Source organism: Apteryx rowi, unplaced genomic scaffold, assembly GCF_003343035.1.
Source record: "Apteryx rowi isolate R43461 unplaced genomic scaffold, aptRow1 scaffold_375, whole genome shotgun sequence".
NCBI classification, from domain to species: Eukaryota; Metazoa; Chordata; class Aves; order Apterygiformes; family Apterygidae; genus Apteryx; species Apteryx rowi.
In genome coordinates, this window is record NW_020450252.1 from 558,384 (window position 1) to 846,741 (window position 288,358).

The window sequence follows — 288,358 nt, forward strand, 5'->3', positions numbered from 1 at the left end:
GAAGGTGAAATAGGGGCAGATCATTTCAGGGGAGCAAGAACCTGGAGACTACGATATCTGCAACATCTTAATCACAGTGCACTGCAAAGGGCTTCCTCTTTGGTGTAGCACCGTGCTAGGACAAACAAAACTGAAACAAATAGAAATCATGGTGGTTTTCTGTTCCCTTGGAAGAATAATCAAAGGGAAACTGAGATCCTGTTCTTTTCTGGTGCTTTAGACATTATTGCAACCTACTTGAAGTGAGGCATTTTAGGAATATTTTCTTGTGTCCCAAAYATGATGGGTTTTGTGTGTTCATTGAACACTATAAACACTAGAGTGCTATAAACACACCCTGTCACATAACCAGCATCAAGGGAAGAGAAGGTCCCAGACCAGGGGRCATCACCTTTAGGACTTACAGGCTGTTTGAGGAAGATCATGGGCAGTCTCTCTTTCTTTAGGGCTTGCTTGAGGAGCTGTTGGGCATTTTTACATCTGTAACACAAAGTGGTAAAGAAGCATCTGTAGCTATTGTACCTCTGCTCTTCAGAACGCTAGTCCCAGACCCAGTTTTCATGGGCTTGGTCAGAATAAGTCCTAGAGAGCACAGAAATAGCTGCTTGTCTCCRTGACAGTGGCATAGCCATAATGTTTCTGTTGTGGTGAGCAAGTCAACCCTGGGGGAGAGCTGTGGGACCTGCCGGAGCAGGAGCTTGCTTGCAAAGCTGAGAACAGCCACCACACCTGATCTCACTTTCAAGAGCTCACCGTGTTGTTCAGGCTTTTGTACGCTACTTTGGTTGYGCTTATGGGCTTTGTAAGCCTTCCTCCTCCGCTTGACGCTGGGTGGCAGGGAACTGGGTGGGAGAGTGGGGTGACCGCTTTACTGTGAGCTGGGATCCCCAGCCGTGAGGGCTGCACGCTTCTCCAGCTACACTTCGTGCAACAGAAAAAGGCTGATGGAAATCTGTTGCAAAACTGATTCTGCACACCAGGGATGCTTTCCTTAAGGTACTCGGGGCGAAAGATATTCATGTTAAATGTAATAAGTTAATACAAATGATGCAGATTAGATATTCTGCCTCAGGATCAGTCAAAGAGTTTGTCGCTTTTGTCACTGAGCCATGCTGCATTAGGTCTTCACCTTAAGGCAAGAGATTTACCTGAGGGAACGTGTTGCTAGTGTGCAGGAATTAGTTTCCATTAAGGATTTGGGGGGGGGGTGTTGAAAACAGGACTGCATTTTGCCGTGTGATTGCTGGCACCAAAGCCCCCAAACATTTTCACATTTCTGTGAGAAACTCGGAATGTTTGGAAGAAAAATTAGCCCAAGATGAAAATATTTCATAAAAAATGTGCTGGGAAAACATGATTTCACCACAATTTCTGCATCACTATGTYGGAATAGGTAAGGAAGGAGATTTTTAATGCCTAACACTACTGTTATATGTCACTTTTTAAAGTTGAAACAGGGTTTACCTAAAGCTATAGAGGCATATGCTCTGCATACACCGCAATCACTTTGCACGCAGGAATATATGTTTGCAAATTGGAGACTAATCATGCCAGGTTTACCAGCATCTCTCTTTGGAATACRTAATGTAATAACCCAGACAAAAGTTACTTTGAATACAATAACTTTATCAGCACTGCTCCTAGGGTGCTCATCACAGGCTCATCATAGGATGACGTGACAGTAATGCCACACGGAAATGCTCTGCCGTCCTTTCCAACAAAAGTGAGGAGTTGTGATACGGAGGCCTGTCAGATCTTGACAGAACATGTATAACATCTGGTGACAGTGTGGTAATTAACTTGCATCACCAGCGAGCACTAACAATTTTGCTTGCACATGGTATGTAAGAACAGGGATTAATTTTGGATATCAGTTATTTATTTATTTATTATGAATCAGAGCACCCTTCTGGAAGCGCTGTACCACTGTCAGGGAGAAATTGAGCTTTGTAGACTTGTCCTTTAATACTGTCTGCTTCCCTGGTTCCCATGTGTATTGGCATCCAGCTGGTAGGACAGAAACAGATAGCTGTCTTAGAAAGAGGGAGATCACTGTAAGGAATCCAACAGCGTGTATGATTTGGATCCCCTTGGCTCTGGCTGGTTAAGTGGTTGTCCCTCAGTTGTCGCTGTCCCCATTCCCCATGCAGTGTTGACACAACTTCACTGAAGCTCACAGTCTAACCTCTCCCCTTGCTGGATCCCAAAGCCTTAAATTAAGTGAGTTTCTGGCAATTTGCTCTTCCTCCTTCAGCTTCCCCGTAGTTTAACATTGCCTAGTCTTTCTGCATAGAAACATCCCTCTACCACGGCATTGCATCAGTGGGGGTAGATCACCACAGTGCAGAGAGCAAGAGGCAAACCTGAATTTGAAGTAGGTTCAGGGCCATAGTTGTTGCTTCCAGAGGTGACTTTCAGGGAGACTTTAAAATTAAAGATMATGAAACATCCCAGTTTATCCCAGCTGAGATTCTGACCTTGAAGGGCAGTAGGGACTCTACTAATGGCACTATGGGTTTTTAAACGTAAAAAGTTAAACCTGTGATGCCCTTCAGATTCCACTCTCTTCCCCTTGATTTACATTGATGTTCCTCCACTGGAGTTATTCCAGCACAGAATAGCTCAGGCTGCTGTCTCTGGAGGGGAGAAGGCGCATCCTTCCCCGTGATCTCTCCTGGCCTCTGCATTTTGGAGAATGATTTTCTACTGCTTTGCTTCATCTCAGGTTCCTTGCCACCCCAGCATATCTTGGAGGAGGAGAGATGCTGCTACTAGGAATGTCCTGCTCCATCTCCTCTCTCCCAAGCCAAAGGTTTGCCAGGGAGATTGGTGTATATCTTCTCCTCCCTCCTGGATGGCCGAGGCACGCAGAAAGCTTCTCATTGAACAATTCAGCAGCTGCTCATATGCGTGGCCTCATTCCTGGTCCGTAATGGATTCTGCCTAATATATATTCTCCTTCTCTCTAATTAAGTGGTAACACCTTGGTGGCAGAGCAAGCCTGTAAAATAATAAAGGGTTTTGCACTTGGAGGCACGGGAAGGCAGGCCCTGGGGAGTGATCCTCCCCAAGATACAGAAATTACTGCAATTACAGAGCAATTGTATGGAAAGGAGAATGGAACAGCAGACTTTTCAGACACACTTTTCCAGCATTAATATTTTTAATTAAGGTTATTGGCAGTGAGTTATGACTTTGGCATAACAGACGGYGCAACCTCCACTGGCAATGCACGTGTGTTATATTATCTTTCCCTGCAGTGGGTGAGAAAGTGCAAACGTGTTTCTGCAAATATTACCTTGTTGCTGTGCAGATTGTTCCCATCCACTGGTACGGGGGCACTGCGGGAGCAGCACAGTTCCCTCGCAATTCATGGAGCAATTTTATTGATGTCAGATAATCCTGAGAGCATCATCTTAGTACCTGATCACCTCACTGACTTCTGCTCAAGGAAATAAGGATACTGCTGGTTTGCAGAAGGGGCAGCTGGGAGCCACAGAGACATGGCAGGTCAGATGATCAAAAGCATTTATATCTCTGAAGATGTCACTCAGCACCTACAAGAATTTTAAAATCAATGTGTGTTAGGCACTTCTGAAAACTCTTCTCCCCACCCATCCCCTCGGGCACCTAGTCACATTTTTAAGAGCTTAAGTATCTTTGAGTATCGTGCAGTAAGCTATTTGCCCAATGTCACATGGAAAGCCAATGTAAGATCAAGGAGCTAAAGCTGGGTCTTGGGGATCACTACACCCATTTGTCATCCCAAACCCTGAGGGCAAAGGGTTCTGCTTTGAGGKTTTTTTTGTTGTGGGTGTTATGGAAGTATTCAACGCCCGCAGAGGGCTAACCTCCCACCTGCTGCCCTTTTCACTCCCCCGAGTTCTTCAACTTAGAAATGTCATGGTTCAATTATCCTGCCAAAAATGTTGAAGTCTTCAGCCAAGTCCCTGAAAGCAGACGAATGTTGCAAGGATGCTGTTGACCTGTACCTGGGGTTACTTCAGCTCCTGCATGAAGGACATGAGGCTATTATGGTAGTTTGACTTTGAAGACACAAAGGCAGCAGTACCCAAGAAAACAAGTATTCATGTTGTATTAATCAGAATTGTTCAGTTTTTGGAGAGTCTACCACTGCATATACACGAAATCAGGAAGTGTGACATGCTGGATACTTAGGCAATAGTTTCTTCAGATCACACTGAACTGCAGGGTTTGCAACTGAGTTCTGTGGTCACTGAATTTAAGGTTAACCACTTCCCCCTCATGACTGTGACTGAGTGACCTCAGTTTTCTCAGCTGTAAAAAGGGGCTAATAATGTGTCACCTTATACAATGTCTTTTTTTTTTTTTTTTTTTTGTCTGGCACTGTAATCTAAAGCTGGCCAGGTATCCTTTGCCCCAGGTTACAGAATCTAAAGCTGGCCAGGTATCCTTTGCCCCAGGTTACAGTGCAGCAGCTATGTTGTGTTTTCCCCAGAAAATGAAGCGAGCTTCTTTGCCACACTGTGAGCAGGCTGGAGGCCAACCAGGAGCAGTGCATTTGTTAACACACCCTTTCAGTTTTTTGATAGTTGGATACAGCTCTTGGCCTAGCTGGAAAAACATGAACCTATTTGCCTGGGCCGTTTTATTTTGTGGGCTGCAAGGCCAATAAGCTGAATCTGTCACCAGCAGTCACTGTGACCCTGAGCAAGACATTCAACCTTTTTGTGTCTCTGTGTGTTTATCATTAAAGTTGAGGAACAAGACACGACCTCAGGAGGGAACGTATGGATGCAGAAATCGAAGAAGAGGTGATAAGTCACAGAGATGTGGAGAGGGACAAAGAGATCTTGAGTTTCTCTGAAGTCTATGATAGACCTTGCCGTTCACTCTAAGATGGGGGAGAGAGCAGGTTTCCTCAAAGTTTCCCAAAATGATATCCACACAATGACAGTGTTGATGTGTTTTAGCTATTTTAGAGCATTTCAGGGCATTTTCAGTAGTCGGGTAAGGTGCTGTCAGTACAAATGTGTGCAGTGTTACTAGAGTGATTGGGGGTTTCAACTTCACTGCGTTTAAGACTGCATTTTCTGGGGCTTAAGTAAAGGTCAGCTCTGCACAATGATGCCATATTTCAAAGTTAATACCTTTTTTTTCACTTTGGGAAAACTTCACTTCCATCTTTGTCAAAGCTGACTGAAAAAGTTTTGTTCAGACTTTCCAAGAATGTTCACCTTGGAGCAGAATGAAATGTGGGAAAGATGAGTTGAAAAAGTCAACTTTCTGAGCACTAGGAATTATAATGGAAACTGTTCTGAATCATACTGACAGTAATGACAGCTGAAACCCAGCATTTTGCAAGAGTCATCCACAACTCATATTTCTGAGCCGTTAGATTTTGATATCATAAAGTAATATTCATTTTAATTATATAGACGCCAGGCAACTCTACACGTCTATATGATTTTGCTTTCCCTTTGGACATAGACGCAGTCTATCAATGAGCAGTAGTTGTTTATTGCATTAATTCACAAACTGTTTCTCAGGAACACACTCAGAGGATTTTACTGGCAGTATAAATTCCCTAAGATTTCTTATTTTCCTCTGCCTATTAGTCTACATGCTAATGTAATCATTTAGATTTCCCATATGACCTATCTTCAAACTTCTAAAGTAAAGTTCAAACCAGGGCTCCACGCACTACAGAATACTTTAAGCACTGGAACAGTTTTGCTATATTTCCACATGAGGGTTTTGTGCATGGGATATTTCTGTATGTTGCCCTTTTGAAAGGCCAGAGGACATGGGTCACTTCTGACCTTTCTCTGACCATCAAGCATCTTGACTCTAGACAGCCAAGCAAGGTCCTCCCATCTTTCTGTGTGGCCATGGAAGGTGTCAGGTCAGTCCCTTCTTGCCTCTGCTCCAAAATAATCCAGTCAGCCGCCAGGAAGATGATCCCTCTCCCAGGCAGGCGAGAGGTCATCACAGTCACCACACTGCTCTCTTCCTTGGGCTTTGCTTGGTGCCTCCTGACAAGCTGTGAGTTGGAGGTAGAGGAGACAAGAACTACTGGACACAGCTGGGTTTTGTCCTTGGGGCAAAGGCCCAAGAGACGATGAAGCCAGCCTGCACCCTTCTCAAATCTGTCGGCAACTGGGGTGAGCAACAGAAGAAAAGCATGAATCTTGTCTCTGAGTTTTTGCCAGGGCTCTTGTGCTCTGGAGCCGTGTACCACCCTAAGCCCAACACTGAGTTGCAGAATGCATCGCGCCCAAAGTAATTTCCAGGCGAAATTGCTGTAAAGAAAAAATTGACTTTTGACATAGGCTGATAAGCACTGATGTTTGTTTCCAAGAGTTTGTATTTTATGCAATTTAATGCTTAACAATGACTGACAACAGTAGTGTTGGGAAAAACATTAAAAATGAGGAAACTGCAGTCATTTCAGTCTGCTGCAAGCTTCTCTCCTGGTGGGTTTTCCACTGCCTGAATCCTGTGGTTTTCAGCATGAAGCCTGGTCTTTCATATGGCATTGGTTTTGCGAGCGCAAGGTTGTATCTCCAAATATCAAAGTGAATATCAATGTTCCAGCTGAATGCAAAGCCATAACTAAACCAGGAATGCATTGAATGTTGTCCAGTCTTTAAAGGGGAAAAGTCTTTTTTCTCTATAATTAGATTATCTTTATGAATGGGAAAAATGAAATGAGCGTTAATGTAGGTTTTCTGCTTCTAAGAAGTGCCCCTTAATTGGTGTTCTTGCTGAAAGCCCGGTTTTGAAGGAAAGGAAGAGTCAGTTAAGCTTGAATTTTAGGTCATCAATCATTTCTGTTTCGATCGATACCTCTGTTAGGACAAATATAACAAGGATTCGGAGGCAGAGGACCAGAGGCAGGGTAGAAGGAATAGACAGTATCATCTCTGATTCTCCTTTACTGGTGGATAACATGATATAATCTAAAATAAATCACCCTGGGACTCTCAGGACCTCATTTCACTGTCTTCTGGTTGGGGTACCTTCTGCCCATTCTCTGTTCCATGTTTTTAGCACTCTCTTTACTTTGTTTCAGTATGTTTCTGGGTCATCATCATGGCTGGTATTGACCCAGTGGCCAAGTTTGTCCGGACTATTGACTCAAGGATCCTCAATCAGTTTTTTTCCCATGCCTTAGCTTAGAAATTTTAGTCCTGATTCTGTCCGACACACCTATATAGTCTTATGGCTACCAGTAGCTTCCAGGGTGGCTACTCAGAAAGCGAGGAAGTCCTGTGAAGTGACGGGGGAGTCAGCACAAGTAGTCTTTTGAGACCCGGAAGCATCGATGCTTCTTGCCAGCTATAGATCCCCTTTGTTTATTTCCATCTTTATTCATCATCATCATCATTATTTATTAATTAGCTTTGTTTGCCGAGCCAACAGTGTGAGCTCATGTCTGGACTCCAGTGCATCTATAATTAATTGGTAACTGTTGCTTTATGCTGTTGTGAACAAAGAAGTGGTGAGTCATAACACAAAGCTGCTGGAAATTCAGAGATGATGAGCCACAATCTGACTCCTCTTTGAGCAGGAGGAAAATCTGGAGTGAAATGGGTTGGCTGTGTTCCTTTAAGAGCTATACATTTGGACTACACCTTAAGAAATGAATGATCCTATGTCACGCTGTCAGAAATCTTCCTTAACAGCCTGGAGTCTACTCTAAATCAAATAAAGCCTTTCCTTTTAATAGCAGCTTTACTTCCTCCGCTCTGCTGACCTTAAAATGAGAATCAAAGGGAAAAAGATATCATACATAAAACAAAAAGAAAGAAAAACACAAAGAAGTGAATTGAATTCCACCTAAATGTCACCTTGCAAGTTGGGCTTTATTATTTTGATAGCAAGGCAATTTCGCTGACAAATCTGTTATCGGCTGCATGTTGTACAAAAGCAAAGGAAGGCATGTTATAGGTCATTGAAAAGTCATTTTTAAATAACACTGGTCTAAGTAGTGCGTTGCAGCACTTGTTAGGGACTATGTATATAAATGCATTCAGAGCATACAGGCGCACCGGAGAACACCGTAGAGGGGGCATAAATCAATCCTGTTTAAGCTGTACCGTTCCCTGAGAAGTGTAGGCATTTGGATGCATTACAGCAAAGAAAGCGCCAGTTCCTCTGGGCAAGGGACAGAGAGGCAGCAGCCTCCTATTCCCGATAAGCGGATTTTATGCTAAACTGCAGCAGGGTGCCCTTCCCTCCCTCTGAGATAGAGCAGCATGGTGAGAAATTTCCATCATTAATGTGAGATCAGGGGAAGGAAGGGGAAGGAAAAAAACTCAATCCTCCCCCCCCTTCTAATTTTATTGACCTCCTGTGCCTTAAGCCCTGTTACTGATTTATATGTAAAGGTGCTTTTCTCCCCTTGGGATGCAGAAGTTGCATGACCACCTGCTGGTAATGGTAATACGGGCGCTTGTAGGGCTCTGCTTCTTGCATCAAGGGAAGTACAAGCAATGGGTCATGTTCTCGCTTTGTACTGCCACCCCTCCTCACTTGGGCACCATCTCACACCCATTTGTCTAGAAGATTTTCAGTGCAGAGGCAGGAAGGTTTTTTAACAGCTGGAAGCGTAGGCAGACCCAGGTCACAAGAGCTTGCATCTGAGCAAACCGACATGCACTAATTCAGCTTGATTTTTGGCAATTCACACTTTGCCTTTTGTTGACTGCTGTGGTATTGATATATATGCTGATCCTCTCCTTCTCCCATTCTTTGTAAGCTTTCTTCCATGCTCCTACTTTCTAATAGTAGTACAGATAGCTTTTGACTCTTTGGATGAAAGAATTTAAAGGTATGCAGAGCAAAAATTTATGCTCAAAGACAAGAGTAAACCTTCAATTTCAACAGTTTTATGTGTTTGTCTCTTTCTTTTATTAAGAGAGGCATTACAAAAAAGCCACAATGTCAAATCTAAATACATGGTGATAATTACACGTGGTAAGTACAACGTTGGGTTTGTCTGTATGCAGTAATGGGATTGCATAGGCCATGGCTTGTCTGCCCGTGCAGAGTTCCCAAGGCACCAAATCGATTTCTTCAGGTAACTTCATAGCTGCTTTGCTGCAATTTTTGGTAATGAAACATTTGTGAAACTGATGAGCAAAGCTGAAGCAAAATGAGCTGTTTAGGACTTGAGCCCATTACCACATGCTCCCAGGCACACATTAATTTAGCACACATATAATCCCGTAACTCCATGCTGTTATGTTACGTTTGATGTTTTCTTGCAAGGGTGAAGTTAGAACATATCATGCTCTGCATTCAGGAAGAAGAAGCAATTGCCCAAGTGTTTTGCATGCCCTCCTCAAATGGCTCCAGGCCTTTGCAGTTTTGGGGGCTGTACATTGAACAGGAGCAGATGAGAAATGCACCTCACTGGAGGCACCAGCAGAACCGCAGGGCTGAGGATTTGCAGTGAGTATCTAGGGCAGTCTGGTTTCCCTTGCATACATAGCTGTGAATTTATTCATTTTTTAGCTTCAACAAGGTCATTCACACTGCTAAGCATAATACCGACACGTTAGCAGGAGTGCTGTCCGATTCATTCTCACTCCATTAAGCAACACGCTAGTCAGGTTTTCCTCCTCTCTCCTAGTTCTTTTTCCCCCTATTGTATACACTGAATCATCTATCAGAAGCCCTGTTACCCTTGAGTAGAACAGATCATATTTTGCAGTGTTTGCAGCCCTGTTTCTGAAATGGTTAGAAAGTTCGAGGTTTCCGGAGTAACCCATTCCAGTGGAATAACTGGGAATGCCAAAGTGGTAACTTCAGCTTAAGCAATGTCATTGACGTGACAAACGTCCACGTTGTCAACATTTCCATCTTTGCCAGAAAAAGGTGGCAAGCTAATTTTGCTTTTGCCTCAACCTGATTTGCAGCAATCTTGCTACAGACTCGTGCTTACATTTCTGATCTCCTTCCTGGTAACAATGCAGGTGTGGGTTTTTGACAAAAACTCTTTCACTGCATTTGAAAGATGCTCTTTGGGTTCGTTTCACTGACCTGATTTTGTGACAAAGCTCAAGGAGAATCGCACACTCTCTTCCTGCTAGGACAGATGTCAGTTCTGCATGATTTAGGCCAGCTCAAGAGGTTTTCAGGAGGAAATATGCCCTGTCGAGTAGACTGTAGAAAGTGTCGGAGGGGGAGGGAGCGAACCAGTCTTCTTTGAGAGATTTCCTTTTGGAAGATCAGGCCCTTCTCCTTTATAAGCCAGCAGTCCATATGCTGCTCATCCGTTCAGATGTGTTCACAGCTGGAGCACAGCTGGATTTGCCAGGAGGCGAATTCCCTCTCTCTTAAAGTTTCCTTCAGTTTTCTTCTGTCTCCTCAGCAATGGCTCTCCCCAATCTCTTCTTAGAGATGCTCCTTATTTTCTTTTAGACCAGGGATTGCTGTTTCAGCCCACAGGCAGCCCCTGCTCAGTGCTCACAGCGACACGCTCCTGGTTCAGATCCCCAGGTTTAACTGAAGTCTCAGTAGAATAATGCGAGTCCATGGAAATCAATGGAGAAGAGTTGAAAACAATTGATTTGAATCAAAACACACCGCAATCAAATTTGGAGGGCTTGAACTAATGGATCATAAGGTGGCTTGTGAATGGGTCTGACTGAATTGAACTGAAAGGTCCTGCATCTTCATTACAGCTAACTGAAACTAGTATAAATGATGAATTTTCTAACAATGTTTAGTGTCTTTTTCTGTACTTATAACTGAATTGCAAATCTAGCACTTGGGAATTAACCCATATATACAGTGTTGGGGGAAGCAAAGGACAGAATTTGCTGGTCACAGGTAGCTCCATGGATTCGGACAGGCCATCGACTAGATTTTATACTTATCCTTCTGGCTTATTCCTTTGTTTTGTCCCACCTGGCACTCCCGGAATTAGCAGTCTATTTCTCCTACCTTTGGGTTTCCTACCACAGGATCTGCATTCAGGCAATATTCTGATCAAGGTGACTTTATTAATGTTACATTTTTTAATTTTGGCAGCAGTGATTTGGAATATCACCTCTTACTCCACCAAAACTTTGAAATTCTTTGGAATTTGCATTATCCTAATGTAACTCCCTCCTATATCACAGAAAGAGTCAGAAAGCATGAATGATCCACTGTTTTTTACAAAATTTGATTTTTTGGTCAGCTTGAACTTAGACACTGCCTGTACTTTAAGGTGAGAATTATTACTACGGTGATTAAGGGACATTGTTGATATATCTGAAAATCCTCTTTCAGAGTCGAAGGCTTGCCTAAAAGTCAAGAGGCGGTAGAAATATATGAATAGCTGGGCATGTAATGAAGCATTTGAAATTTCCTGTTAAGAAGCAGCTCAAATTTGTTTTATGCTCCCATGGATAGGTGTAGTGAATCAGGAACCAAGTTGTTGAAGTGCACTTGTTCTGTGGGAAGCTGTGATACACATGTGAAAGGAAAATGTTTTCTCATGCACTCAGCACCTTGATTTATCTCCTGACAGCCTTAAATCAGTAGTCTCTGCTCCTGTTATTGCGCTTGCCTACTAAGTTTCCTTCTGGTTGGGCTCAGCCTAGCATTGGGGCACGCTCCCTGGACCTTAAATCCCTTCTCACTCCCTTGGGGGTGAGGATGGAGTTGGATGTATTGCCCTACTTGGCTGGCCAAGTGTTTTAACCAGTTGATGGTCACATAACAACCCCAGATGTTTCTTAAAATAGCGGGACCCTTCGCTGTTAGGCACCCACTCCCAGGAGCAGACCTTGGGCTCTGAATGGAGTCACCTAATTTTCAGCCCACAGTCACCTCTCTTTGCTATGGGCAGGGTGAGGGTGCAGATGTCCTTCTGAACATCTAATGTTGACAGCTGATGAGTACTGGGAAATTCTAATCCCTGCAGGGCTTTGGGGGGTTTTGGCTCACCACTTGAAGGCACCTATCCTTCATGTAATCTTTGGCAGAGTTCAGCCCGGAATGCCTTTTCCAAACCCTTCAGCAACAGATCAACCTCCCACACGTTTTTTCCACAACAGAGAAAATGAAAAACCCTTTGGGAAGGCTGTCAGCACTCCAGCATCCCCATCATTTCTTAGCAAGGCAATACCCTATGCTCCTCAATGCAAGCAATAGTACTGCACATAGGTATCTCTAGATGCGGTGACAGAAGAGGAATAGATGCACAGCTGCACCCAAGCAATGCCTCTCCTTAGTACAAGCAATGTATGTATAAGCACTTCTGAACCTACCACTGCATATCATATGCAGATGGAGCTCCTTGGTTATGCCTGTCAGGTATAAGTGGGTAGTTGGTTTTTTTTTTTTTTTAGCTTGTTTATCAGACCTAATAGAAAATGAAGTTTCTTCAGGTTGGTGAGCAATGTGAATCTCTGTCTCTTTCCTTGTCTACCCACCTGAAAGATGCACTTAATAGCCATTGATTGTCTGGGAGGAGAAAGAGTGTGGCAGTAAATGTACCTTTCCACCCTTACAAGGTGTCTGATTAAAGAGCAGAGGTAGCAGCAGATCGATGGGAATGGTAGGCAAAGGACTGATACAAGGGGTCCTGGTGGTACTCATTAACAGCCTGTATTCTGCTCATGCACCTCAACTATAAAGGCCTGCCATAGGATTTGCAGACAGCTCAAGACACGGATGAGTTTGTACAGTGTGGCAGGGATCGCTGGGAGGCTGAAGGGAAGAGCAATTAAAAATTGGCAGGCCCAGTGGCAGAGATCTGGCTGATGTGTCRATGAATGTGCAAGCCCCGGGGAGCGGCAGATTGACACTCTGGGATTTCAGCTCAAGTAGAGAGTGTTAAGGGGAGTTAGTTGCTTCGATGCATCATGGTCCACGGTCCACCTTGCCATTTTGAAGAGTCATTCTCTTGGTGACAAAGCACGATTCTCTCTAGGCCACACTTCTAAAATCCCACTGATGTGTCTCCTAATCTGTTAGCCATCAGCCTAAGCCAAAGACCGCAAGGAGACCTGGTAGCTGATTTCAAGAGGGGGCCTCTGAGCACAGCAGCACAAACCATGAGATTTGCTGTTGACACAATTGTTTTGGTTAGTCAAGACCAGAGAATATTACCCAAAACAACTGAGAGAGTTTGTGAATGAGGGGAATGGAGAGCTACGATCAGATCATGTTTTGGAAGACCCAGGTACAGAGTATTGGGTCACCACAAAATAATGAGGTTTAAGAAAAGATTTATTCTCTGAGCAGGATGTTCCACGATCATCATAAAGCACTCTGGGGTCCTTTGGAGAGTCTTTTGTGTGTCTCTGGCTGTAGTTGCTCTCAAGAACAGGATTTTACTTTCTAGAGACTGTAGCTCCCAGGAGGCAGACTGCTCCTTTTGACTGAGTTTCTCCTTGGCACTATCTGGAGTGAAGTAAAGTAGCTGAAGGAAGAAAAATAAGAAAAGTAGCTCAGTTTTTGCTCATGTTCAGCAAAACTTCGAAGTTACAGCTCAGGATCAATTTTGCTTTAATAAAATTAGCAGGTCAAGCTAGTGCTAGGTTTGGGGCTTCTCTGGTTTCTTATGCAGATCTCTGAGGTTCTTCTATACTGTACCTGCTTATCACACGCATCTCTTGCAGGGCACCAGGAAGCTTGGTAGCTTGAGAATGAGTGTTTGGATGAAGTGTTCAAAGTGAGAAAACAGAAAAAAATGCAGAGAGCCAAGTTCAGGAAGTAAGTCCAAACTGAGCCTAGTCTTCTAACTAAACTCTAGAGGCTTTGTTTTCCCTTCTAATTCAAAAGTTAGGTTTGAATTTAAAAGTTCTTTCTGAATACAAACAAAACTGTTCATTCCAGATCAAAGTGGTTTTGTCCACTCCAAAGCAGTCTTGGACAGGAGAAAATGAGTGTTGTGGGTGTGTCTCCCAATTTTTTTAATACAATTTTTTGTTTCCTTATGTGGTCAGATGGCTGACAAGGAGACCAGAACATCATATTTTGGTACAGTTCAAGGATTCTCTCATGAGTTATGAGGACAAACAGAGCCAAGACAGCCTGCTCTCTAGTATCCAGCCTCGAGTTGTTCCCAGTTTCTCTCTTCCTTCAAATTGTCTTTCTCCAAACTCTGCTCCAGGATGGGTTTTTAGGGATTGAGGTCTGGCTTTGATCACTGTTTTTTTTTTTTTTTTCTGTTGTGCCATTTTGCAACAAACCTATATTTGTAAGAAACCAGATTTTCATTTGAAGGTGGGACTTAGGTCCTTGTAAGTACCTTTGAAATCTGATCTATCAACAGAGGGTCACACATACTGACAAAGGACTGTACAAGGCAAAAAAAAGGGACTGTAACGGAGACATTTCTGTTCTTTGGCACTGACAAACATCCATCCTCAGGGTTTGTCACATTATTTGCTCTATTTGAGGACATCATGTTTGAGGCCACAGAGTCCAGCTCACCTGTTCCTTATTTAAAAACAAAAAGAGGAGGAGAAGAAGAAGAGAAAGAACAATCGAGCTTTTGAAGCATGGCAAATGACCACTATCACAAGCTGAGAGAATTTGTAGCAAAGAGCCTAGCAGAGGTATATTTGCATAACAATTCAAATCAGTATCAATCACCTCCCAGAGCGGGCTGTCAGCTGCTCGTAAACATGTCCATACTGTGACAGATTAGCTCATCTGTGAATGAGTGCTCTGTCTGCAATCATGGACTGTCAGGACTAGCTCCAAGACAGCACACCCTTCAGAGGGCATCTCAAAGAAAGAGAGGCATGGTTTGATGTGACCCATTACCAAATTCCCTTGGGTCACTTTTCAGGGTTCTGTGGTCAGTGGGGTTGGCTGGAGCTCCTTCTGAGCTCTCAAGCATCAGGGTCCAAACAGCTGACCCTAGATTGCTCTTTCTCTTTCTTCTTTGAGTTCATACTTTTGATGTTAAGTTTTTTCCTTTCACTCATGCAGTTATTGTTTTTGAGAGGCCTTCCTAGTGCCTAGGGAAGGGGCTAGGGAAGATTGTCTACATCAGCTGTAAATCCAACACCAAACCAGGCCCAGTTTACTTTACAGCTTGCAAATCCAAAATGAAAACCAAAACTGATCCAGCTCAAGCCTTCCCTAGTAAGTGGTATTACTTGAGCACATACTAGCTGCCTGATCACCCTGCTATTGGGAGAGCTCCCCTCCACCAAGCCACATGCTTACAGATTCTGCCAGTCAGTATCACAGTGATGTCTCTGCTGGAGACAGTGTGACTCCTAGAAGTCCTGTTGTGAGCAGACTCAGAGGTATTTCCCAGCAGTTGCAAGTTCGGCTGACAAGACCCTAAGTAGAGTGGAGGGTCACAGCTGTCACAAACATGTTTGAAAAATAAGCAAAACATGTACTACAGACAGAAGTTTGGCATTTCTAGTGTCCAAGGGTTGCAGCAATCATGTGGTCGTAAGCCAGAAGGGCTTTTGAATTGAGTGGAACTTGCAACAACCATGAAGAACATCATGTTGCATTCGTGTTCAGGACTGGCAGTCAGGTTCAGTGTTCAGTGGGCAGGTTCCTGGATAGCAGCTAGTTGGTTGATAGTCTGACTCCATGTTCTGCCATGTCCTGGAAGGGACACGTGGTTTGAACAAGTACAGAAGCTCTATGCGTGGGCTGCCAATGATCCTATGCAAACACTGCTAGGAAGCCACCAAAGCTTCTGCTTGGTTCACCTCATGGCTAAGCAGCCAGCACCAAGCTTTGTCAGGTAGTTTAACTCACCCAGAGGTTAGATCCAACAGCCAGTAGCTCTGGAGTTGTCTCAGGTAACTACAGGTTTCTGCCAAGGTGGTGATGATTCATTTCTTAGGTGATAGCTTTCCCACTCTCTGTGGATCCCTTTGTCCATCCTGAGAAACGCAGCTGATGTATCAGCAAGGTCTATGCCATTCACCAGGTACATGACAAAATACATCACATCCATGGCTGCTTAAATGATTTGGAGGAGGAAAGCAGTTATCTGAGTGACTGACTGAAGAGGTTTCCATTGCCTGCAGTTATTTCCCAGCAGTAGCAAGTGTCAGGACCATAAAGGACACCTCACCTACCAGGTCATACACCATATTATTCAGGTTCTTCCATTTATCTGCAGGCTTATATAATGAAGGGGAACAGACAGCTAAAGAAATCATGTCTCATTTTCTAGGGGTGCAAAATGGCACATTTCCATGCAGTAGCATTATGTGGATGTAATCTCGCACAAAACTGAGTTTCTTCAGCTAAACTCTCCTGTGCAGCTTGTTATTTCTGTGGAGCATGAATACTGGTCTGGGTTTGCTGCAGCCACCTGCTGAAGGAGGCAAAGAATATGTCAGATGTTAGCCCAGTGCTTCTGCAAGCTGTTGGTGGATGTCGCTCTTGAGAGAGAAGCTCAGCATCTTTTCCTTCCTGTTAGTGGGGCCTGGAGAGGAGTCTCTCCTGATGCTTTGGCAGAAAGCATAGAAATAGGTCAGACAGCTACTCCTCTTCCATCAGCAGATCAGCAGAGTAGGGCTTCCAAAAGCAAAGGATCAGGGTAAGGGGACAGGGGAATCACAGTGCTTGAAGAGGAAGCCCCCTCTGTTGCCCTCTTTCCCTCAGAGGAGGTGTCATAACATGGGCCTGCAGGGCATTCTTGGACCAGTGGCTCATTGTCATCACGGCCACAGGACAAGACATCACAGCCGTAGGGCAGGGTAGTACAGCATGTCTGGGAGACGCACGGCAAGACCTTTCCACATAAATCCGCTTATTTGAGGATAATTTAATCAGAAATACATAAACACCCAAGTCTCCCGAACATGAATTACCAATTGTTATTCAGCCACCTGTAAAGCTTGTGAAATAAGTCATAAAATGTATTCAAATCACCAGAAATTTGTTAGACAGTAAGGGCAGAACTCATTTCGGTAAACACAGCTCATCTCACAAAAAGTTAGGTGTCTGTCTCAAGCCAATTATGTGAGCTACTTGTACAATCAATGGTGGGAGACCTACACTTCCAGAGGCATCTGATCCCATCCTGAGTTAGATGTGATAGAATTGGCCCTACAGCCAAATCCTCCATTTTGGGAGCTGTATAGGCAGGTCATGTATCTTTACTCATGGAAGTAGGTCCTTAACTACTCATGGTAGCTCTGTCTCTACTCACACTACTGAGTGTTGTCCAACTTCGTATATTGTACTGCCTTTTCCTGTGCATTTCAGCAAGACTGCAGCATGCAAAAAAATAAAGACAAAAACAAAAAACACTTATTTCAAGACCAGATTTACTGCAGAATGAATCTCTGTTATTTGCACAGTGCCAATCTCAGTCACCTGGAGGTATGACCATGGGTCTGGGTTACTCTTTCCCTTTTTACATGTTCTGTAGTCCTCCACTCTGCTCATGAACTGTGTGCAGCACTCAGAGGCAGAGGGGCAGTCCGCAATCACRGTTTCCCTTTGTTAAAAGGACTCCTAAATTAAGTGCTACGCTTTGATGCTTTTTTTCAGAGATCCTTTTGGCAGCGACTTTCAGGCATGTCACTCTGTTGACCTCAGTGGGGCTGTGTCAGTTTGTGCCAGCTAGAGGACAATGCTTGAACCTAAGCTCCTCTCATTTACCACTAACAGCATTACTGCATGGGAGGGGAAGGGGAGCCCTGCATTTGTCAGTGGTAACTGTTAAAGCTGAACCTGAAGATCCTTTTCTGTGCACATCCATCCTCCTTCCACTAATTGCTTGGCTTTGGAGTACTGCTGTGGGTTATTGGGCTCTACGCTTTAAACCTCACCCTGGGAAATTTAGCATAGAATAAAGCACAGCATTCAGGTGAACGCTTCAATTGTTCAGAAAGCCCAGAGGGTTTTCAACCCTACCTTAGAATGTTTTTTTTAGGGGTGATTTTTTTTTTTTTTCTAATAAATCAGCAAGGAGTATAACATTGAAGAATAGGTTTCTCTAAATATCCCATTATTTTTTTCATTTAGTTTGTGCCAAGTGAATATCCTCTGCTTTTGTGACAAGTAAAATGGAAGCTGCAACACGAAGTATTCAGGGCAACAGTACCGCCTATAGGGTCCTTGAAATCCATCTGCTTATTCATCCCTTTTGAAACTAGGAGGCAGCTTTTTCTCCTTTGTAAAATATGCTCAGTTTTATTGTTGATCTAGAGAAAATGGGAAAAGAAGGTCTTAATGCACAAATAGTTGATACTCTTCCTTGTGTATTGAAGAACAGCCCATGGAGTGCGCTCACCTTCATAGCTCAGAACTACCACTTGACTCATGTCATTTGAAGACCAAGAAACTCCTGTTGCTTTGACCAAATGCCAGCATATTACATTTTTAAATTTTGCTGGGGTTTCTGTTTTGCAAAAGGTGTTAATATTACAACAGTTTGTTTCATTTTGGTACGGAACACAGCTTCAGAGTATCAACATTTTCTACACCTTCAGACAGCTCTAAGATGGGTATTCTATTAAAATTCTATAAACATTGACCAAAATAGCCATTATGTTTAAATCAGTAATCTCAAAATACTGCACACCACAAATTTTTATTATATAGCACTCTTTACCTGACTTAATATATTATATAGCCCACATTAGTAGAATATATTAACTTCAAATGTTGGCCTTTGCACATTAATAATGCAACCATGAATTTATGCCAGTCATTTTTTGTTCTAAATTGCACAAGCAACAGTGGCCTGAAAAAAGACAAAAAGCTTCTGTGCATCCGTGGAATAAGAAATATATAATTTTGTAATATTTTGTGTTAAGCAAAGAGCTTAAAAACAAAACATTTGAGTTTTGGAACGACTGAAATCAAAACAAGAAGCAAAGCAACTGAGCAGCAATCCATTGGTCAAGGTTAAGACACTTTTATCGTAATGAAAGATGCGTTCCTTGGAGCTTTCCATGGGCAATATGTTTGTTCATTATATGGGAAGTGGAAGCCTGGTGTCCTTTCATTTGCTGGCTTTTAACTGCTTGTGCTTTTGAAAATGAGATGATAGGTAATTGTAATATAATTGCCACTTAGTGGTCTTTATTAGCCTTTGGCATGATGGCCTTTGTGTGTGATATGGGAGGCTTTTAATATGGTGGCCTGAGGACATTCGTTATACTTAAGACAGGGACTCTTTGGCATATATATTCAGATGCTTGTCTGGACTGCAACTTCTAGATAGATGTGTTTTTCTTTGCGAGGAGAGAAAAGAAGACAATGTGAACAAGTCACAATCACCCAGTTGCAAATACTCAGTCTTGGCATCAGATGTCTGCTCAAAATCAGCTCACACAGAGAAAAAGAAATACTCAAAATCACCAGCCAGTGTGTTGAATGATTTTCAACAAAAAGAAGCCACAATTAGTTCATGCACATTCCAGGAGCAGAAGGAGAGACTAAATTTATCAAGTAAATGGTTTCTTGTAAATTATTCACTCCGTCTTACTCCAGATACTGGCAAGGCAGGAAGTTTTCCCTGGGAATCAATAACCAAACATGAGAATAAGGAAAAAAATACAGTTACCCAATACCTCAGAAATTCAGCTGGTTTTTTTGAATGTGGGTAGGGTAAAGTGAAGTTTCCAGCATCATGTGAGGACAGGAAAATAATTCGATTGGTTTCAAATTGATTCCCCCCAGATGCACCCTAGTTGCATGTATTCTCTTATGCCAGAATTACTGTGTCCAGTTACCTGCTTATGTGTGTCTGTCTAAAAGTGGTGCCTTGGCAGGGTGGCTGTGCGGCATAGTGGGTATGGTTAAGGGATGACACTGGCCTGCTCAGTGCAATCTCTGTCCCGTTCCGTGATCCCACTCCCTGTGACTGTGGGAAGAAGGGTATCACCACGGGTAGTACATCACATACTTGTAGGGATATAGCATAAATGCTGCGATACCTTCAAATGTTAAAGCTACACTCTCTCTTTCAATATCACTCCCTAATGGGCAAAGCTCATCCCAGCCAAATCTGAGACAAGTCCCAGAGGGCTTTGCCATCGGGACAGAGGCTGATGGCTGTGATGGCTGATGGACTCTCTCCTTCCCCACTGCCGCTTGCAACACAGGACCCCTCTGTTGACTACACCATCCCTGCCCGAGAGAGAACTGGGCTGCAGGGGATGATGCGGAGCTGGGCCACATGTTTGTCCCATGGATGCCTCAGTCGCACTGTGCCCTCGACATATCGGTCATCCCTAAGCTGCAGCTGCATCTTGCCTGTCTCCAAAGGAAGCTCTCTGCATGGAAAGTTTGCACGGGACCACCCAGTGGGACTTTGGTCTTGTTTTGGTTCTCCAAGCACTGCCATGAAATAAATAAATCATAATCAAGGAGTAATGGGGGTGCTGAATGAAGATACAGCTAATGTACCAACAGTAATTAGAGGTATACAGCTGGCACTAATACATCATCTCTGCCGGTGCTGGAGGAGTTTGCATCTGCTGATTAGCAAGCTCCAGAAGCAATAGCCACTAGATAAAGTCTGGGCTGGTGCTGAGAGCCCATCTTAGTGGATGGTGACTGCCCACAGTGGCCCAGGACTGCCTGCCTCTCCAAGGGGTCACTGCCAGTGGCTATGGAGTGAAGTTGGTGGGTCTTCCAGGTGGAAGAAGATGAAGAAAGTGCTAGAGTGGGATCCTTTCCTTGCTACTGGACACCAAACTCTTCTCCTTGAGGGAGAAGACTCTGAAGAGCCTGTCCATGTCTGCACAATTAAATTGGGTTTCTCTTAATACCCACCTGCCACAGGAAGGGAAAATGGAAACAGAGCAGAATTTTCTTTACAAAGTGTGGGTCCTTCCCTTCCCTTCGTGAGTGACCTTCCTTCTCATGGCCCGCAGCCCCAGCTGCTTAGTCGCTCAGCCCTAGACCTGGCCTGGACCTCAAGCTTTCCACTCCCCTGCCTCTGCCCAACTCTGGGAACGGTTAACAGCAAGCAGAGGAGGAGGAGGACAATCCCTGTGCCATGCTATGAGAGCGATCGTCAAAGCAGGAACCCGTAGGAGCACAAGACGACCTTCTGCTGCCCAGGGCTGCTCCCAGCCAGAGCAAACCGTCTGAGGCTGGAGCTGAGGGAATTGCTGTCCGTCCGTTGTGCGGCGAGCCGTGGAGAGCCGTCTGTCTGAGCTGTGGCTTTGGAGAGAGTGCTGCTGTCCTTTCCCCTCCCGTCCTCTCCTCAGCGGGCAGCGCATGGGCCAGAAGGAGGGAGGCAGCAAGGCAGCAAGTCCCCCTTCTTCTTGCGTTGACGAATTAGCGTGGTCCAGTGTGCTCCATATGTGCATTAAAAGGACAGCTGGAATTAATAACTGCTCCCAACTCTCTCTCTGACACCTTCTATGCCCCTACTGCAGCTCTCGATTTTTATTTATAGGGCTCATCAGCTATAACCTCTCCAACAGCATATAAGAAGCTGGAAAAATAATTGGACCAAGTGGGAAATGCAGCCAAGCCGTTCCTAAATCTGCCCAAGTCTCCTGGGAGCAAGGAGCAGACGTTAGCCCCRGCCGGGAGAGCTGTGAGCCGCTAACGGCAGTGGCAGCGGCGCAGGGACGCTGGGCCTGCAGCCGCCGCAATTGCACCCGGGGCACTCGGAGAGCGGCTGCCACCGTGCAACATCGGCTCCCTGACCTCAATTTTCTCAGCGGAGAAAAGAGCAGGTCAAGTGGAAAGCGCTTAAGGAGGAAATTTGTTTCCTCGCCGACAGGGAGTCAGGGAAGATAGGCAGCTATCGCCTGGGCTGGAATAAAGCAAATTAATTTTATGCCGCGCGGCCAGTCGAGGATCTGGGGGGCAAGAGGGAGAAGAAAAGAGAACGCGGGAAGATAATGGACTTGGATGTTTTACTCAAACTCAACAAAACACCTGGCGAGAAGCAGGGATGCGACACAGCCCCAGCTCAAAGCGCTCCGAACCCAGGCGGCTGCTCCCCTTTTGTTTTCTTTCTTTACAATCTCATCCCGACTGTTAGCTGGAGTGGCTTATATTTCTAGCGTAATGAAAAGTGCATTGTGAAGGGCAGATGGAGACAAGAGGCTTTAATAACTTCCCTTGCTCCCCCCTGAAGGGCTCATGCCATCCAGCTCTTGCAACACACAGCTCCCCAGGCAACATCCATGTGTGGAGGGGAGGGATTGGAGGGATGTAGGAATAGGCAGGGGGTGTTGTGAGGACGTGTCCTTCTGAAAGCAGAGCAAATGCCGCGTGTTCCTGGCAGAGTTTTTCCAAACAGCCACGTCTTCCTACTGCTCTAAAAGTGGTGGGAAGGTCTCTGATCCCTGAAGGTTGATACCCAGTTAAAAACATTGCTGTCAACGTCACCTTTCTCTGCTATGCCGTTTTGTTCCCTTCCTTCCTCTGCGCAAGCCTCTCCATGTCAGGTTCAAATCCCTTGTACCCACTTTCCAGGCTCAGCCTGGATAGTTTTTTTCCTATTTTGGCCATAGGTACCTATCAGACCTCCACTTGCTGTTGTTCCCCAGTTTGGGGACTGCAACAGATGCAGACTTTTCCAGATCTTCCTGTGAAATCAGCTTTAAAGTCAGATTGGAACAAAATTGACAGGCGCCCTCCTCGTGCAAGCTTCTAAAAATACCTTATGTGATTGATAATAGAGCGCAAGATTAAAAGGAAGTTTCAAACCCAAGTAGGAACTGCCTATTTCTGACAAAATCCCATCCCACCCAACTGCCGCCTCCCTTGTGAAATGTCATTGCAAGTCAACATTGTCTGGCTGGAAAATTTACATTTTGGGAAACTGRCAGTCTCTGGTGAAAAGCGATCTAATGGAGGAATACTCCATCAGCTTTAACTAGAAGCGTCTCTCCTCCACTGGCCCTTTCCCCAGCTACGGCCAGCACGTTCGGGCTTCCTAACCTCGTGGTCCTCTGACGTCGTGGACACAGATCTGTCCCTGGTGCCATGTCAAAGCCCCAACAAGGAACTGCTGGGGCAAGATGCTAACTACATACATTTTCCACCGTTTCAGCCAAAAAGATCTCTTGCTCATCAGAGACTCAGTGCAGACCTGATTGTGGGTAACATTTAACAACTGCCTTTCTAAGCAAAGGACATGCCATGTTTTTTTGATTGCTGAACTTAAGTGTTCTGGGACAGTTGTATAAATTGGTGGCCATGTAACAAGGGCTTTCAGGATACCTCTTCATCATTATTTATGGATCTGTAAATCAGTAAAGCATATTATTCTAATAAAATTGATTTATTAACCTCAAACATTTTTTTGTCCAAGTTATCACCTCATTCCGATGCATATATGTATATATGCTTGGTTGAAAATGGGAAGGGTGAGCTCGTTAGCTTTAGCTTTTCTCACACAGTGGTATTTCGCAGCCTACCAATAAAATGCTCTTACACAAAATRATGGGGATTAGGTAATGTTGTGACTTTGCATTTTCTCATGAAAAATCAACTTTTTATCCTCTCCTTTCTTCCAAGTTTGAAAGCACTGATCAAGACTCTAGACTTTTGAGTGGGTTCCTGGGCTAACTTATTTAGGAAGTGTTTCTTCCAGTGAGAATATCCTCTCACCCTCTACCATGGTAAATATAACATGGGAAGTCTGGTTTTACTTGTGTCTACTTAATTTTTTGCTAATGCCAAAAATACTGCAAGAGAAGCTGGTCCTGAGACATGTCCTCCCAGCAGCGAGTAAGGTCCAATTTTGCAGGGAGCCCTAAAGGAATTAGTGGGAGGAAGGATGACACCTTTTTGCCCACAGACAGCACGCAAACAGTTTCTTTTGTAACTTTTTTTATACCTGTAAGGCCGACCAATCTTTTTTGTTTGTTGTGTTTCTTTTTTTCTTTCTTTCTTTTTTTTTTAAGAAAAGGACCTCACCTGCTCTCTTTCTGGCCAAAGAAAGCCCTTTTCTCCCTGTCTTGTATTCAGTAGTTTTCAGGGCTCTGAAGGCCAGGAGCAGGATTTCTCTAAAACATAGAAATAACAAAGAAGCAAATTCTCACTGCAAGTCAATGGGATTTATTCTCCGAAGTGTCTTTTGAATATGGATGGGTCCAGATCAAGCAGGCCAGAGCAAGCTGCAAAAGGCAAACCTGTTTTGAATCTTACACTGCCATCACGCAAGCTGGGAGTCCAATCCCGTTTTCTRTGTGACTTTAATAATGATTTCGAAGGCGATTGTAGCTCTGCATCCCACCACATAAATCCTCGGCAAGAGTTCATCCCGCTGAACCTTAAAGCTGACTGCTTCACTTTATGGAGTTCTCTCACATTTTTCATTGCCTTTGCATCAGACCTCGTCGGTCCAGCTCGTCTGCCAGAATATCAAGTGCCATGAAAAATCAGATCTCTTGGAAAGTGACATTAAATTATGGCAAATAAATGAGTCGTTTCAGCGCTGGGTTAGCTGTCTGTGGTGTTCCAGTGCGCTGTACGAAAATATCATCCAAATACATAACTATTCATCTGACCTCCATCATCATTATCCATAAGCTTTTTAAAAAAGAATATTGGCCTTTCCCTGGGGAATTCTTTGTCTTTCATAATAAGATTTGCTATATCTTATCATACCTCTGCGCATATGTCTGCTTAAGTCCATGTGTTAACCCCCCCCCCAAACACATTCCTAGAGTCCTAGCTGATAAGGCCAGGAGGTTATTATAATAATCTGGTCTGACTTAAAGGAAAAGTGAGGAAAGCCTCCTGGCTCCCAGGCCCAAGCAGCTGGACCACATGTTCTTAGATGGCAGCATTCCCACTGACTGCAACAGGAGCAGGCGTTCACCCATCTTTTTCGTCTACACATTTGCTGGACCAGTTTCCATCCTGCCCTTTTTTCTCCTGTTCAGTCCTTCAAGGACTCTCAACGGGTTCTCCTGTTGTGGGTGGGTAGTATCATACTTGCAAGCACCTGCTCGAAGCTTTTTCCAAACAGGAGCRCTTGAGCACGCTGGTATTAGTGCTAGAAACAGGAATGGGTAGTGCTTGCAGAGCTGAACATCTTTACGCAAGGTCAATTAATGGAAAAGTGAACAGAGCCCTCACTCTAGAAAGGGATGGCTTGCAAAATCCTTTCTGCAGCTTCCTTTAATAGGTATGTACATTCGTCATTCTTAAAATTTCTGTCTTTCGTGGAACCAACACAACAGCCTCCTGCTAATCACATGGGACTGGTGGGTGATCTGCTGGGAGAGCCTAGAGGATTTTTAATTATTTAATTAAAAAAGAAAAAGAGCGAGAGACTTGGAGTTGTCAGCTCACACTCAGAGCTGGGAATCCTGAGCAGAAAGAGAAAATCTCTGAGCCTGACAGGAAGCAGCTTTGAACCTTTCAGAGCCATTGAAATTGAAACCTTGGCATCAATATGCCGAAGTCTGATTTTGTGCTCTCTGCATGTCTGAGCAAAAATGGAATCGGGGGATTACAACGGCGTGATTTTTGTCATTTTGTTGATGCTGGATAGATAGATCAGCAATAAGCCAGGCAAGTTCTACAGAGAGATGCGAGTACTAGTCCCATTGCAACAGCAGCAGATAAAGAAAGTATATTGTAATGCTCTGAAAGAGCCGAGTCTGGCTTTGATGTTTTATACTTGGTTAACGGTGCATTTCCCTGTATCTGGGCATCTGACACAAGTACATTGTAACCGGACCTCTCATGTTGCTAATGGTGCATCTATAAAACCGCTGTTTTAGGCTGGTTAGCCTTTGCCAAGAAGCCAGGCTGGCGAAAGGACTGAGACCTGCATTTGCAATGCTGTGGCTCACCGCACCCCGAGCTCGGTACCTGGCTCTGGGTGGGAAACTCACGGTGCTGGTGCTGGGACCAGCGTTCCCTGCCGTCTCCATGGGTGGAAATTATGTGCCCGGCACTTAGGGAGTAGCAGCTGGGAGGCTCAGCACTAAGTCTGCAAAGCCGTGCGGCAACAAACCTCTGCAAGGAACAGGACTGCCTGAAATGCTGCCTCCCGCTGGGGTTTAGGCACCTCTGTGACCTGGGATTCAGCCACGGAGCAGCCTTTGCCTCCCTTGGCTTAGGGCCCATCAGCTGTCACCGGTCCTGATTGATTGCTTTCTCTTCCTGACCGATCCTGTCTTGGGACTTGCCTTCCTAACCCACAATTCCCAACAGCTTTCCTCCTGACCGAGCCTGTTCTGGCTGTGTCCCCTGAAGAGTCTATCCTGTCAGCAAAGAGAAAGAGCTCCTTTCTTAGCAGTGTCAGTTGTCCAAGAGACCACGTTGCATCCCTTTTCCACCGAACTGCAGACACAGGGCTGTCCACTTAGGAAGGTGTTGAGGAAGACCTGACCTCAGAAAGAAATGAAGGGACTGGCTATACACACACTGAAGACCACATGAGCACATGCATGGTGGAGAGTTTCTGTGAGTGCTCTGCATCATAAAATTTAATGGCAAGCGTGTATGACTACATTTCCAAGCAAAGAAGAGCAGAGGGTTTGTGTGGGTACACGTGCGCTAAAACTGCTTGAAGACCCTGCATGGATGTGCTTTCACTCCCCAAAAGGGAGCTTTCACTCCCAAAACCAGACACAGTGTGTCTGGAAAATGCACCTGGGGCAGGAGTTGTGAGTGTTACTGGCATGCATAGGTCCTAGTTTTGTCTTTGAGCTTACTCCAGAAAGCACTCAAGGTGGGGTCACACAGTGGTCTTTGAGGCCTTTTTCACAAAGGAAGGACCCATGTCTTGCAATGGTTTTCTTGCAAGCCTCCTTTTTTTTGGTTCAGGGCASAGATCGCTACTTTTCATCATTACCCATGAAATTGGTGTAGCTCCAGTACTCCCATGCAGATCAGATCCCTTTATAAAAGGACTGAGCTCCCTCTTTTCATGGATGGTGGAGTTCTCCGTTAAGGTGCAGTGTATTTCCTCTCTCCTCTTACCCATCAGGGCACATCTTACCGTGCTGAGGTGGCCTTCTCTAGCATTCCTAAGCACTAGCACGTGAATCGATGCATAGAAATGTGGTGCTATTGATTTCTCAGGGCTTTCCTTTCTCTTGCAACCCCTAAACATCGCCTTTTTGTCAGGCTCCCGGGAGCCATTCTCAGGAGAGAAGAGCCAGCAGAATGGCCATTGTTATGAGAAATTTTGCTGCATTTCCTTCTGTGAAAGAAATTCTCCCATTTTATCATCCGTACGTGGTGTCTGAGCCATGCTGTTTTCTTGGTACCTTGTTTATAATCAAAACCCCAGAATACTCCTCGAAAAAAAGTGTTTACCTCCTTTGCCACAATCCACGTAATCATGAAAAAGGTGAGGATACTTGCTGGGAATGCATCTGGGGTCATATGGAAATTTGCAGGGCAAACACAATAGGAGGAACAAAAATTATGCTTGTAGTAATGATTAGCATAATCTTCCTTAAATCTTCTGAGCAATGATGAATATTAAGAAATGTGTCTTCTTGGGCCTTTTTTGTTCTTTTCTAAAAAGGAAGCAGAGCATTCTAATATGTACAGATCATGCTGAGCTCCTTACTGTTTTGGTTAGGATAAGGACTATTTTCCTAACCTTGTGTAGTGTGCAAGTGAACTGCAGGGATTTGGGTTCTGTGCCAGTTCTCTGAAATGACCTGGGGGAGGGGGAGGAGATTTCCAGAAGCAGCAAGCATCAGCGTAAGTGGGATGCCAGCAGTGGCAGAGGGGTGAAATGCAGGTGTGGGAAGGGGCTGTGGAGGAGGCAGATGGACGAGGGAATGGGGACCGGTCCTAAGAGAACTGTGCTGGGGTTTTGCCAGCACTGCCGAAACCCGTATTTCCTCAAGATACTTTGGTCTTGAGGAAGCTCTTGATATCAGCATGTGAGAAAGAGTAGGAGGAGATGGAGGGGCAGGATTACAGAGTGAGTCAAGGTTCACATACTTCTTTGCCACTTGCTTTTATCAGCAGTTCCTTGCAGGCTCCTTTACAGCACTCGGTCTCGTGCTGTATTTATTATGAACTTGGTTGTTATTCCAGGGAAACCAAGCTGGGACCGCTGCCTTTGTTCTCGGCGGTTGGCGAATGACGTGCAACAGTCATTTCTGATGTGTGTCAGGTGTATTACGGAAACACAGGAAGAAAGGAGTCTGTTACACCRCGACAGATTCTGTCGTCTAACTAGCCACCTTGCTTGTGCCTGGCAAAAAGACAGGAGTTTTCTTCCCCGCAGACAGGTAGTACATTAATGTGAAGATAAGGTGGCCAGGCAAGCAGGCAGGCGTATGATTTGCAGCTTCAGTTTGAAACCCCTACAGAGTGTAGTTCAGGCTTTATAAAATAAAAGCTAATAAGAATCATAACAATTTTGCTTTCTCTCTATAGCCTGCAGCAAGCCAGACGCAACATGGGAATTGAAGAATAAAGGCCATCAGCTTCCCATGGCTCCCCTCCTACTACCTTCCTCCTCTTGCTCCAAATTGTTTTGAAAACATTGCTTCTCCTGTGCCTATTTCATTTTGGCAATGAAGTCATCAAACAAGATGACAGGGACTTTCCAAGAGTGAAATCAATCAGCAAGTTTCTCTTTTGCTTTTTCTGCTCAGGCAGGAAATAGGGGAATAAATTTTAAGAGAGTGGGAGGGAAGGGAGAGGGGCAGCGGATGGGCTGGAATCAGCGTGGGGAGGTGCAGGGGCTTCTGGACTACATCCAGCCCATCAAAAATAAGTAAACCCATAGTATGTGTCTGTTCTGATGTGAGAAGTTTGAGCAAGTCACAATGGGCTTCAATTGTCCTCCTGAAAATAAAAGAGACATTCTCCATATATCCTGTCCCCTGCCAGAGCCGTTTTGCTTAAAAGGGAGTTGTGGTTTCTCCAGAGGACTCCTGCCAACAGCCCAGATGAATGTCCTACTTTTGCTACTGAAAAAGGCATTCGTATCATGCCAGGCTCAAACTTTCCTATTCRTATCTCTAAGCGAAGTCCTCGTGTGCGCCGTGCTGTGATGCTGCAGGGATGGCATCCATGTACTGGCGGGCTGGGGAGACCAGGTCCGATCTGCGTGCCTGCGGCAGATGGGTGAATCGTCATCTGGGGATGTTTATCTCTGATTGCTTCTGCAGGGAGTCTTGAATCCGGCAGGTAATTTATGGAGCTGCCTGGAGGTACTGGAAAGAGCTCATCCAACAGGATCACCACACTCTGATTTCTTTCGTCATTAGGTAGAATAATACTAAGCTTAGGAGTTGTCTCAGCTCAGGTCATGACTACGTTAGGAGTAGTTTACCACAGCCAGSAAGGGAGTGGAGGGCGGGGTAGTCACATTTTTGACATACAGAGGTAGGAAAAGCCATCACCATTTCTTAATAGTGATTTTTCTGCTGCCTTGTTACTCCTATCCTCTGTTCATTGTGGACAGGCTGTGCACGGGAGGAGAGGTCTCTGTGACTGCAGCCTTTTCCTCCAAGGACAATCTGAATGCAATCAGAAAGAATAATTGGCTTGTACGTTATGCAGGGAGAATGCTAACCTAGTAGCACAAACACAACAAAATCACAATCCCAAACCAACAGGTTTTACCCAAAGAGCATTCGGTTTCAGCAAAAAGGTGTGAGGTTTTGCATTAAAAGTTGACAGTTTGCACAAAAATGACTTCTTCCTTTTACAACACTTGCTTCATTGAGAACATCTGTGTTCTTGTTTTCTTCCAAAAGCAAACAAGCAAATGAAAGGCAAAAACTGCAACACTGACCAAACCTCTTCAGTAATACCATTKCTCATTGGGAACTTATTTCAGGACAGGCTTAGCTCAACTTCACTTTACTAACAAACATTGGTCAAGCTGGTAACGAAAACAGCTTTTCTTGCGAGCCCTCTAAAATAAGCGTGTTTGTTAGGGAAAGAGTCTTCTCCTGCAAGGTTTTATTTCTTGCCTATAAAAATACACACTCATGGCCAAACCATTATCTCAAGTATTACCAAATGTTTGCTCTGTTTATTGTTATTTGTAACATATGCCCAGCTAGTCCGACCAAGCCAGAACGTTCTCAGTAGATGAGCCCTGTGTTTAGTCTGGGGTAGGGGAGAGGTTTCAGAGCTGGGAGCCGTGGGCTGCCCTGCCTAYGTCGGAGCTTGGCTTGTCCTCCAGGCCTCACGGAGCAAGTGCTTCAGGACAGGGCATGCCAAGCAACAGGATTTTCGCTAACAGTTAGGATCCTCTGGAAGGTCCCATGGAGAAAACATGAAGTGATAGGTCTTACTGGAGGGAAGTTACCACTTCAGATGAGATGAAGGAGACTGGAAGGATTCAGAAGCACCGTTCCAGGGGYGGGTAGGGATCTAAGGATCTCAAGCTCGCACCTTCACTTCTTGCTTCTCATGTCCAGCGATCACACAGTCTTGAGGGTTGGRCTAGATGATCTCCAGAGGTCCCTTCCAACCTCAAGCATTCTGTGATTACCTTGTATTTCATAAATGTGCCTAGTCTTTGAGGATGCTTGGTGACTTGAGCACAGAGCAAAAGTACTGATTCCGCTAGGAATCTCAGAGAGCAGTGCCACAGTCACAAATTGCTCCATGCATTGCAAAGATGGTTCATTCCACGTCTTCGAGTTGGAGGTGCTTCCAGGACACTTTCCGTAAGTGTCTCCCTGCACGAGGAGAGCCAAGCTYAGTGTGTTCAGCCCCCAGCACCTCGCAGCACCCCAGTCATGGGAGTAATTCCTGATAGCAGTGATCGTGGGGTGAGGAACATGGCACCATCTCAGCTTGATACCTCATGGCAGAAGCCAGCTAAAAGAGACAACATTAGGACGTGGGGATACCTTTTATGTGTAGCAGCACCAGTACAGAGTACAAGTTCGGTCTTAATATGGAAATATGGATAAGGGTTTATGCTGTGACAATGATTTACTGCTTTGGTAACTACAGCTGATAACACAAATTTATCTTGGCCTCTCCACTTCAATTATATTTTTTCAAATATGTGTTTTGAAATACAGATTCTACGTGGACACATGAATTTATGGGACCCACAGCGTGACTCAGAGAATTCAAATCAATACGGAAACATTTTTTGCATTATGCTCCACTGTCTTTCCATGTATATTATACCTTGCAGTCTAATAGCTATTTTTGCACGCTCTATTTAAAAAATACAAATACCAGGCAGGCTCAGGCGGCGTCTAGGGAATATGGAGGGCGTCATTTCTGCACGTCCTGCTGGAATTTGGCGTTTGCTGGCAGCAGCTAGATGGCTCTGCTCAGCGCTTGCCGTCTGGGTAGGTGAAATTTGCTCGCATCCCAACGCGGCTGAGACTGAGAGGGGGCAGCCCGCAAGCCCCGAACTGCTTGCAGCACATCTCCGGTGGAGATACAGCGGCCACAGGGCTCTGCTTTCCCCTGCGCTTGTGGGCTGACAGTTGGCTGACCCCAATACCTCCTCCCCTTGATATGGCCTGGGAGAAGATTCAGCAAGGGAGTGGAGTGTGCATCTATATAAAAAATGTATTTTGCAAGTGTTTCTCTCCCTGTGACTTAATCTCTGCTCCTGGAAGAAAGCACTTAATAAGTTGCTGCCTTATGTCGGAGGTAGCAGCAGACAGCTGAACATCAACACTTTGCCATCCCCAAAAAGAGGCAAACCCCTGGTGGCTTTTTCATGCCTTTCTAATGATGTAGCAGAGRAGTCAGTCTGGTGCCAAGCACTGTTATAAGTAGCCATTAATCTCTAATGAATATGTTAGGCAAGGAACCATACCAGGCAGCTGCGGCAACCAGAAATATGTTCCTGCCACACAGCAGTAACCGAGGTCACTTTTCAGTTTACTTTAAAATACGGTTTGTGCCGGTGGTTTGAATGCTGGACATGAGAAAGCAGATCTGACCCCAGTGGCTTGAGTGGGAGTGAAAGCCAGTGCTGCATTTGGTCCATAAATAATAAGTGTTGATTTTTTGCTATGACAAGTAGTTAGTCCGCCTGCTTGCATTTACCARCTGATAGCCAGCTATTATTCTTAGTCATTCCCCAAATCTCCACAAAGAGAAGCAGTCCGTTATTTTCTGCAAGGCTGCCGTTGCTATCGCAGTCCTGCTACTGCTACTTTTTTCTGAAATGAGTTCCTTCCCCATCCGCTTCTGTGATGAGCAGAGCAGCTCTCCATAATGGTACCATATGGGGAAAGGATATGTGGGAGAAGATACCAGGAACTGGCAAGACTGTTTATCTGGTACAAGATGTCCCACTGCAGTTTCAGCTAAGGGACAGACAGATATCTTCTGGATCATCTTTTGGAGATCCTCTTTTCTCTTCCAAATCCTAGTGCATCTCTCTCAGTCATGTGCGGAGCCTCTGATGCCATGTACTTGATTTTGATGCGATCGTTCAATGCTGTTAAATAGAGATATTGCTAGTCTTGTATCAATCTCATGTTTTCTTTCTTCTGGAAGCTGTGCTGTCCTCTCCCGGATATGGCTGCCAGAAATCCTGCTATGATGCCCAGGGACTCAGCATGCATTTGCACATTTCGTTTGTGCTAGCAGCAAATATACATGGTCCTGTAGGCACAGGGAATCTGCTGGAAAACTTTCATCAGTGGCATGGTGTAGGCTGTCCTAAGATGAGAACTTTYTTTTAAAGTCTTGGGCCTTCAAGGAATGACAAAACAGAAAGTGTGGAACCAGATACACCCTATCTTCCTTGGGCATGTCCTTTTGGGGTCTGGGCAGTTTCCTCTCCCTGGAGAGAATGCCACTGACCCTACCACACTAGCACATGCCTGCTTTAAAGTTGGTCTTTTCCCCAGCATGTGAAAATCCAGAATTGTTTGAGCAGGTCRTTGTAACTGCCCCCTAGAGTCAGAAGGTGGACACCAGAAAGCTAGGGGTCTTGGACAGTCACAGAGCTCCACATCGTTTGTGTCTCTTCCCAGGGTCTGCCTTTGAAGAACTTCTTAGATTAGTCAACCTTTAGAGAAATGTTGATTTTCAGAAAGGTTTGACTTTTTATTTTTTTATTTCCTCTTTCGTTTCATTTTTCTGTTTTGTCATTTTTAATTTCTCAGYGAAGAAAGCTAAGGAAGGCTCTCCTGTTTCTACAAAGGCCTAACACCTCACTGGAATGATACACATTCACAAGGATATTGGAGACTAAACAGGCAATGCTCCCCAGTCAAAATGATATTCAAAATTATGGTCAGAAGAGCTTCTAACAGACATTAGTAAAGCAACATAGCATAGTGATTTCTGTTTCTGTAAAATCAACAGTAAATGGGTTGTCCGCCTAGAGTAGATGAAAGCGGAGATCTGTGAAAAGCTTTTTCAGTCTTCCCCCTTTCCTCCCCCCACCTCAGGATAAATGGCCTAACCGGGTGTCATTATTGACAAATACTATGTTTATGCCTGAAAATTATGCCTTTCCTTTATCTATACACTTATCTTTCATATCGCTAATGGTTATCAATGTAGCAGTAGAAGTGATTCCTGTATAGAAAAAGATCTGTAGAGTGCATGGGAATATTTGGATGGATAGAACTATATAAAATGAAGACATCATCATCGTCATTATTATTATTATTACTGCTRTTAGATCCATCAGCGATATATAAGTCATGCTGTAAAAATAACACTCCTAAGTGTAAGTCAAGAGTCAAAGAAGATGTAAATTCTTAATGTTTGCTGGTGTTGCTAAGACGTGTTGCAGTGCTCAGTGAGTCATGGTTACACTCAACTGAACAGTGTAAATAAAGTATTCACAAATGGTTGCCAATTCCAACTCAGGATACAATTCAACCATGTCCGTGCAAATATTTTTTTGTTTGCACAAATGTACAGAGAGGAACTTTTGTTCTTGCAAGCATATGGAGCCTGGAAAAGCTTTCTATGTTGGTGAATGCCTTAGCATGCAAACAGATAGACCCAACTACAGGGTACTCTCCTTCCTCTTTGGATGGAAACACGACTGCCTGGAGGGTAGTGAGATGAAGAATTTGGGTCCTGGGAGAGGAGAGGTCCTGGACTGTAATCCCTGCTCTAGGGATTGCTGCTGTATTATGGCATGACTGTTTTGTAACATATGCGTAATGCAGCTTCAAAACAGAGACCAGACCTTCTCTTGGGAGCTCTCCAACCACTGGGCTAAGGAGCCACATTTTCCTGATGTAGAGACCTTTCCTTCTTCCCTCTCTTCTAGGTGTCTTGACTTTTTCACTGTATGGTAGCCCAGCTTGAACAGAAGACAGAGCTACAATCCTTCTCTTTCCCAGGCACTGCTCCAAAAAGCATAGCTCTTAGGGCATTTGCGTGGAGGCAGAAGATGTATTTTCACTCAGGCTGAGGAAGGAGATAAATCTGCATCTTCTTCTTCCACATGAAGATGGAAGAGATGGCAATTGTAGGTGCTTGCCCTCCTCGCTACGATTTGTGTGGAGAACAGGTTGGCTCAAAGCACTCAGACAGCAGAGGTGGAGGGACACAGGCAGGTTTGGGCAGGACGTGGCCACTGAATTGGCCAGCACTGGTGGACTTTTGGACATGCGAGGAAGTTCTCTCCATTCCTCAACTCCATTCAAGTTCCTCTGAGGGTGCTTGCATCCTTGTGGGGCAGGGAGAGAAAGAAGAAACAGGCCCTTTGTGCATTCAGTAAATTAATTAAAGTTAGTTTAATTGAAATGTGGGCCTCAGAGCCGTGGGTGAAAACGGACCTTTGTCTCCAAAAGTTGCTGGGGTGGCTYGGAAGAAAATTGCACCATATGCTTTAGGTCTCTGGTTGTAGGAAAAGGGTTTGTAGCTCTTGCCCATCACACGTGGGTGTTGTACCAGAAATGTGCTAAAGACCCCGCCGTATCCAGACATGCCTGCAATGGGAATTGCATGGGTACATTAGATAAAAAGAGCAATATGAATGTAAATCTCACCCGACAGCCAATAAATCTAGCTTATGTTCTTTCTTTTTCCCCTCAGTCAGGAAAAAGCCCTGGGATCGCTATAACCAAATACAACAGTCCTTACTGTGGAAAAAAAAACAAAATAAAAAGAAAGACCGGAGAAGCTTTTAGGGTGAGATTTGGAGCAGATTTGGGGAAAAAAATGCAACTTTATATTGTGCAGAAATCCATTAGACCACTTTAAACAGAGGTCAAAGTTTCCTAGATTTAGCCATACTTTTTTAAGGTCATGGATTTGCTTAGTGTTCACACAGCTCCGGCCTCCACTGCTGATCAGCTCTTCAAGGGAAATTACAGAAAATCGGACAAAGGACTTCATTAGCAACAGGTGCAGTGTTGGTACGGATCCATTTTTAAGTGTTCATTTGTCCTTTACTTCGTCTTTACTTCTACCCCCTAATAACATTACAGAGGGTAAGGAAGAGAGGTGTTTATTTGAGTCTGTCTAAATTCTCTCCTCCAGGAATGGGAACAAGGCTGCATTTATCCTTCAGTGCAGTGATGGTAAAATAGAATTACTGGCTAATATATCAAGTTAAATTATTTTCTTTTAACAATTTAGGGAAAGAAGCCTGCCCGCTCTCAGCCTGGCTTAAACTTGACGTGAAAACCTGTATGCAGACAGTCTGTGCGCAGCCATGAGAGTCCGTATTAACTTCAGAAATTTCACAAAACTTCTTCCTTAACTTGCTCATGCTTTTCTCTTGGGTGTCAGTGCCCACTGCTTGACTCTCCGCTCTGATGAATGAGACTTTCTCTCTATGTATTGAAAAAGTTTTAAAACACAGAGAGTGGTGTAGGATTATATGATGTGGTTACGCGCACCAGGAAGTTCCTGCAACAGCGACGTGGTGCCCAGAGCTATTTTGCGGCTTCGCCAGGAAAGCTTCATTTACTGGCTCGCATGCCTTGTTGCCTTGTTTATGCCCTGCGTGGGTTTGTGTCTCCTCCCTAACACGAGGCTTTGTGCTTTTCAACCAAACAGAAATACGAYGGCGTAAATGTTTTCATTGCAGCACTAGTTTTCCTGTTAAACAAACAATTTGAAAGCTAAAACTTCCTGGCATACTGCTCCACCTGTTTGTTTTTTGAAAACCAGGCTTTTTTTTTTTGCTTTTTTTTTTCAAGCAAACTGGCAAAGTGCAACTACAAATAACCCCTAAAGAGTTTCGTTCCATCGCAGCCAGCTCACGTCAAACCGGAGAGGAAGTTTTGTCTGCGCCGATATTTCCTTTCCCCCTCCGAGGTAAAACCCTTCCCGTATCCCAGCCCTCCGGAGCTGTCCCCGGCTGCCACCCGGTGCTCCCACCCCCTCCAGAGAGCGGCGACGCGAGGCGGCGCCGTGTCTTGCACCTCGAGCGCAAAGGGCTTGAAGGTCTGCGCGGACACCCCCTTGCTGAAAGAGCAGCTGCTCCCCGCTGATTGCAGCTTTGCACGCCGGGCCGAGGAGCCCGCTAACCTCCCGGCCCACCGCCGCGCCRGCTTCGACCTTGGAAAGCGAAGGCGTTAATCCCCTGCACCGCGCGGCCCGGCGCGCTCCTAATCCTCTTGCCGATGGAGGACAATATTATCACGTTGGCAAAGTCAGCGGTAACGGCTTACGACGGCCTCCCTCCCCGCGGCTGCTCCCGCTTTGCATTAACTTTATCTCCCGACCGCCGGACTGCCGGCGGAGGAAGGAGAGGGGGGAGGAAGGACTTTCCACCTGCCGCATTAGACAGCCACCCGCTTTCGAGGCAGCTCCCCGGGGGAATATTGAAGAGCTCCGCTTCCGAGAGGCGGCACCCCTGGCGCCCGCGGTTTTGAGCCCTTGGCCGGGAAAGGCGCTGCTTGCCCCTGCGCCGGGGTCCCCCCGCCAGCGTTGCAGCCGAGCGTCGCCATGCCAACGCGCGCGGCCCTCCAGCCGCTGCCTCGATTCCTCCTTCTCCCCGGCACGTCTCTCGGGAGCGTCGCCTCCCCCGGCGTTAGGAACGGCGGACCCCACGCCGGCCCCGGGGTAGCGACTTTCCTTCCCGAGCCGCCCCTCTTCCCCAGGGCTGCTCAGTTCAGAAGAAAGGAAAATGTGCAAACCGGGCGCGGGAAGATCGTGGCGGGCGGAAAGCCGGGGGCACGGCACGCCGCGTTTCGCCGCCCGCCGCCGCGGCCTGCCGACCCGGCTGCGCCTGACGCCAGGGGCCCGGCCGAGACGGGGCGGTTTCATCTAACCCCGCTCTCCTGACGAATTCAGCTTGGGTCGGAGCGGGGGGAGGCTTTGCAGGTGCTGSGGGGCGCAGCGCAGGGCCGCGGAGGAGGGCAGCTCCGTGGCACGGCTTAGCCAGCCCTGAGCCGCCTGGGGAGCACTGGCTGAGAAACAGGATTTGGGGGTCGCAAATTGTCCCTTGGCTCTGTCATTCGCTCTGCTTTGGAGCTGATTCTCGGGCCTTGCAAAAGCTGTCACGTAAAACACGAGATGGAAAAGCACCTCAGGGAAACCCCCTGCCTGGAGAAGTCCTGGGGAGGCTCCAGGTGATGTGTAAGTCGGAACAAGGGCTGTATTTTGAAGGGAGCCACGTGAGTGCCTTACGTCCCAGCTCTCGGGTCAGCTTTCTGCATCCCCCGCAGACGTTTAATTGTGTGGAGAAGGCCGAAGAGCCCCAGYAGATGAGGCTGAGAGACGTGTCTCCACCTTCCCATGATTCAGACAGTGACTCAGAATGGGTTGGAGTCTGGCTTTCACATTACCCCTCTGGCTGTTCCTGGATCTGCCTCTCCCTCAGCTCTGTCATCGGGGCCTTGAGAAACCATCACATCAAAGTCAAGAGTTGCTGTTTCAAAGCTACATTTTCTGGCCAAAACCAGAAGTTAAAAAAATACATCCCTGCCTATGGGCCCCACCTGACCTGGGGTATCTGCAATACTCACTGTCCCCCAGAAGTGCCCTGAGAAACTGCCTACTGTCCGGGGAAGGGTTCCTTAGTGACCCCATCCACAGCTGTCCTGCCCACTGGCACAAAACCGCTTCCTGCTGCGTCCAGGCTCTCAGGGTCCAAGTGGAGGGTCTCACATGGTCCTCACAGCTCCTATTCCCCAGCACAGGGGATCGGGGCGGATTTTCCTTCAGCTTGATGCTTAGCCACATGTTTAATTTGCAGCATGTGCTGCCGTCTCGCTGAAGTCAGCTGGGCTTTAGGCGTATGCTTAAAGTTAACTACAACTTTATGAGGCTGCAGACTCTTGAGGCTATCTCTGTTCATGGATAGCCTCGTGTTTGCCAAGAACATTGCTTGCGTAGACATTTAGAGAAACACCCGAGTACAGATAAGCCTGAGCAACTGCTTTCCTTCCAACAAATGCTTGCGTGTAGTTACTCCTGCAGTGCTCTTCCTCCAGGCCTCTTCTCCCTGGGTACCATGCGACCAGCCAGCCCTGGAGGCCTGTGTGCACAGTACCGCCTTGTTGGTCTTCTTCCAGCACCAGTATTTCCTTTCCTTAGGCATAATTTTGACAGGAATCAGCACGAAATGGAATAGGCTGGAGCACTTCAACTGGGAAAAGGCCAGATGCAACAGGGGTCTGTTGAAACACGAGAGGTGAGAGAGGAACGATTTTCTGCTGCTTCRCTCAGTGCCAGGACTCAAAGGCACCCGGTGAAATGATGTGGCAGCAAGTTTAAAACAGTCAAAAAGGACAGACTTTCCCCCATTTGACCAAAAACAGAGGGAGAGGGACCATGTTCCCACAAGATGAAGGCTCAGCTGAGATGGGGCCCGTGCCTCAGCGGGCGCCTGTTTCTCTTTGTTACCACTAGACCTTTGACAGGGGCCTTCATTTTCAGTCTCTCCGTAGAGACTTCTCCTGGGGAAAGGAATGACGTAGTGGCTGTTGTGCAGCACTCACCCCTTTCTCCAGGGTCCAGTGAGTTCCCTAGTGCAGGAAAGCTCAAGCACTGCAGTGCCCAAGGTGAGGTGGTCCAGGAAGATGGGTAGAGTGGTGGCTTCATGACTGCTGCTGAAGAGATCACAAGCCAGCATGAAGAAACACGCTTGACAGCTGTAAATGAAGGCAGCTCTGTTGGTGACGGTGATACCGTGTCATTTCACGCCAGCACCAGCTCAGCCTGCATGTGGGATCTACATTTGCTCATGGCAGAACTTCTAGGCTCCCGGGCACTCTCGGGGAGGGTGGTTCATCCGTTGTTTTCCCGATCCAAAGGCTGTTTAAAGGCCATCGCTGACAGCAGCGTTTCTGTGTTTCCTTTGCCCTGAAAGAGCAGTAAATGAAGGGGAAGAGCTGAAGTTTTCTTGCCTGATTGGGCAGCATGTAATATTTATTAGAGAATGTCTAAGAGAGAAAGCCAACTGCTATGGGTTGATACCCTCAGCATTTCTGGAGCCTGGATTTGTCAGCCAGTCACAGAGCCTAGAGAAAGGAATGCAAAGATCCCTCGTCTCTCCCTCTGTTTCTCCCCTCTTTAAATCAATCCCTTGCCCTTCCCACATATACTGGCGAAATGACCCTGCTGTTCACCATTCCCATGAGCAGCGATCATTCTCCCTTGGATTTTACCTCCAGCCTCTGGGCTACTTCACACTGTTGCATGACCTTCTGCAGGCCGAGCAAGGAGAAAGCGTCTGTGCCTGTGTGTCTCCAGGGCTGGCAGCAGAAGCTGTCACAGAGAGATGTGGAGCTGAGGGAGATTGAAAAAGCTGTTCAGATCCCCTAGGGATGAGAGTGGCCATTACATGGCCGGATTGTTTCTAATTGCAATCCCAACAAAAGGATGAGAAATAATGCTATAAACCACTGTGAAAGGGCCAGAAATAATCACAGCAGCCAGGAACGTTGCTGCAGGAGCAGTTCATTCCTGCATGGGGGGGAGCTCATGGGAAAACAAGGCACGGAGTGAGAAACTGAGCTAGACACCGAGCTTCGTAAGCTTTGTGGATAATGCTTTCTTGCTTTTACATAGCCTCTCTTCTTCAGCACTTTCTTCAAGTCTCCTCACTTGCATTTGGCTCCAAGATATGCCTTTAGTTCCTAGAGCAAAGCAAGGCTAAAACGTAACCTCAGGGTCTTCATCGAGGTAGTACAGGACCACACGAGAAAGTGCAAAACCTTGTGGAGGAGGGAGACCTTTTAATGGAGCTGAGCGTGGGAGAGGAAAGAGGAGGTAGGAACAAAAGATGGATTTTGGAAGACAGCGCTGTAGAGTTTGTCATGCTCCTCCCTGGAGGAGCTGACACTGTTTTGGTGGGAGTGATGAGATGAGGTGGGATGCAGATTAGAAGTTGTCCAAGACCTGGAGTTCAGAGTGGTTGGGCAGCTGTGGTTGCGCTGGTCAGAGAACGTGACAGAAGTGGTGGCATGTGAACAGTGGTGTTCAGGGAGCCAGGGAAGGGCAATACACTGCCCGGTAGCTCAGTAACAAATGTTTAAAACTGGTCAAATGTGCCAAGTCCAGTTTCAGGGAAAATTGCTGATACTGTGAATCCAGCTGTATTCTGATTCCCTGCTTTCTCTGAAGTGGCATCTCAAACTCCAGCTCTGTTGGTAGAAGAGTTTGTGGAGTTTTGCAGGGCTTTCACATTATGCTACAGAATTTCAAAGCCATGGTGCACACTGTATTTTATTTTATATTTTCATTTTCTATATTATTTTTACTTTCTTTCCTGCCCTAGTACAGTAGGTGAGCTGTTCCCTGGCTTGGGTTTTATTTCTAAGTGTGCTGCTGCACAGCACTGATTCAGAAGCCCAGTCTTTTTTGAGGAGACTCTCTCCACTGACTTGCACAAGGTTTGGACTTTGCTGTCTGTGCTTCTGCTGCACTATATCCAATGTCTTCACTCCAGCAGACCTCTTGGACTCTGTGGGAGGTGGGTGTCATGGGTATGGGACAAGAAACCCTTGGTGTTGTGGAGAACTCTTCCCTTGGCACTGCAAGACAAGCAGATCCACATCTCAGAGATGCAAGCAAGCAGAAGAAATGATGCATGCTGGCAATACTGACTCTTGGTGCTGGGTTTTACGAACCTTGGTTTCACTCCTACGAGGGCAGGCTTTTTAAAAGGTTATATTAAGTGTTAGGAGAGGAGGCAAAGAAGGGAAATGGTTTGGTCTCAGCAGGTGTCCACCCAGCGAGACCAAAACCTAATGAAGCTGAGGACTTTAGAAAGCCCTGGCTTTAATGCCGTTCTCCTCTCCTCTTGCTGCAAGTCGTAACTCTTTGGTGGGCCATGAATCTTCTGCTGATCCCTCTAGTTCCTCTTAAACAAACACCAGCCCCGGGACTGAAGAGCTCTTGCTCTCCCCCCACAGACGCAAGGCTGTAACAAATATAAAGTTTGGTGAACTTTTCTCCTGTGCGTTTGGCCTGGATTCTCGTCGCCATCCAGACCCCCATATAGGAACAACAACAAAGAGAAACATAGGTAAATCATCTCGGATTTGTTGGAATGTAAATACTGCTCCTTCCATTGCCCATGACGGCCTGAGACACAGCTGAATTCCCCCCAGGAACACCACGCCGTTAATCACCTTCCACACTGCTCGTTCCACCTCGCAGTTTTTACTGAGGCATAAGGTCAGGCTGGAAAAGGGCTTCCAATCCCACACGCTCCTCATTTGGGGAAAATACGGTGCTGGAGGGGTGCCAGCACTCACTTATCTGCTTTGCTTCTAGCTGCTGAGAAGAACGATGTGGTTTTCATTTGTTTGCCGGGCAGTAATTTTTTTTCCTCTCCTTTTCACCTCCTTTTTTTTCCTTCTTTGAAGGCATCTAAGACGAGGGGGAATCCACTTATCGCCGGCTGCACAGTGCATTGGTGCCCAGCCATGGCGAGGGGTGCACGTGCTGGACCGTGCTGGGCCCTGCTAGCACCGTGATGGCTTTGGGATTATAAAGTGGCAGCCTGCACACTGTTAATAAGAAAAGGAGGAGAGAGGATTATAATTTTTTTCTGAAAGGAGTGCGGATTATCTGTGCCAGTGAACACTGCTGCTGCATGCCTAGGTTTTCTTACAATGGATTTGTTGTTAACATTTAAGTTGCCAGATGCGGGACATGAAGACCGGCTCTGAAAGCCTGCTAAAATCAGTGGGAGGTTTTACGCTGCCTTCATTGGGCTCCAGAACAGGCCTTCACTGCCTTGTGGTCCCCTCTCATTTTCTTATTCATGTTGAAAAGCTTCGTTGTTGATTTGCCTTCACCAAAGGCTGAATTTTGCCTCCTGCCTCGTTCCCTCCCCACATGTCCTATCAGCCCAGCTCACCAATACTATGGCTAGTGTTACCTAGCCCTGATGAGATGTTGGCTTTTCTAACCAGGCATCTGCTTTGCCACTGCTTTGCCCTCCAATCCGCAGAGCTCCCCAGAGAAATGAGCCTTCAGGTTTGAGGGGAAGCTGGTCTTGAAAATCATGGAGACCCCTAACACCATTTGTGTTGCATGTCTTTAGTTACAAACAGGTGATTTGGACTGCTTCTCTTTTGAGAGCACTTGCAGCTAGAGGCAATAATCAGTCCTGAGAGTCAAGGGAGAAATTCATGTGAAATTCCCAGTGCCGTGTTGCAAACTTAGCCAGGGCTACATTGTGCCACTCACTCAGGTCAGGGCAGGACTGGTAGCATGGGGAGAGGATGAAGCCACGTGCCCGGACAGCCTGTGTTTCCTTGGCAAGCTGATTGCCCCAGCCTGGCATCGCCCTTCACAAGCAGCCCCTGGAGCACCAACCTATTGGCACACGTGTGCAGCTAGAGAGATGTGCTCTGGAGGTTGCATCTAAAGGTGTTACCCTGTGGACCAGGCTAACGCAGTCCATCGTGAGCAGTAGGTATGGTGGGCGCACGAGTTCCATTCCATCTTGCTTTTGCCTTTTACAAGCATTGAACATGACTTTATGACTGTAACTGTTTATTTTAGGATGCTCAGGTGCAGTCTTTTCAGTGCGCCAAGCAAAGGCGTTGTGTCTGGGAGGACAGGCGGTGGTGCCTTCTGTCTTGCAAGGGGTCTCGAGATTCAGAAGTCTCTAGCATCACCTGGCTGGAAACCAAGCCTTGCTCAGGTCTCATGTAAGGCCTATGAAGCAGTGCCTAACATTGGACTGGACTCTTTGGGCTGGATTTCTAGTGGGCTTCAGATACCTAACTCCTGTGACCTCCCCAATAGTCTTTTGAAAAGAGGGTCTCTCGGGGCCAAAACCCCTTAGAAATGGCAGCATTGCTAGCCAGGGGGAAGCAAGGCGAAGCAGAGCAGGAGAGCAGCCATTCCAGTAGCGGAGAGTTTGCTTATGGAAGCAGTTAATCAGAACAATTACAACTAGCACTTAACAGCCTCTGGATACTGTGCGCCAGGCTTTCCCTGTCCTACGATGATGTCATGCCGGCTCATTACCTGCAACACTTTAATTTTCAGTGCTGCTAAAAACTGCTACCTCAGGAGGATCGCAGTGCTCAGGAGAGAGGAGACTGCCCTCTCCAGGAAGGTGCATCCCTCTTTAGCCTTACTTTCCTGAGGTTTGTTTGTTAAACTAGCAGATAGAAGCAGTCAGCTGCTAATGAACAGCTTCCTTTCCCCATTTTTTTACCATGGACCTTCTTGTTCCACCCTCGCAAGCTCCCCGCCGACTCCCCGCAGCTGTTTAAAACCCTGTTCATCTTCTCAAAGTGCTTTTAATTGCAGCACCTCATCCAGCAGGCTCACAAAAGCAGATGGAAGGCGCAAAGGTCTCCTTTGCCGGAAAGTTACACTTTTTTTGAATTTGAAAGACCTCAATTAATAAAATATTCCTCGTTGTTTGAAGGTCAGGTTTAGCAGGCAGGCCACGTGATCGGGTGAGCAGCTCTTCCTTGGGATGTCTGCTTGCTGGAATCTCATTAATGTGTGCTCATGCAACATAAGTGAAAGCAAAATAGGACAGAAAGTGGCTGTTTCACATGTTTTATCTCCTCTATACATCTGGTATGAAGCAAATGGACCCTGCTGTGCCACTGCATTTTACCCTCCCCACCCCGCTAATCAAATTTATTCTTTCGCTCTGTGCTTACACATCCTTCATATCCTTGCAAATCTCAGCTGATTTGAGCAGAATTCAGGGCAAAATGGTGTCTGGCAACTAGGTGAGGAGGCCTTTGGGCTTCTGGCAATATGGGATTTTGTCGCTCTGGCTGTTTGAATCGCAGTAGCCTCATGTGAATGAGGCCAGTGGAGTGACCCCAGATTTTCAGCCTGTTTAGCTGGAAGCAGAGTGCAGCCCTTGGTTTCTAAAATTATAAATCACCACCAGAACATCCATTTTAATAGAGTTCAGGCTACAGACCCTTGAAGGAAATTGTTCTCCAATAACCAACTCATGTGTAATAGTTATGCCCAAAGTGAAAGCTTCTCAGAGCAGCACATGATTTGACTCCTCCCTGAGGTGCACTTCTCTGATGACTTACTATTATTATTTATTATTTCTATGGTGCCATAAATGTGCGTGGCACTTTACAGCAAGTGCAGAACAATATCCCTGCCTTGAAGAGGTTATGATGTCCCTGCCCTTGCTTCAGCTAAACTTGTGACATGATCTGTATAAATAACTGGCATGCAGGGAAGGAAGAAAGAGTTAGCAGCAGGAATAATGTGGCCTCAGTCCCTGCTGTCTGTTCACGGATGAAATATCTGTCATTAACTCAAATGCAAAGAATGTCTAAGGGGAGTAACGGGGGGAGACAACTAAGAAAATACAGCTACATAGCACTGGGGAATTCACAACTGCACAATATCCCAATGACCAGGAAAGGCTTTTAGAGTAAGGTTTGGTGAGATAGCGACTGAACCAATGATACAAGCTCCTCTCCCTTTTACCAAGCTGCTGGGCTCTGCATGCCAAGGGGCTGATCTTTGCATAGTCCCACATGGAGGTGCTGGCCAAGTGTCTAGTGCCTTCTCTGTCCTCTCTGTTGTGGTCTGGGCCCTGGAGGAATTATGTCTAGATCTGTTTTGCATGTAAACATGGTTTTCTTCATTCACTGGAACATTTGTGAGCACTTTCCACCTCTGCTCCCCAACTCTAGCTAGGTAAGATCTCTGTTGGCCATCTATGCATCTCCCAATGGCACATATTTCTATCTTTCCAGTAATGTAATCATGTGAAAAGAGCATATTCCTGAATTGAAAACTGGGGACCAAACTCCCAGCTCAATTACATGATAAAGGTGGTGCTGTCACATGAGGTACACTGCAGTAGCCCATGGCAGAACCTGGGAGCTTTTCTCTATCATTACACTGGGCACAGATGACCACCARCACAGGTCTCTGTTTTATGGATTGGGGTTAAGAGCTGGAAGTCATGTGTTTCTCCCAACAACAGTCTTTCTCATGGCACTTCTGCCAGTCCACCAGCCTGCTAGAGAACAGACTTCCTAAGCCTATCCCCAAAATGTCTAGACGGACTGTGGTTGTGCCCAGGGAAGGGGTCCAGCAGCCATGAGCAAACCTGGGAATATGTGATGGAAACAGAGCCACGGTGAGACAGTTTGCCATGCCCCTGGAGGCAGGTTCTCAAGCTCTGTGCTGTACTTTCCAACTGCACTGCTTTCCTGTAAGCACACTCCTCTTGTATTTTCTGCAGCAGCTGGGCTGAGCAGAGCAACATTGCTTTGACACAATCAGTTTTGCCAGGGATTTCGTATTTGGCTGCCCTCCCTCACCTCCGAACCGGGACTTCTTGCCAAGTATGTGTTTCCCAGCAATGCACTTCCAACCCTGTCACCTGCAAACACAATTACTCCTTGCTTTCCATCAGCTTCATTAGTGACGGGGATGGAAAGGGGCTGAAATGGAGCGTGCTGCATTCACGGGGTGGTGGTGGGGGGGACAACATTGTTAGCAGTCAAAGGGAAAGCGCATTTGCCAAACCAGCTCTGTCAAATGCAGTGCAGCTGTTCTTGGTGAAGCTCTTGCTCTGTGATGTAAGTCATCTAGGCATGAAGAAGGCTTTGGGGAGCTTGAGAAGGGAGCTTATTAATATCAGTATATTAAGCACACAGAGAATGTAACTGTAATAGAGCCACCAATGCTGTTGGCTCTGACTAGGACTCAACACCTTCCTTTCCCTGGGGTGGCATGGCAGGCATAGTTCAGTAGTGGCTGTTCAGTGACTTGTGAGGTTATGGTGATTTTTCTTCATGGTGTTTGACACTAGAGTTTGTTTTAGTGGGGAGAAGCAGGCTGGAAGTATAAGCATGGTAATTTAATGCATTGCACAGCAGTCTCTGATAAGCATAGGAGAGCTGTCTCAAGCTTTCTTGCCCATCACCACTTTGAGATTTCAGTTTCTGGCCTTACCCAGTCCCATATCATATTGATTTCTTCTTTGTGTTATATTCCTAGACTGAAAGGACCTCAAGGTATTTGCAGTGTCTGTGACCTCCCTGCTCCCTCCCTGCATGGACAGGATTGTGGCTTTTTGTCCTTTGTCATTCTGGGGCTCGAGTTTGCTGTAGGGTCTGGACAAGTGTTTCTTTGTGGCAGATGGCATAGGGGTGGAGTAGATGGTCTGTGGTCTCCTGGAACTTAAAATTTGCAACCTTTGCTTGCCATTTTGTGGGTAGGGAGGACCTTTCTTGAGAACCAAGCTGATCTCCTCCACCCACTGTTCCTAAGAAAGAAAGTTAGGCGAGAGGAGGAGAAGGGAGGAGGGGAAAAGAAATCATATTCTATTCTGTGCGCCCGTTTTAATGTCAGTAAGTCTGATGCCACTGCTGAGAGCACAGCAGCAGAACTCTTCCCTGCTAAAACCCAGAGGCTAACTCCCACCACCAAGAGTCCGGTACCCTCTGTAAACCAGCAGCTTCACRTGCTGAAGCAGTACAGTAGATATGGTCGAGTAGTCTTTTTCCAATACCCACTGTATGGATTTGGCAGACTCAATTTAAGGGGCTGTGTGACCACGGGGCTACCTTTGGTCTGTCACAGGAGGCAATTGTATCCTGTTCCTACTTGTTCCTATGAGTGAAGTTGGGTCTTTCAGTTACTTTTCTTATACCTTTTGGGGACTGTGACTTACTAGACTGTGGCAGGGATTTGAGCTTTCCTGGCTGTGAGGTGCACCATGAGAATTAAGACCAGGATCTGCTGGCTGGCTGCCCAGTGCTCTTTCCCTGTAACAGGAGTTAACTAGGCAGCTTCCTCTGTGTTTGTGTCTCATGGAGGTATCATGGCCTCTAAGGTTCCAGAGGTCTACTGCAGTTCATGCATACATTTATGACTAATGGAAAGACCAAAAAGGGAGGCACCTCTCACAAGCACCACTGTGTGAAAGTAGCAATAAAAAATACATGTATTTTAATCCAGTCTGGATTGGATTTTGTGGTAACAACCAATTTTATCACAGAGAACTAAACTTCTGTTCATTTTCAAGGCCATAGCACAAAAGCCTAATGTTCCTCCAAAACAGGCAACATTTTCCTGGTTTCCTTTGAAAGTGCAGCGCCACTGCCTTTGTTAATGTTTTGGACAACACATTTGAGCCCAAAGCAGGCAGTAGGTATGGACAATTTTTTCATGAGTCATTACAGTTTGGCAGGTTGTGGACAAACGGAGGAGTTATGTGACCTTAATAGTAGAGTCTCATGTTGTGTGAGTCTCACAGCTTGCTTTCAGCAAAGAACATCGTGCCTTGGGGTTGAATCACTGCTCTGGCAGTAGAGATGGTGGAAGGGGGCTGAGAAGGAAGCAATGTGCACAGGGATTCCTCCCTCAGTGCTCACTTCTTTGGGCAAYGTAAGAGCACATTTCCAATGAGGCTGTGCTCCAAGGAATTTATCTGGAGGTGGCTGGCAGAAGGCCACCTTCATGGATAGAACCATGTAGGTATGGTGAGCTCCCTGGAGTGAAATGAAGAGATCACATTTGTCAGACTGGCTTTTTGTTTCATTAGTTGTAGTGACAGCCCCTTCATGTCCTCCTACTCTTCCCTCCTAAGCCTTTACTCTTACTCAAAACTTCCCCCAGAGCTCAAGGATGTAGASACCATGCAGCTGAGGTGTTGATCTTCTTGCCAGAGCTGGGCACATAACAACCAACTGTGAATTCAAACCTCATTTCCCTAAGAGCTTTGGGCAAAGCACGCTGTTTCCAGTGAGTGATTTACCCAGTGGATTTTGAAATGCTGGCAGAATTAATTATTTTGCTAGCATATTTCATTATCCAATTGTCTGTCTGTGTTCCCAACACCTTGCTATCTAACACCTTCTGGTAGTGCCTTTAGCAATTCAGCTAGTGTGTGCTTTGTGTGGTTTGTTTTCTCATCCTATTTCCCAGGAGAAGGGAATGCAGGAGAGTGTGTGRGGGGGAAGATCGTTGGTTTGTTTTCAGAAGGGAGTTATTCCGTTGATTTATTCATAGTTAGTGTCCACACAAGTTTGTGTTTATGTTAGAAAAAAAACAAACTGAGGAAACATTCCTCACACTTGGAGCTGGTCCTTCATTTCTGGAGCAGCTCCTTACTGGTCTCTGTTTTACAGCATAGGCAAGCTTTCATCTATGTGTACAGCACCCCATGGTGCCATGGAGCAAGGCTGTCAATGCAACCCTCACCCTGGAGTGTTTGTGCCCTAAAATGCCCAAGTCAGCACCATGTAGTACCATGGAAATAAGGGGCAAGACCTTGTCCTAATTCACTTCTCTGGAGGGAGTCAGTGTAAGAAGCAAGAGGCTGGTCATGGTGCTTTATGTTTCTGAGGAGGCTGTGGGTGAAGATCTCAAATGAGACTACACAGTGACTGTGGGCTCTTTCAAGCACTTCTGTCTGCTGACCAGCATCAGCAAACTTTTGCTTGAGTCAACCTCATCCAGCTGTTGATCTTGGCCAAGCACTGAGCCTTGATGACAGCAGTAGTGTGCTGAAGGAATAAGCATCTTGCAAACAGCTGGCACTTGAATTCATCTTATCTAACGAGTTTGTGTTCAAGCTGCTTCTGGTTATGGGGCAGGTCTGGAGAGAGAACTGGTCTTTGTGTGAACGTTGTGGGGGAAGTGCAGGTTCCAATTGCAGTTTGGGCATATCCCACCAAGGAGGCCTCCAAGCCTTTCTCACATCCCCTGGATCCCTGCCACCTTGCAGGCAAGAGAGCAGTACTGCACACTCTTTCATTAGCAGCCAGCAGTATGGATGTGACATACTGCTTTCATTATTTTTAGCCTTTGTCTCCTCTAGCACATCTGTTCCTGTACAGGCTGTGTACCATTAGCAAGGAGCAAGTGGCCAGAGATGCAGGAGAGAGAACTTTTCTGAGCACAAAGAGGCCTGCTAGAGACCAGACCTCTGGAGTTTCTGAAGTAACTGCTCCCAGGTTTATTCCTGAGCCTTTGGCATTAGTGGAAGTGGGACCTCCCTGAAACCTGGCCATCCTTCACTTGTTCCCATCCTCCTACTATCTACCAAGAGGTCATTATCAGCTGAAAGCAGTCAGATGGGATAGCTCCCCGGAAAAAAAGAACTCCTTGGTCCTGAGCCATCCAGGCCTTCATGCAAACTGCAACACCAGCATGGCCCCTTCACAGTATACATCCAAGATAGTGGAGCTCTTCCCACCAAGTCTTCCAGGGCCTGCACTTCCCCACTGGCTGTCCTGGTGCACTTCAGTTGCACCTTCTGCTGAAGTAGTACAGAATTCATCTAGCAAGTAGGTGTCTCATTACAGTCCGAATTACTGTCAGTCCTTTCTGTCTTTCTCCATTATATTCCTAAACTCACCACATGCATCACACAGACCACCGGCCCCTTTCATTCACATTCAACTTAGCCTCTGCCACAAGCCCCACTCTCCTTTCCACTGCTCAGAGCTGGTTCTGTGCAGAAAGGACATTTCAGAGGTTATACTGAAAGAACAGCAACTCATGGGATTTATATTCATCCCATGCCTCAAAGATCAGGCCGTAGAAGGCTTCTCCACAGGTCCTTTGAGGAGCCACTTGAGAAGCTGAACTGTCAGCACCTCACCTCACTTTAATCCTCCTTCTTAATTCCCAGAGGGTCTGATTAGTCTGACAAAGAAACGAAAGCTGCCAAAGCACTTACACGCAAAGACTGGACAAAATGAAGCTGAAGAGGATAGAGTGAACAGTGTTTCTTTGTACAGGCTTCCAGAATGCCCTTATTTGATAAGCAGAAGTGCCTTGTTAGTGAGAAATGGGAAGAAGCACTAGCAGTTACCTACAGACATCTCATTCATTTTAATTCCAGAATGTCAGCAAAACTGATGCAGTCTGAATAGTTTCCTCGAGACCAGACTGAATGAGCACTAGGTGGTACAGTGAGGGCAAAGATTCAAGAAAAGGTGTATGGTCCACTGAGAGATGAACTTTGAAAAGAGTCTTTGGGCCACAAGAAAATGTATGGTCATTGCATTTCAAAACCAAAAAGAAAAAATGTTGTGTGGCCAAATTGGTGCTGTCATTGAACCTAATCTCCTCTGATCCAGGTTCTCTTGTGCTTGCAGTAGTCTTTGTACATGTCTTAGTGTGGTCCCCATATGCTGTACGAGTTGCAGAGTTTTAATGAGACTTGCAGGTCGTGGTGGCCCATAGCAGAGGAATGACATTGGTTGGGCATGTAGCAGCTTTGTGGTGCATCAGCAAGTCTGGGATGTGTTTCCAGGATTTCATCCAAAGCAGCAGGTTTCATTTTTGCTCTCAGTTGTAGACACTACTCTAAAGAAATGAAACATAACCAGGGTCTGTAGACTCAGAGTTCAGACCCAGAGGAGGTAGATGAAATACCGTGTAAATGAAGAATAGCACAACTGAATGGATGCAGTAAGCCTTCTGTCTCATCTTGTCTTCTCTGTCTTGCTAGTATTTTGTTGGAAAGGTGAACTKTTAGATCTCACTGTGGAAATTCTCAGTCTCAATATCCCCTGACTCACACCCCAAATGCTGCAAAGGGAGTCAGTGTAGTATCAGTATAAAGCACATCCCATGCCAGATCCTGAGTGAGATCACTACAGGGAATCCACTTGACCTTTACATCCCTCTCACCTACCTCTGGGCACCTCAAAGTTAGATCAGTCTAAACTGGTTCTCTGGGTTCCTGCTATAATCAGAGATAGGCAGCTTCAAAAGGTGGTTGTGCCCCTCCACAGATGGTCCTGAGCCCAGTTCCTCTCCAGTAACTGCTGGAGGAGACTACAGCTACCTCTGCTAGACCCTTCACTGTTAGACAGCTGGGCTAGGTGAGATTATTTCCATAAGGACTGTACAACATTGACTGCTTTCACATTCCCTCTCTCTTGTCACTTCTTGGTTACCAGGACACATTATTTGTCTTGAGGAGCTGTGCAGTGAATTAGACCTGCAGTAAATAAATATTGTAACTGAAATAAATACACACAGCTCAGTGCGGAACATAAGTCAGAAGAGATTTTTTGCCCTATTATTGCTACCGCCAAAAGGAAATTAAATTAATCCAGTGTGTGAAAAGTCAGGAAAAATGTCCTCCATGACATGACAAGCTTCCTGCGTGATTCTTCTGGCTGAGCCAGCAGCAAGACAAAACACAAGGAAGGTCTCTGTTTCTTGACTGAAAGGGCCTTGAAGCCATGGTTCCCAGCCTGCCCTGGTCACTCAAGGCTGATGCCTTCCCTGCAGTCAAGCCGGGTTGTGCTGAGCCAGTCCAATTAGCTCTAATCATGTAGCAGAAAACACCACACAAACACCTRATGTTTATAAGTCATCTGGCTTTTACATCTTCCAAGCATGTTACAGATTCTAAGAAAGTCCTCCTCCCCACCACAGGTGAGTCGCTGCTTCACCAAAGGCCTTGTCTTGCTACCTCTGCTCTGATTTTGCCAGTAAAATGGAAGCATCTCCATGCCATTGCTTAGTTTGTACCACAGAGATGAGGAGAGCAACAAATTGGGCATGCAAGCTTTGAATTGTTCCTGGAACTTAGATTTCACAACAGAGAGCTCAGCATTGAGTGCYGGGAAATTAGAAGAATCCCTCCTTTTTCCACAGCATTGAAACACGAAGTGCAGCATATGTGCTCACTTCAACTGTTCCTGCTGGCGCTCAGATCCATGCAGCATCCCACATCCCTGGGGGCAGACATGAACCAGCCTTCAGGCAGCATTGCTTTCCTTCTCGTTCCACATCAAGGGAGGCAGCATGTCTTGCACCCTCCTCCAGCCAGCTGCATCCTACACAGAGCCCCTCTGCCTCTCCCCAGCACATTGCAAGCTCTGGGACTCCAGAGGAGGAGGTTGACAGTGTTTCAACACAACCTGTTTTTTAAAGCTGCTGTGGCTGCTGTATACTAAGATCTGATAAATGCAGGGCTATTATCAGTCCTGAATGGCACACTTCATTTTCCATCCTCCAGTGCAGCTTTTATTCATGTGTGCACTGCCTGTGCTTCCTTGCTTGTTTGAAAAGCCTTGTTTCTCCTTGCATCCCTACCACTCATGTCTCTTGCCTGGTGAGTCTCCAAAATTCCTCATCATCATTCATCAGGGACCTGCTGCACTAGGACATGGCTTAGGCACAGATAACACTAGTACTTGGGGTAGTTTCCTGTGAATATACATAAAACTCCTGCTTTACCTCCCTTCTCCTGTCTCCTTTAAATTCTCCTTGTTTGTGTTACCTCCAAACAGCCTGGGAGTGTTGTCCATTGGACCAACTGTCTTCCCTCTGCATCTCTGCATGTTGCTTTATATTTGGATGTCTGGTCTCAGACTCGGCCACAAATTCTCTGCTTGTTCCCCATACGCATAGGGCTGAGCACAGTGGTGGTGTGGCCAGCACTCCTGGGCAGGAAATTCAATATCAGAGAGGGACTATCTTAACTCCAAGTTAAGAGTGGCAACAGTTGCATGTGGGATTGATAGTTAGAGTGCCCAAGGGTTCAGTATCTAAGTAGGCAAGCCAGATTAAAAGATACCATCCCCCTGTTACTGAGAGGGATTTGAAACATAATAAGATTAGGAGATTGAAACATGAGCATTTCACAGAATCACAGAATACTTGGAGTGGGGAGGGACCACTGAAGAGCATCTGGTCAAACTCCCTGCTCAAGCAGGGTCAGCTAGAGCAGATTGCCCAGGACTCTGTCTCATCGGGTTTTGAATATTCATCTCCAAGGATGGAGATGCCTCACCCTCTCTGGGCAACCTGTTTCAGTTTGTGCCCAGTGCCTCTTGTCCTGTCACTGGGCATCACTGAGAAGAGTCTGGTTCCTTCTTCTTTGTACCCTCCCATCAGATAGTTACAAACACTGATAAGATCTCCTGAGCCTTCTCCTTTCCAGGATGAACAGTTCCAGCTCTCTCAGCCTCTCCTCATATGACAGATGCTCCAGTCCCTTAATCATCTTTGTGGCCCTTCACTGGACTTGCTGCAGCAGGTTCACGTCTTTCTTATACTGGGTCAACCATAATTGGACACAGCACTCCAGATGTGGCCTCACCAGTGCTGACTAGAGGGGAAGAATCACCTCTCTCAACCTGCTGATAACACTGCCTAATGCAGCCCAGGATGCCTGGCCTTCTTTGCCATGAGGGCGCATTGCTGGCTCATGTTCAGCTTGTCCACCAGGACCCCCAGGTCCTTCTCTGCAAAGCTACTCTCCAGCCCCTCAGCCGGTAGTGGTGCGTGTGGTTAGTCCTTCCTAGATTGCAGGACTTCCCTTTGTTGAACTTCATGAGGTTCCTCTCTGCCCATTTCTCTGGCCTGGTGAGATCCCTCTGAGAAGCAGCAACCCTCTGGTGTATCAGCCACTCCTCCCAGTGTTTGAGAGTTTCACAGTGCTTGAGAGCTTTTTCCATCCTATCTTGGGTGGCAGCCAGAGTCACTGTGAATCCCACTGCTCAGAGCTTGGCTTTTGTGCATCAGCAGGAGAGCTTCCAGGGTGCCTGGAGCTCATGGTCCCCTAGAAATGTTTGATGTCCTTCCTGTGGGCCATTCTCCTTCCTGGGGAAGGATTTTGTGTCTTGGAGAAGAACAGCCTCTAAGCTGTAAAATCAAATCCCTGGTCCAAATATGTGCTTGGATGTAGGAAGGATCAGTCCATGTTCTTTGAGTGCTAGGTAGCTGTAGGTGGTGCGGGGAATTATACTTTTAGGAGGTGCTGGCGAAGGGCTGTTGGGGCTGGATACTGGACCTGCAGTGACTCACAGGACATGATGCTGAGCAGGATGAGGCATGCTGTTTGGCTCTGAGTRATTGCTGAACAACCCACAGAAGAACTATACAACCAGGCATGAGATAGCAGGATGACTTTGATCTGGCTAGCATCCACCTGAAAATCAGCTGTGCTTATGAAGCAGCAAGTCCTACATCTAAAACACCCACTTGCAAAAAGCCAAGCTGTGCAGAGAGGGCCAGGTCATGACAGTCATCAGTCTTCTGTCACCAGCAATGAAATTTGACTCATAAAAGAGGAGCAGTAGTGAAGCATGTAGATGAATAAATAAGCTGCTGAGCAGCTGTTAAACCAATGCCTTGGGCACCGTCCTCACTAGGACACCTCAGAGCCCCTGGAGCCCCACCTGGCTTTTCCAAGCAGTGAGCAGATACCAAATTACACCCTGCGTGATGATTGAGGTGACACTCCCCTGGCCTCTCCAGTCCCAGACCTCATTAGGGTCTGTGACGCAGAGGTTCCTTACACGTTGCTCGCTTGTCTGGCTAGTCAATACCGAATGATCAGCCCGCACATGAAACCTGCTCTTTCCCCCGCTGTTCTGTGTTCGATGGCTGGTAATTTCTCTGGCACATGAGAGCTTTGGAAAATTAATGCAGAGTCTAGGTTCACACCTTGTCACAAAGATGCAAARTTTAATAAACTGTGGAGCCACACTGTTGGTTCCTTAGCATTAATGTGGACCAGCAGCTGGAAATAACTCTACAGAAGAAATTCGCAGCAGGATATCGGTACCAGAGCACCCAGAAATTCCCCAGCAGCTGCTTTGCTCAGCTGTTGRAGAGATTGCCTCTGGAAACAGAGGCTAAATTGAACCAACCAAAGAGGAACAGTGCCCCAGGCCAATAAAGATAAAAGTGCGTGCGCAGTCTGACAGAGATTTAGGAAAACTTATTTTTTCCTTGCTTCAATCTCCTGCATTTGCAGAGATTTGTCAGGTCAGCCCACACCTTTCCCAGGTGTCACCAGAGTATCCGACACCCCTACAGCTTTCTGGATCCCCATGTGTCTCTTGTCCTCCTGACTCCTTCAGGCCAGTCCTTCGGTTTAGCTGCAATCTCATGCCTTTGTGTTGCTGCTTCAAGCACTAGCTAGTAGAGCAGGGATAGTGCCGTGTGACATCCTGACTTTASCCAGGGCCTCAGCACTGCTATAGGGATAAACTAGAATGCCCAAGTCAACACTAAATGTGCTTCTGTATCAGTATGCACTTACTGAAAGAGAAGGGAGATAGATACTTTTTACCACTGAAGCTTTTCTGCGCCTCTTAAAGCAACCTGAAAACTTTGCAGACCATGTCCTTTCACAAAAATGAGACTGTCCCACTGAGGCTTGCTGCAAACCTTCTTAGTTTAAGGGCACTGGTAGTTCTTAGATCCAAACTAAAATAATAATGGGGTATCAAAGAGCCTGCATGCTGTCACGTGGAGAGTGAGCACCTTTAATAGTCAAGGCAGTCAACCTGATGGAAGCAGTAACCTGCTCGTGAGCTGCAGAAGGGGCAAACCAGGACTCTGCTTTCTTGTGCTGACGCAAGGGAAAACGTGCTCTCTTGCCCCAGAACGCTGCTCTGGGTTTCGAGCCCCTATTAGAGGTGCTGAGCAGCAGCAGCACGCGTTCCCATCACTGCCCGTTTTACAGCATGAGCGCTTGTGGAGGAGGGAGTGGGCAGTGCAAAGGGCCACGCAACCACTGCCCTCATGGCACGAGGCAGCTCTTATCAAGCGCGGAGGCAAATGCTGAAGAGGTGCATGTCACAGGTTAGCTTCGGTGTATTTGCAGGCCTGGATCCCTGGGGAAGAGTGGGAAAGAGGGCAGATACATGGCATTCWGCCCCCGCATCCGTGGGCTGCAGTTCCTTGATTCTTATTCCTGCTATAGGATCCACCCACTGCCTTTAATGATTCATATCACTCACTTGTATCACTTAACCCCTTCTTCAAACATGCTGTTATATCGCTTTCAATCCGCTATTTAATTGTATCTTCTAGGCCTCCTTTCCATTAACGCTCCAACTGAGAAGACTGGCAGGGAAGTGAACTAGTTCAGGAGCATGAGCTAGGGAGCTTCATAAAATCCAAATGTTTTGGCTGGGGGATGGGAACAAACCTATGGGCACTGCCTTGAAGTCCTAAACTCACTACCTTGACCTGTTCTGGAGAAATCAATGGCAAAGCATGTTATCACCATCGTTTCTGAAACTCCTCTTCCTCCCCAGCTTTTGTTCAGAAGCTGTGTGCTGGTAAGCAGCTTTCCTAAGATTTCATTTAATGAGCTAAACACAAAAACCCTTTGACCATCTGTGGTTCTGGAGAAAGTGTTGTCCACACAGTCTGGATGTTCTGGCACCAGAAACCAAGGAAGASGAGCCCAATCTGGGATCTTTAAAAGATCAAGTTTCCAAGCTTACTTTGTATTTGCTTGGGACCTGAATTGTGATGCTTCATTGCCTGGCTTTGGCAATGATGGACGTATCTAACAATTCATATGCTAACATGGTGTAAACCTTCTGCGGGAAAGCTCTCAATATTAGAATTCCTTCTGGGTTTCAGTGCCGCAGTCCAAGTGCCACAAAATGAGTCAATCTGGCTATTTCACCAAGTGTAGAAAGCACATGGGGCATCCACTTCCTAAGGAAGGCCTGGTGATCTCTAAAGGGATCAGTTCATCCATGTTGAGCGTTTTTTTGCAACAGTTCAAATGGTGGAAAAAATTAGCCTCTTTTAGAAGCAACTTGAACATTCCTTCTTCCAGGACTGAGCTGCAAAAGGGCTGCRTGRAGAATAACTCCCGCAGAGGCAAGCRGAAGAGTCCAGATTAGTTCCAAGTGTCTAGCAGGGAAGGGTTAGAGATATTTTTCACGACTGATTATCATGCACAGCGTGCGGGTTTGTTGTGAGAGCTCACATGCTCCTTCCTTCCCAGGCATCCGTGGCACTTGCAGGTCCTGGTAAGGCAGCCAACAACGTAGGCAGATTTCTCGGCACACGTGCGGTAGGTCATACTTATTAAGTGCAGGCGACAAATCCTTATTGCTGTGCAGGATTTGTTGCACCCAGAAAGATTTTTTCAGTGTAGCAGCGACCTGGAGCTGTGGGGTTATATCTTTCACCATGCAGGGATTTTGATAGCGGTGATAACCCACCCAGCTCATGTGCATTGCCCAGTGAGAAGTAACGCTGGGCTCCTGGGAATAGCGCGGCACGACATTGCGACGTGGAGTTTGCGATATCCATCCCACACCGCAGGGGTGCTGGGCTGGCAAATTGGGCCCTCTGCATTGATTCATTATGCCAGGAACGTGGAGGGAAACTCTAGGAGAGATTTTTTCCTGGTTCTGGCATGCATTATTCGGCTTTGTGGATCATTCCTCCTGCTGCRGGCTTCAGCATTTTTTATAGGCGTGAAGAGCTTTTCCCCTGAACAGTCATGAAAAAGATACCCTCCCTCCCCAACAACACTTACTTAAAATTGGAGTAAGAAACATGGGGCAGTCTAAGAAAATACTGATGTTTTGCAATTACTGGTAGACATCAAGGAGCTCCAAAAGGCAAAATAAAATTAACATAGTGCTTTTAACTAACAGAAACCATAACAAGGAGACAATAAAAATATTCCTTCTTGTTCARGCACAGAACATCTGGACGAAGTGCAGGTGGAAGAGATCTGTCTTGCAAAGCAGAAAAACAAAAAAGAAAAGCCAGTGGCATATTTTTTTTAAAACCACTTACTTTCTTGGTATGTGTTACATGCTGTAAAAGACGGAGGCAAACACCTAGTTTCTGGCAAGTTTCTGTAAAAACATGCACCTTCGAAAAGCCACACTGTGCACGAAGCTACCCCAGAGCAAACCCACGCTGGCAAGGCAAGCCGCACTGTTGTCCACCCTGTTGTCGCTGTCACCCTTTTTCCTCGCAGTCTGTCATCTTCCCAGCCCAACCATCGCCCRGGACTGGGAGGAGGCCAGGCAGTGCCACGGGGCGATGGGCACCCAAGAGCTAGGAGCAAAGTCACTTTGCAGGAGGGCCCTATGGCAGTGAGGCAGAGCTAAAATCTCTGCTTTGCAAACATGAGGAGCATGGGAAGAAGCACGGTCATAAAACCCACAGCCATTTTTAGCATTTTCCTAAATGAGACAGATGGTGCTAAGTCCCTCTTTAGCAGCCGGCAGTTCCCACTTTGCTAACAGGACCTCAAGAGCCCAGGTCTCATGATGGGGCCGGATTGCCRTGATGACTGCCGGGCTATCCTCAATAAATGCACAGCGAGGTTATGCGCGAACCAAATGTGGGGGCTTGCGGAGTGCAAAAAAATGAAATAAACCCAAATGGGATTGATACGAAACTCAGAAAATTGATGAGGAGATAACTGTGTTCGTCAAAGAGCTGCAATCTTCCCTGGTAGATCAAGCTATGATAGCGTGAGAGGGTGCATTACACTAACTGCATTTTGAGAAGTGTTTTGTGCAAATGGTGGAACATAGTCGAGTTGGGGAAGGCTGAATATACAACTGACTCAGCTGGAAATTGCTTTTTTTTTYCCCTCTTACACTTATTAGACCTATTTACTGTTCTCACCCATCACTCCTTCCCATTCCCATGCCTTTTGGTATCACAGCCTCTCCCGTCTCCCTGCCCGTCAGCACTCGTTCTGGCCCCAGCACCGCTCRCACTAAGACTGAGCTTTTCTGGTAGGCGCTACAAAACCGCCCTCTGGCCGCTGTAGAGAACAAGAACGTGGTCGCGGTGGTACCGCCCAGAACCTGAGCCTGTTTGCTGTGGGAAGAGGGTGGTTATGAGGTTTCAGTGCCTGGCTGAGATTTAGCAGCTTCTGGCACAGAATTTCCATGCAGCCATGGGAKACTAGGGAGTGTATCGGTGGGGATGAAATCCTGGGCTACCCTTCCCTGCTGTCCGCCTTATTTATTTGCAGGCACTTACTTAGAGGTGGCTTTGCCATGTTTACGCCTGCTCTTCACTGCATTCTGCAAAACAGCGGGGTGCTGGTTTTGTGCAGCCCCTTGCACAAACGTGCTGTGATCCTGGTACGGGCTGCTGCCCGTGATCACGTTAGGAACAGTAAACAGGAATCTGCTTGTTCAGGGTTGGATCTGGCGACATCCCTGCAGGGCTTAGCTTCTCGCTTTCAGTGTCTACACCAGGCCGTGACAACAACATGACACTGCTGCAGCGCTCTGTGCTTCGGTGTGAAGGCCAGCTACTTGTGTCCAACAAGCCGCAAGCCGTCAGAAGGGCTGCGAGCGCTCGGCTGTTGGTTTGACTTCTTCCCAATAGCTGGCAGGGCAAAAGCACTGACAATTTGCAAGCTTTCCTATTCCATTTTCATTGTACGCAGTCACCAGCTGCCACATCCAGGCAGAAGGATTTGCATTGCAGCAGCATTCGAGTGTTCGGAGCAGTGTCAGTGGCTCCGTGTGCTGGCTGGAAGAGACTAGGAAATAGCGATGATTTTTATGCCTTTTTTTTTTTTGTAATCATGAAAAGCAAATGCACCATTTTTTCCTCCCTTTCTATCTCCCAGAGCCAATATACAATTCTGACAAACCAGCCCTGAATGCAAATCCAATAAAGTTAGCATAATTGTCTTTGTTATGAGGAGCCGAAACAGGCTGCTCTGCATGAAAATCAAAATAATAAACCACTAAAACATAATACAATTGGGTAATTGTAAACCTGGCTAAGGATCCTCAGGAAGATGTGGGTGCAGGGTGGCGCGGGGGGAACTCCGTGAGGAGAGGTCTCAGGGGCTGAGCTGCGCCACTCCAGAAGGCTTTGCTAAGCTTTCTGGTGATTTCTAAAACATGCAGTGGGGGTAGGGACAGATAATTTTGTTTTATTAATGTTGAGCAGATCAAAAAGGAAAACTGAAGCATTTCCTGGTCAAAAGCGACAACTGCGAGTCCTTGCTGCTTTTTTTTGTATTGTTTCTGATTTTAAAAGATCGCACGAACAAGGATCGCAAACAAAAATTTCAAAAAATAACTCAAAAATGTCAAGATATTCTGCTTAGAAAACATTGACACAGAACCAATTCCTTTTAGGAACTTTCCGCAAAATACACAATTCAGTTGCTGTGAACCTGAAAGATGGGATGTGGGGGAGCGCCAACAAATGTCTAGGCAGTAAAAGCATTCGCTCTCTGGTCCTACCTGCCAGCTCCTGGAGTCCTGTGAGCCCAGGAGAGCTGCAGCTCTCATAAAAAAAAAAACAATATAAAAAGCTACAGTAAGCTGTGGCTTTTCTGGTTGTGGGATTATTATAATCTGGTTATTATTTCTTGATATTGGGAAGTGAGAGGCCCCGCCAACCAGAAGCAGAATGAAAAGCGGTGATTTTTAAGGGAAGCTTCTGGATGTGGAAAGCGAGAGGCTGGCAGGGATGCAGCTYCCAGGGAGGAGTACGGCCCCGAGTGGGGCGGCCCCGCGCCCTGCCACGCCGCTGCGGAGAGCAGGGCTTTGGCGCTGTTCAGCGACGGGCTCTTCCCTTGCTGCCTTCCCTTCCCCTCATTCACTTCTCACACTTGCGTCCGCCTTCGGAGCACGCTTGCCAGCTGCTCGGTAAATAATTGCTTTTAATAGGTTTCCCCGTGCACCTTGAGGCCATCAGGGCCAGGGCTGATGTGACCCAAGAATATTTCTTGCATTTCTCCTGCCTCTGCTAAGTAGGCAGCGGACCGGATAACGTGCCGAAACAGCCTGAGCTTCCCAGCCCGCTGGTGGCGAGTCCCAGCCTTTGTGGGAGACCTGGAATGGGGGCTGCATCCAACAAAGGGAGCGTTGAGGTTTCGCCGCACAGTAGGTGGCTTGCCGGTGGGGTGACCCCCTCCGATTTGGGGTGGGTCTGGACACGAGAGCATCAGTTCCTTGAGCTTTACTCCATTTCTTCCCTTCCTTCCCCAAATCTCCTGTTTGAACCTGTGCTCTTGAGGAGACCTCTGAGCTCATCTGCGCTGCTGTGCGAAGGAAACCCAGAAAAGGTTAAACGAACCCAAAGTGCTGAGGCTTTGAAACAACACAGGAGTCCCTCCTAGCAGGAGATCCTCTGAGCAAAAGGGGCTTTGGCATCTGACTTGATTTCAGCAGCCCTTCCCAGAAGATTCAAAGTGATGACCCCACATCCAAATTGCTGGCGAGCTGAGGCCGAAACCCCTTTGAAACTCCCTCTCTTTCCTATGAAGAGAAATTATGGATGTTTGGCCTCCTCATAATATTTACATCGTTAGCCTTGCGACATGTGTTTTTCTTAAAGGCTCATCTCCCGGAGTGGCCCTGAAACTCTCCCTGCCCCAACGCACCAAGCAACATGTCCTCTCCTTTGCAAGCATTTTCAGCAAACACCAAGGGCRAGAGCCACAAACCGGAGAAGGAAGAGGTGATGGATGCAGGCAGAGATGCTGTTCCACTTTGTGTAAATAATTGCATATGCACTGGGGCACAGAGGAAGGAAAACAGGAGGCAGATGCAATTCCCCATGGTTAGACAACACCTAAAGGAGATCTGAGACTCTGTTGCTGTGCTGTTGTCTATAAAGCCAGATGGGCAGCTGAGAGCTGCAGGAGCAGTGCTGAGCTATATTCCCCCTTATGAATCAATGCCTGTGCTGCCTGCGACAAGAACAACGTGGGACCTTGATCTCAGCTAGGAGCTCAGTGTTACTGTCATAAAAAATATATATATACCGCGTTTAATCCTCTTAATTGGTTCCATTAGTAATGTTCTCGGGTGTTGGCCGAGGAATGAGGGAGTCTAGAAACTGGTCTGGCTCATCCACTCTGGCACACACCAGAAATGTCGTTGTCATGCAGAGAGGGAAGGCTGTAGAGGACCCACGTGGGACAGAAAAGCTCCTCAGCACTTGCCAAAGAAGTCTCCTTCCCTCCCCTTCAGCCCTGCACAGGGGGAGCTGGTCCCACCAGAAACTTGTCATTTCCACTGGCAGCACCCAGAAACCTTCTACGATGACAGACACCGAGTGTCTAATGAGAGAGGAAGGACTAAAAAGGAGTCTGGAGGAGCCTTTGCTGATGACATACGCTCTCATAAAGCATTTTTATTGGATTTTCAAACAATTTAATTAGCGTCTCTATCCATGATGACTGCAGAATTGGTACACAGCCATCTCTCAGGATGGCGAAACAAAAGTGCCAGCATTGCTCTGCCTGCAAGGGAGAGAGGGCAAGGATGATTGAAACAGGGAGAGTGAAAGAGCTAAGGGGAGAAACAGAACTTGTAGATGTTTCTTCCAAGAAGCGAGAAGACTCCAAGTACATCAAGACCTTCCACCTGCTTCCTTTGCGCTTTCTCGAGGGGCTTTGCAGGATACAAGCTGTCTGCCATCCCCAAGGTGTGGAGGTGGACATAGCCCAGGGCATGTCCAGGGGCAGTTATGTTTTGCCTCACTCCCTGTCTCAAAGTGGGGACTTTGCCTCTGCTCTGGAGCAAACTGAGATATTCCCTTGGCAGAAACACTTGGCCTTGGGCAGAGACAGCATGTGCTTAGCCAGAAGACTGAGGAGGCATGGACACAGCTGTCAGTAAGGTGCAGGTCTCAGCCTACCCTCAAGTCCAGCCTTGTTCCCATCCACACTGTTCACCCCTAGCCACCACAGACCTGCCCGAACCATTCAYCTTGCACATTTATAGGACCGAAGTTCTTGTTCATGGAGTCCACATAGATGAGGACCTCACGTTCTGCTTCTTACTCTACCAGCACTGGAGTATGTTTGAAGAGCGTAGTTCAAGGTTGGCTTTTCCTGAGCCTCATCCGGATGCTCTGAGATGAAGCTGTTGGTGGTTGTGGTCACCARTCTAGATGGAAAGCCTGCATGTGACAGACTTCAGCCCAGTTCAGCCCACCCGCAAACCCACCGTTCCCCTCTCAGCCCGCTGCAGCGCAGGCACATCGGAGCTGGATGGGCCGGGGGATCTCTCTCACTTGGCACAGAGCTCCTGCTTGGGGGTCGCGCACCATGCTGCGAGAAGCAGCCAGCAGCGGTCTCTCCACAGCCCATGTGCTGCCGGCTGTGGGCCTGACAGCTCTTTTTCCAGCTGATTTTAGCTATTTGCAGCGGTAGAGATACAAAGAAACTCCGAGTAGCTGCACCAACATGTTTATGAGCTTGAATTCCAATTAATATATGGGGGCTGTCTGCTTTATATCAGCATTCAGCTCTTCTTTTATACAGCTAAAGTACGTGCTGCGTGATCTGTTTGGGGCCCACAGCATCACACTGGGTAGCCTAAGCAGCCTGGGTCCTGGCCGTGACCTCAGCAACATCTGGCTGGCATCCTCCAGGCTCGCCTGGCTCCGACACCAGGAGCTCCTCAGCTCGCCCCACTCCGGCCGTGCTGCTTCCAGCACCGGCAGCGGGGACCGAGGCCAGGCCCCACGGTGACGGATCACCGACTCAGCAACACAGGAGATGAGAAGCAGGACAGGAAAGAAGAAGAGAAAACAGAGGGTGAAATCATATATTAGGGAAGGGGTGATGGAGAGCAGCCGAGATGAGTGCTTACAACCAGCTCCCTGATGCTGGACGAGGGGGAGCCCTGCACCCCAGGCCTTCCCCTTGGCAGAGGGCTGGGAATAAAAYGGAACAGAAATCATGCCCGTTTTTCAGCAAGAAAAAGTAAAAATGAGACATTCTGGCTGGTACGAACCAAGGGAGGGAAGGGGACTGTTTTGCTTCGGGAGGAAATGGATTTTATTTTACCCACTGCTTATTAATTCAGCCTTTATCCAAAGCGTAGGGGCAGGTCCTGCATTGTTCTCCCGGACTGTTGCAATCCTAAAGGTGCAGATTTTCCAGGGATTTCTGAAGAATCAGCCAGGAAGGTTGCTTCTGAGCTAAAGCGGAAGTGAACCAGGCTCACACCAGCCTGTTGGGGAATTGCCTAATGCTTTATGCTCCATCAGACTGACCTCACCCAGCTGCAGGGGCTTTCCTTGGGTTTGGCCTTATCTTGCGTGGTTTGGACCCAGCTGAAAAACCTTCAGTTTGGTTCTGGTCTGATCTTAGCTGCTGGACTCAACCCATTTACCATTTCTCAGCTGTTTTCAGAGACAGATCCCCCTTCCCTCCTTCCACCCCTCATCTCCCAGCTCTCCGACACAGCTAATGGGTTGCAGACCCGTTCCCCCCTCATCCGGGCTGAGAACCTGCATTTTAATGACATCAGTGTTTGCATTATGTGAAAGCTTTTGTAGGGAGCACGGGAAGGTAATTTTGCCCTGTACAGTGGATTTCCACTAAGGGGAGGGGGGGGGAAAGGCACCAAACACTTTCATTTTTTATAGGAAAAAGTGGTGGAAATTACTCCGTAGCAGCAAATCTGTCCCAGTGGGTATCCTCTTTGATGTGCAAAGGAAAGGAATGTTTTAGTTGATCTCAGTATTTTTAATTCTCTTGCTGATTTTGAAGCACTCTTTAGCTTTCACTACCAAAGGACTGTAGATTACCCTGTAAAAGCAGTTCGGTTATTGTCTCTCTTAACCCCAGCTAGCCTTCAATTTCCTGTCATCATCTTTATTATGTCTTCTTTCAGCTGGGGATGAACAATGAGCTTTATTGGAAGAAAATGTGAGAAATCTAATATGAAAAAATCCTCATGTATCATGCCGGAGGCAGACACCCCAGTCCTGTAAGCAATGCCATGTGAACACGGCACCTGGCTCCCAGGAAACCTCTCTCCCATCTGGAAGGAGCTTATCCTTCCTAATTTGAAAGCTCTGATCGAAAGTTTTTCAACATTATTTTTATCATTTCTGTAATAGATGCATGCAATTGGGTCAAACCATCGTACTATTTCAGAACCAGGTTCTGACTCAAGCCCGCTCCTCCATTTTGAGGAGAAAGACTTTTTTCCCTGCTAACTTAAAAAGTAGAATTTCTTTTTCTTCCTTCACATCAGTATGGGACAGTTTTGTTCAGTGAGAGACGACAGGAATCTGCCATGGGAAATTACTACTGAGTAAGCCCCCTACTCATTTCTTTCTAAATTTTCCAGAAATATAATGACTATCACTTTCATTAAGCTCTCAGAATAAATTCAGGCTCTTAAAAGCCTTCCACTGCTCCCGCTCTACGTTATTACAGCCTGTTCTGCTACTTTTGCATTTCCCACACAAAGCTCTAACATAACAAGAATATTTTTGATATCAGGACCAGGCAAATGCCTCTTCAGAATACTAAAGATCTTTTTTTTTTTTTTTTTTGGAAGAAACAGTAAGGCTTCCAATTAAGCAACCAAATGCTGCCTGAATTTCAGTAGATTTTTGCTTGTGACATTCAATACATTGTTTGCGCGCTGATTTTATGGTGCTACTTGTAAAGTAAAGAATCTCTRTTCCTTATATTAAAGATTTCTCTCCCTTCCCCTCACGAGGGCAAGTCTTTATGTGCACCGAGATTGAYTCTCTGTGATACGGCTTGCTTACTCAGTGGCTGGCTGTTTAAGATAATTATGCCATTGCTATTAACACGAGTTCAAATGTTGTTCAATTGTGGGAATATAGAGAACATTGTTGCCGATCGGGGTCAATTGGGAGCCGAGCTGAATGCTGATAAGATTGTAAAGGGGATGTTTATGAGGGGAGTTTCGCTCGTTCTCTTAACGTTTTATTTTTCGTATCATTTTAAGATCTTCAAATAGCTGTCTAGGTGTGTTGAAGGGCTTACAGAAGGAAGATCGACTGGCAGATATTATACAGCCTTAGCTGTAACTGAGTACTGTTTTTGAAGTAATAATATAAGGTAAAACTAATGTGCCTTTCAAGATGAAGGATATTCTTTGGGTTGTGGGTGTTCAAACAGAGCACAACATCTCTATTCAGCACACTCTTTAATTCTCCGTTAAAATAGATCCCATGTAATTGTAGCTTAATCCTAGTTGAAAACTCTCCCTGACAATTTCCAGGAGAAAGCTGAGCTTTATCAGAGAAATGTTTTTACTTTCGTATCTGCTTTTCTTCAACATTTGATTTGTTAAAATTACCCGACGACAACAACAAAAAAAAACCCTCAGCCACTCTAAAATGCATCTGGAAGCTGACAAACAGATTGGGTTTTGAGCCAAAAAAAAATCAGCAGCTTCCGTCACATTTTGTTTGCTTGAGGGGGTTTTGGAGGGAGGTGGCAGGTTTAAGACAACAATTCTGAGCTGCCGGTTGCAGGCTTAGGTTTTCCAACACGTCAGTCCACACTTCTCCTGAGAATTTTGAGAGAGACAAAATAAATCCCCCTTATTTAAATTTTCAGCAGAATGAGGCTGCATTTTCCTGCCAGTTTCCCCTCTAAATATGTGGTCCACTTCCAATAGGAACAGCCCTTCATTACAGAGCAGCCGTCGGCGGACTCCCTTCTGCTGCTGGGAAGCTGTCCATGGCATCCTAATGGTCTGCCTCAACACCACAGGGTTCGACAGAGATGTTTTTGTTTCTTCTGTCATTTGAACTTCTCCTGCCTTCAAGCATCTCACACAAGCACCCTGGCAGAGACCTTTTAGTTGTGAAGCAARAGCCCAAGCAAGACCAGGAAAGCCTAGCTGTATTTTGGTTAGCCTCAAGGGTGTGTAGAGTTACGATGAGGCAAAACGCTTCCCRTTAGGTCTTTCCTCAGCTTGGCAAAAGGTGGAGGGTTGCCCATCGAGGAGCTAAACATCGTTCCAGTTGTGTTCCAGGGCAGACCTTGCTGACAGCCCCAGCTACCCCCAAAACCAGCTGCTGGAAGGACCAGAGGGAGGGGAGCAAAGAAAGAGAGAAAATGTGTTTGCTTTGAGAGGGTATGAGATGCCTCCAAGCTATTTTCTTCTTCTCGAGTCCTTCACTGCCCTCAGCACCCTGGGGACGGGGCTCTGGGCACCCCAAGCCAGCAGATGGAGTACGCGGGCAGGACGAGGGAGGCTCCCACTCCTGAGCCCATGGGGGTGGTGAACCCCCCTCTCCCAGTTTTAAAGGGGCAAATGTCCTGTCCTTCAATCTCTTCTATTGGAACTCCTCCTTAAAAAAAAWCAAAAAACTTATAATATTTTTTAGGCCAGGGTCTAAAAAGCATGTGTCTCATCTCCTCAGCTTAATCTGCCTATCTATACTTGAGCTAGCACAGGGACTGGAAACCTCCAAGGCATTGCAAAGGAAAAAAAACCTGGATTCAGTGTGACTCGGATGGCATTTTTCAGCTGATAAGCAGTTAGCCCCCCCCCCCCAAAAAAAAAATCACCCCAGTTTTCCCTCTCGGACTTGAATGAGTCCATTTATAAAGGAGTCTAGCCATAAGGATGTGGCTGAAGCTTGTATCTTGGGCTAAGATTTCTGCTGGAGCCTTTCTGTATTTGGAGGAAGGAGGGAAGTGCGTCTACATAAGCAGGCTGTGTTGCGAGAGCCTTTGAGAAGAGGAACAACTCTACCAGAGCTCAAACCGTGGCCCTCTGCCATGATGGGAACCGGCCCCTTCCCGTCGCACGGAGCTTGAGGGTTGTTCTGCTGCATCTTTAGCCCAACTGCAACAACCTCCATACCCCCCAAAACCCTCAGCATCTTCCCCATCAGGAATAAACTATTTCCTCCCTCCTCTAAATGGCCATTCACATCTTTAGAGCTTGAGGAGCTCAGTTTTCAGGCTGGCACTTTGCTGTAATTGCTTCTCCTCTCTCTGTATTGTACAGTGAATTCAGCATCTTTGTTTATCTCACTCACTCATCACGTCTCTGAGGAGATAATGAGCTTTGTAGGAAATGATCTGGCCAGAATGAGTCCATTCTGAAGCAACAGGTAGACTACCTCTAAGCGGGACGTCCCAAAAGCATCCTGCCCACCTCTCCCTCTGCAATTACCAGCCTCTCCATGGGCGCCTTGTCCCCGCACATCCAGGCTTCGCTTTTGTGACTCACTTGATCTTCCCAAACCTTTCCTGGTTCTTCTGCCTCAGAATTGTGTCGTAGCAGGGGCTGAAGTGAACATGGTTAGGAGGACCAGCCTGCTCAAGGCTATTGACTGGGCAGCACGAGCTGGTGGCTGGGCTGTCGCATTGGGCCCCAGGCGCCAATCAGTGCTAATTCCCTGCTGATCCTTGCAGCTGCTGGCCCGTTGCTGAAGTCAGAGTGCTGCACTGCTGTGCAGTGATTTGTGGGCTGTAATTGGCTTAATGCTTGGCTTACCCATTTAGCATTGCTAAATGACATAACATCAGCCGTCTTCCACTCACACCAGAAATAAAGCTCCACAGCCATGGAAAACTGTTCAAGTTCATGCCACAGTTTGCTCGCTAACTTTGTGCAGCAGTTCCCCACCTCCTAGTCGTAGGTCACTGCTTCAGGCTGCTCATAGAGGGGTGGCCTGTTGGGCCTCCCACAGTCCGGGCATTGCCTACACTTCCTCCAGGGGAAAGGGGGGGCTCTCATCTGCTGCTCACCTTCTGCCTCCTGCACATCCACAGAGCAGCCCACTGAGGGGCCAGGCTGTGAAGACCATCCCACCGCCTCTGCCCCAGAAGAAGGAGATGAAAGAGGAGAGGAAGACTGCAGAAATCAATGTCCACTACATCTTCTGAACTGCCTGCAAGCTTCATCTGGCAGGCTGGTGCCTCCAGCAGCAGATGGAACTGGCTGATGGGATGCAGTGCAATGCTTAATTCAGTGCTTAGTTTCCGTCTCTCCAGGCTCATCTCAAATACTGGTGGGCCAGAAGGCAGCACAGTAGGAAGTTGTACTTGTCTGGGTCAAGTCCATGACTACATTTGACTGCCTGCGCTCTCATTCTCCACTCAGCAACTCCAAGTGCTGTTCTGAGCCCTGACACCATCACCTTGCTTGCTCTCAGAGGGGACTTGTCTAGCTTTCTTCCTCACATCCCAGCTGGCCAGTGTGGCGCAGCACCGTACACACTCAGCTCTGGCAGGCCCTAACATTTCAGACACAGTCAAGGAGGCAAAGGAGTTCTGCCTTTGGACTTAGCTGTAGGAGGATGTCATTAAGAGGGAGCTCCCTCAGCCTTGTGCTGCATGGCATGACATCCAGGAAAAAGCAAATGGAGGTGATGGGTTCTTGCTGATTCTGGTATACCCCAGTCACAGAGCCTGTAGAGCTGATACTAGGAGAGATCAAGCCCTGGTCAGAGATCCCAGACTTCTGGAACCAACGTCCTTTTGTAGGCAGCCTCAGAAGATCTCCTTGCCTGTCTTGGCCATCTTCACTGGTGTGGAGTTGCTGCTGGACTACAGCAGGCAGGCAAGAGGCCACCAAAGCAGCCAAGTTGTCAGGGCCCTGAGTGCACCAGTAGGCCTTAATTACACTGATTATCCTCAGCTGGGACCTCCACCCTCACAGCCTCTGCCCCTGGACCAGGAGCTCCATTTAAACTGAGGCCTGGCTCTTCAGTCCTGGTCTGAGCAGTCACATGTGTACCTGCTCCAAGGCTTGTTCCTGAACTGTTGTTTGGATTTTCTGGATTGACCTTGGACCCGACTTGTTCCCTTGCCTTTGCCTGATGATCAGTTGATGGGACCTGTTGCTATGTGGGACTGTGCCCTGTCGGTGAGGTCATTGCCTGGCCTGTGTTGTGGCCACCCCTGGCTCCCAGCTTGCCTTCCCTTACGGAGCAGCCCCACTCTTGCTCCTCCCTGGCACAAGAAGCTCCAGTTGTTATAGACCACAGTGCCCCATCCTCCCCCGGAAAACCCTCTCAGGCCCCATGATACTGCTCCAGGAAGGAGATAGGCTATCTCCATGCTGTATGGGAGCTGAGACTAAGAGGGTAAGCCCTTGACAGAAGGAACCAAGGTTGCTATTGAGGGGATAGGAACTCTTTCCCACCACTTCCAGACAGGAAAGGAGTAGAGAACACCCAGTTTGGTGAGGAACTGTATGTCTAACGGGCCCTGTTAACCACCTGGTTAACAAGATCATCAGCCAACGCACAAGATAGCCTTTTGGCTTTTGGAAGCAAAAAGGTAGTTCTGCTGGGCTGTGGAGCTCTGGTGTGCCCTGCTGATGGTCTTGTGAGAAGGTCTGGGAGCTGCCCAACCCGTCCGAGGTTGGAGCCTGTGGTTAAACTCCTTCTCTCAAGAGCAGAAATACCTGTGGCGATGCCACAGGCTGTGTCTGTTGTGCAGCCCTTCGATGGGTGGGTAGATGAGTAGATGCCTCAGAGGGCGATATTGCAAAGCAGGGGCTGTAGCTACCTCTGCTGCTGGAAGGGATAATGTAACCCCATTCCTGTGCCTACCTCTTCCGCTTGGTATCCCTGCCTGCCTTGGAACGGCCTTCGCTTGCTTCTGCAGCACTGCTGGGCCATGTTGAGAAGCTCATGGGACTGCTGCCTGCACCTGGGGAGGGAGGCAGCATGTCTGCAGGGTTGGCGTGGAGGCCAGTAGAGCTGGTGTCTGCTGCAGGAGCATGCACTGGTCACAGCCTTGGATTCCCAAGCCTCAGCCAGGGGAGGAGGGAAGGTGTCAGTTCTTGTCTTAGAAGCATGTAAACAAGATTAAATTCCTGTGAACTGAGGAGTGCTCTTTGGGTTTATCTGCACTATGAAGGTAGGAACTTATTTCACAATGCTAAGTGATACAGGTAATATTTCCAAAACAAAATCTCCAATTTGAAATCCAATTAAAGTTGCTAAGTAACAACATAGTTAACCAGCCAATATTTGCTAAAGCCAGGCTTTTGCAAGCAAGGGAACAGCTTAAACAAATTACACTAACAATGTATAAATACACTAATATTAAACCAAAACAAAAAAGTATATTTTATTGCAACACAAAACCTTTTAACATTGACTGCCAGGATTTTCCTTGTTATCTTTGTGTTTTCAGAAGCTGTTTTAATGCTTTCCATTTCACTGGCTGGGGGTCTGCACTTGAACTGCAGTATTGGTGGGATAGGAAAGCAAGTTGTATATTTAATTTACAAGGTAATATGTAACCTTGTTGATGAATGTATATCTTAAGTGCCTGAACTGAGGGGCTGAAAAGTAATTTTGATGAAAAATAGTTGCTTGAGAATGCTCTTTAATTGTCAACGACTTCAACATAACTGATCTCCTCCCAGAAGTTACTGCAAGTTTTACTAAAACTGGTTGTTTTTCAAGTCTGTTCTCAGTAGACAGATACATTGATCTAAAAATTGCCTGTTTAGCTCTGTTTAACACCCAGTTCTCCCAGCCTCCTCGCTGAGGAGCTTTGATGGCTCTCCAGCTGCCCAACCTCCTGCCATGCTGGCTAGCGAGTAGGACTCTAGGCCGGCTTGGGACAACTGCACGTCCCACCAGCAGGTCCAAGCCTGGGACTGGTGCTCTGACTCCAAAACACCATGTTAAGGCTGTATTCGCACAACGCAGAAAGCTGAGCATCTTTTTTTTTCCCCCTCTTTTTTCCTTTTTTTTTTTACTCCAGCTTTACATTTTAACCACTCCATGGTCATCCTTGTTTGGCCAAGGATTTTCAATAGGCTCTTGTCAAGGCTCTATTCTATTTCTGTCCCTGTGGAAAAGTGGGATTTCTCCAGAAGAGCTGATCTAGGGCAGTAACCCCCCCACCTTTGCAATGAGGATCCTTTTTTCTACTACTCAGTGGCTTCTGGACTCAAGCTTCAGTCATTCCTGAGTGAGGGAGGGGAGATGCTTCACTGTGGGGTCTGCTCCCCAGGAGGATTGTCCTGGCTGCCAAGGCTCCAAGATACAGATAAGTTTGCCACACTTAGCTTGTGCAGACCCTTCAACGGCTCTGCCATGCTTACAGCAATCGAAGTTTCTTCTCGTGCTGAAAAGGCCTCTTTCCCCACACTGCTTTTTTCTCCTGTGGCTGCTGCTTCATCTTGAACTCAATACATCATGACCAAAATCCTTCACGAAGGACTGGAGCCCATCTGGGGAAGGTGAAGAACTTGCACCAACTGAGCAAGGGGAAGCAGCCTCTGGTTCCCTGTCCTGCAGGCAAGGGCCAACCTTGGGTTTTGGCAGAATGAGGTGCAAGCAGCCGTTGGGCACCAGTGGTGGGGCAGGCCGTGCTGCTGCTTGCCCTCATCATGGTAGCGTGAGGGCTCCCTTATGACCCCACTCAGGTAGGAAGAAGCTTGCACTTCCCCTCCTGTGACTGGATTCACCATCACAAGGAGGAGGGCAATAGCTATTCAATGGGGAAAACTGCATTTGCTGATGCCTTTTAATGATACAGGCAAGCTTGGTGTATTTGTTTGAGACTCCTCTGGGTCCCCCTGGGAGTGGAAGTCCAAGTCCACACGCTTGTGTTGATGTGTGGGATGTGTTGAAGGGCCTTCAGCTAGGAAACCAGCTGCAAGGCTTTGCTCCTCCTCAGGTGAGCCCCTTGGTTCTGTGCATGCTCATCCCAGCAAATCTCTCCCTGTCTCTATTCAAGGATCTTTGTAAATATATGGATTAGAAATGGCAGAAGTTGCAGGCTTGCATTTTTTACTAAGGAAAGACTGTAATTCAATACTTCCTCCATTATATCAAGAGGAAGCAGAAAGTCTTTCTTAGATCGACCCATCTTGAAGTAGGTGTCAAACTTTGTAACAAGCTTCCTCCTTTTTTGTGCAGTGCACTGTTTGAATCCGATTCCCAAGTAGAGCATAGCTGATCAGCTGTGTATTTATTCTGTCTAACCTCTCCTTAACTTGGAGTAAGGCTTCAAAATTCCCTTTTTGAAATGGCCTTCTGACTCTAGCACTGAAACACTCAGGAAAACGTCCCTTCGGATAAGCAGAACACAAGACTCTGTGCCGGAGCTAGTGAGATGAGGCTCCTGGTTTAGCTCATGGTTGCTGCAGTGATTTCTTTGCAATCTTGAATAGCTCAGGGCACTTCCTGCCCAGGCTGTGTTCGTAGGAGAAGATCTGGGGAGAGACAGGAGAAGGCACTTAAATGCATGAAGTGAACCAGCTGAAAAATACCTGGATTTCCAGATCACTCCCAACAGCCCTTCATGGGGAGTACTGGGGAGAGAACCATTGCCCTGGTGAGTTAAAAACACCACTTGAGCCACTCTGCTGGGGGTTTGAGTGCAATCCTGAGGTGCCAGAGATGATAGCAGCTATGGGATAACAAATCCGTGCGGCAAGCTGGCTTACTCCGCCAGCTTTCACGGAGCCTGAGAGGTGCATAGAGTGCCTGTCCGAAGGCTTTCTGCAAGGAGAAAGAGAGACTGCATCAACTGCTCAGCAAAAACATTCACTTGTCTCTAATCTCACCAAGTGACAAGCAGGCAGACGCCAGAATTGTGCATCTATCCCAGCAATGCGTTGGAAGGAAAGGTTCAGTGTCATGTCTGATAATGCCACTAGCAATAGCTCAGCTGATATAAGGCTGCCTCAGGTCCCTTCTGGGTCAGAACTTGTTATTGGAATGAGACAGGAGAAGCATAGTGTGCTTAGGGCTTATATTGTTCCCCATTGGGTTGGGGATGAGGATCATGCTGGTCCCTGACCAAGTAGCTCCTCAGATCCTAGCCAAAAATCTTGTCATCTCAAAAATCTAGCAGTCTCCTCTAAGACTTCCAGAAACTTTGGAAATTCAAGCAGGTAATGCCAGTAGAAGAACTCTTGTCAGAGCTCTGAAAACTCCAGCTTCTCTAAGAGTCTCCGATAACCAGCAGCTTTTTCCAACATCTCAAGCCTCTGGCCTTGGATTGCTTGTAGGCTGATGTGATAGTTGTGCATGCTTTTAGAAGCTGAGCTGAAGCTGGGAAACCTCTGTGCTGGCCAACTGATGTGACTTCTGACCGGCCACATCACATAAGCTCCATCATGGAGTGTACTAAGGCATTTCTTTGGCAAGGCAATGGAAAAGTATGGACTGTCCCCCAGTGTGCCGAGACCCACAGCCTCCTTTTGCTACGGAGATGAGTGTGCTATAGTACCGTGGACAAATGGAGCAGCAGCCTTGCAGACCTATGGCTTTTGCACCTGCAAAGCAGGTGCCCAGGTGTCACCGCTGGCCAGTTTGTTGCCATGACATGCGTGCAACCTGGGACTCCAGGGACTAGAGCATCAGGTTCTTGCCCAAAGTCAGCAGCAATATAAAGTATCATGCCAGCCAGCTGAGACTGGATATAATGGAAGTAATGAACAGTGCTGCTTCAAATTAAAATAAAGCTAATGGAAAGGGCAAAGACCTTAACTGTCACTCCGACGTGTCTCAGCAGAGTTGCTTATACTGTGCTGAGCTCACCAACTCCGGGTAGCATGACCCGTCAGGTCTGAGGCTGGTGTGCCATTCTAATGATGCCTGCCTCCCCTCCCTCAGGAAAAGGGGTGAAGGGCCTAAGGAATGAGGGTTTGAGGGCAGACACCTTTATTTAATGCACCATGACAATGCATAACTAAAGATCTCCATCTCGCCAGATTTTGCTGATAGGTGACAGTTTTAGCATGGGCCTGATGAAGCCTGTCCCAGTCTTTCCAATGACATCCCTTTAGCTTTCATCTTCTTATCGCCCCTTTGCTGTTGCTGGGCTAATTGGGAAGTGAGTACTTTGGCAACCCTTAAAGCAGGGGTCTAAATTAAGAGACCCTGTTAAAAAAATGGTTCTTCTGCCCCCTTAGTAAGGACTGTGAACTCTCTTCTACCTGCAGTGGTACCCTACCCCTCTATATAGGCACCAATGCAATGATTAGATGCTGTCTGACGTCTCCTAATTCGGTCGGGAGGTTCTTGGTCAGGATGTCTAAACACTGTGTATTGGGGAAAGAGGGCAAATATGGGACTGGATTTTAATCTCCGTCTTGCCAAGAATGCTCATTTTTGGGCAAGAGGAGGGAAAAGTCAAATGTTTATACACTAAGGTACCACGGGCTGCCTCCTTTTCTTGCAACAGAGGGACTAAGAGCTCTGACTGGCTCTGGAGATCCAGATTAACCAACTCCACATCCCGGCTACCTGTCAGCCAGGACTCCTGGGAGGGGATCTCGGGGCAGGCTGTACTGCTGGCCACCTCACCCAGAGCCTCCTGGGACGTTGGACCCTCCAGAGGGCACCTCACTTGTTCACAGTCAACAAGTGTCTCTGTTGGGTTTCTCTCCATACTCAGTAATCTGCTACAAAGACTGATGTAATGCAGACACGTCTTCCGGTGGATGTCTGAACTAGCCTTATAGCGCTCTGCTTGTCTAGGTGTTCAGGGGAATGGGAATGAGCCTTTTATCTTGGGAGGGGCGAAACAAGTGGAAATTTCCATCTGATTCCCTCAAAGGTCTTCTCTGAGCAGAGCAGCAAAGTGGGGTACAAGGCTAGTCTTCTCTCTAGGTCAGCTCTCACAGCTGAGGCTTCGGTTTGGAAATTCACTTGGGTAGCCAGGGAATGCATATTTGTCAGGAGAGTGCTTTTGAGGAGGAGGGCTTTGTGTCTTTGATACTATAAAAACACTTCTGGGAGCTTTGCCTCACTCCTTAAGAGGTTTTGCATCTAATTGAGAATTCAGTGAACACTCTTGTGGGTTGAGAAAGTAGAGCTTGGACCAACTGCATATACAGGAGGATGATGGGGCTGGGAAGAAATCCATTAAGGACACCGAATGGGAAAACTCTTGGGTTGTGACCCGCAGATGTGTTCCTTGTCATAAATATCTAGCACATTGCTGTTGTCCTTCTCTCAAAGGGGAAGAGAAGAAAGTGCTAAATGTTCTCATTATTTGTCCAGATTGTTAAATCCTAATACCACCCTGTCAAGTTTTCCATGAAATGACAAATGGGGAGCTCAGTGGTTCCCTCAGGTTTCGCCTAGCACTACTAGAATGGAAAAAGGCTGTGACACAAATGGACCTTGATCTCACTGAGATCACTCTCCTTCATTGTGTGCTTCACTCTTGGGAGGTCATTGGTGAAAGCAAAGATCTTAACCTCAGTTTCCCTTGAACGTGGCATGGGGCCACAGTAGCTGCTGCTGTGATCGCTGCAGCGGTTGGACTGGGATCTCCTAGGAAAGCAGTGGAGTGGAGTAGTATAGCTCCTGCACCCTGAGCTCAAAAGGGAGAGTGTGGGTGTAATGCAACAGCCTTCCAGAAGGGATCTACCTCAAGCACAAGCCATTGCAGGGGAGCAATGAGTAGTGGTGGGTAAAGCAGTATCCCATATCTGATCCTCACAGGGATCAGTGGGCCCTTCTGTCTTTTTCTTCTAGACCTTTCGCTGATTATGCCCAGATGTTTTAGTACCAAACCCGCAGCACAACCTGATGCAAAGAGCAAAGTGTGCAGATGGCTAAAGAAGGGCACGAACCTTCTGCAGCTAATCAGCATGTCACTAATCAGGCACGTCATATCATCTACTATACATGCATACTTGTCAGTCGTTTTCCAAGCAGTGGTGGAGTTGTATACTGGACTCGGAGGCAGGAGAGCATGTGTGCCTGCGTATAAATGAATACTGCAAGCTCCTAGGTGCTGCGGGAGGCCTGCGCTTCTCCAGCCTCCAGCACAGAATAGGCAGAAGCAGAATGTGCATGCTGGAAGGAAAAATGGTTAAGCAGCATGGCCAGCAACAGGAAATAGGTGTGCCAAGTAAAACACAGCTCTCCCAAAAGCTTTGTGCTGCTGCCTCCCTTTGCTGTCCTCACCTCTGTGCACAGAAATAGCTGCGTGTTTCAGCCAGGAAGTATCTGCTCACACAGTGCTACTGCCTTGCCTCACTCAGTGCTTTGCATGCCCCTCTAAGCCAGTATTACTGACCCTCTCATCTGGCTCTGCTTTCAGGTCTGTGGCCCAGAAGACAAGGGAGCCTGGTCTTTATAGCCTTCGTCTTGCTCTTAACAGCCAGCGTGAATGGTGCAGTTGGGGATCGAAATGAATGATTGCAGGCTGCTCAGTCTCGGAGGAACGTGCGGAGCTCACGGGTGCTGTCCTTGTATTTATAGCCTTTCAGAGTGGGCAGCAGCCCCTTGCAAGGTGTCTCGCTGGCTGTGTCACTTGTTATTCCCCCGGGGCTTTTCCCTCCCCCTTCCCTCATCTGGCTGAGACAGGAGCCGAATTGAAACGCCGAGACCTGGCAAGCAGCATCTCTGAGGCCGAGACGTAAATCGATCAGGCAGTAACCTGAGCGGAGGGGCATCTGCTGACTTGGGCAAAAAAAAAACAATGATAAATTGGATTAGAAAAACCACTGGATGTTGGTGCTTGGGAATGCAGGAGAGCAGAGGCTATATTGAGGGGGAAGTGGCATAATAAATGGCATCCTTGCAACTTATGCATTTAGGGGATTATATATATATATATATATATATATATATACACACACACACACACACACACACACACACACACCTTCATTGTGGCTGTGTCCAAAACCTCGAATGCGAAGGGAGCTTGACTGGCTCCAAGCAAGAAGAGCTGGTGCAGGTGAAACAACACAGTAAGGAGAGGAGAGAACTAAGGGGGAGGGCTGTGTCATGCACCAGCTCTTAAGCTGCTTCCTAAGTCCACTAGAGAGCAGCTTAAGGCACTGAAGCGGTCCTCACGGCAATCTTGAGGAGGAGAAAGAATTACTGTCCAAAAGACAGTCTGTGTGGGATATGCCAGCGCCTGGATCCGCAACATGAAGACTGCAGGCCCTTAGCAAAGTGAACTCGCATATCTGCCCACATTTTGCTGCTAGCCAGAAAGACGGAGCAGGATGCAGGTGAGCGGAGGAAGCAGAAAGGATTCATAGATGTCCTGCAGGAAGCCTCGCACGTGCATTGCTAGTGCAGTGGTTGCTGCTGCTGTTTCCACCAGCCACTGCTTACTCCTGGGATGCCTCCAGTGACCCAAAGGAGCTGCGAAAATGTGATGTTCATCAAGAGACTCAATGGAGTGTAAATACCTCCCGTATATGTAGCGCAGGGCTGCAAACCAATAGCTGCATGAATATTTAGCATCTGCTATGCTCTCTTGTGAAAGGATTTTCATGCTACATACTCCTGCTCCTCCAGAGATCAGATTATTCAGTTCTAGACAGGCTAAGGCTGGCATATGGGCGAGGGCAGGAGAACAGCCGCTGCTGGGAATCGTGTGCCGTTGGGATGTGCCTTACCGAGGAGGATGCAGACAAATGACATCACCGACAGCTTGTGTGACAGAGAAGCCAGAAAAACCCAGGAACAGCTGGCACCAGGCACACTTCACGAGCGGCTGCACACGGTTGAAAGGTATGTATCTATAGAGCTGTGGGGGTAATAAACCGAGAATCTGGTGACGGGTCTCCCCACTCTTCCCAAACCAGGGGAGATGAGGAAATCAGTTCAGACCTTTGCTCCTCCCAGAGGTAGAAAATGAATTCTGACGTGGAGCTAAAGGCTGTGGGCTCCTGCAGCACTGATCGTCCTGGAACAGCTTAATTGTGAAGGGCTGCTTTGAAATGAGATCTGGAGCTGGAGGAATGCAGAGAAGGTTGAAACTATGTTGAAACCGTGAAAAGCCTAGGGAAATCTGAAGGAAACACTTTAACATTAAAATGTGCAACTCCATATTAGGAAGAGTTAATTAAAATGTCACCAACTCCTAGGAAAAAATAAAATAAAAGAATAAAAACAGGTCTTTATGCTGGCTCCTAATAACACAAGCAAATCCAGAAAGATGTGGCTTGCAAAAAGGCACCTCCTGGAGAGAGGGCAAGTAACTGGGTTGTGGGCCAGACTGCACAAGGCTCCAAGGGAAAACAGCTGTGGTCCTTCCCTATCTCATGGCTGCAGCAAGAGGGCTGGGCTGTGTAACCAGGCTGGCCCTTGCCCATTCCCCTCCGCAGCAGGCTTGAGGCGTGTGCCTCTGCCTCGATCCTGCGAGCTCTTCCGGCAAGCCTTCTCGTAAGGACTTAGTTAGCTGTGCAGCTTGATTTCAGCTTGGCACACACAAGGGTTGTTCACAACAAGAAGGGCAGCTGTCTCAAACGGAAAGCCTGGCCTCCCTTCTCAGATGTGGCACAGCTCGCTGCACGAGTGTGGACCTGCCCTCCCTTCCCTCTGCTCCAGGAACCTCCAAAAGCACGCACCACTCAGCCTTGGAGTCCGGGGGCACCTACATAAGCTTGTTACCACTTGTTCACACTCAGATGAGTGTCTTATAGCTGCCCAGCAGCAGCTGCTCTACAGCTTGAACTGTACTTGGGACTATGTCCATGTAACAGCTTACTTCTGCTGGCCCTGACTGGTCAACGTACGAGTTAAGGGTCAGCAGGAAGCTTGCTTGCAGATACAGGTTGGTGGTACGAAGCTGTCTCTGGCATAGGTTCAAAGCAAAGGTCATTAACATGCAAGGCACCTTCACTTGAAGACTGAGCTTGCTAATTAAAAAAGCATTAATAAATCCAGTGTTCAGGCATAGACATAGTGAAGGAGCAGTCAGGAGCTATTAAGCATAGTGAGGAGGCAGTACCAGACAAGTCAAAAGAAGTCTTGAATGCTCAGCATGCTTGGGGTTCGGGCTGTCTGGAGATACATAAAGACTGAGCCCACTCTGAAAGAAGTCACTGAGGTGCTTGGTGGATGGTAAGGGAGGAGTTCCCAGGCTCTGGGGAGGAAGAGCACTGCTTGTCTGCCCCCAGTGAGAGGGATCATGGCTATGGGTGAGAGCTGGGAAACAGCCTGATGCATCCAGCGGTGGTAAGTCTGTGACTTTCCTACCCTGATAACCTTACTGAAGCCAAAGGTGTTGCGAGTAGCCCACCTAGCCCAAACTTTCTAGAGGTCCCTGATAAAGGCTGGGCAAGTGCAGGCGGAATATGGAGTTTCTGCTGCTCGTAGGTGCTCTTCGATACTGCATTGTCTCATGCACGGTACTAAACATCTGTGTTGGGTTCCTTGTTTTTTACCATGCGTGAGTTTTGACATTGCGCTCTCACCTCTTCTATGAAAGGGCTCCTTGAGTAACTGCACATCTCAGGCAGCTTTGTGGAGCTGAGTGAGCCCCTGAAGGGTTAAGTGGTGTCACTGTCTCCTAGGTTAATGATGTCCCCAGATGATGCAGGCAGAGCATTATTTACTGAGGACACCAAGCAGGCAATCATTCTTCGGGAGAAAGTAATAAATCTTGTTACGTCTCAGTGATCCCATCACTGTTACTTACAGCAGCTGCAGTGCAAGGCTATGTTTGCTCTGTCCCCTTGAATTTTGGCACTGGGGAGGAAGCCACGCTCTTTCCCCGCAGCGAATCCAGGGGGGCAGCGTGAGCTCTCTCACATTTTGATTATGACAAGGGAGCCCCAGTTGGGGGCAGGCACAATGCAAGCAAGTACTGAACCTCCCCCATGCCAACACGTGTCAGCCCTGGGCTGCTGCAGCTCTGCTGTTTCAGGTCAAGGTGTCCAGGTGATTCAAGAGTGTTGTTTGAAGCTGAGCCCTGCAGTGCTTCCAGTGCAGGGCCTGATGTCCCCATGAGCGTGGCTTGCACCCAGGCTGCTCAGACAAGCCTTCTCTAGCTTTGGGCTCTGCAGTTAGCCAGGTGCAGCAAAGAACATCCACTCAGCCCTTAAATGAAGGGACAGGGGTGGATGGATTTTGCTTTTGTTAAAGCAAGAGGACACATTAACAAAACAAATGCAGTTTTTTAGTGGAGCTTTTGGAGAGCAAGGCTGTTCCTTGCCGTAGGGAGGCTAACCAGGGGAATGCTTTGTATCACTGGGAGGGGGTGGCCTGGGACACTGTCAGCCAGACCACCCGTGTAGTCCAGCTCCCCGGTGGCATGGCGCAAACCCCAAAGGAAAGAACCGACCCACAAGGGCACAGCAGCTAAAGATCTCTTTGGCTCACAGGCACCTTTCTTACCTTTTGTTTGGGATTGTCCTTAGCTGGAAAAATTGCCTCTTCAGTCAACTACAGCCCTTCGCTCCTTGGATTTACTGGAGGGATGGGACACACAGAGTGATGCTGCTCCTGATTTTCTATTTCCTCTTCCCACAGTTCAGGTCAAGGACAGCTTTACATGCAACCAGAGCCGAGCAGTGCAAACAAGGTGACACCATTCTCCAACCACTCTCCAAACTGACATTTCACCGACTGCCCTCAGGTAGGAGAAGGCACCAACCCTTTGTGCCATGGGTTTGGTACATGCTTGCTGTTGGGAGGCCTCAGATCTCCGGGGCTCACTGGTATTTGCCTCCACTGTGCCATGAAGCTCGAGTAGGCTTGGTATTCAGTTCAGCTGCCTCCAGGTGACCCTCCACAACCAGCACAGGAAACAAATCATTAAGACAGAGGGTCTGGTCCCCAAAATGAATAAACCCTAGGCTGAGATGTTTCCCTGCCTCTACTGGTATTTCTTTTGGTAATAAGTTTGCTGGCAAACCTAGATGTCTAGTTAGTGAAGGTGGAGGAAATAATTTCTATGGAGCAGTGAGAAGACTCCCCTGCTTTCCTTCCCCCTCCCAGCTTTGGTGTTYGACAGCGTCCATGCCAGCTTGGGGCCCATCTCACCCCCTGCCCCCCAGGCTGGTGAGCTCCTTCCTCTGGAGAGGGAGTTTCCACCTCTGCCAAGAAGGGCCTTGGTGAAAAGGGCCACTGGAAGTCACGTGTCTGAGCAGGGCTGGAAGAGATGGCTCTGTTGCAAACAAGGAGTGAACCACAGTTGTAAGCTCCTTTTTAAAAAAAAAGAAAGCTGAAACTCTGTCCTCAGTTTGGCCCCAAACATCATTTCTACCCCCTTTCCTTTGCTCAAAGATGTGATTTTTTATCCACCTTAGGAAAAGACATCTTGCTAGGTTGGGAATGGTTGCTGAAGGCATGTTTCTGTCTTGTCAACCTACGCATGGTCAGCATGCACTTCAGAGGGGGAATGGCCATCAATAAATGGATTTTTTTGACTGAAACCCTCTGCAGTTTAGTTCTTTGATAATTCAACGTGCTGTTTCATGATGCCCTGCTAAAATGTATAGCAAGCAGCTGCAAAGGAGAGTGGAGCCAGACCTTGTCTGTAGAGATGGGGGTCAGGTATAGGTGGAGGAGGGGACATAGTGGTGTGTCACGAAGTGTAACCTACTCGGTGTCCAGAGAGGTTTGTCATTAATTGAATTGAAAAAGACAAATGGCCATTAGCTCGGTCTCCAAAGGACCGTAACTCTACTAATAATGACACTGAACTCCCTAATACTGATCTCTAGTATCTGTGAAGTTGTATAATTGATGGAATATCATTAAGTAAGAGGAAAATGTCCAAATAGAGGGGGGGAGAATTTGCAGAGACCTGCTGCTTACAGCAAAACTTCAGTGCCAGCTTTTCTAAAGCATGGAGACCTTTGGGTTTCATTTTTTATCCTCCTTCCCCTTTTTTTATTTAAGATGAAATTACATTCTAGGCAATGATTGCAGTGACATTAAGCTCAAGTGATCAAAAACTGTTTTGCTGCACTGATGTCAGCTGTTGAAGGGACATGTGCCTGTGATGAATGTTTGATATCTGCCCATCTTCCTTGATATGTGTCCCAGGAGGAAGCCAGGACACAATCTGATCCACTCAGCAATCTCCTTGGCATTTCCGTGGCCCCTGGAGCTGTATTTCTCAAAGAGCTTCAGGCCATCCTTGGAGGGGAATTGCACTTGATATGGGTTTGACAAGGAGCCTGTGGCCACAGCTGTGGAGCAGAGGAGGTTTGCTGTCAGAAAACACCAGTTCTGAAGAAAACTTGGTTAGAAAAAATCTTTCTATTATTAACGTTGGGCTGGAAGTAGAGCAGCAAGCAAGCCCTGGCTAAAGCTGCTGAAAGCTGAACGTGGCAGTTATGGTATCAGCAGGGGCAGAAGCATTTCCAGCCACAGCTGTGATTCCTGGCCCCCGGCCTGCTCCTGAAACACCACGTTTCTGGGTGAGAAAGGAACCCCAGGGCTAGCAAGGGCTGAGCACTGTGCAGGCACCTGCACCATCCTGCACGCTCCCGCAGTATGCCTCCCATTCGGCACGGGCACCGAGTCCCTCCGGAGCAGGGAGGCAAGCAAGGCTGAACCAGGCACGTCCCGGAGCTGCAGACTTCACCACTGACGATGATATCGCTGTGATAAATTGCCGGGTGCCGATGCGATGAATTGCATTCACCCCGTGCTGCTGACAGTCTTGCCTGCCCTCCGCTCATCCCGCTGCGTGGCTTTGAGGACACCGGCCCTCGGGAGCAGCTCAGAGCTGCAGAAGCGATTGCAGGGTGGTTAATGATGAGGCTGGAGGGGAAAATCTCCCTTTGGGGAGTTCACAGGTAAACCAGCTGCCCTGGAAGCAGAAACACTGTGCACAGACTTCCACAACATCATGGTCTCATAACTGCGTGCTCACCAAAAACATCACCTAAGCTATTTCCCCCTAGGCAGTAAGGTTAAGTCATGGGAAACAATTTCTATTTTTAATAATGTTTTTGCTAAATATCCTGTCCCTGACTTTCCCCAGAGGCTCAGAATCCATCTGCAAGAAGGGGGCTTTAAAAGGGCTTTAATAATAAATATAATACCGCCATTCTTTTATGCTTGTAACTATTCATGCTTGAGTGAATTCCCTGATCTTTTTATGGGTCCATTGAAATATATTGTGCAAGTCAAGGGCAGGCCTGTTTTTAAGCTTCTTGTGTTCCCCTGCTTTAATTCTTTTTATCTCTAGGTAACCGTCTGTATAATGCAGTCCTAGTGTTGTATTTATCCGTGTACAATAGCAATCAAGTCCAGAGGGCAGCAAACAACCTTACTGTTCCCAGGGAGGGAAGAGCCCTGTTTCTCCAGGGGGGCTGGCTGGCCAATGGTTTCTCTAGGAGGTCATAAGAGCTACTGCACAAATACTGTACAGAGCTACAGCATTTCCACGAGACTTCACCACTTAGGCAAAGGAAGAGACAGCTACCACCCACCCTACCTTCAGTCTGCCCTGGTAGGCAGCCCCCCCTGGACTGAGTGGAGTTTTGTAGCCATCAGAAATGCAGAGTTTTACCCCATTAAAAAAAAAAAAAAAAAGGAAAATCCTTCCAAACACCTTTTTGGCCCAGCCTTATATGCATCCTGCTAAGGAAGATGTTCCTTCTACGTTCCCTCTATTTACTCTTGGATTTCTAACTGACTGGGTGTCCTCTTACTTTCTCCTCTGACATTCCTGTAGAAACTTCTCAAGAAGTAGAGAAGCTCCCTCTGAAGCTGTCAGGGCCCAATTAATTAATTGCCCTGACCAGCCTCAGCGGGGACTTCCACCCACCCATCCTCTGCCCATTGCTCCAGGGGCTCCGTTTAAGCTCAGGCCTGGCTTGAGCTATGTTGTAGGTGTTCTTGTCTCCAGCCTGTCTCTGACCTGGACCCCCTGGATAGACCCTGGACCTGGTTCATCCCCTTGCCTTATCTGCTATGTTCAGGTGCTGTGGGACTGTGCCCTGTCAGTGAGGGCACTGCCTGTGCTGGGGTCATCTGTGGCTCTTGGCTCATCCTCTTCTGTGGAACAGTCCTGCTCTCTAAAGAAGCACATCAAACTGCTTGGCTCTTCATCTTGCTGCAGGCCACCAACTCCATGCAACAGCTCCCAGCCTTCTTGCAGCTGAGGGTTTTCCGTCATCTACCCAAAGGAAATCTTGGCAATGAGAACTTCTGTTTTGGCAACTCCTGGATTTGACCTACTGTAGTCTCTTGGGATTAAATCTCTTGTTTTTCACTGACAGTGTTAATAGCCTGTGTATCAGGGAGCAGCAAGGGCATGCTGCTCCGTGAAGGAAGTAGAGCTGGGAAATAAGGGTGGCAGCAAGGCGGACAGGGGCAGTAGCCTCCTTGGCAGGCCCCAGTTGTACTGTAGCTGATCAAGGTGAGCAGAGCAGGTCCCATGAAGTAGTCAGCGGCAGCCAAGATTCCAGATTGTCAGGCAAATCCATGGTGATGAGGCAGGTCTGAGGTCAAGCTAGGAAGGCAAGTCCACCGGTGAGGGTCTGGATCAACGGTGTACCTGGCCAGACATGGCTGCAAGCGGAGCTTGGACAGGGACCAAGGGTGAGACCCTCAGCTTAAATGCAGCTGCTGAGCAAAAAGGGGGAGGTCCCCACCCAGGCTGCTTCTTACAGATTTTTCTCAAAGAAATTCAAGGCCAGCTGAGGTTTCTTGAGCAGCTCTTAGAGAGCTGGCCTTGAGCACATCCAGCTAACCTCTCAGGATGGAGGGTAGTACCCTCCAGGCCCTCACACTGTGGTCCTAGCATTGGGTCTCTCAGCTTGGAAGTGTTAAGAAGGCCTGAATGAAGTGTTTCTTGCTCCCTGCTCTGCTACAGACTTACCTGCATCCCATTGGTCTTGCAGGACTATGCCTGGGGTCTACATTCATTCTCTCCACGTGGATCTTCTCTTCACTACTCAGTACAAATGGTGGCCTCTGGGCTTAGTCTCCTGCCTGCTATTCCTGCTCTTGCTCTCCACAGTGGTTCTGGTGGGAGAGATGAGGCCAGTCATTTTCAGCTAGACTTGCTAGTAAAGTTTAGGCTCCAAAGTTCCTCCTTCTCTCTGTGGTCTTTCCTCACTTGCTACAATTTGGAAAAGCAGTCAGATGTGTGCGACGCCACTGGACTTAATGGGATCCAGAGAGCCGAGTTAAGTGACAGCCATACCTCAGATGCTAGTGGCTCAATGACACTTCTCTTTCGAGCATAACCTGGCTGTAGACCACCTTGCCCACCATCTCTGCAAGCCTCTCTAACAGTAGATGCAAATGCAGAGCAAGGAAAGGAGAGCCAGGACTTATGAAATGGGATGTTGCTGTCACTCTTTTCTCTAAATTTCTTTCCTTTATGATTAGTAATGGCCATTCCCCCCATCCCTTTCCTCTTGCAAGAGTCCACCTCCCCATCCAGATGAGGAGTTATTGTCCATGCGTCCATGCATCCATGCAGTTTCTGTTTGCCCTGGTGTGGAGCAAGCCCAGACGTGAAACCCCCACATAGCTTCATTCCTTGTTTTTTCTTTTTCTTCCCCTCTGAAATGCTGCTTTCGTCTCTCACCTCTTCCACCTCAGACCTTCCTTCTCTTGAACAACCAGGCTTGTGTTTCTGCCCCAGATGCATCTTTGCTCACTTTTGCCTGATGAATTAGCTTGCATCTGATGCACCTAGTGAAGTCCTTGGCTGACTTGGTAGCAGACTGAGAGCCCAAGGAGTTTGCCCTCTGAGCATGACAGGCAGAAGGATGGGAATTTCTAAACTAATTTACTGTAAACAATGATCCATGATAGGTCACTTCTCTCTTCAGCAACTCAGCAATTAGATGCATTGGCAACATGAATGTAATTGGACTGCGCTCCTAGGCACTGGAGGAGTCCAGAGGGCTCTTGCCAGTGATTTCCATCACACCGTTTTGGATTTTATTCATCTCTTGGCTGAGCAGTTTGAGCCCAGAAATCCCACTGGCTTGCCCAAGGGTAATGGAGTACCYCAGGACTGAGGATTTGAAGCCTGTAAATCTGAAGGCCACTAGGTAAGGAAAAGGCGTGGATCACCCTTGTGATGGTGAACCTTCATGCAGAGAGGACAGCCTAGGACGGACTTCCCTTCAGCCCTGGAGTCTTCCTGCTCGATTAAAGCAGAGCTAGCTGCTACAGAAGTATTCTTTCATTTTGGGAGAGATGACCAGAGGCAGCTCAAAGCAGGGCCCTTTATTAGAGGTCTTTGTAGCTGTGCTGTGCATCAGCTTCCCACCAAAGGAGAAGGGGTCAGCTGCTGGTTAGGAGAACCAAAGGGAACCTTTTGCTGCCACCTGGCACGTGTGAGGTGCCAAGGTCAGAATGGGGCTGGGGGGCTTCTTGGGTTGGCTTCTTCTTAATGTTATGACTTTCAGCAAGAGGTTGGAAAACAGGATTGTCCCTGCCTGTCCTCAGAGTGGCGATTGCAGTGGGCGAGCGGCTGGAGATCAGAGACACAAAAATAACAGAAGTCTCTAATAATAACCTTGCTGGATCCAGGCCAAGAAAGCAAGTCCGTGAATACCACCCAAGCGATTGCAGTATGAGACTGATCAGGACGGGGTGGGAGACCGGTTTCTGCTCCTGGCAGTTAAGAAGAGACTTCGCTGCTCATATTTACAGTTTCATAGGACCCAAAAAGGTGAAATTTCTCCTGGGTAAAAGGGAAAGAAGAATCTTACTAGAAAAAAAAAAATACACTGGATTCCCCTGAGCTGGGCCTAAAAACGTTTTAAGTGCTTGAATGAAAATGTTTCTAATCCCAGATTCAGAAAGCATGAAGGAGCTCTTTGAATTTAATCTACAGAGCAGAAACTTTGCCAAGATCAGCCTTTGCCTAAAGAGCTTGGATCGGGGCCAAACTTGGAGGCCTGCAGCCTTCTTGCTCTGCAGGTCCCTGGAGGAGCCTGGGAGTGCCTGGCTGAGATTTTCAGGAGTGGCCAGTGGGGGCAGAGGGTCTGTTAGAGACGGTTCAAATCAGTCACCTTGAAAATCAGGGACTTTCATGTCATTTCCAGTCGAACCATTAAATAGCAAAGCTCGTAAAATCACTCATTCTCTTCAGCTGTGGCCTCCTCATTCAGCCTCCCTCTCCTTCATGATAAACTGTTTCACCCGATAGGATTTGTCTGAGGTACTTTCAACCACATATATATTATTTTTATCTATATTGCTATTTTACTTGGCTTCTGTACATCCAGGATCACTGTTTTATTTGTAATTTTAACAGTGAGGTTGTGAATTAGAGGATTTTTATTTCGCTTGTGGGTTTCCATCCACTACTGTGTATTAAACAAAACCTTGCTTGAAGACAATAACAATAAATATCCTTTGTGTCTTCCCCTTTATAATGTAGTGATCTGTTTGTCTGTAGGATAGAGCAGCTCTGCAATATCATCGCCCAAAGTCTCCAATATCTCTACTGTATCCTAGTTAATTGTATGGGGCTGCTGTCTCATATGGACCCCAGTAGGATCATTTTGCAGCAGACATTATTTTGTGAGGAAAGTAGATGCTGTTAAGTTTAACAAATTTTTTTAAGTGATCAAACCCACCCAAGTCTGGCTTTCTGCAGAAGTCCCAGGAGAAATCTGTTCTGCAGATGCACACACTGGCTTTGTCAGCATGAGCGAAGCTGGCAGAATTTAACCAGAGAAGTACAAAACTTCTTCTTGGTTGAAAAAGCTTACTTTCAGGGTAACAAAAATGATTGTCCTTAGTGTTGGATCGATTAGCCCCCCGCATTCCCTAATCTTCTGCCCAAAGCTTGCTAATATGGTAGATTTAACTGGAAAATGCATTAAAATCATCCAAGAAATAGAAAATGTTCTGTTTTCTAGTGAAACGAATTTTGGAGGGAGTGTTTCATTTTTGACAGTAAATAAAAACAAAGTATCTTTTTTTTTTTTTTTCCGGAGGGATTGAGTTGGAAAATGAACCAGTCACGTATTCATGCAGCTCTCATCATACCACCGAGCTGAGCCCTTGGCTGCTCCTCCTTCACTGTAACCAGGTCTGTTAAGGCCCAGTTACTCAGTTCCCGGCATTTTTAGCCTCCTAAGAGGAGATAAAGCGTGGTGTGCCCAGGGGTAAACACCATGTATCTGCTCCTCCTGGTCAGTCTGTTTTCAAACCAGGTCCAGCTGAGAACTAGTGATAATTACTGGAACTTTTCTGTAGCATTCGCAAAGAGCATTTCTATTTAAATGCACGGTGCGACCTTCCTCTCAGGCAGAATAAATAACCAATAAATTATTCAAAGAAGCATTTAACATAGGTGAAAATTAACACTCGTGTCAGTGCAGGCAATCAGCTTACAGGCGGATTCAGCACAATTCCAGCTGCGAGGTGGGAGCGGGAATAGACAGGAGAACCACAAGCCCATGAGAGCTCTTCCTCGTCATGGTCCACCAAACCCATGTCCCAGCAGTCCCTGAAAGGAGGCATGCAGGGCATTTCTCCCAAGGCTGGCAGGAGACCCAGATGCCCGGATGAAGCTATGCAAGGCCTGTGAGGGGCAATAGGGTGACAGGGATAGAGGAGAAGTGGAAGAGGCAGTGATGTTAACTCGTGATGAGAGAGGCTAAGACCTAAGCGTGAAGGAATCCCTGCTGCCCATGCTAGAAAATAAAGATATCTGCCAGCTCCAGTAGCTTTTGCTCCCATTCAAAAGAGAAGCAAGTCTGTGTTTACTTAAGAAAAAGGCAGAGAGAGGTGAGAAACTAGATTCCAGTGCATGGAAATGTGGGTGAGACTAAGTGGAAGGTGCCCCAGCTGCACCCTAGGAAGCCTGACTGGCATCTGGTCATTAAAGGTGACTTTTATCCATTCCTGTCACCAGACTAACTACAGGTGTGGAGGCCTCCAGGGCTTTCTGGCAGCCCTTCAAAGCAAGACCCTGATATTATGCAGAAGGGTGCTGTGTGTGAGCTGAGGCTAGTTTATCAGGGGACAAACACCAGGAGATGACAGAGCATGGGCCACACTGGAGCCCACTTTGGCCTTGGTCACCTGGGATGATTCTTCCAGGGGTGCCTAGGTAGCTCCTGGTACCAGCTGTCGTGGCAGCCATGCCCAAAGGGCTCGCTCCACGTTCTTCTAGGGCAGCCAGCGGGGCTGGATTAAGCAGTTGATTTGCAGCGCTGGCCCTGCAGGGAGCAGGGAGAGCGCTCACTTGCTCTCTTATTCACCTCATACCTCTAGAAGCAAGGCAGGGAATACTTAAAAGGAGAAAGAATGGTATTACTGTAGTGATGAGACTGCAATTGCTGAGGACGTGAAAAATACAAGTTCCAAATACACCCTATATCAAAGAGTGATTGGGAGTCTGTCAGTAAAACAGCCAGGTGAAATCACTGAGTTATCCTTAAAAAGCATCTCAGCCAGCCCATGCTTGGCACTGATCATTAGAGTGAGTTGCAAACTGAAGTCCATTGTAAGTGGAAAAGTAAAAGTAATGTCTTTTTTTTTCTCTTAAAAAAAAAAATCATCTGTTCTTTCTTAATCTGACTCCAGCTCAAGGGCTTGCTGAGAGGGTGGAAGTGTATGTCAAAATCTGAAAAAAAACACATTTTTTTCTATTGCAAAAGGGGGGCAACAGGGCAGATTGAAAACTCCTAAAAATGGTATTTGTTTGATATCAAAGCCATTTTTGTTTGAGAAGTGCTTTAATGAAAAAAAATGGCTCCCTTCTCATCATTAAGGAATGTTTGTCTAAGCAGAGAAGAATCCGTTCCCTCAGGCCTGAAGGTCTTAGGCTTTGCGGAATCAGACCTTTCCCAGTCCCCTGGGGCAGTCAGTTCCAGATCCAAAGTTAGGTCCCCCAAGCAAAGTGGACAAGCAGTGGGAGTTGAAACCATCTTTCCACATCTTGTTAGCTGGATCAGGAAGCTCACAGAAAAATGCAACATCAGCATTTGAAGAAAAATTGGAAAAGAGACTTACCACTGAAGACACTACAAGGCAGATTTTTTACCCCAATCAAGAAAGGCAGAATTTCAACTACAGTGCCCATAAAAACGTTGAGCTTACGCAGACAGCTGGGCCAGTGCTCAGCCTGACGGAACAGTGCAGAAGGAAGCCGTTGACTGCAGCCTGGCAGACAGGTCACCACTTGATGCAATCTGTCCTTGGTCTTCCCTGACACCAGAGCAAGGTCCTCGTGTCGGGCAGCTGGAGACTGTGTTGGGGAGTCAGCAGCAAGGGTGAGAGGGAGAAAGGATTATGGAACCAGTGATGGAGGAACTTGATAACCCGATCATGATAAGTTTTCTGGGTTGCTTCTCTGAACTAAGCCCTGACTGTCACTCAGGCATGAGGTACCCATGAAATCTGAGTACATGGGAGTCTCTTTTGGCCTCCAGTTTTGTGACTGTCCTTATTTTGCCATGTTGCCTAGCCATTTCCTAACAGACATGGGGGGCCTTCCTACCCCCATCCACAGGGCCATCTTGCAGTTCGTGCCTGGTTGCACATGAGAAAGAGCTCACCACTGGTGGCCTCCTCTCTCCCCTCTTCCCCCCCCCCCCCAATCCCGCTTCAGTGGGAGCTCTTCCTGCTTTCACTCAGGAGAGACTTTGAAGCTGAGGCCCTTGCACTTGCTCCGTTCCTGAGCTACGGTGCAGCAATGCTGTGTTTGGCCCCATGCCCTGCTGACCCAAACCTTGGCTCACAGGTTGACTTTTCCAGCTGACCTTGAACCTGTCTTATCACTGCGAACTTGCCTGGCGATATCAGTTCATCTCGTCTATCCTTGTCTGCAGTGATTCTTCTAGAAATCCAAACCTGTGAGCAGAAGAGATGTTTAAGCTTCATCTTAAACATTTCTAGCCCATGTTGCCTGTTCAGAAAAGCCGGAAAGCCTCACTGAAATGCACCCTAATGGCACAAAAGAATCCCAAGGCAAATAAGATTCAGCATTCAATTATTATTTTAATCTCTCTCTTTTAAGCTACTCTCCCTGCTTTTGTGATTTAACTGAAGATTTCTGAACTCTTGAGAACAGCACTACCATTTCTTCCCACTGCTTATCACGACAAGGGACCTGCTCATCTCCATTTGCTCCAGTATGGTTGTTCTCATATTGCTCTTCCCCTTTGGCTGGAGCTTGGAAGACCTGAGAGCTTTCTGTCAGTATCATTTATTTCAGAAATGGCCCCAAACCTTGCATTAAGAAAATCTGAGCTCCCATGTAGGTAGGAGTTGATTTTCTGAGAAGCAATATCCTAAGGTTGCAGCTGCAGTCCCTCCATAATGGTGAGCTTGCTTTTCTTCCTGTCTGCATAAACCCTGATATGTGTGCTGTATGAATGGAGTATTTCTTTTTTAAAAGGTTTGAATACATAAAATGGCAACACTTTGACTTTTTTGGGGGAACAGCAGCAGGACCATCTATTAGATCTGGCCAAGAAAATCATCCTGCCTGAAACTCCTAGGTATTTTAGGAAATGTTAACACTGGCTGGTGGAAGAGGCAGTCTAAGGAGACAAAAAGACTGAAATATTCCAGGAATCCATTGTAAAGCAAGGCACAAGGTCTCTGCCGTAGAGAATATCTTCTCTAAACTAACCCAGATAGCTCCAGAATAAAAAGTAGCTATTAATATTAAAGTCAAGTGTTACTTGATCCTGTGGCCCCCACTGAAATTCAAATGCTGTTGTAAAGTACAAAATTAAGAGGGATACTTAGGGCAAAAGGGAGTCTCCCAGTTGGACCGAAGCATGAAACCTAAGGAAAAAATTTCATGTTGGCACCATACCAAAATCCATTAATTCCAAACCATGGCTTTCTGAAGAAACAGGCATCTTTGTAATGCTAAAATGATTTGCTATATGAAAGAGAAGCCTCTCTTTTCAGAAGAGCCCCAAAATTTTCATAAGTTCACAAAAGAAATTCTCCAAAATGCTAATGAATAATTCAAATGCATTTTTCAGGATTCTCAGATTTTCTTCCCCAGGAAAACAGGATCTCCTAATGAACAGGACATCACTAGCTCTGCTGCCAGACCCCTTGCTAGCCTGCTGACAACTTCGAGTAAATGGGTTTCTTGCCTTCTGCCTCAGTTTCCTCATCAGCAAACTAGAAATAATGGAGACCCACTTAAACTGATGAAAATTGCTGAGATGAAAGGAGCAGTATTTATCGTCAACCAGAAACGGTATGACTTGCTTGCTTCATGCTAATCAATGTGTAATATAAAGGTCACTCCAACTGTAAAAGCAGGATGCTATTTTTAGTCATAAAGATTATTATTAAAGTGGAAATGGAAAATAACCTGGGAAGAGGAATTGAAAACACAACACAAATGTTACCCATATTTCACTGAAAACAAGAAATTGCTTGAGTCTTGACAGCATCCTTCCTCCTACAAGGATGGATTTTTATAACAGTGCATTATTAATAGTCACATCAGCGCATGACTCAGAGTAGGGACGATCTGGTAAACAGCGACTGGTTGGGATTTGGCCAGATTACTCTGACTTCACTTTTGTCGGGCCAAGTATTTCCATCAGTTGGGGAATTATGGCTTTTCTTTGTCAATAAGGATGTTTGAAATTGTTTCTGCAGAAAAGCAAGCTTGTTCTCAGCCCAAATGTTTGCAATAAGTCTATACTTTTCACAGAAACCAGACCGTTTTTTCCATCTCTAAAAGTGACTACCTAAAGCCCAGAAGGTCTCGTCAGAAAGGGAAGGTTTGATTTGATTCAGGAGGGGTTTGCTTTAGATACGTGTGTCACTGTTCTCCCCTACATGCTTCAACCTGATGGATACATCAACATGTCTAGTGATTTTGTGGCCCAGACATGAAATCAGAATTTAGGGAGGGGAATGGGAGCAGCAGGTACCAGGGCACAACGACCACCCCAAGTACTTCCACTTTTTGGGGAAATGTTCTGGCTTAGGAGTTCCTGTTGAAATTTCAATGCTTGCGGAAAGTGAAACACAAATGGAGGTCTGTCTTCTCTGCCTAGATTTCCCGGGGGAAACAAGCCATCCTTTTGGAAGGAGCCAGCTCTTACCTGTTGGTATCTTGGAAATAAGGTGTTGGGATAGGCAGAAGTGACCCTGATGCAGAAGCTGCCCTATCCCAAGCACCAGGTCCTCCACTTTCCACATTCACTAACCCCATGACTTTGCCAAACAGAATAATATCACACTTTCTTTTTTTTCAGCTTATTTATGTTAAAGTGCTGGCTCCCCTACAGATTTTGCCCCATCCTTCCAACGGCCCTCGGTAAGCATTGCTTTCGGCACAGCCCAAGGCACAGGGTGCTGGGGCGCAGGGGACAGGCTCTTGGAGAAGCAATTGCTTTAGAGAGTTGCTTTCTGAGATGAGGATGCCTGAGCAGTTTTGATGCCAGCGTTACCGTGGAGCTCTTCTGCTGTTGAATAGCTTCACTTATGCCTCTGTGCCCAGGGAGCCTTGCACTTACATGGGAAGGCGTAAACCCTTCCTTGGCAAACATATTACGGCGCTGTTTCTGCAGACACCTGCCACCAGCTGCGGTGTTTCCTGCTATAGGTAACACTGCTGCCTTCTGACATGATTAATGGTGCTCAACCCTAAGCTTGAATAACAGCTGTTTCCGCGCTCAGGCCTCCAAATTAGGTGCCAAATTGCAACGAAGCAGGAAAGCCCTCGAATCCAGGGAGGCATAGAGACAGGGAGCCAGTTCTGTGTCTCTGCCCGGGTGTATAAATCCAGAACAGCACTGCACACGAGCAGAGTCAGGCCAGGAGTGGGTGCTAAGCACCCTTCAGTGCCACAGCAATCCCAGTATAGCTCCAAGCCAGGGGCCAAACTCTTCCCCCGAGCAAACGGACTCTGCTGCAGCATTTCCTAGGGAGCTGTGGAGCATTCAGCTGCCTGTGCCTAGCTGAGGTGTTTGCTGAAAAAAACAGGCGTCATTTCTGCTCCTGGATATGAATATGGTGCGTTGTCATCCTGGCTTACCTTTTTTTTTATTATTTAAAAGACAGCGAACAAATAAGAGAAAATGAACTGCAAATAATGACTAACACCAGTTCCAGACCAAATATTTGCTCGCGTAATCATGTGGAAACTTTCAGGACTTTTGAGTGGGTCTAGCACTGTTTATAACACAGCTTGACCCAAAGACGGTCAAGATGCTCCTCTATCACCTTAAGATGAGCCCCAGGCATTGAGACACCTACATTCAGGGGGTTTTGTCACTTCGTTGTCCCTCATGGACACACAGATAATATTTCTTCGCTTCCAGAGAGGACTGTGCTACTCATTGCTTGCAGAGAGAGTGTAATTGTGTTTCCCAGGTTTGGAACTGGGGCTTAATCCAGCATTACCCAATTCATTTTTTTTCCTGTAGACATTGAACCCAATCTTCTTCCAACCATGCGGCACTGAGCGGAGAGGTTGAGGTCGCTTGACTTCTTGAACAAAATAGTGCAAACTTCCCCTTTGCAGTGCAGGCTTGGTTGTTCGGTAACCCGCTCAGGGTACAGACACCACAGTACTTGGCATGGGTAGCTAACTGGGGAAGAGCGGCTTGCCAATGAACTCAGTGGTTTTGCAGCTAGCTCTGTAGCCTGGTGTGAGAGTTGGGGGACTACCCAAGCATTTGACCTCTCATTTCTGGAGAGCAAAGCAACCGATCAAGGTGTGGAGCAGAACCCGCTGTTTTAAGTGGTGTAGTAAGTAGATTAAGCAGGTTCCTGTCTCCTAGGGCCGTGCTGGCTGATAGAAAAGCTACTGGGAATATAAAAATCATGAGTGTTTCTTCAGGGCCACGTTCACTGATGTACTAGCATCCTTCTTGGCACTGTATCTAGCTGTGAATGTGTCTTTTTTTTTTTTTATTTGTGAGTGCTGATCAGGAAGAATGGCCAAAAGAAAAGGAGATGAAGGAGCCCTTTAGGGTCTTCAGAAGGACTTCAGAATGTGCTTTCAGCACCAGGTCAGCCAAAAGTGCCTCCCTTTCATTCCTGTTTTTTCATGGCGTGTCAGGAGGTGTATGAAGGTTCACCAATAAGGTTGCTGTGGGCCAAGGGAGGAAGGCCTCACTAGGAACAGATTGCAGAGCCCTGTGGAAGGCCCAGTGGAGTCTTTTCTCCCAGTTCCACTGTCTTTTGAGTTCAGCTGGGAAATGGTATTAGTATTTATACAAACACCACTAGGGACAGCAGGACTTTTGGAGCCAGTGTTGGGATAACCTGCAACCCTCCAAGTCCTTGTCTGCAGGCTAAATCCTGGTGCTCACAGGACCCACAGGCACCCAGCCTCTCTGCAAATGATGGGGTGCTGCAAGCCAGGAAGAGCTTGTGGCTGAAATTCTGCTCAATTCCTGATGAAATTCAGGAATTTCATTTCCTGAATTTCAGAAATACTCAGATTCTCCTAGCCTGATTTTTGCCAGCTGCATTCAGCAGAAGATTTGAGCTATGAGCACTCAGTTGTTTCGGCAGCAGCAGACGGTGTCAGTAGGTAGTGAGGGGACTGAGATGAACAAGTTTCCTCACTTGGGCATCTGAACAAAATGGACCGGGGCACAGAGAAGCTAAATGCCCTTTCCAGGGTTAATTTTGCACTTGCGAGAGAGCCAAGGCTGAAATGCAAGGTTTTGGAGTCCCTTTGACTGAATATAATTAATGCTTTGGATTTTCGTAATTAGGGAGGTGCAATTTAGAGTGACACAAGTAGCGAGGGATCATTTGACATTTATAGAAAATCACGGTCTCTGCAATTTAAGATATATTGTCATTAGTGGCCAGGCATTCCTTGGCCATTAACATATCAAGCGATCCCATGTAGCACTGGGGTGCTGTTGATTTGTGATCAAATCTAGCATGCAGGTAGCAGGTGGCATTTCTACAGTTCCTGCAGGGAATATATCCCAAAACGTCAAATGAGATTATTCTGCTCTTTCTATTAGTGAAAAATGTGCGAGAAAAAGACTGGGAGGAGAGGGGGATGGAGAGGGAGAATATTTTCTCTCTTCTAAAATTAATACTTTAACTTACAGGTGTTAAGGTAGCTTGCAAAAGTTAGAAGATGTTAAAAACCAGAATAACAGAGAAATGTTTTCTCCTTGTTCCGACCATTTTCTTTCTTTCTGATAATTCCCCCACTTTTGTCCATCAAAAGACACACATACTTACTAGATGAAAACACTCAAAGCTGCTGAAATTTTGGGGGAGAAGGAATTTTACCCAAATGTGGTTTTGAAATGAAAAAATCCTGAAAGATACAGCATTACTCCCAAGTTAACACTTTCTGGGAAAAATATATTCTGGTTGTGACTTAACCCCTGTCTTTCTCCTACCAGTGTTTTTCCTCAAAAGATACTAAGCCAGGACTAGTCCAGTTAGTGCGAGTGCAGTGGCCATCGTCTTCTCATCTTCTCATCGTCCAGGCAGCTGCCTGCTGTGACAGCTTCACCACGCCTCCACGGCAGGTCCCTTGGGACAGGATCCAAGGGCAGATGGTGGCTCCTTCCCAGAAGGACCTGATGAAGCGCACTGCAGAGCGCTGCAGATGGAGGCGGCTGTCGCGAGGCGTTCGTGTTTCACCTGGGCGGGTGGAAAAGGCAGCCTTGATGCTGGCCTCCAAAGGGTAGTGTGGAGGCAGCCCCAAGATGCTCAGCCCCCGTTGACTTGCAGAGGCTGCCAAATGCCTTTGAGAGCTTTCTCTGTAGCATTTTTGCCAAAACCACTTTTAAATAGAAGGGACAAAGAGCAAAACCAGCTGCTCTGCCCTGCGGATGGGACTGACTTTACTCACTGGGAGTCTCTTAAATAATTYGTATTGCATTAATGCTGCTGAGTGCCTGAAGCCAGGGGAGGCTTTTTTTCCCCCTCTTAGGAAGCAGTCATTCATTGCTGCCAGTAACTGGAGAGTGGTCTCATCCCAGCAGACCGATACTGGCGTGCCACTGACCTGTCCTTTCTCCAGTATCACTGATAGCTTCGTGGGTGTTTATCTTCTCCTTACGCCCTGTCTATCTTGAAATAGAGAATGGTTCAGCTCTCATTTCGAAGGGGCTTGTCGTATTATAGCTCTTGTACAGCATTCGCTCAATCTGCTACAACTATGAGTGAGATTTGTTCAGCACCAGAAGCTGAGCTGACAGATGGGGCAAGGCCGGTGGCCTGGGTTTTGGCGTGGGTAGCCTGGGGGGAATAATTCTTGCGCAACCATTTCTGCTTGTGTGAGCACTTTCAGAGCAGCTTTAGAAGTGCCAGCCTCTTTTCCGTCATATTTTGTTTTGTTTGTAAAACTTGACTGAGGAAGGGTTTGGGTTCAGACATAAAGCTTCCTTTGACCTGAGCAGCGCAGGGCAGATCTGGGATCAACCTCAGGAGGTGAAATAGGTTTATTACCATTATAAATTGAATCCAGAGCTTTTAGTGGAAAAAAATCAAGTACCCTACAAGCTGATTCCGCTTTAGTGCAGTAAAGGCAGAGTCGCCCAAGCTGCAGGTCTTACAAACATGATATGAAGGCCTGAAAAATACTGGAGAGTTTGGAAGACTGGGTCTCTCTTGGTTTGCCCTGGAGGTGGGAGCAATCCTGTCAGTCTCTGCCACCCAACCTGAAAAGGCTTGGTCAGCAAAATTGATTTCGCAGAGGTTTGTGCCTACCACTCCTCAAGGCTGGAGGGAGGTTTCCAAAGATTTCCCAAGCTCTTCCAGCTAAGGCTTCCCCATCCACAGGCAGTGCATCTCCTAGGAAAATGAAACATAAGAGGAATCCAGAGACAACATTTGGCTTCCTGCCACAAAGATGTGTGAAGTCTGTTAAACCCCAGTTACCCAAGTCCCTTAGAGCAGAAAGAGCTGTTATTGCTCACCTTAAGGTAATAGGTACCTTACGCCATTTTCTTCTATTTTTTTTTACTAGGAGAAGGAGGGGGAGCAGCTTTCGGGAAGATCATGTCATTTATAACTTTCAGGTGTATGAAGCTGAGTTTCTCCCTTTTTCTCCTTCCATCTTTTAATTTTTTTTGTTTCCTCCCACTCTGCTCTCTTTTCCTTCATCTCCTCTCTTCTGGGGGCTAATTCGCGTCTCCTCTTGTCACTGCCACTTTTTCCCCTCACCGTAGAGCCCCGGCACTTGACAGGGTCGAGGCACTGGATGATCGTTGGAGGGGAGGAGGTGTTCTTCACCACAAAGGAGAGGGACAGGGCTCCGACTGTTCTAACGCCATACTGAAAGATGAATTCAGCGTGGTTTCTCTCTCTCTCTCTCTCTCTCTCTCTCTCTTTTTTTTTTTTAATTCATCCTTTTTTAAGATCAAAGCTGTAGCGCTCTCAAACACCGAGCTCCATGAATGTGAAAAAATGCAGCAGTTAGCGGGCCAGCCGTCTTCCACTTTGCACACCCCAAAACATATTTCCAGCAGAGACACAGACTCCCATGCAATGATTTTACTCCCGCATGACCCACCAAAGAAACCCACTGAGTCTTCGTGGTCTGTGGACTGCATGCAGGCAACTCGGTAAATATTAGGACCTAATTTGGAGGTTGAAAGCAACCTGGCATTGGTTGAGGTTGGAAGACAGTTTTGGTTTTCACGTTCTCTTTTGATTTCAACTCGAGTTTGTTGCAATTGTACTTGGAAGGTGGCTGTCCAGGGCTGTCAGTTGTTTGCAGTGTGCAGTCTTGTAGGTTGGATGGAGACTTCGAAGTGGCCAGAATGTGGGGAACCAAAAATGAAGCAAAAAAGAGAAAAATACTTAGTGGGGAAAAAAACATCATCCTTTCTCCGCTATCTTTTCAGTATTAGACACTTTTTAAAAATTCAGCCAATTCTGAAGCTGCCATGGAACAGGGAGGGGATAATTTTAGGACAACTTTCTGGGTCTTTGTTTTTTTCCAATTTCAGTATTTTGTTAACATTCTGAAATGGGAAAGTCTTGGCCAAATCTGAACAGAACTACTTTGCCTGTCAAGGTTACCTCCCATTTGTGTTTAGAAAAGAGACAATAAATTATAGCAGCAGTTGAAGGGAATATACAGGTCTATACCATGTTAAAATTTAATTCTAAAAGTGGCTTGATGTTGTGATCTTCTTGAAAACAAAGCCTAAATGCTGCTGTCCTCCCCAAAATGTCGGAAAGCGGTTCTAAAATTGTTTTAAAGAGGAATTTTCAAAGACTTGAATTCCTCACGTCCCTGTGCTTCCCCTGCAGGTCACTCACACAGCACTCAGGAGGGCATTCATGCATCTAACTTCAACCATCCAAAACTGAGGTTTCAAGCCTAAATTTGCTCTAATGATTCCTTGTACTGCAGAAGGGGATAGGTACCTGCAACACCAGCCTCTCCTATTCGAGCTATTTCTTTCAAGAAATACGTATATAGAGCAATATGGCAGTGAATCCATTAGAAGCGTAGATTCACTTTAATTATATTTTTCTTCGCTCCCTGCCCTATCAGCGCTCAGGCTGCTCTATCCACTTAAATATATTTTGGCCAAAGAATAAAGTGCCATTCCCATCTGTAAATGGTGATTTAGCAGTGCTTTGCTTTGACTTGCTTTATTATGACTTTTGCTCTGCCCAGGTTATAATTTATTCATTATGCACTGGCTCCAAAGACAATTGTATTCATTCTTCTTCCTCCTCAAGGAATGTTTTGACATTTGCCTGTGTCTGGTGGAATTCAGTCCTTTCTTTAAATAAATATGCAGCTTTCTCATGGGAAGAGATCCAGGAGCTCCTACCTGGGATCTATCTTTGCAGCTGTCTGTGAGCTTTCTTCATCTGCCTCTTGGGCTATGGAAGCCTGCAGACGAACTCTCCGGCTTTGCAAATGGAAGGTGGGAAGGCTTTTGTTGACTCCAGCGAGTAAAATCGATTTTTTCATGGAAGTTAAATTTATTTTATTTAAATGAAAGATTTATTTTTCTCCTTTTTTCATATTTTTCTTACTAAGAAAAAAAAGCATTTTGTGGGTTTGGTGTTTTTTGGGGGGTGGGAGGCAAAAAAGGAGAGCCACAACAGTTCAGAGTTGCAGCAGTTCTCAGCCAGCATCCTTTGTGGTTTGTTGTCTTTTGGCTGGAGACTTTCAGTTTTCAGTTCAAATGAAAAAGTCACAATTTTCTTAATGAGAAAAAAAATTCCTCCATTCAATGAAATACTCTGCTAGGTAGTATTAGGGGAGGGTTTTCTAACCAATGACAAAAAGCAGTTCTCGGCTTCAAGAGGAGGAAGCACTGAATCTCACCTCCAGTTATCAGGGCACAGCTACTTTCATTGGTTAGTTTCTTTTTTGGACACAGCAATCAACTCTGCCCAGCAGGACTCTTGCTGGTGACTTTAGGGCATGTGTTACGCTATTTCCCATGGCTTCTGAGCACCAGGATTTTCCTTGTTTTCATATCTAGTTGGTTCTCCTGATTTGTTGTCTTCTTTCTATTCCAGCTGCATGTTGTTTTTTTCTTGCTATTCTTTGGAGCGTTGTGGTTTTGCTGCTGATGTTACTTTCTTATTTTTTCTTTTAGCGCAGGCTTTGGTATTTCTTAGTTATCTGGAGGGATGTTTCAAGGCCCACAGAGAGGCAAGTGTCACTCATAAAAACACCATCTCAGCCACAAGATCTTGTGAAAACCAACCTTGCTGCCAGGTGGGAAAATGCTATTACCTTCTTCCCTTCCCATAGTTCCAGGCCAGGTGTCTTGCAGAGAGCCAAGGGCATCAACAGCCAAAGTCAATTTGTGTCAGATTACAACTGTGTTATAAAAAGCCAAATCACCCTTAAATGCCTAGAAAGCTGGAATAAACCAGACATCCTGCAGAATAAGATATTGTACTCTGTGGGCTGTCTGCTGCAGGTGATGGTACCGTTACATGGGAAAGCCCAAGGACAGGCGAAATTATGCAATACGCCAATGGTAGGTATCAAGGACAACCCAACTCAAGCATTTTTGGTAGCAACTACCGCCTGCCTTAAACTCATTTCTTGGCCTCAGTGTCTTTTTCAGGCCCTGAGACCAACATTTGGGTCCTCCAGGAGCCACTAGCTGGCCTCGTGCTGAACCTTTCAGATCTGAGCTTCATGCCACACTGGCAACAGAGTTCCCCAACTCCTTAGGCTGGCCCTGCTCAGCCCTTGATACCACTGTAAGAAGCGACAGGGCCACCCCTCCTTGCCAGGAGAGTTTGCCCCAGCTCACAGGATGCATTTCTTCTGTCCTGTTTCCAAAATTGCCTTCGTTTGTCTACAGCAAGGGAGATCCTGGGGGAAGGGCCAGCACCTGAAATGCCAACATTGCCCGGAGATGTGGCAGGAGCTCAGCCAGGAGATGGGTTCTCCAAGGAGTACTGGTGGGATACTTCACAGCTTGCAGTCCAAAGGGCAGATCTAGGCACAGAGTTTTCGTTACACTTCAAGCATGAGTTAGATCTACCTCAGCAGAGCCATGCGTATTTACCCCGGCTGAGGAGCTGCCCATTATATCAAATCCAAAGAAGAAATGAAGATGTAAGTGGCATTTCAGCAAGTAAGACTGTTCGTGGTTAAGACCCCTGATGGTGCCATGTATCTTGAATGCACTATTAGATGTCTGATTTTGAGCAGAACTTCCAGAGCACCAACTGCCCTGATGTAGGGCAGCTTATCTGCCTACGACAGAGTTCCTGCGCTTTCCCTGAAGTATCCGGCTGCTGTCAGAGGCTGCAGGCTGGATGGACCCCATCCTGAGCTGCCCAGGCCATTGCTGGCATCCGCTGGTGCTGTGCAGAATCAAGGCTGACTCCAGCTTCTCCAGATAAATAATCCCACTGTTTTCTCCAAATTATTGGCAAATGTGCATTTGAGGAATAAATCTTGGCACCCCCCCTCACCCCCCGCCCCAAGTGTCAGCAGTCTTTAAATTGAACAGAAGAAAAATCCATGCACTTTTAATGACTAGCCTATGTTGTTTTTTTAATTCCACTTGCTTCCAAACTTTTTATTAAAGAAGGATATGATTTTTTTCAGTAATCACATATGGTTTTCGGTAGCCAGCCATACTGATGAGCAGAGAGAGACATTTACAAGTGTGCACACCCGAAAGCAAGCTGTAGGGTGGTTTAGCCCGTGCTATTCCCATACCCTCAGCGGCCCACACACAGCTCTCAAGCATGTGTTTATTCACACGCTGAACTCATGTTTACTTGCCCAAGCTGTGCAGCAAGGCCACCGGCCAGCTCATTTGAATGCTGAGCTCTTCCTGGGCCTTTTCCACCCTTCCCGTGCTGGGAAAGACAAGGCCTCTTGCAACGAACGCCGAGGGAAAGGCTCCCGAATGAAAGAGCAGTGCTTAGGGCTGTTATTTTGTGCTACCCACCCCACTAATTCAACCCACCCTGGTTGGGCCGGCAAGGCGGCAGGCTCAGCAGTGGATGGGCACTCACAGAAATAGTTTTGTTAAGTCTGGGGGGGATGCTGTGCCAGTCACTACCTGCTGGTGAGAATAACAGGTTCCTAATTTGAGTTAGGGTTTTTTTGAAAACTTATAAGCAACAGGTTCATGTTTCTCCTCACATATGCCTCGCATATTTGCCTTTTGTTGTTTTGGCTAAAGCTATCCTCCCAGGACCTCACAAGCACACCGAACAGCATATGGCCTTCTACTTGCTTCATTTCCAGCCCTCGTTTTTTTCCCACAGTAAACCAGACTTTTTAAGGCAATACTAATCCCTTGTGCCTGTCACTGGTAGAGAAAAACATTAATAACTGCAGTTATCCTGGAAATATCTGTCACCCACATTTGTTTTTCGTTTCCCTTTGGGTAATCACGCTCCAGATCTAATTACTGCAGAAATTTCTTTTGCTCCAACAAGCAGCATTTTGGGTTACCTCCCCTGCTGGTTATAAGTTTAACTTCATTGACTGTGGTAGATCTATATTGATTTACATCAGCTGAGGATCTGATTCTTCACATCTTTATTCTGTCTGTGGCTTGGGGTTGTAGAAACGGTGGGGATTGATTACTTCAAAGAACATCGTTGTCCTAAACTTCCACTAATCCAGGGCTAGATCCAAAGTCCAGCAAAATCAAGGAGAGACTTTCCATTGATTTGAGAAGGCTTGGGGTGAGTCCTCTGGAGAGCCAGATTCAAAAAAAAAAAGAAAGAAAGAAAAAGAAAGAAAGAAAGAAAGTTCTTTCATCTTCTCGGTGCCAGTGTCCTTTACGCCTGTGGCCTCCTACTTTGATGCAGGAAGCCAGAACCTGGCTTGTGATAATGGTGGAAGCTCTCATGCCATGGGGAAGATGTTATGAGGGGTCTCCTACCTCCTTAGTGTCCTGTCCCCTTCCCCTCCTCAGAGCCAAGTGCATGGAGACAGCTGACATGCCAAGATGGGGGAAATGATCCCACCTCTGTACTCAGCAGTCATCCTAGCAAAAACAATGTGTATGAGCTACCAGCAGAAAGTCACAATCTGATCTAGGTAGTTTTTCCTCCTCTTTTTGCCTGACTCACACCTGTGAGACAAAGTGTCATGAATAAGGTTTATAAATGTGCAAAATAGCATATTGTAAATACCTGCGGGATGTAAATACCAACTGACAGCATTTTTCCTGCATTTCATCAAATTTACCTTCAATTTTTTTGTGTATCAGTAATGATACATGCATGAGGAGGCATCTCCTCCTACATTAGACAACACAGCACAGGTGCTGAGGAAATCTCAGCCGATATATTATGCTCTCCTCTAGCTGCCCGCGCTGACCTCCCATAGCTTTTGAATCAGATGGTCCTTGGCTTTGTGATGATCCATGGTCAAGGACTGCTGAGCAGCCCCACTCATGGCTCATCCAATGACCAGAACACGATAAATTCCCCCAGAAAGTGGGGATGACCATGTATCTCCCCAGCTTCCTGGCTACGTTGATGCACAGCACTTTGGCCTCCTGTGCCATCATGAAGACAAGCACTTCATGGCCATTCAAACTGTAAAATAAACCTCTGTATAACATGACATGTTAGTTTGCCACAGACGAGTGAAAAGGGATCACCCAAGACAACTTCATGGAGCTGCTCTAGGAGGAGATCCGACATTATGGGAATAGAGCCAGTATAAAGGTCTTGGCCTCACAAGCCACGTAAACAACATCAGCTGCTCTGTGGCAGCTACAACCATGTACAATCAAATTCCATAGCACTCACTCAAGGTAATTCAAAATAGATTAGCATGTCTTGCAAGGAGGGGTAGGCCATGTTATGGTTTTCATTAAGAGCCTGAGTGTGGACAATGCCAGCAGAGAACTGATCATGTTCATTCCTGGCAACAGTTCATGTGTTAGTACCTACTTCCAAAACCACCCTGTTAAAGCCAGCAGGGCTCAGTGAGTTCTCTGGCTTGTGCCGTAAATCACAGATGTTGATACATGGGGTTTGTCCCTGATTTCATGTATTTTGTTGTGTGACATATTACATTGCCTTCCTTGTAGCTGTATTCTCCTCTGAGAGCATCCAGGGCAGTCAACAATAGAAAGAAGCAAAACAATCATAAAATACTGAAGTCACCAAGTGAGGACACTGATTTAATAGTGTAGCTGGGGAGAAGCTTTGTGCCTCCAGGGAAAAGTTGAGAACATGGTATCTGCAAGGGTCAGCACTAGTTTTTAAGTATAATTCAGCCACACAGCTGGGCCCAGAACAAACAAAAGACAAAAATACAAAAGACAAAATGGACCAAACTATTGCAAATACAACACCATAACTGGGAGAGTAGAAAAGGCCATTTCACTTCAGGCCCATAACGAAGGGTTATTATTTCTAATAGAAGCAAATGGTATGAGGAACATGTATGTGAAATGGTGCCTGAACTGAAATGCCTAAATGCCTAATTACCAGTGGGGATACAGTTTCCTTTCAGTATGATGGTCTCCGTTAAGTCATCCTTCAGATCCGCTCATCCCCATAATGTCAACCAACACCAGCTGCTCTTCCCCACCTCTGTCACCATGGAGGGGGAGCCACAGGCCCTTCGCAAGGGTTGTATTTCATTGATTTTTGGAGGTCTGAGAGCTGACGCTCCAGGAAGCTGGGTCGTGCCTTGGGTGGGACTTGGCATCACATGTAATGGGCTGGATGCACAGACTGACAGCACCCTCAACCACAACATGGTGCCTCCTTCGGGGTAATTTCAGACAGCCGAGCTGTCTGCGATCTGTTGGCCATACCACCAGTGCCTTCCCACGTGCTGAATGAGGCAATATGTTCTCCCACTGTTCACCAAGGAAGGGTTCATCAAGCTGTTCACCTCAGTGCAGAGTGTCATGGGACACGGTGATGTGTGCTTGACCGTGCATCTAGCTTCTTGGGGGCTAGCTGAGGGGGAGTAGTTCCTGGCCCCATGGGCAGTAGGGCCAGACCAGTGCTGCCACAGCTCAGCTGTGGAAGCAAGTGGATGTGTGCTGCTCTGCAATGGTGGTTTAGCTATGCTGTTTGACCTCGCAGCTGAGGAGCAGGTTTGATTTACACTACTCCGGCACTGCAGTGGAGTAAGCAAACCCAGCTCCTGGAGTCAGCAATGCCTTCAGACACTTGACGGGGGCTCCCCAGTGGTGGCTGAAGTGGCCCAAGGGAAGCAACAGCATGGTTTCCACCAGCCAAGCGTCCTGCTGTAGCACGGCCTCCCTTGCCAGCGGGGCTGTGTCCATGCCCTGGGCTACAGTGGCATGTGGTGGCAGCACATCAGGTCAAACCGCATGTGAAAAAGAGGTGCAGGCACTGGATCACAAAGCGAGCGAGATGAATAGCATTATGTGGCCTTGGAAGTGATCCAAGGACAGGACGCTTACCCATGGGATTGGGGCTGTAATTCTGAAACGAGCATTTACGGCAATCATAAGTCAATGGATTTTGGATCTTTCCTGACTTAGCATTAGCAGCTGAGGCCACTGGAGAGAATTGATGTTCAGGACGAAGCTCACCCAACTACTTCCACTTAGAAAGAGGCAAAAAAAAAAAAAAAAAAAAGATATATTAGCCACAAGAGGGGATAGGAAACTATTGAGTTTTGCTTGTTTTGCTTCCCAGCAGTGTTTGGTAAATGAACAGAGAGAAAGGGGCCATAAAAAAGGCAGGGAAGGGGGAAACGAAAGGGATACAAGATGTCTTTTCTTTTTTCCTTAATTAATCTTGGAAGGCGCTGACAGCCCAGGATGAGAAATGGGAAGTAAATGCTCTGCTAACGGCCTTTCATAAAGATCTCCGGGTTTGACAAACGAGCTCCAAGCCACAGGAATAGGAAACAGAGCTCTGCCAGTGCATTAGAGCTAATTCAGCGGTCAGAGGGAAAGAATGGAGGAGGTGGGAGGAAAAAAAGCTCGCCAAGCCCCTCACGAAATTCCCCCGGCCGGTCAGCTCGGAGACCTAATTACTCGCAGTCCTCAGGCAGCAGCTTGAAACCTGCCTGCTGCCTGGTTGGGAGTTGTTTAAATATTTGCGTTTGCTCGGTGGCCGTGCTGCTTTCCCATCTGTGGCAGCGGCAGCGGCTCTCCTTTCCGGCTGGGAAGTGCAGGCAGCAGAGGCCCTTGCAGAAAGCTCCTCATCTGAACCTAGATGATCGTTCGGCTGGAGCAGGGATGTATTTTTTTTTAGTTGCAGGGCCAGCAGATATGACAGAAATGGGTCTAGGTGTTTGGTCACTAGTGCTGGCTTTTGAGGAGCCGGGATCACTATCTTGCTCCTGCCATGGATTTTTTTATTTTTTTTAATTATTGCTTTGGCACAAACTGCATGACTTTTCTGTGCTTTAGGAGGGGCCAGTCCCAGGCTAAATCAGGCAGGGATTCTGAGAAAAAAATACAAGAAAGACTGTGGATATATTTAGGGCAAACACTGGAAATTCCAGAATTTTGTCGGATAAAGTAAAAAAGAAGAAATAGAAGAATTAAATAGAAGAATAGAAAAACAGAACAGAATAGAAAAAGAATGGAATGGAATGGAATGGAATGAAATGGCATAGCATAGCATAGCATAGCATAGCATAGCATAGCATAGCATAGAATAGAATAGAATAGAATAGAATAGAATAGAATAAAGAGGGGAGGGAAGAGGAGGGGAGGGGAGGGGAGAATTTTTCTTAAGCAAAAAAGCCTGAACTTTGACATAGGAGGGATTACTTTTTAATTTGCTCATCATTCCTTTCCTGGAATTTTGCTTTCAGAACAATATGAAAATTTCAGTGTTTTGCTTGTATTCCAATTGTCAATGAAACTGAATTTCTCCTGGAGCAGTGACCTAGTTTCTGACTGTGTCCTCGGCCTGTGAAAATGCAAGCTAATTGCCCCACTTCCTTCTAGTGTATCTAGTATAATCCAAACGGACTAGAGGACAGGAGTAAGGCTCCAGAAAGGCAAGGGGACTTGCATGGGATGAGGTTATCAGGTTGGTAGGACGAGCCCAGCGGAAGAAGCTTCGAAGCCCGCCGACACAGATGGGTCCCCGTCTCCAAGGGCAATTGTCTCCCTCTTCTGCCAGGTTGCGACGAGGGCTGTCTTTGCAAAGTCAGGTGGGAGCAGGCCCCCAAAAGGTCAATGCCATGGAGGACACAAGCCCGGTTCAGTCCAGGGACATGCTGGCATGTAGCTGGGGCCAGTCAGGCTCCCGCGGCCGGAGATGGCCTCAGAGATCTGGAGCAGCTGGGAGAGGCATCAAAGTTACTCCCCCAGGACAACCCAGACTATCAACTTTATTGCCCTATAAAGACTAATATCTGCAGCATCAGAGGATTTCAGGGATCAATAAAATCAGCATTAACTAAATTGTCAGCAGTCACAGTCCCCTTCCCCCCGCCGGCTCTGTCGTTCAGCTCCAATTATGCCAAACCGGGACGCAGTATTTTGGGTGCTGGCCAAACCGTCAATCCCGTAATCAGTTATGAACAATGCAAGCAATATCTGCCTAATCTGTAAATGACCAGCTAGTCTGAGAGGTTCCTATAATGATGTTAAAAATAACCGTTGGGTTTGTAATTAGTTGTGTCGGAAAAAGGGAAGGAAAAAAAAAAAGAACGTTCCTGCTGAGCTGCAGGGAGGCATGGCCCTATCATGCACCATCCTGCCTTGCTGCAGGACCGAACTTGTGCCCAAATTCGACTGCTCTGGGGCCATCCAAACACCCAAATATTCAAGTGGAGGCAGCAAACAGCCTCCCAGCACGCTCACAGAGGCAGCGCTTAATAGGTGTGAAAAGAGGCTGCATGCAAAATGCAAACAGCCATCTAGGAGTGCCGAACTTCGTTTAGTGCAGGGGTGATGGCTAATTGTGCAGAAAAAGCAAGTAAATAGCACTTACTCAGAGGCGTCTTCACCAGAGAGCCAGCATTGTTTGTACACCGAACAGCAAGACTAACTCGGGTGGAAAATATTACAAAGGATGCTCCAGCCAGCACAGGTAAGAATACCGGTGATAAAAAATTAAAAGCTACAATAAATGTTATTGATGCCATTCCAAAGGAGACAGAGAAAGAGAGGACAGTGCAGTGATAAATATCATCTGTCAGCAATAAATTACAGCCGTCATTAGGTTTCTACAGTGGGGCCTGACAAATTATTTTGCAGAAGTACCTGCTTAGCTGCGTCTTGCACATTCTCAGCTATTCCGAGCCTGCATCTTAAAAAAGATCAATTAAATGGATTCTCTTGATGTGAGCTACAACGCATCACGCTGGGGTAGCACTCAGCACTAGGTATGGCTCCCAGTTCTGGAGGCTGCATCCAGCAAAACTTCTTTTGGGGGATTAGGAGCATAAACGGGACTTCTTGCAAGCAGTCTATAGCTGCAATTTGCAGAGAAAAAGGGGAAGAAAAAAAAACCATGTTGTGGTGAGGTCTTTACAAAAGCCATTCATCCCAGGGCTTTTACTAACCGGCCTCAAATGAGATTCCCGCAGTAGATGATTTGTTTTGTCCTTCTCCTGCTGGCTCAGATTAATCTCTGCTCCTGAAGTAGTGGTGTCATTTCTCGGAGACATATGGCAGCGGGAATCGCGTAGCCCCATAAATTAGAGGCAATTCCGGATCCATTCGTCTTCCTTCCCACTCTCTGTCGCCGCGCCTTTCCCGGGCCGCCACAGGATGAGCTCTTCTCCGCTGGCGCTGCGTCTTGCACAAGTGAGGGCCCCAGAGGTACCTGACACATTGGCCTATTTATAGACTAATAAATAAAAACCTCAAGATGGGGCCACGTCAAGCAGAAGAGGGATCCTGGTAGTAGAAAGCAACCTGCGTGCTGCTGTTTCCTTTTCTTTCAAATCATCGGAGGAGGCAGATTGTGGCCTTTTGTGAAATCCCCATCTTCTAGAGAACTTAGTATATCTGCACTCACTGCTCAGCATCCAATGACAGTGGCAATGCGACACTCAAAAAGCAACGCGGAGATTTTAAAGATTTACAGACTCCCGTATAGCAATCTGTCCCCCTTGGTAAGATAATTACTGCATTTCCGTGGGTTTGTATTAAGAGCTGGTTTTGATTCCCCTCCCCTCTCCCCCCCCCCCTCCACTGACAGGCTTTTTTAATGAAAAACTAGTTTTGATCAAAAGGAGCATTTTTGCCTCTTTCAAAACCCATTGCAACATTTGAAAGAAATGAAAGAAAAACAGGAAGGGGAAAGCGAAGGGAAATGAAAGCTGACTTGCTCACTGCAGAGGGTTTCAGATTTTTTTGTTATTTTTTTTCACCACTTTTTAAATCATTTCATTGGCAATTTAAAGGCCCACCAAAACCTTTTTAAGTTTTCTGCTCAAAGATAGGCATCAGTCAACCTGACTCTTGCAGCCGGTATTTACCAGCCCCAAGCATCCAAAGGCACAGTACCCAGCCAGCTCACGTGAATATTTAGGTGCTGATCTGTCCGTGTGCAAGGAAGCACTGCTATAACCCAGAAAATTTGGATACTCACCTGGACATGAAGCAATGGAATTTCAAGGTGGTTAAAGCAAATGGAATTAATTTTGTCCAGAAATTCCTCACCAGCTCCAGGGGAGGGTATCTGCACTGAGGTCCCCAGGAGTCCCCGCAAGGCTGGGGATGCAGTGCTGGGGTGGGATGGTGGAGCTCGTCCATAGCTAAAAATGAGCTGTTGCTCGTCTACCCGAGACGTCACCTGTGCTGCAAGCGGTGACCTCAGACCCATCGTTTCTGACTCCATATACTGATTATATATGCACGATATATATAAATATATAAGTATATATGCACATATATAGACACACACACACACACACACACACACACACACACATCTTTATATACATATATATGTATGTATGTATATATAGTATACCTGGGTAATAAAGTGTTAGATAATGAAGAAAGTTCAGAATTAGGGGGTTGAACACACAAAAGCCCTTGCCCTCAGCCAAGCCACGTGGCCACCACCTGGAAATGAAGCAAAAGGCCAGCTGTTTATTTTGTATTAATTTTTAAAGATGACTTGTTTCGGATGAGTGCCTGTCTGTCTCTGTCTATTTGCCACTGCTGCGAAGATTCATTACTTTGATGGATTTGTGTAATTTTTTCAAGTGCTTCAGGTGACAAACAATAAAACACACTTTCTGCCCGTTCCAGAACAGCAGAAGGGAGGGACAGGAGAGGCAGCGAAGATGAAACCATGGCGTGGATTTCTCCCGGAGGAAAATTATTCCACTGCGGCCTTTTAGTACTCAACGAAGCCGCAGAAGAGGCCGTGGGCTTCGACAGCCTGGTGGGACACCCAAAGGAGCTGGGCTTCACACTGCTGTGCACATTCGCCTTTGAAATAGAGCTCGCAGGAGGGTAATGGACTTATAATCAATAAATTGCACAGTTTTGGGCTCCCATTTCTCCAACTGTAGTGTAACAAATAGATATGAGCCGAGGTGCCGTGGGAAAAGGCAGCTGCGCACAGCCCAAACTTCGGCCTGAACAAATTGGGAGAGCTGGCGTGTCAGACCCATAAGTGAAACATAGTGCCATTAGGAGCCCAGATGTACCCATGATTGATTTGGAGGACTGCTCTCGCTATTTCCTTGGTTGCCTGAAGAGGAACCTGAACTGTAAGTAATAGTGGTAGAAATGAAGCAGAGAAAAAAAGGGATGAGAAGAAGGGATAGGAGGGGTGAGGTCAGGAGACATCTAAGGAAATAACAGAGAAAGGGCCAGGTGGGGATAGATGTTTTATGTCCATGCCCGAGTTTTAAGGACTCTGCTGTGTTTTTCCATAGGAGCTCTCAGGAGGAAAAACTTTCATCCCCAAGTTGCTCCTTGAGAAAGTAATCATCTCTACGTGGGCTCAAAAAGAATAAATTATGCCAGACAGACTCAGACACTGTCTGTGACAGAGGTAGAGTTGACGGCTGTGAGGACCATGGTCGCAGGAGAGCAGAGCTTCAGCCTTTGAGAGGAGCCTTCCCAAAACCCTCATGCCCAAAATTAGCTGAGAAGAGCCTTAACATAAACAGCAAAAAAAAAGATGTTTCCTCACCAGCAAAGGCCCAGTCCCACAGTCCCCAAGCAAGGTGAGCAGGGGGACGGGAGCCAGTTCCACCAAAAGCACAAGCAGCCAGACCCATCCAGCATGACAAGGCAGGTTGAGCTGCCATCGGCACGCCCAGATCCAGAAAAGATCCTTGGCCTTGGGATGCAGGAGCATGTTTCAGAGGAACAGAGAGAAGTTCTGCCTCTCTAAAAAGAAAACGATGGAAGATGTATTCCCCTTGGAGATCATGGTTCCCAGGAGAGAGGAGAGTTCAGTAAATATTGTGCATTGTGGTAGGACTGTTGAGGCCTGCCATGTCTTGGAAAAGGTCATTTGAATGGCATTTTCTATCTTAAATTTTTGTGATTCTCTAGAGGGATGGAGGGGAAATGGCAGTGAAGTGGATTCCACTGTAGTGGAGCCAAAAACAATCACATTCCTCATGCTGAGGCTGTGCCGGCAATTTTAGCTGAGATCCTTGGCTGTGCTTTTGAAGTAATGGGGTTCATATGATGAAAACAGGATGCTCCAATGGCCAGAATACGAGTTTAGCTTTGGCTTACACCTTTCTAATTCCCTGCCCTGTAATAAGACTTTCTATGTAATGTTGGAAAGGCTTTAAGAGCTATGACTCACAAGGCAGGAGGACTTGCATTGGGATGACTGATACCAAGGCACACTCTTTGCAGAGCTGAGCCTGAACCACCAAGATTTACAGTTTGGTACGCAAAGACATCCCAAAAGCTCAGCCTGACTGATCGCGCAAGCTTGGCCTGTCAGGATGGCCGTTCAGGAATTGCTGCCTGACTGTCTCGGCTTTCTGTGCAGCAGGGACAAGGCAAAGGCGTGAAGTCAGCTCAACAGCTTTCTCGGCACAAATCACCAGTCACAGCAGCTTTTTGGAGAAGAGGAAAAACCCACTGCAAACTCCCTTTTCTTGCAGGAGATTTACCCTGGGAGTGCAACTCCCAGCCCAGTGAGATGCTGCAAAGGCTGGTGGCCAGGCTGTAAGGGTGAACGAAGCCAGCAGCTGGCCTGGCTCTCAGGATCATCTCCACATGATGGTACTGGGTTATCACAGCACTTGCTGTATGCATATTTTGATAGAGTTTAATAACAGTGCTGCTCAGAAGTGCGTAAGAAGGCAACAGAATAGCTTGAGGCAACTCATCTTCCAGAGCACATTTCAAAGGCTAAGAGACCTGGCCTGAGCCATTAGCCTGGGGAAGAGGCTTCTTAGAGCTGTCAGTAAAGTAACAGGACCTTCTTACCCAGAGCTGGGGCTGACAGATGAAGACACTATCCTGTCCAAAATCAGACTGCAGGGAGCAGAAGACAACCAGTGTGTTGCAGGAAAAGAAGCTGGCCTGAGGAGAAGACATCTGTAAAGGTTCTGCAGAAGCCAAACCTATTTGGCCTGCCATCCAGGTGGATGAGGTGCTGGGCTACGTCCTCAAGATGGAGGAAAAGGTCTAGACATCCACTGAAATTGCATGTTGTGTTCTGAACATCACCTTTCCTGTGCCACCTGCTAAGATTAAAAAGCCCTGGGAATCTGCTTGCCCCCAGTGCGCGGCATCCAAAGAGAACAGGCACCTACAGGAAGCTGCTCAGACCCAGAGCACAAGCAAGACGACCTGTGGCCGACTCATGAAAACAGGCAAGGGCAATGCACGTTTTGCAGTGTATCTCAGTGTGCCCAGACCTCATGTTGCTGTCTGTAGCACAGTTGTGTGCCCTGCTGCAACGGAGACCACCGAAAACCAAAAGCCTTTTCCTGATGGGATGAGGAAATAACCCCTCTTACTTCTGGGTCTTCCATCTACCCCTTCTTCTAATAGATTTAACTGTTGAATGGACTCAACTTTCTGAATGCAGAAGCAGAAATAAAGATTGGAAACAGGCAAAGGCATGTGCTAGCAACACCAAAATATTGCAATCCATTCAGGCCTTTCAGTCAGCAGAGTGGGAAGTAGAGGTATTTGCTTGTTCCTCTCCCTTCTTGTAATAAAAAGCAATAACTGAGGAGAGCAGGAAAAAGAGGCACTAAATGCCTGGATTTACCCAGCTTTTGGAGAAAAATGTCTACTACTGATGAAAGTGCAGATAACTTTTAGTTTTCATGGAGGGTAGCCACAATTCTCACACAAAAAGACCATTTCTAGTCTTCAGGGGAATGAGCAGGGCCTTGATCTATAGCTCCAGCTTCCAAAGAGCAAATGAAATGCTTTCTCTTTTCATCCACATCCCAAAAGAACTGACCATCATGAAAAATGAGAGCGCCACTTTCAGAAGGGAAATTACTGGTTCGACTTCCCAGCTGAAGACCCAGCTTCTGGTCGATGCTGCGGATCTGCTGGCACAGCCACCAAGGTGCTCCAAACTTGCATTTCAAGAGCCTCGTGTCTCAAGCATGTGACACACAATGGGGAGGTGAAGGAAAGGGAAGGGAAGACCAAGAGGAGACAGAGAGTAAGGGGAATGGGGAGAAGGAGACACTGGGAACTGAGCTTTTTCTACTGCTGAGATTTAACATGCTTTTTGTCACTTGCAAAAATATCCTCTCTGCTCACCAAAGGATTCCTGACTCTCAACCCTAGCAGAAACCAAATGAGAGCGCTCTGGTAGATGTTTGACCGAGTGCCTTTAAGTTGTGGATAGGCTGTGAATGAAAAGTTTCACATTCCTTTAGGGAAATGGAAAGGCAAAAAGAGCTGGGTTCCAGACTGGACAGAACAACTCATCTTTTTGAGCCTTCTTCCTTGGACAAATGAAATGAAAGAGAACCCTTCAGTGGCATTGATACGAATTCCTAAATTCTGCGCACCCATTCACAATGGGGATAGAGACAACCACTCTGCATGAGCACAAGATGTAAGCATGGACTTAAATGTGTGCATAGCCCCACTGTTTTTAAGTGGGCTAGTAACTGTTTGAAGTCGAAACTCCTAACCTTCCCAGATCGTTAATGCATGGCACTGAATTTGCAGGACTTAAGCACATGCTTAAACTGTCATGTGAGGGTTGCTCAGAAAAGGGATGTTTTCCTGAATTGGGGCTGACACATTTTGCAGACGTGAGATCTGAAGCACCTGAAGATTTCTGGGAAAGGAATAATGGATTTGCTAAGTATTGTTATTACTTAAGCGACAAGAGTGAAAATTGAAAAGAAAATCTGTTTACCAAAAATAACAATAGGAGATATTTGTCATCTCTGTCAGAAATTCACAACCATGCAATTTCATAGGTTTCATAAGCTCTTGCTGTTAATTTTCTTGTTTGGGTGGGTTTTGCAATTTTAATGAAACTTATTTACACTAGCGACTGGTGGAAAATCATTCATTAGTGGACAAGAACTATTGATTATTTTCATCCAACTACTCAGCCTTGTTCTAGCCAATTACCGTAACCAATAAATAAAGAAATATCAACCTTGCATTCCTGCTACTATTTCCAGTAGAACCTTATTCCCTGGATAATACGTATCTTGCTGGCCTCAGGGAAATGCTGTGCTGAAGAAACCTCTTTTCAAATTTATGTCACATTGCAATCATCTGCAAGCTTCTAGAGAGCAGACTAGTCCCAAGAAGGTAAAGACTGCTGGTTAGGACTTTCATATATTTAATAAAGTATTTACTGGGAGCACAGAGAGAATTACTTAAAAAATAGTGCAAGGTTTAAATAGCTGGATAAAGGCAGAATCTTAAACTCTGATTTTACTATGTAAATATTCAGCCTGATCTGCAAAAGTCTTGACCTCTTAAAGGTGGAATTCATCTCACCTGCCTTCAGCTGTCTAAAAGCTAAGTAAGAAATCTGGGCCTCTCGTGGAGCTTGTGGTCCATAGAAAGAGCCCAGCAGTGCTAGCGGGTGCCAGGGAGGGACAGCAGGAGTCACGGCTTTAAAACCTTGGCCCTTCACATGCATTTTAATGCATTCCAAAAAAAAAAAAAAAAAAAGTATCACCACTTTTTTTTGCCAGAGATGTAATTACAGAATCACAGAATGGTTGAGTTTGGAAGGGACCTTTGGAGATCATCTAGTCCAACAACTCCCCTGCTCAAGCAGGGTCACCTAGAGCACATTGCCCAGGACCTTGTCCAGATGGTTTTTGAATATCTCCAAGGATGGACAGTCCACAGCCTCTCTGGGCAACCCTCAGGCTCGCTCCCCGTCAGCTCTGAACGTCTACAGGCCTCAGGGCGATGTCTGGCTAAGACCAAGGGGCCTGGCTCGCAGGGTCGGTTTTGGTTCACTTGCCTCAGTTAGGAGTGAAATCATTTTTAACCCACATTTGCTTGAAACATGAAATTACTCCAACCTACTGCTCAGTGAAATATCACCCCTTCTAGCTACCAAACCAGGAGCAATATTTCAGATCCACCAGCTTCCTGGTGTGGCCAGAAACTCCATAACTGCTGCTTTCAAAGAAAATTTGGCTTTTTCTGCGAAGCCCCCAGACAAACTCTTCTCCTCCAACCCATATGATCCACCKGAGGTACTGCTGCTTGTCCCCTAGGAAGCCACCTCATCAAATTGCTGCGGGAGCCTTGGCGAAAGGGGCAGAGCCACGACGTGAGAGAAATGCCAGCCGCGGTTTTACCCTTCCCAGGTGCCATGTCAATAAAACAAATAACTGATACATAATTAAAAAAAAAAATCAGTGCGAGATTAGCAGCTGGTTGACGGAGTCTCACACACACATACACATGCACATAAATGCATTTATAAATTATATATATATATATATATATATATATATATATAGAAGGGGTTGTTTTTTTACAAAGTCTAGAGCACTGATAGTTTCTCCTGAGTAATTTCCCAGTAGTCCTCGTTAATTCCTTAAGATTTTCCCCACTTCTTTTCAAAGTCTAAAGTTCAAAGACACAGAAAGGCGCTGCCTCAGCAGTTTCTATTTTCCTTTTTTTATTCAATTTTTCAGCAAAGTTCAGTCAAGCCTATTAACTCCTTTCGTTCTTTTTTTTTCCCTCCCTCCTTGAAGGAAAAGCAGCCATGGGCTTAAGCCAAGACTGCTAGACGTAACTGTCTAGAGAATTTCCTCCTTCATGCTGCCCCGGGAGCTGCCCCTTTCCTTGACAGATGTTGCGTCCATGTGTCCATTTGCCTCACCCTGGCTGAATGCGTGGCCCTGCATCTGCCTTACTCCATCAGCCCTGCCAAGGTGCTTTCTTCTGGCCCTGGACAAGGGACTTTATCACCCTGAGTAACAGGGGATTATTCTTAAAGCCTTACTTAATGACTGAGTATGTATCTATGCATTTCCCGTCAGCTCTGAGAGCTGTTTTTGCAAAAAGGCACAGCTATCCTTATTAAGTGCATATATGTTGTAAAGGCATGCTGCATTTTTGGCATGCTGATGGGGTGTTCCTAAGCCGGAAAAAGAGCTTTTAGGCAAGTCACTCATTGCACACACACACACACACACACACCCAGCGCTGATCACCCGCCCGGCCAAGAAGGCAGGTCCCTGGGTGCTCCGCACCGCTGTCGCCTGGCTTCTCCCTGCCAGTGATCTGCCAGCATTGGATAAAACCACTCGCAGCTAGAGCAGTTTTAAGCACAGCGCTCTAGCTGTGGTCGTTCCTGATTATTTGCTGCGGAAGCCAAAGCAGCTCAAAACCGGGTGAGGGATGGTTTGGTTTTGGAATTGTTTTGAGGCAAAAAAAGAAAAAAAAATCTGATGCTAAGGCAAAAATAATATAAAGGGCTTTTTTGTTTCACTGGGAAACCCTCCAGAGTCTCCCGGCCAGGCCAACCACCTCCATTTGGCTCCTGGGGCCCGGCTGCGGGCAGATGGGGCAGAGGTGACACATCACCTATCGTCATTCGCAGCATCGCGGACTGTGCGGGAATTCCCCCCGGCTCATCCGTCTTCTTTTCCCACTCGGTTCTAACACCACCTGACGTGCTGGTGAAGCAGAGCCCACGCTGCCGCTGTAATTGCATGTTTAGCCATGAGGCTCCACACCTGACAAAGCAATGACTGGGAAATAAATGATAATTTAGTGAGGTCTTTTTTTCTCCCCACCCCCCCCCACCCCCCGCACGCGCTGGAATCGGTGATTTGAGGCCGCTTTGCCTGGCACCGGGGAGGGTGTATGTGCTCCTGGCTGACACCAGCCTGCACATAACGGTGATTAACCRTCCTCCTCTGGCAGCAGAGGACAGGCTGAAAATGAGGAAATCATTTACCTCTCAGTCCCGCTTCAAATGATGGGCACGGCTGCCATCATCCAATTCAGAGGCCGGATGACTCCCAGGGAGCTGCACCAGGGGAGAGGACCAGATTCGTTTTGGTTTAACATCCTTGGGGACTGCCACTTTCCCGCGGCAGTGCTCCCCGTCCTGTGGGTATCGGGTGTAAACCAGCTCCCAGGGTGCAATCAGCCATTTATGCCAGTGGGATCAGCTGGTTGGGAGTAGAGAGCTTTCTCCATGCCTGCTGTTTTCCTTGGTTTTCCCCTTTTTGCTATTACAAGAATAAAATCGAGGACCCTTGCCTGATTATAAAGCACAGCCCTGCCTGCAGGCTCTGCACCGCAGCGTCATTCCCGCGTAGGCACTTCAATCCGTTGTGGGTGCAAAGTGCTTTGGAAAATCTCAGCCTCTCAATGCAAGGCGCAATAATTAATCGCAAGATCATAAGCAGTGATTTTCTTTCGCCCCTCGGGACTTAGATCTCTCGGCGTCTGAATGGCTTGCTTCGCTATATCACCCTGAGCATTAATGCAAACTGCAGACAGTAATTATACCAGACATTAAAGTTCTGTAATTGTATGTACTGTGTGTGTATTTATAATGCAACAGCAATCGTAGTGCCGTGGCAGTACTTCTTTCTCCTTGGCGTCGCATCTCTCTGAAAAGGAGAAGGCAAGCCACATAAAACATAAAATAAAATCCAAATATATAAAGGTCAGGGTAGTAAATACAAAAATAAGCATGCTGTCCCTTTAAATATTTATCATTAGTGACATTTCATTACAGGAGTGCTGGAATTATAAAGTGTGTAACGAATTTTAGGAGCATGGCAGGCCCGAGTCTCAGGGTAAAAAGGCTTTGAAATGGGATGAAAATATGTTGAAAATGGGTATAGATTATAGGCATTTTCATGCCCTACCTTGAAGCAGCTTTAGATTGGTAAATAGTTTATTGAAGGTGAGCTCTGCTCCTCCGGGTAAATCCTGCTGAAGCCCAGGGTACGCGACTATCCCACAGAAAACAGGGAGTTGGGTTGGGGATTGGGAATGGGCTACAAAATTAAATGAAAATGGTTTTGTGTTTGGCAGAACAAAGCCATGAGGTCCACTGAAGACCTGCCAGAAGGAGAGAGATCAGATCCAAAAGCAAGACTAAAAGTGGGTGATGCCCAGTTGCACGTGAAATAACCCCAGCAAAGCCAATATGCGAAGGGAAACACCTAGAAAAGGTTTCTCCTGGGAAAAGCCCTTATCCCGGGTACATATGACCACCCCGGTGGGTTGTCAAGCAAGACAACAAGCTGCAAAACCTGAGCAAAATCCATCCCCATTGCAAACCTGGTTGTACCACTATACCCGCAGCCTAGGTGAAAATAGTCACTGGTCTGGGCTAAGGAAGTATCCCTCGAATAAGAAACACTCCCTTTTGGGATGGCTCTCGCGAAGGGTCTAATATTTTTAAGCCCTCTGCCTAAGTGCCTATTCATCAATGCATTAGAAACAGAACATTAATCTGCTCCTCCGGTCTAGGCCTTAATTGTAACATTTTCCTTTTAATGAGGTGAAGCAGGAAAATGGGAAGGTAATTGTGCCAGCGCTGATGGAGGGTTTCCTTTACAATTTTAAAACTAATGATGACATAAGGCGAGTATTATTTTTCTTCGGCAAGGGGCTTTTTCCCACAGAGGTGATAGGTTTAGAGGAGAGAAAGCGCTGGGGCCATCATCGAGCTGGTCTCCAAAGCACCTGCTCTAGCATAGCTTTGGAGAGCATCACTGCAAAAACCGGTCCCTTCACCGGCTAAATTGCTGGGGTCTGACAGAAGGGATGTGCCTGGCACTGGGGTATATATATCTTCCTGACTTTTTGCATGTGGGCAGACACAGAGCTGGGAAAAGCCCTGAAATTCCCAGCCCTGTCCCCTATGCCTATTGGATATATCTCCAGGGGGCAGGGGGAAAAAAGAAAAACCACCAAAAAACTCCATGCCCAGCAATGCTAAATTTAGCTAGAAGAAATCCCAAAGAGAGCAGGGTAAGGGGCAGACAGCTCTGACTGCAGTTCAGCAGTATAAACCAAATGAGTATATCCACCAGGCTTTTCTCCAAAATCCATCCTTGCGTCCCTAGAACATACACACACTCCACTGGGACAGGACATGTATTTTTCTGATCTTTTTCTGGACAAATCCCAACTATAGATTGTCATAAATGGCAACGCACACCGTTGGGTGTCCCTTCGGTCTCCTCTAAGCAGGCAGAAATGACAGCAACAGTGAAGAGCTCACACGGGGCTCATTTCCAGACGAGCTGGGAAGCCATCAGGTGAATCTCTTTGTATAAATCTCCTCTTCTCAGCGTTTTCTTCACCTGGTGGTGCCCGTGGGTTTTGCCAGTGCTTGCTGCGAGACATGACAACCACTCTCACCCCCTAGTTTTGTGAACAGAGAGGTCCCACTGCTGGTTTTGCAGCCCAGCATTGCCTGAGCCTTTCTTACCCATGTCTCACGCATCAAGTCACTTGGGTCTTCCCTTTTGGGCTCCAGAAACCTTCCCTGTTGCCCCACCAAGCCACTGAGGAGGTGACAGATGAAAATCTCAGGGTCAGATTAGGGCAATGCAAGGGTGTCAGGGTGCTCAGGTGGGCACCAGTGGTGCCAGGAGAAGATCAGGCCATGTCAGGACACCTCTGGGGAAGCGCTGCTTCCCTGGGGACAGGGACAGTCAGCGTGGCAAAACATGCACTTTTGTTCCCTTCTCTTCCTTTCTCCCTGCCCGCCCCAGCTCTGACACCTCCTTCTGTCCTCCTCTTTGGGAGGCCTCTTGGAGGACTTTGGGGGACTAACCTCATAGACTAATGAGTCTCAGACTAATTGGTCTTCTGAAGGATTCAGACTCATTGCTCTGAGTGGAAGCTATTAATGTTGGTTAATGTCATTGCATGAGGCCCAGGAGGGAGTTCTGACCTTGTACAGCCTTGTCCGCACCCACAAAGACATTCATGGGTATAACAATTTCAAAAGAGTCACCAGGATGCAGAAATTGTACAGAGACAGGATTCCTAAACTGCCATCCTATATGGAAAAGATTTTTGCCATGTCGCTAGATTTGAGAACCTCTCAAACTAACGCAGCCTGGCAAAAGGAAAAGGCAGTGGAATTGCTAGGAAGGGGGACTGGATGGGTCAGCTCCACCACAGCCAGGAGCTGGGTGGTGCCTGAGGCCAGGAGGAATGAGGATATGCTTGAGACATGACCTATAGCATGCATTTTGCATCACATTCTTGATCCTTTGGCTAAAGGCATAGAAGGGAAGAACAAACAAGGAACCAGCTGCATGAGAGAGACCCACAAGTCAGGCCCTGGAGGCCTGGATGGCATCAGATTCCCCTCACTTCATGTTCTGGTGCAGTTTCTCTTCTGATGAGACTGTGGCAGGGATTAACTCAGGCCAGAGCAGGATACAACCAGTGTAACTGGGCTTGCAGAAGAGCCTGGGTTGATCAAGAGCCAGGGTGCCGGCAAGCCAGCTCTACCCACCTGCCCCTTCATAGGCTGCAAGGCCCCAGGATGCCCCATGGTGCTTGCAGTGGTAGTGGGGCAGGATAGGAAGTGCCAAGCTTTTGCAAGACAGAAACCCAGATTTATTTGAAGCCCGGACAAAAGAGGTTTCCTAGACACCTGTTGGCTAACCCAAGTTTGCAAAATACCCACTGGTAAAAGGACTTTGTACCTTCTCCTGGCTCCAAGGTTCATGTTGCATTTGAGGCTGATAGGTGGCAGGAGCTCTAGGAGAGCCAAAGAACCGACAAATCCCTGGTGCCTCCACAGATGTGGCCAAGAAATCCTCACATGTCCTGGAACTCAGATTCTGTGTCAGGAGCAATACAGGAAGAGTTAACACTGCCTTGGATGGGGCAGCCCGCATGACTCTTGGGCCCTTTTCAGCCCCGTTTTCTCTAATTCCATATAATCACATATATGCCATCTATATGGGATGGTCTAGCTCTCACCACTGGCCCAGATGAGATATAATACAGCAAGAGACCACAAGGCTTCCCCCTTTCTACCTGTTAGCAGGTAAGTTAAGTTAGTCAGGTCTGGAAATTTGCTTTGTATTTCTTTGAGACTTCATTTCTCAGAAATAAAACTAAAATATTTTGGCCTAGAAACTTCAAATGTGATTTAGTACCTTGCCCGTAGCAAAGAGTGTTGCCACTGGAGGGACTGGGGCATCTTCCATTATTAACAGTGTTAGCACACGCATTGAAGACTGTGTGGCAGATGTGTGCGTCAGAAAGCACATCTCAGGGCCTGACTCTGTAATTGTTATAATTATGCAGGGGCCTTGAGTACTGTTTTGAGCACTGTTGGTCTTCCAGGGTTGACTGTGCTGGTGTGACATCTGTAATGGTGACCTAGGGGAGCCAACACAAGCAGACTCACTGAAGGCACTGGAAATGTGCTGGTACAGCCAGTTTGGGCACATCTGGAGGAGTTTTGTCTTGATAGGGGATGAAAAATCAAAATAGCGGAACGCTGTGAAAAATTACAGGGTCAGAAGCTCAAGGATTCAGAAAATTGGAAAATGTGTTTCAGGTCTGTGCATGTCTGCTGGGGCTGCTGCCAGAGGCCCTGCTGGGTGGTCTGGTCCTGGGGCTCTGCTGGCCCACTCCCTCCAGCAGGTCTGCCTCTTCCCGAAACACCACAGCGACACAAGGACCAACCCAAGGCTTTGGTTCTCAAGGCGACTCTCCCCTGGGAGAAAAAGGTGTCCCGGATGCAACAGGGCTCTTGGGCAAGCAGTGAGATAACCACAAACTCAAAGAAAATAGTGTGGGAAGGCAGGTCGCTAGGACACTTCTGTATGGCTCTTCCTCTATCCCACTGGAGGGACGCTTGTCCAGCTTCTCCTTAAAGGTGGCCAGTGTCAGAGACACCATGCCATGCCAGGCAGTCTGAGGGCATCACCAGCTTGAAAGGCAGCGACGTTTTCTGAAGGCCTAATCTACATTTCCCCTGCCGTGCTTCAGTGCAATTACTCCTAGTCCTCTTCCCTGGTGAACTGACCTCTGTTCCTTGGCTCCAGTTTCACACACTAAACAGCCAAGTCACCCGAGCATTGGAGAGCGGTGGGCAAGCCCACCTACGCTCTTCTGATTAATCCCTTCTTTTGCTTCTTCCTTCTCATTTGCCCCATGTTCCCACCATCTCCTCCACTTGCTTTCATTCCCTCCCCTCCTGCTGTTTTATGAGATGTCGAGACTCAGGGTTTCATAGCTGCTCCACCTGCTCTGCCTTCCCCATCCTCATCCCAGCTCTGTCCCGTGGTCACTGGCACAGCAGAGGGAAGGCAGCCATTTATCACTTTCTCTCTGCAGTTCAGTTTCTGGCTTTATTTTCAGCTCCACCTTCTCTTTCCTCCCTCTCAGTAAAATTTCTTAACAAGCTCAAACCTTACTTTGTATTAAATCAAAGTCTGAGCACTATGCAAGGGCTCAGAAAAACATGATTTAAATGGTGCCTTGCCCATTCACATCGGGTTAAGTCTATAGAGGTAATTTACTGCATATAGAAACAGGAAGGCAGAGGGCAGCTCATTAATGTCTAGGATTATTATTATTATTATTGCACTAAAACAGAACATCTTTTTCATTTTATTTCTGTTCCTAGTGAATACAAATTTGTGATACAAATAAGAAAACCCTCCCCTACCAATCCTTATGAGTTGCTATTGATTTCACGAAGGAAAAGAAAAAGAAAGAAAAACAACAGAACAGGAATACATGAAAAATCTAAAACCTCACAGAGGCAACAATTTAAAGGATTTCAAAGGCTGTTTTCATAAGCCTTCTGGGACTCAAATGTAGCATATTGATTAAACTTCGGAAGCAGCTAAAAGCAGTTTCAACATAGCTAATTAATACAGTGATGCCCTGATGCCCCTTCTACTTGTTTTACCAAGCTTTCGCCTGTCGAATCAATTAATATTCACTACCCTGATGAAAGCAGAAACTCTGTTTATCATTTGATAAATTGATCAATGTATTGACTCACTCAACGTAATTAACTGACCTGTCCTGTGGGATTGAATGTGGTGTCCTGTAGATGCTTTCAGGGTGACACAAGACATGTAAACTCATACAGACTTTTGTTTTGACTCTACAACAAAACCAGTGGGGTTTCTGATTTGAGGCAGCATTTGTTGTTCAAACTACTCAGCTGATTCTCCATAGACTCTTGTGCAATGGCCCTTCAAGGAGAAAAGTATGTCATTATTCCCTATTCAAACAGTGCTGTACGTGCGTGCTGGACATGCTGATGGCATTTAGGATGTGTGTTCTTGAACCCTGCTAGGGTTCAAGAACTGCTCCCTTTCTTTAAGGAAAATCCCTCTACTTCTGACATTAAAGGGAAAATTTCACAAGGAGGATGTGAAATCATCTCTTTGCATTTATCGGCCTCCACACGCCCTTTGTTGTAGACCACCAGGTTGTTCTCTGTATATGTCTTACACAAGGATAATCATTTTCCCACTTTTCCACCATTCAGTGTAGTTTGTGGCAGACGTTGTCCCTCCCTGTAAGTCAGTTCAGAGTTAGCCTAATGGGGCCAACACTGAGACAGCCACTACTACTGCAATGTAATATTTTAAAATGGGGCTTTCTCTCTCTCTCAAGTCTCCTTGAACTGAGGAGTTCACACCTGTATTCAGGTTTGTATCCTGAATTATTTCTCTTCTGAAGACATTCTGAAAGTCAGATGCCTCAATGAGACTTTTTGGAAGGTCCTTAAGGCAGTCATATATTTGTGTCAGTTTTCTTTTGGGATTGAGGAGCCAGTTTGGCAGCTTTCTTGTTCTTCAGAGAAGGTGAAATATCAGGCAAAGGAGAGATCCAAGGTAGGACTATGCAAAGTGTGTATCATTTGGATGCTATACTGACCAGGACAACACCAGACCTAGTGGGGGAACATGGGCTAGCTGGGAACAGTGTGCTATGAGATGTTTTGGGGAGTCTTTGGAGCAGTCTTGTCTGAGATACACCCACCTGTATACACCTCGGGTGTTTCCAGTTCTTCCTAGGGAACCAATGGATGAGGACATATGCTGCGACACTTGGTTTAATTTCTAATTGCTTGCCTCAGTTCCTCAAGCAAAAGCAGTACTGCATTGCCGCCTTTGTTGTGGTAACGTACTTGGGCAGGCTACCGAGAATTTATCACTGTGCATGCTATAGTCCTCTGGAGGACCTACGTGGCTGGAGGCCCAGCACTGTGCTGATGTGATGGACACCAAGGGAGTAGCCATTGCTCCTGTTTGTCACCTTTCTGGGGCCCCTTTTGCACCATTCTGCTGAATATGATAGCTCCCAGGAGTGAGCTGGAAATTCTGGGTAACTTGCGGCTTTTGGAAGTAAGGCAGAGGGATGCTAGTGGGTGTGCGTGTATTCTGCTTCAGATGAGGAACCAGCTTTGATTTAGAGCAAGATTTTGGCATCCCCAATAAATAGCTGTGAGCTATGTATTGAATTTTAATTCAATGCGCCACATAAAAAAACATGGAAAGAAAAAGGGAGAAAACAGTTGAATAAAAACATTTCATCAACATCTGCTGCCTTTCTCAGATATTTCACCAAAAGCCTATGGAGATCAAATATTTTCCTCTAATTAAAGAGCTTTCCTAACGAACAGCTCCCCTGTATGCTAAAATATATGGACACCTTCCTAACCACACAGAGAGCCTCCTGGGACCTGCAGCATTGCCAACACAGACACATACTACGGAAAAACACACATCTCTATTTTAAGTTATCTTTAGTGCAAATACATAGTTTTCCTATGGGAGGAAAAAAATGTTCGCTGCATCTCTTCCTTCCTTCATCAGACCATGCACTCAAGTCATCCACTCTGCTTTGTTCAGCTGGAGCACTTGCTCCCTTAGCCAAATAAGCCAGCACTCTACAGATTCCCAGCAATTGCTCTGCTGAGCTTTGCTGATCCATTCCTGATAGTCTGAGAGCCTCTGCTGTTTTGCTTCATTCATGACTATTTGGGAGAGCTTCTTCATATTTTCAAAATCTTTACCAGAAACCGCTAGTACCTGATCTCTGCTTTTTGGTTGTGCTGGCTCTGCCCCACTGCCATTATGATAGATTGCACTATTCCCATGGTGCATTTACTGAGCAAACATGGTTTAGCAGGACCATTTGTGAACAGATATGCATGTAGAGAAAGTATTGTAGGACAAAAGCAGCCAGAATGAATGAGTTCTTCCATGTTCTTCCATGTGCTTAATGGTGGCCTACCTCAGGTATTAGCTGGGTGAATATTCAGTTCAAATGCCTGAAGATGCTCAAGATGCTCATGGATTTTGTCAGGGTGTTTTCTGGATCTAGCACAGTACAGATGAAATTAGTTGGTTAATTATTAAGCCTTTCAAGAAATAAAAAGAGGAGGGCGGAACTCAGGCCCAAACGTGGAACAGTTATGCTAAAGCATGCTCCTAGATAGAGCTGAGTGGGAAGCAGGTGTCCTGCTTCACGGACTATTTGTGCTGTTGGAAAATCAGTGTGAAAAGCAACGTGGGTGTCTGCCATTGCCCTTAGTGTCCTTCCAGCTGACCCTGGAAGTATCCTTCAGAGAGCAGTGCTTCAAAATCCAGTCCTTGGCTGCTGGTGGAGAGGCGTTCGACCAAGTGCTGCACATCCAGGGGGACCAGGCAGGGAGCCAGACCCTTTGAGCAGCCAAATCCTGCCACAAAACACCTAGGAGCTCCTTCTCCTGCTGGCGATATCTGCAGGGTGGGCAGACCATTCTTAGAGCAGTTGCAAGGAAATCACGGGGGAGACACCAGTCTCTGCGCCTCCAGAAGTGGACGCATTCAGAGATGGCAAGCTTTCAGCTGGCATAATTGGCTTCTCCATCTCCACCTCCCTCCCTTCTTTTTCCCATAATGAGCATTATGGCAAAAAAAGATGGTAGATATTTATCAAGTCAGTAACTACAGTTTCAGTGGGTATAAAGGAAATAAAAAAAAAAATAGGGGTTCCCCCAATCCAGAATTGGGAACCATGAAATCCAGAGAGAGAGAGTCTTGGTTACTGCTGGTTTCTTTGGGTTCCTGTCCAATTTACTGTGATGTATCAGGGAAGAAAAGCCTTCATGAAATAAATATCATGTTGCAAGACAGCAAGGGAATATTGTTTCTCTAGCCTCAGGGTTAAGACAACCAATTCAGATCTGATGCACCTGGAATTTTGCAGCCCGTTCCCATTACCCCTCTATCAGCAACACAAACTCAGGTTACAGGGAAGAGCTGATGAAATGATCTGGACATGATTTACGAGGCAGGATGAAAAGAGCAAGGGAAGTCTAGGTTGTTTGTTCTGATATTTAGAAATGATAAACAACATGAAAAGGAGGTTTTTTTTTTTTAATGCCTCCACACAGATGCAAAACACATAGTAATAGCTCAAATTAAGAATGGGAAAATATTGGCTTAAGAGTAGGGGAAAACTTTCTGGCAGAGAGATTTGTTATGAATAGATCTATGCTATGAATTGCCTTCCCAAAGGAAGGGTTGCAAACTCTACTGCCTGATCTGTTTAAAGCCAGATTAAAGTAAAACATGTAGCAGACAACTGCTAGCAAAGTGACTAGTGATTCCCAATATTTTCCAAGCTCTCCCGTGCACCTGAGCAGGAGCTACCAGGGACCTACCTGTTGCCTTGCAAGAGGAGGAGGCCAGGAGGGTGTAAAGACTGGCCTTCTCCCATTTCCACCATGAGAGAGCAGGAAGAGTTTTTCACTGCAAAAGAGAAAAAAAATCTTTGACTTCCCTTGTATCACTCTGCCCATCCTCAGAGGGACAGTGTCTTAATGGGTGCCTCTGGGGGCTGGCCATAGCTGGCAGGTTGAGGCTTTCCGCATGCTCCCATCCCTTCCCACGCAACGCAAACCGCTGCCTGTGTTTCGTCCCTTGCCTGCAATCGCTACAATTATTCCCAAAACATGGCAATTATTTCAAAAGCACGGCATAAATGGTACAAACCGCTGCTTCGTGCGGCAGGATATCAAAACCCAGGCACATGAGGGGACCCACAATCCCAACAGTGTGTAAACAGGAGTGACAGTCCCAAACACAGGGCAGCACAAAGCTGTGTTAATTACTGCTCCCGCCACAGCCTGGTAATTTGCTGATACCAACGCCTTCCAGCACAGCCCCTGTGATCTGCTTAGTAATTGGGATACTCACAACACGCCAAGAAGGGGAAGACAAAAAGAGCTTTCTCTGCTTTCCCAGCATTCGCCAGTAATCTCTAATTGCAGCATCAGCAAAGGTCAAGTGCACTCCTCATTAGCTTCCAGACCAGTCTTCAAGATTGCCTCGAGTCCTTGAGATTTATGGGGAGAAGGAGGCAGAGGATGAAGTGAATGGAAGACAGAATAGCAACCCACAAGCCGTGGGGTCTTGCCCCCAGGGGAGGTTGACAGACAGTTTTGTCGACAGCATGGGTCCTTCACCAGGTGGAAGGACCAACCTGCTAGGAAACATTGTCAGACAAAGTGTTCTGATGGCCTTCAGGACAGTTGGAGAAGCTCAGTGGAGGCCCCGATAGTTTCTGGGGGAGTTAGAGGGTATCCTGACATTGAGCTGGTTTAAATAGTTTGCATGAAAAAATGTTTTGTGCAGTGAAAAGTAGCCTTTCCCAGAACGACACGTTGTGCAAAATGTCCCTTCTCCCTCTGCATTTCAAAAATTATCAGCACCATCAGCATCACTTAGAGAAAAGCCAGCTGGGGAAAAAAAATTAAAAAAAGCATGCGCTTCTAAGCAAAATGTTTCAAACTGCATTTGAGAATTATTCTCAACAAAAAATGTTAACTTTGCAGAAAAAATTATGGAAAAACAGAAATGAGGTCTCTTCCTTCAGACACTCATCTGGAATTTTGTGTTTTCATGAAAACAGTTTCCAGTTTTATCATCTCTGATCGGAGAATTCTACAGCAATTCCTTGAAACTGTCACTTGCTGAACCTTTTCTAGTGGTATCATTGCTGCATTTTTCCTCCTTTCCTTGTGGAAAGCAATGTTTTAACGGAAGAGAAGAAACCCGTCTCCTCCATCACCTTGGCTTGGAGAGATGAGTCACAGGAAGGTACAGTCCTCGTAAGCTCTGCAGGAAAACAACACAGCATCTTGGGGTCTCTTTCAGAAGGTGGCACACCTGACCAAACTACACAAGGGATAAGGAGCAAGTTGTGACAGATGACATCAAGGGAGTGGCAATCTGGAGACAGGCAGCCACACTGGCTTGATCAGGGCTGACAACTTAATGGGTGCTGTGCTGCTTGAGTACCTGAGTACACAAGGCAGAGGACAAGGCAACGATTTTCAAATGCATAAGGGGACAGGAAAGGCAGTCTTCTCACCAGCTGCTGCAAATATGGCAAGGAGTAAGTGGCCTAAAGTGAAGCAAGGATGCTCAAGTTAGCTAACCAGGACGTACTTTCTAGCAGTGCAGCACAGGAGAGTGTAGGGGAGACTGCAACAGTAACAGACCAGACAACCCTGCCCTGAGCCTGTGGGATGCAGAAGATGGTGTTTATGAGCCCTTCTAGTCCTATTTTTCCCATGATTATCTAAATATTCAGGAATCCAACCCCTTTGCAGAGAGCCATAGATAAGTCAGCTTACCAATGCTCTGTCTGAAGAGCAGAACTAGAAATGACCACTTCCCTAGGAGGTCATCTCACCTAGGTCTTGCATCCAGCACTCTTCTCTGCTCCCCAGGCATCATAAGGGTGTTTGGAGTCTTTCCTTAGCATTTCGACTAGACATAGGCAGACGGTAGCCTCTGAGGCTAGAAAAAGCTATTTGCTATTGAAAAATTCTTCCTTTCCTTCATTTATACTTCTCAGGAGTGTATTTATAGACCACAATCAAGTTTCCTTTGACTGTTTGGGAGATGGCACTGGCTATGTTTGAAAGACTGGCTGCAAAAGCACACACATAAGCTGCAAATAAAGGGCTTTATTCTCATATACACGGGGCAAAGAAGAAGGCCTGGTTCAGACCTGCACAGCAATGGGCAGAGCCACCACACTGTCAGCACACCCCAGGCCCTGCGTAGGATTTCTTGAAGCAGTAGGCAATTCTCCTTTTCCCGTTCCTAATTAAAATGCACAGGGTTTGATTCTTAATTGCCTATTGTGACTTGCGAAGCCCATCCATTAAAAACTTCCCCAAATTTCCAAATAAATCCAGGGCCCATTTTGGAGCTCTAAGTCATGCATTAGTCAGATTCATTTGCCTGGTAACATGAAAGTCCCTTCCTATTTATCTCCTCGTTTGAACTATATAAACACCCCACAGCAAAAATCTTCGTCTCTTCACAATTCCGACAAATAGCAGCCTTTGAAAAAGAAAAATTAGTGGTGGGTAATTATTTTTGAGGCAGATACCAAAATGATAATTTCTTAAACAATTACTTTGAAATATTAACAATTGTTCTCTAAATCCCAATTTAATTCCTGATATGAATTATGGTTTGTCAGATCTGTGCTTCTGAAACATTTGTTCCTTGAAAAGAACATAAAAAAACGCCAACACAACCTTTTGCTTCCTTACCCTCTAAGCAGAGTAAAAATGCCTTTGCTCTTATTTTATCAACACAAGTAATTAAAACACAAGAGAATGTTTGGGATTCATACAGTTGTATTTGGCATCTTATTCATATTTATTTGATCTGTTAGATATCATTTTAATTAAAAGCTCAGTCTCTCCCCCTCCCCAACCCCCCAACCCAAGAATAAATTATTTATAATAACATCACTGTGTCATGCTACTAGAGACAGGCGGCTCTTGTGAAAAAGTCAGATGTTGGCAGCGACCTCCACGTGAGGGCCATCTACCCAGCAGGACTCGGATGCCGGGCATGCACACAGCAGCAGAAACGAGCGGCGGAAAAGGACAAATTGGGGATCCTGAGCTGTCTGCAGCCCGTGAGATGCTCAAGGGAGCCTCTTGGCTGGAGGTGGCCAAGCCCAGCATGGCTGTGCTGGGGCAGAGCTCGTGGAAAATAGGTGGTGTCACCCAAATCCCCAACACCGACGTGCTCCAGGCCCCCAGTCCCCATCACTGGCCTGCTCCAGGCCCTGCCATGACACCTAGCCCAAGTCTCTCCCCACCACTTCTTCGCGGGCATAAGGTCACTCAGGCTCCCAGGGAGGTGCGGTCCTGCGGGGTAGCAGAGCTGGCCGCCAGACCTGCTTATAGCTCACCCAAACCTTTTCCAGTCCTTGATCAAGTTGGTAAAAAAAAATCCAGCCTGAAGTCTGCACTGCAAGGCAATTTTTTTCCCTCTTGAAATGAAGTTTTTTCTTCTGTATGAGGGTTATATTTATTTAACCATTTCTCTCCAGTGCTGCAGTTTGAGGGTAGGAGTTGGGATTATTTATACACACTTCCAGAAGCAGAGAGCAACCACAAGATGATTCGGTTTTGCACTTGCATTGTGTTTTCACTGATGCACACAAGACCTCAGCCAGCATCCAGTAAGAGTCTTTAGCTGAAGCACATTTATTAAAAAGACCTTTACACTCCACTTCCTCTTCTCTAGCTTTACTCCCCATAGTACAACCTTTACTCACATCTGTTCCCCCCACAGGGCTTTAGAAACAACTCAATACTGGAGTAGGTTCAAGCAAAAAAAACCCAAACAGATTATTTTTGTATTTCCTTTCAAGTCCAAGGACTAAATCTAGAACGGGAGACTTCCCACTGAATTCAGGGCTTGGCAGATCCAGTCCCAAACCCCATATTTTAGCCAGAGTTTTTCCACGCATGGCTAGCTTGCATTTGCATTGCATAAATGCTGCTCCCAATAGCAGGCATAAAAGTTTTAGTTAAATTATTATTAATTAGTGCTAATACTAAAAGGAAGCTGCAGGTAAGCATTTGGGCTGGGTCCCCATCACTTTCTTTTCTACAGCTGCTCTGACAGCAACTCAATGGCCACTTAATAACCTGGTTTCCATTCAGAAGGACTCTGATTTCCATAAATGAGGTAAAAATGCCTCCACAATATAGGTCACATAATTAAATACTAGTACCTGGAATTATTTATGAGACATTATAGCTATGCAAATTGAGCACTTGAAGCGTTTTTATAAGTATTTATGAGTAACCATGAGAAGATCATCCCAAGCTACCAGTTGAAAGCAAGGGCTGGGTTTTATCTAAAATTAGCCACCCTCCGTGTTGGTGAAAGAGTTTTTCTCCCAGCTTAATAGACTGTCCTTGCACCTTTGGGAGACCTGCTTTTTAGTTTTTAATTTTTAACATGCCCAGTTAAAGGTTAAATGTCACAAATTTAATGCAAACGAAGGGGCTGTTAACGTGAATACAGGGACTATGTGGAAGAATGTGTAATTGTGTTTTTCCAATTCAAGGACAAAGCCCAGCTGCATATAAAAGCGGCCATGGCCACATGGAACTTTCTGGGCCCAACTGCCCCAGGGACTACGGGGATTATGGGGATGACGGTGGGTTACGGGGACCACAGCTTCCTGTGGTTGACCACAGTTTGGCAGAGGGGTCCTGTGAGCTCTGCTCACCCCCTAAACACAGCGTCTGGCAGGGGTTGGAGCTGACTCATGGGTTTGGTTCACTCACAAGAACTTCTTAGCTGGTTGCACCTCCAACACGGGGCTGTGCCCAGCTACCTGACAGGAAGGTATGCAGGAACAGCAGGACCACAGCAAAATGAGGCACTGAAGAGAAACAAAAGGTCATTTTGTGGGGGAATGGGAACACAGAGGCAGCAGGAGCAGGAAGACTTCCTCCTAGAGGAACTCAAGGCAACCCGCAATTAGGCTGGGAGCACTGGGAGAAGTTGGGAGGCTTTGAAGGACCCTCCATGCCAAGCTCTCCGTGGCTGCGGGCTCCAGCACCAGGTGCCTAACAGACGATGCCCACGCACAAAGAAGCTCTGAGGCAGCTTAACAAGAGCATCTTTCCATGCCAAGTCTCCAGGTGAGTCTCTTGGGTGTTTCCAGCCATTGCTCCTTCACTCACTTCCTCCTCCCCATCTGTAGGACCAGGAACAGCCCATGTCTACCTCTGCATCCTCTCCCTTCAGCATGCCTGTTCCAACGCCACTCCTGCTGCAGCTCCCTTGCAATCAGGAAGGTGACCGAGCAGCCAGGAGGAGCAGACCCATGCCCCCTTCGCTATCCCTTGCTAGGGCAACAGCAAAACCTAAGGCAAAGCATGAGAATGGAGCATGATGTTGCCCTTGGAAGACCTCACTGTCCCCACGAAACTATGTCTCAGACCTTTTCCCAGCAAGAGGTCTTATCCTTCTGCTTATTACCTCTGAATGAACTTCACCTGTGAATCTAATCACTTTGTGAACACATGAAACTGGTCTCTGCAACCTCTGGTGGCAACAAATTTGATGGTGAACCATCCTTTTCCTATCCAAAAACCCTTCTTTGAAGCGATCCACCCTTCTGCATCAGTAACTCATGAAGCAGTTCAGGTTTGGGGTGCTCCTTTGGCCTGGGCAACGCCACCTTGCACCTCTGGGGCCGTAATCCCCGTTGTGTGTCTGAGCTGCTGCTGGTCCACATGCTCCTCATACAGAGACTAACTGGAGAACAGGGTGCTTAAGAAAAAAAGCCAGGGCCAAATGAATGGGGGGCAGCAAGGCAAGCTTCAAACCCTGAGCAAAATGAGTCCCCAGTAGCAATTTCCACCTTTCAAGCTGCCCATGTAGGCTGAGAAGTGAAATGTAGATGTCTTAGTTTTAGTGAGCTTTCATTACTTTCCAGCCTGAATCAGAGATCAATGAATTAGGGGTCAGAGATCAATGAATTAGGGGAAGGAAGGGAAAAAAAAAAAAAAAAAAGCCCCAAAGCCCTCTTGTGATGGCTTTAAAGCAATTCCTTTAGGAGATGCACAGATATGATTAGGGTGAGAACCAGTGGAGTCACAAGAAAGATGGTTGTCCTCCCCACATGTTCTAGTTTTACATATAATAAATACAGCCAGGCTGAGAAATACCTCATGAGGCACCATGGGTATCTGCATCCCTGGGTACAGCAGCTGAGGAAGCTTTGCAGCGTCACATCCCTGCCCAGGACCAGCAAGACCCCCTTGCACACAAGCACATGCACACACATGTGTGCACAATCCTGACCTCTAAATACACATGGCAAGAGGCTGCCCCTGCTCCATTCACCCCCAGGACCAGCCGTCCCTCCCCACGCTCCCAACACCAGCCAGTTTCTCCCAGAAATGGTGTTCTTTGAGATGTCAACCCTGGATGGGGGTTTCTCCTTGGAGAAACATCAGCTAGCAGAAGGAGATGTTTCTCCACCTCTTCTATTTATTTTCCATGATTCTCTTCTTTGCCTAGCTCCTTTTTTTCTTTTCCTTTTCTTTCCCCAGCTATCTCCAAACTTTCACAAGGAAAGCAGCTGCTTTCAAGTAGGAATAAAAAAAAAGAAAAACAAGGTCACTGGAAAAGATAAAAAATAATGAGTTCCTTTCTGCAGGACTCCGTGCCTGTCTTTCCCTCCCCCTCCCCCCTTTCATCTCACTCCAGAAAAAGAAAAATAAATCTTTACTAATCCCGCTGGAGCCCTGCCTCCAGATCCGCCTGTGATGCCAGTTGTAGCCACACTGAAAATTGAAGTTTTTTCTCAGACCCTGTGAGAATCTAATTATTGCTCTGGCCCCCAAAAGCTCCCTCTTCCTTCTCCATCCCAGATCCACTTTTCCTTGCAGGGCGATTGCAGCTCTCAGCTCCAGGTCAGGCTCAGACCAACTGCTGGTCACTGATGGCATATCTTCTCCTTTTTTATGTTTTTTAGGGTTTTTTTCCATAAATCTCAGGGATTTGGAAACCAATGAAAGTCTCGGAGCTCAATTTTAAATAGTTGATTAAAGAGCAGTCAGCAGAGAATGAGGAGGAAGCTCTTGGGGAATAAAGATGATTTTCACCATCTAGGCTGCACACAGCATGGCTGTCCAGAGGTCAGCCCACTGAGCACTGGTCACACCTCCATCTGCTAGGGACAAACCCAGCTCACAGTGCCAAAGGGTGCCAAGCAAAACTGTTCAGGAAAAACACTCCCCCCCCCTCCCCACTTTGTGCCAGCATCCATCTGGGCAGAAAAAAGTTTCAAAAGTCATTTTGCTCTGCCACTTTTTAAAACAGAGTATTATTCTAGTTAATGTTCCAAAATGCCATTCCAGTTTGAAAGTGGATAAAACATTGCATTTGATCTAAAATTAATTGGGGTGGGGAGGAGAAGGGGTTATTTTGGTAGAGAAAAAAAAATCAAAGGGTCTGTAGTTCCCATTGATCCAAACCATTTCTTATTTAAAATTTTTGTTGAGGGTTGGGCAGCGAACTGAGAAGTTTTTCATTTGTCCAGCTCTAATTGGAATCCCTGAACTGACGGGTACTTCATATTTGCAAAATATAAAGCGTGAATGGTCCCAGTGGGAGGGATATGGCCTTGCCGTTACTTTCATTTTATTCGCTCGCCTCTTCATTTTAAGCCAGAAATGCTGGACGGGCTGAGCAGTAAGGAGGTGGTAGGATCAAAGAGAGGTTACAGCACGCTCTTATGCTCTTCGAGCTCCTCCTTTTCATTGGATTCCCTAAAAATCAGTGTGTGCACTATAATTGCTAATCCCAAGCGGTTCTTTGCCCAGATTTGCACAAGGCGAGCCTGGGAAGAGAGAGACGTGGCTGTGGGAGCTTTCCAGCGTGCCTGCTTTCAGGCTGTCCTATAGAAACCTCCGTTTACAACTGGACTACCCCTAGAAAACGGTGGGGAAATCACAAAATATTTTGCAGAACGTCCTGTATGGGCCAGGGAGACTTGGCTGATAAAACACCTTTTTCGTTGCACTGCCCAGCCCCGAGGCCCTGGGAGGTTGCCCCGAGGCACCCATTCCCGACAGTATGCTCCTGCTATCTACTCCAGATGCTGTCCGGCAGCTCCGCTAACAAAACGCAAAACGGGCACAGAAAGTCCCACAGGCTTCAGCTCTCATCTGGGCCGAGGGCAATCAGGCTTTCACCCCCACGCTGTGGTCGTTTTGCATCCTTTCCTCGGTGCTCATTGCCGATTTCAACCTTCAGCAGCTCGGTCTCAGCAGAGGCATCCGTGCTGGCATCCGCCACGATACAGCGGTCTCTGTCATATCCTCTCGGTGGTTAATGGGCTGGTGCCTCCTCCACCAGCTCCTGCCTGTGTACATACGTTCACAAAACCTCTCCCAAGCACATCTGATTGGCAGCATTTCTCTATCGATGTAGACAGAGATCTATATCATCCTCTGTGCTTCAGTCTCTGTTTGAGAAACGCTGCCAGATGAGGGGACTGCCAGAGCAGGGAAGGAGCCACACTAACAGCAAGAACGGGCTTAGATACCTAAGCGATTGGCCCAAGTCCTTGGAGGGACTGGCCAAGCTAGGACCACCTTGGGTTCAGTTCTGAGGAGCTGGCCTTCTCTAAAGGAGGTTCCCTGCATCATCATCTAGTCAGGTCTCTAGCTGGACACAGAGAGACCTTTCGGTGAGGTCGGTTTTCCTCCGACTGCCTCAGTCCTTGTGCAGGACACATCCATGGACACAAAGATCTGAGCTGTGCCCTTGTTCACCCAGTGTGAGCCAGTTGTGAGTCCATCCGTCCGTCCAGTGAAGGAGCTTAAGCCCGTCTCTTCCTCCCTGCCACCACCCCTTCCAGCAACCTCTGCAAATGGCACCATCTACCCTGTAGGCGCTTCACAGCCAGGGAACAGAGCCCACGCTGAAAGCTGCTGATGGAGTCCGGAGCCGAGGAAATAAAGCTGCTTTAAATGGGAATTGCTCTGAAGAGCCCTGCCGAGGGAGGGCAGGTGGCGAGGGGGGAGAGGGGAGCTCCGCATCTGTTTTCTTTCATGTCCTTTAAAGCTCCTGTTACATCGTTTTTTAATTAAAATGCTTGGAGAAGGCCGATGGGATTTACTGCTCTTTGTCCTTGGCGGAGTTGAGGTGCGCAGAGCGGCATCCAGGGGCTCGCTGAGGAAAGTGGTGGTGGGCTCTTGTGGCCTCCCTCTCCATGAACGGATGTGCCGCTCAGTCAGCCCCAGCACAGGCAACCTCGGCCGTTAATCGTATTTCTTTGCAAGCTGCTGCTCCAGAAGATCAAATGCAAGATGAAGGGGAGATCCAGCCCTGTGGAGGCAAGCATGACCCCGGCATGGATTTTGATGAAGACCTCCAACTAGGGCTGAAATCACTCCCAGGCCTTGCGCTTCTGCCTTGCGTGGGGCAAATAACCATCCCCAGCTCTTCTTTTTTGGCCAGCAGCTCTCCAAGCAGTCTCCCAAGGAGGAAAATGCCCTGCCCTGGGACAACCTGAGCTTTGCTCCTGTCCTGACTGGCACTCCACCTCCAAGGCTGTTTGCAAGTGTGTTTTATTCGGCAGCTTTCGACAGAAAAATCACATGCTGTCAATCACCTGCCCTTTCTGGGATAGCCTGCTTCATCCTATGGCAGGTTCTTCCCAGGCATTGGCCAGACCCAGCCTCCATGGAGGATCTGGACCCGGTGTGCCAGTGAGAATCCAGTAGGACCATCAGCTCAGCCCTGGCTCTGTGCCATGGAGCAGACCTCTCGGGGAGGGCTATGAGGCAGCCGTTTTCTCCAAATCGGGATGTCCTATCCCCCTGCCATGGAGCATCCCAGCCGCACCAAGAATATAGCAGTGCAAATAGGTTGACCAAACTGTCAGCAAGGCAAAAATCTGATTATATGAACTCATTGCTCTTTACCATCAGTATCCCAATGGCTTATGTTGGAGGCTGGTGGGTTAACTGTCCAGCTGAGTCTGTTTGTGGAAAGAGAGGGCTACATAAAACCAATTCTTTCTCATGGTAAAACCTGCCCTGAAAGCGTTGTCTACAAAGAAACGCTGTACTTTAATCCCAGCTGGTTTGAATTTTCTGCATATTTGTAAAACAAATGATCTTTCTGTGCTTAGCCAATGTAGTTATTAATGTTTTCATCCCCAAACTAAAACACATTGCAATTTCAGTACCTGCTAGTTATGAATAATGAACACATTAAAAAAAAATCAGCATTTGTTCATAGGACATTCATAACAAGACGACAGCATTACATTCAACAGATAAAGACGCTGACAGACAGTTTGACCCATTCGGGGTTTCAACCCCCCCCAAAAGCTTCTCTGGATAGACAGACACCTTATACGAGCCCTGCACCTCCCCCTCTCTTTCTTCCAGCTGTAGTATTTGACGGAGGCGGGAGAATCTGGTTGCGATAAGTGGCTAAATGATAGCAGCAAGATAAGCAGCACTCCGCTCTACACCATGTTTTTGCACAATATCATGGTTCATTATGAAGGAACGCATATACCCCGGCAGAATCCTAACCTAATGAAAGTCTTATTTTCCAGAGTAGCAGTTCATTACTGGACTTGCTGCACAGTCTAAACCCCTAAGGTGAAAACAGCACAGGGCTGCTGAATCTCCAGCAAAATCCTAGTAGGTTTGGACATTTGCAATTCTGCTGCATCTTTTGTTGTGCGCTGCGGATGTTGCTTACTCTAAATCAAAGGGTTTTCAGACTCTGGATGGCCTTAGGGGATGGGGGAGTATGGAGGCTGTTCCCACACTGCAGCCAGTGAAGCCTAAACGCCATTAACCAGCCGGATGCTCAGCCTGGGATAGGTGATTGCTCCCTGACAGTATGAACATGGATGTTGGTATGCAGATGTGTGTCCTGACTGCTCCCTAGGAGAGCCATCACGAACTGTGGTCCACGGACGACCTGCCAGAAGCCTGCAGAGACATGTCCGGTACAACAAATCTGCTCATCCTTGCTTGCAGCAGTAAAAGATGGCAAAATATTGTCATCTGTGTCTTGTTTTTCCTCATCTGTTCACAAAGCGATGGAAAACGTAGCAACACAGCCAACCACAGCTCTTCTAGGACACAGTCTCTCCTCTGCAAGGGCACTCTGGCATCCCCAGCCTGGAACAAGATTTGTCTCCCAGGGAAGCGATGCTTTCATTTTGGCCCAGCCGAGCATGAGAAATGCGGATGGAGCAGAGCATGAATCCAGCCTGAAACAACGGCTGGTTCTGCTTCCACAAAACCTGCCATGTGGCCCACCTCCGGGATCTGCAACCTCCTGTGAATCTAGGTTTCCTCAATAGCAGACGTAAAACATATTTGCACTCTGCTCCAAAATAAACAAACAAAAAAGACAGGGAGTGGTGCAAAATAAAAACAACTGTCCAGGAAAATGGACAGAAGAAAGTACTTCTTATTTGCTACTCCAACCTTACGGAGGAGAATCTGCTGCACGCGTTAACCATCTTTGCTGGTACACTAAGTACATTTTTCAGCAGCGTCCATACGTAGCCTAGGAGCCATGAATCTGTTTCCTTCCACTATTTAGGCACATAGGAAATGAAGTCCCATTGGTTTTCAGTAAGACTGCAGCTCATCCTTGAATGTGGAAACAAGGCTCCTAACTCGCCTAAGTCTGGCAACACTGGGCAGTGCAATTCCTAACAACCTCTAAAAGCCTGGACATAGACTCCAAAGTTGCAGAGATACACTGGAAAATGCAGTCACTCTCCATCAGGCAGAAAACAGCAGTTACATGCCATTTTTTCTCTCCATATTACAACCACAACCCATCTTCTTCAGATACATCAGCTATTTCTGACAGCTAGGGCTGTTAAGAAAATGAAGACTAACAGTCTGAAATTTTGTGGAATTACAAAGTTATTTGCACTTTTTCTAGGAGGGAAGAGGGCTCATCTCTGCTAACTGCACCAACTGAAAGTATTTAGACTAAAAAGTTGTCTATGCTCCCTCTATTGAAAATAGGAAGAGACAGACACCTCCAGAGAAGAACTGAAACCATCTGTCATAGGCCCCTCTTTTGGGATAGGGAAAGTTGTCTTCCGGAAGGAACTTGCTTCTGCATGGACTACAGAGAACACCAAAATGAGCATGCACCTAATTTTTACATGATTGGTTAGGAGAGATGAGTCCCAGTCCATATGTTAAAATACATTAGTTCTTCCTTCTTGACATTCTTTGCAATTATTAGTAGCACTTCCTCCCCGCTTCGTTATCCAGAATATTATCAAACATGTCCATCATGACTACATGGAGGATCACTCTAAATAATAACAAGAAAGGAGTGCTCGCCTGTGAATTTGGCATACCCTTCAATCCCTGCTTGCCCTTCCCCAGTACACTGGCATTTTGTCTCTTTTATATCTTCCTTCCAAAAGTCAGGCTCTATAAACTAAGCGCAAATAAAATACAGTAATCCCCTTCTCCATAGCAGCACTTTGAGATGACAGAGACATCCACGAACATGTATTTAGTAGTATTACCATTAAACCAGCCCATTATTCCTAGTTTTATCCTGCCCTAAGCCTGAGCTTCTATCACAGATGTCAATGTCAGCTCTCAACAGAGCTCAAACCAGCAAAAAAACAAAGGGGTCAGGAGAGGAGCAAAAAATGTTGGATGCAGGTAGGGAAGCACTTCCTGGAGTTATATATTTCCCCATGCGATGCACACACAGGTCAGGATACTGCTCAGCTGGCTGGGGTGAATCCAGGTGACATGCTTCTGCTTCAGTTTCCCCCTCTACAAGATGAGACTACCCACATCAAGCCACCTTTAGAAATCACATAAAGTTCTTTGGAGAAACAGGAACATGAAACTGGTTGATCTATTTATAATACTTGCAGGTAATGGAATGCTAATATGATTCATTAACGCTGAGACACTGTTCATTAGTGTCTTTTCACTCTTCCTTTGCAGGGCCCATATTTCTATGTAATCTGTTTTATTAAACAGGTTCTTAATATAAAAAAGTATTATCTTCCATGTAGTTTTTTTTTTAAGCCCCTCAAATTTAATTAGACCCCAAAAGGTCCAGGGAAGTTCGGATATGTAACTGAAGTCTGGAAAACTCTTTCGTACTCCACCTCCAAAGCATTTAAGTTTTTCTGATCACTGTTAGATACTCCATCTTCTTCCTCCTTGGGATGTCAGGCAAAATAATTATTCTGTTCTTCAACATTTTAGCTACCCTGGGGAAGGAGAGGGCTGTTCTAACATCCCCCAGTCTGCAATACCCCAAAGCATTATCCTCTGCAAGAGTCTCTGCCCTCCTCTCTCTTGGAACCAGGAAATAGCTGAATAGAACTTTCCAAGTTTCTCCCCGTTGATTTTCCATGCTGAAAACTGAAACTTCCAAGGCAATTGATTCTCTTTGCCTTTGGGATGCTGAGATTGAATCCTGGGACTGCAGCAGTGGTTTAGGTCTACTTCAGTCATGTTTAATTCAGCACTAGAAAACAGAATGAACTCCTGGTTCTGGCAAAGCTCATTCCTTAGCTAACTTTACCTCGTATTCACAGTTTGAAGCTATAATGTCTCAGAGCCATCAGGGGAGAATTCATCAGGGGGTCCAGCCTCAAAGCAGAACCCCACCTCCTGGTCTGGTCCCAGACCACATCTAAACTTCAAACTCTGTGTGTCCACTGCTCTACTTTTCTGCTAGCAGGAGGGTTCACTAAAGAATCCCCCCCTCCACCCTGATACGAACAGTGGTGAAGCTGCAAGGCCTCCAGAGGTGTCCCATGGCAAAGACTAGGTCTGTGTGAAGGTGTCTGGTATTTTTACTATTTGGAAATGAGTCAAAATCAAAGCCAGGCACTTTTAAGAAATGTGATCTAGAGCAAGTCAGTTCTGACAGCTGGAATGGACGTCCCAGCTCAGGACCTGTTCTTGACTGTTGGTCCCAGCATTGACCCAGCTCCTTCCCAGGAGCAAACATCCGAAAGCCCTCTGCTGCTGCTGCCTCTCTACAGTTGCCCAGTACAATGAGGGCAAAACACACTTCAAAACCAGTTGCCACGTTAAGAGGACTTACTGCCCTTGGGCTTTGCATTGTGTAGTGCCCACCTTCAGCCTCTTTTCTAGCTGTCAAGCCTTCTTCCAGCCACCAGGATTTGCAGTCTTCCGCAGCCCTACCATCCTGTCRCTTTCCTGCTGCTAAAACCTCCCCTCCCTTCCAGGTAGAGGATCTCTGAGCTGCCATTCCTCCTCATTACCATAAAACAGTTAGCTATGTATTGTTCCAGTTTATGCAGAAATTGCAATTTCATCTGTGGCTTTCAACAAATGGGAAACTGTTCTGAAACGTGCTTTTATTGAATTAAATATTAACATAAATACAGGGGGCTGAACACAGCACTGGATTATTAATTTTAATATTTAATCCAACAAGAAACCTTATGGTCGTTTTAGGGCGGTTTATTTTCTTTAATCCAGTTCATTTCCCGTCAGCACTAAAATTAAGTTTCTTAATGAAGGAAGGTGATCAGGAAACCACATTCCCTTGTTACAGAATATTTGGAGCTAGTGACTGAGAGCATACAAACAATAAAAATAAAAAGCAGTAACAGTACCGCTATGTTGGTATGGACAAGGAATGAGGAAGATAATTAATACACTGCATAACTCAGATGAATAAGAGCCTTTGGAGGTTAAAGGAAGCAGGTGACCCTTAAGTGTTTATGATTCTGAGTGAAAACAGCACAGATGGCTCACTTGGAGGAAGGCGTTTTCAAATACGAGCTTACCTACCAGGCAGTAATGGAAATATTTAAGAAGAATATCTTCAGCCTAGGTCCCCTCACTCTTGGTTCCTTGGGACCGCAGGAGTGGCGCTCACCGTGTCATACCCACATCAATGTACCCAAGACGCTGGGCTTAGCAGCGACCTTTGGACTTCAGCAGAGCCACATACACCAGCTGCAAAGCTGTGCTTTAAAATGCACTCCTCCTAGCTAGATCTGGCATGTTCCCAAGCTGTAGGGTCCACAAGCCCCATGCCTTTGAAGGATGCTCGCTGCATGCTTTGGAGGAGAGGGTATTGGAAGGGCTGTCCAACAGCGCTGCTTGCCTTATTTACAAGAATTTAAGCGTAGCATTTTTGGCTGTATCTACTGTTTCTCAGCTATCCTGCCAGCTACTTCTCCCTCCTCTGACTGGAAAGGAAAAGGTGTGGCAGGCTGCACATCTGGATTTTAGTGATGAAGTTTTCAGTTGGAAGAAGACAGAAAAAAAAAAAACACAACCCAAGCAGGAAGATGCTTCAGAAAAAGTATTTTTCACCCACTGCAGCTAGAGTGAAGCAGTCTAGTGCTTTTTTATTTACACCAGCAGAGGATCTGATCCAGAAATCTGGAAAGAGTTGCCCTTCCTCAAATGAAGCATCCTTTTCTTTTGCAGCACTTATTGGAAGGGAAGGGGTGTAAAGTTGCCAATGTCCAGCAGGGACTTTATACGAGCTTCACTTCACCATCCTAGCTTTAGATAGACTCTGTTCCCCAATAATGCAATAACCCTGTGGGCAGTTGCATTTCCATGGTGGACAGAAAAAGCCACTTTTGCCAGGAAGCAAGCTGTCTCAGAAGTTGTCTTTGGCTTCTTGGTCAATGGCTGCTTCTTGCACTACCTACAAGGAGGGAAGCAACCAAGGAAGAGGTGGGATGTGAGCTTATTGCTTTGGAAAGTTGCTCTGTGATATGAGCTGGGAAGAGAGACTAACAAGCCGAGGGAGAGAGAGAAAGAACTGCTATAACTGACAGAGAAGGATAAGAGGCAGCCAAGGGTGACGGAGACCAAACAAGACCAGGGCAGAGGCGGAGGACAGCAAGGATTCCTTGGGATTCAGACTCACCCAAGCAAAGGAGCAGACAGCAGCTGACTACAGATGCTGAATAGCAACGAGCATCTCCAAGTGCCGGGCAGTTACCTACAATTATTTTCCGGCAGCACTGTCCAGCTGGAACGAGAGTGTGCAACCGCGACGCCTCAGGTGGCTTTGCCTTTGGAGACCCCTCTCCAATCCCAGCCTCAGGGAGGGCTGTTCATACACTAATCTTTTAATGCTGAGGCCCAGATTTTATCCCCAGGTTAATGCCAAGCAGAGCTGCACATGGACTTGAGGAAGAGGCAAGATGGCCAATCCGTGCCAACACGTCCTCACGTTTCATTGTTTAAGCTCTTAAGCTTCTATTTGAATTTTAGCTGTAAAACACTGAGAAAAAAAAAAAGCAGTTACAAAAAAATAAAAGCCCTCCTTAATCCAGAGAGGAGGTCTCGATGAATATTTCAGCCAGCCACATCTTTGCTGCAAGGAGGCTGCATTCTCTAGGAACGCTGCTATTTTCTAGGGCAGTGAGAAGGGGAGCCCTCCCTTTCCCATAGCATGCAGTAAACCAAAGCTGGATTCTGCCAGGTCCCGTGAGTCTCCTGCATGGTGCAGGTGACTAAATGGACAAAAAAAAAAAAAAAAAAGGCAAGGAGAATTTGTTCTGTGCTACCTGCCTGCATGATTCTTGCTAGAGGGAGGCCCAGAGTGTGATCCTTGGAGGACACTGTAGCATTCAGATTATTACCTGTCACTACAGACCCAACAAAACACTCTGACCTCTACGCATCTGCCTGTTGCTGAGCTGGAGATGAAAGACTGCCAATTCAAAGACAGCAAAGCTTGCCTTGGAAACAGTGACATGAGATTATTGCTATTGTTTGTAATAGTACATAAGGATGGAACCGGAGAGCACCACAGCCACTGGGAATCGATTCTAGCATAAGCCCTTCCCGGTCCAACAGAAAGCAACAATTACAAATGTTTCTAAATACTGAGGGAAGTCAGCAATGAACTTATTCATGCCTTGGCCACAAACTGGACGCCCTTATTAATGGTGGTGTCTCTCAGCCCACTGCTGGATTACGCATTGCGGAGGAAAATAATATAGTTATGGTCTGTTGCAGCTCTTCTTATTTATAAGGTTTCAGATTTTCTCTTTTTCACACATATGCCTTTGCTCCTGCACAACCAAGACTTGAGCTGATGAGCCTGTGAGCAGTTCATGCCCATGCTCCCCAGCCTGGCTCAAACCAGCCCTACGATATGGGCTCTGCGGGCATCAGAGAGGCATGAAAAATACAATAACCATGCAAGAAAAAACAAGTCTGCAAAAGGGTATGACTGCTTGGAGGACAGCAGCTGGTACTGCAGCCACTGAAAGCCAGAGCAAGCTCAGGGAACAAAAAGGGATCCGATCTCGCATGGTAGAAGGTGCTGGCTCTGGAACAAGCATTATTAACACCTTAGCGCTACAGAAATAGCTCCCGAGAAGTGGTGGGAGCATCTTCCCCACAAAACCAGGGGAGGTTTTCATGGGACAGGCTGTAGACGTGAGCTCCTTGCAAATACAGCTGCATTGCTCCCACACTGGCACAGATGAATGGGGAAGGGAACCACAGCAACTTGTCTCAAGTTCCCCCCTAACTGGGGCATCTCTCCACCACTCCACCCTGCTCCGTGTCGGTACAAAGAGAGCACCCCAGAAGCATGCATTCGTGACTAATTTCCAGCCAGTACCTTCACAGAGCCCAGACAGCCTTGCAGAGCAAACGGAATCTGTAAAATAAAGTGAAAGAATTTGTGCAGATGAAGGATAGTCAGATTTTTTTTTTTTTAAACAATAATCATTCATTTATTTTGCACCTGGTTACAAATGTTAATAAAAATTAAGTTCTCATTTTCAGCAACATTTTCTTTTCTGTCTCCCATTTCTTTTCCAGTCAGAAAAAATACTTTGTCACAAAAATTCTCCACCTCAAGAGATAACCCTCCCCCATCCCCTACACTGAAAAAAGCTGCTTATGAGACCCTTTTGTTGGGATCTACAAGTGACCTCATGTCCTTGAGCCAGGACTCCTGTGTGGGAGGGAAAGGCAACATTACCACGGCTGCACTTCCTACTCAACAGTAATAGCAAGAGCAAAAGGTAACAGGGGACAGAGAAAACCGGTAACCAGCCGATGCCGCAAAGCGGGTGTCTTGGAGGGTGAGGCACAGAAACGATAGCTAATTGCCAACCGTGCTCACAGGAGCAAGAGAGTTCTGACACAGCTGTACTGCTGAATTTCTTTGCTTGTTGCCCAAGCATCACCAGTTTGGGACACACCAACAGGCAAATAACAGCAAAAGCTGCACTCAAAATAAGTGTAACACGAAGTAGGAAGACCCGGGACAGATTCAGAAGCTCAGATTCAGTCAGGCTGAGCCCACACACATCCCTCTGCTGAATGTTGACATCAGCTGGGCATCTTAGAAGGCCAGTCATAAACCACAAAGCAGAGGGAAATTAGAAAAATTAAGCTGGATTCACCCACAAACTCCTTAAGGGCTATAAATCAGAGCAGTGCCAAATGCAAGGCCCTCGAGAGACACTTGAGCCAGGCTTGCACAGGCTCTCGGGCCACAGCAGAGCAATGAACCCAGTGATCACACCATCTCCTAGTGAAAGCCATAGCTGCTGTAGCACCTCCAGACTCCCAACAAAGCACATGCTACACACACCTACCACCGCAGAGGCCACTACAACCCACCTGGTTTGCAGAGGCCGGGAAGGGACGGGGGCTGGACAGTCAGGCCACGACAGATGGACATCAGTTAAATGCTATGACTGAAGACACCGACTCTCCTCACATATCATTTACTCACTTTCAGATATTCCTTAAGGCAGGAAATTGATGATGGATGTGTCCTCACCCTTGTCTTATTTTCTTATGTACTCTCTACCTGTTGTCCCTGGACATTTATTGCCCTGCTGTCAGCTCTACCTTCCCTTGTCTGGAGAGACAGAGAGCAGCCTTTTCTGGCGAGACACTGGGAAACGTGTATTTGGGAGGGACAGGCATCCCACGGGCTGCATGCCTTCGAAATACAATGCGTGGGTGCAGAAGGGCTAAGCCCAACGTTGTTCATGGTATGGCTAGCTCAGGCCGAGGTAGCCTCTCTGCAGCCATCCACCATGCCCAAGCTGCAGGTCTCCTTCGTTACCAGCGACAGGAAGAATTTGCATGGCTCCCAAGGTGACAGGACAGGATTTCGGAAGGCCGCCTTGAACCTGTTCTTCTCTGTCTTCACCTCCTCCCTCCCATCCAGCTGGTGGGAATCAGTGTTGTTACCTACGAAGACAACCTATGGGATGGTCCCTAACCACAACCACCATCTAAACACAGCAGCACTACAGCTACCTCTAGAGAGATGCACTTTGATAGGATGGACTTGCCCTGCTCTAGAAAGCTGGTCCTACTCCTTCCCATTCCAAGGCTTCATTTTCTTGTACTCTCCTTCACCTCATTTAAATCAGTGATGGGCTTGGGAAACGAAGTGCACTGAATTGTGCACAATTAGCAAGCACAGGGCTGAATTTCTCTCTCCAGCTTCTTCCCATACCAGGGGAAGGTGGACTGCAGAGCTGGCTTTGCATTTGCTCACAGAAGTAGGAACCTCCGGCCAAGGAGTTTTGCCCCTAAAATGCCCCTGCAGTCCTAGCACATCCTGGCAGGCTTTTCCCCGTTCTTTTTCACGGGTGGCTGTTAGCACTTCTGGGTCGAAGGCTGCAAGGATACTAGTTACCACGAGAGGACACCATCCTACCTCCGACTTCCTCAGAGCACAACGCTCGGTAAAAATATCCATAATAATATTACAGGGACCGACTGGAACACACACAGCGGAGAGGGGAGCGAGAAAGAAACAATATGTTTATCATCCTGCTACACCCAGCGAGAATGCTGTTTTGCCATTTATTTATGCAGCAAGTACCCCTTTAAATATACAAATCACAGGATCATTACACTGTAATAGGCAGACCAGAGATTAGTTGGAATATACTTCATTTGGCGATCCGCGTGTGTGTGCCCGTGTGAGTGTGCGTGCGTGTGTGTGTGTTGGTTGACTTTATAATGGAATAAACCACATTTAGCAGCTAGGTAGCTATGGAAACATAACCAAAATTGTTCTACCACCTTTCTGCCGCACTGCTTTCTGCAGCCCTGCAAATACTGTCAAGGGAGGACTGAATATTGTTTCTTATAAATAATAGAATGTAAAGAGCTACAGAAAGAATCACTAAATTAGGATCTTGAAGTGGGGATGTTTCAAGGAAAAAAATGCCCGGTAGATATAATACTAGTTTCTGATGACTTAGCAATGATAAGGGACGTATTTTTATTCTTTTGTCTGTATTTTCCTAACTTGGAGAAAGACACAGGTTGAGGAAATATATGTATTTTGGTGCATGTACATGCGGGGAGGTAAATGTGTGTGCGTATGTGTATAAATATACATGCATAAACACACACTCCAAACTGCATATGCACAAACAGAAATACATCAATAGCATTCGGGTGCTTAAAAAGCAAAGGACTTTTTGCTGCTACCCAGCTTGTCTCGGAGAGCTCTTTCCCCACACTGCAGTCACAACCAGAAGCAATTCCAGTTCTCCAGCCCAACTCGATTCCAGTCAGGCGTCCCAATTTCCAGCTTGACTTATGAATTTGCCAGTAACCACGGCCCTGCCTAAGTGCTGCCAATCTTGCTGAAGTATTCAGAGGTTGAGAAGACTGGTTATATATCACAGCTGATTTTTGAGATCCTTTAAAACTGGGAATTAAATTCTGGCCCACTGGAGTTGGTGAGAAAACACCGAGTTGTCTTTGCCAGTGCCAGAATTGCATCCTCAGACTTATGGCTGTTTCCCAAGGCTGAGCAGTCAGGGCAAGTCCCCTTAAGTCTTTTAGGTCAGAAATCTGTCATCCAGTGCAGCCCAGATGACAGAGCGATGCACAAGTGGCACCTTCCTGCTCTGGCATTTGGCTTACAGCCATCCTAAGCCAGAGGGAGCTCACCAGGAATGGCCAGGACAAGGATGACATGGGACTAAGAGAGGCAAATGGCAACAAGGGTCTGGTCAGGCGTGCCACTTCTTACCAATGTGCCCCCAGTGATCTACTTTTTGGGTGCTGGCCCCGTTCAGCATTCCCACACTTCCTTGGCATTGCCCCGGGGAGAATTTAAGGGAAGCACAGCCTTCTTACTTGTACATACCTAACACCAAAATGCAACTTTCTCCCTGCTCCTCCCACTTAGCATTTAGAAGCAGCCCCCTGAAGAACAGGAGAAACAAGCCAACGCATCTTGCTTGCCTTGCGGATAACCTGGCGCTCCCCAACAGGCATGCTCTTGAGGCAATGGTCAAATACAGAGAACCAAGTCTGGAGTTTCTATTCAGCACCAGGCCAGAACAGAGGTCCATTTAGCTCCATGTCCACCCTCCCCACGCCACGCACAACTTTCCTGGCCCTGTTTGCTCTTTCAGTTCTGTCTTTTTCAGATCAACATGTCCTAATCTCTTGAGGTCCTATTGCTACAAAACCAGCTGTAACCAGCTCCCTTTCACATCTTTCCTTGTAGCTGCTGGCCTGAGACACAAACACCGGCACTACACACTGCATTCAAGATGTGGGTGCACCATAGATGTATCCAGCAGCATAATGATAGGCTCTGTTTTATTCTCCGTTTTTCTCTCTGTAATTCCTAACATTCCCCTTGGCGTTGTGATTGCTGCTGGTATTTTCAGAAACAGTCTGCAATGCCTCTACAATCTCCTTCCAGAGAGGTAATAGCTCTTTTAGACCTTGTCACCGTATAGGTATAGCTACAGTTGATTTTTCTACATGTGCAGCTACCAATAATGAGTTTCCTCTGCCATTACGTCACATAGCCATCAGTACGCTGCAGTCCTTCTGCACTTCTTCGCAGGCARCTTTTGTTAACACTGTCCAGAATAATTCTGTGCCCTTGCAAATTTTGTTATCTCTTTGCTCCCTTTTCCAGATCATTCGTGGGTATGTTGAACACCACCAGCCCTATCACAGCTCCCTTGAGGACTTCATGTGTAATCCTCCCTCACAGTGAAAAGGGATCGTTTTTTCCTCACACCTTGTTTGAGGAGGCTGTTTGTCCACAACAGCACCTTTCTCCTATCCCATAGCAACTATGTTTTCAAAAGCCTTTTGTGAGGGCTTTGGAAAAGCAGCTCGGCACCTAATAAGATTTTAATGTTCTGAGGTTAGCCAAATATTGCTTTATGCCAGGACCATGAGCAATCAAATTAAACCCTTTCTTTTCCTCTCAGTGCATGTGTATGCTTGTTTTCTGTTTCTTGTTCCCCTTCATGTCTAGCAAAGGCACATCTTACTCTATTCTCATATTTGGGGTCTGATCCTACTATACCTAAAGTCATTGGATAAAGCTCCCTCATGAATTAGCTTTCATCCCACTCTCCTTACTCACTAGGTTGGCCTCCAGAGGCACCTGGATTTCACACACCACTGCAACATGAGAGGACGGCAGAAATTTTTACTACACCTGAACCACTCATACACTCCAGTAGGATCCACCAGACACCCACTGGATGGGAACCTCTGTAAGGACTGAGACATCAGCTAGAAGGTGTAGGAAGCCCACCAACCCTCCCTCACCAGGACTGCTGTGATTACAATCAGGCTTTTCTAAGGGGGTCCACGGAGGCCGAGGGCCAAATTTACAAAAGTGTTTTAGAGCTTAAAAGTAAGATTTGCCACTTCTCACTTAACCTGTCTACATGTCAAATATCCAGAAGACTCATCTGGAGTCCCACTACAACCTGTGGAGACAGATCAACTCTCTGGAGGCTGACTAAACTCTTTAGACAGGACAAGTTGACCTAGGAGGTCCTGTCATTCTTCACCAATTCCCCAAGAAGCCCAGTCAGCTGGCTCAGCTTAGGAACCACCCTGAAGAGGTGATGTGAGGACAGAAAACCCCACTGCCCATGGAAGTTACAAAAGAACCTAAGGACCCACTTTCATAATTCAAAACTAAATGTCCAGCTGCACTGGCAGATGCCTAGACATATTTTTAAATCCAGCTAACAAATGGGCTTCTGGACCCAAACCAGCTGAGCGTTTTGGCTAGTATCAGGACAAAAGAGCTGACGGAGATTCTCCATACTCACGCAACACGCTGGAGAACTTGGGTCCCACCAGGGCCTTTTAGCAGAGGTGCCTTCTACCAGGGAGGAAGGAGAAGTGGGTGATGAAGCAAATACCTCTGGCAAGCTTTGCACAATGAGAGTTAGCACTGCTGATTAGTAACAACAGAGGGCTTAAGAGACAGCTGGGCTGCCACAATCCCTTCTGCTATTAGCTAGCTAGCCTTGTGAGACATCCCAGTTAAGTGAGGCCTTATCCATACTTAGGATTTCCTTCTTCAGATATTGGACTTACCCTGCACAGAAGTAGCCATGCCAGCTTCTTCTTCCTGTCCAATGAAAGGAGCACTGCCCAGTCATATCTCAATCCAGTGCCATCAGTACTGGGTAGAGAGGATAGAGGTTACATTTCCTCTCCAACCCAATTCGATGTTGCTTTAACAATTAGAAGGATGGTAAAACAAAACCCTTTACTGTCTATTGTTAAACTTTACTGTCTAATGTTTTAATAAAGAGTCAAGCTCTTCCTCCGACCATTAAATCAGCAGTAAAGCAGGATGGAGACTGGTTTACGAGATTCTATCTGCATCACTAAATACAAATAACATACAAATGTGAGGTCTTGGCAGCTGAGAACAATTACTCCCAGTTGCATGGCTTCCTGCCCACTTCAAGGGCTGGATCTGCTGCTGATTTGGAACAGGTACAGCTCATCCTGCCTCATGGGAGACAGGTATAGAGTAAGACTTCTCAAGGGCCCTTGTGACCCGATTCTCTATTGACATCTGTATCACTGGAAAGAAGTTACTACAGACGTTATGGTTGTACAGACCATTACTGTTGGGTTTGCCAATGGTTACCCAGTAACAGAAGATTCTTGCTCTGCAGAAGATTCTCTGTGCTCTGCAACACCAAAGTTGAGCCACTACTCAGTGCACTTGAGTGCCATATAATTAGGCAATGTCTAAAGAAACTTAAACCCTTTGCTAACTTTGGGATGATTTGTGTTTATTTGATAGCATTAACACCCTTTAATCTTGGTTTTCACAAGAACCCTGTCTCCTGCTCTGCAGCTGTGGGCGGTGTGAATCTGAGCACATGCAGACCTGGTGGTCTGCTCCATTCATTCTCTGTAGCACTAACTTCTAAACACATTCCAGAAAGCCTATCTGCCACTTTTGTTCCGGAAGTAATAATGATCACCCAACCCATCCCTGAAGTAATTTTTAATAGATCACAGTTGTTCTATCAACTTTGATTACCAGAAGTGAGGTTTTATCTCCTTGGGTGGGGGGGCTCTATCTGCAATAGATACTAGGTTTCCAGCTTACTACCATTTGTGGGCTGTTCCARCTGTTTGTCCAGTCATAAAATTATTAGCACATTATCCCTGGGCAACGACTTGTAATTTTCTCTTTTTATTGCTCAATAAACAGTTAGGAACGCAACCCCCCAGAGCGAGAACGGAGACTAACTTACTACTTACACATACATAACCAATGTAGCAAAGAGAGAGGGTACAGAAATACAGAAAAACAATCAAAAAAGAAAGGAGGCTATTTTGTAAGATTGTTGTTAACGAAAGGAAGATGTGGTATAGGGCATTTGCAGGAGAATGGGGGAAAAGAGACAGAGGTTTGAAAAGTCCTGYTGGAGAGAGGAGGGTTGCTGGAATAAATTTCCCATGATAATACTTCCCACAGCACAAGCTTTGGTTTTCCATACCTCAGTCCCAAACGCTAATACTCCCAAGTGAACATGCCTGGATGCCTGAAGAGCCTTGGGAAAGGGGGAAAAAAAATAAAAAAATCAACAATTAGTTGACACAGTATAGCTATAATTGTTCCAGTTATATTCCAGCTATATATTTCCAGCTACAGCTGGGAAAAGGGACTTTTGAAGAGAGCATGGAGAAAGGGGACTGTTTTAAAKGAAAAAAATCAGTTTATGAAGATCGTAAACTTGTCCCAAATCCAAGTCTAATTTAATTCCAAATAGCTTGAATGCTTTCTTTCCATTCACAAGCTTGTTAAACTCCCAAATACATACATATATATATATATATAATTTTACATTTTTGAAATAGATCTATTCAACTTTTTGTTTCAACATGACATTTCTATTTCAAAGTTGACCTATTTTGAGGAGTAAGAAAATTAGCTGAATTCCCCAAAATTGAAATGCTTCACTGTGGGTAGAATAAAATATTGTGTTGGTTAATTTTTTCTTTCTTTCTTTCTCCAAAAAAGCACAGTCCTCACTGGGAGCTACCAGAACTGATTTTATGTATTCTTTTGAAGTCCAGTTCAGCCATGAAACAGAAAAAAAAAGAAAGAGAAAAACCTACACAATTTGCACAGCAATGATTTCTAGCCTAGTTTCACATTTCATATTAAGGGACCTAATCTATCCCATGGATTTGGGATATAGGAATTTGAAGTGTCAGTATGGATTGATAAATTGAATACTGAGTTTTGTCTATAAGGAAGGTTTGCTGGGGCAATACCTCCTGGAAAAGAACTAGCCACAGCCTGTTTGACACAGATTTCTCTTGATACYCACCACTGTAGTTTGCTGGCAGCTTTGGAAATGAAGGCAAGTTGAGACTTTATACCGCATGCCAGCCTGGCAGACCAATCTGGATGAATTCACTCAGAGTCAAGCAGCAGCTTTTAGGAGTCATTCTTCAAATGTTTTGAACATTTCCCCTGCCAGTATTTGATTAAAGAGATTTTTAATTGACATAAGATACCTTAAACTAGAGCTGCTGCTGCTGGTGTGAGAAAAAAGAAAAATCTCATAACGATCTTCAAAGCCAAAGACATACATTAAAGCACCCTTGCAAAATTACGTGTTTCAGTTTTGCTGAGGCTTATTAATTAGGATATCTTATTTTTGCAAACAGTGGCAATAATTCTTATACATGAGAGAGAGTCCTTGACAAATTTGGGAATGGTTCTCTCACTGGAYGGTCCAGGCAAGACAAGATGATGGCAGCTTTTCTTTCTGATGCAGGTTCTCTTCTCTTCTAAGCCATTTTGATGCCACCTTCCTACTCTGCAATGTTGTTGGGTGGGAGAAGAAAAAAAAGACCAACTTGGATTCCTRTTTGCACATCTCAGAGCCTTCGCTTCAGGCTGCCTGGAGGCTCAGTTGGAAAACTCTGCACCAGTAATGTGTTTCCTTGACAATGCCAACAAGATTTTCTTTCTAAAGCTGGAACCCGGAAGCACAGATCTTCTTTGCACCCTAGCCCCTGGAAACTACTTCTCATTTGAAGAGCCAGTTTGCCAGAAAATGTGATGGAGTGAGACCTGTGTAGCTTTCTGATAGTGTGGAGCTCAACTTTCAAAAACTTTTCACAAAAGGTTGTGTTGGGACTGCTCAGTGCAATCAGTGCATGAACTGCTAATGTGGAACTCATGATTGCTTGTAGCAATCACGGGGTCTGAAAACACAGCAGGATTCAAAGGAAGATCAGCCACTCACACAAGGTAACAAGGACATCTTAAAATGAGCAGCTATTGAACTGGGATTGGGAGCTAATTTATCCCAAGGGAAGGTTATTTGTTAACTGCCTCTTGAAGAGTTTCTGATAGAGCTGAAGGAAGGGTGATAATTCCTTTTCACAACAGCCCCCAAGGATTATTCATTCAACTCAGGAATGAAAATTAAAGCCTCTTGAAGGAGAGGAACAAGGACTACAGACAAAAGTGCAGATGCTTCAGGTTCAAATTCCTGTTGCCTGGGCGAGAGTAGGTTCTTCAGCCTCAGAGACCAGGACTTGACACTTCCATGCAATTACTCTCACTGCCCAGCTCTTGAGCATCCACAACTGCTGTACAGATGTCATAGATATCTGTCATTGACACTAACCCACCACGGTTAGGTGCCTGCATYGCTACCCCCAAAGTGTCTTCAGCCAAACAGTGGAGATTTGAGAGTCGAAAGAGCCTATGTAAGCAAAAATGTTCCTACTGAGTCCTCTGAGTAATAGTACTGGCTTAACCATGATCAAGATCAAAACTAAAATATAGGCTTGACAGTGCCTGYATTCCTCTTTAAGGTGTGATCCTCAAAATGAAGGCAAGGTTATCCATCACCCTCACCTCTGCACCCAATAACTCATGCACAACTTTGGCACAATGACRCCAAGCAACAGTCACCAGAAGCATTGCTGTGCACCAGTGGGGCCAGCCCCAAAATCCCAGAAAAACTTTGATACCACCAGGCAAGGTATCAGGCTGGGTAGCAGCAGAAAGTCATGTCAGGGTCAAAGGTGATTTTTACCACATCTCATGTGTAGATTGCATTGCTTATTCCCCAAATTCAGGCAAGTGCACATCCACACGTGAATCCGTCACTTGTTTCTATAACCAGTCACATCACTGACCACTTGCTAGGCTTACCTGTTGGCTGGCTAGTTTCTGAAGCCAGAGAGTTCACAAATACATTATTTCTATTTTTTTTGTCCATATTTTTCTGCACTATTTCCTAGTGCTTCTCTTCCTTTACCAGGCCATCTGTCTGGGCCACACCTGGGGCTTGCATACCTTCAGACACTTGAATGGACACAGTGTGCTTCTATGCAGATGCTATTTCACTGTCTTCTAGAGAAGAGTTTTCTTTAAGCCTTTGGTAAACCGGAGAACACGGTGAAGGCGTTGGAACGGGTTGTGCCCCCTAAAAGATCAAGGACGTGAGATCAAGACGGAAAGGTTAAGTTTGAACAGCCAGTTCTGAGGGCTACAAAAAAAATCAGAAGTTTGTGATTAAAAAGCAGAGTTATTTCTTCATTGGAAGTCAGGCAGGTCACGTTCCTCACCCAAACTCCCAACCATTTTCATCAGTCCACAAATGCCCTACCAAATGGCAAATGTTTAACCTCCTCAAATCTCAGGTGAGCTGATCACAGCTCCGCAAAAGGGATGAAGAGCTAAGTGGGGAGAGTGCTGTACTAGGAGTCACTGCTAGGAGGCATCAGGCCCCAGAGCTCCATTCCAGAGACATCAAGTGATTCTGAAACTGAGCAAAGACAAAAATGAGGTTTAGACCAGAGCAATAAAATAAATCAATGACAGAGGTTAAAAAAAAAAAAAAAGACAAATGAAGTTCGGCCTTGTTTGTTTTAATGTTTGGAATGTTTTCGAGTTGATTTATGCCCCCACTTCAATCTATTTCTCTCTCTTCATCTCTCTCTCTCCCCTCTCTCCTTCTTCTTTTTTAAAGAGGAAAAAATATATATATTTGGGAGTTAATTGGATTTCCAGGCTTCTCAGCCAGACACTGTAATTGATCTCTGAAGAGATGGATTTGTYGGTTAGCTGGGCATGAATTTGACAGCCTGAGGTGGAAGCAAAATTTCACACTGTGCGCACGGCAAAGGTGGGTCAGACCCGGGTCCTGCTGGCAGGACCCTCCCTGGCACTCGCCAGAACTGTGTCACAGTTGCTACCCAGGGAAAACTTACCCCTCTCTCCTGACCTTGTCCTAAATTTCCAAGTTAACTAGTGAGTKTTACTTTGGGCCCCTTCACATAAGGTGGCCAGGAGATCTGAACCAGCTGGGACAATCCTGTCATTTAGAGCTGTGTCTCAGAGGAAATTTTTTTGGCTTCTGTTTTGTCCCAGTTCTTTGAAGACACATATGGAAAAATGCCTGTTYGCCTCATCTAACACATGGGATATTCATTGCCTTCCCGTGACCCCCTATTTTTGGCCTGTCTTGAAAGTCCCTGATTTCCAGAGCATGCATGCCTCAAGCAAAACTCYCCCTGTATCTGCAGCTCCTGCCACCCCATGCATCTCCTCTAACAGCACTGATCATCCTCCATCTTAGCCCAACCATCACCCCAAAACCCCTGTCATCTACCTCTACCATCCCCAAAAGGCAGGTGCTATCTTAAAATCTCTTCTTGAGATTCTTGTCGCAGCAGGTTGGTTGTACCCCCTTGCCCATACCCACATTTTCCATCTGTGTTGGCAATCCCTAGCCCAGTTGGCCTCCAGGCATCCCCACTGAACCAAGCTCGCACTATAGGGCAGGAGTACAACAAACCTTGGCYATGCCTGATCTATTCAGACCATGTGGGAGAAGACGTGGGTCTGTGCTAACATGCTGAAGGTGCAACAACTTCTCCCTAATGCAAGTTCCTCGATCCGAGCACATCCCTGTGTGTAGAAATCCCTAAAGTTTGRACTTGAACAAGCTCAAACCAGCAGAACCAGCTGCATAGGCAGAACCACAGAGACATCTCCCTGTTCCCACCAGACCTCTAGGAACAAGGGATGTGTTTCTCCTCTGCTAGATCTGGGAARGAAATTTAAAWTCTGGTATCAYCTTCGCTACTCCAAGAGGCCTGATMCTGCCAGTCTGGACAGAGCCATAAGGGGAGGATGCTGTATCCTCAGGTACCTCACTAAAASCTATCACGGTCCTGTGCTCTCTGCTGCCCATCTCAACAACAGATGGCAAGCAGCAGCTCTCGACAGACTACAGCACGCTCCAGCAGCTCCCAGGGGAATGCCGTTTAGCACATCTCTCTGCAGGTGTGCCCACATGGGAATGCAGTGCAAAATGAGGGCAGGAGCAGACTCAGAGCGCAATGGGTGTCTCTGCGGTTTAGCATTATCGGCCCCCAGAGCGCAGGAGAAAGGCACTTCTGGGAGCGTGTCGACACGGCAGCTACAGAAGCAATCCAGCTGGGCAAGGCAAGCACTGATTTCCCAAACACAACAGTCTTCTCTCATCACGGAGGGGCAGTCATCACTCCAACCTCTAGCCCTAGGCAGACAAGCCCCAGGCTACCAAAAGATCTCAGTTACMGGGGAAAGCACCACATCCCAGGGGAAAAGCTGTCTGCAAAGTTTGTCTCTTCAGCACAAGACTCTTCTTGGCTCATTTCACTTTTCGTCGCATATTCACCAGAAATAGCAGCCTGTAGGTCCACTGGTACAGTTCAGAAAAGTCAGGAAAGATCCAGTCCTTCTGAGAGAGAGACCTCCTTCTCCTTTGTGAAAGGTATCATGGTCCCATTCATCCGCCGACTTGCCCAGGAGACGAGGACTTGTAGTCCTTTCATCTGCCAGAGGTCAGAGAAGCCAAACATAACCTGAGCCGGTGCTAGCTGAGCGGTGCTGATGTTTTGCTGTTCAGAAGCAGCCCTAGCATAATTGAACCCAGCTTTTTTGTGCTGCTGACACCACCTGGCACAGGCTCACAGGAGGAAACACTGGTTTTGCACAATGCATAATTAAACTGTGGAGTTAACTTCCATGGGAAGTTGTTGTGGCCAAGAATTTGGGACATTGCAGAGAGGAAGCAGGCATGTCTACGGATAACAAGAATAGCCAGAGTTGTAACAGCTAAATACCAACACGTATGCTGAAAGTGATACTAATGCTGCAAGCACGAGCAGATCTAATGTGGGGCAGATCTGCCTACTGCATTCACATACCTCTGTTTGCAACCTCTCTGAGAGCACAGGGAGTTACATGAACCCAATCCAGTTCCAACAGTTCCCCTCTCCTAGCATTTGTAAAGCGTGTGCCACAAGAATCATGCAGTCTTATTTTGCTGTTGTCTGCACTGGATATAAAACTCTGCATAACGGGAGATTTCTGGAATTACAACCCAAATTGATATGCTGGAATACTGCTCTGTACAGGTGCAAGATATCATTCACTCCCGAGCCTTACAACTGCTACAGATCACGACTAGGAAGCAGCTCACAAATGGTCACGCAAAGAARAACATCTGTTACAAACTAGCAGGTACACAGATCATCTGCAAATTGCACAGCTTGCACCTGATTTCCCCCTGCTTCGTTTAGCAGCTTCCACCGCTGCAACGCGGGAGGCGGCCGCTTGCAGAAGGGCCCTCAGCAGCACAGGGCTGGAGGCGACGGGGCTCTGCGCAGAATCTGGCCCATCATCCGCCTGACAGATGTAGGTCATACCACACGCACGTTACTTGACTCAGACGGCCATCAGTCATCCATGCTCATCCACACGGCCATCAGTCATCCATGCACCTTCACAGGAAGAGGGGAAGACAAGGCAGAGCAGGTCTAATCCGGCCTCAGAAACCCCAGGCAGCAGAGCTTGGAGGGTATTAAGCTCAGAAAGGCAAGCAGGCTGCGTTTTCTCTATTTTATTCCTGAGGCACTACTCTTTCCCGTTAGCTTTCTGGAGCAGGCCCAAGCGCTAAGTTATACTTTATACAAGGCATATGGCCCCTTCCCCTTCTGAGCCAGGTCTCTCCTCAGGCAAACATACCTGCCTTCTCCTCGCGTTGACTCCTCGGGCTGGAGGCACACACGACTGCTGTTTTCCTCCACCTTGCACACAAAAGATTTCCTGATCTCAGCTGGGCCTTTGCATCTGTTTTGTGTTACAGGGCTTAGATCAGGAAACAGCAGGATTCTGTTTCCATCGTACAGGATCTCTGGTTGATCTCCAGCCAGCCTCAGGACTCTACTGCAGCTCCAGCATCACTGACGATGAGAAGAAAGGGAGGTTCCTCCTGCGCCTTGTGACAGGGCTCTCCCGACCACTGTTTGAAAGTGCCCGTCCATGTCAAACGGCTTGAACGTCTCAGACTCAGCCCGCAGCTCTGGCTGTGCCCGATGCCTCTCCACCAGGATCGCAGGCTGCTGGAGTCCTTTGCAGCCTTGCACAGCCTGTGCTCCCACCCGCAGCAATCCTTCCCTCCTCCACTAGAGAGCCAAGCATTCAATTTTGCTTCTTTCCTTCTTTTTTTAAAAAATGATTTAATAATATTTATACAATTTTATACGATTTTTATTCCTTGAGCAATGCAAAGGGGAAGCAGGAGGAGACGACCCCTGTCTTAATCACTGACGTTCACATGGTCCTGGAGCTCCTCCTCCCATCAAACACATCATGCTTTTGTCATGTGATATATCATGTCAGAGGAATTCACCACCTCTGGCATGGAGCAACAAGACTTACTAGGTCCTGGACACACACCTTGGCAATCAATGGGAGTTTAAACGGTGACTTCCTTGAGACAGGGATCAAACCTTTAAAACCCCATTGCTGAAACAGATTGGAGTCTTGCATCTTGCAGGACCCCCCTGTAAACAAGGTGGCTCCATAAGCATCTGCAAGGGCTTCGAGGGGGCTAAGGGTCCCTGTGCGCAGTCTGGTGAGACCATATATGGAGTACTATGCAATCCTTGTCACCCAAAATTGAGGTCAAAGATGGTGAATTCAAACTGGAACTGGCTCAGGGGAAGGCTAGCTGGACCATTAGAGAAAAGCTGGCCTTTTTACAAGAGTCAACCAGAAGAGCTCGACTCGTTAGCCTAAGAAAATGAAGGTGGAGAGGTGATAAAATTGCTCTCTCCAGGTATCGGGAGGTTTAACTCGAAGGAAGAGAAAGTGCTATTTAAGGTGAAAGGACAACATCAGCRAAAGGTCATAAACCATCCATGAATAAATTTAGGTGAGAAACCAGAATAAGGTTTCTCACTGTCCAAACAATCAGGGGAAAAGCCATAGTAATATGAATTTTTTTCAGTCTAAGAAAGGGACTAGATGCTTCCTTGTCTACAATGGCAGAGAACTGGGCTTGATGGCCTGGAGATACCACCCAAGCCCATGTTTCTTTTTTTTCTTTTTCTTTTTTTTTAAGTAGCATTACTGTAGCCATGCAGGCTAAGKATGCCAGAGAGGCAAGGTGTGTTGGGAGAGGTAATGTATATGTCCAGGGTCAACTGATATAACTGGAAAAATGTGACAAGTTTGGGGTTTAGGTCTAACACAAACAGAACAGCCAAAATCAAATTAAAATGAATCAAAAGATAAGGATAATTCACAGAAGCCAGCTGACCAACCCAAAGGCAGTATTCAGCCTAGCAACTGAGCTTTTGGGGGGATCTGAGCTGCCCGAACGTTCAGCGCAAGCAGAAACTTTCCACTGACAAAACAGCTCTGACTGCCCCATAGCTGCCCATGCACAAATCCACACAGAAAACACTTAAACAATTACAGCCCCTGTTGGGAGATTATCATCCCTGGAAGACATTTCCCCAGAAGCCTCTGTTTGTAGCTTTCAAATAGCCCCTTGCCTTACCAGAATAATTTCCAGGAGCAAATGCTTTGCAGACCAAAGGAAAAATGTAGAGCAAAACCAGCCAATTCAACCCCACAAGGTGCCTCCACCAGAACCATGCAAACTCATGGACCTGTTCATGCCAAAATGCCGACACACCAAGCCCCCCCATGTCACTGGCCAAACACTGACCTTTACAAGCCCCAGTGACCTCCAGAGACACGTGCTGTTCTCAGYGGCAGAAAGCTTTTCATAAAAAAGGGGGGGAAAAAAAAACCCAACACACTCTCTCTGACTTTTCAGGCCTGATCCTCAAGAAGGGCACAACCTTCAGAAGTGAGCATGGGAACTAGAAAATTAAGGATTATGTGTAATACTCATCAGAAGGAGGGTTTCATGTCCCATTGTAATCAGCAGTTGATCCTTCCTCTGACTCGGGGGGAAACGAAGTTCTTTTCTCTGTTTTACGGCACCTTCTGGCCTCCAAGCTCTCCTCCTTGYAGCCCTCTTCATTGCATGGCACTAATTGCCTTTCTCTCTCAAATGACCAGGCCAGTGAACGTAGCTAGATTAAGCCAAAGCCCCAGTTACCCACTGCGCTGCAGTGATTTCAGCAGTCCCACCTCACCCCCTACTCTTGCCTCCCCCTTGCCTGCTTGCTTGTGCCAGTTGACCGGTTTGTGACCTGGAGCAGAGGAAATGATCTTCCTGAAAAAATTACCCAACCAAAAATACAAGGTCTAATACATTGGCTGATTTAATACACAATATTATCACTCCCTACAGACAGAAGCCTTTCTTATTTTGAAAGTACTTAAGCACCTGACTTCGGTTAGGCCTAAATACTTCTCCAAAATCTGGCCCTTCATGCAGAACCGAGATAATCTTTGAAGACATAGCAACTCAACCAGCTTCGCTAAATCAATCTCACTGTTATTTTATTCAGCAGAAAAAAGTTCCCAGGGATCACATTTCTACCAGAACCTGTTAACAATTTATAACTATCAGCTTAATCATTAAAAACAAACAATGGGAAAGAAAAATCATTAAATTAATCCCTGATCTGGAATCCCAGAAGAGAAAATGAATTATTTTTCAAGGCTGTAAGAATTAGAGGCCAACCTCCCAGATCCTGTAAAAATAAGAAGAGTAAGCATATGCATACTCGGCCAGACACCATCTTAGGCTGCTGCAAGAAGGACTTTTGTGTATTCCTTTGGCGCTCTTAGCTGTTTCTCTTCAAGGAGTCTGGCAACCACCTTCTGGTAGGGCAAGGAGAAGCTCACCCCCGTGCAGCACASGAGGCATCTTTTACGCCTTCAGAGTATTTCCCAAAGAACATGAGATGACTTGAGCATTGCAGTTATTGCACTGAAGCTTCAGAGGCTGTCCTGTGGCCCCTTCTGCTGTCCCGAGTGCAGCCTGGGCAAGAAGTGTGAAGCTTGCAGAGACGCAGTGAGGATCTGGACAGCAAACTGCTACCCCTGCACTTCTGGGWAAAGCATGTCCGCATTTCCCAGAAAGGATTGAATGCTCTGTCTGTCTTCCCCTTAAAATTAGCATCCCTCCCACCCATCCGTGTTTCTGACCAGGAAAACTCTGATGCACTGCTTTCATCTCTCCCTTCACACACACATAATATATTGTCCTAGCCCTAACTGTGACAGTTGGTTTCTCTGTTCCCTATGTGGGAGGGGACAGCATCATCCTTGCATATTACCRTATAGCCTTATGTATCCTTGCAGAAGCTTAGCCACTTGCCTTGCCAAGAGAAGCAGGTCTAGATCCAGGCCTGGGGAAGGTGCTGAGCTCGGGACCAGGAGGACCACAAGAGGCACAGGGTCAGAGAGCACCATGCCTCCTCCCCTGCAAAACCTGTTGACCCTGTGGTGCATTAGGAGCTTTTATTAGACCAGCTGATATGGACAGAAAGCAAGGACAGGTCCTGGATGCATACTCTGCTCCTGTCTCATGAGACTCCAAACCCACCAGCTTGTCAAGTTTGCTGTTTTTTTTTTCTCTTTCCCTTTTCCCCTCGATGTATCATTTGGACTAATAAAGGTATTAACTATCCTGCAAAAGCCATAGATCACCACCGTTGACAACTATCCTGCAAAAGCCATAGATCACCCTACCACTGTTAATATAATAAATGAGTATGTTAAACAGAGATAAAACAGCACAGGCGCAGGAGGGGGAAGCATCTTTCACTGTGATACACGGGAAAGTCGGTGGCAGACCTGGTAATAAGATCCCCAGCCCAATGGCTGACCCAACACCCAGGTCCATGGTCTATGTGCCCATGAGTAATTGAAGGTGATAACAGGAAGGGCATGAAACCTGGAAGGAGAAAACATGCTCCCCAGCTAACTGCATGATGCTGGACCTAGAACCTGTTGGGTGAGGCTTAGAAAATTCAGGATTTTCTCCACTTGGCTGAAGGAAACATTGTTCTACCTCAGTGGAGTGACTGCCGCTGCTGAGCAGGCTGGTCCGGCCGCTCACACCCAACAGAGGGCAGTGRCACCCTGACCACAGACACCAACTTCTCCTGGTCGTCCTGGGCCAGGGAAGCGGGCCAGCCCCAGCGCCAGCTTCTCCTCCCCGCTGCACCAGCAATGACCTTCCCACTATCGCCTTCCTCATCGCAGTCCTGGCGGGGCTTGCCACATCCCCACCCAACACAAATCAACGGGGCGTCACCTCTGCGGGGCGAGGACGGGAAGCATCCGTCGCAGCGCGGTGCCAAAGCCACTTCCTCGCCGCTGCTGCTGCGCGTTTTCGCAGGCGCTCGCGAAGAATCTGGGTGGAAAAACCTGCCGAGGAAGGGAAATGGGGGCTTCGCTTTTCAGGCTGTTAACTGTAATTAGCCTGGTTTCTGAGATGTAATTATCTTGCAATCTCAAAGCAAACACCCCGGAGGAAATTGCACAGTTAAAGACAGCATGGCATTAAAAATAAATTATGAGAGTCCTGCCCGCTATTGCTACGGATCTGTCAGCGCTTTCACTCGAAAAGCCCCTGCTTGGGGGAGGCAGAATCACCCATCTGTGACTTTCTGTGCCAAACTGTCTGCCTAGACATCGGATCGCTCCGTGTCTCTGTTATGATGCAGAATTAAAAACAGTAACCCCACGATCAGGAGGCATTCAGTTTTGTCACAGTCCAATTACAAAATTACTGCACTTTGGGGGTGGAGAGGTTGTTTTGTTTGTTTTTTTTTTTCCCCAGAGGAATTAAGTTCTACAGGCTACTTAATACATTGCATGAGCGAAGYGTGTTAGGTGTTTGGAAACAAGTCGCTGCTAACAAATCACAATATTCCTTCCTCTTGTAGAAAAAGCTCCTGAGCAGACTCTCCACTGCCCTTTTTGACGTTGCTTGAGCACTTTCCAGAATTAGGACCGTTCCTATTGCCCAAATTGCCATGCCAAGGACTCATCCCAAGAGGTGGGGGAACCCAGCTAGGTCAAGAACTGGAGTCAGTGGTCAGCTGGATCTCCTAACAGGCTCTGGCTCTTTGCTTGGCAAGTTCTTCTGCTCGGCTGCAACACACAGAGCCTTGCTCAGCTCCAAGCTCCATGCCTGGCCACTGCTCTGCAATGCCTGGCTGAAGAGCCGGTATGGCTCTTGGATGGGACGCAAAGCTGAGTGCACAGCAAGGGGGAGGAAGGCTACGTTCTGCTCCTCACACAGCTAGAGAGTGAAATGAGACCCGCAGGGAGGAGACACAGCTTGCCGTTTGCTTACTTCCAGTTTCAGTGTCTTTTACAACCAGTGCTATATGGTGACATAAGCCCAGGCTCATTGGTGCTATGATCTATCTCTACAGCAAGCAGAGCTGTGCTGGTTTGGGTCAGCAGAAGACTCCACCAAAATCAGCCCAAATTGCCTTCCCTCATGGCACTCATCTCTCATGTCAAGTGTCTTTCCGTGGGCCAAGTTGCAGAGCACAAGAAGGTCCGGGTGACCTTAATGCACACATCGCACAACCAACACCTGCTGTGTTGCACAAAGAGAAAYGGCCTCAGAGGGCAGCAGCACTCAGATGCCTAATGCCTTTGAAAGCTGTGACACTCGAACACCTCCTCAACATCTGCAGAGAGATGGGACATGCCACTGCCTCCAAACCATCATGCTAACTACACAAAACACCAGTTAATCCATTGTGCCATGGCTGAGGTGGACTCGGGACTCACAGAAACATGCTGAGCTCTGATAAGCTTCAAGAGATGATCCAAGAGAAGATCCAAGATGACCACTGGTGTACCTTTCATCAGAAATGCCATTTCCCYGAGGACTCTGGCAAATGCACACCTAGACAGCAGAGCCACTGTCCTACACGTAATTGGTGGGCGCTTCTGGAGTACAAGATACAAACACCACGGGGCTTTATGCAGCTACAGCAGCTCTGTGCCGCAGTTAGTTAAAACTCAAATATTTCTTACAGTATGAATCAATCCCACTGTCTCCCCACGTATCTAGTCACTCACAGGATGCAAAGAACAAATCTGGAGAGCCCATTAAAAGCCACTCGACTGGAAAATAGTTTCTGGCCTAATTCTAGCACCAGGGTCTCAGGCAGTGAGAGAAATCTGACAGCAAGAGTGTGTCTGTGGGGAGGAGGAGACAGAGCTGTTAACTACTTCACTATCTAATGTATAGCACTCTCCAAGAGTAATTAATAATTAATATTCGTAGCTTGCTTAAATCTGTTGACTCTGTAAACCGCAGCCTCTCACTTAAAGGACTCTTGGCATGCTGAGACAAACTGAAGAACAGCCCCCATGGAGAGATTCAGCATAAGCTACAGCGACGTCAACTCCCAGCTACTCAGCGCTGGTTTTAACCCTTCTGGTTCCCTTGCCCTCTTTATCTTGCTTTATTAAGCATGCTTCTTCAAGAGCACCTCTTACCAGAAGTGGACAGAAAGTCCAGTATGGCAGGACCTGGGCCTCTGGACACTGCAATGCTGCTAGCAATGCTCTTGTGTACCTTACCAGGACCAATGCAGTAAGGTCTTTGGTTGGCATAGGACACTGATGTCACCAAGTTCAATCCCCTTCAGAGGATATGTTCAGATGCTCCTGGGATGTGGACTGTGCACCTGGGTATCACAGTGATACCTTGCAGGAGAGTAGTGGAAGCTCTGTAGCACAGGCTTGATTGATACATGATGCCAACAAACAGTAGTCTTGTTTCCTTTTCTGACCTGGGGAATACCAAACAAACAGGCACCAGACAGGGTCCCGTCACCAGCTTTGTTTCCTAACTCCACTGCCCAGTCCTCTTAGATTTATCAGATTCAGGGGTTGGGTTTACTGCATTAAAGATCAATGAGAGCTTTCTAGAGACTGAAAYGTTCTCAACACTTCTGGATCTGTTGAGCAGTTGTGGATCCCACACATTTACGTTAGTTTCAAAGGTGATGAGTCAAATACCTGGAAGAAAAGTCCTTTCAAAACTATTCAATATACAGATACCTCCACTGGCTCAAGAAGGCACTGAGTTACAATTGGCTGAAGGCTGAGTGAATATCTTAAGAGGATTATTGCAAAATGCTTTCTTGTTCTTACACGCTTCCCAAAGGATGTACACCTAGCCCCTGTTTAGGCAGAAACCTGAGCGAGATTTTTTTTTTGGCCAGATCCAGTGGTGCTTCTCTCACGATCCCAGAAGGGCTGTGTCAGCCACTCTGCAGATTGCTGAGAAATCCACTTCTTGACCCTGAAAGCTTCCTTTTTCCAAGCTGCAGGAACAACTCATCGTTAGGCCACTGCTGCTCATCTCGTAAAAGCCCAGCGCCTATCACAGCTCTACTCTTTGCCTTCTTTTACAACTGACAGGCAGTGAAGGACTCCTTGAGAAGTCTGCACACTTCCCTCAGCAATGGCTGATAAATTGGCCACCAGCCCTCCCTTATTCTCCCGCAGCCAATGTTCAGCACAGCTCCCTGTCTGTTCTTCAGGATCATGCAGTCTCACTGTGTACCTGCTCTCGAAGGTCACCTTGTACAGCATTGGGAAATCACAGATATGCAGGATAAATGGACAGAACCTGCAAGTTTAAAGCCAGCAAAGGCATATAGTTTGGCTCAGAGATTCAGCTTTGCAAGCTGTCAATGGAAACCTGCTCTCCATGAGCACACTGCTCAAGGCTCGCTTCTTGAGTGACCTCCAGATACGAGTGAACTAAAATGGCCCAGAGACAATATGATAAAGTCAGGGCAATAGCAAGGACTGTCTCAGAAAAGGCTTTCATTCTGCTCAGACACACATGAAAAGGCACATTTTTGGTCACAAAACTCCAGTTTGCAGCCTTCACTCCCACCAAGCCCCCATTCTATGGTTCTGCCCCTAATCCCCTTAGCCCTCGCTCAAAGCTGCAGACATAATTCATGTAGTTTCCATCCTTTCCCCACTTTCCAGTGTCACTACCACCTTAATCTTAGTTTCACAGCCAGCAAAAGATGCTTGATGTCCACGGTCATGGTATCTGTGGGCTCCTATGAGTTAGTACTGTAGGACTGAGCTAATGGAATGAAGCTACAAGGCTTGGAAACCCAGTGTAGGTTGTGCACACCGAAAGGTGGAGAGGTGAAATGGAACAGGGCAGCAGATTTCCACAACTACTGAGGAACAAGATCTTCTCCTACAAATACCACAGCAGGGAAGAACTCAAAAGGTTTGGACCAAGATTGTGAATCCAGTCTAGGGAACCACCCATCAAAATGTTCTAATTTTGTCTCTGTAGTGTCATCTCAGGGGTGAAGATGGCTCCTACTGAAATCAAAGATCACCTTTTCTTTTGACTTTGCACAAGACTTGGAAAAGACCCTTAATATCTTTCAAATATCACATGCTGGGATAATTCAATATGCATACAGATTCCTCATTCTGCAGCGCATTTGGGTCATTCAATATACATGTGTATTCCTTGTTCTCCTATATTCCAAGTTTCCTAGAACAGAAAGTTCCTGTTTCATTATAATGAACATTATTTTATCATCTGCCTTATGAGTTATATTTTATCCTAGTTATGTTTTAATCTGGTGATAGTTCTCTAAGTTACAGGAAATAATTTAACGCAGTAAGTTACTCATACCGCTTTATACCTTATTTCCCATGTAGTCTCCAAATTCTGTTCAGTTACTTTAGTCACTATTCAAAAATACATTTCTATTGAAATCTGCTTTTCTTTCAAAAATGCAAAAATGAGAAAAGGTCTGCTTGGTTGTATTCAGGTGTGAACACACTAAAAATTACCTAATATCAGGAAATGATTATATGTAGCTTTCCTAGAATTAATAACGTGGTTTTAGCAAGGAGGAAAATATGCCCATAAATAATGATTTTCCCCTTCCTTGCTATTATAATCAAGGACAGCCAATGTGATTCTGTGGTTAAAAAATACTGAGGACTTGGTTGTCCTGCAAAGACGTTAGTGGGTTTTCAGTGAGAAACCAAGCTTTATGAGAATGAACTGTAGGAAAATGTGGGATTTGCACTGCGGTCCAAAAGATCGATATTTTGAGGGAAATGACCAAGCCTTGCTTGTAATTTGTCTCTCTCTGTGCATCTTGTCTTTATACTCTAAGCAAATTAGACCTTTCCCCTGGAGTCTCATAGTGAGCTAGTGAGCTCTGCTTTCCCCAAATTTTCAAAAATTTAAGAGACTTTGCTTTTACTAAATAAGAAAAACAATCATTTGGGTTTGAATGAAACCTRTCACTGAACTTAAAACAAAATGCTTCATTCAGTTACGAGGCGTCTTCAAATGTCGTAAGAGTTCAAGAAAAAGGTATGTGAGATTCTGAAATTTTAAGTTCTCTATTTTCAGGAAAATGGGAAATCAAAGGTTCAAACTAAAATAAGAGTGTGGGGGGGTATTTTGGTATAAATCCCTTCCCTCTTCCCTCCCCCTAGATGGGCAAAACCTACATTTATTTCAAACTTTTTCTCAGGGCTGACAAATTTGGGGAGGGAGGCCACAGAAGAAGTATGCTCATTGAAAAACTGAATCTACCTGACATGTGAATTTATCTAAGGAGGACCAGCGGGTCTAGAATCTCTGCTGGGGCTTCCAAGGACTGCACATCATTGGGGTTAACATTACAGCAGCTGATTCAGGTCAGCTTAATTCCAGTCTCTTCTCCTTCACCTGCATACCTCCATTATCAGAGCAACATGCATCTCTTCATTTCTGACCAACGTGGCCTTAAAGAGGTACCTATTGGTCTCGTGCCACCAGGAAAGGACCAAAGACGGGCCAAATGCACAAGGTGCATGGGGAGACAGCTGCTGGTCTCCAGCTCCTACTGGTGTTGCCATTAACAGCTTCCCAGGCCTCGCCACTGCTAATCTTGACACCCACTAGCACTCCTGTGAGCCGATTCTTCTTCTCATAATCCCCATTCYCCCTCACCTCCTTACGTTCGAGCCTATTGAGAACAACAGCAACCCTCTGTAAGGAAGAATGGAGCGAGCAAGGTTGGATAGCACGAGACTCCTCCTGAAAGCAGGCCCACAGCCGGCAACTCCGGACAACAACATCCATTTTGCTAATGAATGGAATAATGACGGCATTCTTGTTAGCAACTGCAGAGATAACAAGGCCAACACTAGTCGTAATTATTGTAAAATGTGCAGAAGGCAATTTAGAATAATAAATGTTTAGAAGGTACAGAACACACACGCGCACACACTCACAAAAGAGCCCGTCATTAGCCGGATCTCCGTCTGCGGCGTACAAGGGCCGTTCTGATTGCATTGTTTGGAGGCACATGTCATGTGGCGTGCCCCAATTTAGCAATGCCATGTCCCCCCCTGCTCCGGTGAGGTGCGGAGTACACACTGGACCTCTGCCTGCCAAACTGCAAGGGCGCCCACGGTGGAAACAAAAATTAAAGGCAGACCCAGGCGGGTTGTCCGCCAGGGAGGAAGAAGCTAATGCTTATGAGAAATGATGATGCCAGCGAAGGCAGCAGCTAGGAGGAGGAGCAGTCCAGTGTTTCTGACCACACTGTGCTGTCTTTCTGTGCCTGCAGATCAACTCTATGGGTACTGTCCTCCTTCCTGATCGAGGCCGCCTGCCCAACGTCCCACCACGCAGTAGGCACCTGTTGTGGGACGAGACCACTTCCTCGTGGTGGAAGCACGTCATGAAGCAGGAGGGCTCCCCTCCCCATTACAGCCACCCAAGCCAGCATTCGAGGTGTGGTTCAGAGTGACCCTGCTGCCACCATGAACCACGGCCCAAGGGCTGAGATGCTGGGTCAAAGGCCCAGAGGAGAAGAGCAGGTAAGAAGTGGGGTCCAGAGCATGAGAGAAAGGGGAGAGGGAGGCCCAGGAGAGGAAAAGGGAAGCTGCGAGACTCATGTGAAGAGCTGACGAATCCCTGCCAAAGCAAACAGTTGGCCGTGTAGGGCTCTACACATCTCTGGTTAATTTTGACCATCTGGCATTTACTGAAATCGTTTCCTTTTGTGCTCTCTGTGATGAAGTGATTTTGTATTCCTGCTCTGGACCAAGGGCACTGCCATCCCAGCTATCCCCCACCTTACAGCATTTCGCTTCCCTCGACCCTCAGGCTGGAAAAGTAACGGAACGAGCAGGAAGATGGGAAGAGAAATCAGAGCAGAAGTTAAAGGCAAGAACCCAGCCACAGAAAAGCAGGGAGAAAAGCCTTTAGGAAGGTGCAATCGCAAAGCGATGACAGGCTGGTGGGACAGACTTAGCGGCAATGAGGGGTCCGCTCGCTTTCTCGCATGCGCTGAATGACTGCGCAATCAGAACAAAGCCAAAAGAGCCATTTTGTAGGGAACTTTGGCATGAGCCTCTCTCCCATAACAAGGGTGAGGGACCGAAATAATCAACGTTTGCCGTGGAACAGAAATGCAAACATTTAAATTCACATTTTAACAGATTCAGTCAAAATAGATCACCTTGTCATTCTTCAATTAGAAAAGACTCGTTTCCCAGCAGAGTCTGCAGTCCCAGGACATATTCCACAGYGCCGCCACCTTATCTTATATTCCCTATAAGTCAGCAAGAAACCTCTCAGGCTCAGGACGCACTTCCAACATTACTCATTGCAAGACCTATGCCGTACCCAGCAAACGGGCCCCAGTCGCTTTGTATGCCGCTGCGATTTTCCCAGTAGCCACAACGCCAGGAGTTTCGTGTGCGCAGCGAGGACTGCAAGCAGATGCTCGCTGGCTCCGCTGGCACAAACCAGCAGAGCCGAAACTTTAGATCTGTGACAGAGAGAGTCTGCCTCCCGGGAGCAGTAAATTGCAATGCTGGTCCCTGAAGACCCTCCTTGCCATTAAGTGATTAATGAATTCATTAACACCTCGAAGAACACAGGAAATATGACACAGCCTGCCTAGGCTTTGCAAAGTTTTTTTTTTTTCCCCCCTTTAAGCAACAGCAGTGAATAGCGACTAATTAAGCTATATGGCCCATGGCAGCGCTACTACATTGATCCAGTGGGGAAGAGGAGAGTGATGAAATTCTCTGTCTCATGCTCTGACCAGCTTTTATTTGACCCATAACGAGATGCTAAAAGAAGGGGTTTATTGCTATTATAAACCTTCCCTTTCATAGAAGAAAAAAAAAAAAAGACTTTTTACTGTAATGGCTTTAAGTGACTTTCCCAGCATTCTCTCTCCAAGGGTGGAACGGTCCTAGGGGACAGCTGGAGGTAACTGTCAGGATGGGGGAAAGGGGGAGGAATTGTACAATGGGCTCTTCAAGCCCTACAAAGGGCCTTGATTCTTGCCCAAAAGCCACTGTCACATACTCAAGACTGCTTCACTGACAGCTTTACTTACTAAATGTAACATAACCAACAGGCTAAACACTTGGGTTAACGGGTGTGTGGGGCCCGGTGTCTAACACCTGCATTTAATCAAGGCACAAGGTTACCTTCCATTATCCATCAGCAGGACACTCCTGGTGCTCCCACAGCTTCATCCACAGCCAAGCAGCTGGCAAAAGACAGTCCTTTCTTCCCGCAGCGATGACAAGTGTCTCTCAGCCCACATGGATCTTGGACAGGTTTCCCAAGTCTGGCTTCCCTCTGAGCTTGAAGTCTAACCCCATGGACAGCGATTGAAGAGGCCACCACCATCAGACCAGGACTGCACCATGAGTCAGTTCTAGCAAGGGCTGAGCTACCTGAGAAGAGCCACACCAGTTGAAGGGGATAAGGGATGCTTCGTATCATATGAAGACAAATGGGGYGGCCAAGAAGCCATCACGTACTCCTGCTACAGGCAGGTGTTGGGGCTTCAGGAGATTTGAAACCGGGTAGAATCAGGCCCAAAAGACAACTCACTTTCAGACACGGATTACTAAGTTGGAGGGAGTTCAGAGAAAACCACTACAAAGATTAAAGGGCAGYAGGTATTGATTTATGTAGGAAGATCAAAAGAGCTATATTTGTATGTAGTAGTTTAGCTAAGTGATGACTAAGTGTTTAAAGGGAAGAGTTTGAAGGACATAAACTGAGAAAGGGACCATTAGGTTGAGTGCAGTGAAGAGAGTTTAACAGAGCAGTAGAATGAAAGAAAAGGAAGAAAAAAGAGGGAAATCTCGGCTGCCCATCTGGGGCAGGAAGATCTTGACAGCACCAGCAATGCTGAGACCCAAGTCACATTTGGCAAATCAGCTTCCCATGGTATTTCAAGCCCAGAGCTGCACCTTGCTCCCTCGCCACTGCAGCTCCACGGCAAATGCAGCTCTCATAGTGTCCAGGCAGCCAGGAGTGCACAAGCGAAAGCTGCAGTGGGGCTCATGGCAGCATCACAGGAACATGACTGAGCACACTGCAGCTTGGTGATACCTAGGTCCCTCCAGGTTATCCAGCATTCGTTCAGACTCTGAACTGTGGATGCCTTGTGGCTGCTCTAACTTACACGCAAGCCAGACAGAACCAGAAACAAGGCAAAGAAATACATCTTAAATCCACCTTTGGGCTTCCCACTGTCCTGTTTCATGCATACCAGAGCCTAATGATCTGGTCCTCACTCTGCAAACTTATTTAAACATTATTGAAGCTGTCACTTCACATCTGGAAATAGTATCTGCAAAGCACCACCTTGAGTGAGGCACAACACTCAATCCGTCTGGGTGGGCCAGTGACCTCCCAAGCTTACAGGGATCCCTCTGCTTGAGTCTGCTCTTATTCACCCTGCCCTGTCTTAACCGAGCTACACAGGGTTTGCAGGGGTAGGGCTGGGACCACAATCCAGAGAGAGAAGTCAGGCTATTCTGTTCCTTCAGATACTTCAGACCCAGACGAGAAAAAAGTTAGTTAACGGCACTAAAAAGTGACCTACCTTGGCACTCCTCTGTGGGCTGAAGTTGATGGATGTCTCACCAGTGCTTCCAAGAAGAGAAATAGCCAGAAGCRTTCCAGAAACTGGTACCCTGGAAATACTCCATACAGAGGACTCCTGTGAGCATATGACAGGGAGGAAACACATCTTTCCCTTCCTGGCAGAGCCTGACAGTGAACCCCAGGCTGGAAAGGCACAAGGGTGTGCAGGACTGGAGTTGGGGAGGACCTGGAGGTCAGATGTTTCATCGGACATACAAGCAGTTCATTTTTCAAGTTACCCTGTAGTTTCCTATCTGCTTACTATGCTAAAGACTGCAGCTGTCCATAGCAGCAATACATAACTAAGCCTTTAGAGAAGGCATTTCCTATCCTGAAAGTGAAGAGAGGGGAAAGATAAGAGAGACAAAGAGAAACTGATAAGAGAGTCTGACTGAATTGCTCTGCCATTGCCTGGGATATCCTGAAGACTTTACGGACTCACTTCTCAGACTAGAAACACCAACAAAAAGCTTTTGCTCTCAGGTCTGCGGGGACCTCCACGCAGTTTGGATCAATGCCAACGTTCTGCTCACTGGCCACACCATTCAGCATTTTATCCACCATTTGCTCAAGTGATAGTGACTCTTGGCTGGGAACATCTATATAACAGCAGAAAGAAAGTCACATAATAAGTAATGAGGTGGACAGGACATGTTATAGAGTGAGCTAAGTGAGATTACATACAAGTGGCACAATGCACGACCCATTATAGAGCCACTAAATAAATTTATGTTACCCTGTCCTATCACTTGTCAATAGAGTCTGTCCCCTGATCAAGGGCCCCTTGATTCGTGTGACCACGCATGGATCCAAGAAGATAAATATTCAAACATGGATGAAGTGGATGATATGACATGGAGGCTGTTTTGTTCAGCCACGTGTGGTCCCCCGGCAACAAGTTGGTCACCCCAATATACGCTGCCTACTTAAACTGCTGCCATCCGGAAAAATGCGTTCTGATGCAACAAAATGCAACACCCCTGGGAACAACGAATGCAAATTGTTGCTACTTACAATATGACAGATTACCTTGGAAAGCACTGACTCCAACAAAGGCTAAAGAGGTTTTACATGGAATAACTGAATATTCATTAGAGCAGGGACAGGGACCAGGCTTTCCCTGGCCATTTGCATTTGCTCCCTCTCTTACCCACATTTACATGACTCTATGAAAAAAATACCCCCTCAAACACTTCTACAAGAGACTCAGAGAGCCCTTGCACAGAGCACACGGTAGCTCTGCATTTAGAGCGCTCTTGCAGGAGATGCGGGGATGTCTTAGGCAGAAAAGAGAACTGGCCCTTCTTCAGCAAGTTCATGAATCACGCTATGCACTGGAAGGCAGGGGACATCAACACATCCACTGCCAGGAGAGCTGTGAGGCTATGGGGCAAGCATGGCTGCCAGACCACTTGAGGTTAAGGTAGGACGCTGTAAAAACACTATATTAAGATATAGTGTGTATATATATATATATATATATATATACACACACACACACACACACACACACACTATATATATAGTATATATAAAGATATATATATATATCTTATTCCGATCATGGGCTCTGCTAGGTAGCCAGGGCCTGAGAGTCAGAACTTCACAATGCTTGTATCATGATGCTTTTTGGTGGACCCAGTCCTTGGTGTCCACACAGGGAGGGGAGACACTAGAGAGCATTCAAATGAAGGCCATGAAAATGGCTGAAAGCCTGGAAAAACTAGTAACTCAAGAGAGCTCAATTTGTTCAGTTTATCAAAGAGGTGGTTAAGAGATCAAAAGATGTCTAGACATCTGAAACATGGAAATATACTGAGTTGCAGGGGACTTTCCAGGCATTTTGACAAAGACATGGCAAGATTCAATGCCTGGAAGTTCAGGTCAGATAAATCCCCAAATACAGTGCAATTTCCCAGCAGGGCAGGAAACTGAACACTGGAGAAGCTTGCAAGGGTGTGCATGATCATCATTTGACATCTTTAGCATAGCAGTAGATAGCTTTGGAAGAGATAGGCTTTAATCCAGCTTCTGGGAGAAAGTCCAAAGCCTGGCTTGGAGGGAGTTGGGCTGGACGGCTCAGGGCATGCCTCTGGCCCTGGAATCAGAGTATGCCCCTGTTCACTTCCTTCTTCGAGCCATGACAAGAACAGGAAATTCTGCATTATCTGCAACTAAKCCTTGAAGCTCCTCATTAAGGCAGCAGCTACAGTCAAATCTCTTTCTCCAAGACACCAGCTGGTTGCCTGCAGACTGGAGGAAAGAATTCATTTATTTATTTTCCTCCTCCAGGCTCATTTGGCCAGACAGATGTTGTCTGCTGTTTCTTTTTCTCACCTTCCTCTGAATCATCCAAGATTAGCTGCAGCTGGAGAGACCGTGCTGGAGGAGCAGCCCAGTGCTTTGCAGCAGTACCTGCAGCCTTCTTTCCGGCTGGCATATCTCGATCCCATGGGCAAACTGTCACCAGGCAGACACTGTCCCATGGGTTGGAATGGGAGGGAGAGGAGGCAGGGGGAAGGAGGGAGGGTTACCTGTAGCATGAGGCCATGGCTTCCCCCTTTGGATCAGCTAGTGTCACCTCAGCCAGTTAGTTATCTGGACAGCATCTGGTGTAACATGGATCATAAACACATAGGTTCAATAAAGTTTTGTTATTAGGGTCATCATCTTGTGCAGAGTTCTTACCCTGTACAACAGATGCTCTAGTCTCAAGCGATAACGCTATTCAGAGCCTTGTAAGATTGCCTAAATAAATACATGTAAGGGTTTAAATTCCATCTCTCTCCTGCCCTGTCCCCTGAAAAACTCTCTGATGACTAAGCCCATTAGGGGAGGAGCAAATCTCTTCCAAATGTCACAGCTGATCTCCGCTGACCTTATCAAAGTGCAGGATCAATACACTGACCCACTCAGAATAGGAAACCTTAAGCAAAAGCTGAAGAGAAGCAATTAAAGCAGAATTTCAAGAACGGGAGTGGGGGGATAGAAATATCCTATTTTATCTCTAGAGATTGAAAAACAAATGAGCCAAAAGTAACCGTGGTGCTTAGAATTATCATATACATAATTAGTATTTGATAAAGCAGGAAATAAAACATAACACCCATTCATCACATTGATGGCTGCAAAACCCTATTGCAGAGCTCTCAGGTGTTAGCAGTGTGCATACACATCTTCAGCATCACAGGTACGAAGTCACATGCGAGGCTCAGGGAACTGAACATGTCATGGGCTCTGTGGGTTCCCAGTGACCACTCTCAGGGACAAGTTTGAGCATGCAAGTTGGTAGTTTAAGGCATGGTCATGAGCTCTCGACTATCTGAAGGATGGAGAAGCATCAACAGAAGTCTTAGTAGCAGCCAGGGAGTCTGGGACTTCAGGCACACAGGGGTCTTCAGGACACACCTCTTAGTAAATTCAACCAACACTCCTGAAATCTGGAACTTGACCATCTACACTGCAGTTTTGAACAGACCTGTCATCACTGTTTCAGATAATTCCTTGTCCCATTCTGGGAGATGGCCCAAGCCAGGTGCCATTTCAAATAGGCAATCCACATGCAGACAGCTTGCACTGGAGGAAGAGTACAGACATGAGCCAAGGAACACTCCAGGGTACGTGGACAGATGCAGCCAAAGAGGCTACAGTCAGAAACGCTCCAACGCCTTGGCCACTACAAATCATAAAAGGGCACCTCCACCAGCTAATGTCCAGGCCCTTCAACTGTAAGGCAAAAAGGTTTAGCAGATAAATTTCTTACTAGCCTTCCCACTGAGAGGGCTTTCAACKGGCAGGGTAGAAGGCTTGGGAGCAAAGAGGAGCTATGGTTCCCATGGAGAAAAGTTCAAGGGAGAAGACGAGTCAGAAAGCACTGGATGAAGACAAAGATAAAGGGGCAGAAAGATCAATAGCTTGTAGGACTAGGGACTCTGCCCAGAGCAGATTTCTATGCAGGGCACTGCCCACAAAAACAAGAAACTTTTTCTTTTTCTGGTCATGGATATTTTTAAGATTTACCTTTCCCTCACAAGGGCAAAAACAAGCCATTTCCAAGTAACCCAGAGACAAAAGACAAAAAAAAAATCAACTTCTGCCTTGCCTGACAAAAATAGCCAAGCACCTGATGGTGAAACCACACAAACATCATTGCTCTGCCCGACGAGAACAGGGCTGTGCCTTAGCTTCCCATGGCACACACCGATCACCGGACGGTTAACTTGGGATGTGTCTCTTTCCATCTGCCTAGTCAAATCACTCAACTTGATAAATGCTAAAAATTCTCTGGAATACAACAACTTTCCCAGTCCTCAGGTGAACTGCCTCACCACCAACCACAAGCTGCTCTGAGGTACAAGAGCGGCTCGGGTCCTGGCCCTTCCTTCTTCGCTCCCTTTTTATTTGCAGATACCACCACCATCCCAAATTTCACCGGCTTCTCCAGCCAACTCTGAATGAAATCCCATCATTGACCCAAACAAAAGGAGGAGCCTCAGCTCTCCAGCTGACAACCTTTTTCCGGGACAGAAAGAGCACTGTGAACAATCTTTTTTTCTGAGAGAATCAAAAAAGTAATCAAAGAAAGTCTCTGCTGTCCTGGGAAATTCTCTATGCACCAGGAGTCTCATCAAACCAGGGGAAAGAAAGCAACAGAAAATTTAACACTGCCAGCTACAGCAGACACAGATGGCTGCAGTTCCTAAATAAGCATTACATTAGTGCGAAGGAAAAAAAAATTAAAGGAAGAAAGAGAAATATAACAGCTGTATCTTAAGCCTGGAGGCTGATGCTAAATCTATGTTTGTAGATGCTTTCAGCACTGGCAATAAAAGTCAAGTTGCTTCTACATTAAAGCGGCACTACTGACTGCTTCATGTACAGTTCTTGACCTACTACAAAACCATGTGGTGGGAATATCCTCCAGATTTGTCAGATAGTTTGGGAGACCTGTGGTGGAATGGGAGGACAGAGAGGGAAAACAGAGGGAAAAGCACTGATTTTTAAAGCAGCCTTTTGCACTGGTTTAAATAGAGGGTTCTGATTAAAAAAAAAATCAACAGCATAAGATGGCCTTCACTACACTGACAGAAAGATCGTTCCCCTTCTCGTCACTGCTGTCAAGCTAAGACCACATCTAAAGCAATTTTCCCAGTACACGTTCTGTAATTCTGCTTAGATGCCAAAAAGGAGGCAAAAGAATTGGGGGGGGTCTTGACTTGAAATCCCAACTCCACCAAAGCTAATGAGGCCACAGATGCCTTGTTTTGAAGAAATTAGAAGACCAGATAAATACAAGGACAGTTCAGAGAAAGCTCTTCTCAGCCCAGTACTGTTAGATATTTTTCTCAGTGATCTGGAAGGAAAAATATGAGCTTTCTGCCAGCAAAGATCACGGTTGACACAAATATTGGAGGAACAGTAAATGATGACATGAACAAGTCAGCTACAGTAGACACACTGTGTCGGCAGATACGCTGACTGTCTAAAAGTGGCCTTTAAAACATCTGTATGCCAGGCTGGGCCCTAGAAACAAAAAACAATGGGCATGCTTACAAGATATGTGGTGGGCAACAGTCAGTTTGAGGAGAGCTTCTTGGCATCATGGGATAACCCAGTTCTTGGAGGTGCGAATGAGGAGATGACAAGCTGCAATATGGCACGGTATCCTCTCTGATAACAGGCAAGACTGGTGCTGTGGGCCTGGGTCATTCTGGTTTCCACACTTTTTGAAAGGCCGTCCAACACTGGGAAAAGCTCCAAGAAGTCATGCGAATGCTCAGAGGACTGGGAAGCTTGCCTGGACTGGGAGGTACAGCAAGCTTGGTGTGCTCAGCTGACTGGCGAGGAGACTGAGGTGCACTTGGACTCCCCCAGACCATGGGGTCGGGGTATAGCACGGGTCAGCAAACTTCAGCTGGTGACATCAGAAACTAACGTTTTCTCTGGCCTCTGTTCAGGACAGTGCAGTGCAGGACTTCTAAACATGTCAAGTCACAATGAAATCAGCCATGTGCTTGAGAGAAGCATCTGCATCTTCAGAGGGATCTATATTGCTGAGCAAAAACGTTCAGAACAGCACACAAGCAGTCCCCTTAAATGCACCAGGTCTTCATAAGTGTGGTCAAGGTAAATAATTAAGATCCCAAAACACTGAGCTGAACTGACAGATGTACCTAAAGACACTGCACTGGCCTCCAGGGGATGATATTTCTTGCTATCACACACATCAGCTTTTTCTTTCCTTTTCTTTTTAAAACCAACCAGTGAACTTTCATAGTAGCTATTGTTTCTATTAGTCTATGACAAAGTGTAAAATTTCTCATCTTTCCAATGTCAGTCGGATCTGTGACAACTGTTGCCTCTTTATCCTTAATTTGTTCCAGCTGTTACTGAAAGTGGGACTCACACCAAACAAGGCTAGGAAAGTCTGCAAAATTCAAGCCACCAGACAGGTGAATTGTACAGGGGAGAGCTGCAACGTGGCTCCCCACACGTATTCCTCCGATTCATGACCGCCAACATAAAGAATACATCAGAGAGCTCGAAAGCCACACACTCACCTGGACCTGGTCAACATTTTTTTTTAATCACATTCATTTCTTTTTTATTAAACTGCATTATAACTTTCATATCCTCTAAGATATTTGGGTTCTTCAGTGAGCTCTCGTTCCCCTTCCTGGTTAGCCCATCACTCACAAGCATCGGAACATTATTTTTTTTTGCTATCACGTTCCCTCTTTGTCTACTAAGCAACTTAGCTGATTAATTATCAGCCTTTGGGATTGCTCATAGAGCGTAAGCTTTGAGGCTGAGGAGTTAAAAGGATGGCATTACCCAAGTGGGCGAGGTTTGGCTGATATTGCTAGAGCTGCTTGGGGATTTTCCATCAGGAAAATGTTGATTTTTTGAAAAAGAAATGATTCACCTAGGCATGTCGATATCAACACATTCTTGTTTCCAAAACAAAAAATGACCCGAGTGTTTTGATAACATCAGAACATCATGTTTCATTATTTTGAGGGCATAGAAAACAACTTTTCACTTGGAAATTTCTTTTATATTACAATTCCCTTTAAATGACAAAATCAACTCAAAATATGTAAACAATTTTTAAATGGTTTCACAGGGACATTTCAGAACAAAAACTATATTTAAATTAAACTCAGGAATTCTGCCATGAAATGAAAAATATGCTTCTTGGCAGCTCTCTGGAGGCAGAAAAACTAGCTCAGAGCCATCTTGTAGGTTAGGGAAACGTGAATTTGTGATACCAGGTGAGGTTTCTGCACATTGGCCAGCTTCCAGAGTTTGAGGATGGGAATCCAGAATAAGCCAAAGAAGGAAATTTCAGAGCATCCACTTCGAGGGTGTTCCATTGAATCATTTTAAATCCCATGAATTAGTACCAAAACACAGTTTCACATTCCTCTCCTTCCCTCTGAAGCAGACTCCCTGCCATGCCAACGCAGAGTTGCACAGAGCTGCTCTTGGTGGCATCAAGAAGGAGATCTGGAAGTATCATCTTCATCAACCCGAGCTACTCTGAACCCCAGGCGTCAGAGAAAGTGGACCAGTGCTGAGTGGATGGCTGGGATAAAAGGCAGAGGCATGCTCCAAAGCACATTAATTGCTTATTAATTACCCCATTAATCACAGTGACACCTTTGTCTGCATTCCCGGTAGCTTACTTGCAGTTGGCTGGGACTTTGTATAAATTGAGCTAGTTTTTTTCCCTCACTCCAGACCCTCCTTGGTCCTGAGGGATAAGAAAAGAAAAAAGAAAGCAAATTTAAGAGTATCCCAACAGTAACACGGCAGGCCCTGTCCTAATACATGCAGGTAGGAAGCAAGCCCCCTTAATGCCAAGGGGTCGGCCAAGAAAAYGCAGATCACAGAGCATTTATATTACCAATGATGCCCTGAAGTACTGGAAGACTGAGATTTAATTTACAATTTCCAAAGCTATTGAACAGATCAGGCCAAACAGCAAAAGAACAAAAACGGGGGCCACTGAAAAAGCTCACCCACACTGAATGTCACTGCTCCTCAGCAAGAYGTCTCACCAAGATGCTCCTTCCCCTGCCAGCGTGAGTAGGTTTGCCCAGGAGCAAGGCTGGGATCTGCAGGGAGACTAGACACYCAGCCAGACCCAAGTGCAGGAGACAGAGGAGGACAGTGCTCACATGCCACCACAAATRCTGGTCCCCCTGGCCAGCCAGCTAGTGGTCAGGCTATTGCAGAGGAGCCTCCTCTAATGTCAGCTAAGCCGCTAGCAGCTGTTGGCCTACAGAGCTCATCCTGGGCTTTGCTGCAGCTTCCCAGAGGGAGCTGCAAGTTCCTATTAAATCACAGCAGGCTGTAAACCAATCACCGGGGAAAATTTCTGTTCCATCACCAGTGCTCTTTCTTTATTTTATTATTTATAACACTCTCTGATTTCCAGCAACTTTTTTATTATAAAAAAAATTATTTTCTTTGTCTGAAAATTGATATAAAAAGAAATCCATCTCTCAGCCGTCATTTCTCTTAATGATGTTTACATCAGCAGATGGAGAAAAAATCACTTTTTAAACAGAATTTATTACCCGCTGACCCAAAGCTTTACCATACATCACTGTGGTTTCAGAAAGTTAGTTTCCACAGCAACATGATGTAACTCTCCAGCGTGCCCGTGTGCTGCTGATGTTAACTCTTCCATTCCTAGCTGTATCTTTTGCGAGGGGGCATCTTGCCCACATGGTGGTCACTAGGAGAGCTCAAAGTTGCTTAGATGGGCAAGTTCTGGCGCAGGAACCCTCTGCAAATAGGGCCACCTTTAAATTCACTCTCTTAATGAGATTCCAAGGAACATCTTCAAGCAAAAGTGAAAGCTTGCAGGTCTTCAAAGCAAAGGGAGCAGCTCTGGAGTGACGGTAGCATAGAAGGAAGGAGGAGAGGTGCCTACCAGTACGAGGTGCTGGAAGCAAGTTCACCAGCTCCCATAGCAGGAACCCAGTGCCTGGTATCTGGTCCTCCTCCATGCTCACCTCCTCCAGCACCAAGCCCAGGATGCTAAGAGAAGGAGCGAGGGAAAGGTAATACAGGCTATGGGTCACTTCAGAAACAGGGAGGAGACCCTGAGGGCTTCGTGGAGCTAGGTGAGCAAAGTACTACTTCACTTAAGACTTCGAAATCCATGATGAATTCTGCTGGGGCTGAGGAACTTCAGTGGGCCTCTGGTCCCTTGGTTCATTTCTTCACTGTGACCACCACCACCCAGCGCAAGGGAACGGCTCAGGAAGACCCAAGGGAACTCCCAGGCATCTGCTCCTCAGAGTCGCACATGGAAGTTGGGCACCTGGCCCTGTCCTCAGGGGATCTGAGCCCTGAGATACCCCTTCCCCATTTCCACGCTTTGGCCCCACAGAAACAGCCAAGCTGCAGCCACAGGTGACTTTAGCAAGAAAGCTGGCTATGCAACAGTCAACGTTCAACTCCAATAGAGACAGTTGCACCAATCACTGCACTTATTGATTGCCAGGGTGTTGATAAACAATTGATTTTTTTTCTGCAAATGTCACCTGGAAGGAGTTTTATGCTTCTCTCTACAGCGAGCAAACAATAGCAAGGATCTAAGAAACATGAAGAAAGAAAACTGATCTTCAGCCTTCTGCTAGAGCAGACAATTCTTGGCAGTTAGTGGCTGAGTAATAAAAATATGTTGCTTCTACTGCAATTTTAGACTCTACCATGATGGGAGATTGGAAAAGCGTTTATTCTGGTGTTTTGACTCAGCCATCAGAACGTCACTTTGGCACCTTAGAAAAGAAATTCAACATGTACAGGTCCTTGGCTTGAGCCAGAGATACAGAGCAATAACTGGTCTACATGATGAGAAAGTTAATCAGCTTTCAATGCATGCCTGTGCTACATCATAGCCCACCAGAATAAAGGATGCTGGGACTGTGGAAGACGTATGACAATCCATAGAGACCCAAACTGTGCAGGGGAGAAAACAGACCCACATGAGCCGTGTTTTGTGAATTCTGGACAAGGAGAAAAAACCTATTTTGCTTGAGAAAAGCCCTATATTACTCTAACTTCAGAAAATTTTAACTAGCACTCATGAGAGACACCAAAGCCCACAGGATACGAATATCCTGGAAACCACATCCCAGGCACTGTAACCATGACAGATACCGCTCACTGGTCCCAGCACATTTTTCTATGCTCTCCCTTAGGCATTTCCAAAAAACTGCACCAGCCAGAACTTTCGCAGACACATAGTATGTGAAAGTAGTTTCACAGTCAGTTGCCCACGGCCTGGACGGATGCAAGGAAGACTTGTGCTGAACCACTTCTCAAGTTTCCCAAAGCAAAGGGCTTCCTGAAACCCTCTCAGCCCACATGGCTTCTTCAGTGCTACAAAAAAAAGGGGCAACCCCTGTCATATTCTGCCTGAATAAAAGGATTTCTAGCATTTGGACCTATCCTCCGAAACCAGAGAGTCTCCACCCATAAATGCATTTTGACCAATATAAGAAATGTATAATCATCACAACAGTAATTAATTAGCAAGCACATAGCAGGTTTGGAAAAGCAGACTCAGAAAGCTGTGATTGTATTTAGCCAAAAAGCACTTGCTTTGACTGAAGTTTTCCTAAAACAATTCAAGTTTCTTTTTCTGCATTCTATAAGGCAGCTGATAAACATATTACAGTCTCCAGTGAAGCTACCTGGTGCTAATAGTTATTGGCTCTGCCAAAAAAGATACCAGCCACATTTTTGGAGATATGAGCAGTACACTGATGGGATTTCTTGCTATTCTTAACAAGATTAGTATCATTATCAAAATCAGGCTACCAATGCCATTTCCTCCACTTATCTTAAAATACTTGCGTCTATCAGAGGATGTTGATCTTTACATCAAAAAAAGGTCGAGCAGTCTATTTATTAGAAAACTTCAAATTAGATGGCCTAGAACAWGAAAGCTTTTCCAGAAGCAAAATCTTACCCATTTTAGGAGGGAAGTGGTCTATGCACTGCAAAATACACATATAGGTTGGAACATAGGTCTGGGAAAGCCAGTTTCAGACTCGCACAAAATGGTCTGCTTGATTGAAGGAGATATACTAATCGATCGGGCAGCGCAGTCACGAGGCATTGTACAATTCCTGCTGAGGACGGAGAGACACATCCATCATCACAGCTGGCTACACCAGGCAGGAGACCTGCGTGCAGCAGAGCTTTAAAACCTTTAAAACAACACTGTCCCATGATATGAGATGATAGAGAAGCAACAGCAGCACCACACCAYGTCAAGAACAGGACTGCTACTGCATAGACAGGGTCATTCCAGACCTTCCCACTGATGCTACATGTCACGGGCTGACAGCACACTGTTTCTTCAGTCTTTCCTTTGAATATTTTCACTAGAGGGATCTGTCATTGAACTCAGCCCCAAAGTCCTGCACTCCACTCRCACAAAACTCCCACCGAAGTCAAAAGAAACATAAAATAAAACCAGCTGCTGTTTGCTGTCACAGCTAAGTGCATTAATGTCTTTTTATCTACATGAGGGCAGTGCGGTCGACCTCTGTTGCCATGCAATTGGTGTTAATAAAATCTCTCTCTGCAGAAGTGACAAGGGGAAGATACACTTCAACTGGCATATTTTATGTGAATTGAAATTTGAGTGTAAGTCTTGTGTTGGTGAAAATCTGCTATTAACTCTCAGCTGCAACCCTTCTCTGAGACCAGCTTCTAGGCTGCTTATTCCCAAAGAGAATGCTTAGGCAACATCTCTATAAGACAGCCCTCCACTTTGGCTTATGATCAAGAAGACATCTTTGAAACACTTATTTCACCCAGTTTAGGTTATTTTCATTGCAAAATTAAAAGCAATCAGCCAACATCCCTGGACAGCTTTGGTTAAATATAGACAGCTTTGTGGAGAYAGGTTTTCAGCTTTCCTGAGAAAACAGCAGCAACTATTGTAGCATGCTCCATAAATAGCACTCCAATGAAAATAACCAGACTGAGAAATCTTACCTCTTTAAGCTGCGCATGGTACTAGGGTTGTCATGAACTCCTAGAAGAACCACAGTATGGACATGTCTTCTCAGTTGTGTCCTTCCTCTTTGCTTCCTTTCTTGGCAGATCCACTGAATAAACAGACATTGGAAGACACCTGCAGAAAGTTTAGCAGATTTACTGTCAGGTCTACAAGCTCTCACATGGTCTAGCCACCTGCTCACACCTCCATCCTGGAAGAGCTGAGCCCTCCCAAACTCAATTGGTCTCAGGTGGCCTCTGAATACCAGCAACAGTGGCCTGAGAAATGCAGGCTAATACACAGGGCAAGATCCAAGGAAAGATCTTAGAGGAAAAAGTGCAACTTTGGTGGACTTTAGGCACATGAGACCAAGAGAAGAATCCACTAAGTTCTACCTAATTCATTCAGGAGCTGTAGACATCCCAGTTTCCACCAAGAAACCTGCTGGAAGTTCTGTGGAAGCAAAATTTTGTGATCACTCCTTCACCTACCTGCCAGCTCCAGTCGACTGGGRTTCACAAACCAGGCATCACACACTTTAGGGGATACACTGGTTGAAATGAGAACCAGTTCACTCAAAATCAGTAAAGGTGATAAAGCTGTTCAGGTGTGGGAATCCTGCATTAGATACCTTCACAGCCTGCAGGGATACAAGTCCATGTATTCTGTCCTTCCYGAATCTCCCAGAAAAACACCCAGATTAGCAGCTACCAACCAGTCTCAGGGGGCTGTTGGCTGTTTACTCTTCCAGTTGAGGCTGGACCACCGCATAGACAAGAACACAAGATTCCCAGGGCAGAGGCAGCGAGAGGAAGCATGATTCTGTAGGCCAGCAGTTAGCAGACAAAGCGAGCGAAGATAGAGCTGGGTCTCTGCTCTTTGGGTTACTCATGGTGGTTAATTCAGAGCGCATCACAAGTAAAATTACATGACAGTTCAGGGAGCAGGGACAATACACAGGCCTGCCCTCTCTCAACTCTGCTAAAATGAGCCTTGGCCAAAACCAGGAATTAAAGCGGCTGCTACAGCCTCCTTTTCAATGACCCTGGGGGAAAAAGGACAGTAGTTACGGACGCTAGCTGAGCATGGATGTCCAGCAGTTCCACAGGAAGAAGAAATGCTATTGAGATAGGTGTGAAAGAAGAGGAGAATCCAAGTGCACAGCTGARCAGGAAACACACCTGGCTGAATCCCTGAATATGGCAAAGGATAGAAAACTAGCAACTGTTCTTGGCCAGTTACAGTAAGAGGTGGGAGCAGAACTGAGTGACATCTCCACACCCGGGAAACAAGGATCTGCCCTCCACATGCCTGTGATGTGCAGGGAGGAGAAATGCAGCTGTGTGGAAGGGAAGCAAAGGGATACTGAAGAGAGCCAGATTAGCAACAACCTCATCTTGGATGCCATGAACACTGAGCTTTATTCTGCTGCCTTCCCAACACACACACACGTATATAAATGCAGGCTCTTGTGTCCATTAATATGCTGGTAAACTGCCRGTTACATGGATGTTGTGAATATAGTCATGACTGTACTCAAAGTGCCTTGTTCTATTTAAGCCTGAATGGCCAAGTGAGGTCCTCAGGTCATTTGGAAATTCTTCTGGTGGTTGTTCACTGAAGCCTTGATGGTCTAAGGACTTAGAAAAAACATGTTCTTTGTACTTGTGTTCCCAAAGGCTTCTCTGATCTTCCCTGGTGTATCAACTAGCCTAACTTTTTCCTTTCTCTACATACAAACTTCATCCTGCTTAGATATTCCTCAGTGCTCTTTAAATGATGTTCATAAGGTGATTTCTTTAGTTCAAAATACCTCTGTCTCTTCCTGATAAACTGCTTATTCAAGTTTAAATTGATATTAACCATTTTGTCAGAAGCTCCTTTTCTAAGCAAGTTGCTATTAAGAACAACTGTATCTGTCCACACCAAATGAAAAGAAATAATGAATGTGCTTTATCAGTCAAGAAAGAAAAAGTGATAGCAATGCAAAGAGAAGGGTGAACAAGCACAGCATCCACAGAATATTTTAAAAGTAAATCTAATTACGGAAACAGTTAAAGGAAACAAAGAATCTGTCTGTTATTACTAGTCATATTGCTTCTCCCACCCATGCAGTATGTTATGCAATATCAAAATGAAGAACTGACTTGCATTTTTAAAGTTTCAACATTTGCTTTAATCAGCAATAGCAGATTTTCACAACTGGGAGGACAGGTGCAAATCTCTCTCTCTTCTCCCAGTTCATCCAGCTCCTCTGAAACTCACCTATAGCTTGAACACCGCATTCAAAAAAGGAGCAGACCTGAGGCTACAATGGTCAAAACCGAGCCTGGACCTCCTCACCAAGAGGCCCAGAAGAGCTTGCTGGAGGAGTTTATGACCAGTCAGCAAATACACACACCCTTGCCTCCAGCCTTCTGTGCTCAGCAGGTTGCAAGCCAGAACTTAAAGAATTAAAGTAACTTGTGATTTTTTAATTGCATTTTTTTCCATGAGCTTGAGTTGTAGCAGGTGAACTCCACTCTTCCCAACCTACATTAGAGCAATGACAATAACGATTTCTTGATCTATGCTACTCCAGCCCAATGCACAAACCATAGTATTGCAGCCTTGGCATTGAAGAAGGTTGAAGTATTGACTGGCAGTGCCTAATTGATTGCAGACAGCAAGTCATTATAGGTGGGGGAAAAGGGTGGTTATTTATGTAAGATTTGCAATTAGTCTAATCAATAATCTTCCATTAATGTATTACTATCTCTCAAYAGGTAAAAAGGAGGGGAGTGACTCCTGCAGATCAAGATATGGCCCCGCAGCTCTGACAGCGGTGGGTTTARGGAAACTTTGGCAGGGCAATGGCTCAAACTGCAGGGAGTCCACTCTGTCACAGACGTCTAATGAAGCATTTCTAAATCTCTTAGCCTCTCTAATCCCCTTCTGTGAATGCGGGACAAGAAGACTAACCTGCATCAGAGATGTGCCATGGGAATAAGTGCATTTGAAGTCCTGATGTGCTCAGACACTGGAGTGACAGAAGACAAGTCAGAAGGATACATTCCCCCCTACTGCATCAGRGCAGAGCAGCCCAGCAGGTCTTGCCTTTGAGTATGAGAATAACCTTGTGGTGCTCTCTTGCTGGTTAAAATCATGCATGTTTTCAGCTGCATACAACCCTTCCCCATCCTTTCTAAACTACTTAGGAAAGTCAAATCCTGTGGCTGTGATTCTCATAAGTAAAATAAACATAGATTTTGCCCTGAATGTCAAGTCTTCTGCAGGGTTCATTTGCCCTCTTTGTCTCTCCATAGACAGACTGAATGGAATTTTTCAGGAAATATTTGTTGCAGAATTGAGATGGAGATTCTTCTCAAAGTCTGACCTTAACAAAGTGCCCAACTCCCTGTGAAATCATATGAGATCTGAATCCTTCACTCCTTGGAGAGCATGGGGATTTTGAACTCGTACACGCAGTGATGCAGACCCAAAACCTGTTCCTCAGAACAAAGCTCCATCCAGTCAGGGGAGAGAGGTAATGCCATGTGTCACACACGTCCAAATGAATCCAACTGATGCAGCTTGAATTTCACATTTCAGGCATGAGAATACTCCCCACAACCTTCCATGAATGCTGTTCTGGCCAAGAATTATGCTCAGGAACAATGCTGAAAATCATTTTCAATTTGAGAAAAAGCATGAACTGCTTATGGGCACTTCACCAACAAAAGAAAAGGCCAAAAACCACGAGATGAATTATTCACCACCAATTGTTCCCTCAGCTGTTCTCAAGAACGTGTGCTYGGCAGAGAGTGACAGAGAGATGGATGCAGTAACCAGGTTTCTTTGATCCCTCGGGGAAGCCTGTTTGACTACGATAGGACCGGAGTGACTCCAAAAGGCCCAGGACCTCCATTCTGAGCCAAAACCTACTAGCAAGCAACATTTGCCAAAGGAGACTTGACAAGCTTGGCAGCCTGCGCTAGAAGCTTTGAATTCAGCCTCTTCAAATCTGTGCCCGATGCACCACCAACTGCTCGTGTGAGATATGACCCTGGGAGCAACCCAAGGTCCCTGAAATTTCCCTCTCACAGAGKGGCCAGGTCACTAGGAATCAACTTTATCACTAGCCTAAGATTTTAAGGAGAAAGAATAAGTTGAGTTTCTTCTACCACAGCCAGGATTAAGCCAAGTTGCACAAGTTGGGAACTGCCTTAAGAGGAACTCAATCCTGGATTAAATTAAGATCGTCTTAGCTACCTCAGCATCACATCAAGTTGGCCACCACACCTTTGCACGGGGCTGGCTTCTTGGAGATGTTCCCCAAGTTACGGCTTTAGGGCTACTGTTAAAGCCGTCCTGCCCTTGCCCTCGGTCCTCACCCAGCTCCGACCACCTCCCCTTTCCTTGCCACGCAGCAATCTCCAATTTTCCGTTCGCTTCCCTGCTCAGGAATTCGCCCCCAGTTGAAGACCCTGGGGTAGCCCACGTAACATGGGGGTTCATATCATTTCCTTCCCRCTACTTTCTCCCACTTCTACAGCTGTCTAATTAACAACCTACTTGTCTGACACCCAGGGCAGTGCTAGAAGCTTTTGTACTAGAGGTTTCCTGAGGATGTCCACTAAAAGAAAAACACRTCAAAGGAGAACAGGCAAAGGGCATGCATTGCTGTCTTGCAAGAGGTGGGAAGACTTTTGATGCATTTCCCTCCCCAGAGCCAGACAACAGGTCAGCAATTCATAGAATTTGGCAACAACAATAAAAATCAGGGAAGAAATTTGATCCAAAGATTGTGGTGCTCCAGTCCTGAAACGTGACAACCTTTATCTCGTCTGAAAGTCCCACACAGCAACTGGAACATTTAATTTAAAAGAGAATATTTCAAACATCACAGGTCTGCTTTTTTTTTTTTTTTTTTTTTTTTAAATCAAACCAGAAAATCAATTTTTAAAACTACTCCCTGGAAGAAGTTGGTTTTCTGTGAAAGGCTTTTGAAATGAAAAATTCCTTAGCAAGTTTCCTCTGAAGATGAAAAGGCTTTTAGCTCAAATGGATTGCATCTGTCCTGTATCAAGGCACAAAACAACCCAGTGGCGATTTCTCCCAAGCAGGTTTGGCAGAAGGTCTCTAGTGCTGCATTTGCTCCCAACTGCAGGTTTTGGTTTACTTAAACCAAACAATTCACTCAACTCAAACCACAACTTTTCAGTTTGGGATTAACCCAGTTGGACTTTTTTTTAAAAAAAAAAAAAAGTGTTGGCTAAATCAAGAATTACAGAAACTGCCTTTCCTGCTTTCCTGTGTAACTAGCACTGCAATGGAAAATTCCCATGCAGCTCTGGAACAGGACTGAGGACAGGTCCTGTACACAGCAGTCGCTTAGAAGAAACAAATGAACTTCTCTCCAAGTTATCATGTACCACTGTGAAATAYCCTCTTTTGGAACAGAAACACCTTGCTAGCATCCAGTAAAAATCCCAGTGTTACAAAGGTTCATTAATACAGGAMAGATTTGCTCCACCAAACAAGAGCAGTAGTGCCCTACTAGTGTAGAAAGTTGTCTCTGGAAGTGCTTAGTTCCATATGCATCGGAGGATAGAAGAAGAAAAAAAATAATTAAAAGGCTCTTAATGCATCTGCCCAATTAAATAAAGCTGTAAATGGTGAGGAAATAATTCCTTCCTGACCCCTGTAGCAATCAGCTGCTGACCTGAAGCATGAGAATTGATTAGCCTTATCTTACAGTAGCATGTATAACTACAAATGTTATTATTGGCCATAAAATCATCCAGCCATTTCTGGAACCCACTGGTGGCATTTGGCTTCTTGACCTCCCAAGCCATGAATTTTGCTAGCTGAAAGAAACCCCATCATGGCAGAAGAAGCATGGCTCTGTTTCACCTAGAACTTCTTCCTATGTCCAATGGAGATTTGGGGGGAGGCAGGGCTTCCAACGGTGGGCAGCACTGCCCAGGTTTGCCCTGGTCCAGCACTCAGTAAATCTGGCAATGTGCAGGGTAAAACATTCATGAGAATAAAATAAAGTGGACAGCTGTGAGCTACTGGTGTCACCCTTCACTCCCARTTGCTTGGCTTTGATGATGCAGGGGCAAGGAGGAGAGCCTGGACTTGGTCTAGTCTCCTTCCACTCAGTTAATAACATGCCTGTGAGCACAAGGACTAAACCAAACTCCTCACATCTTCCTAAGATCCAGCAAAGGCCAGGTGTGATCTACCCTGTCATCCTCAACCCACCACCTCAGGAAAATCCCACCTCCCCGGCACAGGCGCTCACTCAGTGTCCGCTCTGGAGCGGTGCCCCCAAGCCATACCCAGCTTGCAAAGCCTGGAGTGTCACCTTCTGAGCTAATCACATAATTCCTGGCTCTCTCACAGCACCAAGTTGTCTCTCCATCTGTCATTCCTCTCTCTCTCTCTCCACTCCCTCCCTCAACCTTATGGGCTGAGGAATCACGCCAGCACGTGAGGCATCACACCGGTCTCCAGGATGWCCTGGGAGCACAACTGCTAGGTGACACTACAGTAGGAATCAGATGCCCCGGGAACCTCTTTTCTACAAGGCCTACCACATTTTCTGAGACCAAATCCACTAGGAGGGAACTTAGCTCCTTTAAGAGKTGGAGTTGCGTTATCTGGCGACCTGAGCCAGTGCCAATAGGGCTGGTGCAGCTAGGTGGTACATTATGGACAAATCTTGACAAAAAACAGCACTTCGGGGCTTAGGTATCCCAAGGGTGTGGAAGGTGGTAGTCAGTGAACATCATAGTTGTAGCCCCAGTCTACAGTCTCTGATGAGTCTTTGTCCAGTTCAAACTCTCAGGATCATGAGGGCACAGATGCCTCACACACCCCAGACAAATCTACAAGACCCAGGCATTTGCAAGGGCTACCTCAAAGGTTTCGTGTGGCAGAGGTGGAGAATTCCTGAATTCCTTATTGCATGACACAGAAGACCAAATCACACTTCCAACCTTATTGTCACCCTGGAAGAATGAGAAAATAGGGAGTGCACAGGTCTGATGCCTTTGGGGACCAATGGAAGAGGCCAAACAGAAGCAATTTCCTGATAGAGAGCTCGAACCACCGTGTTAGGGGCTGTCTTCTCACAGAAGCTCACCAGTTGCGCTATGTCTCAATTATACCCCTGTAACTGCTACTTCAGGCTTCCTCTCCTTCCAAACCTTTTCCAGAGAGTTGGCTATAGATGAAAGATACAAAGCGACATGCTCAATGCCAAGAAACATATCATAGTACTCATCTTTCCTGATACCCACCCACGACACCCTCTCCTCAACCTGCCTCACCTCAGCAGAGCCTTGCACCATATTACATTGCCTCTGTGCTTTCATAAAGTAACTTAGATACTGAATGTCATCTATCCCATCCAGGGGAGCACATTTCCATGAATAACTTCAAAATACAACCAAAAAAGAAAGGAAAAGAAACAGGAAGAAAGAGAAGAAACAGGTAAGATGGAAGAGGAAGGAAGTCAAAATGAAATGGGCAGCTGCACACTTCAGATCCAGACCTGCTTGAACTCAGCTCGCCTAGAAACTCACTTCTTCTGATGACAGCCCCAATTAGTGTGTGGATAGCTGGCAACCCAACCAGCAGGAGCCTGGTCTCTAGGGAGAGCTGGAGAGGGAGGGAGGATTTCATTCACCTGCACGGCTGGCAAAAACGTCTGATGGGCTTAAAYCTTTCAGATAGCTGCCTGCGGTCATATTTAATGTTGACACGTGACTAGAACTGAGAAAGATGATGAGAGCCTTGACTTGAGTCACTGTGACTATGCAGCACCCCCACAGGCTTCTGCTCTGCGTCTTCCCTCATTTGCTGGTGTCACTGAGGCAGCCCTGCTCCTAGAGAGGAGAGAGACACACGAAAGGAGCTGCCGTTAATTTGCAATACCACAGCCCTCCAGGAGCCTCACCTGCCTCTAGGCAGGGACTCGTCGCACTGGGGACACATGTTGTGAGCTCCCGGCAGAYGGGAGCTCTGCAAGCCAGACAGCAGGTCCCAGCAATAAAGAAGTGCAAAGTGGAATAAAGAGAGCAAAGAGAGGGCAATGAAGAGACGGGAAGAGAAATAAAGAGATGAGAGGAGAAAAGAGCATGAGGCGGGGGCAGGGGAGAACCAAGTCCATCAGAGGAGCATCTTGCCAGCTGCTCCCTGCCCTCACCCTGAGCTTTGCAGGAGCTTTACAGCTAAGTCCAACAACAAATACCCACCGTACCAAAGAGATTAGCAAAGTTTAAACAAGCGAGAGGGAAGAAAGCACTGAACGGAKAAATAGACTGCATCCCTCAGGGCTAAGTAGGGCTCTCCAGCTCTGAGGTACCAGGTTGCTGCATGGTCTCCAGCCACATTGCTCAGTCCATCACAGAAAGCAGCTCATTTTCCCATGCCGGGTGACAGCCCAGATCAAAGGTCCTCTCCCCTCCCACATTAGGATTTCAGGACTAGCATGATGTAGCCTAACACAGTGGCTAATTAACTCTTTTTAATCACCACCATAAGCTCTAGATTTCAGCTCACGTTAACCATACAAGGCTGCATTTGTGAAAGCTTTATCTCACTGGTCACCCAGTTTGGGATGAAAAGGAATGCAATTTTGCTCCAAGCACATATTCCCAAATGCATGCTTTGTAGACACATCCCAGCTGCCTAAAAAGGATCCTTAAATATAATAGTACATAATCATCTTGAAAACCAGAAGATTCAGTATTGCGATAACACTGAAAAAAACCCAAACATGTCAAGAAAACAAAYGAGATTCTATGATCAGAGTTAAATACCATAAATAACCTTAACTCTGCCCTCCATTTTCACGCAAAGGTAAAAACAAGAGACAAGCCTACGAGCACACTGAGATACTTTCAGTAAGAATTTGGGCTTTGAAAAGCAGCATATGGATAACAGCACCACTGAATAAAACACAATGAATCTCACCTACTAAGTTTTTGCCTGCAAAATCCATCATACAGTAACACAAGGCCATGCCTACTCATTCAGTCTCATTTCACCTTAAATACGTCATCCAAATCAAGGCAAAGGCTCCAGGGCATGCAGTTAGCAATAGAGTCAAAAGTTTCTGGAATTTCCAGGTTTTGGGATTCTCCGAGTTAGAAACCAAGTTTGGAATACTTCTTAAGAGATTAAAAAAAAAAAATTTTATTTAATTCCCTGACAATATGCATCTTAAAATAAAAACACACAAGCAAGAACTTCTGCTGCATAAGCAGGCAAAAATTGGGTACAGTGGCTAAGCAAGTTCAATTATGGTTAATTACTTAAAGTTTTGTGTATGTTCTTACGTCTGCTCAGACTCACACACATGATTTGAGGTTGAGCATCCGACAACATGACTAACATCTGTCACCTTCTCTCGCATCCTCCCAACCCGACCACCCCATATCACTTTTCCACACAAAAGCAGGAGGAAAAGTGTGCAATGGAGTGTTTTCTTTTAGTGGGATTTTGTCTTAAGGGATTCTTCTTTTTCTTTCTTTTCTTCTAAACTGATATTTGACTTAAATAGAGGGCAAGATATCACACTCATGTTCCAGTGAAAGCCAAAATGCAGCAATCTCATTCTGAACACGTAATTTTTGCAGAACATCAACTTCAGTTATTTCTTCTTATTATTTCAGTATGCAGTAAATACTCTAAAAAGTGTAAAAACTTCCAAGATTGAACAAAAAGGCTCCACACTAATGTGTAACAACCTGCTTTTTATTCAAGTTGGGAGACGCTCCTCCCCCCCCCCCAAAAAAAAAAAATCCAATGTAGTCACTTAAATAAATGTTGGAATCCACCATGCCTCGTTTTTCATCCAGTGAGCCTGTTTCCAGGTAAATCTGAGCACAATCACAGGAAAGCATTCCTGGGCATCATGCGAGGACACCGTGAGCAGCACAAACACTCCATCCTGGCACTGCATCCAGGTACTCAGGTTTCCTCCCTCTACAGAGAAGCTGCCATGAGGCCAGCATACAGCAATCCTTTTTTTTTTTTTTTTTTCCCCTTCATCAAAACTAATTGATTCTAAGCAGGAAGCACTTTTTAATTTCCTTTAGTGTTAGAAATAATGTTAGCCTCCCTAAATGAAATGAAAGGCACCTCCCAAAATGCATTTTCCAATGTTCCCTAAATAGCAAATGACATTCAAATCGGATGCAGTTGGAATTGTAATGGGAAAAGGCAGAGAGTCCTCTTTCAGGATTCATAATAATTGCCATTCATGCAATAAAAGCCTTTGYGAATAAGGGGCCAGCTTCTCCAAAAGATGCAGCTAATTTTGATCACTCCAGCAATACAAAGTGCCCATAAAGTCTCCTGCATGGATAGTGTCACTGCATAGCCACGGAGGTGCAAAGCAGAGGGAATGCAGCTGGGAAAGGCTCACAGAAGGACRCATATGTTACCAGGCCTGAAAGGGCTCCTATATGAGGAACAACCGAGTGGGTTTTGATGCTTCAGCCTGGCAAAGAGGCAGTTCAGGGGGATATAACAGAGGTCTGTAAGATCTCAAATTAACCTGGGGTGGTGGTGAGGATTGCACGTTAACCATCTCATCCAAGCCAAGATCTAGGGGCATCAGAGGAAAGTAATCGGAAACAGGTCCAGAACAAACAAAAGGAAACTGTTCCTCATGTAATGGGCAGCAGACCCTTGCCAGAAGATGCGAATGCATAAATTTTACAGGGGTTCAAGGCAAGACAGGGCAAGTGCTTGGAAGAGAGATATCCAGCAAGGATTATTAGATAGACAAGTCTTATCAGAAAAATATCCTGAGCTGAAAATAATTGGAGCCCAAGAGAGTACTCAGGGAAAGCATCATAAATGCTTGCCTCTTCTTACTGTTCTCTAGGAAAGCAATTATGGCCAGTGGGTTTTTGCAGAGTTTTTTTTAGAAACTGCCACTTCCTTTATTGGGTTCTCCCTGCAGAGTCAGGGAGACTCAATCAGCCTAAATGAACCCTCCCAGCTCTCCTGGAGAAGGGGAGAGCTACACAGAAAGATAAAAAAACGCAGAGAATCCAACTGATGTCAGGGGACAAGAAATGAAAAAAATAGTCCCCACAGTCACCAGGATCCTCCCTGTGAAAGGCCAGCTAATCCATGAGGAGGCCGATACAGGTCTGAACTAGCACGGTTGTTTTTAGGACTCTAGTCCAGGTCTTGGTGACTCCAAATGAGAGGGAGGAGAGCATCAGGAGGAGAGGGCTGAGCTTCTGTAGTTGTGCTGTTGTAGCTGCAATGGTCTTGGGGCAAGAGTGAGGTGGACTTTACTGGGAGAAGTAGCATCTTTGGGCAGGGCAACCACTCGAGTGGGGAAAGCAGTCAGCCTTCTGCATACGCAAACCTTTTATCAAGTCTAAGTGGGACTCGTGCATCCCAAAAGCTTATCTATTCCCCTCCCCACAACTATATYGCACTTGAACTAATAAAAGATGCTACCTCTGCCTCCAAATCTTGACTCCCTGAGTCTCAGTAAGACAGATGATATCCAAATAAGAATCAATAATCAGGTTGTGAATAAGGAAAGATGCACCGTCTAGTAAATGGATACTGAAAAGGGCAAGTTCTAGTGAGGACAAATGATTGAAAGGGAGAATTTGTCAGCGGAAGCCTAGCTGTTCRGCTTTTCATGCCTTTAGGAAGAGAAAATTTTCAAAGGAGAGCTTCAGGAGAGCTGAGATGTCCAGAGGACCTAATGGATGATGCCATCRGGAAGCTAGTAGTAAGTGCATGTCTAACTCCACGAGGTTCCTCTCTGAAAACCCAGATTGTCACTATGACGCAGACTTCAAGGACTCCAAATAGGAGTAGAGAGGAACGGCACRCCAGCGCAGCACCGGAGAAGTCATCAGGTACTGAGGGAAGAGGGAAAAGCAGCTCAAAACAGGCCACTGTGAGAATCACCTGCACACGGAGGGAAAGAAAGAGCCTGCCAGTGAAAATGCACTACCAGAAGCTTCTTGTTTCAGTGGTGTGGGGTTTAGAAGGCAAGGAGCAAACTCAGGAATGGCAAACTACATCTCAGAAAGGAGCTGGTGAGCTATAGAAATAGGGTTGTTTCTCAAGGGTGGGATGCGAGGCTTGTGCTAGCAGCAGACACCTTGAGAAGGGATGATTAAAAAAAAAAATCCACACATCTTAAAGGCCCTAGCTTTCCCAAAACATCAGAATCTGGCCTCTTGTTTTGGTTATTATCTCCTTTCAGTCCATAACCACCATGCCTGATCCATAGGCACCACTGCGCTACAAAACCCATTCCTTCAATCTGGTATCTCTATCAGGACGTGGAGGGAGACAATAAATACGCCTTTTCCAACAGCAGCTGCACAGCTTGCATTAAACACAGGGTGCTTTGAATAATGTTACTTCTGAGGAAATTATTAAAAGAATCGAGCTAATTTTGTAATTCACACCTGGGCTGCAAATGTGAAGGAGTCTGCAATAATCTTTAATGAAATATTACACTGTTTAAAGAGTTCCCAGCAAAATTCGCCTTTAATTGATTTCTGATCTGTGAAAAAACACTGCAGAGAGAGAAGATATTAGTTCTACTCCTGTTTTATCACTCYGGTGAGTGTTTTCCTTCCTTTGCTTCTTTCATGCCTAGAGAACCAACATGACACCAAAAAAAGCAGCCTGGAAGACACTACAGAAGTAATAAATAATGCTTATCTAGAAACCCCGTTCTGAACCATGTTGCATTCTGCACGCGGTCCTAAATCATTTTGCAAAAGGTGAAATAGCCTCTTCTCATAGGAGGACTTAGAAATCAGGGAACACAAGTTCCTAGCTAGTCTTCTCCTCTACAAGTCCCAGGGGGAAGGTCTTCTCCAGTCAGTTTGTCCCTATCTAAGGGGGGGGGAAGGCAGGCCAGATCCCTGCCCAGTGCTTTGGCTCAGAAATGAATGACATACAGCAAACGCCAAAAATATTAAATGTGAAATGCTAACAGAAAATTCATTACAGCATTAGTTTCCATATCTGGATAAGCCAGGGTATGAGCAGCTGTTTGAAGCCAAGGAAGCGGGTCAGTATTCGTTCTCAAGTTAACCCACCAAAAAGCACTTCCAAAAAACAGCAGCAAAAGATTTTCCTAAGAGCTGCTGTACGGAGCTGTATCATGGCCTGATTTGCCCACTGAACAGGCACTCTTTACATCTCTCACTGCAAACAAAGCTGTGATAGATGTGATAACAGGTTTAAACCTGGGAGACTGCTAAGTAAAGTGAAAGTCCCTGGACACGYTGAGATTCTTCAGCAATAAAACCTTGGATAAAAACGAGAGTATTATTAAAGAATGAAGGCAGGGAAGAAGAAGCCTGTTATGTCCTTCCTATTATGGAAAATCAMATAATATCAAGCTAGTGGAAGAAAGGTGAGCCAACCGACTGCAGGGAGGTAGTTTTTCCTCTTTTAGAAGTATGGTTGGGAAAGCTGGAAATCTGCACACTTACAAGCAGATTTAAAATGCCTTCAAAAATAAAGATGTCTTGTCAACATGAGGCGTTAGTGGTTTCAGCAAGTACCCAATGTGAGATCCACCAGAGAGGCCAACAAAGTAAGAGCATTTCCTAACCAGGCAGCTGGAAAACCATGACCAGGGGCCTGGCTGCAACTCTACTCAACAGAGCACCATGAGCTGGAAAGGCGACATAAGAGATCGAAGTTATGGGACGATTCACTGACTACTTTTCCTATCTGCCATCAGAGCTATTTCCCAGGTTGGCACCATTTGTTCTCTAAGTCCTTCATTATTTGCCCAAGAGCATTTGTCTCTTCGTGATCTTCCTTACTCTCCACTTGGTGTAAGACATTGTGGCCTCAAGCACAACCAGTTCACCTCTGACCTGGCACTGTGAGGCCTGTGCACCTGCTAGGACACTGAGCACCTTGGATTTCCACTGATGTCTCAACTTGATGACTATCAGATCCTGAGATCTTCTGATCTTTTCAGAAACAGATCCTGAGACCCTTCCACAGAAAAGGACCCAGAGAGGGAAATTCATAGGACCTGCTACCTGAGAGGTTTTCCTCTCTCTAGATTAGCACTGACACACTCTTCCCCTGTGCACCTGTACACCAAGTATGTTTGCCCCGAGCTTATGAATCACTGCCTTGATTCATCCATATGTTCACCTGCTATCTTTCAGCCCACTAACTTCATTCACATCTCTCAGAGATAAACAGAGCAAAGTAAAAGCTTGGTGAAGTAGGAAAATAACATGGGAAAAGACTGTTTAGCAAGTTATTCATTAGGATGAAACCCACTGCAGCCATACTCTGCTCACATATTTAGCTTTGTGGGGGACTGAACCAGAAGAGCAGCTGAAAGCCAAAGGCAGGAGGCAAGTTGAATGACCTTGGCACCTTCTAGTCTTGGCAGAAATGGCTGTGGCAGATCTTGCTTCACTTCTGATATGGTTTGTAGAGCTCCCCACTTATGGTCAGGGAGCAGCAGAAGTGGCTGCTCCACACGGGAGGGTGAGCCAGGAGCCGAGGGTGACAGCAAGGCAGATGGGGCAGTGTCCTCACCAGTGAGGRTGCAGACCCACTGCACCTTGATCAAGGAGAGCAGTGAAGGTGGTGTAACATAACCAGGGTCAGACAAGCATCCACACTGCTGAGCAAATCCATAGTGACAAGACAGGTCTGAAGCCAAGTCAGCAGGTCACAATCTGCAAGGCAGCTAGCCTACCACAGACATGGCTGCAACACAGCTCAGACACATGCCAACAAGAAGAGTCTTACCTTCAACACAGCTTCTGAGCAAGGAAGGGAGGCTGCCCCAGGGAGGCTTCTCACATCTTTTTCCATAGCAGTCTGACCCAAGGTTATGCAGCTGTGCCTTATCAGAGCTGAGCCCAAGGAGGAGAGGTTGGAGAGCCTCTCRATGCATTCACTGCCCTGACACAAAATGACTTCCAATTAGGGTTGCAAGTATCCTGAAACAATTAATTGGATGGGGTAAAGTCAATGACCATGCAATGCTGTCAAACCCTGGCTTTTAATATTAAAGTTCATTAATTTAATTACTTAATCTTGTTTATTAATTTAATGATATTTAATTGCTTAGGTTTAAAAAAATACACAAGCTCCCATTCTGCTGGTGACAGTGCAAGAAATTAAATACTGCAGGCAAGTTTTGTACATAATTATAGCAGTTAATCTTGGATTCAGTCAGGCTCCAATGTAAGAGAAAGTTTTGYCTAGATAACAAGTTACTGGGTGCCMGCTAATTCATGGTAACTTTCCATGCGCTTACTCCTGCCCTACAAAAAATGTGATGTAGTCTGATTAAAAGGACATACTTCACAATTGCTGTGCACTTAGAATATACACTTGCACAATCTCCTCAGATCAGCTGCTGCTCAGTCACTTGTTTATGCATCTAAACCTGGGATAAAAGACAATTAATTTCCTTCATTTTTATATCACTAACACAGGAATCGTAATATAGTCCTTTTAGGAACGATCAGAGGAATTTTGCTTTTTGCAAAGTGTGTTGGCTTATATTCCCAGCAAGAGATTTCAGCAAGAAGTATTTCAGCCACTATTGGAGAACTTCTACATTACCATTCACTTAACAGTATGCCTAGTCAAGACTGGTCTATAATCCAGTTGACAAATTGCTGAAATATCTGAGCTAAAAGTTGAAGGGTCTACCTCCCCRTCAGAAGTGGTGAGATTTCAACCTCAGACATGAGTTTGGGGGAACCAGCTGACTGGGATTTGGACAGGGTGGTTCACCTGTAACAAGGAGTTTGCTTGTGAGGTAGGGTTCAGCTGGAGTCACTCTCCTCTTCACAGGAGGAGGAAAGTAGAAGTATCCAAAAGAAAACTCTACCTGGAAGCTGTCTATTCAAAGGGGTTTTCTTCGCTGTCCCAATCAGAGGAACTTTCTTCTGCTGCCTCATCTAGACCATCATGCTGAGCAACTGGGAGTTTCATAATCACCTCAAGCAGTGTGACCTTGAGTTCTAAGTTACGAAGTGAGCTGCAAGATTGTCCAAAGAAAAGATGTGTTTAATTTTAGAAACACACAGATTCCTCCAGGTCAGATTTTCTGGTCCAAAACCATGCAACATTTTCCCACAGCCRCTACAAGCCACTGTATGTGAACTGGATTACTTTGGCCTCAGTTCCCGGAGTATAATCACACACAGTTAATTCTTAAAAATTCAACGTCAGTGAAACAAACCATTTCACACCTTGTACAGCTCTTTCTTTTCTGGAAACAATAAGCTAAAGAACCAGYTACATATACAACAAATATTAACGATGCTCCTGGAAGACGACAGGTGCCAAGAGAGTCCATACAGCAAAGGATTTCAGCCAGCTCTCTTGGAGCTATTCTCATTTACAGAGCTTAAAAAGCATCTTTGAGGGGAGGTGACTGCCCTGTTTCACAGACTGGGAAGCTGATGCGCAAAGYAGTACAACGATCTGAGCAAAGTCATGAAGCAGGCTGGCGGCAAGGAGAAAACCAGGAGCTATGTCTCCTGGGTCCCAAGTCCATCCTCTGTGCCTGGAGGTGGAGGCACCTGCTTTGTTGTGCAAGGTACCTTCTAGAGTACTTCTTACCTGACCCCTTTGAATGTAACAGCCTACACACTCAATTTGATTTTTCTGCCTTGGAAGTCTGCTCCTTACTAATTCACACTCATCCAAATAGTTTTTCTTCTTCCTTGTACACTGTCATTTTTCTAACTGCAACATATTCAACCACATCRTCCCAGGCATTTTATTTGTGCGGTTCTGCTCTAACGGCTAGCTTAGCTGTTTCAAATTATGCCTTGCTTTCAGTTTTGCTCAAGTAAAGTGTCGTGTAGGAATGAACTGCCCTCTGATGAGGGCTTTCAGGCTTCCCATTTGAGGAACAGCATGCAGGTTTTTTTGAGAGCAATGGGAGAAGGATCAAGCCAGCTTTTGTTTTACAGATTGCTACAATAGATAGCTTCCCCATAGGGAGTGTTACAGCACTATATTATGCTTATATAAAAGGTAATGACTAGGAACTTGAAAAACTCTACCCTTAGGAAGTGCTCAATGGGAGAGAATAGCAGGTATGGAGGAAGGAAGAAAGCCTGAACGTCTTTGCATCTTGACTTTCTCTTCTTTTATGTTTGGAGGCTGAATGTGGTGCCAGAAGCAAGTTGGTTCCTGCAGGTACATGAAAGCAGAAGGATAGGAATGTGGCAAGGAAGAAAACCAAAACAAATAGAGAAAACAGCTGATAAGTAGCCCAGAATCCTGTTCCCGAGCAGATGGCCTCAAAAAGGGCTGTGTTCAGCCATAGGATGCTCTTCAGCTCACTATGGGAAAACTAGAAAACCAGAAGAGGGGCTGGATAAAGGAGAAAACAAAGCAAGAACAAGCATGTCAGTGGAGAAAGGCTGTCTTGTAGTGCAAGAGCCTCTGGTCAAGTCGGCAGCAAGCTGAGGAAAAAAAAAATGGATGGGTTCCACAAAAGCCATTTTTAACCCACATAAACCTCAAACACAAAAGGTGTCATCTCAGTGCCTGTGGACATGATACTAAATCTGCCTTTACRTTGCTAAACAGCGTGACGAGTCCATCACAGCAACAAGCCTCAAAAGAGGTACTGAYCTGCATTGTGCGTAACAGGCATAAATGCAATGCAGACCAGAACAGCCAAAGCATAAGGCTCGTATCCATTTCCCAGCTGAGTTGTATGAAACCAGCAGTTCACAAACAAGTGGGCAAAGAGATGGCAAAGTAAATCATCAGTGAACATGCTGGACAGCAAAGATCTTCCCTGCATTTTCTGCGAGGAAGGAAATGGGAGATGTAACAAAATACAGGCAAATTAAAATGATTCCATCCCATCACAATACTGTAAAGACAATATGAGTCATAAGCCGAACGCCAGAGAAAACTACGGAGACAGAAATACAAAGCAGTACAGTCAGTGAGGAAGCGACTACACGAGCCTAAAAACAACTTCATCCATGAAGCTGCAAAAGGTTCCTTTTTTTTCTTTTTTTTTTTTTTGCAAAAGCAAAAGCTGCAGCAAATGAGTATACAGTAGACACACGAACAACAAGAAGCTAAAAGAGAGAATGACCTCTAAAATCCCCAAAACTTCTCTGCCAAGAAAGACTGTCAAATACCATTTGACAGCATGGGATGCCTCTCAAGCACATTACACCTAGAAATACATAAGAGGAGAGCAATATATTGCCTCCCTGCCTTAAAAAAAAACACGTGATGAGAGCAATGGACATTCCTGATCCAGAAATGTCTCCTACACAGGATAAGCAGCAAAGCAAAGGAGCCTAGCAAATAACACATTTGTATGCCACTGAGCAACTTCACTGCTGGTCAGAGAGCTCATATCTAAATACAAGAGACTGAAGAAATATCAATTCCTTTGTCAAAAGCAAAAGGATTCAGCATACTCTAGCTCTGGAAGCAGAACACATGTAGCACTTCAGAGCCAGGGAAGCTGCAGCCTTACTGGCAGTCAGGGGCCAGGAACACTGTCCGGGATCCAGTATGCAGGGGAAGACCTTCAGTCTCCAATGCTCCAAGTGAAGGAGCTATGCTGTTCCGTGGGTGAACTCCAAACACATGGTTTGGAATCTGGCATGTAAGGAATAACTCCACTAAACACATGGTTTAGGACCTGGCACGTAAAGACCAAGTCCATTCTGATGGCTGGGAACAGCCAGGAGGGGAGAGCTAAAAACAAGATGAGCCTACACTCAGATACAGGAGGATCATACACAAGAGACTTTCCCATCTTCAGGTTACAGCCCCCTGCCACAAAGTGGAAGCAGCAGAGCTGACATCCAAAGATCTTACAGAGACTCAGAGATTATTGGGACTTGTGAATGATCTAATAAAATATCTTCCTAGTCCTGCTGTGCCCCAAAGGCAAAGCTTGGACAAGCACGCCTTACAGCTGCACTAAGATAACAGAGCCACTATATAAAACAAGAAGCTTTTTCAGAAATACCATGATGTGAATGAAGGTGAAATCAAACTAGGTGAGATCAGAGAAAGGGAGTTCAGGTCAGCCTTCATGCAAAAGGACCAGCTAATAGCTGTGGTCCTAATAATCAGCGGAACAAGTTTGTCTTGCTGTAGCATCAGCATACAAAAAGGGAAGCAATATATATTTAAAGTCAGTAAGACTTCAGGAAGGAGACCTTGAACACTGCTGAGGCTTCTAAAGACACAGTTTGAGGTTCAAAATATCTCCAGGGTCTCCCACTGCATTTGGTGTATCAGTGCTTTGTCAAATGTGTCTCTCCTAGGACATTCTTCCAGCACCAGCACAGGGTGCTGAGATCTTCACCCCAATAGGGATTCAGAAAACTGCCCAAAGACRTGAAAAGGCATCGAACAAGCTTTGCCACCTTCAAAGCAAAGCCTGGATAGCCTCCAGGAGCTTTACAACACTCTACAGGGGGTGCCATCCATCATTCTGCCGGGATGGCTGGACACCAGCGCCAGTGCCGCACTGTCCCCTCAGTTGCTGGGCTACAAAGACAGGCTGAGCGCAGAGCTCAGTGCTAGTAATGCAAGCAGCCGGAGCTAGTACCAAGGTCGTTAAACAGACAAACTCTCAGGAATACATCAGAGCCATTCTGGAGCAGCTGGAAAGCCAGAGGTGCCAGAAAGCGATGGAAAATAGCTATGGAAAGGACTTCCGGAAACCCGCTGATCTGTTCCCTGCCCCCTGGCTCCACCTGCAGTGCTCTTCCGAGCTCCTCCCTTTCTCTAAGTTTAGCCCATTTTGACTTGTCCGGAGTGGATCATGCTGTGTTTACTGGTGAAACAGGACTAAGAATGGGCAAGCAAGTGTCAAATGCACAGAGAAATGCTGAAGAGAAAGCAGAGACRTACATGAAATACCTGCCATCCTTGGGGGACCTTGCAGCAACGTAAGATGGAAGTTGGCATTGAGAACCACACCTCATCGCCGACCACTGCCCTCCAGCCTTCTAGAGAACCTGCCAGATTCGGCTGCAGGAGACACTATGGAAAATAAAGTGAGGCGGTTTGGCAGAGTGTTAATCCCAACACATGCTCTTTCAGACAGCAGGCTCCAGTTAACTCACTGTGCCTTTGTCCCATTTACCTGGGAAGGGAGATAAAAGCAGATCATTAACACCAGGCTACGGTGAACAGCAAGAACAGAAGCAGCAATTCAAACAGCTATGAATTAGCTAAAGAAAATCCGCAGAAAAGAAATGGGGAAGCAAACGGGGAAGCATATCTGGATGGGGAAACACTCCTGCTGAAGATTCACGCGACACTGCATGTCTACATACGCTTTGGCATCTTTTGCTCTTGTGGGACTTCAGCTAGCAGTGCTGGAAGGAGTAACAAGAGATGAAGAAGACACATAGATGAACATCAGCGTCACTGTAACGAGCAAGCTAAAGATTCCAAGAACTACAGTCTGCCTGATCATGGGAAATCAACCTGTTTCCTCAGGACAAACCACGTGTGAGAAGCAAGTTTAGGCTGAATACCTAAATCCCCACTCCTGAAATACCCCAAACTACCAGCACATTCCTCTCCATGAACCCAAGACAAAAACACTGAGTAGAGGATGCTGAAACACACATTGTGATGAGTCTTGATCAGCAGAAAGGAAGGAAAACAGGTTGACAAGTCTCCCACAGTTACTGGAAGAGGCTCTCACACTCCATCATAACAGACAGACCTTGCGTGTGACAGCCCTGTCCCATCATCAACCCACCTGCCAAAGGCACACTCCAACACGTGCTGCACCAGGGTGTAAAACCACAGCTCCCTAAACCCAGAGAGAAACACCACTGTGGCCAAACAAGTTAAGGAGAATAGCTGTATTTTCAGACATGAGCCACAGCTGACAAGACACACACTGTGGAGCACAGCTCGAGCACCTCACACAGATGGAGCCGATGGGATTCAGATTGATGCCTGCCATGCCAAATGCAAGCAACAGCGCTGTGACAGATGGCAGAGGGCATTGGGATAAATTGGGACAGCAGGGGTACCAGGAGACTGTGGCGTCTCCGTATTTGAAGGATGCTGAGAACAAGTAAGACGCCATCCGTCAGGGCTGGTTAAGCAGCGCTGCTCTGGCTGGGGGTGGGAGACTATGCCAATCATCCCAGCCTGCATGGCCAAGCCTCACCTGAAAATGAGAGACATTCCTAAGAGCTGTAACACCCCAGCTGCAAGCTGCACCCACCTTCCCACGGAGACCTTCTCACTGATGCAGAAGAACAAGACAGRACAGTCTAGGGGGCTTCTACCAGCTTTCTCTGCTTACATGACAGGCTGCTTGCACAGGGCAGCATCAGCAGGTAAAAGTACTGTATGGGAGGAGGGAGGAATAAATCCCGGGACTGCAGCCCTTAAAGCCAGGACGAGGACAGCGGTCAGGACGATTATCCCCGTTCGTTAAGCGTTGACAGCATGCTCGCTGAAGCCAGAGTAGCGTGAAGCCAAAGAGAGGGGTTCACACAGCCTGGAGTGGGTATTGATTTRCTGCATGACCTTGGCTAAGTCACTTAACCTCAGTTTCTTCATCGGTATATGGGGAATTATGGGACTTGCAGAGTGCCACAAATTCATCGGAGAGAACTACTTAAGAGCCCTATTATGATTTAATGGGATTTCCCACTTCAAAATTACTCCTATGAGGACTGAAGCAGTTGGACTGGGATATTCATAACCCTGACTCCTACTCTAAGTGCAGAGCATTTTTATATGCTTTTTTCCTCCCTAAAAAACACCCACATAAATCTCCTAGCTTGGGTGCACACAGTTTAAGCACGTCCAGGTTCAAGGCTCTTTACAAACACTTCTTTAAGTGACTTTGGCCTCGTCAGTCATCCAGGCTAACAAGCCCTTCTCCTTGCCCAATTCATACAGTTTCAAACATACAGAGCTTCACACCGTGAGCTGTTGTGGTAGGAAGCTCAGCTGGGTTCTTGTAGTGTGAAGTCTGTTCAAATTAAGCTGCAAACTGTTGCGTAATGGCTCCTTGGAAGAAGAGAAAAATCTTAAAAATCTTAAAAGATAAAGGCAGTGCCCTGGTACTCTCAAGGAGGCAGGTTCAAGATCCAGCTTCATCAGCGGTGCAAACCACTGCAATTCCTTCATCTACAGCAAGGTGTAAATCACTTTAATCCACTGCAGAAGCAAGCCTAACATGAGGAGCTGTGTTACATGCTACTGCCCAACATAGTGCAGACACTGAAGTTTCCTAACAACAACAACTGGTGCATTGATTCGTAAAGCGATTCAAGAGACCTTGAGGATGAAACAGGCTATGTGGTGGGAAGCTTAAAACAAAAGGCAAACATAAGGTTGGAGACTCTTCTAGAGAAGCCGAGATAAGGATATGCAGTGTTTGTACCTTAGTACAGCTACCACATTGTAGGCACGCTCACAAATACAGATAGCCAAACAAGTCAGTTCAAGACCACCAGACTAAAACTAAAGAGTCTTCCTAGGCTAACTTGTTCTTCCACAGGGAAGTTAAACATTCCTGAGACTGAGGAATACCTCAGTCCTTTCCTCACCCTTCCCCTCATCATCCACACAGTCACTTGGTACTTCTTCTCTTCTATTTTATTTGGGTTTTCTCTAAGCAGAGTCATTAATCTTCCCCCTAGAGCTGCACAGCTCTGACAGCTAGGGTCCCGACACCTCCAGCACCAGTGAAGGACATTCTCATACTTTTTTTTTTTTTTCTTTCTTTCTCTTTTTAAAGAAACTCTTCATACCTCACCAGCCACACGGGTTTTATTAGAAGGTCCCGGAGACAGAGGTCATGTGAACTGGAGACGAGGGGGTTRTGGGGGAGGAAGGGACAGGAAGAGGCTGCAACTCCAACAAGGAACTCCGAGTCCCGCTGAAAAGGTCAACGTGCTTTTGAGTCATCTGCACTGCTCCCCTACACAAAAAAATCAAATCAGTCCAGTACAGAGATACTTGATAAAGAGACTAATGAAGTGGAAAGAGTGCTGTGGGAAAAGAATAGGCCTCTCTCATCCTGACATCCCATGATGCTCCATCTTGTTGCTATGGAGACTTAAAAGAGAAGGGGGTTTTGTTGTCTTGGAGGGCCTTCTCCCTTCCCACCAACCTTGACCTTTTCCAGGTTTGTGTGTATGTGCACATATTTATAAATAAAGAGATAAGGAATTCCATTTCTTCTTATCTGGTCATGGCTCACTGGCCGGCACTGATGCATGTGGGGGGCCGTCAGCTCATCTCCGTGTGTAGATGTGGAGAAGATAAGAGCAAGAAAAGACAGAGGGGAACAGTTAATTAAGGCTGATATTGCAAAGGACATTGTTGCCGAATAATGAATTCCATATGCTTCAGAAATACAAGTGCAATTAAAGGTGCGAGAGATGAAGGGTAGGAGAGGGGTGATGGGTCACATATTACCATACAAAACAGACCACTGGCCCTCCAAAGGAAAGGTTTCGGGTGGGGGGGGGGCAGGGAACCCAACATGCTATGTATTACAACCACAGATTATTTCTCCTAAACAAGGCAGAGGTGATGCTGCCAGTTGCCACAGATGAAGAAGGGTTACTGGTGGTCAACAGCCATTATAGAGTGATGCCAGAGTCATTTAGACAGGTTGAAAGTAGTTCCCTTTATGCGATACCCAAAGTAAGGTGAACATGGAGTTAATCAGACAGGCTAATGCAGAATAATGCCACACATCAGAAGTTCACATTCATTCCCTACCTGTTATCTGAAGATGCTACCTGCTTTGCACATCAGTTCCACCTAGCCCTACAGCTGAACTAATAGAGGCATTCAGAGATGGGGCTGTCTCTAGAAGCCCATTTGCCTCATCTCTCACAATGCCGGTGGCCCCATCTACATCCCACAGCATAGCTGCCACCAGGGGCACCCTCYACCTTCTCCATTTCCTTCTCAAAGGGAGATTGGGAACTTGGTACTGGAGTTCGTGCTTTCTGCTTGCACGCCCTCCTGGCTCAGAGATCCACCAGAGATCCCAGATGCATTTGAGGGCGTAAGCTTCTGTGCCCTATGGTGTAACAGGACATGGGGGCAAGTGAGAAAAGATGATAGGAAAGCATACGGGGGGGATAAAAGCCCTCTGCTTAGCTTAGAGAACTTCAATATCAAGAGGAGAATGAAGACACGAACTGTGCCCTGTCATGACTTCACCAAAGAAAACCAGCCACCAGGCCCCATCCAAGAACATAACCACCTCCAGAATAAGACCTAGACATGGATGGAGTGTTGCAGAGCCCCATCTTTAACAAAGCAAGGCTAATCCATGTCAGAGAAGGAGGTCACAATTTGACACCATTTTGCACCTGGTTTGCGCAAGTTGTACAGTGATGAGAATATGATCTCTAGGACATCTGTGAACTCCCCTCAGCATYAGTAATAGAAATGTTCCAGGGCCAGATTTCTGTCCTCTGTGGATTTAGCTTCTCTGTCCCTAAGGAGATCTGGGATACGGTTTGTGCTTACAGCTAATCCTCTGCTTGTACACACCCTGCATTAACATAGCACTGACCCAAGCTTCTGCAAGATAACAAATTAACCTAAATAAACCCCCTGCTAAGTGATCTCGGTGGCTGCCTGTTCTCCACCCTCCAATCCTGGGCTAAGCTTTCACAGCTTCGGACTTACTTGAAGAAACTCAACTCCACTTGCTGGTCCTGACAGCTCACAACACCTCTGCTCCAAGTGAGAGGAGAGCACAAAAGAAAAATCATTAAAAAAAAAAAATCAGGAAAAAAATATTCTCTTTGAGCTGAGAGTGCTGTTGATACAATTGCCTTTTCGTTTGCTGCAAGTTTGTGTGTACCTGTGTGTGTCTCTCCCTACTCCATCTCTCAAGCTTATGATTTGAACCGTCGCCTGGGCTGGTTTGGCCATTCCCAGCCTGCCAAACCGTCTTCAATAATAAGATCTATCTCCTTCTGTTCAAGGCTGCATTGTCTTCATATCCTTGGAGATCAGATGTCTGTTCTTTTATCACTCAAGCTGCACGTGTTTTGATTGTAAACACCCTGATAACACTCTTGTTAGCCCCTCGCAAGTGAAATAATAAAGGACAGATAACATTTCTAGCAGCGATACTTACACTGTCAGGAGCAGACAGCCTGCAAGTCTGTCTTACACTGGTGAGGATCTTGTCACCATAGATACAAAAGAGATAAACTTACTAAAATAATATCCTTGTTCATGTCACTTTGCTCAAGCTGGATAATAAATAGTGCGATTCCTCTCCCTCCCCCTCACTAAGTGTATTTATGGTTTCTACCATGCATATCACTAGTGAAATAGTGCAGTGAAGATGACAACAGTGTCCTACCCCAGAGTCCTCGCCTTTTGCCTTGATTTGACAACAGGAAGACATCATCCTGCCCAGGGAATGGGGTGTTGAAGCAGGTGCCAACATTCAGAGCCTGTCTTTATCCAGAGGAACTACAAGAGATGCTTGACATTTCTGTGTTGAAGAGTTTCTTAAATGAAAAATGGCTTTGCAATCAAATGAATACGTGCACGGAAAGTCTCCGCTTTGGTTTAAAGTTGCCAGTCTTACGAATTGGAAGCTGAATGTCTCTCTAATAGAGGAAAATCAAATAGAACACAAAAATTTATAACAGCGATTCAGGAAATGTGCCAAGCAATTCAAAACCATTGTAAGACTCAGATTTTGGAGTTTAGATTTTTTTTTTAAAAGGAAAGTACTTTAAAGTATTTAAGAAAGTAAGAAGAAAAACATCCCCAAAAAAGTTTTTTTTAATTGACATTTTCCCTAAGAGTATGAGGTGAAGTTCCTGGCAGTAGACTACCATATTTAGCTGTCTCCTTGCAAATGGCAGTGGCCATCACCAAAGCAGCTGACATTTTAGTGGTGACTGTTCTGTATGGTCTCCCCACTTCAGAAAATACAAGAATTTATTCTCCTCATGGTAAGTATTGACCTTGGCTTTGCTTCACTGAATATTTACCTCTTGGGTCAATAAATCATCATGTTCATCTCAATAGAAGTCAGTATCTGCTTATTATTATAATAACCTTTACGAGGCAGAAAACAGTTGTTTTTGCCTATAATAAGATATTGCACAAATTGGATAACTAAGAAAGATTTCTTGGTGATAGTTTTTTTTTTTGGACGACCAACGTTTTTGCTCAATGTAGGGCTCATGAAACAAAACAYATTTTACAGAACACATGGAGCCACCTTTCTCTAACAAATGGCATTCAGAGAGCACTTTGTACTAGGACAAGTCCTGGGATATCCGGACAACATGCAGCTGCAGTGTCTCTCTTTGGTCAAGGCTGTAAAACTGCTGCATCATTTGGTTCATGCAGTCAGCAACATGTGGTCAAGCTTCTGTGGAAGATGGAAGGAAGCCTGATGCATTATTATTATTATTATTCTCTCRTTATGGAGAGAAAAGGCCACTGGATTAAGCAAAGAGTCTTGCTCAGCCTACATGCACCAACCTTCATGAACAGCATGGAAAGAAGCAGGAGATACCTGGTGAGGCCAGGGTGGTGGCGGAGACTCATTTGCCCAGTTCCATATATTTCTTGAGACAGCTGAAGGGAAAAGTCACTTCTTGTAACTCCTTCAAAAGCCACTGTGCAACATGGCAAAAGCCATGTGCAACAAGTCCCACCCAGCCTACCAAGAGCAGCCCTTCCAAAGGCTCCCCGTGCCAGCTGGATGAACGGACAGGATGGGCTGATAACAGTGGAGCTCTTTACTACAGGAGGATAACCAAAACCCACCTTCCCTGAGGTACCTTTATCTGCTGCACGTGGTACTGGCCACAAGCAGAAACCCCAGCCTGGGGGCCCACTGCCAGATGTCCTGGTCCTCAGAGCACTGCTCTTCAGAGAGGCAGTGCTGGCTCACCTCCTGTCACCAGCTACTTGTATGTTAAAGACAACAGGGTGCTTCTTTAGAAGTACAGGAGATGGCCTTTACATCCTGGCCAATTCATCCTGCCAATAAGAGTAAGTGCCGACTTCCAAGGCTGCATGTGAGATATGGCTACACGTATGGCTGCCACATTCTCCTGCACATTGCCTGAATCACCACTACCTACCTCATTGCTTTGTAAAGCACTTTGAGACACAGCTCCTCAACTATTAAAGCTGTGATATAGAATACAATTCTACTTTATATTGTAAGCTCAAAAGCTCCTTTAAATATGATATATACACCTCCCAGAGAATCTAGATTTTAACTGTTCCTCTTCTACATGGAAGTGCTGCCCACAGATACTCTCCAGACTTCCTAGATAGAGGAAACTAAATACTACCCATACGTTTATCATAAGTTTCATTCATCTGCTACTCTGATATGGCTGCCCGCTGAGGGCTGGTTGGCCTTGGGTAGCCGCTGGGAGCAAGACAGGAGAGAGCTGGAGGAGAATGGGACAGCTGGAGTGATAAAAGAGAAGAGATTGAAGCAGAACAATGTTGAGACAGAGGGCAGAATAGAGAAGAAAAAGTACAAATTCACATCCTTAACTAGTATCTGTAACTTAGCTATCATAAGAACAACCTGTGCATCATCCACCTGATGGAGAAAGCAGTATAAAACACCAAGAAAACAGCAGCTGAGGACAGACTGCCACTACCTTGCACCAACCCAGGCTGGTTCCTTGTAGGAAGAGGCTGCCAGATGTGTTCATGGGAAGGAAGGATGGCCACACAGAAGACCACTTTACCAGCTTTCTAGCCTCTGTCTGTAAGCAGAGGCAAGGATAAGGGACAAGCCAGTGTCCTTGGCAGAGACAGAAGGCTTCCTTTGGTAACATGAAGGCAGTAGCAGAGCAGCACATGCTCTGGGTCACAAACATTGCATGGGATGTGCTTACATCCAGGCCAAAACTTTTTTTTGGTCTTATTTTTAAGATGATGGAATGGAAGGTTTTCCTGCTGTGCTTTAGAAAGGGCAGAAACAGTAACCTTTGCAATTAGCRCTTGGCAGAACAAGCTCCTGTCCACAATAAATTAACGGAACCAATCAGAGAGGAGGGAAAAATAACCAGATGCCATAAGGTAGATCCAGGCCAGCATAAGAGCAAAGGACATTTTGGGGCATAGTCACTTTAGGATATCCTGATGTATCTGAGGAGGGCCAGGCAAAGATTTCCAGTGCCCAGGCCTTGCCCCAGGCAAGGGAGGGGAGGAAAGTCAAAGCACACTTCTTTTGAAACACTTCCAACTTGCCATATATTTATTGCCTTTCTCTTCCCACTTTCGTAGCAACCACACCCTGAAGGTGCCTGTCAAGGAATGTGGTGGTCACAGACTGGGTCCCTCAAGAAGTGAAACTCTTAGTTGGAATAGGATGGGTGGATAGCACTGTCTTTCAACCTTTTCTCTTAGCTTTATTTTCTCAAAGGCCCTCAATTCCTCCACATTGCTTCCTGCATCTGGAGGTCATAGTGGGTCCGCTGTGTCCTCACCTATCACTGCACTTGGAGAGCCTGTTCCCAGTGTTCAGGGACATCAAGGAGAAGTACTGCTTACCCCCGTCAAACCTTACCTGCTGGTTATGGCAAGAGAGCAGCAGGCTTACCTCAAGGCTCGTCACCTGCTCAGGGGACAGAGCTGTAGCCAACCCCACATACAGAGACCACCAGGATCGAGACAGACACTACAAAAGCTTCCCAAGCTTCAGCTGTTCACTGCAGGCTACGCAAGAGTGAAGGTGGCCTGAAAAAAAAAAAAAATAATAATGCTGATTCTCCAGCCCTTACCCAGCCAACGTTCTCTGGCCACCACAGCCCAGAGCCAACTGGAGTAGAAAAGGATATTTCAGCTTTAGGAGGAGATTTGATCCAGCATCCCATGAAAGCTCACTCTGAGCCTCCATTCAAATTGGCTTGGACATGAGAGATGTTGGGTGCTTCAGAAAGTAACTGAGGAACCATAAACCAAGCAAAATGAGGAACAGCACCTTGTCAGGAGGGGAAGATGTGCCTGGTGGAGCTCTGCAGAGACCGCTGTTAGACCCATCTTTCATCACCTCTTCATTAACGAGCTGGAAAAAGACGTAAAGAGCAAATAATGGAATTGGCAGACCACACTATATTAGGAGGTGTTGCCATCACCAGGGAAGGACAGGAACATAAAACAAATTAGGAGATAGGTTAGAAATCAGGGTGTAAATTAAAGAACAGCAGAGAGAAATGTCTATCCAGACATATTTACAGATGGACTTAAAAGCACCCTCGCAGCTGGAAATTTTGCTCTGCAAAAGATTTTGATCTTTCACATTTGTAGATGCTGTTAAGCAAAACTCTTCAAACCGTCTCCAGAAGAAAGTGCTTGGGGGAAGAGGGGACAGAAGAAAACTTYCCAACACTGTTCCTTTCGACTTCAATACAATTAACCATTAGAGAATCAGTCATTGCGAAAAGACAAATAGAGCATCTTCCACTCCAAAAAAAAAAATCAAAATGGGGTATTTCAATACCATCAAAAATTTTCCTTCAAAACAAAATCTTAGCCACATTTCCATTTGGAAAGAAGTGCATTTTCCATAGRAAAACTTCTGACAAAGTTTTGCCGACTAGCTCTTGTGGAAAAATATAACCTTTCAAGATCCATACACAGACCCCTTTTCGCTTGCTTCTTTTGTCCAGAAAACAGAGGAAAGAAGCAGCAATGTTCAGAATGAGGGTCCTGCAGACAGCCTCAGGATTTGCCCTGTAACCTGTCCGTTGCGCACTCATGGTAGATCACCCAGGTATCTCCTGCAATTCATGTAGATATGGATGCAACAGAAAGAACAAGGTTTAAACAACAGAAATATGCACATATGGYCAATAGGGCTAGGAGGGCTGAAGATATATGCAGCTCTAGGATTTTAGTATTTTTTTTGGGGGGGGGTGCTTTTTTAGTATGCATGGACTATCAGATGGACATGGAGATTCTGACATCTTTGAAGATGACATGATGAGCTCTCAGTGTGAAAGAGTGCTCTGCCCAGAAATTTTTCCCCATCCTGCTTGCTTTCTCCTAGTGGATTAAGGAGACAGCACGCTGGACCACACATGAGTACCCAGCCAGTGCTGGCCTTTTCCCAAGCCTTAAATTGTTTATAGGCCATTCAATCTCCACTTACAGCCTTGGTTCTGCTAATCGAATTGCATCTTCTTCCAATAGTCGGACATTTCCCCCCCCCCCTTTAAATACCATCTTATCTAATCTGCACAAGTTGCACTTTGTGAGGTCTGTATGTGCTACAGGAACACAGTAAATCAGACTGAGCAAAAGAAAAGAGCCCTTATCTAAAGCTCAGCAATTTTATTTGCATGTGTGCTCAAATTAGGGATTTGTGAAAACTCTTTTGGACTATGTTCTTCTCAAGATTCAAGGGAAAACGTGATGTTATTCCCTTCAGGTCACTCCTTCCTGTTCCCCCAAATGCTTTGAGTCTACATTTCCAAGGGGGTGAGGTGGGGGTGTGTGGGGGGAAGTACTGAAGAGCTCTGGTTAGCAACACTGAACCCAGGCTAATGGCAAGTGGCATGACGGACCTCTTAGGAGCAGGTAGCTACTCCTAACTTCTCAAAGGGGTTCTGCTGGATTCARTCACTTTGGTTTCCCAAGAGACCAAGACTGAAACACCGACCATAATGTCACTGAAAAAGAGGGATTCTTGCAAGCTACAGCAGCTCTGTTTTCTGATTTATAAATATTCTTCTCCTTCTAAAGCTTATTCATGCATCAGAGAACTTCCTTTTTTCCCCTCTATGCGATTACAGAGCACAACCCTTGACTAATTTTAACTTTCTTTGCAAGTTTAAAGATACACACACACACCTCCTCTTCCCCCCCCCCAAAAAAAAAAAAAAAGCTCTTAGAGTCTTATTAACCAAAGGTTTTAGGAAGGGACCGTGAGCCTGCTTGCAAAGACCTACCAGACAGACCCTTTTTGCTCAGTGTATAGAACTGGATACACATTCATCCTCTAAAGATTCCTTCCCCCACCCCTCCAATTTCTGTCTGAATTCCTCCTCCAGCTTCCCTAGAACATCTGCCTGGATAAATGAATGTGGTTCTCAGAAATCAGAAACCTCCACTATCCCAGTTCAATATGCATCCTCAGTGAAGTCTGGCTCCCTCATCAGCTCTCATGCCACTGGCTGACTACCACACAAGCCACAGGTGTGGAGATTTAGCTCAAGATTGCCCCTTGTTCTCCAGGACTGAAGAACAGCCTACCTCTGAACTCTGGTGAAAAGCAGTCATGTTGCCTCAGCCTTCCCTGCAAACCCACTTGCCAGCTATGGTAGACATTACCTTTGAGATACAGGATTCAGAGATGTTTTGTCCAATACTCCCACAGGATCCTCTGAAAGAATCACCCAAAATCATGCCAAAAAACAGATTTTTGGTCCCTGCATYATCTTTTGGAGGATCTCAGCCTATAGGGATTGAATTATGAGCTGTAGCACCACAGCTTTTGTCTCACAGGCCTATACTGAAAAGAGACACCCAACCATTCCTTGCCATGCCTCTGTGCAGTTTGCGAATTAGAGTCAGGATGAGGCCAAACTACAGCTGCAGACCTGCTTGGTGTTACTTCACCCAAATCGACAAACACAAAAAAAGAGGAAAAAAAATGCTCAGATGACTTGAATGTGGACTAATTAACTCTTCTCCAACCACTGCTAAAATTATCACATCCAAAAGAAACCATGTCCTTCTCCTGTTAAACCAGCTGAGTCTCATGATGGTAATGGACAGGTGCCCTCTTTCTCCTGGAAAAGATGATTCTGTCCTTCAATTAAAGCAAATTTCAATAGACTTGAAGCCAGCAGTCTTCACAGTTACTCCCTTTTTATTTCCATGTGTTTGGTCACTAAGCCTTGTTTCACTCTGCTCAATAAACCTGCTTGCTTATTTAAAACTCAGCCTCCACCCACTCCCATTTTGCCACCTGAGACCCAAAACCTGGAGTCCTTGAGTCATTAAAAGCCAGATGCAATTAGTGCCCACACTGCCTGGCTCTCTCCCTGCTATTCAGTGCCCGTGTCTGAAGCTCCTGCCTTTGGGAGCTCTAATGCGTGTTTAATGCGCAACTTAATTATTTGATTACAATGGCGTAATTACATAATTGTAACGTATTGTGCAAGTTGGCTGCAAGGAGACGGGAGACGTTTGCCAAGTGATGGGGGATAAACAGAATAACAACAACATCAAAGAAAGAGAATAAATCTAACRAGACGATAATTTGGAGGAACAGTTAAGAAAATGGGCACTTTGGAAAATGGAAAGCAGCTAGACTTTTTTTTTTCTCTAATCTTTTTAATTAATTTATTCTTCCCTTCTGCCCCTTGGTGATCAGCAACAAGATTCCTTCTTGTTGCCACAGCACGAGAGAAACAGGGAAGTTCATTCCAAGGAAACTCCAAAGCTACATCTCGGAGACAGATCTGGAATCTGGCTTTGCAAAAGCTTTCTGAACCCTGTGGTTTCTCTTACTCTCCTTCAAAGCAGAACCAAAAGCTCGTATGCACTCCCAGCTTAGAAAAAATTAAATCATCAGATCTGGCATATGCCACCCTTTCCATCATGTTATTTTTAAAATAAAGCCAACGAGAAGTTTCTACACCGAAGATTTCTCCACCGTTTGGCTGATAACAAGGCAAAAGAGAACCTGGCTTGCAGATGGCCTTATACCATCAAAGGTCTCCAGACCATCTCTCTCTAAAGCCACCAGCGCTACTTGCTTGAAAACCTACCTCTGATTCCTCTGCCCTTTTAGGAAAATGGTCATCTTCTGCAGATCTGGGCAGCAAGGACCTTGGACCCCCTGTGGTATACCCCACGTGAGGTCTCCCCCAGATGCCTGGGTCCCTCACGGGGGGGGCAGGGGTGGGTTCCAAAATTTTATATTAGTTCAAAAAATAATCCAGCTGCTTATGCATGGGTGTAGGACATTGATCTTATGTTTCACTAGGAATGGCAGAGCTGCCTTCTGATCCCGACCAACTGCCTCCCAGCCTCTTCTCCCTTCCCAGTGCTGGATGAGCTGCTTGGCCTCCTCTGCCCAACCCACAGGTGAATAATTGAAAAAATTAAAAATAATAATAATAATAAATGTTTCTTATAGACGAYGAGCTTTCCACAAAAGCATTAAGTATCAATTATATGAGAAGCCATGCAGTGTTTTAATTACAGCCAGGAAAAAAATCATTCCATTCATCAAGTTTCTAATCAGCTTGTTTTTTGTAATAAGGTGGTGACTGTTCTTGTATCGATTAACCCTTAACGAGCCACCAAGAGAAATCAATTCTACTTTTTTTTTTTTTTTTTGCATATATCATATTTCACAACAGGAAAAACTCTCCCTGGAAGGGGCCTATCACCTTGCAAAGCCAGGATTTAGGAGGCTGTATCTGTTTCAGACCAGAAAGAGTTGCAAAAAAAATGGTGATGGGAGAAAGAGYGCCTTCCCTTTTGCAAGAGATGGAAAGAGCTCAGCTCATTTAGTCTAGCAAAACAAAAGCCAAGAAGGGACAAATTAGACCCAAAACCCTTGGGCAGGAAGAGACTGGAGACAAGCATCTCACTCCTTCTCCTTGGAAACACACAACAAGCTAGTCTAAGGTCCACATTTGACTCACCCCACTAATATGAGCCCCCAAAACTACTATCAAGCCACCAATACCCCACAGCCTGCTGCTGCAGTCTCATAGGTGGCTGTGTTAGCATTTTAGGATGTCATTTGGGGCTTGCCCAGGCTTTGGAGAGGCTTGTTGCATGTTGGGGTTAGCTACTGGATATTCCTGAATGAGGTTTGGATGGATGTGACCTCGCTGCCCGTAAAACACTGCTAGAGTGCACCAACCCCAGCCAAGGTCCCCCCTCTGTCTTTCCCTGCAAAGACCATAGCTGTTTGCCCGCAGGGAACAAGGACAGAGGACATGTTGCACCTCTGCAGTCAATCTACACCTGCTTTTGCTGAAATCCCACCATCTGCTCCAAGTCCTTCCCCCCCACCACATGCACCCAATATTTCAGGCATGGAAGGAAAACACAAAACTATCCCAGAGCAATTTTTCCAAATGGTGTCAGTGACTAACCCCGCAAAGAGTGAAAAACAGCTCCTCTGTCCTATTTCCACCACTCACCACCYCAGGCATCGCCCTGTCCCCACAGCCACCGTGTCACTCTGTCCATATCTGGCCGTCTCCAAGAAGGGTAGTCCCACAGACCAGCAATATGTAAGGTTAAACTAGCAAGGACAGACTTGCATAGAAAGAACGACTCAAACGCCCAAGGACACAAAGAACAATTAAATAAAACAGCTCACCGCCACAGAGATCAATGCCATTGAATGATCCATTTTCAGGCCAGGCCTTTTAGATCTTGGAGACAGCCTGAACAAGCCAGGGAGAATTTGGACAGATGTTTGGTATTGATGAACCTAAGTGTTTGAAAGCGTGGCCTCCCAAGCTGCGAGGTTTCACTATCGGATCCGAAGACAGGATGCTTTGGGGAGAGAGTATTTGCCTGCTGGCTTTTTCATGTTCAGAAATCATATTTTTCAGCCTGTCAACAGGGCCAAGAGGACTAGAAATGTTTATCTGCTTTCAGTGACAGCTGAACTACACAAAACCTGGCTCTGGGGCTCTAGGAAAACACAGTAAATACCTTAAGACTTGTAATAAAACCACTTTGCTTGGCACCAGAAGGCTTTTCTTACCCACTGCTCCCCTGGGCTCCTTCACCTTCTTTCACTCATGCACAGCAGCTCTACCTTGGCTGCCAGGAGMCAGGACTGTGCCCAGGCTTTGCCCCAAGCATCAGGTATGTGAGCAAACCACCTTCTTCCCCTGGGATACAGGTACAACATAGCCCCAGCAACCTGGCCAGGAGCTTTCAAGCACAGCACGGGGCAGACAAGCCCCTTTTGCAAGGTCACTCAGACCTTCTGGGGCTGCACAACCAGGGTAGCCAGAAAGACACTTCATCTCAAAACTAAATGAAGCCCCACTCTGCATTAGCCTGGTTCCACAGTACTATATAAATGGGTCTGTCAGGAATAAATCGATTTTGCCTCCTCAGAAGGGGTAAGAAATGAAAAGGTGGGAGAGACTTCCTGGGCCAGCAATCCCAAGTCCTTGCTGCAGCAAGCCCTCCACATCTTCCAGGGCTTTGCTGGAACAAGGCCCATATAACAGCCAGCAGCACAGACTCTGGCACATCCCAGCAGCAAGGAAGAGGTTAACCCATCCCAGAAGCAACAGGGCAGTTTAACCCATTTCCCAACTTGCTCTCGCACACCCTGTAGCCATGTTTGTGTTTCATCAATGTTGCCTCTTTCTGGCTTTCCTAGCTCCTGTCGTCACAAACTGTGCGATTTAAAGATTAGGCGTGTTTAAATATTAAAAGTGTGGAATAAATAATAAATAGAATGAAAAAAAATATTACTTATGGCTAAATGGAGACATCACTTGCAAGAAGAAAAGTGGTGAAAGGAGCCTGTCCCCAGGGCTGTAAAAAGCCAGAGCAAGCAAGAAACCAGCCTCTCCTCCACCCCTCAGAGCACATGCTGACAGTACTGCTGGGAGATGTTGGTGGCAGTGGGTTAGACACAGTCTGTTCTCACATCTGTATGTGGAGTAGCAGTTGCTATGTTTTGCAGGACCTAGACCAATTTCATATGCCACTTCCTTATTTGTCTCCTTCCATGGAATCACGGAACTGGCTAAGGGGTAAAGATATTACTGAGAGCTGGTGAGTCACCACAGGCAAAACACTGACTTCTGCCCTTCAGCTTCTCCACCCCAGAGGGGCAACACTGCAGAGGCCTTGGGTCTCCTGCCCCTTGGGACCCGCTGCTCAGAGTGCTCCACCGAACCTCTCAGTGACTTGAAACAAGAAATGCAGTATGTGCCAAGAGAAAGGTTTTCACTGCCAAAAATCACGGAGATGCCCCAAACCCATTTTCCAGAGTGATTTAACCCCTCCCTCCCGAGCCCAGAGACTCCTCTCCAGCAAGGCTGCATCTCTCCAAGTCTCTCCCAGATCTGGGATCTGTGCAAGGAGCAGCCAGGAAAGACAGAACCCCCTGGTTTCCATCCATGTGACCTGGATGAAGACAACTGACACCAGCTGAAAAAAAAGCCTTTGGGGCAGGAACTATATTACAATGTTCTTAGAAAGTCATTGGCTACCTTCAGATTGTGGAGTTCGTGAGTACTAGGAAACTTAGGAGACACAGGGACATTCCTGAAGGAAGGCACAGGAAGCATCAATAGTGGTGGCTCTTCTGGAACCTCTCCACCACTCCTGCGCTGCTCTGCTAGAAGCCCCCCATCACAACATCTCCTGCACTATCTGTCATCCCCAAAGAGGACAGCATTAACACCTCACTCTCAAACATCAGTCAGTCTCCCCTGCACACACAGTCAAACGCCGTTTCCAGTCCATTTTGAGGCACAGTATAGGGGCAGAGATTGGAGGGTGCAGCCTCTCTGTGCCTAGAAGGATCTCTCTCAAAAGCTYCTGTAAATGGTTCCACAAACTTCAGCGACAGCACAATTGCACATTGTCTCCTACAGCTTCACTTTGACCATTTAGAGGACAATACAAAGAGCAAAGAGACTGTTATATTCGTATTGACATTTCCCCAAAATGCCTACTTTCCTGATAAAGCTGTCGCCTTATGAATATGGAAAGTTTGCCTGAAGGCTTTGCTTAAATACTGTGTATTAGTATTTAATGAGAAGAGGTGGAGCAGTTGCAACCTCAATATAACAACGACCCAGCGCTTTTTAGGATGTGTAAGACATATTCCATTTTCATGGACAATTCTGTATACAATCCCTCCTCTAAAAGGGCTTATAAAAGATTCTCTTTGCCYGAGTATTTGAAGCAAGAGTTAGTCAGAAAACAGGATTTGTCTCCTCTTCTTTCCCCATGGGARTTTCCAGAGAAAAACATTTTTTGTCTAAACTTCTCCATGGGGAAAAAAAATAATAATAATTTGTTTCTTCTTCAGTAAAAGAGTGAAAACTAAAATATTTCAGGTGCAACATGGCAYACCTTGAATTCCAATGACTGCCACAGTGCCTGAGGAGAATTGCAATGGAAGAGGTAGAGGAGGGAAGCACCGTCTTCTCTGGAATAAGTGCACTGGGCTACCAAAAACTGTGCAGATCAAAGAGGTGGCATGGGAAACCAGTTTCTGTGGGTTTCTCCAAGGTCAGTAATTTTAAAAAGTGTTAGTGCCTTTGGGCGCACATCTCCAAAGAGTAAAGAAGCTGAATTTTCAGGAGGTAGGTACAGGCATCTTCTGAAGATCAGGATTGCTGCCAACTACCAACTTCAGTTGGAAGACTAAAATGAATAAATGCTCGTTATAATCTTGGGCAAACTTTGAGAGGAAGAACATGTCTTTTTTTCTTTTTCTGGGGTGAAATCCATGGAAGCTTGTGGTAGTTCTGCCACAGACTCCTGCAGAGCCAAGACTTCATTTGTGTGGTTTTTATTTGCAGTTCATTGATCTGACTCCGGTTCCACGACAGATACCAGGCATCACTGCTGCCAGGTCCAACATTGACAAACCCAAGGAGGATATTCCCCCTGGCTCCCTTGCTCAGCTCATGGACATGGATACCAGCAATCAATTGGTCTCCTTTAATGCTGCTGCAGAGAATAATCTGATTTTGACAGATTTATATTTAGCCTCTTTTTTTTTTTTTTTTTTTAAGTATTTCTGTTTACCTTTTGGATAGAGTTCCAAGTTCACTTACAGAGGCAGCAATTGAACCATAGAAAAACAACAAGTAGTAAAGGATTTGCTAAAAATAATTCATAGTAGCTGTAATACCTCAATTAAGGGGGCATAACTATTGAAGCCTGAAGTATTTTGAGAATCTAAGCCGTCAATTCTGACAGCAGAAGGTGGCACTGGTAGAGCTTGGAAAAATACCTGCTTTTCAGCTCACGAGTGGGGAATACTGTCTCTCTAAAAAAGACACCCCCCAAAAAAAAAAAGCACAACAGCAGTGTTATTTTAAGTTCTGTGGAAATCCACAAATTTGTTTTTCCCTTCTGCCCTTCAGCGTGATGGGTCCTGCTGGCAAAGCCGATTTTTATTGATCCCAGAAATATTCTGGTTTTGTTACACAGACGGAAAGGTTTAAAAAAAAAAAAAAAAAGAAAAGAAAAAAAAAAAAAGAGTCGGCCAGCTGATCAACAGGGATTCAAGCATCTTGAGTACAGAAGGGGTAAGCAAACTTCTGGTCGTGGTACAAGTTTCAGAGAGTGGGGCAAGAAAACCTATTCAAGGACGACACCAGTGAATTAGAAAACACCTAGCTTTAAAGCTGGTCAAACACTCACTCAAACAGCCTGGGAATAGGATTGTGTGAAATAGCTGCACTTCAGAGAGCATTTTGCTGTTACGGGGTTTTTCACTCCAGTTTCTTCCTCTGAGAAGCAGCAGAACAGCAACATTAAAACTGAAAAGCTTTGTTTCTCCACCCAGGAGTCCCATGGGTGCTTGCTCACCAGCTAGATTTTACCCTGACCGCTTGCATCTCTGGGAAGCCAAGGTCTACAGAGGCCCACAGAGGGAAGGGAGAAGCTATCTATGGTCCCATCAAGGAAGCAGTCTACACCGCACTCCCTCATCGGCACTCCCTAAAAGGCAACTAGTGCAGCAGCAATACCCAATGTCACAGCCCAAAGGAGATGAGATCACCAGAAACCAAAGAGAAGGCAAAAACGGAGCCTCCTGAGGAAGGGTAACACATGTCACTGAGCCAACTGAAATGGTAATGGCCTCCCAGCAGCAAAATGCTTGGCAGGATCCCCCAAAACAAGACTCAGCCCTGCCACATTCCCAGCCCAAGGCCACAGTTCCAGGCAAGGCAAGGACTTCTCTTGTCCTGACACTATGGTGGACTTGGAGGGACCTTGCCCCATGCCAAGCTGTCCTACTGCTCTTCCCACTTGAAAATGAGGCCTTCTGCCTCTTTCCACGCTACTCAGGATATTGGGACCATGCATCCAAGCACAAGCTGGAACTGCCTGAGCCCCATATGCCAGAAATGGGAAGGACACTCCAGCTAACTCACCATGGAATCTATTAAGATCTGCCTCTCAGACATTAAGGGTCAAACACTCATATGGTGTAAGCTGCCTGCAGACAACATCTGCCTGCCAAGGAGACAGGCCTAATGATTTCATTGCAGAGTCTTTCCATCTAAGTGAACAAAAATGGACACTGAGGTAGCAACCAAACAATCAGCAGGTATTTACATCAGCAGATGTTTCTGCTAAAAAAACAGTCTTACTGCARCTCTGAGCACTGTGCACTCTTTTCTGTGGAGGAACAACCACAACTTATCCCTGGGCATCCCTAAAGGGACTTCAGCTCTCAGCACCAGCCAAGAGCTGGATCCAGCCCAGCTTACCTTTCCTCCATGACAAGTCCCACCAATAGCAGTGAATTTTGCCAAGCGATGCTCCCACTGACTGAGTACGTCTGGGAGAGCCTGGCCTCCAGCCACACAGGTTGATGCTCAGTGATGGAGGATGAATTCCCAAGCCTCCAGCACAGATTCATTTTATTGCATTAAAGTAGAATTGAGCAATGACTAACCGAGGGGTGAGCAATGGGGTAATGAGCTAATTGCCACAGAGCGAAGGGAAAGAAGGGAACAAAGACCCTCTCCTCCTGCTTTTTGTCTTCTTCCTCTCCCCAGCCCTTTGCAATTGCAGGCTCGGCCCTGGCAACATCCCAGGTGAGCTCAGTTGACGATCAGCCCTAAATCAGAGCTACCTTCTCCTCCTCCTCAAAGCAAGGCCCGTTCCAAGGCTAAGAACACAGTGATACATCTCCAAGTAATATGTCTTAGCCCAAACACAGGAGCATTAGGAGAACACAGGGTAAACACACAATTCCTCTCCAACTGCGACTGGTTTTGCTGTAACACTCCTTCATCCTGAAACTGCAGAAATAATTTGCCAGTGAAAAAGTCAGATCTTAAGAGTATCCATCCTAACTCCATTTTCACAAAGAAGCAGAATGTATCCAGACAATCAGAAAAGCAAGATGTAGATAACATCAGACATCTCACAACAGATCTAGCTCCAGAGCTATGAATGAATGTAGCCTCCCAAATCAAAACGAGCTTTTGGCAGAGGAGGCTATAGCCCACCTCAACAATACAGAGATTAAGAAATTCCCAAACTGCTCCCAGAGAAGCACATTAAATATAAAAGAGAAGTCACCATGGACACTAATATATAGCATCAGGATTTTTCTCCCCCCATCCTGTTCTCAGTATCATGTGATAACATTAATTAAATGTATTTCTGACCCTGCTGGACTTCTTTAAATATTTGCCGTTCTCCACAAGCACTGTTTGGTTAATGAAATGAAATTAATGAGCTTATTAGATTGTGCCGTAATCTTTCAGATGCGAGCCTGGCGCTCCAAATCACTGTTCCCATTCTCTGCTCTTGCAGTTTAACTCAACATATTCAGCTCCAGAAGCAATGGCAGGACATTGGAGTAATCAATTAACAGGACAGCCAGACAAGAAGGAGAATGAGGAAGAACCAAGGCCAACAAGATACAGCTTGCTAACTTTCCCACAGGAGCTGATCTTTCAGAGCACCTGACTCAAATGCAGGCACTGGCACACGGCTTTGTTCTGCAAAAGCTTCATCGAGGTGAAGATATGCTTGGAATCTAACATAACAGGAACTGTATCCATGATTATATCCACCCTCACTTGCATGGTGAAAGCCAAGAGCCCTTCACCCTCATCCTGAACCATGTCCTTGCACACAAACCTTAAGAAAGAAGAGCTTATAGCTTCCACACATGCCTCTTAATAGCAACCCCTGGGACAGACTGAAATAGCAGGGGTCTCTCTCAAAAGCATCAGAGACCACAGGGTTGTCCACCCACCTCAGACTGCTGTGATCACTGAACACCTTCCTTGAACATCTTAGCAAGAGAAGTGCATGTGGCCCCTGTTCCTCAACCCAGAAGGCTCTACCCACAGCCATGTTGATAATCACAGAATCACAGAGTGGTTGAGGTTGGCAGGGACCTCTGGAGATCGGCTAGTCCAACCCCCTGCTCAAACAGGATCACCTAGAGCACATTGCCCAGGACCATGTCCAGACAGCTTTTGAATATCTCCAAGGATRATCACTGAACCTAATTCCCCCCAACACTGATATGGGCACTCCTTGGGCAACCAGCCTTTCCCACACCTTCTCCCTACCCAGAGCAGTCCTCACAATTTGGTGTCCACCAGTGAAGCAGCACCACGCACGGGCAGTGACAGCAAAAAGGCTCTTTGCCTTTGGGCTCCACCACATCACTGCTTCACTATTGTGATTTCCACTTCTTTGGAGACAGATACGTTCTCCCCAGAGCTGCTCTGTTTTTCTATTGTCTCGTGAAGCTTCATCAAAGAATTAACTCAGATCAAAGAGCCTCTCCAGCAGCGCAAAGTCCTCTGATGGGGAGGAAGAGGGGGAGGACAATAGCATGAAAACCGCTTCAGTAAAGCTCTTCCCAAGAAAGCAAATAGGTGTACTTCTGCGTACAGATAAGCCCCACAGTCCAGAGATGGTGTGAGCTATGGTGACAGGCAGAAGAGAGCTCTAGAGGCATCTCAGGAGGCTTTCAGAGGACAGAGACCACTTTATGCAGGCCATGCCATGTGCAAGAGAGAACATGGAGATGCAAGAGAGGATGCCCAGAGGTGCACRAATGGGTATCTGAGGTTAGCAGAGGGGCAGAGGTGGAGAGTTATGCAGCAGGACAATTCGTAATGTAGCAGGGCTGTGCTGGATCTCCAGCAGGTTCTCCACTGACAGTGGCTGCAAAACCACGTTCTTACACATAAAACCTACGTTTAACAAGTGAATCCTGCCCTCCATCTTTCTCCAGAGGCAGTCACAGTGCTAGGAGCTAATATTAGGTACCCACCTGTGATGCTCGCAGAGCAAACCTTGCTCTTCGCAGGTTGTGCATTGGGGCCCAGCTATACTGTACAGTGTCATGTGAGGCAGAGCTTGGTAAGGGACTCCAGCAGGCTGCTTTGTGCATGTGAAAAGGTTCAGTGACATGAACCCATTCCTAGGAAGCCAGCAGCACCCTTTCCACATCAGACATGGACACAGGCAGGTTCATTTTCCCCTGACCTGGGTTCCAGCTGGTACATAGCTGTGGATGCAAGGGCCTGCGGAGGCTGTGCAACTGCTTCACATATCCCCAGCCCTCTGGAGAGCAGCCATCCTGGGCCGAGCACCCCCATACGTTTAGGACATGCACACTGCATGCAAGCAGATGCTTGTCCCAACATCCTAGCAGCAGGAATTCACCTGGATCGGGATGTACTTGGGATCACTTTAACCCTCACGGCACCAGCTCATACCATACAGGTCCCTGGGCATTTCTCTTGGCCCTCCCACCCCATCACTTAGGTTTCTGCTGTTGCAGATGAGTATATGCCTAAGCACAGAGAGAGGAGCCCGTGGGGACGCATGAGAGCCCATGCAGAAGATGTCTTCTTGCAAACAGAGCCAAAAGCCACGAGGCCGATTTGGCATACGTTCTTACAAATGCGACCGCATTTCCAAAGCGTATTTATATCTTATCTATGCTGTTTACCCCTATGTTCAATAAATCATTATTCATTATCTGATAAGGTGCTTGCACCGGATTTCTAAGCCAGGCTTACAGCGAGCAGAGAACAGGACATGCTGGGAATACGAATGGAAAAATAAAGAGAGCAGCTCTCTCCAGCAAGGCTGCTCTGCTACCGAGGGATTGTGGTGACATCACCAGCCAAAAAACCAAAGCTGGGGTACAGATCCTGCTGAGCCACCTGCAACAGCCTTGGGCTATGGAGAACAGCCTCCTTTTCAGTTGAAAAGGAGCATTGAGGGCAGGCGGCAACCCTGGGGGCTGCTGGCCCACCTGCGCATGGGCTCTCTGACAAGGGGTTTCTGTATGTGGCACTGCTGGAGACCCTTCGGTCTTTGTCTCCTGTGTTAAAGCCAAGATTTGCAGAGCACAGTCCACAGAAGCTGTATCTGGAGCTCCTGAACTCCCATCAGCAGCTAGCACTGAAGTCGGATGCGACTGTAGACCATAGCAGGCAGCAGTCCCATCTCCTTCCACTAGCCAGGCACAACTGGGCCCCAACCTTGAGAGAGGTTTCAAGCCAAGACCCACAGAGTAACAACAACTACACACACARCTTTGTTCCAGCATGAAACAGAGAGATGAAGAGCACACAGGGATGATGGTCCACGGTGCAAGAAGGCCTAACCCATCCTCTCTCACCTTCAACAGTCACTACAATGCCAGGGAGGAAGCCCTGGATCCATTTAGTCCTGGTGGAGTTTTGCCTTCAACAGGGCCATGGTCTCCCTCTTGTCTCAGTTACTGAGCCAAAGATGAGCAATGCTGGATGGATATTTCCATTGGGAACAGAGGGAGAAAGGTGGAGGGAAAGGGTAAAGGCAGATTCGAGTCATGTGAAAACCAGCCATAGCACATCTTAAAAACAGTCTACAGGGAAGTGTGACATCCAATTTCTTGGGAAGGGGCGGCAAAACGGTAATTAAATTTTCTGATCTTGTTAGCCAATTTCTCCAATCACTGCCCCTGAACCAGAGAATGGGAAGGGAGAGGGGAGATGCTTGCGTCAGCGACACTTGTGAGGGAAATTAGGTTTTCACGGATTATTGGGTTAGTTCCACTTCTCCCACTTTTTAATTTATTTGTCTGCATGTGCTGCCGAGCTGAAAGGCCGAGAATTCCCCCCCCCTTTTTTTTTTAATTAAAATCTGTAGTTTTGGAAGATGAAAACTTAGAAAGGGGGGGGAAACTGCAACAATTCAAGTGTCAGCCAAAATTTGCTTCCCACCCAAACTCCTTTGTTAATTCCTCTCCAAAGCAAGGGGCCAATACATCCATTCATTAGAACTCTAAATAGCCTTTGGATACTTTTACAGAAAAGAAAAAAAAAACAAACTTTGTTCTATATTAAAAAAATAAAATTTCCTTACTTATTGCTATCTCGCAGGGTGTTGGGTTTTTTTTTTAATTTTCCCTTCATGCTACAAAAAAAATTTAAGAACTGATGTCCCTCCRCCTCTATTATTTCTCAAAGACAGTAATGTTGCCCCTCTTTCCTATTTCTTTTGAAATAGAAAGAGAAGACTAAAATGTGCATATCAGCAGTGTTCAAGTAACTTATCAGTGTGATTATTTCAGACTGCCTGGTGAGTGGTTTCCTAGGAACAATGTCAAGGGGCTAGTTTGTTTAAGCTCTCTGAATTTTGGGGAGAAGAGAAACCAAGTGTAGCTCACACAATGCCTGGACTTCCCCTCCCGTGAAAGCTTTAGAAAATACGTATGGCTGTATGTTTTATCATTAGCTGTATCATTATCTGTAGCTCCATCCYTGGAGATATTCAAGAGCCATCTGAATGGGGTCCTGGGCAACCTGCTCTAGGTCACTCTGCTTGAGCAGGGGCATTGGACTAGATGATCTCCTGAGGTCCCTTCCAGCTTGAACCATTCTGTGATTCTGCAGGTTGCTTGCAAAGGCATCTGGGAAGCTGACAAAAAACTGGAAACAATAGCTTATGGAAAACAAAAGGCAGCGTGGACCCTGAAGAAAAGGGCAGGGGAAAGTGCAGGTCACTCCATCCAATAGCATCCTGAAATAGCCAAGCACTCCATATCAACACCATGGGCTCGGGATGATCCTGAGTGATCACTTCAGATATGAAGGCACTGGGACCAATGGCCAAGTTCTCTGACCTGCCCCATCTTGCAGACAGATGCTAAGTCAAGGCTGATACATTTTCCAGCTCTTGGTGAACTTTAAAGTCTAGCCCAGAATATCTTCCTTAAAGGTCTGCTCTGGCTCATACCAGAACTGTTGGGACTGGTGGGGAAATTGTTGTGATTAGCACAGCTGCCTGAGTTAGCCAGATGGGATTTATTAACGCATGCTGGCCTTGTGTCTGCACAGCCTATAGAGGCTCCATATGGGAAGACCCAAGCCTTGGCTCTGAGGTCCCTGAGCTGAGCGCTCAGTGTTATATAGTATACAACAGGTACTCATTCCTCAGGCTTGCCCAGGTTTTTCCTGTAGCTTCTAACTTGTCTCCAGACTCAAGAGAAGTGAGTAGCTTCACAGCACTGGAACATTCATTCCTGTACTGAACACAAAGAGAGGATGAACCCACAAGGGAACAATGTGGGGAAGCGACAAAGAGACGATGGCTGAGTTCACCATGGCAGGAGCTTTGCAATCATTTAGCATTACAAGTCACTTCTCTTAGCCAGTTTTTGATCTATAACTGGCAGCAGCTTGCTGCTCACTCTTACCTTACCACCTTAACTATCTCTCTAGGGAGGGACTTTGCCAAAGACATCTGGAAGGCAAAGCTGGGTTATTCCTTTCCCCTGCACCCACTCATTCAAAGAGTCCCAGGCATCACTCACATACATACATACATACATACATACATCACACTGTCCCTGCAGGATCCCAACACTTGTCTCCCATTTACCACTTCACAGGCAAATTGCATTCACACCTGCGACCTTTTATGGGGAGGCACACACGGCTGAGAGTCCTGAGTTGGGCTAATAAAAGAGACCTAGCCAAGATCACACAAACCTGCTAATCACCTCTCCAAGTACAAAGGCCCAAATTTATCCCACGGATAACTTGGTCCATTTTCCATTGTGCTCTCCCTCACCACAATGCCCCGTGGCTAGAGGGAGACACCTCCCCAGCATCTTTCCCAGGGCACAAGACTGCTCTCCTTGGACATATCAGGTCACACAGCAGCATGGCTGCAGAATGGAGTGGGGTTTCATGGGAAGATCTAGCAACCAGGGCCTCTGACGAGGGAGGAACAGAGCAGGGGGAAAGGTTTTGCACATGGGACTTGGTCCTAGCTTCAGGGGAGCACAAGATTTTAGGCAAGTCTTGGATCTGTCGGAGGGTGCCTCCCTTCTCTTCCTGGCAAACACATGAAGTAATGGCAATAAACCACCTCTGAGCAGTGGCAAAAGGAGTATYCTACCTGCAGAGATGGCCCAAGGTCATTCCTTGGAAATCTTTAACCAAAACAAAACAACAGCATAAAACCATCCCCCTCTTCCTTCCCAGTTAGGGCTGGCACAACAGCCAGAGCCCCGATCCTCATCCTGGAAGAGCTCTGGGCTGAGTGACCTTCAACGCGCTTTGCAGTTTGGAAGAGCTAATTCTGCCGGCAGAGAAGAGGAGGGGGAGTTACTCCAATCCTTGATGACCCAGACATCACAGCCATTCCAAAAAAGCAGCAACAGCCATTAAAAACTTCACATTCTACACTGAAGAGGCTCATAAAGAGAGCGTGAATTCACAGAGCATCAGCTCAGAAAACCTATTCCCTGGGTGTCCTGCAGACCACTATTGCCTGAATTATGGAATAAAAGGGAGATTCATATTTTACTTCAGACTTATTTCGCTCTTCCCTTGTTTTCTCTGTGGACTAACTAAAGAGGAAGTGATTTATAAGGGGAAAACAAGGGGAAGCAGCTCTAATTAATTGGCCGTAACCATTACAGCTGTACTGGCATCCAGCAAAACATAGGGCAACGATTCTTAGACAGAGATGCAACATCGCTGAAAATTTTCCAGTAACCCTGGTTCAAGCCAGGATAAAATGAACTTATTGCCCCTGCAATGCTGTTAGAGATGCACAAGCACATCCAATTCCACGCACTAACCCCACACTTATCATTTCATAAAGGAAGGTCTGAGTTGACGCCCACTGTTTTGGGGTCGGTTTTTTTTTTTTTTAGGTTGTGGGTTGCTTTCAGCAGACTTTGATCAGGAAAATGGTCCTGCAGTTGAACCAAGAAACGAATCCATGGGAAACYAGTGTCATTAGCTCACAGAGTGCCTTATTTAAATAAAAATGCACATGCACCAAGACATCGTATGGACACACTGGCCTAGAAGCACCTTGCCTGCTCCCATTGTTGCTATGTGGTTTGCCAGCACCGCAAGCCACAGGGTCCCCAGGGCACTGCAGAGATTTGCTTCTCTCTGCACCTTCTTTCCCCAGTTTGCCAGCCATTGGCGTTAACTTCCCGTGGAGAGAGCCACCCAGTTGGGGTAGGGAGGTGACAYTAGCCACACTCTCCTGGGCAGTCACTGGCCTCGGGCTCATCTGCGTCAGCTTTGGAAGCTGCCAGGCTACTGATGGGAGAGCAACGCTGCTYCCCAACCCACGTCCTGGGTAAGCTCAGAGACCATTTCCAAGCCCAGGAGTGGCAAAAGCTTGAGCTAACTCCAGACTAAGGTCCCCTGTTTCATCAGACCCTGCGATCTCACAGCTGCAAGAAGAACATGGGGCTCCTGGTGGGCTGCAGAGCCAGAGAAAAAAAGAAAGGCTCTTTCTTGTCCAGAAATAAATGTGTTTGTTCTGCTTTCAGCAACATTAGAGCCAGGAGAATGGGCCTCCGGGGAACAATAGATCATGCAGTGCAGGTGTCTAGTTTTAGGAGGGGGAAACTCTCAGTTTTCCTAACCATATGTGCCAGCAGTTCTGTAACTCAAGTTCATCTTGACCTCTGAGGGCTGGCCTGCTCCATGGGAGGAAACAGAAAGCCTGGGCATAATCGGAACAAGCTCATAATTAAAAGCGCTTTAGCATTTATGAGTTCCCAGCTCGCATAGCTGCAGTGAGAGAAGTTGTTTTCATTTTAGCTCATTATGTACGGAGTGGTGCAATGGTAATGAACAGCCTGGCACTTGCAGGGAGAGGGCAGCCGACACTGAAGCACACCAGGATGCAGCAGTGTATTTGCAACTCCTGGCACTAGTTACCCCCGTGAGTACATGCAGCGGATTTTCAGGGTACAAGGTGTGGGGAGCAAATTGCAAGGACAGCCCTGGAGTTAAGTAGGAGGAAAAGAAGTGCAGTATGCAAACAAGAATGGGTCCCACAAGTTCTCATCGCCAGTTGCTCTGTTGTGGGGGCAGCTGGCTTTCCCTGTTTCTGCTCTGAAGCATCCGCCCTTGAGTCCCACAGAGGCAGCCCAGGAGGAACCCAAGCTCCAGCCAGCTTCCCCGCATCTCTCAAAGGAGCAGACTCTGTAGCTTACCCAGGGTGATCAGCTTGAGCTTCTGCGTTGAGTAAAAAAGATGCGAATGTTTGCCCAACACTCAGCTACTGCTGCTCACTATTATTATGTGCCGTATGAGATTAGCACAAACAGATTGGTTTGTGGACTCACCACTTACTGCCTTCCCCAGGCAGATATTCCTCCATGTGCTTTGCAAAGCGTCTCAGGGCATAGACTTGCATATAGCAAGCAGCACGAGCTGCTCCAGGAGGCCTCTGCTTCCTCCTCAACAGGGACTCCAGCAAGTTGCACCCTTTCCCAAGGAGCCTGTCTGAACAGCTGCTCAATTTTGGACTGTGATGGCCTCAGAGCTTCTTGTTTCAAGCTCCCAGCACAGCCTGACATCTTGGGGAGGTGGAGGACTATCTCGCAAGTCACCTAACCCACTGCCAGCCAAGATGTTCCAGAGAGGAGGGAGTGCCAGGGTTCATTTATTCCCAGCTACAGGGAAGGGAAAGCAATTTATGGGCCTTCTTGGCAGGTTCTACCATGCCAGTAGGAAAAGAAATAGTCATCCAAAAGAAACAAGAACACTATATCTGGCTGATGGGGTGGAACACTTTTGGGGAGGCAAGGGGGCAGGGATGCTCAAATACAGGGCCTCTGTTGACCACTCTGGGGAAGAGCAGCTGGAGTATTACCAAACCCAAAGCATCTGAGTCACACGTCAAGTCCTCTAAAGCTACATGGAGGGATGAGGCCAGACTGAAAGTCAAGAATACCATGTGTAACTGTTCCTCTTGCCCTGCARTGGGATGGGGAAGCGACTGCTTCTGGAGGAACAGTCCCATCGGCTGTGGGGGACCTGCCAGGGGGGTGGCTGGCTGAGGAACGCCCTAATGGCCGTGCTGCACTCCAGTGTTTATACAGCTGGTTCCAATGTGCTGCTAAACCAGGGCAGTAGTGGGAAGGCGTGGCTTTCTTTCATGGGATATTCGTTCCTCGTCTGTTTAGTTTCAAGCAGAGGTTTTGAACACTAAGTGCCCACTTGAGACGGCACCTGGGGAGCCCTTGTCCCATACACAGAGGAAAGACAAATTCTGCCAACATCTAACTCTTGCTCCTCATAAAGAACAATGCAATCAAGTCACTTCGTGATGACTGCTAGTAAAGAAGGATCAATGAGCTCCGACTGGAAGCTGAGCCAAGGGCAAAAAATTATGTTCCCCCAGGCTGTGACTAGGCTTTGAACCCACCAACCTCCTTAGGCAATAGCAACCTTCATCCAGAAAGTTCCCACCCTTCAGGGGCTTGGGCCCCCAGTGATACCAGATCTTCCAAGGCCTGAATTTCAGGCCCCTCTCTGGGGCTCAGCACACAGGTTCAAGGYGACACAACCTATCCACTCAAGGGTCCTCACCCATCACGCCCTGTGACACAGGGAAGACCACACCTCCTCTTTCCAAAAGCAATTTTGGAGGGATTGTGAAGACTGCTGTCCTGCTAGAAAATAGCCTCAAGCTGTGAGGTGGGGGAGGATGATGTTTCAAGAAGTGAAGGGTTCTGCTCCAAAGTCACTGACCAAGGACATGCCATGGTCCATTTGAACCTCCAGCTCTGTGCTCACAGCAGGTTGCTCTCAGAGTAGCCAGGCTTTGCCCAAGGAGCTCACTGCTAGATCAGGCTCCCACTAAGTACTGCACCTCAGGAAGCCAGATGGGTTCAGCCACAGGTGCACATGCTCCTAAGAGGCAACTAGACACAAGGCTCTGCTAGTCCAAAAATGAGTCACTGTGGCTCAGATTCCCACCAAGGGCTCAAGCCTCAGATATGCATGCCCTCGGGAGCTAAGTTCTTGAAATGCAGACCCCTCACTTCAGCAGAGCCACCACTGAATGGCACGAGAACTGCTGTGATTACTTACATGGCCCACGCGCCCACTGAAAACTGTACCCTACTTGTGCAGGAAAGGTCTGGTTCCCATGAAATAAGCAAGAGAAAAGTGGTACCAAGCTCTGAAAGCAGAAGAACAGGCAGTGCACAGGCAGCACTCAACTGCCAAAGGGCTAGCCTAGCTCAGTACAGCCCCAACACAGCACCCCATCAACCACTCACCTGCCTCAACCCAAACCCAGAGACCCATATATCCATCTGAGCTCTCTGCCCTAGGCTTTTTTCCACTCCAGGAGCTTCAAGAGCACATCAAGTAGATGAAAGAGCTCCAGAACTTTGTAGCAAAAGGAACCATCCTTTGCAGCTGTTCATTAGCTACTGCTTACTGCCCCTCCTGATTGGGCTGATCAGAGAACCCTGGAGGAGTTGCACAATCAAATCTCACCAAAATCACTTATTTTTGAAAAGGGTTTGGATGTATAATCAAATGCTTGACCCTCACTTTTCAAGCATTTTCCCAGATTCCTGGAGACTTTCGCTTCAGATTAACTACTTTAGCAGAAGGGTAAATTCTTGGCTTTCCCAACTCAATCACAGCCCTGAGTGGTCCTTTATACAGGATTTCATAGGTAGCAAGCATGAGGAGGAGGGGAGGGGAATCTCCAGGTCTGATGCACATTTATAACTTTCTAAAAAAGCTTTTAAAGAACTACTTGTATCAACTCAACTGGGGTTATCAAAATATACCAAGCGCAGGGTAACACCAAGGAGAAAAGCTACTAACTACACAGCTAGGAAGCCTATTGAGAGGCAATGACGGACTCACATGCTGCAGCTTAGTTAGTTGAATCACATATTTTATGCTATGGAGATGATATACTCAAGACATGAACCCCAGAACCGACTTATTCCAAACCTGTAAGCATCAAATACGATCCTACTCTGTGGGACAATGGACCTGCTTAAAAAAAATAAAAAGAAAGAAAGAAAAAAGAAATCCAGTAGGAGAGTTCCTCCTTGGGGAAACTCCCTGGGCTTCAGTGGTCCCAGGAAGATTATGGCTAGAGTTGGCAGACCATGCCTGTCTGCTGTGAAAGGCCAGGCCTTGATTCTGCAAGGTGTCCTTGGAGCCCTATTATCAGTGATTAATAAGGCATGATGCAAACACTTAGTTAAATCTGATTAGATCAATAGTGCACCATGAATCACTTCTAGAGGTTTTCTGTAATATTTATATATACTGCAGTTATCAGCAACGTTCTGTTGTAAAATTGTCTGCCTTGGGATTTATTTGAAAAAGTGTCATTTTTACTCTATTAAAAAAAAAAAACTTTTATTCCCTCCTGGATTTCACCTTATGGTGAAAAATCTTGGGGAACACTATGTGGTTTTGCAAAATAAACACCTCATCTCCTGACACTGGAATGCCACCTCAGTCTCTGTCCTCCCCAGCCTCCCAACCACATACAGTAAAAAAACATATCTGCTACCTGTGGCTGATTGTTGGTAGGACGGAAGCAGGATTGCAACAGCATGATTTCATTGTAGGGGGTGGCAAAGCCACATCACACTTGTACACTGATACTACAGTGACAAAAAAAATATTGTGGCAAAGATTTGCATTGGGTTTCAGTAACTCCTCCTGCACTAAATCAAGGCAGAGAATTTACAGTAAATTAATGAAACTAATTTTCTGACGGGAATCATCATCTGTGAATTATCATGTCTTTACTCATTAAATAAATTATCTGTGTCTTCCAAGACATTAAGAACGCATCATAAATTACAGCCCTTCATAAATAATTTGTTTCTGCCTGRGTTTAAATATAGGGAGAGAATAAAGAAAGCAGGAGGAAGAAAAAAAGATACAGGAGAGGAGGAAAGCACAGCAGCAAGAAAGTACAAAGAGATGCAAAGAGAGTGCAAAATGGAGAAAGAAATAAGCAGAGAAAGAAAAAAAGGACTGAGAAAAAAATGAAGACATATGATATGGCCAGTTCAGCAGGAAAGGGAATTAGGAAGGAAGAAGGAAGGGATGAAAGAGGAGAGATGGGACAAGCAGCACCGTGTCATCTCTCAGGCCAGTGTTAATTACAGCTGGGTAAATGCGGCAGGAAATGAACCAGTAACATCCAAATCCTTTCATGACTTTTACAAATGATTTCATTTCACTTAAGCTTGTTTCACATCAATGAGCAGAGTCTGTCCAACAGATATCCCAAAAAGGATGCCAGTGAGGGAATTGCACTTTCCTAGGGAATAGCAACAGGATTTGCTGAAAGGGGGCCCAGAATTTGCAAACATCAACAGCRACAGAAAGTTAATGTCATAGACTAAATGGCAGGAGACACAGCCCCTCCATGGCTTACCTGTCGACTGGAAGCACACCACCACCTCTCAGATGTCTGCTGTGAAAGCCCTGCAACAGAGTGGTCCTGAAGACTGCACAGAAGCAGGCTGGGAGCAAAGCACGCCTGCAATGAGAACCATTAACGATCATCAGCATTTCCGTTCATGGGAGCAGAAGTGAAAGTAGCTTGTCTTCCTATGATCCAAGCTCTGCTTTGTCTCTAATCTGGTACAGCCCAAGGGCACAGTGCGGAGAAATCGAGCAACATATGCACGGAAATGAACCAAATTGTGGGAGGAAGAGTGTTTTGTCTGTTGACCTGTACATGGTGAGAGCCACTCTGCATGGAGAGCCTTCTCATTGAATAAGACTGCATTATATGGTAATGAAGAGGTAAGTCTCTTGGCTTTTGCCATGACACAGGACAGCCACGTGACTTTTTACAGGCAGATGTGAGCCCATTTGGTGATAGCCAGAAGTCACACAGCCAAATTAGAGTGGTACCAAGTCCAAGCCGAAGTATCTTGCCTCTCAGTGAAGCTCATCAGTTCAAGCTTAGCACCACAAAACTGCAGCCCCAGGATTTTTTTGTTTGCTCAGAACACAGGCATGCATCTGTCTTCAAAATCTTATGTGGCCATTCCCACTGCAAAGTGTCTCAACCCAAATGTGGGTTATGCTCTTGCCCCTTAACTTTGAGATCTGGTCCTCAGCATTCCCTCCATCCCAGGATTTGGCTGTGTCAGTGCCTACAGCAGGGCTCCAAGAGACACTGCAGCATCTCGGCKACTGGTGCAGCCTGTGGCCTCCTGGCTCGTGGAAGGGCTTTTCTAAGGCAAGCTGGATGATGGCCAGTTCTAGAAGCTTGTGGAGAAAGCACATCATGGCAGCTGTTTCCTATTTGGATGCAGAAGGGCTCTGATCTCAACCTGTGGGAGTCACCAGGCAGAGGAGGAAAGGAATGTTTTCCCTGTTCTTCTTCCAAGTCAAAACCCAACCTAGGGTGTGACTAGCAGAACATGTAGGCCCAGAAAGTCTGCGCTGCTGTGATCAAAACCATTGCTTAGCAGGCAGCAGTATATACGAAGCCACAGCAGGGTAGAGCCTAGAAAATATACCATTAATCCAAACAAACTTCTTAGACTTTGTGAGAAACCCCAGGCCAGCTGGTAGCATGCATACTCTTATCACTGGACTCATTTAATGAATGTGTCTGAGGGATTTTGTTTTGAGAGCTCATCAGTTGTRTTTGAGATTGGCTGTGAAGAGAAACAGCAGGTCTTTGGCCCACCGATTGGTCTCAAATTTGCCACGGAGGAGGGAGAGAAGAGAGAGCTGACCGAGCAGTGGCATCTACTTGTAGGCTCTGCAGTTCAGCAACAAGACAGGCTAACATCTTCGCACAAAACGACATCCTTATTGCAAACATGGGAGCCCACCTCCCTTTGTACAATTTTCATGGCACTAACAAGYTGCCTGCTGATTCGAGCACGCTTTTGTGCTAATCCTGCAGGCTCTGAAATCTGTGCATCATATACAACACATGGCATAAGCCTGAACCACTTGAGCACTGTTCTTCCCATTTGACCGATTTACCAGTTCAAGGCTGAGAATAGTCTCCCAGCTCATTTCTTCATTAGCACAACAGTCTGCCAAGGCTCAAACAGCAGCGGCAGGGGTTGGCACCAGGTTCACTGCCTCAAAATCCTATTCGGAGACCTTAGAACATTAAATCAAGCTGTTTGGGCGTTCAACAAGTTCCTGAATCCCGATCAACGCATCCAGCAAACCGGAGACAGGAAAGGAGGGAAAAAAGGATTAACAGAAACATCCTCTAGCAGGAAAAAGAAGAAAACTGGGCTTCACCTCTTCTTGGGGAGAGCTTAACTGGGCAAAATGACTTCCACCCACAGTTACATCACTCCAACTTTTCACACCTCTTTGAAACTACACAATTACCTCCTGCTTCCGGCTTGGCTGCTTCTAAGAGAAATGACCCCAAATACTGTGCAAGCTGCAGTATAACCCRAGCCTGCCCTTTGCTCCCTTCCATCCATTGGTCTCACCAGATGCCAGCAGAGCACTGCCACTCCAGGAAGGGCTGCTCTTCCCTTGGGTGTCCAGCTCCAACTCTCCCATCTCCTTTCCCAGGCTGCCCTGAAGATCCTGTGGTCAAGTAGCCCTCACAGGAGGTCACACTTCACTGAGTACCATAGCTCAGGATGTAGGCCAGCACTGATGAGTCTTTCCCAGAATGGTCTCCAGTTCATTTTAGAACAGGTCAGAGCAACCAGTCTGGATCCCTCCACCTCCATACAGCCAGCATCACCCCTGGGAAGAGTCACCTCCCTTTTCCTTGGGTAAATGACTCCATTCTACTTTCTATGTATCGCCCAAGGATTCTGCAGATGCCTCTTTTTCCACCACCAGCCCAGACATTTTTGATACCGAGTTCAGAAAGGGAATTTCCATCAGTTCCTGCAGTAACAAGCAAGTCCAGCCAAGTGTGAAGCAGGTCACTCTTCTCTTCCACMGCTTTTCCGCCATGTGTTTTGTGTCAAGACCGTGACGAGAGCTGGCCTCAGGGGACACTTGGGGAAGGCAGCTGCAGCAGCCATCGCCTGTACACAGCCTCACCGCACGCTCCTCCGCGCCGGCTCAAAGTCCCTTCGCGGCATCGCAAGCCAACACACATCTGCCCCACAGCAGGCGCCCGGTTCCTCCCTTATGATCTAGGAGGACCGTGAGCCAGAGATTTATGTACTCCACAATTTTTATGTGCTCTCAAGAAGGCTGTGGAGGGAAAACTTCACCACTCACAAAAGCCTCCATCTGCGAGTTTATTTATCCATGCTGGGAAAGCTGTTTATTCTGTTGCAGGGTGGAAACTACACTGGGATCATGGCTTAATTGTATTGTTTGTCGAATTAATTGCTCTGTTTGATCAGCCTCTCTCCCACAACGCTTGGGGAATGAGACGCTTTTGCTGAAAGGTGGGAAGGGAGATGGTTGAAGCTGTTTTCTCTTGAAAAGGAGCAGGGTTTTAACAAAAGGGGATGCTGTGGGGGCAGCACACGAGCTGCCCATTGCAAATATTGTTATGCTCAGCGAGACTACACATCCCGGGCATGGGGCATGGGCCAAAGGCAGAGAAGCATATGAATCGGTGGGATACTGGCTTGGGTTTTGGTTTATTTTTCCAGTTGACAAGCACATTAAAAAAGTCCCCTGGGCTCTAACTGTGGCCCTGATCATTAATCTGGCAGTCTGGTGGCCTCTGGGTGGCCTGTAACCCACACTTCAGCGCTGAGAAAGAAGATCATGGATTTTCCAGGTCACCTGATAAATCACGGGATCCAGAACAGACAAGAGCTCAGCAGTATTTTTTGTACTAGAACATTTTTCCCCTTATTTTCATTCCCAGCCTTTTTTTTTCCTTCTTTTTACATTTTGACAGCAAATATCCAGCTCAAATGAACTCCTGTTGCATTTCATACTCTTCTTTTTTTTTTTCCACTTTCACAGTCACGACACTCAACTTTTTAGGTTTTGTTCCTGCCTCTCCCACTTCCCATACACGCTTCCTTCTGCCTGGTGGCCTTTGGATGTAACACAATAACTGGTGGCCACGTCTGACACGGCATTTCCCACACACACACGTTGTCATTTCCCCTCTTCGTCTTCGTAAAAACGTAATCGGCATTAAGACTCCTGATGCACTGGGGTCATTGCTCTTCCAGCAATGCTTACCTAGGCAGGACATCGCTCCACAAGCCATTACGGCCTGTAGAGCCTGATCAACCCAACATAAGAACCAGGTGGGCGATGGTGTGGTCGACCACGTGACTACATGCCCCCCATGGCAGCTGCAGGCCAAGACAGACAGCAGCTTGATTTCTCCCACTAACTAGACATAGTTTGGGGAACAGCTCAGGCTAAGAAGGTGAGATTGCTGGAGGACTGATTCTCCGGACCTGATCCCGCCCCTTCCCATCCCCTCTGCGGACAGGGAATCTCCCTTCCGCGGCAGAGCGTGAGCTGCTGGAGACAGCAAGATGTTTCCATCAGCAGCTCTCTTGTGTCTGCATCAGACCCATTCCTTGCTGATAAGGAATGAATACTGTCTGTGTCTGTCCGGGTGTGCATCTTGCTCTCGATTTCTCTTTTCTCCCTCATAAAGCTGTCAGGCCAAAAATAACATATTAGTGGAAGAAAAGAATGTCARGTGTAATATAATAACGCGATCAGGAGGCAGGGGGAGTGTGCGTGCCTGTCCGGCTGCCACGCCGGAGTACCGCTGCGATGGTGATAAATAGTTTCAGCTCAGAAATGCCTTTCACTCCTTCTTCACACCCTTTTCTCCCACTGCCCCACGTGTCCCCCTCAGACATAGAAAATAGGATGATAAATAGGAGGGAGTGYTTATTCAGCACCTTTACGCTCCCAGATGCCACCTAGGTTTGACGATGCAGGCAAAGCACACACCCCCAAGCCAGAGATGGAAGACACAGGACCACGGGAACAGCCAGGCCACAGCAGCTTACAGGTCAGGCTATCCCAGGCCTCATTTCTCACAGCAGATGACAGAGAAAAGGCACAAGAAATGAGGCAAGCACAAACAACCCTTCCCACAGCACACACTCCAGCTTCCAGCAGGCCACATTTTAGGGATTTGCAAGGATGGAAAGAGCCTCATGCATCCCCTTGTATTTCATAGCCCTACTTCCCATGGACTAGCCTAAGCCCTCTATGAACCTGAAGCCAGACCTGAGCATTAAATGTTAGTTGTGTTTCATTGACAGCGTGGTACTGCACCAAGGAACRAGGAACTCCACGAGAGATGGTGTCTTCCAGAGCTAGGCCATGGCCACTGACACATCCCACCGATTCTTGCACAGTCCCCGAACAGTCACAGGAGAGCAGACCCAATAGAGAAGTTCTCCCCACTGGAAGGGCATGAAATAGTGACAGCTTCATCCACTACTGCAACTCATCCCTAAAGCTCACTTTCTGCTAGCTGTGCTGCACAGTGTAGGTCCTGCCAACCAGTGCCACTATGTTGCTCTGACCTGCTCCAAGGTCTTTGTGGGGGTCCACAGAGCTGTGTCCTTCAAGCCAAGCAACAGCACAGGGCTGCACTGTCATTTCAGGCCCCTCACCTCTTGGGCAAAGCATTCGGGCATCTGCTTGGACATRCATAGGTAGAGGTGAGAGGTTAGTGCCTTTTAAGAAAATCCTTCCTTCCTTCAATGGTTTTATTAACCATTTTCTTACTTTCACTACTTTATTGTCCAGTCCAAAGGAACAGCTCCTATTTTCTAAGCCCTTAGCTAGGTCTAGATTTGAAGGCCAGAAGGGCCTGATGTTACTCTCTGGCCTGTTTAAGCCATGGCTGGCAGAATGTCCTCCATAAAAACCAACGTCTTTTACATTAGAGCTACAGCGTATCTTTTAGGTAGGTATCCAACACTGTCTGAACAATTTCCCGTGAAGGATAACTGAACCCCTCCCTTGGTAATCTGTTCCAGCATTTAAGCACTTTTTCTGCAAAGGGGAAGAAAAAGAAATAGATGAAGAACCAGATGTGTTTTGCTCCCACAGAGATGTCTGCTATCTTCAACTTGAACCAGTGGGTCGCATTTGGGCACCACCTACTAAAGAGCCCTCAGGTACCAGGTGCCTCTCACATGCTTCTACACTTCAGGAAATGGCACTGAGTATTTCAGCATTTTCCAAGGAAGAACCCCAGGGCACAACACTATCACATTTCACAGTAGTGCAGATTTTCCATCCCCAAGCTCTGCCTTGAACGATGACATTAATTGAAACGGCTGCAGAAGCACCAGGGCTGAGATCCAGCTCCGCGACCTGCTCTGAGCGTAGACTTCGGCACGGCTGGTGCAGATCTGCTGGCTCTCAGCCTGCTGCTGAGATGTTCCTCTTTGCTATTAAATATTCTCCCTCCTGCCCATTCCCTTCCACTTCCTCCATCCCATCACCACAAATCCAGGACCAGGGGACCTGACAGGCAGCAGTAGGCCCAGGGCCATCTTGTCCAGTATCCAACTTGGCCAAGTGCCAGCCTGAAGTAGAAGATGCCTACAGACAGCACATATGCAAATCAGGTCTCCTCCTGCGGTCTCTAATAGCCCCAAACTGATTTAACTCTTCGAACACAAATTATAAAATCCCTTTCAAAATGTGTGTTACTGCTCCAAAAATTCTGGCTACTTCTGATATGCAAATACAGACCCAGCCTCCTTAAAAAACTTGCCAAGTTCTTGATTTTAATAGAATCCAGTAACACTGTATCGCACAGCCTAAATGGAAAGGTGCAAAGTATTTCCTTTAGCAATTGCTAATTAATTCAGTGACTGGTCCCTTCCGTTCTTTGTTTTCTATACTACTCGTTTTCAACCTGGTCAGTTGTTGCAGGCGCCTAAGGTACCCATGAAGAGTAACGAAGCAATAAAGTCGCTGTGATGATTCTTCAATTAGCTGTACGAGGATGCACACCATCACTGGCAAACGTTTCATTGCCTGATGAGAACTAATGACCCTGTACCTGGGGGACTCCGCTTTCTGATCAAAAGAATCCAATCAAAACCTCTGCAAATTTCTGATTAAGCCAGACAAAGGAGGGGAGGAAGGGACCAAGCTGGATGCTGAATAGATAATAAAATTAGGTTCCCCTTTTCCGTCCTAGGAAATGGTGAATGTAACAGGCATGACTAAGCAGCTGTGAGGGAAGACAYGGACAAATTTGTAAAGCAAATGGGAGTTTAAAGTTCATCTCATTTTCCCCCTCTGCAACATTATCTGCAATCATATGATGATTTAAAGGCCACCTTTCCCCCCGTGGGAAGCAGGTGAGAAGGGGTGCAATTCAGTTTTGCATACCAAATACGATGGGAGAAGAAGAAAGGCCAGGAATGACTAGCTGAACTGTCGCGTGCCTTTGGCACTGTTAAATGTGTATTGCTTTTCCCAGGTCTTCAGGGTACAGGAAAAAAATAATGGCACAGTGGCATTTTCCCTCTAAGCTTATATATGGCAAGACCACACCTTTCACTGCTGGGGACCTAGCCAGAATAAATCTTGATTCAGCCAGCGCCAGCCTCACGAGATCCAGGTCTGCTCAGAAAAACCTCCGTGGAAACCAAATGACGATTCTGTGGTTTGCCAGATGCTGCCACTCATTTCTGCAGCATGTCCAGCTCACCAGGAAACAGTCACACTGCTGTTGGCTTGCACCTTTCCAAAAGGATTAATTCCATCTCTGTGTTATGGCATTCAGAGATGGCATCTGGACCACACCATTTTGAGGGAATAGGAAAGAAATTGTCCTAGAGGTGGTAGAGGAAAGAATCAAAGCAGCACATACCACTAACTGGGCATCCTTCAACTGCCCTTCCAATTCCTCAATAGACAGCTTCTTCCAGACAGTGTCTAACTCCAAGACTTCACGTCAGTGAGCAGCCATGGTGGGACTGACCCATGAGAAGGTGTAATGAAGAAAGCAGTGGTGGTGAGTTGTCTGCAGCAGAAGGAAGGTCTGGAGAGCTGTTTCCAGTCAAATACACTGACAAAAGTGCAAATTAAAGCCCTTGGCTCCACTTCTCCTTCCCCTCCAGTGGCAGGTTTGTCCTATTAGTGGGCACAGTCCCAGGCAGGGGATCGCTCATCAGTCCTGAGCACAGCCCTGCACCTTGCTGGAGCCTTCAAGCTCTGGTTGCGCAGAGCAGCCTGAACCATCCGAGTCCCCATTGCCCCACAGATGTCCTTTCCTGCCCAGGGCTTTCCTCTGCAGGACTCTCTGGGAAGGTGATGGTGCCCCACCAGCAGGGCAATGCCAGGAGCACGACATGGGAAAGAAGGGCTCACGCACCCCAGCTCTGCACACCTGTACCCTCCAGTTCAATAAAATGTCATAAAAGCAGAGACATTTCACAATAAACACAAATAGATCAATAGCATTAGACCTGTTCTTAATAGCTGCCTCCGGCTTTTCATACTACACCTTCGAAAATGTCCAGTGGTGAGTAATTAATGACCGAAACAAGTAATTACTTTCTTGATTTTTTCTCAAAACTAGAATTCACTGAAAGAACTTGGAGCTTTACTGATGCTACACAGCAAATTAATTCAGTAAATGCTGATATTACAAGTCTGGGCTGCCCGTTAAAAAGCAACACTGCTGCAGAGTCTGTCTTTCCTTGCTGTCTCATGTAACCCTTTCCATGCTTCCCCAGCTCCCTGGAGGAAAGCAAGCAAACCCCACATCGCTCTGCATAGCAACCTTGAATGATTTTACTGAGGGTGATTTGGGGCCAGGCAGTAGTGGGATAATTTGTCTTAGAGGAGATCCTAGGAGCTCAGCCTTCCTGTGCACACAGACAGTGAGTGAGGGAAATTCTCACCTTATGCCTTTACCATTGCAACAGACAACAGGCAGGAGGGGAAAGAGGAGCACGGGGACTTCTCTGAGATCCTCTCCAAGGTCCTGCATGGAGTCATAATGGATAGGAACATCTCAGGTTCAGTCCACTGTCTGCAGACAAGCAAGGGATGGGCTAGGAGAGCATTCCTCATAGAAGATACCTCCTGAGGAGCTCAGTGCCCACCTGTCCTCCCTGCAGAACAAATGGGAAGAATTCCAACTGTGCCCAGACATCTTCATTTTCTCCACATTTTAGGTCAGCTAGCCTCTCCTGATGCTGCAAGACTATCCCCAGAAATGTAACTGCACCTAGGGCATCACTTCTTCCAACATTGTACTGTCAGATTCGGCCCAGACCCAAAAAGGATCACCCACAAAGCACCCTGCTCAAGAAGAGAATGACACAGCCAAGATGGAAAACTGATCTCCCCTCTCTGGTTCCAGAGCCATCTCCCTGGTCAGCTGAGCACCGTGGTACTCATTAGTGCTACATACTTACATGTTTCAGGTTTCAAGTCAGCAAAAGTAGAAGTTTCCCGGAGTGTTTGCCTGAATTTAGGCACCAAAATACAATCTGAGATCTGAACTTAGTCTGCTGTTACCTCCCACAGGAACAGGTAGGAGAGGTTTTGCTAGGCCTGCCCTTTCAGTGTGACTCTCCCCACCACAAAAGCTGTGAGTGATACCACAGAAATTGCCTGACACGTCTGAACTCCTTCCCCACCTTCCTTTCAAGTGAGCACAGCACACTTCCAAGGCAACTGGCAGCTCTAGCTTAACTTGGGGGGGTTTAACTTTTCAGGTGGTGTAGGAGAGAAACCGAAGAGGATAACCAAGTAAATAGCAATAGCAGGATCCAGGAGGGCAAAGGAGAAAAAAAAGAGAAAAGAAGAGGTTAGAAAGAGATCCCGTCTGTGAAGGCAAGGACCTCCTGACTCCCTCTCTCCTAGAACAAGAGGATGGATGCACCTCATTTCTTTACACAGCTCTTTCCTGTATGCTTGATTCCTGCTATGAGTGACATCTCTGAAAACAGTCCAAGTTGTGATGTCAAGATTACCCATGGCGCTGTCTCCGTCTACTGAAACACCCAAGAACACCAGGACACAGACTCCCAGCAACTGGAGCACGCCCTGCGTACAGCTGAAAGCAACATTCGCAGCGTACTTCTGAAGAGCCCATCTTTACTGTCTCAAGTTCAATCACCACAGTCGCTATGCCTCTGCTAGCCTTTGATGCCTTCTGAACCATGTCACCAACACTACAGAAGGAATTGCTAGCAGGGCTCTTCCATGGACAGAAAACCGAGGCACAGAACCCACAGCTGCCAGACCTGCATCCTTTTTCATACTCTGGAGAGAAACATGCACAAAACCAGAGTAACTCCTTGAAGTCATCTGAATTTGGCCAAAATGACCACATCTRTCCCAGACCCTTACATGGGAGGAGCGATGTGAATTCAGTCTTCGAAGACCTCTGGCCTTCATCGTTTGGCCCTTTATTAATAATCACTCCAAGGCATCTTGAACACCGTATCTGAGGCCAAACTATTTAAATTATCCTAGATTTCAATCATCTGCAGTGCTGCATGCTAATAAAACAAGTGCTGTAATTGTGTGCCTGTGCATACATGTGTATGTGTTGGCATGAGAAAGAACACRAGTCAATAAGCAAATTACTGAAGTAATCCTTCCATCCCTACCAGTAATGAATTATTGTTTCCCYGCTCCCAAGAGCATGGCTCTAGCTTGGGAGCTTAACATTCAATCTGACATGGACCTCCAGTATGCTCTTTTAATCCCTTTAGCACAGTGACAACTCACAACAAATCCCTCAGGCAGAGGAAGCACTGCACTTCTTTCCCATCTTTCCATTATCATATTTTTAATTGGCTGGGAATATCTTTCGCTATTGTCAAAACAAATTCTGCTACATCACTGCTGCAGCTTAGACTGCAGGAGCCAGGAGACAGAAGCCAAGAAAATCCACCTGCAAATGAAGATTTCTCAGGGTGGACATACAGCAAGRAGGGGTGGGAGCAATGTCAGCTCGTGCCCGTTCTGCAGTGCCCTCCGTAAGAGCAGGCCTGAGGACAGCAACTGCAGCTGCTTCTGAGGCTTTAATGCAGAGCAGATGATTAAAAGGTGCAAACAGAGATGAATCTGCTGACTTGACTGGAGGGATTGTGAGAGGAAAACAGAAATGATTATGGTAAGAAGGATATAAAAAGAAAATACGGTGGCAAGAGTCCATCAAGAAGTTCAGAGGCCAATGGTGAAGGGAGAYGGAGCTTGGAGGATGAAGAACAAATAACCAGCGCTATAGAGAAATCAGTTTTAAGAGTGTGAAAAGCAGAAGGCTCTGCAATGGAGACCCTGTCAGAGGGAATGCGGCAAGAGGAGGAGGCAGAGGAGAAGCAAAGGGAAATACTGTRCAAGTTATGCTAATGCTTGCAAGCACCTGACACACGTTACGTGCTTTCTCCTGGCCTTGTCCCCTCTCTCTCCTCCCAGAGGAAAATGGGATTTTGACAAAGCCCAAACTTTATGCAAATAACCCCAGTTCTCCATTGCCTGCTATTTGTTTTCAAGAAAATGTTTTCCTTTTTGACCATGAATAAAAAAAAGGCAAAGCGCTCTCTTCCTAAATAAAACATTTCTCAGAAAAACATGCTTGAAAACGAACCAAGCTGAAGCTGTTGGAGAGGGGGCGGGTGGCAGGTTTCCACCCAGTGCGCTCTTCCCCACGTCATGAGTCTCTCCAGGTAAATGCTCAGCACGACCAGAAGAAAATGCAATACAGTCCTGAGCAATTTCTTTTCATCCATCTTCACAGCTGAGGTCAAGATGGAAAAACCTACTCACTCTTGCAGGCTGGGAAGCTAGGCCAGGGGGAAAAGCTATTTAAATATATTCCAACCTTTAAGCACACAGGGAATYCCACAGCAGTCAACGAGACAAGTGACATATGGAAATCTATCCCGTGCCGAAGCGGTCTGCTGAACAGAGCCTAGGTAAGGTGACAAGAAAGAGATGATGCCAATCTAAACAGGACTCTGTGTGCACCAGGAAGAGCTGAGATGGAGACATCAGGACTCCCCGTGCACGTTCCAGCTCTGAGGGATGGTACTGGGCCACCTCTTGGCTTGGTTTCCACCCTCAACACATCAACCAAAGCAGAGGGGAGGTCATTTTTCTCAGCAAAAGGCCTAGTTTTGCCCCCATGGAAAAAGAGGGGTTACAGAGGGTCAAGTTGCAGTGGTTATTTGTTGTCTGCTCTGCTAGACACTCCTTCTTGTAGTCAAGGCTTACTATTAGATCAGGGCACAGTCACTGTTTCTTAACAAGCTGCGAGGGGAAAGCAAAATCCTGATTTCATTCACACAGTTAAATAGGGAAAAGCAAATACAGAKAGAACCTGGCAGTGCAGCTAGGAGGATTATCTTTAAGCACAGAGGCTCCAGCGTATCGGGTGCTTAAAGTCCAGAGAGGGTTGGCTTTGGTGTGTTGGAGAGGCCTTTTTTGCGCTAGCATTGTTTAGTATAAAATGAGATCTAAATAAAACAGCAATGTACAGGATTTCTATGAAAGAAGGTGACAGACCCTGCCCCATAAAGGCACTGAATAGCTCTGTCTCCTAGGGGAGATTGCATGCAAGTTGCTGCCACCAGTCTTTTCTATCAAGTTAATTCCTCCGCCCTTTTATTACGACGGGCAGCCCATATGCTCGTTTGCAGCTTCGTACAACAAGGGCCATACACAATAATCTGGGCTGGGGGAATACTAAATATCCCTCCTCCGGAGCTAGGCAACATTATGCAGCAATATGGGAAACAACTCAGGATACGACCCTTGGTAAAGCAGAGTCCCCACTCCATGAGCCATGCCCACCATGGAGCATCTGCACTGCACTGAAATATTCACGAGAGAGCTATAAAATATAGAGATAATTCTCCTAATGTCTCCAGCATTTAAAGGCTGATTAGCATTGCTTCTAATATTGCTGGGCCAGGGACTGAAGTGGCACGAGGCATCTGGCCCAGCATTTAAGTGCAGGTGTCAAAGGAGCTGCTGCTAGACCCAGTGGCGGGGGGCATAGGCAAAGCTCCTTCCTCTTGGCTTCATCCCCGAGCCGTCAACAGGTCTGGGGGCAGCATGTGCACCGGAGACAGGACTCCTGCCCCTGGGGCAACAGGGACAGAGCTGCAGCTCAGCTCGACATGCAAGGTCCTGCTGAGGCTACTGCATTAATATTAGGGCAAGTTGTGCAACAAGAAATATGAACAGCTCCTGCTGAGTCCCACAGATCTCTGTTGCCCTTGTCCATTGAGGGCAGCCACACAGAGGGAAGTGTAGCACTGACATTTTTGTACATGCTAGGGTAAGGCACACCTTGCACACGCCTGCTCATGAACCAGTGAGTTTTTCCAAGTGCCAGATCTATGCCCTCATTTTGCTGCTRCTCATCTTTAAATGCATTGAATGGACACAATTATAGCTGCAGTACATTACTGGACAAAAAAAAAGGCCAGATCTGCTTCTTTGCAGAGTTTCCTGGAATAAGGACATGATTTCATCAACAGCTGCATCACAAAGTGGCCAGTGTGTGCCCTGCAGCAACAAACTTAATACCCCATCATCAAAACTGCAGACTTATCTTTGGAGGGTCTCTCCATCCTGGAAATTTGTGCGGCTGAGCCTGGCTGCCTTCCCACGCCACACCTGCCCAAACACACGTCTGCTCCGCAGCAGAGCAGCAAAGAGCACAAGCAGGTGGATTCGGTTTGAATTGCTGTGATTGCCTGGAGGGGATTTCTGTCAAGGAGCCCCTTCCTCCCCACCACAGAAAGCCGGGGCCATGGAACTGAAAGGAGCTGGGGTGGGTGCATCTCTCAGAGGGTACCATTTGGGGAGCAACAGAACAAGAACTTGGAGGACGAAAAGCTCCCGCTCAAGAAGATTTTTGGTTGAGATTTTTAGCCAAATCCAAAGCTCAGCTGCTAATGCTGAGTCCAAGTTCTTAGAAACTGAATCCATTGGCTGAAGCTGAGCACAGAGCAAGAGCGGCCAAACCCACCAGCCTAAATTTCCAGAGCAGGGGAAGCAAATCCTTGCCGCTCCCCTGACTTGGGCCACATCCTGATCCTGCAGAAGAGGTGAGCACAGCCCACCCCGCTTTGGTGGCCACCACACATAAGGAGCTGGTCTGCCTCCCCACGCAGAGGAAAGTCCCATCCCGTCTCCCCCACATCCTTCGCCATGGCCAAACACAGATCCTCACCACATCGGTGGGATTGTTCTCTGCCTCTTAGGGCTAGCTGGCAGAGCTAATGTCTGAGCACCTCTCTGGATCTTGCAAGGGAGGCTAGAGACAGAGGAGATGGACCTTTTTTTCCTGTAAAAGCTTCAGCACACTTGGAGGTTTCAGCTTGTTCAAAAATGGCAGGAAAACAGCTGGCGTTGCACTATTTCATGTGTCTGGCTCCTTGACCCAGGCCAAATTGGAAAATGTAACAGTGTGCAGGGTTTCTTAATAATAATTTTTATTCTTTCCTTAACCTTTTCTTATACTCCCCGAAGATTCATGTTCGGTTCATGTTTTAGGCAAAAGTTTGGGTTACTTATCATTTCTAGTGCCAGGCCCTGATTTTATATCCAGAAAAACACCCTGCCTCAGCACTCCTCCTGCACAGGAACCAAGGAGCAGGGGTGTGAATGGTACCTGGTTTTAGCTTGGCAAAGCTGCAATAAGGCTAAAAAGCAAGCTAAGAGCACATGGCCCAGATGAAGCCCACCGGGTAGGTCATGGAGAGAAACACCCAAACAGACCAATGAACAGCAGGGCGTCTGTCCCTCTCATGTGCACTGCTCTTCCCCAGCTCTGTGTAATGGGAATGTATGCCCAATTCCTCTAGGTACAACCAGGTGAAAGACAAATACTAAAAGGCCCCAAGAGTAAATACAGAGGGCAGACTTGCATTTTCTAACCCACAAGTTTTCACTTTGGTTTTTTTTCAGTATTTCTATACCTTGCTCATTTCTACTCTGAAATATGGCTCCTACTGAGAGGCTTTAGAAAGAGATTTTTCTTGAGTTGGAGAAAACACCAGGTTGACAGCCCTACAAAGAAATTCTCTGTGAACTGGAAGAGCAAAGCAACCCCACTGCCAGCCCAACACACATTATTTTAGCTCCCCCACAGAGATCCAGGTCTCAGAGGAAATGATTGGTAACCAGACACACCTGAGGATCTCAGCTGAGATACCTACAGAGTAAATATGACAACTGCTGCGCAYCTAACCTCTTCCCCCAACTACCTCTGCTGCATGCACTGTGGTTGAGTTCTGTCCARTCTTGCTGCCACATGTTCTTCCATGACGTCTCCATCTCCTTTTTGCGGTCTAGGCTACAGTTTCTGCTTTCTGCAGCTCTAAAACTTGGGTCCTGCCCCCACGACTTGCATTTCCAAACAACAGTCACCTCCTGCCTTGATCTCAGCTTCCCAAACCATTTGGGAATTAGTCTGTGCTCTGACCACAGTAATCGTGCCATAATTTGCTCTCCTCCACCTTATAAAGTCAGGGCAGTCTTAAAATGGTTTTCTGCACTCCCTGCCTGCAAACTAGAGTAGGTCAGATTTACCCAGCTAGTTTCAGGCACCAGGCCAAGGACTTCCTATAAATAACTTGATGAAGACAGGCAGCACCAGCCCACGATACAGCCCCCCTCAGGCTTAAATCACTCTGATGGCGAGACCCTGGAGCAATGCGATGAAGCCAGGATACTGTGTGTATAAACCAAGGGGAAGCGGTGCCTCCCATGACGCAGCCTGTGTTCAAGTCCCAAAGGACCTGACCTGCCATTTCTTCATAAACTGACGCTTCCATTCAAGCATTAACACTTTCTGCTTTGAGCTCAAGGTTTGATCCGCATCATGTTGACCAAGATGGCACCTGTCACCATCATGCTGCAGCCAACTGAAGTGAAATAAACCTTCTGAAGCTCTAATATGGATGCAGGGCTAAAACTCATAACTCCGGAGCCTGAGACAGGCTCCCCTCTTTTCCCAAACTGCTGAATGCTAAATCTTCCCATATCTGCCATGTCCATCATTCAGACTGTGAGTTTCAGCCGCTAGAGATCTGTTTCCTATAAATTTTTTGCACAGCGCCTACAATGCATGTAGTCTCTCCAAAATAATGATTGGAGGTTGGATAGAGGAGAACAAACAGTTCAGATGAATAGTTTATCTGATGAATTTAGCCTCTTTTCCTGTTCCTGCAATATCAGGTGGACAAATCCAATTTCCTCAAATGCATTTGTTGTTTGAGTTTATTTGACAAATACTTCCCCAAACAATCGCTTCTACATTCATTTAGCAAATATTTAAAATATGAACTGCACTGTTTAGTAAATCCCCTGGCATTGCACTATTCCCCACTTGAGTAGAAAAGTTAGGGTTTTTCCCAATATAATTATTTCTGCGTTTCAAATTCAATTTTTGACAGATTTCCTTCTTTATTGATAACACAAGATGATTTGGTGGCACTTATTAGGAAAAGAACCAGTCAGTTGTCTTCTGATGAAATCGAATTTTGCTGGAAAGCAATAACCCATTGAAGCAGACACATTTCATCAGAAACACCTCACAGCCAAATGATTTTCAGCAGCTCAAGGAAGGATGCCTGTAAGACCTCTGCTTGGATTTCTGCTCTGGGAAATCCCTGCCTGTTSTTTTACCAGGTTCTGGGCATGCATTTGTGTCAGCTGCCTGTCAGTTCTGCATCTTCAGCAGAAAGCTGGGAAGTTCTGGTACAGCCAACCTTCCTTGAGCTGGGCAAGTCCTACCACAGGCACAGGTTTACAAGGAGAGATGAAGGGGCGCAGGAAAACGTAAGGGATCAAGAATAAAAGTGTTTCAGATATTTTTCTCACTACTTATCTCCAATCCTGCTCAGGAAGCTGTATCCAGAGGGAAGAGGCTGCAACATCCGCAGGAAGGGAATGAGTGATCAAGGCTAGTGATTTTTCCCTATGGCTTTAATAYAGACCCTGACACAGAGTCCAGGCTTACACATCTGGGCTACCTTTGCCCCTGCATCAAGGGACCTTCTCAATTGCTCTGAGCACCTTGGCTAGATATGACTGACCAACCAAATCACCTTCTGTGACGGAATGACTGGATTCACAGATGAAGGAAGAGGACTAGATGTCCTTTACCATTGTTTTAGCAAAGCTTTCAACACTGTCTGCCCACACTATTCTTGTATTTTATTTAGGATGTTATGGTCTGGATGGTGGACAACCAAATGGGTAAGAGAATGGTTGGATGGTCAGGCTCAGAGAATCATGGTTAATGGTTTGTATTCTRTCTGGAGGCCAAGAGCAAAGTGGCGTACCACAAGGTTTATGGTGAGACCTGTCCTGCTTAACATCTTTATCAGTGACTGGAAGAGGGGCGGGAGCGCACTCTCATCAGGTCTGCACGTGACACCAACATGGACAAATGGAAAGTCCTGCCCCAGGATGAGGGGACCCTTTGCAATGATGCAGGCTAGGGACACACTAGCTGGGGAGAAGGTCTGYGGAAAAGACCCTGGGGGTTTTGGCGGACAGTGAGCCGAGTGTGAGCCAGCAGCGTGCCCCAACAGCAGAGACRGCCAACAGCATCTTGGGCTGTAATACAGAACCACGGCCAGAAAATTGAGGGAAGCGATTATCTCCCTCTACTCGGCACTCTTAGACCACATCTAGATATTCTGTCCACTTTTGCCCCCCCTCCCCCCTCATACAAGCAAGACACTGACGAACTGAAGAAGGTTCAGCAGAGGTCACCAGGACAGGCAGGGGGCTGGAGCACTTGCCCCATAAGGAGCAGTCAAGGGAGCTGGGCTTAGGGGGACCAAAAAGCAGCTTCCAAGGACCTATGTGGGGATTACTGAAAAGACAGAGCCAGGCTCTTCACAGTGGTGCACAGCATGAAGGTGAGAAACAACAGAGAAATTGAAACGAGAGGTGCCAAGCGATGTAAGGAAGAACTTTTTTCCCATGAGGACAGCCAAGCAGCGGAGCARGCTGCGCAGAGAGACTGTGCAGGTCCCATCCTTGGAGGTTTTCAAACCTGCGTGGATAAAGCCCTCAGTGCCCTCGTCTGATCTCATAGCCAGCCTCCTGTGAGCAGAAAATTGCACTAGAAACTTCTCAAAGTCCTTTCCCAGTTGAGCTATTCCAGTCCGTGATCCTAGSAAACCCCTTACCAGTACAGGTGAAGCTAACAAAAATGATGGTTACACAGAGCAGCAATTGATCTTGAGCATGTCTTTGTAAAACCTTGTTTCTAGAATTTCCTGTTCATAAGAAAATTTGAAAAAAAATTGCATTTCAGTCCAAACTGGAMCAAAACCAACTTTAAAAAAGTGTTGGGGGACCAAAATCCTGCATTTCAGCAAGCTCAGCTACTAAGATGCATCATTTCTGACTGAGAGTAAATCAATTTCTAGGTCCCATGATTACAAAGAAAAACTSAAGAGGTGGGTCCTTAAGAGTTCAACCAGAACCAGAAGGCAAATAAAAAGAAATCACAATTCATCATTCATCAAAATCTTCTCCAATCTGTTTTAAGACTATCTCAGGATATTTTAGTGCTGCAGGTATCAAGAGTGGAAAAAAAAATCTGCAAATGTGACTTTGAAATTTGCTTTTCATGAGGTGTGGGGGGTTTTGGGGGTTTGGGGTTTTTTTTTTGCCAGTAAAGATCTCAAGGCTTGAATGTTCTTGGAAAGGTACCAGAGAAAGGTTTTGCCCAAGCAAATTCACTTCAGAATTCAAACAAATGTCATCAGGACCCAATTTTGCTTTTGTCACCCAGCTTTGAAAAACAGCTGAGCAGTTACGAAGAGGGCAGTAAAAGAACGAATGCCTCATTAAGCCTGTTTTTCAGACGTAAGAACAACAGACATTATAAACCTATTACTGGAAACAGAGTCTTTTCCGCTCTTTACTCACACAAGAGCCCTTGAATGCAACACTGTGTTGGACAGCAGTTCTTCATATTCCTGTTATTTATTTGTGCCGCACTGCGACTCTGAGGGATGCGATGAGGACAACCCATCTTTCTAAGGCGGGTACCAACACAGGAGGGAGAGACTTCGCATCCTCACTCCAAATGCCCATCCACTGCCATGCTCAGCAAAAGAGATATGAACGCACCAGGCAGGCATCAGACAAAAAGAAATACACAGGCTTTTCTGAGACTTGGTGAATTCCTTCCCCACAGAATAAGTCTTTTCATCAAAAAAACGGCCAGGTAGCAGCTCTGGCAGGGTTTTTTCCTGTTAGTTTTTTTAACCTTCTACCCAACGATGTCAAGCATTCACAGCACCGGGTAAGGAGAGAGACGGTAATGTGGTTTTAACTCATAGCTCCAGGGCTAGGGCTCAGTTCAGATGCAGGTCCATATCCCTTCCTCGCCTCAACGGGAGGTAAAACATCAGCAACCGTGTTTCAAGGGAGCTTTTCTGAGTTTGGCCGCCTCGCAGCCCTCCTCCTGCATGTTGGATTGCCAGCCCGGCAGGGACCAGCACTCACGCCTCCAGCGAGCACCCAGCTCTTCAGCTACGAGCTCCTGACCCGAACGTGCCCAAACTTCCAGGGAGATGTTCGTCTGAAAACAGCTCCCAGCAGCCCTTCTCTGGGTCTCAAAGAGATAAAAGCAACAGGACTTAAGAGCTCTGAGGAGGGCCTTTTCCAATCCGTCCTCCCCGGGCAAGGTGGTTTCTGTAAGGTGCCCTGGAGCAGCTGTGCTTTGTTCAAAGAGACTGCAATTGCTCCTGTATATCCTTTAATCCCTGGCTCCAGCTCGTACTCAGCCTGCTTTGCAAAATACTCCTTAATGGACTGGCTCACTCTGGCTACATGCTTTATATCTCTTTAGTGCCACGAGCAGATGGAGTCCAGGGACAGCAGGATTTATATTTCTTGCTTGATCTGCAGCTTGGCTGGGTGGAAATAAAAAACAAGAAAGAGCTAGGAAATGGCATCATAACAGCATCTCCCTCGTGCGCTTTGGAGCCTCTGCATCCTACCTGGGTAGCATTTGCAGTCGTCAGTATTAATCCCTTGCCTTCCTCCCCGAATGAGGAGAAGGAGGCCCAGAGGGATGGTCCTCCTCTCTACACTGCCTGATGGATGGAAGGGAGTTTCCAGAAGTGCAGCGAGATACTGAGCTAGTGAACTTTGTATATCAGGGCCGATTTATACTGGCAGATAATCTGGCCCAGACCATTTCCTTCAGGGGACGCAAAAGAAAACCAGGAAATGTTTCTGACCTCCGAGGGCTTTAAAGAGAGAGAAAATGAGACAGAGGTATGAAAGGAAACAGCAGGACTGACAAGGGCTGAGGAAGGAGAAGCACAAGAGGCTCCTAAACTCCCTGCCCTTCTTTGCATTTAATGGAATCAAAGGGGAAAAGGAAAAGTGGGAGGGGAAAGGAATTACAATGAATGCAAACCCTTCCCTATTAATTAATTACACCTTTTATTTTGCAAAAAAAAAGCGGTTAGAAATCTACGTCTGCTCAGCTTGGAGTGCAACCCTGGCACTTGCTCCAGCCGTGCCCGCCCCTCCTTGCCTGTGCGCGGGGATAATTAATCCATTATGGGGTGGAACATTCACTGCTCTGCCGTAAAAAGAGAGATCTATTTCTCCTTTGCTTTTCCCCTCCTCCCCAAAGAGACATCTGAAACATATCATGTAATAAATGTTTCTTGGATGGAAGGAGCGGTATTGTTCTCTTGCTGTGGAAACAATTCCATCGGTGGGGCCAGCCAGCGCTGAGCGAGGCCGGATACTTCACTCAGCAGCTCTTATGATATCCTGTACGACAGGGTGGCCTCCAAAGGCCACGTTTTATGCTATCCCCTTTGGAAAGCAGCACTCAGAAGAGGGCAGGGTGAACTGGCTCAGCAGAAGGAGACGAGCTCGTGCTGCTCCCCAGGCTTGGAGCTGGCCTTCCTCCTGCAAAGGGCCGTTCCCGGGCCACAGCCACCAGCACGGCTGGCCCACGGCCGCACACAGCTCCGGGCACGTATTCGGGGAGCCACCCAACGCACAGTGAGTCTGACCGTGGGCACACCAGCCCCAGGGTCCCCGGGACCAAGGAGGTGACCCCGAGTCCACCTCTTGTCCGTCCGCAATCCCAATTCCAGGCCGCCGCAACTCGCACAGCCTTCCCCGTCACACCCCGCTGGTGCAGGAGAGCGAGTTGGGAGCAGCTGCTTCACACGGTTCAAGGCAAGGATCACACTTTTTACACCCGTTTCCCTTTCAGTCCAACACACTCTCCTCCGAGCCTCTGATCCAGAGGACCCAGAAATGCACTGCAGTGGATTTGCAGTTTCCAGCTATAATTGGCCTGACCTCCCTCCAGCAAGTACTGTGATTTTTATATTCCTCGCCAGCCTGCAACTGAATCTGGATAAGATATTACACCTTTACACACCTTTTTTGTCTTCCCTGCATGCCTGCTACCCTGTCAGAGGGGCAGGAGCTCGCTACTGTGCTCAAATCACACCCAGCACACAGACAGCTTCATCACGGTATGGATTTCTACTAGCTCCCTAACGAAAAAAACCCCCAAGCATACTGTGCTTTTGTGTCCCTTTGCTGATATTTAAGAGGAACAAAACAAGCTATTACATTAGAAGCTTCTCAGAAGGATAAGGTGGGTTGTGAGTTACGTGCATAAAACTCTTTTTTCCGTTGTAATTTGGTGCATTCAAAGCACAGTAATTGCAGGAGCAAGATCAAAACTGCCCAGCGCTGACCTCACCCCTGATCCCCAGCATCTCATTTGTCAGAGACGTTTCTTACTTCTGCTGACATCCAAGCACTCTTGACACAAAGGAGATACTGACATTAATTCCCGAACTGCCACGTTTTGGGAGCTCTGGCTAAGACTACCGTTACACAGGAAGAGCAAAGGGATCCCATTCCTTAGTGAAGTGATAGGCTGTCTTCTACACTATATCAGTCTAGATTAGACTTGGGTCACTTCCTTTCTTCATTTCCCCAGTTGATTTTTTCAGGCTCTTTCAAAGAAACACTTGAGCTCAGTACAATGTTCTTGATTGCAGCCAGAACTGGCTGAAAAACGCTTAACAAATTGAAAGAAATTTTTCTGTTTCATTCTTTTCTCAAAACATTTCCAGGGTTTTTGGTCAGTACTTGCAACTTTGAAAAACCCCTAGGCTCCACTATACAAGGGCAAAAGCCTTTTCCATCAAGTCAGCAGCATTTCAAAAGTCTGCAAGTTGAGCTTATGGCTACAAAATGACTTTCGTGTCTATCATAGAGGGCTCTTCTATGTTGTCACCAAGACATCTCTCACACCAGTGTCCTTGCTGTGGAAAACAGCCTGCATCTCCCTTAGCACGTCCTATGAGCAGATCCCAAAGCTCTTATAAGTGCAGCTAGCAACATTAATCATATCTTCCGCATGGGGAAACTGAGGCACCGGGTGGCATTGACTACCTTAAGGTCCCTCGCAGACCAGCAGCAGAAGCAGGTAGAGACCTGCCGGTGCGCGAGGCTCCATGCAGAGCTCCATGCACTACACCGTAACGCGGGTCCAACTGCCTCCTGCGCACGAACCTCCACACCTACCTTCAAGCTGCAGAACACACACCAGAGAACCAGCGTCCACCCCGCAATCACGCAGCTCTGCAGAGCTGACTGACACCTATTTTTCCTCCACCAGATCATCTGCTTTTGAGGAACTCACTGGCTGATTTCTGCTCCCGAGCACCTTATTCTGTGTCTCCCAGGAAGACAGCATATTTCATTTCAAACAACAAGCAAAACAACCACCCACCCAAAATGCCCAGTCTTTCTGGCAGAGGGGAGAGGTTTCCGCATTGCTCATTTTTTTCCATGTCGAATTAACACAAGCTAAACAATTTCCTTTCTTCCCCTGTACACATCTCCTCCAGGCTTTTCTCTCCTCCTCTCCCTTTTCTTTTCCATTTCAGCTACCTCAAGCAGAAGGCCCTCCGAGGCACTAGTGACTTCAAAGACACCAGGTCCAATGTGCGGCAAGTGATAAAAACCTACACAGCTTGTGTTGGGCAAATTAATATCCCCTCCAGAGCCACCAGCTCCTCAGTCCCAGCAGCACTATAATGAGATGTTAGAGCGAAGGGGAGGGGGACACAATGCAGAAGGGGAGATGTATTTAATGTATGCAAATTGACTAGCGTGCAAATTGCCACTGAGTTAAAAATAACACATGGCATGAGGAGTCCATTTTTTAAAACGTTTGTTTATTCATTAGTGTAATATCTATTATCAACCTCCTCATTTCTTTCTGCGTTAAGTGCTCACTTTTGGGGAAGTTAGCTTTTGGCAGATTTTGTGGATAACTGAGATTTCCCACTGATCTCAGCCACCGCACAGCAGCACTAGGTCCTTTTTCTTTTCTTTCCTTCCCCCGTGCTCACATGTTGCAGGAATTAAAGTCACCATATCTCATAAGGGAGAGATGCTCAGAGAAAACTGATGAACTTCAAGGACAAAAGCTAATTCAGCCACCCAGAGAGGCTCCCGCTAACTGGAGCCTTCTCACGGGTTAGGCCAGAGCTGTGCAATATCTGTCCAGGGTGGGTTTGGCTCACCGTAGCAAAACTGCACTGAAGGCACAATGCCAGGCTCAGCTTTCAATAAATCAACAGCGTAAACTCATCCTCCTCCCAGACAGAGGTCTGCAGGGCAGCTTTTCCTCTTGAAAGCTCTGCACACTTGTTGGAGCCATAATCATGCTGTTAAGCACAGGGAGAGTTACTGAGAGTGGCCGGCATGTCAGAGTGATCCTAGACAAATGATCTCAAGCCAAAACTACTGCTAATCGCACTTTGAGCTGCAAAGGAACAATGTGCTCAGCGTCAAATGAGAAGTGCTCTAAGGATCATATGCTTTCTAGACCACAGTTATAGATCAAGGAAGTCCTACCGCCTGGGAAGCCATTCAGAAAATGAAAATATTTGCTCTGTACGGTATTTTGATACTGAGACATCCGGTTTGCAGCAGATTTAGGAAGGATCCCAAGTGGGAAATTCTTCTCTGCCACACATATCTAGAACAGTTCTTCCTTGCTAACCTTGCTAAAATATATTAACACCTTGCAGTCTTTAGACAGACAACACCTTGTGAGATAAGAGGTGTGCTGGTATTTCCACTGTATGGAAATTGTATTTTCATTGGACTGAAGACAGAGGGAGACCCGGTGAGCTGCAAAGGTCCTGCACAGAGCTTGTGTCAGAGCAGAGGACCAACAACCAGACAGAAGCTACAGCGATCCCCAGACAAGATGATAAATATGGCAATCCAGACAAAACTCAACCTTAACTGTAGCAAATGGAGCTGGACCAGAGCTGGTCTCAGTTGGACTGTTTCCAAGTCCTAGAGGAGCATGTTCTGGGGTTCCTTTTTGATCATTTACTATTACTTAGCCAACTTTGACAACGTTACAATGTTAGTAAACCCTGCAGCACCTTCCAGTAAGCAGGAGATCTATTCCTTCACTGGTTAACTCTGCCCCTCTCGGGAACCTTGGTCTCCTGTCCCGTGTCTGAAAAGAGCTGTAAAATTCATATGGAGCCTAAAAGGAGTCAAATTGCAGCAGCCAGCATTACTAATTTTATTTCAGCTAGAATCTTAAATCGGTACCCAAACAGATATTTATACTACCAAGAACTGGACTCGCCATTCAAGGCAAAGAATGGCAAAGAGGGAGGCTACGCTGGGATGCCCGAGCAGCAAAGCTGGGTTCCCCTCTCAAAACACAACTTTGAACGTCCATAGCCCATTAGGAACAGGCTGCTTCTCCTCAGCCCTGCCCAATAGCTGAACATAGCCGGGCAGAGACAGGGAAGGAAATCCAGTTGTGTCAGCAGCAAGTGTGGTTTTAAAGTGATTGGGTTAAACTGCATTAACCTCTGTGTAGACATGGTCACTCCGGATTCAAGCAGCCATTGCTCAGTTTAACGCAAGTCACTTCAATTTAACCTAATTCACTACCCAAGTACATAAGCTGAACCAAATAAAGGTTAATGACTGTGAATGAGTACCTCCCCAGAGGATAGTGATCCATTCTGAGCTTACATTTAAACTCAACATAGATTAACAGCCCACTGGCAGACACCATCTCTCATCCCTCCACCTAGACCTCCAGCTTGGAAGAGCTACAGTATCAGAAGAGCCCAGCTAAATCCAGAGCGGGAGCAAGACACCCGAGGGTCAGGTGGTGACCCTTAAACACAGCAGCAGCAAAGATCACAATTTGGGTCAGCAAAAACACATACCTTCACTATGCAATGTCTTACTTCCAGAATCTCCTAATTAAGCCAGGAAGTTTAAGCACACCTAGAAATGGGAAGAATGTGGAACAGAGAAAATGTGGTCCACATGGCCACTTCCCGCAGACAGAGGTATGACACAGAACCACACAGAGAAGCTCTCTTCAGCTGCCAGACTGTGGCAAAGCTAGGTTCAAATTGCTATGAAGAGGAAGCTGCTGGTCATGCTGCAACGCTGGTGACCACTCTGCAACACCCATCTCCTTCACTGGGGAAGTCCAGAAGAGACAGGCTCTTCACCCATCACACAGATGTGGCATTAGAGCAGCGAGATGTACAACAAGCTCTGCAGGGATATGGATGATGGTAAACCAGAATCAAAACACAGGGCCAGCAGGAAGCAAAATGGGATTAAACAAATCCATGGATGACAGATCAATAAACAGAGTAAAGGGACAAGGCAGATACGCACCTTCTAACACTTCTCTTGCAATGACCATGGATGCTGAGAGGCACAAGGGGAGAGGGCGGCAGAGGGGCCAGACTTGCACGCTCTCTCTACAGGGCATCTACTACTGTTGCTGACAGAGGCAGGGCGCTGGGCGAGGCGAATCGCTGATCTGGCTTCGTGGGGTACTTCTTATGTCCCAAAGGGTCCAGCTTGCAGGCAGCTGCTGTCCATGTCCCCTTCTTCCCCTCTCCAAGCCTTCCAGCTCCTGGCCCGCACAGTCCCATTGCTGGGGCAGGCAGCAATCTCTCCGACCCAGAAGAGGACGGAGAACACTCCTCACACAGTCCTGGCTGCTCTTTCCACTTTTGCTGAGTCAGATGTTTCCTTCGTACACTCCCCAGGCAATTCCTCTCTCCCAACCCCATGCTCCTCCACCCCCAATTTGTCATTACCAATGACATGGCCCCATGAGGTGACAGAGCGCTGGTGGCTATCTCTTTCTGTCACTGTGAGCCGAGGTGAATGATCCTGCCAGGTGGTGTATTTTTCCAAGGATGAATAGTGACTGAACACAGCATGGCCCTGCATCTCAACGAGCTGCCACCAGGCTGCAAAGTTTCACTGATGTTTTCCCAGTGTCAGTCACACACAAACAGATTATCCTGGCCAGCTTGAATCCCGTGGGCCCCTCCCGTTCTCATTCATGAAGCTCCAGCAGCCACTGGTGAGAAAATGCAGGATTTAGGAGAGCATTTGAATATGGTGCTCCACCTGCTCCCTTCACTGCACGTTCATGTTGGAGCTACCCTCCTGAATGTCAGAGTTTCTCAAGGAGGTGGGGGGCATAGAGCTCACTTAATCACAAAGTTATTTAGTGCAGCTTGCTCTCTGGGATATGAAACTAGTTTGTTTAGCCAACAGCTATCAGGTATCTACAAGACCTGTTGTTGACCTGTCGTGTGAAGACCACTCAGAATTGCTCATCAAATGTTTGCCCAAGAACTAAGTGCTGCCTGTTAGCTAAATCCTTCCCTGCTTCCTTGACCTAACACATAGCCAGCTATCCCAAACGAAGGACAGACAGACTTCTCCACTCCTAGATGAGTATTTTTGTTCATTCAGCAGTGCCAGTGATTGCAGCAGGCACTGCAGCCTTGAGACTTACAGGTTATAGAAGAGGAGCTGCTGAATTGGAGCTCGTCTCAAATTATCTAGCAGTACTAGGAATTCCTACATTCTCTGTGAGGTTTCAGTTAGTGTCACTGGAATTGCCTGGAAATATTCTCCACCAAACAGCACAAATTGGAAGGGTTTTGTAATTAACCGTATGGGAGAAGACAAAAATTCCCTGCTCTCCCCAGTCCTGCAAAAATGAGAACTGCTAAGAAAGCAGCAGCCTATAAGCCTGACAGCAGAGCAGGGGAGATGAAGCAGTCTCAGTGAAACACGCACTCAGCAGCACACTGAGTTCACCTTAATCATCTGGGGCACATCAGGTGGCTATTTTCATAAGGAGGAACACACCCAAAGGACCAAACAGCAGGGCCTGAAAATTAAGAGCCTTCACAGCTCAAAGCACAGGAATACGCTCTGTGAAACTCTAATTTTCCAATGCTGCAGCAGCAGGCAGGGCTGTCAAACAGCTGGTGGAGCAAACCTAGGCACCTCCAGGCCTGCTGTTACCTGACCTGGGCATTTTAACTACTGCATTCTCTTCCAGATCCATTAATTCCTGCCAAATGCAGCAGCTCAGAAGAACGGCTGAGAGGAAACAACGCAGTTTGCTGATGCCCATCACATACTGCAGCCCACGCTGAGTTCTCTGCAGGCCTTGAGCCCAACTCTGAGCTCCTGGATTTGAAGGAGATCTTATTTTTGAAAGGATCCGCTCAGCCCATGGCCTTTTGCTCAGGATCATTAAGGTCACAGCTAACAGGAGAACCTAGAAACGTCCCAGCTGTCATTTTTTCAGCTCCCTACTGAAGCTATTTCATCATTGCTGCTCTGGTTTCAGGAGTCGCTGCTCAGTTCAGCTCCCAGCTTTCCTTCCTGCTGTCCAAATACGGCCCTCCCACTATGATGGGGAAATCAAGGTACCGCGGTAGTAATGAATTATTGCTCACAAAAAGTGAATTGCGCCCTGAAGATCTAGGGGTAAGTGACCTCCATGAATATCGTTACACATTCTTCCTTTGAGGATGCTGTGTCTAAGCACCAGGGTTACACAGTAAACCAGAGACTAATGCAGAGCAGAACAGAGTATTCCTAGGCCAGAATACAAAGCAGAACAGAGGCTACCTTGTCACGTCATCCGCCCCTTTCCCATACATTTTAGAAAAAGCTTCCTTTTCCCAACTCCAGCCCCAGCTTTCAGGTCTGACTTTGCAAACACAAGGGAGTGAAAGGCTTGCATTGGGAGCTATCTTAACCACCATCCTTTGCAAAAAAGTAAAGTTCCTGGATAGTTAAGTCCCAGGCAGACTTTCCAGCCAGCCCACACTCCTTCCCTCACCCCAGTTCAAGCAGGTCTAGCCAGGCAGAATCACCTGGGAAATCCCTTACCTGAGCTCGGGCCGGTGGAGAGGTGGATACCTGTGAATTCCTGTTCTCTGCAGGTCTGTCTGCACAACATATGGTAGCAATACTTCAACTCCCTGGAGCTTTAGCTCCTAGGATTTTTCTTTCCCAGGAAGATTGGAACTAGAAGCCCTTGGAACAGAAACACCGAATTCCTGTAATGGTGCTGGTTTTCCTCCAAAATCTCTGGGCTTAACTCTGATGTCAACCACACTAGAAAATCTGCTCCTCTAGACCTGTGCTGGGGCTGAAAACCAAGCCTTAACAGCTGCCATTTGCATTGAAAGAGCTGCGGCAAGATTTACAGAGTCCCAATACCGGTAGTTCAGCAAATTATTAATTACTTTGACCCTTAGCAGGCACCGGGGAAGGCATTTTGGGTTTGGAATCGCTGCCCCACCCTGCTTCAAAATGCAACTTCAGCAAGAGATACAGAGCCAAGAGCAAGTGAGGAAACAGAACTGCTTCATGGGGTTTTGCATTGTATCTTAGCAGAAGGCAATTTATATAAGTCCTTCTCGGCATAATATCCTCGGTGCTTTACTCTGTTTATAAAACAGTTTGAAGGCCAGGCAAAAGCAGTTGCTATAGAATATTGTTTTCCTTTCAGAACAACATTTCCAAGGTCTTCCCATTGCACCCACACAGCAGAGAACTATCATCTCCCAGAAACTGCTAGTAGGCATTCACATTTTTTTTCCTAAATGGGCAAGAAATGAGGCACAAGTAGCACTGGATAGGATGTGGAAGAGGGAAGAGCAAAAGAATTGTCTCTCTGGTCTGCGCAAGAAGGTACCAGGGAGAGGTGATGCACACTGCAGGAGAGCAGTGGGAGGATTTCTGGCTGGAAGGAAGGTTTGGGGACAGCGGTTGGTCGGAGCACAGGTTAACTGGCTAGTCAATAAACCAAGAATAAGGCAAAAGCATGAATGCACTTGTATGTTTTCTTTTTTTAATAGCAAAGAGTAGAAAGAGCTCTTATGAATTTTGATAACAAAGGAGTTGTATTTGTGGTGGCTGTGTCTGACCTGCTGACATTTCTGCATGTCCATGATTTGTATGTGGGGGCTGTCACTTTAAATTTGAATTTCCTGATTTTTCTATCTCAGCAGTCTGATTCTTTTTGTTCATGCAGTATAAATATTTACAAACCTTAACTCTAGCCAACAAAGGCATTCTGTTCCAGAAGCTTCTTTGTTTTGTTTGTTTAAAAACAGTTTTACAAATCGTTGCCTAACACTTTAATTTCTGCTATTAAAAAAGCAACACAGTAAAAAAATATAGGAACTAGAGAACAGACCACAATGTTGATAATTAACATGCAAGGGATTTTCAGCAATATGTTGGAAAATGGCTGATAACAGTTGCAGAAAAAACAAAGGATAATAGCATAGTAACTTCAGACAAGGACGGGTCGCCAATACATAGGAAATCCGTTTGCTTGTTAAACGGATGGTGGTTCAACACTTTCACGCAAGTGAACATGAGATCATAAACGGACGAAAACGATTCAAGCCTAACACCCACTCAAGGCTTTGGCACCTCTTCTCCAGCCAGAGGAGCTGTCTCCACGCTCTTCAAACATCTAGAAAGCTGCAAACAAAAACTAAGCCCAGGAAAGAAGCAACCAGCTCACCATTTAACAAGCATTTGTCATCCCTAAGTAGCCGGCAGCCCACACATGCAACGTTGTCTTGAAGTGCACTGCACTTCACCGGGCTTTCAAAGAGGGTTTAGCAAGCCCTGCTCGGGGGCAGCTCAGCAAAGGTCAGGGCAGACATCTGACTAAACAGAGACATCCAACACCAAGCGGAGGCCAGCCACACTAACGGTTTCTCTGCCTGGTGGAGTAAGGAGGGAGGTGTAATTTACATCGCTATCCAGTGCTGGCAAGACCATTACTAGAACGTTGTGCCCAGTTTTTGTATTCCCGCTTCAAAAAAAAGTGTCAAAATGGAAAGTTCAAACAATAGCTATAATAATAATTTAGGGTGTGAAAATTCAGCCTTAATGGAAGAGCCTTCAAGAGTTCGGTCAATTTAGTTTCCTAACAAGAAGGTTAGAAATCAGTTTGATTCATATATATACATTCCTGCACAAAACAGTTTCTGATATTAGCGTCTCTTTAACCTTGCTAACTGCAATCCAACAGCTGGAGGCTGGAGTTTGAAACACCCAAAAAAAGGCATCTTAGGTGAAGATTGTTTCCCTATGGGTCTATGACATTTACATGTCTTACCAAGGGACATTCACATTATATTGAGTTTAGATGTCTTTCCAGAAGAGATGTTCCCATTCAATTACGAGTGGTCAGCCATGTGCCCAAAATTCAGGGGTAACATCCTCCAGCTTGAATTGTGCTGAAGCCAAAGTGGTACCATGCCAAACTGGACCCCTCGCATTCATCCCTACTAGGAATTCACAGCCCCGCATCCTGGAAAGTGGGAGCAGAGGGACATGGTACATCTGTCCCCTCTCCCCACTTGTTCCACAGCTCTGTGGAGGAGGTCAAATCAGATGCCCCTGATACCCCCTTCTTGCTTTTGTGAGACGTGCTACCAGTTGGTAGGATGGATTTGTCCCTATGCATGGGTGAAGGAAGCCTACTTTCCACCTGTCCATGCACTTCACAAACAGCATTTCCGGGCAGCATTCAGCTGAGAGACTCCTTCTGTTTGGCTCACTGCAGTGTCCTCTCATGTGGTCACCTCGGGTAGTCCTACCCATGCCAGGGGAGACCTCACTCAGCAGCCAGCCTGGAGGTGACAGTGGTAGTCTGACTTGCCAGTTGCCTGGTGATCACCGTCCCTACTTCCCACAGCTCTCCTACATCCAGCAATTGCCCACTGCATTGTGACCATGGCTCTGATTTCCCCAAAGCCCCATCCTTCATCCATCACAGCTCCAGAGACAGTAGCAGAGGTAAAGGCAAGTCATACCTTACAAAGGTCTTACAAATCAAGGTGAGAAGGTCCCCTAGACCACATAGCTGCACAAGTTTCTGCTTTGCTCTCTGGCTGCTTGTCAGAAGAACACAAATACGCAAGCAGGGACATGGTCAGAGCTAAGCTGGTGTGGGACAGCAAAGAGAAATGCAGAAGGGGAAGAAAGCTCTAGCATGCTTGCACTACCATCACCCCCAGAAGGGAGCAGCCAGAATGGGCAACCTGGCAGCTCTAGTGGACAGAGAGATGGAGAGACAAGCCTCTGAGCAAAGAGATAAATACTGGCGATAGATGATGCATCGCGTACCCCCCACACAATATATAGCTGCTTGACTCTATTAGGTAGATGGATGGCAGGGAATTTAAGAAGAGAAATAGATTTTTTTGCTAAGCTAATTAGCTAAAAAGGCTTGTCTGGAAACATGGGCCCCATTGTGTCTGAAGTCTGCTGACACACGTCTTGGAGAACATTTTTCTTCTCTGTTATTATTCTGCCTCCCAGAGCATCCTTCACAGACACAGAGAGGGGGAGGGTTATCCCCTGCAGCAAACCGCTGGTCCCCAAGCCACCCAGCAAGATGTTTAATTTAGGTGGCTGAATAGTGATACTCTAAATACATGTGTATATATACATACGCATGTATATATGTGTGTGTATCTATATAGATAGATATAGATACACACATACATTTTATATGTGCCTATATATGTGTACACAGATATAGATATATTGATACAGGTAGATACATAAATTATATCAGTCTTCCAAAAATCTGCAAACCATATCTCACAGATTATGGTCATCTCTCGCTTTACAGAATCACTTACAAAGTACAGAAAATCTGTAATCATTCTGTAAATGATCTTGTGGGGTTTCTTTGGAGCCCTGAGACACAGTGACAGGTCTGGAGAGTAGTCAGGATCCCAGTACAAGAAGGCTCTGAAAGGCCTGCAGTGCACTAGGCAGTCAGTTATACGGGTATAGATGGTTCCCTTCTGACCCAGGGCGTGTGGGCTACACCCATACCCGGGAAGCTCTTGATCTGAAAAAAGTAGGGGGGAGGTTTGATTGGAGTATGAAAGAGCAAAGTTTGCAGTGAAAACCAGTTTGCTGCTTCACATTAGCCTGCCCCATAATTTAACAGAAAAACAAAGGGTACTACAAAATAGAAAGGCTGCAGATTTGAGGCAAACGAAAGAAAAATATGCCTTCACCATGCACAGTCAGTTCTGGAATCCACTGCCCCAGGAAATCGTGGAGACGCGCACCAGTGGAATAGACATTTTAAGGAACTGGATAATTTTATGAGCATTAATAACATTTGCAGCTATGCAAGCTAATAAAATGTTACAAGGGCAATCAAACTTCATGCTTCAATGTGTAAGCTGATCACCTGTGAGCACTGGGAAGGAATTTCCTCTGTCAAGTTGAGCAAGTAGCCAGCTGCACCATGGGGGTTTTTAATCAGCGTCGCTGCTGCTGCTGCTGCTGCTGCTGCTGCTATGTCTTTGATTTGTTTCTTCCTCCTGCAGCAGCATGTGCTGGCACCCACCAAACAGACTAAGCCCACAACATCAGTGAGAACTTCGCTGTCAACTTCCCAAGGTTTCCTGGTATGGTCTTGAGACAACGTATCTGCCGTAATCTGAAAAGCATATTGTCTTCAGCTGGGACCACAGTTCCTACGTGCTTATGTCCCAGCAAGCAGGCTCACCCAAAGATTAACCTGTACTTCCAGGACTCCGGATCCCACGTTTACTCTTTATTGCTTCCATACTGCATGAGTTGCATTGACCGATGAAGCACTGGCTCTTCAGTTAATGTTGCTCAGATCCATAAAACAAATGAGCTCCAAGGAACTGCAAGCTAAGCTGGGCAGCTTTGGAGTCATCTTTACCAGTTCAGTACTACCCAGCCGCTTACTTATAACATACAAGAAGCAACCTTGGTATTTCCAATGTTTGCTAGTCCTAAAGTTAATGCCCCAGTAATTAATGAACTGACAGAAAATGCTGCAATCTGCTTCCACAGGCTTTGCAGAAATGACAGACTTTGCTCCTGTGTCTACCCTTATGTTAGAGGGAATCCAGACACAATTCAACCAGCTGGAGAAGAGGCTGAAGGGATGATGGAACATAGCAAAAGTGTCAAAATAATCCTGCCATTTAAAAATAACCAGCACACGGGTTTGCAGACAGAAGTCCAAAGGGCTGAAGAGGACTGCTGTGTGCTGTCAGGCGCTTGGCGGAAGGACACAAAAGGCACCATGAGGCTAGAAATCAAGGAGGAGAGACCTGTTCCAGGAGTCCAAAACAGAAGAGAGGGACCAGATTAGCAAAACATCTGCTCGGCGCTCTTTGCTGGCTCTCTCGTGCGTGCTCTCGTGCGAAGCACCGGCCTCGGGAACGCGGCATTGCAGCCCCCCGCCTCGCCCCCCCTCCCTCCGGCATGGTTAGAAACCACACTTATCGCCATGGCAACCAAATACCAAAGCGAATAGTTCACTAAATAATCCGAACGGCCTAGACCGAGACCTGGGTTTGCTGCTTTTGTTCCGCCCGCTCCTGGGAGAGCCTTTTCTTCGGTCCCCGAGCCAGTGGTCTTTCCTTTTCCCAGCCTTTCCTGGGAGAGGCAAGACACGCTTCTCCGGGACGGGAGAAAAACATCAGAATAAAGAAGTGCATTGCTTTTGATGCAGGCTCTTTTGTACTCACGGATTTCTCGTGTGAACATGAGCTGGCGTGCTCTAACGACTGCCATGAGAATCGGCCGATTAATGCGGCTACACATACATCTTGGCCCATAATCTCAATTCCCAGGTGATATTCGCGCTCCTTCCTACTTGTTGTTAGAGAACATCAGCCTAATATTATTCTTTTGGGAAAGAGGAGTAAAGGATCCAGGGATTACATGTGCAATGCTTCCCACGGCACCCCTCTGAAAAAGCAGCTGTATTTTAAGCAAAGAGTCAGTCACCCCTTCATCCCCTGACGATCATCCGAACCCTGAGGGGAACTACAGGCCACAAAACTCACACTTTTTTGAGTAAACTGCACCTGAGAACAACACTTGCTGCCCTCCAAAGACCCTACCAGATTACGCTCCCTCCTCAGAAGTATCAACAGATGGCCCAGAATGTGATATGCCCCGAGAAAGCAATAAGGTCCCACATCAGGACAGGAAAGCGCTTTAAATCACAGCCACAAGGGAAGAAAGAGATCAGGTGAAAAGCAAAACCCAATGATTAAGCACTGCGATCAGAGACAGGCGCTGACAGAACAGTGCGCGATGTCAAACACATGAACCTCAGCATGGTGACAACACTTATGGGCCCAGATAGATTTTAAAATTATAGGCAATAAAGTATGACATCATAATGACATCATGGAGAAATTTGATTCCTAGCTCAGAGGCTATCAGTTACTGTTTTATTTTAGTATCCATCATTTCCTGCAGGAACGATGAGCAGAATCAATCATTTCCAAGGGTCTTTATGCCCATCATAAATTTTGAACACTTATGTCTCATAACCATCTTCTCGTATCCATATGAGTCCATCTGTCGGCTCCTGTGATTTTTCCTAAATATTCTGGTTCTACAAAACCCATAAGCACACTTCAGGCATAATCACAGCAAATAAATGAAATTCATGGCTGTTATGAGTTCACAGGCATTTGGCTTTGGGGTTTTCAGATACCCATCAGCTCTGCATTTAGTTTCGTTCACCGTCACGCTGACACAGATCAGTACACTATAGACTAGCCTTTTGACACTCGCATAACCTTTTAAAGTCATTTCAAAATCTGTTTTGACAAGCACTGCGAGACAGCTGCTTCGAGAAGATCGCCCGTCGCAGGCTGCCCATCTCGACCCCCCTTCCACCAAGATGTGTAGCAGACTATGCTAATAAGAGTATTATTTTTACATATATGTAAAACACGCAGCACGGCAGGTTACCTCAGAGGCCGAGGTGAACGTGCTTTGTCAGTGAACTTTAAGCAGATGGAGTATTTGGGGGGGGGGTCCATTTTTATGAGTAGATGATACTAATCCAGTTACTTTCACAAATAAGATATGGCTTACATGGTCTTAGAGACAGACAGTTAACTCAGTCTTCATAGGACCTCCAGCAGTGATAAGAGATGGATTTTTCATTAGATTTTTGATAGACAAGAGGTATTCTTTGTCTCTGTCTCCTTTTTTTATTTTACCTGTTCCTGTGAAAAACAAAACACTGACACGACTTGATAGATAACTCACAGAATTATCAGAATATATCAGACACCTCTTGACCGTGTCATTTCCAGTCATAAGCTAGGAAACTTTGCCATAGCACTGAACTGCTCTTTCCAATTTCCTGCCCTCTGTAATATTTGACTAATCCTAACAAACCATCTGGTCTTTACTAGGTATCTTGGAATTATAGAAATATCCTTGAATTTGCTCCCAACCCAGCTGCAAAATCAGATTCCCCACACGTATTAGGATAGTAGGACTGACTCATTTTCATCAATTCCAGCTACACTTGTCTTGCTAATGGCTTACAGTTCCCGTATAGAAAATTCATTACATACCGAAGTGATCCTTCTATCTTATCAGTCTGATGGAGAAATGATTGCCAGTCACTTGGGACTTTCCAGATATCCTTGACTCATTTTCAAAATCCCTGGCCAGGATGCTTAATGGTGGTGTCTTTAAGGGAGTCCAAATGATAAGCATCAAACACCGTATCAGGTTTTGACACATTTTTAACTGTTTGTTGACGTACAGAATAACCTTGTTGATGCATAATTCCTGAAAAATCACATCAATGTTTTGTCATAAAGTATTGTAACTTCTACTAAGAGAAACCACAGTAACAGCATCAACTGGATCACAACTCAGTGTAGAGTTGACTTCATTTTCAAGATATTCCATAAGATAGTCTTTATGGCACAATCTCAATTCATTACTTCTGCAGAAAGATCAAGGATAACACTGGGTTTTGGAGATGAAAGAACTTTGTAAGTCACCTTCTCCATTCTGACAGGTAATGAATAACCCTGAGAATAAAGCAACCGCATTTAAGAAGGGCTGTTGGACCAGTCAGTTTTGACCAAGTTTTGGGGAGGCTGTTGGTTTTCAGAGAGGGCAAAGAGCTGCTAAAACTCGCCAGATAATAGCCCAATTCAATTCTCAAGTCTTGTAGTCACAAAATCACTGTATCATTTCAGATCTGCACCTTTGATTACTTGTAGGCTTCCTGAAAGTGTGACTTCGCACTAATATCCAGCGTTGAGAATGATAAAAAAAGAACTAGTGAAATTTTTCTTTACCCAGTTGCTACATTCTTCATCAATATCACATGAGTAACAGATAATTTTAGGCAACTTCTGAAAGACAGCAGTGTGCTTGCAACACTCATCATGCTCAAATTGTGAATATCCCTCTGAAACACTGCTTTCCAAGGGCAGGTACATTGAACAGTACCTCCTGTCAACACAAACTACACTGCATATGCTAACACACACCACAGCTATACATATGCCAAGCAGGAGATTCCCCACTCCAGATATAACGGTGGACAACCGTTTATTATGTAAAAGTTGCTGCGGCTAGACATATAAATGTAACTTGGAGAGTGAAACATTCAAAACTTATATGGCCATAGGGTTTGCAATTACTGATTTTATTGCTGCTTCAACTATCATGACAGGCATTGAAATAAACTTCATTTAGACGGCACGCACTCATCTAAAAATGCATTTTTGTAGAAATTCCTCTAGGATGTCATTGTGCTATACATGGCTTCGTTTTGAGACCTCTCCAGACAGCAGTTCAGGCAAAACATACACGTCTTCCAGCTTGCCAAGTTTCACGCTTGTTACTATTAAGCCTGAATTCAGAACATTTTCTATACAGTGACTCCGTGAATGAGATGAAGGCTCCTTGCCACTAAATGTTGCCTGAGCATGTGCAACACGCACCAGCTCGATTCCTGCTGCAACCTTTTAACGCGAGGTGAGCAGCTCTCCGCTTTGTGCGGTAACCAAGTGAGCAGAACACATGTTGGGAGCAGGTAATACAAGTTCAATTTCCTTCCCTGGCTGCAGGGATCCAAAATTACCTCTCACATCACCCTGCAGCATTCCCTAAACACTGGGTTTCTCATTGCTCTAGGCGCTATATCTGTATTTGCCTCTGTACCTTCAATTCAGGATCTTCCTCTGGAGACAGAACTAAAGCCCAGGAATTTCCCCTGGTTCCTGCTCTCCCAGTATCCCTGTCACTAAGCAGAGATAGGCATCCCCACCTACCTCCTGGTACCTTGAATCTCCATCCTCTTCACACAGTGGCAAAGCCACACCACGCCAGAAGACAAGATGAGCTGAGGAGTCATTTAGTTACCCTAGTCCAGGGACCAAAGCCCTCCCAAATCTAAGGTTTCATTGATACATTCCTGACATCAAAAACCACGGGCTTCTCTCACAAGAGATCCCGGGTCTGAGTTCAGACTGGTTGCATTCCTGAAAGACAGGGTCCCAAGGTAATGGCCTCACCACATCACTCTTTTCTCAAATATTTAGAAAAGGGATGCTGTGACATTTTAATTGGGAGCCATCACATCTACCCACAGAGCAGTGAAGAAAATAACCTGTGATGTTCTTCCATTTCAGTGTTAGGCTACCACAAATTGCAGCTTGATTAATCTTTCCTGGAATCCACCACACATTTCCATAAGAATATGATCCTAGCTACTGTGCTATCCAGGCAACTTGAGGCCATAAATAAAAAAACCTAATTGGGGAAGGGGGGTGATGCTATTTCCTAATGTTAAAAATATCTGACGTTTCCAGGAAATAATGGTATAAATAGAAAATGAAACCAGTCCTTCTCCAAAAATATTTCATAATTACATGTCATAAAAATAATTAGGTTATGGTGAATTAGTACAAATGTTTACAACAAAATTGCCATGCAAAACATTATGGGTAATAACATGCTAATTGCTGTAGAAGCAAAAGCTGATTATGTTTCAGCAATATTAAAAGTTGCCAACTCGGCGCTTCTACCCAAGCTTCAATATCTCTCTGCAGTATCTAGGGACACAAGGAAAGTTAGTGATGAGCAAAGGAGATGGCAGGTAGGCAGGCCTGAGTCCTGCTCTGCCTCGCTGTGTGGCAATTCCTAGAAAGCTTAAGCCAGGTAGCACTCACGCAGCATGAAAGGAGGATGCCTGCATCAGTTCGTGCTCCCTGAATAGAGCTTAGTGAGCAACGAACAACTGGAGCACTTTGCATAAGCCGCAGTACAGTCACCTCTCTGTGTGCTACAAGGAGATTAACCATTTGGGGGGGGTTAGCCAAGCAACAAACCAGAAGTATCTGAGCTAGCTCCTGCAGAGCCGGCTCAGATCCAGAGCAGCACAGTCATTCCTCTGCTAGCTTTGAGCCGGTTCCATGCAGAAACTGTCTGAGCATGTGCTATGCTACGCAGACAGCTCTGCCCAAAGGCAGGGAGCCAGCCTGTCTCCAGCCCAGCACCAGAGCCAACCTCCTAAGACCCCATAGCCTGGGCAGCGCCAGGCAGAGCCCCCACAGTGTGCAGCACAAACAGTGCTGAGGCCAAGCTAACGCAGCCTGCTGGCCCTGAGCTCCCTGCAGGGCTGGTTAGATCATTCAGGCTCCACTCAGCCTTCTCCAGCATGTCCCACGGGCCTCCACTAAGTACCCACTCGATTATCTGGCATATCCCAGCTCTGCCCTTGGCTTCATGTGTAGGGCACGTTCCTCCTGCTTCAGCTGCAAGCTGCCACGCCACCTTCCCAGGTGGAACCAGGACCCTGAGGGCCCCGAGGGCAATATACCTCGGCTCACAGAGCAGGCCTGCCATTCCTGTTTCTAAAGGATGCCCAACATTATGAGGCCTGGCAGGGTACTGTATTCCTATTTTGAGGCAATCCCACAGCCAAATGAGCAGAGGAGCGCACATGTATCCGTGTGCTGAGCAATGGTCTGCACAGAGGAGTGGCTCTGAGCCCTGAATAACATTGATCATCCTCCATGTGCACCCATGTGGGTCCTTCCTGCACCCAGGTGAAGACCTCTAGCCAACTCCAGAAGCTTGAGAACAGACTTTCTCCCCTGTCTAAAGGACAGAAAAAAAAAACATGCAAGATCAAGCTGGTTTTGGCTCAGTTGTCTATATTACACAACCCTTTAGGGTTCCATGAAGATCAGGTCTCCTGTCTACTGAACAGCCGTGGAGACTGGTCAAAATGAGACAGCCCTGTTTTGAAGAACCTACTGCAGACACTGAGAAATCAGGAGGAGGATGAGAACGAGAAAGGAGGAACGGTGGGGGTCAGCAGCAGAATGGCACGGAGGACCCAGCTCTTTTAAGGACTCCACAGTCCATTCCACCCACCCTGCCTCTCCAAGCAACCTTCACCACTCCTTCACTGTCAGCCTGAGACCTGTTTCATTTCTAAAGTAACTCCATCATTTAACTAAAAGTCAGGAATAAACACCAAGAGAAACCAGGCAAAACTGCTTGCTCCCAGTGAACTGCTTCTGAGGACAGAAAATCAGAACCCTCTCACTTTTGCTAAAAAACAGAACCAGGATGAACATAGTAAGGGGTTTTGACTTAGGCCTTTCTCACTAAATAACAGCAAGAGTCACCACCATAGAACTCCTCACCTGTCCCTCAAGGGTGCCGTACCTCCAGTCATGGCTAGCATCAGCATTTCCAATTCTCCAGGTTGGAACCTGTCTGTCAGACCTTGGGTCTTCCTCATGCTGAATGCAATTAAATCAGGCCCAGTGTGGCAACAGGTTTTATTGCCTCATTCTCAACAGCCCCACAGCATTTCCGCAGCCCTCTCCTGCCTGGAGCTGGTTGGATTTCCTGCTGTATTTGGCAACAAGCTTTTATGGCTCCTTTAGGGCTGTGAGCCAATTTCATTTTGTGGGCACAAAGGTGCGTGGCTTGTTCGGGAGCACGGAGTCAGGGCCTCACATACGTACCCTGCTTTACTTTCTTAGTGAGGGTCAGCCCTATCCTGTCACTGCAGAAGTCTCGCCTCACATGGGAACAACCTCCCAAACTGCACCCATGCAGGAATACCAGCTCTTTGCTGGCCAAGGAGGTATCTGCATTCTGGCATCAGACTCCACAAAGTATGGGCAGAGCGAAAGGGCATGCCAATGTTGGAAGCAAATTAGCATTCTGGGTAATCCTTGAGCTACTCTGATTTGTACCAGAAGCTGATATATCCCAAAGCCCTCTTCAACTCCAAGCTCAGGAACAGAGTCATTGACAATCAAGCCACATATATGTGACCTATAAGCTTTATAAGCCTCCCTCRTCACCTAGGCATTCCTGTTTAACTTAATGAGTCAAATTCCAGCTGGCATAAATCAGCCAAGCTCCACAGAAACCAGAAGAGGAGAGAGAGGTATAATCTGATGAATAGTGAATTTGCTGAACAAGATATTTTGCAGAGCTTGAAGCCACTTGCAAATTCAGGCTGAATTTAATGAACAGTTCTCTCCCACTCTTCCATGACCCAAAAGGAAGAAGGGGTGAAGCAATTTATTCAAAAATGCAGATGCTTACTCACCATCTTCAGTTTTCCAGCATTCTTCCACCGTCTTCACGGAAATCAGACCCTGCCACGGACCCCAAACACATTTGAGAGGTGAAAAATCAGGCACTGCTTGTCTCTAGCTGCATGAAGGACCTGAGATGGGATAGCAACCCTGAAGGCCAGAGTCCAAACACTCCCAGTCTTCAGGAAGTCCTCTGCTCACTCATCTGGATTCTTAATTACGGACAGCCACAATGAACGCAGAGGGGTGACCAGAATGGGGCCTCCCGGAGAGCCCAAGCAGAGTCTCTCCTTCTTGGGGAAACCGGTTTTTGCCTCCACAGGGACAGACCAATCCCTGAGTTCGCGCACCTGAGGATCTCATGGAGAGGCAGCAGGCAGGTCTCCTGATGGCACAGTCACTCCTGGTACAGGTGATGGAGGGAGAGCAGAAAGTAAAGATGAAAATGCAGTATTTGCTTAATACCTTGACAAGTCATGAATCAAAATGAGCGAAATCACACCAAGGCTTCCAGCTGACCCCGCTCACCCGGTAACCATGCAGCCGTGGCGTACGGCAGCGTGTCGCTGACACAACGTGCTGCACAAGGCAATGATGAGTGCCGAACTGGCACAGCCTCTTTCGCGCCCATTGCGGGTGAGCTGTTTCTCTCCCTCCTAGCCCCGGCAGTGAGCTCGCCCAAGCATTTCTGATGGGTTTCTTGGAGTTGTCATGCTTGCGCTGTCTCCATCCCATCCCATTTACTACCACGCGCTCCCCATACACACACTCCCTTCCCAAGAAAAGATCAATTCTCCTTTTTGGAGCTGCAATTCATTCTCATTAAGGAAACAGAGATGTTGACACAAGCTAGCTCAGACCACCCTTCACACCAGCTTTTTCCTAGAGGAACAGCTCTGGTTCCTCTTTTTACTTTGTTTTTTAAAATCACAACTGCTTTGTATTGGGCATGTTATTGGAGGTCCAGCGTTGACACCGAGTGTGGGAGAACACTATCAGTGACTAAAACCTAAAAGCGAGTATCGTGGCCTACTTTGGCTCTGCGGCTGTCAGCATCAGCGCTCCACACACCACCAAGCACTGGGGACAAGATGGGGTTGTCCAGGTTCTCGTCCTGCAGTTTGGGCAGGTGGGCTCTGTGGGAAGCCCCGCTGTTAATGCACGCACCCAAGCAAAACTTCCTTCCCCAGGGCACCGTGGGCCGAACCCGACAGTTGCTCTGCGCGGTACAAGTCTTTCTGTCGACACCACGCACAGGCCATTCCTCTCCTGACCGCTGATGGATGGAGTGTGCCTGCTGTTTGTACAGGTGCATATCTGGAGCCTTAGGACACAAAAGCAAGCCCAGGGCACCCTGCCCACATTCAACCTGAAGCATTTTCCCTTGCCTCTAAACAGGGCTGAGTAGGCTACGTTCACCCACATATGACAAGCAAGCACGCTCTAGCTCCAACAACTGTTTAACTACCACACCAGTGACACATAAATGAGGCATGACCAATCCTCTTCATCACCAATGGGCAACCAGAGGGCAACTGAAGAGACTTCTGGCCATCAGGGGGCCAAGAGCTGCTTTTCCTGCTCACCGTGTATTGCTTCCAAACTCACACTCCATCGAGCTCATGACCTTCAGGGTTGACAGGTTTTTAAGGGTTCACTGAGCTGTGTGTGCTCCTGGGCTGGGAAGCAGTTCGCAGTTGTGACAGTGGCTGCCTGAAGGAGATGCATCTTTTGCACCCTGCAGACTTCATCCTGGGAGATGAACTGAGTGCCCAGACAGGGAGCCCAGTTCTCCCAGCTGCTGTTCCTTCCACCTTGCCTGCTGCTCAGTGTGCCCAGTGCTTTCTAAAATGGATGCACATGATCCAAGATTACTTAAAAGAATTCTGGCCTAAGTATTTCTAGAGTTTGGGCAGAGATCTTTTACACATTCCAACAAATTTAACAAGTTCCTTATGGGTCACATTTGCCTGTCACCAGATATGGCTAATTACTGTCTAACCAAGAGTGCTCAGGAAAGTTTGTACGTATCAGTCGAAGGTGTGAATTTAAAGTGGATTACTTCAAAGTTGATAAATCCCTACAGGGATGCTCTCATTCAGAATTGAAGTAACATTAATTGAGTTTGCTGAATTCATTTCCAAAGCAAATTAAGATAAACCAGATTACATTTGAATGAGGGCGTTCACATAGAAATTTAATACAGTTTAACTAATCCTCTTTAAGAGAAAATTTGACTTAAGCCCTTTAAGTGCCCCATACTCCAGTTTCTCCTGTGGTGGAGATTGAGTTTTACTTTTGACAACTTCAGCTTCTTTGTCCCTTTTTGGGGGTGGGAAACAAGAAGCTTTCCAGAAGACAGGAATTCCTCATGGTCCTTTTAACAGTGCCTGCAGCTGAGGCAATTTCTCTGACCATTACTGAGATGATGACCTCAGAGTGAAGGATCTCTACAGCAGGCAAAGTCCTCCTCCTGTGAGGCTCTGTGGACAGATCTGACACCTGCTCAGAACAGTGGATGTCTTTCCACAGACTTCAGCAGTGCCCTTCTAGCAGACCCTTGTGTATCCCCTAGAGTGCCTCCTCATCCAGGCCTCCCAAGTTTGCAAATATTGAATGAAAGCAGCTGCGGAAGTGAATTTTTTTAAACAAAGAGTTGTTTCTGACATTAATTCTAATGCTAGCCGTTCCACGGTTAATGAGACGCTTTGCTGTGAAGAGACTCAGCAAGCAGTTCAAAGCCTGGCCTCTCCCTCCTGCTCAGCTTTGCAGTGTTAGAAGTTGGGTTTCACCGCGCTGGAGCACTCCCATCTGCTGTGCCCCGTTCTTTATGCACTGAGTCACACCGGTCAGCTCCCGGCAGAAAGCTAAGACAGAGGTAAACTAGTATTTGGAAACAAAGGAGGGCTCTCTCCATCCTAATTAGCGGCAGGTTGCAGAGTGCAGCGGCGGAAGGCGAAGGTCACTTCCCACAAGGCTCTGCTCAGGATTCCAAAACACCCACTTAATTCAAGCAGCTCAGCGGGCACAGTCAGCCTAGAGCAATTACGCTCCCCGGATTTCCCTAAGGAAGGTTTTAACAATGCAACTCTTAGAAAAAAGATTCCTGCAGGAGCTCTTTATTCTGCCACCTCGGAGCAGGAGGAAGTGCAGGCTACCCCGCTCCTGACTCTCTTTGTGCCTCTGCACTGGGAGGCAAGCTTGGGGGGTTTTTTAAGAAATGAATAAGAGCAAATTTTAACATTTAAAAAACAAAGGCCAAAAAACCCGCAAACGTTCAGACCCTTTGTACTGAGTTTAATTCCCTCTGAACACTCCAGGTTCCTTTCCAGATGCTACCAGTGAGAATTAACCTTTAAAGGAACCATCTAAGCATGAACTCTAAGCATTCCTGTGAGATGCGGCTCTTCTGCTGGGCTGCTGCTTGCTTGGCTCAGCCCAAGAGCTCAGATTATTCTGGTAACTGATTTACTGCACCCCAGCCACCTCAGACAGACAGCTCCTCCAAAAGGTCAAAGCATCATTTTTAACCTGGACTGAAATGTCCTCCTTTCTTTCTCTCAAAGGGCATTCAAGATTTTGGGGTGATGTCTGCCCACATTTCCCTTCCTATTCCCGCCTCTCATGGCTCTGTGAGGCAGTGACTGTCCCTTCAACAGGAGCCACTCAGCTGTTGATGTCTTCTGCCAATGGCAGGAACGTTTTCCAGGACTGAGTAGAGAGTGCTCCATAGGAACCCAAGGGACTCTTCCTTCATCCCTTCCCAAAGTCTTCAGAAAGGGAGAATTCATGACAATTTTCAGTAGGAAAGGAAGTCACAGGGATTTTTTTTTTATATCCCTCGGTAAATGAGAGATGCAGACACCACCTGGATTCCTCCTCAAAACTTTCAGATTTACAAAATGTTGTCCAGATCCCTCTTCACTGGTCCAGCCAACAGGAACTGGTCACTGTCATAAACTATATAGACTCCACCCCAAACTGCTCTTGGATAGGGAAATGCTCCAGACAGAAGCTCTGCAGGAGACAAAGTAGCCATAGGTTTAGCGCAGTTGTCTTAAATCATCAATAAAACACTTTTCAGAAGACAACATGTATTTCTTCCCCTTTGACATACTACATGCTGTTGAGCAAGAATCTCCCAGCGGCAGGGAATCTAACAGAGACCTGCTGCTTTCCAAGTGTGAGCACCAGCTGAGCTGCACTGCATAAAGTCACCCTCTGGGTTGTACCACAAGCCCCAGTAACCCATGCAAAATCCTTAAAAGTGAATTCCCCTTTATTTCCTCTCCCAGCTATATCAACAGTAACTAACAGTCAGCACTATCATTACAGAGGTTTTCAACTGTTTCTAAGCAGCCCATAAAATAGCTAGCAGCATTTGATGAGGCTCCAATGTGTCCTGCGTTGCTGGATGCATTTGTGCATCTCAGCTTTGCAAGCTGTTTCCCTTGAGCAGAGGACTGGTTAGGTATTGGCACAGAGCTACGGGCACCAGACTGACATGCACAAAACACGGGACTCAACCGTGCGCCACTCCTTTTCGGTCACATGCTCTAAAACCCTCATCTACCTTGGCACAACTCTCAGCTTCAGATTGACTTTGCAGTCTGGGTGATTGGAGCTGAAAAAAGATTTTCCTATTGCTCGGGAGGAGTTTGCTGGGTCCCTTCTGACAGCACTAAGAGGTGGTTTGAAAGGCAGGTTCAGCCAGGCCTGTCAGAAACAAAGGAGTGATTCTCTAGGTTTGTTTTTTGACAGCTACAAATGGAGGCCACCAGCTCTGCTCCTGTTAAGACCCAGCATAAATGCCAGTCTCAAGTAGATTTGATTACACAGCAAAAAAGAACAGCATCGCTCCACTCCCTGGAAAAGTCCAGAGACAGATCAGACACATCCACCCATGAATCAAAGCCAAGATGCAAATGCATGGAGGCTCCCAATGCAACTGCCAGTAAATCCCTCTCTACTACTACACTTCCCACTGTGTGTGTCTGTTGCAGCAGCACAGTTTCAGCAGGAATACATCAGCCTGATAAGCCTTGAACTTCACCCCCCTCCTTTCTGAGCTGACATTACAGGCTACATCTGAGCTGTAGTGTGGGAGTAATGGAGTTTCAGCTACCTGCAAGGCACTGGGGATGTGCAGGTCTTCACCGAAATGGTAACCCCATCATGCCTCCATCAGTCATATGAAAATGATGAAGCATCCCATTTGCTCTCAGGTTGCGCTTCCAGTCGCTCCTGGCTGCAACGCTGGCCGCTGCTCCACTGATCAATCCCTCTGAGGCATCAGTCGCTGCCTCTTCTTCTGTTGCTCAGGCTGGGCCTCTCTGCAAACACCTGTTAAGTGATACAACCTACAGCAGGTCCACCATTTTCTTCCAAAGCCTGGGCTTTGTCTTGGCTTACAGAATTTGCCTCCACCAACTGGCTTCTGCTAATGCTGCTTCTACAACTTGGTCTCTCTTTTGGGTCCTCTGTCACAGCCCCAGAGTCGGTGCAATGTCCAGCCTCCAGAAGCTTCATTCTGGACTGGGAGATTCCCTTCTAGGAGGCAAATCCTAACCACTCTATTAGAAATTAATTCAAGAGCTTCCCTCTGAACTATCTACCCCGGAGCTTGTTTTTAAGCAGGGGCAGAACAGTGCTTTCCAGCCCAAGACCATACAAAGCTCTTCCGCTCATTAGTGTTCCTCCTGGGTAAGAAAGTGTGACTTCCTGAGATGTTTTTGCTACAGAAGGGCACAGCATCCCTCCTCTTTCTGTAACTGCTGAGACAGCTGAACAGTGCAATGTGGGATAAGAGCTCATGCACCTGTAGGGAATGGGAAGAAAGTAGCTCGGTCACTTGAAACTGTAACACAGGACACCCAAGGCATCAGCACCCACTGCAGTAGCTCTCCAGACCACAGGGTAAACACTCCTGTGTCTCTATCAGCCCAGGAGGCAGTTAACTGCAGTAAAACATTCAGCACAACCATTAAAATTGCAGCAGTGGCGTCCACATGCTTTGCTGTTCACCTCCTCTCTCCGTGTTAAATGCAAACTCTTAAAAACACCAAGTGCCTCAGAACTAGCAATCAGAGTTACCCCTCTCTACTCTTCTTTCTCCTGACACTCACTGCTTGCAGAGCCAGAGTGAAGAGCTGTTTACATCTCCTCTAATACTCCTCCACCTTTCTAGAGCCTCAGCTGTGATGAAGTTGTAACTGCTCCCTTCTTCTGCGTGGGACAATTTCTTCACCTGTTTTATTCCTGGTCCTGCATGTTGTTCAGAGATCACTCACGAGGCCGGAAGCTGCTCTGAGACTGCTCTGCTCATCACAGCTCTTCTAAGCACTTGGCATGGTACCTGCCTAACACAACAGCCAGCGTCAACACCACTCACGCTAGTGTTTTTAAGAAGTACGGCCCCTCACACCTACCAGGCTTAGGAGAGTGTGAAAATGGAACAGTGAAGTTCACCTCCCTCCCTTCCCACATTACTAGAGCTGGGGAAGCTCTCCAGTGAACTTCTTCCAAGGACGGAGAGGGTGCTGGAAGAGATGAGACCGCTGCTCTGAGTGCCAGCAAGGAGAAAGGAGTGCGCGGAGCATCCCTGCACTGCACTGTCCAGGCACGGAGCCAACAGAGCCATTCCAGGGGATGCCTTGGACGCTCCTGGCACACACTCTGCGAGCTCTCCGCAATGATAAACAGACGCTCAGTGCAGAAAGCAGCACGGGAGCAGGATCTGCTCTCCCGACGGAGAACGCTCTGCCTGCCTGCTCCGAAGTCGCACGTGGGAGGGGATCCCCTAAGCGTGCTGCTCCGATGACCGACGAACAAGGACCCTGCGCAGTCCTCCACCCTCGCGCGCCTTCACGTAACACCCCTTCCCGCCCCCTCCATGCAGCAATTAAACCTGCAGTGCCGCGGCTGGGGAAGATAAATGGTGTTTATTGGGATCGCTTTCCCGCATGCCAAACATAAAACAAAATGCCAATCGATCCAGCTGCCTCACCTGATGGTTTTATTTCATTCTTCCCCCCCCCCCCCGCTTTTAATTTTGTTGTGAGCTGGAGCTATCGGTGGGGCTTGCACTGTGGTGATAAACCAACAGATTCCCATTAACCTGCAGCCCGTGGGCAAGAGCAAGAATCCGCCTTTTCGCCTTTTTTTTTTTTTCCTTCCCCCCCCCCTTTTTTTTTTAACTCTCCCTCTATCAATATTTGATGAGGGTAATTTCAAAGACTTGTTTAGTATGATCTCCACATAAGGAGTCCTTCAGAGTGTTTATCACGTTCGAGGTATAATTACATTCAAATCCTGAGACACTGTTGCTAGGGTTACAGCTGCTTGTGGTTGCTCCAGCTTTTGTGTATCTGGAGTTTCTCACCACCCCCAATACACGCGCACACACACACCGTGCTCTTTGCTCCTTTTGCTGGTAGGGGTAGGGGACTAAAGAGAAGGTGACTTCCAGGGAAGCAGATGGGCAGGTTACGGACACAGCAGCGGCCAGGGGGGATCACACCAGATATCTCCCATCCAGAAGAAGAAATGAGCAGCATCATGTAGCGAATATGGGGGGAAAAATTCTGACGGTGCCCTGGGCAGGTCGGGGACAGGGCAGAGGGAGAGCTGAACGTTGCTGCCAAAATTTAATAAGAATCTCGACGGCTACGGAAGTCCCATGGAAGGGGCGACAGCAACGTCTTTCCTTCATCCCTTAAATCCCAAGTCAAGACGAAACCTAAAGACTGGAGACACAAACGCCAAGCAGAGCACGGCTGCATTTCTCCAAGGGAGAGGGGCAACAGGGGCCCGTTCTGCCACTGTGTCACCCTGAGACCTCCCCGCACTCTCAGCTTCCCATCTGCAAAGCAAGGGCCAACTGCACCGTCCTGCACCGGCACCTCCTGCCACAAGCTCAGCCAGTCTGATCAGACCAAACAGAGGCAGAACGGAGGAGCACGTGAAGCCCAGGGACACCAGCTCCACGTGCACCAAAAGTCAAGAAGATGACACCGACTTCATCTGACATGTTTCTGTGATTATTTCTGGCATTAAAGCATATAGACACATTAGAAAGAAGTGAAGCTGGGCTTTCAACTGAAGACCTGGGCTTGCACTACTGGCAACACAGCCAAGAGGAAGGGGCTGCCAGCTTGGGCTCCCTCCCTGCCTTCAGCGAGGAGCTCAGAAGCCCAGCTACAGTAGGACCACATGCATAAAGCCAGCTGCCACCACTGGAGCTGGAAGCAGGCTTGGCCCCACTCTTAGCCAGTGGTGTGGACAGTCCCTAGGGCTCTGACCTCAATGCCGGTCTTCCTATTTAAATGCCCCCAAGACCCCACTATACTGGCAGTTTTTCACAAGCCAGAAAGAGACATAAGTCAGATTATTTCCACTGCAAGACCATGCCTTCTTCCTGCTGTGCCAGCTTCTTGGCGATCTATAGGTCAAACAGCACTCCTTAATGGGGCATTAATAACAATAACCATGGAAGTGGCAATCTAAAAAAAAGCCAAGCTCCTCTAGTGCCCAGGTTACACACCTCTAATGCTGGAAGAAGGCTGCCCTGCAATATTTAACTCCCTTCATTGGCCTCAGTAAAGGTAGAACAGGCAGAAACTCAGCTCTTTCTTTGCATTTCCTGGACAGTGTCGGTAAATGCTATTTTACACGTACAGCAAGGGATTGGAATTGAATTGCCTTTGTTCTATTTCCAATTTTAAATAATATGAACCTTAATACAATAGGCAGTGTTATCACTAATCCCCACAGTTGAGCCTGAAATAAGCTTACAAACCATGCAGCAGTCACTGTAGGAAGAACAATTATTATAACAAAGGGGGGGGGGGGGAACAGCCATGAGCTGCTTGGGTTATATGGAGGGTGAACACAATTGTTGTCAGTTCACAATAAAGGAAAAAAAAAACCAAACAACTGCAGTGTGAAGGCCTGGTAAAATATTTACAAATATTTCAATAACAGAAAAAGCTACCTGCTACAATCAATGTGTTGTAAAACAAATCGAGACTGAAGCTATTGTTTACCCCTAAATCAGCTCTAATGCACTAGCAAATGTGATTATCAGCATTCTGCGGGGAGTGAAAGCATCAGCATTCATTACAGGTGTGTTCAGTAAAGACACTTTTGGCCACAGGTTCGTATGTAATTATTAAAATGCATCTTGTTAGCCTGCACTGAGCATGCAGCTAGTTCCAAATTTCTGGGCACCAGCGTGCTCTGTTTGCTTTCATTTATCATATGCTTTTTATTTATTATTTTACTGTGTGTCAGTGCCACAGTGCAGATGAGAAATCCCACCTCAATGGCACCACATGTAATATAGCTTAGCATTTTATGTCACCAGCGCACTTGAGGCTGGCACATTCTTTGTTCCTAGGGGAAAGCCATACGTCACAGACAAGCAACTGGAAAGCTAGCAGCCACGGCAGCTATTCTCGCTGAGCACAGTGCGGTGCGGGAAGAGACTAGCACAGAAGCCGGATGTACACCAAGGGGGAAAGGCAGCAACGAAGGAACTGGGACACTTTGTTACCTCCCTAAGGGCACAAACCAGACCACTGCTGGGCCACCCAGGGCAGTTAGCCAAAAATAACAGCAAAGACAGAGAAATCATAGAAAAATAGGGGAAAAAAAAGGAAGAAAGAGGAGCCACAAGATGGTTTGCAGTATGACGTGAGAGATGGATGCAGCATGCCCCATCTCACTTATCCAGGAGAAAAATGAGGGCAACACCACGCAAAAAATCCTGGAGCAACAGTTGCAAAACTAGAGTCCATGGCTTCTGAGGAGAGGATCTCTCATTTGGACACAGCAGCAAGGACAAGCTGTGCTTTAGATCTGAGAATCAAAGGGAGAAACATGGGCAGATACCAGAGCCACTGGGATCTAAATACCTTATCAAAATGCATGTTCCTATTTCCAAGAAATGGAGCCTGGCAGGGGTCTGATCCTAAGAGTTTTCAAATATCTGGGATGGAGGATGAAGATATTGGGGTGAACTTCTTCAGCAGTATAAAGAGCACTGCTTTGCGGTCTTGCCTCAAAACACAGTGGTAC